Source organism: Passer domesticus, chromosome 5, assembly GCF_036417665.1.
Source record: "Passer domesticus isolate bPasDom1 chromosome 5, bPasDom1.hap1, whole genome shotgun sequence".
Classification (NCBI taxonomy): domain Eukaryota; kingdom Metazoa; phylum Chordata; class Aves; order Passeriformes; family Passeridae; genus Passer; species Passer domesticus.
This window is the reverse complement of record NC_087478.1, coordinates 78732512-78971143: the sequence shown is the minus strand read 5'-3', so window position 1 is coordinate 78971143 and position 238632 is coordinate 78732512. Positions and strand designations below refer to the sequence as shown.

General features: G+C 41.6%; 2 protein-coding genes across 13 annotated transcripts; one reads left to right on the top strand and one right to left on the bottom strand.

Moving 5' to 3' along the window:
* The first annotated feature begins 16978 nt into the window (after positions 1 to 16978).
* On the top strand, positions 16979 to 24831 carry LOC135301102 (aldo-keto reductase family 1 member B10-like). The gene is made up of 10 exons (XM_064421347.1): positions 16979 to 17117; positions 17760 to 17927; positions 18937 to 19053; positions 19721 to 19798; positions 20259 to 20381; positions 21594 to 21700; positions 21910 to 21991; positions 22991 to 23074; positions 23910 to 23992; positions 24340 to 24831. Exons 1-10 carry the CDS (start codon positions 17049 to 17051, stop codon positions 24380 to 24382), a joined length of 954 nt encoding a protein of 317 aa, XP_064277417.1. The 5' UTR covers positions 16979 to 17048; the 3' UTR covers positions 24383 to 24831.
* Positions 24832 to 25464: 633 nt separating this feature from the next.
* On the bottom strand, positions 25465 to 236921 carry CALD1 (caldesmon 1). Of its 12 annotated transcripts, none has more exons than XM_064421336.1 (17): positions 236631 to 236921; positions 156011 to 156092; positions 125622 to 125715; positions 107673 to 107784; positions 53167 to 53313; positions 51221 to 52208; positions 50511 to 50585; positions 45852 to 45988; positions 42032 to 42275; positions 40173 to 40313; positions 33674 to 33717; positions 33500 to 33578; positions 32063 to 32188; positions 31000 to 31095; positions 28512 to 28592; positions 28237 to 28270; positions 25465 to 27152 (listed from the first exon to the last, which is right to left on the bottom strand). In XM_064421336.1, exons 4-17 carry the CDS (start codon positions 107741 to 107743, stop codon positions 27121 to 27123), a joined length of 2295 nt encoding a protein of 764 aa, XP_064277406.1. In that variant the 5' UTR covers positions 107744 to 107784; positions 125622 to 125715; positions 156011 to 156092; positions 236631 to 236921; the 3' UTR covers positions 25465 to 27120. The 12 variants fall into 12 exon arrangements, 11 of the variants coding, with proteins under 11 accessions (XP_064277406.1, XP_064277405.1, XP_064277413.1 ...); XM_064421335.1 differs by lacking the exon at positions 236631 to 236921 and adding an exon at positions 191471 to 191686; XM_064421343.1 differs by lacking the exon at positions 236631 to 236921 and adding an exon at positions 191471 to 191685 and having other exon boundaries at positions 25465 to 27149.
* Positions 236922 to 238632: the final 1711 nt, after the last annotated feature.

Genomic DNA, 238632 nt, shown 5'->3' with positions numbered 1-238632 from the left:
TCAGCTGAACTCACTTTGTCTGATCAAGCCAAGTCCCCAAATGCTCGAACAGGGAGTGTAAGAAAGGCCAGGTGAGGCTGAGTGGAGCCATTAGGGCTAATTTGCATCCACAGGGTCCTGGCCCAAATATCTCCAATGTCCCTTTCTCCCCCCATTTTGCTTATCTTAAGATAATTGCAAAGAAACAAGCAGTGTACTGTCTTCTTGAAATGCAAAATTTGTCCTGTGTTCAGCAGTGAAATCCAGGTGTTGTCCTGGGCCAGGAGTTTACGTTAGTGTCACAGTTAGAAAAGAACAGATTTTCATTTGTGCTGCATTAAAAACACCCATGACACAAGTCACTTTTACAGCCCTGGTGACTCACAGCAAAGGATGCATAAATTGAGGTAATCTGGCTGTTCAGGGCCACAGCAACCAAATGAAAGGAAAACTGCCCACTGGAGACTCAGGCAAGTGATTTATGTTTAGAAACATTCAGCTTTTCAAATAAATTTGAGCTAAAAAGCAGCTAATTTCTCAGGTGTTGTTCAGGAGTGCAGAGAGAAGGAGAACTTGAACGTGCCAAAAAAGAGGAGAGGTCACTGGCTGCTTTGAGCAGAAGGACAAGGATTTGACTCCTCCAGAATCAAGTTCTACCAAGCATGGACCTCTCACAGTCAGGCTCATGGCATGACCTTAACCTACTGTTATTTTTGTTAATTTACATGTGGTGGAGTACCTGCCCTTAAGAGTTTAAAATGGGGAGCTAGATAATAACAACAGGAAAATAGAGGGGAACAAAACCCAACAAACAAAACCCCCCAAACTACTGTATGCAGTTCTGGCACTGCTGCTGTGAATTAAATCAGGAGAAAAGTGTTACACAAATTTTCATTTTGGGGAGAAACAAAAGGCTGACTCCATGACCAAAGCATTGGTTTGATGCCACGCAATATAAATCTCATTTTGTGTTTGTCTACAAAGCTAAAAGAAGCAGTGAGTCCAGAAGCAAATGGGACTTTAGAGGAGATGATCTCTTCATATCTGCTTTGGATGCCCCAGTGTGAAATCCCCTGCACATAAATTTCCTTAGGCTGGAGAGTCCTTTCCAGTTGTAGCTGTGGCAGCTTTCAAAAAAGCTTCTGGAGAAAAAAAAAAACAAACAAACAAGCAAAAAAAAAAACAAACAAAAAAAAAACAAACCACAAACAAAAAAACCCAAAAAGCAGAAAACAAACAAACAAAAAAAACCCCAACCAAACAACCAAAAAAAAATACAGCCAAAAAACCACCCCAGTGAAGTTAATCATCTCATGGGACATAAAACAGCAAGGAAGAGCCACTCACAGCTGTGGGACCAGGCACTGCCCACAGGCAGCACCCTACAGGAAGGTGATCAGATTGCATTTTGGTATTTAGATGAAATTATCAAGCCCACGAGACAAAGAAATGTTCTGTACCTATCCATTAGCAAACTAGACCAATACTTCATTCAGCTCTGGGTGCAGTTTCCTCAGAGCAGTTACAGGCTGTACCTCCCACAGAACGCTGTTACTTAACAGAAATTACAGACAACAAATCATCCTGTCTGCTTTGCCTGTAATCTTCACAGCAGTATGCAATTAAGAGCATTAAGTAAAAGAAAAAATCAACAGGAAAACACAATGCTATAAAACAGAGTGAAAGTAGCCTGTTGTAAGTGGCAAGGAAAAGGTTTGTGTTCCTAGCCAAACATCCCCGTTCCCAAGGATCATATAGAGTCAACCCTTCCCTCAAATATTCAAATTTTTGAGGGGCACTCTCCTGTGTAAAATGAAAGTGTTTTGAGTGGAAATGCTAGGCAGAGCTGTATTATCATGGATCTAGAGGTCAAGAAAGACTCTTACTGACTTCAGCTAGTCAAGAATAATTTTCTTCCTCATCTTTCTTATCCACCTACCACACCAATAGTCATCACCCTTGCAAATAGCTGATAGTTGTGTGGGGTAGTACAACAAAGGTTGCCATCTTCAGAAATGAAAATGCACAGATTTTTCTCTACTCTCTGTGGACCTGATTGGAGCCTGCAAAGATCTGGATGAGAGGAAAAAAAAAAATCACATTGTGGCACATATTATGAGTTCTTACAAGAATGCTGGAGAAACCTGATGTGATTTTCAATAGAGAGATATTAGCATTAGAAAAACTATTCTGGAGCTGACAATTTTAAGGAAGACTAAATAAATATTACAAGGCTACTTTATGCCATTGGCTCAAAGAAATATGAATTAGCCAAGAGAGAAGATTTTTGATTTGTAGTGATATGGCAAGGATTTGAAAATCCACCAGAAAGATGGGAAAGGAAGAGAAAAAAATAGAAATTTCAAAAGTTTCCATAAATTAATAATCAAAAATCTTCCTCTGTGACTATGAGGAGGAATTAACTACCAAGGCTATAGGAGTCAAGTGAAATGACAAATGCAATAATGTATTTACAGCTAAAGTTACAGCAGAGTAACAAGCACAGCTGTGATGGTGTGGTCAGAACTTCAGAATCACATTAAAAGAACTCCATGCCCAAAATGGAGTCAGTCTCTAACACACCTAACTGTATGGATGCTTCCAGCATTTATAATAGAACACTTGGAAGCAGTCAGGTATTTTATCTCAGCACGTTTTCCTGTCATCTTCTATGGGTCAAATTAGCAATTGGCTTTGTTTGCAAATCAGCAGCACAGGAGGAAAGAATTCCACACATAAACACAACAATGTGAAATAAAAGAGACAGTAAAATAACAAAGATATTCTAATATAAAAATAACAAAGCCTTTATGAATCTGAATCCAACATTTGGGGACAATAATTATTTATGGAAAAGAGAGAGGAGCTTCTTCTCAAGAAGTCAGCAAAATAACATTTGTAACGCTCTGATAAAACACGAAGAACTGTGTAATCTTCTTTCAGCCTGCTGGAGTGTGAAAGAGCAACATTCATAAAAGTCATTAGAATTTCAGAAGTGGATAGTTAAGGAGACTTGTGACTTTTTTTTCCAATTGGTGTAAGATGTTAACAGCAAAATGGAAGTTCTGTAAGTTTCTGTCTCCACTACCAAGCCAGAGTCATGCAAGGAAAAACATCAGAGAGTTTGTGATGGCAGCCTACAGCAGCAGCTCAGGAGAGACAAATTCCCAGAACACCCAGCTGAGATCTCCCATTCAGGTGGATCTTCTGACTATCAAGAAGATCAGGAAGACACTGAGCAAATCTAAGTATTCAGATCATCAGTAGATACATTGTGCTTATTCTTATTGCCTTTTGGTATTCTGGTTCTTGGTCCTTTTCCCTGCTGCACAAGAAGTGACTAAGGAAATGGCTTCCCTTTTACACAGTATTTAACTTTGGAATTTCTAGAGTGAAAGATGGAAAGATGATTGCTCTTTTAATAACAGAAATCTATTTTTAAGATGTGGTGAATGTTCAAAGCCTAACAGCCATGAACTTCTGTTATTCAGAGAGGACACAAAGTACCTGCACAAGTAATTGCTCAAGTTTTCTTAATATTTTTTAAGAAAACATCTCAGTGGGTACTAGTACTACTTGTGCTGGGGGAAAAAAAAAAATCAATCAGCGTGACGCTTAGAAATAAACATGCCAAATGTCCTTAGTTAAAGGCACTACAAAGAGCTTATCTTCATGAAGTTATAAAATATGTTTCATTCTAGAGAGCTAATTCAGTGTAAAAATTCAACAAAAATTAAAGCCTGTGTTGTTTTTATGTGAGCTATTTAGTTAGGATAACATCTATAAAGGACTGACTGAAGTGAAAACTACCATCTGCTCTGCATTAGCATCTTACCACCCAGTCCTTCTGAAGTTACTTTTTTCTTTTTTGAAGTTACTTAGCAAATCCAGTGCCAAAGGATTTTTCTCTCTCCCTGCTCTAATCCAGTTTACTTCCTCTCTGTCAAATCTGTCAAGCAGTGAATGGTTGGTACATTTCTGTGCATGTTCTAGTTCAGCTGGTCATGGCAACTGAGCTGACACCTACTCACTTTTGGGCTACTCCCTTCTTGAAAAAGCTGCTGGGGAAAAAAAAATACTTTGCTCAAAAGCTGTCCTCACATCAACTTTGAATTAGCTCTTCCTCCCTCCCTGGCATCAATTGCTCAGTGGTTTTGTTTCTTTCTGTATTTTTTTCAAAAATAAAGGCTCCTTTGGTAATACAAGCTGTGCTTCCCCATGTCTGCTCCAGTTGAATTCCACTTGGACTCCACTTTTCTGCACACAGTTGACTGTGGATCTGATGTTTCAGATAAGGACTTGCTGCACTTTGTAAAGGCAGTATAATCCCTCAAACTTTAATGAAAATGCCCCACCCAACACATCCCAGCTGTCATTTAAAGCCAAAATGCATCAGTGAGCACAGACCATACATCAAAACTCTCATGAGAGCCTTCCAAATTAGCAAAGACTTGAGGTAGTGCAGCCTAAAATTCTTCTTTGACAAATTTTACATTTTTAAATTTAGGGGAAAGGAACTGAAACCTAAGCAAGTTTAGGTTCTTTTTTTTTTTTTTTTTTGAGTATTCATTTCCTTTAAAGTTTTCCTATGGAAAAGTCAAATTGCACCATAATTGACACTTTATGGACACCAACACAAGCACTGGGATATAACTGAGGAACAACATGGGTTTTGTGCATTAAGAAGGACCAAAATGCCACAGGACTGGGCTGGTTTGAACCACCTTGGATGCTGCAGTCAAGGAGTGAGTGAAATTTCTGGGTGTGTTCCAGTGCATGCTCAACACAGTGGAAATATTTGCCCTGATTTTCACAGGGTTTCAGTCAGGCCCAGGGGAAAGTAAAACTCAGAAAAGCCTCACAACAAATGCAATGCAGGTGTTTAGGAGCTGCTGTGTTTCAGCTTCAGATACCTGTGTATCTGTTTTTCAATAAGTATTTCAGAGAACATCTGGATTCTAACGTTAAACAAAAATGAAAGTTTTGAAAAATATTATTGTAGCTCTGATGAGAAACCCCCTTAAATCCTTTTTTTTTTCAAATTTTGTGACTATTTCAATATCCTGATATTGTTAAAGTTCATGGGCTTATGTGTGAGAAGCACCTCACAAGGATTTCAACTTCTCTTTATAAGGAGTTACTAGTTCACTTTAAAAATAGCCAGAAAAGCATTCTGTATTTAGAAAAGACAAAATCTTCCTTTCTCTCTTTCCCTGCCTGTCTCCAAAAATAAATCAGGAATTTGGTTCTTCTCTACACTCAGTTATTTTCTGCAGAAAGAATCCTAATATTTAATATTTAAGATGGTGCATTCTTGAGTGAGAATTTGACAAAAGCTCTCATCTGTATTTGCAAAGATCATGCCTGGATGATTTTCACCAAAACAGCATAAAATGTTTAAAAAAAATGTTTAATTTTATCCCATGTGTGTTGAATTCCCAAAGCACAGTGGGGAATACACTTCCCTCTACTGATCAGGTCATTGTGGTGATCTTCTCCCAGATTTAACTGGAAACTCACACTGGGGATGACTCGATGCTAATCTGAAGCTGCTGAAAGGATTTCAGGTTCTTAAGGCTTTCAATACAATTGGAAGAAGAAGAAAAAGAGTTGAAGAGTTGTTTAACAATCCACACTGCTCCAAGCCTTTGGCTACAGCTGCCATGGAGAACTCCAGGGCTTCAGTGCTAGCAGCACCTGCCTTTCCATGAAGTTGTCCCTCACCATCTATAAAAAGTCCCTTCCCTTCACAAACACAAATATTCCCTGTATTTTCAAATGGTAAATTCATTGCAGGAACACTACCAGAAGTACCAGAAACTTTCCAGGTTTTATAAATAATTTCTTGCAATAAGAGGTTTGTTGCCTAATTAAGTCCCTTAGAGGCAGCATGGTTGGAATGGATAAATATTAATTAATTAATAATGAAAATGAAGACCTTTATTTTCCTCTGCCTTTCTTCAGCAATCCCTCACAGGTCTAGTTTTTATTTTAGAATTCTTTTTTATCCCTGTTCCCTATTCCATTTTTGATGGATGTCAAATTGCCAAATTCATATGAACCTCTATCAGTTTCTTTAACTAAAGTAAGTTTTTAATAGAAAAATGAAAGAATCAAAGACATCAGCAAAAAGGACTAAAATTAATGAGTTTCTTGTTCTCTTACCAAAGCTCTCTGTCAATTCTTATGCCCTAGGACACATGGAAAATAAAATTAACACTGCAGCCAGATTTCTAAAAGTTTCAGCTGATAATAAAGAATGTAATGACAATATCTGGAAACAATAAATTGTCCTACATACAGAGAATATTACCCAAGGGTGCATATAATCCCTCTGGCTTCCTTCTTACCACTCTGAGCATAATGAAATATTACTTATTGCACTGTCAAAACAATTGCACATTAAACTTCTCCACTCAGGCCAGGCTGGCCTTAAAATTCTGGCCTGGAGCTGTGCCAGCTGAGGTCTCGGCATCCCAGCACCTCACAGAGCAGCTGGCAGGTCCATGCCAGGTTTGTGTCCCCTGCCACCAGCCACCCACACCTGGGCCACAAAGAAAAGAAAGCCCTGGCTGCTCAGGGGGATGATTCTCTCCCATCCATGGATATAAATAAATCTCGAGGCACTTTTTCATCTTTCATCAGCTCTGTCTGGGCTTTACAGAGGCTCTCTCATGCACTCCCGTGTATTTTTAATTAATTACCGAGGAAGGCTGCAGTGTAATTCCTTGATCCTGAGGCCTCCATCACCCAATGTGCCATGGACTATAATAAGCTCCAGCATCAGTGTTTCCCCTTGCCCTGCATGCCCCTGTGAGGAACTGAACATTTTTACAGCTGGGAGTCCCCACTTTTCCTGTCACCATCATATTTTCTGGAGAAATCTATTGCCCAGGATCCTTCTCCTGAGAAGCTGAGAAGCCTCAGAGAAAAATGAAAACAATAATTATCTGTTTTGCTTCTCCTGTACTTTGCTGCTTTGGAATGTGTTTGGAGATTGTTTATCCAACAGGTGCATGTTTGATTGGTTTCATGTGAATTGCTTTGACTTAATGACCAGTCAGGGTCAGGCTGTGTTGGGACTCTGGAAGGAGCCAGGAGTTTTCATTATTATTCTTTGCAGCCTTCTGTCTGTATCCTTTCTGTATTCTTTAGCATAGTTTAGTATAGTTTTAGTATAGCATTCTTTAATATAATATACTTTAATATCATAAAATAATAAATTAGCCTTCTAAGAACATGGAGTCAGATGCATCAATTCCTCCCTTTGAGGGAGACCCCAGAAAATGCCACACTTTCCCACCTGAGGAAAGGCCACCCTTCTGCACAAAAAGCAGGCAGCTCCTCACACACCTCTCTCTAAATTATTAAAATATAAATATCACTGCTTTATAACAGAGCTGCAGATGGGTACATAATAGGCCCCAAGCCTTTAATCTTTCCTTTGTGAAGAGTAGCACTTCTCTTCCCTACCAAATTATATAATGATGCTGTGTTCTTCCTTGCAGGTCTAAACCTTGCAATTCCTGGAATCAAACACAACAAGATTATCATTATGATGTTAATACAGCTCCTGCAATACTGCCCTAATACTATCTTTAAATCAAACAAATAATTTATAATTCATCATTTTCATCTTAGAAAACTGCATGCTCAGACTTAATCAGAGCTATTCCAAATCTCCAAACACAAATTATACTATCTAAGCAACTTATTTTGAAACTCCTGACCAAAAGACTTGCACTGGGTAGGAATCAGAGGCAAGATTAAATTTTCCTACTGTTTTCCAGCAGGATCAAGGCCAAGCCTCAAGGAGGGTTATCTGTTCTCTCCAGTATCACCATCATCCGCAGCCACAGAGAACATGAGGGTCTGTGCTGGACCTTGGCACAATTTTGCCTCTTGACCGCCTTGGTTGATTTTCTATTTTTTGGTTGACTATTTTCCCCATCAACCCAAAGATGAGATAAAAGCAGATCAATGCAAAAGAAGCTTTTGTTACAGCCAGAAAACTAATGAGACTTGCTTACAATGAGGCCCACAAAGAACTTTGACCAAATACAGAGACCTAAATTTAAGAGCACATTCATTCCTACACAAAGGCTAATCATGCAAACCCGACCAATCTGAAAGGCTGCTGCACCTCCAGCAATACTGTAACCCAGCCCTTTCACAGCTGGTATGAAGACTATGAATTAAAAACAAAACACACAAATTAACAGAAATAAACAAACTGAAAAAATAATCCTTGTTATGAAACATGGGAAGTTAGGCAAGTTAGACAAGTTTTACCACCACACACTAACAACTTTCTAGCCCCTCCCTTGACAGGTATTTTAAGTTTGAGGGATTATTTCCCTAATAACACTGCTCTAATTGAGTGGTAGTGAAGCATTTGTTTTGATTTGCAGAACAGAATAGCTTTCTTTGAAAGCAGAAAAGCTTTATCTCAGAAAGCCTTACACTTTAAAAGCAGGTTTTTTGCCTAAACATTGCTGTCACACTGTCTCTCATTGAAGACCTCTGCTAAATCACTGAAAATAAATGAAGTGAAATAATAATAATGTCTCAGATATTTTATTCTGTTGTTCTAGATAGTGCTGAAATCATGTGAGAACAAAATGTAACCAAAGCCAGGTAATTTATCATTTACCTCCACTGTTTCCATTATATGAAAGAAACCACTTAAAGCTGGAAGCAAGAATTCCATTAGAGACCGTTAGCCAGAAGAAATACCCAGATTAAAATCAAACAGAAAGCAGAAAAACAGAGATGATGAAGAGGAAAGCATCCTATTAGGGAAAGAGAGAATATGACAAGGGACCAAATTGCACCAGGCTACAGAGAATTGCTGAGCACTAGGTTCAGCTATTGAAGAATAAAACATTTTTGCCAATTAAATGGCAACTAATTTCAGTAATAATTACTTTTATCTCCATTTTTGTTACAATGGCATTTCTAGAGAGGATCTTGGTGCTGATGAAGAGTATCTACAAGTTACCAAAGAAGCAAAATCACCAGGAGAATGAAATAATTCCACTTCTTCTAAGCAATGTGGAGATTTTGCACCCTCTGCAGGTCCAGGAAGATATAAAGAATCTAGAAATATACCCATCCTGTAGCAAAAACGCATTTTATACTTTATTTATTATTATAAATGCATTTTATACTTTATTTATTATTTATTTCAGTGCTGCATTGCTGTGGCAATGTCAGTTTTCCCCCTTTAAGGCATCCCTGAGTGTTGTCCTTCCCAAACCAAGCCAAACAGCATATTTCCTTTTCCCTTTATGCTTTGACTCCAGCTCAGAGCACTGCCCTGCCAGCTGGGGCCAGGGCACTTGCAGTGACCACGAGCCTTCTTTAGACAAAGCTCTTTTCTTCCCTACTCTGAAATATTAGAAGGAAGGGGTTTTAAATGACCAAACCCTATGGTACACATGGCCTCACCTAAACATGATGCCCTTGTACTCCTCTGTATATTGGTTTTTTTCTTCATGTTCTAGTTCAGATTCTTTGTGCTTCTCTGCACGAGACACTTTTGACCACACACAGACTGAAAAACCAGCAGCCATCACATAATTCCTTGTAGAAATAAAATTATTTCAGGTAAAGCACACCTTTTTCCAGTGTCACTTTGGGAAAAAAAAAAGAAGAGGGCCAATTTTTAAAGTTAATATATGTCAATTTAATCATGGAATGAAAGTTCACTGTGTAAACATCATCCAACCTAATACACTGCCACAAAATATCAATATAAATAGATATAAGGAATTCAATCAACAGACTTTGAACTTGATTTCCTCAAAAGCAAGTAATCCTTTAAAATATTAAAAGAGAAAAATCTTGACAGTGCCTGAGGAAAAAAAAAAAGAAAATAAATAACACTGTATTTAAGATGAAAGTGAATTTGATGGATTTGGTAAATCCAGTTATATATTACTGGGCACCCTTATCTGATACAGCTGCTCGAGTACATGTCCCACTGCAGCAAATATAAACAAAGCCAGCAATTGATGATTAAAATTTGTGATGAAAAGACATATTGGACTAGTCTCAAGTATATTCCAGGGAAAGACTCTACACCACTCTTCCTGATGACTTCAATGTGTGTTTGAAGCAGGCAGCTGCTTTCAATTGCTTTTGAAACCTCCATTGACGTCAATAAGAAAACAATGTCAGCAAAAGATCTATGATAAAATAAGATGAGCTTTAAGAGCAACTGTGCTTTTGGTTATTTATTTTTAAAGTACTTTGTTGCTTCCAGTGGGACTCAGATGAAAAACACACTCACATTTAAGAGTATGACTCCCCTGTTTTTCCTGCCTCTCTCCTTTCTGGAGCCCTCATTTCTCATGTCTCATTTCACACCCTGCCCCTCCTACACAGAAGCCATTCCTAAGCCTTCCCCTGGTTTCCCCACCAGTTACAATTTCACTTCCCTTCCAATTTACTAAAGATCAGCAATAAATTTGTTCTCCTAAAGCATTGTCATCAGGCTTTACAGAATAACAGCCAAAGGAAGAACTAAGAAAATATTATGCACTAGGTTTATACACTGCAATTGAATTTTCACAATCAAAAGACCTACAAGTATAGTATTTCTTATTAAAAGTCCAGAGCTGACATCCAGGTAAGCCTAATATTCCATGGGGGTCACATAAATACATTAGGAAGGTTAGAACATATCTCCAGCTAAGGAAATAGCTTTAAGATCAAGATTATGCCAAAACTGAAGGATGAATGGCAGTACAACCTGCCCACAATCTAGGGAAAGGTGGGGCCTGACATCTTCATTCTTTTATAACAGCAGACAGTTTTTCAAGCTTTCTCACACTTTTAACAGTGAGAAGAAGGGAAAAAAAAACCCACTTTTTTTTCTCTTTTAATTTAACACATGGTTAAGTTGGTTGTTTTTCCTAAAGGTGCACTCTTTGTCACAGGATTGTTAGCATAGTCCAGCTTTGCTGATAATTTGATTTTCTGAACAGAAGAAAATAAAATTGTCACTTTACCTGCCCTAAACTGGTTTTAGCACATGGTTGTCTTCTCTTGCCAATGAAGTTACAAAATTCCCTTTGGAAACTGATCTGCAGACAGTTACAGAACCTCTCATTTTACCCCTATGCACCAACCATACTGAAAACTCGGCTCTTAAGATACAAATAGATATGTGAGAAAAAAAAAATTGAACTTGGAGTGTAGCAGTGTAATAAAAACAAACAACTCTGTTTACATAAATGTGGTTACTCGCCATTTCTACATGTGTGAGTCAGCACAGGCAGCTGGGACAGCCACAAGCTCAGAACTAAAACACACAGAGAACATTAATTTCTGTCACTTCAGCCAGCAGGGGATGCCCTAAGCAGCACCTGGGCAGAGGGACAAGACAAAAAGACAAAAGACAAAAAAGGCAAAAAGATGAAAGACAAAAAGACAGAAAGGCAAAAACGCAGAAAACGCAGAAAGGAAGAAAGGCAAAAAAAAAAAAAGAAAAAAGGCAGAAAGGCAAAAAAGACAAAGGCACCGTTAAACTCTGTCCATGCTGGAGGACCACTGGCCTGCTGTTCACACAGGTTTATCAAGAGTTATTCCCACTGCAGGGTCACCTGAGCATATTTACAATCGCCAGTCTTCTGCTTTTAGCTCACCCCTCCCAACATGAATATACCTCCTTCTTGACACAATAGTACCTAATTTTAACAAGGCCATTAAATAAAAGGCTGACAGTTCTCTTGCAGCAGCAATGACAACAGTGAGCCATCATCCATCCCATTTAAAAATCGACTATTCCCAGTTAGTAAATGTAAATATCTTCTCAGGGAGCCTGTTGGACGCCACCCTGGTGTATCTGTTTGTTCATATTCACAAACAACTATCTATCAACACTTCAGAGGGCAGAGAGCTGGGCTGCTGCCAGACCAGTGCATTTCCTCATCCATCACAGCCTTCCTGCCCTCCTCTCGTGAGCAGCCACCCCCGCTTCCTTTGTATGGATAATCTCAGGTGATCCAAGTTGTCAGCGTTCTTATCTGGATCAAAGATGTTGTCTCAGCTCTTTGCAAAAAACTGCAGTGGAAGAGATCCAAGATTCAGAGGGGGAAAGGCCCTAAAAGCAGGGAATAAGCAGCAATCAGATTGTACAGCTGGTGAACTGGAGAAAGCCCTTACAGGATTTAATTCAAGGCTCTTCTGAACACAGTTAGTGACCGCTTATGGATGTGCCAAATGAATGTGTTAGGCTGCTTAAAGGCATTAGTGAAAGCAGGTTTTAACATAAATTTGCAAAGATGCAATTTAACAGAGTTCAGTGGCAAGACCAACTCCATCACTTACCACACAGGTGAAGCATACAAAGGAAAATTGCATTAGAATCAGCTCAGAATAATTTACATGGAAACCAGAGATGGAAAAAAGAAAAGGTGCAAAGGGTAATGGTGCAAAAGTGTAAGATGCAAAAGGGCTTAACAGTACTTAGTCACTGACTAATTTAATATTTATAAAGTGATTAAATAGGATTTATTACAATTACTAGAATGACCTAGTTACAGATTCAAGATAGCACCATTGCTATTGTACTGGAGAGGGTATTTGAATTAATTCACACGCATGCATAAACAGAGATACCTATATCTATCTGTACAAAGGTACCTGTTAAAAATTTCCCTTGAGTGCAGTGGAATACTCACATTTGATGCCTTTGCATCTCTCAGTGGGTGGAGGAATGGAGTCATCAGCCCAAGCTCTGTCATCAACTTTTGGCAACAGCCCTCCAAGGATCACAAACATGAGGGCTCATGAGCTCTGAGAGGATTCCCACTCACAGCGAGGTACTGGCACAGCCCTCTGTGGTCCAGGAGAGCTCAAAAGCCCTCACTTAGGATCTAACAGGAATCCCAAAGGTTGTAGAGAAGCCCCAAGGAGAGGGGAGCAACTGCACCACCATACTGGAGAAACAGGATATAGCATGGGATTCAGTGGACACAGCTCTGCTGATTCTTTCCAAGGAATTTCTAACCCTGCTCTCAGAGCTTTGGTGAAAAGTTTCACTTCAGTGTTACTAAAATTGGTGTCTTGCAACCACTCCAAAGGCAGCTGCTGCAGGGAAATGATTTCAGTAAGTACTGAAAATCCACAGCTTGCTGATAAATTTGGGTACTGTCCATTGCACTCACTGAGGGGGGAACCAATCAAAGCATTCTGCAAATGTTCCTCACACAAAAACTTTCTTCACTGCTGATGTACCTCTTCCTACTGACATTGTCAGATCCAGGAGCATGATGTTGTGCAAATAAGACTGACAGAAGTAGATCTGTCTCAGTAAGAGCAGACCTCTCCTGCTCTAAGTTACTGGGGCTTGTTTACTTTTGTTTTTAAAGACAGGCTGAGAGCATTCAACAATTCACAAACCCGCTGAAGGCTGTGACAGGGTGCAGCACAAAAGGGCAAAATTTGGGTGCTAAAGGCATCCTACAAGAAGGCCCCCTGCAAAATGGTCATCTCCTGCACAGTGCTAGCTACACTTTGCACAGCAGTGCCACTTTCACCCTGCCCATACCCACAGGCTGCAGTTTTGGGGGGGCACAGGGCTGGGTGCCCTGGGGGGCTACCCAGAGCATGACAGGGAAGTGACTCAGCCAGAGCACTTAATTAATTAATTAAGGGATTAAATCCTCCCTCCTGTTTGGAGAGACTGAGAGGGTTGAGGATCCTTAGCCTGGAGAGCAGAAGGTTCAAGGGGGGTCTTGTCAATGAATACAAATACCTGAAGGGAAGGGGCAAAGAGGACATAGCCAGGCTCTTTTCAGCACTGCCCAGTGCCAGGATGAGAGTCAGTGGGCATGAAGTCAGAGGAAGGTCCCTCTAACATTACAGAACACTTTTCCACTCCAAAGGTGACTGAGCATTGGCACAGTTTGCCCAGACATGTTGTGGTGTCTCCATCTGGACACAGCTCTGAGCAGCCTGATCCTGGTGGCCCTGCTTGAGCAGGGAAGAGGTTCCAGATGAATTCTAGAGGTCCCTTCCCATCTCACCATTGTGTGGTTCTGTGCTGGGTCTCAATCTTCACCCATTACATATCCTGAAAAGGTGCCCAGTATGCTTCCTTTAAACTTACAGGAAAAAAAAACCACCCAATTTTACTGAAATATATATAGAGATACTTACCTTTTTAACAGTTTTAAAAAAAATCACATTTGTTGTTTCACTGTTGCTTCAATCAATACATTGCAATGTTTTGTCAGCTATGCAGTAGTAGACACTTGTGAGAGGCTCCTTAGCATTAGTTCAGGAAAATAATGCAAATTGTTTCCCCAAGGAACCCTGTCAGCCAGGTTGGGACTTTCTGCCTAAAACCTTTCATCTCTAACAAGTGGACCTGATGGTCTTGGAGATCTTTTCCAGCCTTAATGGTTCTATGATTCTGTCTAGACAAAGCACTCCCATTGCACTGCTCACATGAGAGATTTGCATTTTTCGCCTTTCAGCAGAATCTGATCACGAAGGAGCACCATTGCTCTCTAGAAAAGTCACTCCCAAGGAGGGACAACTCTGAATCAGACACTAGTAAATTTCCAATCAGGTGGTAGCGACCCATGGGCATGATTAACAAGGTTGTGGACAAGTCACCACCTGAACCTGCAGGCTCTGATTCATTAAAGATCATGGCAGGGTGCCCGAGGGAGTTGCCAGGCTCTGCAGAAAGTGAAATCACCATGACTCAGCTAAAAAGTTGATGTGAACGGGTCCCAGTCACCACCCATACTGCATCCAGCAAATAACAGCAGTTAGAGAATAATTAAAGCCTTTTAAGCCCTCATAAAATCAGGTTTTATGTGGCTTTGAATGATGAGTTGCCTTCCTCAATGCAGATAAAGAAATCAGAACAAAAATGCTGGAACAGAAAAGCCTGTACACGTAACAGAGTCTTTCCAGCAATTCTCCTCTGCCAGCCCATGCTGCGGATGAGTTGCCAAAATCTCTCCCTGCTCCTCCCTGGCCTGCAGGAAGTTCACTCCAAAATCATTAATGTCTTCAAATAAAGATTTATAGGGAGGAAAATTGTTGATGGCTCTGTTAAACAAATGGGTAAAAAGAAAAAAGGCAATTATGTGGGGTTTATACCTTCCACACCAAGATTTATTGCAATTAAAGCAATAAATAGCAATTAATAGCTCGATCTCAGCATTTCCTAGGCTAATCTGTACATAATTTTAATCAGTTCCTATTGCTGTTGCACCCAAGTGCCTTTAATAAAAAATTAAGTAATACAGATATGACATAGGCTTGGTATAAAATCTTTTCAATGCAATTGGAGATTAGTGTAAGAATAGTGTGGTCCTCTCTGGCCTCAAAAACAATGTACCATTACTAAATTTATAAAACCTCAACAGACTTTTCTCTTTTCTTTCTTTTCTCTTTTCTTTCCTTTTTTTCTTTTTTATATCTTTCTTTTCCATCAAATTCATCACATCTCTCACACTAGCTTTGCCTTTTTCTCGTTTTGGGTGGGGTTGTATGAGCTATGTGTTTTTTCATATTTGTTTTCAATAGAAGACACCTCCTCTTGCTGCTCCAGTTTGACCATTCTGGAATTATCAGCCACTTTGAAAAATCTGATTCCCTGCTTCTCTATCTCTACATCATATCAGTGGTTTTTTTTGGTTTTTTTTCCCATTCTGGAATGTGTGATGACATCCAAGGCAACAGAAAAATGACAATAAGGCTTGGTTAAGCCAATGGCTTAGAAACCAGGCCAGGGAAACCAGGAAGAGATTTTGTTTATATTTAAACCCAGAACATGCATTTGCTAGCCAGCTAAAAATACTGTCTCATAAAAGCAGCTTAAATAACCAAAATGCACAAAAAATTTTAACAAATCAAAGTCCAACATCAGTTAGCGACTCAATAACTCATGGTTGTTCTATATTTTGGTAAGCAAACATTAAAATCTAAGTATAAAATATTTAATTCTCACTTACACTGCACAAGTCACAAGATGACACCAGCAGAACTTCCATAGCATTAAAATTGGTGGTCAGGGATCAGCAGGGAGCAAGTGAGAGTTTATAGCAATATAAGGAAAAGGGAAAAAGTAGACTCAAGCAGAAAAGCATCCCTGCTGTGACAAATAAACACAAAGTGTCTGTGACATGTGAGATGCCTAAGGTAGGGTGTTGAACTTATATCAGCTCCATGGTGTGAAGCATCTTTTCTTCCAGACAGCTGCCAGCCAAGCAGCCCTGTCTGTCCAAGCTCTGCCTCTTGATTTCTGAGGCACTGCACTCACACAGAGTCTCCTGTCACCTTTAAATACCACTTTTTGTGGAAGAGGTTTTACAGGGACTCCTGTGAGCCAGAGAGAGAAGTTTGATTAGAGGATCCATGTTTACCCCTGGAAGAATTTTCCAACAAATTCGTTGACATAGAAACCAAGAAAGAAGGATAAATAAGAGAAAGCTGCAACTGCCTGTTCCAATAATCACTTTGAATGAGTAAAAGTGTAAACTTCTGAGTTTTGTAAGAATGTATAAAAAGCATGCATGTTATAATAAAAACAGGTTTGAACCTTCTGAAAATGGAGTGTTGCTTTGTGACTGTCTCAGCTATGACAACTTTTCACCCTGTGCAAAAAGCAGGAGGGTTATTGGACTAAAGCACCCCGTGTTGACAAATCACAAATCCATTGTAGAGCATCTGACCAGTACTGGGTGGAATTTTAATTGGGTGAAATTTTAACTGGGGGCCAGGGAAGAGATTCCTTCACACAGACTGATGGTCCAGCAGGGAGCCCATCCCTCTGCAAACACAGGGAATGCAGAAGAAATGAGCTAAAAGGTAAGGTCCACGTTCCCTTTTAATGAATTCCTCTCTGAACAACAGACGAGCCTAACATTTTTGAGCAAAAACATGAAAAATTCAGTCCATTTGCCACCACTGGAGAAAATCCTGCAATGGGCTGACGGGCATCTCGTGGGTGCCGGCGGTGACGGGGAGGGGCGAGGCGGGGCCGGCTCCGAGCCTTATAGCGGCCCCGAGCGACGGACGGACAGACGGACAGCGGCAGCATGGCCATCCCCTGCGTGGAGCTCAGCAACAAGATGAAGATACCCGCCCTGGGGCTGGGCACCTGGCAGGTAGGGAGGGTGGGGATGCGGGGGGAGATGCCGGGATGAGAATTAAGTTAAAAACGAGAGAATAGAGAGGGAAGCGCTCCCTCTAACCGCGGGATCCGTGCCCTGCGCGGGCGGGATGGCGGCGCTTGTGTAACCGGGCGGGATGCCAGGCGCGGGGGGAGCAGCAGGCAAGGGGGAAAAGGCAAAAAAACATATAAATTAGGGGTCGTGGAAGGTGGAAGGAGGCACAGAGTAAAAGAGGGGAAGCGAAAGAATCGGGCCGAAAAGAGCGAGTGGCAGCGGCGAGCAGCGCCGGGATGGGGTCGCGGTCTGGGGGGGTCTGGGTACCCCGCCCTGGCGGGGAGGATTTGGGGAAGGTGAAGTGGCGAAACTGCTTGGGCAACCTAGGGAGCAAAGAGGGGAAATGGCAGAGGAGGTTGCGCTGCTGGCAGCGGCAGAGTTGGTTTTTCTTGCAGAAACAAACTCCTTTCTGCTCCGTGCAGAAACGCCGCTGCGCCTGGAAACTCCGCCGGGTTCCAATTAAACACAGGTGATGAGCAAACTCCAGGAGCAGCTGGAAAAGGGGACTGAGGAGCTGTCACAGCACTGAGACCTGCCAGGGGGACATGGCAGAGCTCATGGCTGGCTTCTGTCTGCTTTCAGGCTCCTCCAGGAAAGGTGGAAGAGGTGGTGAAGTTTGCCATTGATGCTGGCTACCGCCACTTCGACTGTGCCTACTTCTACCAGAATGAACATGAGATAGGGAACGCGGTCCAGCAGAAGATCAAGGAGGGAGCTGTGAAACGGGAGGACCTCTTCATTGTCACCAAGGTACAAGGGTGCAAGATTATTTGGGCACTTAGCTTTTCTTGCAGAGAAACCCTTGTTGGACCCGTAAAGTAACACAGGGACCTATTCCCTTCTCTGACATTCACTTCATGGTTTTCTTGTTGTGTCTTAAAAGTCCCATCCTGTATTTACAATTTGGACTCAGCTTTATCAGGTACTGCTGACAACTTAGGAAAGATATCACAGATATTGCTGATCTAATAATTTCCTGGCATTGATTAAGTCAGTTGTACCAGATGTTCATTTGGATGCACCCAAGATAAGGGGGAAAAAAAAAAAAAAAGGCAAGAGAGTTGTCTGGACTCATCAGTGCTAAGCAAGACATTTGAAAACTCTGTCATGTACAAATGGTAATCCTGAAAAGGTACAGAAATCAAAGCATTTTATAGGTGTTTTCTTTACTCCTTATTTCATCCACTTGTCCCAGACGTGCTCCTTAACAAAAAGGAGCTAATAAGTTTGGGGGTTTTCACCAGCAAAACCAGAAATCTTTGACATTAACTAAGATTCCCCACATTAAACTTTTTTTTTTTGTTAAAGAACATTGCTCTTTTAATAATACTTGTTCTTCTATTTAAACAACTTGAATTTTAATTTCAAAAATGAAGTAAAATTGACAACCGTTCCCCACGTGGACAGTTAAAAGGGACAGAAATAAGGTATCTATGGCCCAATAAGGCTCAATAGTCAAAATTTAGGCTGAAAAAAATAATTGTAACACTAACAGCTTTGCTGTGTCAGATGCACTTGCCAGATGGTTACATTTATACCTGAGAATACCTTCTCACAAGTGGGAATCCTGACTCCACCTCCAGGACTGTTGGCTCTGTGGTATGTTTGTCCTGCCTTAACAGTGAAATGTTGCCTCCTCATCTTCAGCATGCACTGACTTCAGTGGGGAGGGAGTTTTCCTCCAAGTGAGAAGCTTCTGTCCCCTGGCCCGCCCTGTGGGAGCTGTGAAGTGACAGTGGGGCTTGTTCTCTCCCCACAGCTGTGGAACACGTTCCATGAGAAGCACCTGGTCAAGGTAGGATTCAAGAAGAGCCTTGCTGCACTCCAGCTGGACTACCTGGACCTCTACCTGATGCACTTCCCCATGGGATTCAAGGTAGTTCTGCTCTCCACACCTTTCCTCCTTACGACACACTGCATCCTCTAACCTTTGCTGTGGCCATCTTCATCACACAGCTGGGATACAGGGTTCATTTGGCTCTTCCCTGATCCCCGTGGCAGCAAAAATTTGGTCACTAAAGCAGTGGTGTGTTTTAGCACAGGGGTCTGGCTTTTGATGCCTTTTGGAAGGAGATGGAGGTGTGAGACCCCTGGGTCTTCTGGGAACCAGCACAGGATGGTGGTTACAGCATGGACATCTAGGTTTTTGGGGATGTTGGCTTGGCCTAAGTAACCACCAGTGAAAAATGAAGCATAGCACAGAGGGAATGTGTTTCTTCCCCCTGTCTACATCTGTGTAAAATAAATAAGAAACTAGAATAAAGGGGCCGTGGAGTGTCTGTTCCCTCCTCTCCAGGTCTGCCAAAGTTACGTAATTATTATAATCCCCACACTCCTTGCATGCAGGGACTGATTTTGCTAAATATGGCCCTCGTCCAAAAGAGAATACTAATGGACAAGCATCATTTTTAGTTATGCAAGATGTTTGAACAACCTGCTAACTTGCTGCCTGTAAATGCAGTCCAAAGTGCTGACACACTGTGGGAAATTCAACACTTAAAACACTTTAAAAAGTCTGTGTATTATCTGCCTTGATTTGACAGGCTGGTGAGGAGCTGCATCCTCTGGATGACAAGGGTCACAGTATTCCCAGTGACACAGATTTTCTGGACACATGGGAGGTAAGTCAATAGCTGCTCTTCAGAGAAAGTATCAGCTCTAAAGATGGAGCAGAGATCTGTGTGCAAAATGAAATTGAGGGATATGTTTGACTATGAAGTACAGCCACACAAAATCATATTTCAGCCTGTTTGTATCTCTCGTTTTGGGGAGCAAGAAGGGGATGGTTTTAGTAAGGCTAAAGGGAAGGAATCTACCAGCACTGTAGTTAGTGTTTCTAAAATACGTGGATACACATAATGGTAGAACCAACCCTTCAGATTAATCTAGATGTGGCTGTTAATTTACTGGGTGTTCATACAGTTAGGATTCTATTTTCTTTCATGAACTGAGATAGTTTTATGTAATCTAATCTAGCCTGAGTTGTTTGTTCATTTGCCACAAGCTTGAGGGAAATAAAACAATGTAGTTTGACAGTAATACCACCAACTCACACCCACCTTGGTTGTCCTTACTCATTAGGCCATGGAGGAGCTGGTGGATGCTGGCCTGGTAAAAGCCATTGGTGTGTCCAATTTTAACCATGAGCAGATTGAAAGGATCTTGAACAAGCCAGGACTGAAGCACAAGCCTGTAATGAACCAGGTGAGAATTTTGTTTCCCTTCCTCAGCTAACCTTGCAGTCTGGAATCATAGAATGGATTAGGATTGGAATCATAGAATGAGTTAGGATTGGAATCCATACTTTAAGGATTGTTTAGATCCCCTTTCCATGAGGCTGGAACCTTCCATTTAGAAGTATTTCTAAATATATTTAATATGTGTGTGTATATACATAATCAGAGTATACCTAAATTCATATAACATATAATATGCATGTTCTATATAAATAATATATAATCTATATTTAGAGTAATCTTAAATATATTCAGCAAAATCCTCACTGGGAATTTCTGCACCAACATGGGACTATATTGCACAGCACTTACTCATTTTTCAACATAAAATAAACCACTCAGCTTCATTATACAAAGGAGGTTGAAGAGTACAATTACATAACAAATTCTCACCACATACCTCATGAATGTAATCACAGGACAGCAGCAGCTTAAGGACCTTCTGATTTTCTTCCACATGCAACTTTTTGCACGCAGCCAAGGGTGCTGAATGCCCATCTCTTCCAGATGGGGAGTATCCAGGGAAATCCCCACACTAGCTCAGGTGAAAGTTAACTACTGTACACGTTTTTCATGTCGCCATGCCTGGTAGAGAAGTGTTCAGAGACAGCTGGGTATGTGCACAGGACCATGTGAAGGGCACAGACACAGCCCTGTGCTCACGCCATGGCTTGTGGCAGCTGAGCAGCATCCCCGTGGAGCTCCTGTTGCTTTCAGGATGTCTTACCCAAACATCTACTTGCAACATCAACTTGCTTGCTTAGGTTAGCTCAGATCATCTCCCCAAGCTCCTTCAGGAGTGAAAGAGGCTTCTTGAGGCAAGGAGAGGTTGGGTGCATCAGAGCAGAAAGTAAACTTGAGGCATTCAGAGCTGCCCCTCTGACAATGCAATCCTGCCCTGCAGTAGCCCAGGAAGGCTCATTTACCACATTCCACACAGATAACGCTTCCACTCTTCTCATCTATTTTTTGCTTTCTGTGGGTAATATGTAGCATGAGAAAGCTCTGTTCTCTGGTAGGCCCCTAGATACTGCTGTGACATTAACAATTTTTTCATAAAATAGATTTGAATCATGACACTGGAAGTCACGTTTTCTTTGACCCAAGAGGATTTAAAATGTAATGCTCTGCAGCTCAGCAAAGTCTGCCTCTTTCATCAGCCATCTTTCTGTGCCTGCAGGTGGAATGTCATCCATACCTGACCCAGGAGAAGCTGGTCAAGTACTGCAAATCCAAAGGGCTGGCTGTGACTGCATACAGCCCCCTGGGCTCTCCTAACCGCCCGTGGTAAGAGAGCACTGCAGCCTTTCTGCACACAAAACACTGCAGTTGAACTAGGAAGATTATTATTATTATTAATTATTTTAAAATTAGGTAAATGATACAGTTAAAACAAGAAAAGTTCTGTTGTCTTGATGCAGATTGTGTCACATGATGTAAAGCTCCTACAGCAAAGCCATCACCTTTCTACTGCCACCCTTTCTGTTTTTTAACAGGGCTAAGCCAGGGGAACCCACACTTATGGATGACCCCAAGATTAAAGACATTGCAGCTAGACATAATAAAAGCCCTGCCCAGGTAAGCTGCCAGAGCAAAACATTCCTCCTCCTCCACAGATGTCTTACAGACCGGTAAGAATAAGAAAGCAGCATCCTAGCAGATGCTACTTTCTCTAGAGATACATTACAATGTGACTGAACTTGACTCTTAATTTGTCCAAGTTCTTGACTCTCCATTCTACCCAAGTTCTTAACAGCATTCATAAACATTATCAGCTATTTTCAAGGAGGTCTTGAGTGCCAGGTTTTGGGTTGGATGATCAGCAATGGTACATGCTTACCTCAGGTGTTCACCTTCCTAAATTTTTATTCCTTTTTCCAGTTAAGTTATTGTTCAGAAGAGCCCTGCAATTTGGAGACATATTTGATTGCCTCCAGTCTGCTTGTGTTCACAAAGAATTATTGAAAGCTGCTTAATTATTTAAGGTTTCTTTTTCTCTATTAGTTCGTTAGTCACACAAATTAGTTGTTGCCTGGGGTGTGCAGAACCTGCACTTGAAACAAAGCCACATGTTCACATGCAATCAAAGACAATCATATTTTAAGACAGGAGAGCAGGATGAAAACATTGTAGGCAACAGCTGGGGTTTTTGCGGGGAGGGAGCTTTTAAATCCTCTAAATACATTTTTCCTTTGATGGACTTCCAAAAGCTGAACCTTTGTGAGTACTTACCTGTGAGCCCAAAATAATCTGTACTGTAATTATGCTCATGGAGTGTGAGCACTCACCTAATTCAAGCCAGAGCATCATAATTTTTTTTCCCTTACAACAAAAACAAAACAAATCCTGCAAAAGCCACAATGTAGAAACAACATAGGCTTGAAAACAATTATGGTTTGCCAGTCTTCTGTCAAATACATGAGCGAATCCTGGCATATCAAACTCCTGTGTGCAAAGTGGTAGTCTTCCAAAAAGTGAAAAAGAAGTTGTCAAATAAAAGAAAAAAAAATCCACAACATGTGTTTGAATAGATTTCCTGGGACCTCAGTGTCCATGCTCCTCCTTGTTCTTTCCTAGGTCCTGATCCGCTTTCTGGTCCAAAGAGACATCATTGTCATTCCCAAGTCTGACAAGCCACACCGCGTTGAGGAGAACATGAAGGTGAAGTTCCCTTGGGAAATGCTGCTGCCTGGTTTTGTGCAGCATGGGCACCCATGGCCCCTCTGTGTTTCCAGGCAGCACCTGAGGCACTGGAAGGGGGATCCAGAAATTTGAAAATCTGGGGAAAGCATTTTGTGCCTGCTAGGAGAGAAATGGGTTACACCAGGCTGTCTGAGCTCTGCTGCTGCAGAAAGGGAGCCCCAGGTTTGGACTTGCCCTTGGGGAAAAGGTTAACAGGTCCTTAGGGTGTAAAGGAACAAGCTGAGAACAAACACCAGGCCTGTTAGAGTTTGTCTCACTGTGAGGCTGTGGCTCCCCTTGGCAGTGAAGTTCAGCTGGATGTTTGCTCATAAGGTGTGGCATCTTATACAATACCTCTTTCTTTCAATCCATGGTGAGAGGGTTTGGAGTTATTTTTCCTATGAACCCCTGGAAAGAACTCTTCAGATGATTACTTGTGAGGCAACTATTTGCAGTTGATACCCAGTGGCCCTCTCTCATAGCAGAAAATTTACCTCCAGTTCCAGTATTTGTGACGCATCCTGAGCACCTAAACCCTCTGTGAGAATTACAACACAAAGTGCAGTGGTGTTGGGATTCAGCCACCCAGAAATTTAAGACCTTGCTATGAACAGCACCTCAGAAACAAAAGGACTGTCTTGATGACTTCAAGGGTTCTTATTTGCCTCAGAAATAAGAGGATTGCTTAACTGTGCTTAATGCATTCCTACCTCAAGTCCTAAGTGCATGAAGCACACTTAGCAGCTAACTACTCACAAAACTCAAACCTAACTAAAAAGAGCCTTTTTTTTTTTCTTTTCTCTTTCCCTGTTAGGTGTTTGACTTTGAACTGTCCAAAAAGGAGATGGATGTCATCCTCAGCTTTAACAGGAACTGGAGGGCAGTTCCAGTGACCCAGTACGTTCCTTATTATCCTTACTATCTATTCATCCTATTTCTGTCTGTATTTTCACTCCCCCCAACTTGAAAACATACATGACCTGAACCAAAACTTTAAACTTGAATGAGGCATGTCCTGGATCTTCAGGAGAGAGGTTCATTTGGAGTGTTCCCTCCAGCATATTGCTGTTCCAGGGGCTTTCTCCAGGCCTGTGTCCAGTTCAATGACAGCTGCAGAACCTGAGTACCCTGGCAGGAGGGGAGGGAGGCTGCAACAGGGAAATGCTGCTCAGGATACTTTCTGCACTGTTTGAACAACAGGAGCTTTTTCCTTTTCTTGAATAACAAAATCTTTCTCTTTTCAGAGCTGTCAACCACAAGGACTACCCATTCAAAGCAGAGTATTAAATGCAGGACCTCCATTTAACTCCTTCCAGATTAGATGTGCTCTGCAGCTTGATCTTCATTTCTTCTTCTGTACTTGATAATCATTATGAGCAGCTATTTTTTCCTGTTTTAAGGAGGAGACCACTAACTGATATAACAATGCAGCAATAAGGGTGCGGTTTTTGTAAAGGTGCTTAGCAGAAATCTGGTTTTAATTAGTAAAAAGACAATGTCTTTTCCTTTCCTTTCCTTTTTATCTGGTCTTTCTTAATTAGAGACATGCTTAACAAAAAAAACAGGGACTTACATGGAGTTTTTTATATGTTACTTCCAGTGTGGTCAGTCATACTGGCTCATGAGTCACTGTCAAAAAATGCTCTAATTACATTGCTTTTTATATATTTGTGATTTTCATAGTGTATTTCTAAAGCTCTAAAATTTTATATGAATAAAGTTTATTAACCACAAAAGTTGATCAGTGTAGTCCTTAAAAAAATTTTATATAGTTTTTCTGAAGTCTGGGGTTTTACAAATTTTAATACAGATAGAAATAAGTTTCTAATTTCTGTGTGAGGACAGGACATACAGATCACTTTGTGGCTTATTCTTCAAAACAGGATTTAGCTCTAGATAGGACCTAAAGAACAAAGCTGTAACTTCCTCTGAACACCCAGAAACTGAACTCCTGTGTGATTTGTAGGGAAAGTCAAAGGCAGCATCACGGAAGGAATAAGTCAGAGTAAAACCCAGGCAGCTGAACATCAGGGCTGACTCCAACATCAGACTGGGAGGCTCAAACGTAAACTTAGATTTTGCAGCTCTGCTGGCAGCACCCAGAATATTACACTCAGACAGGGGCTGGCTTTATCTAAGGAAAGCATGGAAAAAACTTCTTCAAAATCACCAAAGCAAATCCTGGGACAGCTTCTCAGTTAATTGCTCTAAAATATTTTCAGACAGATTTTGCTAGGCCAAAGCCAAGCTGGTTTGTGGCATCAGGAGGGACATCCTTAGGGGTTCTTCACCTTATCTCACGAGGACTTAGCAGAATTCCTATCCCACTTACAACCACTGGTCCATTCCTGCTCATTAACAAACAGGGCTGCTGCTGGAAATATCCCATTTATTGCAGATGCAGTTTCAGAATACATCGTTTGAACAAATTGTTTTTATTGCAGCCATCAGATGTATTTGAAAGACTCAGAGGAGCATTTACAAAACCCCCAAACAAAAACCACGACAACTCACAGACAGTGTCAGGCACAGCTTCACCCCCTACAGATAACTCTGTGCATCTCTGCATGTAAACAAGATGTCTCAGCCAAGCAGGGGAGCACAGCTTTGGGTTGAAATAGAACCTTTAGGAAGAAGCCAGATGCTGTAAGACATGGAAGTGGTGACAAGGGAGGTCCTGGGGGTTCTGGTGCACAACAAAGCTGTTAACAATGTGCTCAGGGACTACCTGAGTTGCTCAGTTTATGCCACCCATACACTGTAGGATGCAAATGCCAAACTGTAGGGCATGTAAATCCAAACCAAGCTGACGTCTCAAAGCCATGTGTTTACTATATACAAATGAAAACGTCTGTAAATAAGATATTCAGGGGAGAGAGGTAAAAAGAAGCATCACAAAGACAGAGGTTTACTTCATTTTTGGTGGACCTGGTGTAGGGCACTGATGGATGGCAAGATATAGTGTACAGTCATTTGAAACAAGCTCCAACTCTGCTTACATTTTTTTCTTTTTAATTATGGTAGTTTTATATAAATTAAACTACAACGTTTTATACAAGTGACCTATTTTTGACCCTCTATACCCTTACCTTTTCCTCTTTTAAAAACTATACTTTCTTTTTAATTACCCATTACTGGGCAACTGACATTTAAATTTTTTTATACTTATCTCACCATACCTCTAATGACAATTATGAAATCTTACTATAGAAAAGTGTGTGATTTTGTCTTTATTTTTTTTTAAGCTGTGATATTGGCTAATTATGTATGTTTATTGCTAAATATAATACTCTAGCACATATTAAAGCATTCTACCATTAGTAGTGCCTTTAGGCTAAACTTTGTAAAGCTATGTGTGTATATATATTCTAGACTGCATTCAATTACTAGTCACTAACAACAAAAAGAAATATCAGTACCGCTGTCAGCTAACATAATCATCCAAATTTAGGTATTAACTTAAACTAGAATGGAAAAATTGATACTTAAAAAAAGTATAAAACAAAAAAAAAAATTAAAACACGTTATTGATGCAGTATTTCTCATGACATGGGCAACTTACAGAAAATATTACATTGTCAACTAAAGATATTTCTTCCATGCCTTAGTCTAAAGTGCAGAAAGAAAAAGACTTCTGTATTACAAAAGTAACCATTGGTTTTATAGGTTTACTGCACACCTTTCCCAAGCAACTTCACTTTACATGTGTTTTGGGTTGACCTCTAATGCCAGCTGAAATCACTGTTCAGATACATATTTATGACTTTCAGTAGGAGAGTATATATTTCACAGCATGGGTTTCTTTAGGAATAAAGGCTCTTGTGCAAAGGCAGTACTATTCTGATGAATGTCTAGACTGATTATTAAATACAGTGCTAATATACATGGTTTTAACTGGGATAATGCAAAAAAAAAAAAAAAAAAGACATTTTGGTAAATAAACATAAATATAAAAAGAACAATTTAGCACTTTTTCCTTATTTTTTTTCCCCCAAACTGATTGGTCCAGCGTCTCTAGTGGCCTTCTACGGTTCTTTCTCACATTGTCTCAAACCTGCTGAGAAAGAGACACATTAAATATGGCTTGAAACAACCCAAACACATCTCTAGCACAGAAAAGGCACAGCCCTCTAGGTCAAGATGTAAGAAGGCAGCACACGAGCTGGGTGCTGCTCTGCTCCTCTACTGGGGGTGCTCTGAGTGGGTCCCCAGAGGGACAAAAATCAGAATTTCAGCCTCTGAGGGGAGGCTCAGCAGTGTCCAAACTCCTCTGCTGGGACTGCTCCTGTGGCTGGAGAACACCTTCCATGGTGCTCTCACCCTGAGCCAGCCCAAAAACCCCTCTCCTGACACTTTGGTTTGAAAAAGGACAAGAGGAGCAAAACAATTCTGCTTTGCACGGCTCTCAACCAAAAAGAAAAGTTCACAGGCACACCATACCTCTGGATTTACATAAAACCACTAAAAATGGGTGGGCACACATTCAAGTGTAGAAAACCAAGAATTTTTCTCGATTTGATCACTTCAGTCTTAGCAAAGAATCAAGGGATGTTGCAAAGCATCCTTAAAGCTATTAAACTGATCAATGAACTTCCATTCTTCCCCACTGGTTCTTAGCCATACAAGTAGTTTAGTTTGCTTTATTTGGGGTGCTTTAGGTTAAAATAAAAATAAAAAGCTAAGAGGTCTATTTTGCTGATTTCTTTCTGTAAAACTAGGTCGTGTTTCACCAGCCAGTGGTTTCAAAATGACAATAGCATAACTATTTTTGCCCTGAAAAGACACCAATGCACAGCTCCAGCAAAAGCAATTTCTCAGCCATTCATGTTTCAATGATATTTTAATGGAGTTTTGAAAGGCAAAGGTAAAAAGGGGTTTCTGCATCAACAAGAACAGCTGCAGAATTTTAAAACACAGGTGCAGCTATGCAAAAATGTGGCAATATTTCTGTATAATAATAGGTATTACAATGTTTGCATTATATTATTATATGTATATCATCAAATATTGTATGTATTATTTTATTAAATATACGTATAATAGTGTATGTTAACAATATATGCATAACATGATTATATTATAAATATGTAATAATATGTATTAAATTATAGAAAAAGGTGCAATATTATGGCATTACTTACCATTAGTCTCTGATTTCTTTCCCGTAGCTGATACCTGTTTGAAAAAGCAACAACACATAATTAAAATCCCATATAGGAGAAAATTGCTATTTCTAACAAGAAAAAAAAAAACAAACCAAAAACCAACAGATGTCCACACATAACACAGCTCAGCCAAACAGGAATATAAAAGAGATACACTGCTTTCTGAACCTCATTGTTCTTTCTTTTATAGCTAAAAAGGTGGGTTAGTAACAGAATATTATCCTGTAAACTCTGCCCAGAAGTGTTCTTACCTTAGAAGCAGCAGCTGGCTTCTCCACTGACTGCTTCTCCCAGAGATTACGTTTGCCAGATACATCTCCTGGTCTTAAATCCTGCATTTTTAATGGCAGAGAACAGAAACCAACATGAGTTCAGGTTTATTTTCACTTGTGAAAGAAAAAGTTACAATACAACTTCCTCACAAGAGAAATTGAGGAACATCCACCAGCGGTAAATATTACATTTTCTATCAGTTATAAAAATTATATTTCACAAAATAACTCCACACATATCCATGTTTTGAGACAAAAACCAATCCTGTTGCATCAATTTCATATGGCACAGACTGGTCTTAACTCAGTATGTTCAACTTAGGAAGTGTAGTGAAAAGTCATTGCACCCTCAGATTTAAAAAAAACAAATTAAAAATCCAATTTTTGCAGAAAAAAAAACCCACATTTTTTCAGGGGAGTATTTCTGCTAGGGAGGAATTCAAAAGTAGCTTTTTTGGTGATTTTAGATCAAAATAAAAATATTTTCTTTTAAAAAATATGTGAAAAACAGAGTTGGAGTTTTCATACAACAGAAGAGCAGATCCTGCTCTACATCCTTAAATACAGATTTCAGAACTTATCACTGTAGCCCTTCATATCCATTTAAATTTCCATTGCATCCTTTGCAACCTTAGGATGTGCCAATCACTAATTCGATAGAAAAAAAGCAACAACAACAAAAAAACAACCCAAAAAACAGATGAGGTAAAGTGAATAAAGAATCTCTGAAAATGAGAGTATTATTGAGACTTTAATCAAAACTCCATATAATTGTCAATTAGCTTCTTGGGGAAAAGGAGGGCTGCAAATGAAAATGGCATCTGCTGGGCAGCTGGATTGATATCCACCTCTGTGCTTGGCAAACAAGAGACTCAAACAATTTTGGACATAAGTACTCTCCTTTTCAGGAAGAATTCAAGTCCTGCATGACTTCCAGGATTTTGTACTGGAAGATCTGTAGGGAGGTAAGTTTTCTGCAAGTGAGAATTTCTACCTGTGAAATGCTCAGTGATGAATGGAAATGAGATTCCTGCAAGGGGTATTTGTACCCAGCAGAGACCCTCTAGAACTGATCACAATTTGCAGCCACACAGGGTTGCTGATGATTAAAACTCGAAGCCAATTTTGCTCTTTAAAAAGGCAGCTCAGAAGCAAGAGAGGAAGGAAGAAAGCAATTTTGACCTTATCATAAAGCCATTTGCAGGGGACATCATCACAAATTCATTTCCATAGTCCTGAAATAACTTGGGATCTGTGACTTCAGTTCACTGTAAAACTGAAATCTTTCCTCTGCCTTGAATTCAATATTCTTCCAAAACCCACAAAAATTTTGATGGTCACAAAAACTTTGAACATTTCTTTACTTCAGTGGAATGTGATGTGGGTGAGAAGTTATTTGCTTAAATAAGAAATTCTACCCTTCCTTTTGATTAATCCTGACCAAAAAAAAAAAAACCAAAACACACATTATAGATGTATATAAACCTTCATAGTCAATTATAAAAAGGTTTACCTGACCAACTTAGCAAACAGACCCCCAAAGAAGAAGAATAGGAGGAGGGCACGTTCCTTCAAGCAGAGACATTGAAAGAAGAAAGAACAATCTATTGAGAAAGAGGGAAATTAAGACATAGATAGAAACAGCTGGCTGAGGGAAAAACAAGAGATTAGTTTTACATTGTCTAAAAGATGCAACTTAAAAGAAAAGAGAGAAAAATCTGGAGGCAGATTCCGTAGTGGACAATGCTGCAAATTTCAAACTCCTCTTTAGGACAAACAGGAGTGTGAAATGAGAAAGTGTTTTTCAGGCTGCACTTTTCATAAAGGGCAGGTGAACTGGCAGAAAAACACTGCACAAAGATACAGGAAGAAATCAGTTCTTTAACAAAATCCTGAAGTTAAATCATTAACATCACAAACAATTCTCCGGTATGGATATTTAGGTCCCTCATCCTTAACCTTCCCCACCCCACAGTTCCCTCTTCCTGCTGCTTCCCACATTCCCAGTTTATTACCTCAACAGCATTTTCTGCTCTGATCCTTGCTGAACTAATGGGCAGGCTAAAGGACCTTCATTAGGAGTTACATTTAGGCTCATAAAAAAATAAATTATTTCTGTTGTGTTTTAAAACATACTTGGAAGATTTTTACAGGGCAAGGGCCAAACTCCAAGTGTGTCCAAGTGTGCAATCTGGGCTCTGTGGCTGGTCATTTCTAAATTAATGGTAAGCCTTTCACAGGAGGTAAATTAAAGCCATGCTCTACCAGAGAAGTGCTTCTCTGAGCTTTAAGGTGAGAACTTCCCTGTTTCCTCTTCCCATTTTCTGACCACAAGGAGTCAGCAGCCAGAGGGGTGTGAGCTGCCCAGAGGACACAAAGCAGAGTTCCTCCAAAGGCTGGTGGAAGAAGCATCCCCTGCCCCAGGAGAGCCCACCTACTGAAGAGATGGTTGTTCAAGTTTACTTACAGAAGGTTTTGGAGCAGGGGATTTGTTGCCTTCTGGGGTCTTGGTCAACCACTCGTTGATACGACTGGAGACACCAACCTTCAGTCCAGCAGTTTCCTGCAAAATTATAAAATCCAATGAGCAGACTTTCAGAATGGCTTTTGATCTGTTTACCATGGCTTAGATTTAAAAGTAAAGCCAAGCCTGGGTTTAATACAGAGGTCATCACCGAGCCTATGGCTTGCTCAGAGATATCCTGTGTGCTCTGAAGGTCTTGTCCCTGTGAATTACACAGTGCTGCTGCCCTCTAGTTTTCAAAAATTATATACATGCACTGACAAAAACATCTCCACTTTACTACCACCCCAGTAATAAATGTCAAACATAGTCATGCTGCTTCTACCACAAGCTCAAACACCAAAAATCTTTAGCTTAATAGAAGAGACATCAATTCAAATCTACTTTTTTCCTCTTGTTAAACTACTTTTCTTTTTTCAAAATAACTACACAATAGAGAAGTGGCCTAAAATTTAAAACATTAAATCTTTAAAAAGCTAGAACAAATTAGTAAAAGTTAATTGCTATCTGTAACAACCCATTCAATCTATGGCTCATCTTTTTGTCTATGATAAATGCCCAGCAACTCGCATCAATTTTTAGAAAGAAAATGTTGCCTTAAGGATTTACACAGAAAAGACAAAGATCTCACAAATACTTCTATGAAATATCTAAAAAAAATCATAACTATCCTGCCTATTCAAAGCTCTTCTGCTCTCCAAAAGAATTTTGCCCTACTCCAAGAATTTCTTTGTACTCTGCTTGAATGGCCCAGATATATTTTTCTAAGATATCTGATGTGGCTCTGGAATGTCTCATAACTGAGCTCAGTAGGTCACTAAATTCTTCCATTACACTCAATATTGCAGCCACACCATCTTGTGGCTTTCTGATGCCTTCAGGATCCTTTGGGATATTCTTCACCAGTGACGCCAACAGGAGCAGGCAGGCTTACTCCCAGGAGCACGAATGCAAGGTCAGGTCCTGAGCACAATTCTTTATAATCACTAGGATAATTAACACATACCTTATTTGGTGTTCCTGTCCCAGAAGGCGATGAGAAATTCCCTTTCTCCCACATGCTCTTGATATTGCGGACGCCCTCGGCTGGAACGTGAAGGTCGGAAGCTTTAGGCCTTGAAGCCTTTGTGCCCTGGGGAAAAATTGGGGCCAGTTGGTGTTTGGCACTGAGAGCTGGATTTGCAGGGTGGTCTGGCTCTGGGGAATGCAGCACTACTGTGTGGCTCTAGCGATGATCATGCCAAGATGAGAAGGAGTACCCAGCTCAAGAGGTGCCACTGAGACTCTCTCCCCTTCTCAATTTGCAGTTGCACCTTGATACAACCAGCTGTGGAAGTGGCACTCCCTTATTTTTGTGTTTATTCCCTTTCTAAAACCCATGGCAAACCTTAGCTCTGCGCACAAGGGTTTAAAATCTTAGCTTATGCCTGGCTCCTGGAAGCCTGAGCTAGGGAAGTCCCTTTGCAGAGGCAGGGGAAAGGCTGGTCTGTCGTTCAGCATCAGACTGCTCCATCTGCCCCAGACAACTGAACCTCAGCATTCCAGGGGTAAATCTCAGCAATTGCATCATGCTTGAAACAAGGGGTTCTTTCGAAGGGTGGTTAATTGGGTGGGAGTTTTTGGGTGGTTTTTTTGGGGAAAATGTGTCTTTTGCGTGGTTACTAAAAACACCAGGCCAAATTTGTCCTCTTTCTTCTGTTCAAAATTCTTGCACATTTTACATATTATAGATTGGATAACAATAAGAACCTGTAGGAGTGATGCTTTGCCTCTCTAATTGCAAAGCAAGGCAGATTTGGCAACTTGTGGACAAGTCAGAAACTCAGCAAAGGAAATATTTCAAGTCAGATGGCAGCCGGATACAGTGTTATCAATTTCCTATTTTACCTTGGACTATGGACAGAAAAAGCCCTAAGTTCTGGCTCTTAGGCACAGCTGTCAAAATCACCTGGGGTCAAGGTCTGCATTTTAAAGTGATTTTGATTTCCCTTTTGTCACTGCTTGACTAGTTCTCTGCAGAGTGTCTTTGCCAAGGAATTTCACTGTGGGGTGGCAGCCAGCAGCACAGAGCCAGCTCCTTGTTCTCCTAAATAAGCTGCTAGGTCAACTCTGCTCAGGATGACCATCAGCTCTGTGCTGACAGGTCTCTCACAGCCAAGCAGAGGATGTGACAGTCACTCAAGGTGCTTTGAACCCTCCAAAGATATTACCAGCTCACAAAACAGTAAATTGCAGCATGAAAGGGAAGACCCGAATGTGAGGTTTTGTTTAGATGCATCTCTAGATGTTGGTAACAGATGTGCCCCAAGCACTTTGTTCTTGAAGTCACATTAAAGAAACGTTTGTGATCAAAAACCCCTGCAATTCTTGAACAGCAAAACAAAGGCTGATTAAAGGCCCCAAAGCCATTAGTAACTAGATCTATTTACTGGAATTAACTTACCCCAATTGCACTAGTGTATTGCTCAAGTTTACTGTCAATCTTTGAGACAACTGCTGTTGTCTGGGTGGGCTTCATTCCACTGTAGGAAGTAGGGGGAAAAAAAAAAGCAAGAATTATTATTCCCTCTACTTAAACACTGCTGTTTGAACTGAACTTACTGTTTCTTTGCTTTACCTCTTTTGAGCAGATTTGTTCAAAAATTCTGTCCGCTCCTCTATCTAGAAAAGAGAGGAACAAAAGATTTAAGTTTAAAGTTAATCAAGAGTCAGCCTGTGCAAGGCCAGCCTGAAATATCATTTTAAATGTCAAAAAAGTCAATCTGAAAGAGATGCATTCCAACAGAAATTTGACAGACACACACAAAGGTTTTATAGACAGGAGCCTGTTATGCTGCAGATTCATAAAAGTGGATATATTTTCTGCATGAATGTTTGCATCCTACACATTTCTTCAGTGCCTCGTACGTAACAAGAGAATAAATGAACAACACAGAAAGAAGAAAAGCGGAGAAGTTTAACTCAAGGAAGGGATTGATAGGCACAAAAATGTCATGTGTCATCCTCACATCTCCCACACAAGACCAAGTATATATCTCTTGAGAGAGACAGCAAATTTAATAAAATTTTTCTGAGCTGAGAGATCAGGTTTGGAACTCAGCCACAAAGCCTCCCTTACACATGTGTTTGAAGGACATGATCAATTTAAATTTGAGCTCAAAAAAAACCATCAGTGTAAACCCTGCTCATGTTCAGGCAGGGTCACTGCTGAATCAGTATCTACCAGCTGTTGTTATACAAGCTGTATGTGACATTTCATCATTATTTTCTACTCTGTAAATAAGAAAATATTGTGACGTCTCCAGAGAGGAAGACTCATTAAAGTCTCATATGGCTTCTGTCAAATCTCTCTGATTTGAGATACTCAATACTCAAATACTTTGAAAACAAAAAACTCCATCCCTGAATAAAGTTTTAAAACATTTCCCTTTGGGGGGTGGGGAGATGGGGACTGTGTGCATCTATTTGTATTCAGGGTCAAGAAATATTTTTATCAAACTAAATATTAAATAATAAATACTTTCATCAAACTTGCATCTAAAATGCAAGCCTTATCAACATTGCATTGTTCTACTTCTCATGCCAGGCTCTACAGTTTCACTGAGAATTAAAATGCATGCAAGCAGCTCCAGGGGATTGAAATGATTAATAATCAGCCTGGCTGGATTCCTGGGGATTCCCCAGTCTCTGCAGGGGCTCTCCATTTTCAATTTACTTTAACCGTGACTGCTCTGGCATTCGTGCCTTTAAAACAAGGCAATGACAGCCGTTCCTTTAAATGGTTCTCTTTAGCATCCAAGGCTTTCCCAGAACACCGAGTCCCACAGCAATCCCATCAAAGGGCATGCACAGTTTATTTCTCAAGCCCTTGCAAGCAGGCAGTTCACTCGAGTGCAGAATTTGCCAAAGGAGCTCACTGGAGGAGCTCCAGCTACCACCCAGCCAGCTCAAAGGCACCTCTGAAGCTCTAAAACATACATACAATTTACAGAGTCGTTTCCATCACCAGTTTTAGCTGCCAAAACACGAGCTAAAGGCAGTCCTGAGTGCAAAGAAGGGCTTTGCCAGGACAAATCCCCTGTTTCAGTGGAAGGATGTCACAAGGTGGCAGCAAAAGACCAGCAGGAGCTGGAGCCGCAGGAAAAGGGTACCGCTCTCACCCGGAGGAGGTACAGCTGGCAATGCCACAAAGCCAGCAGGTAAATGGTTCAAAAGTGACCAAACAGACCAGGGATGGTCACTTGAAACACATCACCTCGCTTCTGCTATGGTACAGTAGAAGTTTCCCCCAGTGCTGATTTCTGGGTCATAACCATCAATGCAGCAAAATGATGAATTATTCCAGCAAGAGCCTCCAGTTTATCCCCAGATAAACATCAGTGAAACCCTGGTGGGCAGCAAGGACAACATTATGGACTCTCTCAAAGAACCAGGACCAAAGGCAACTGCCTAATAATTAATTTACAGGATCTTCACACTCTTTTTATGTGCAGGCAGGAGAGATGCATCTGCACAGCAGGAAAACCAGGCTCGAGTGGGCACTGGTGGAAGAGGCGGGAATGAAGAGGAACATTTTTCTTGTGGTTGTAGTAAAAAGACAAAAGTGGGGTCGTTCTTTACCCACTGGTAACAAAGGTTTCTCGGAGCACCAGCTGTGGGATCAGGAAAAGGCCAGGGGCTGTTCAGAAGAGGAAAATGGAAAAGCAAAACCAGAAAATAAACAGGAAAGAGTTAGGAAGAAACCCTCAGAACTGAGCAAGGCCCTCTGACTGGGAAAGCAGGTGCCTTGCATGGAGGGATAAAATATCTTTGCACATTTATGTGAGGATTTATTCTAGAATAAATCCTCCAAAGATAGCAGAAGCAGACATTGAATACACCTAGAGCAAACAAACCTGTACACACATGTATTCAACATAGAAGTGAAACATTTAGACTGCATAGCAACACCTAAAGGTCATTTACCCACTGCACATCACACAAACTCCATGCAAAGAATTTAAAACATTTGACACATACAGTGAACAATATGACAAAATAGATCTGTAAAAGAAACAGGCAAACGAGGTGATTAACATAAAATTCAATATGTTTTCTCAGTTTTCAGGAAAGAAGAATAATCTTTTTACTGCATTCATCTTACCAGGATCTTGTTCAATAGCTTGGACTATATTTTGTGACTATGAGGTACTTTCAGAACACACACATACTCAAAAAAGTGAACCTGCCAGCCTCTAATTAAATTATGACCAGAAAAAATGAGTTAACACACAATATTAGACCATGACTTGGGAAAAAAAAAAACATTGGATATTCCCAGTAAAATCTGTTTCATATAAAGGTATTACATTGATTCATAGGAGTTTTAAACTGTGTATTGGATATTATGCAACAGCAACTTGTCAACTGACCTATCTTCAAAAGAAATATGTCAAGGAGGAAGTGGAATAAAAAACAAACACAGAAAACCCTGTATTTTAATTTTGCCTTATATCCAACATGTGGAAGGACCTAATGGAAATCCACTGGAGCAGTAGTTCCTTGGGAGAGGCTTCTTCTTATCCTCCCTGAGTGGCTCACACTGTCTCTTGCTTCATTAGGCACAGTTATGCTTTTTCCTGCTGTCAGCAGCACCTGAGCAGAGGGTGCCAATTTAGCTCAGTTTACCTACCAGACTCCAGTGCTGCCATCAGCATCAAAGATGGGGAAAGCAAATGTCACACATCCTGTTCTGACCCTTCTGTTTTCCCTCTGCCTCAAGAACAGCTGAACTAGGGAGAACTGATTGAGTGGAGTCTAATTCTTTCCAGTCACTGCCCCAGCTGTCAGGTACTGAGAGCAATAAAGAGATAGGACAAGACAGGTCCTTAAAGAAAAAAAAATAAGTTTCTGAAAAGTCCTGTCTTCTGGGTTAGCTGTCAGCAATGCCTTGCAGAGAGTGCTGGCTGCCACATCAGCCCCTGTTTCCCAGGAAATATTTTCTCCAAAGACAGGGATACCCCAGCCTCCAGCCATTGCTCCCTCCCCTGAACACCTAACTGCTTTTGCATTTCTCCAGTGGTGCTGTTCATCCCCAAGAGGACACTTAGTACTGTTCTCTCCCGATTAACCCAGAGAACAGAACACAAGGACTCAGTAACCTTCCTTTGCAAAGAAAACATGAGGAATGAACTTGCCTGAAAAGCAAAATGATCAAAGATTTTTCTGGAAATGTCATTCTTTGAATGCATCATGTTTTTCATTAACTAAATTAGGGAAAGGACAAGCTAGAGGCAGATGGGAGAGCAGCAGAGCTTGTTCCAGGCTTTGTCCTTATTTTAAAAAAATAGCAAGATACAGGACAGAGGTTGAACAGAAGTTTGGTACCACTGCAGCCCACAGGGTGTCCACCTAGCCCTGAGAAATCCAAACTGCTTCTGTCCCTGAGCTAGGGATGAACTTGGCCTGCATTTACTAGGCATGTTTTCTTTTCACTGTCCCCTCAGAAGGAACCAACCCTCGAGCTGTCACTGTGAGAACTCCACACTGGGGTAGCTCTGCTGAAGAGTTGTCTCAGGTTTGAGGGAAACGCTGTATTTACACTTTATTTAAAACAACAGGAGCTGTCAACACTGTGATTTCTAGAGCCCAGACTAGACAACCACAGCAGGTTTTCCCAAATACAAGCAGATTTGTATCTTTTGTCCATGTTCATGTATGCACATTTACATTTGGGCACCCATGAGCTGTGTCATACATGGAGAGGAGCTGCACATCTTTGTCTCTCAGTTCTGAGTCTGCAAGCCAAGCTAGTCCATGGCTGCCTGATGGACAGATGCAGCACCCATGGGATGGAAATGTGCCACACTGCTGCTCAGTTAAGCTCTCTTCTTTCCTTTGCTCTTGCAGTTCCCTTGGCAATCAGCAGACCCTACTTTCCTCACACTAGCCACTCCTATGAACTTCTTCTTCCCAAAAGCTTATCACATCAGGAAGGACAGGGAAGGAGTAAAAAAGGTGCTTTGCCAGATTGTGACCCAGGAGAAGTCAGAATGTGCACATGTATTTGTATCACAAATTATTTTTACACTGAGCCTCCCTTTTTTCAGTATTAATTCCAACCACCCACCTACAGCTGTGCATTTGGGATTCTCACATGACTCATGGCAGGTCTGAGATGATACATCCATCACGGGACAAAACCTGTGCCAGATGCTTTACAAATCAAAAGATAACTTGGGCAGTGCAGAGCAGACAGTGAGAAAACTGCATGCCAACCAGCTGAGACCAGCCTGGGAAATCAGTCCAAATTAAAGGTAACAAAATAGACTCTCTTCTAATAACTGGATTTTGACATCAAGTTTCACATCAGGGTAATGAACTGAGATTACTCTTCCCTCAGCTCTTGACCACAGAAAGCCAAGAAACAGTTTGGGGTGTGAACTTCTACAACATTACACATCTACACTGGCCACCCACAGACACTGGGCTGGAATCTGTAGAGTATCACCAATTTCTCAGAGAGAGAAAAAGAGAAAGAGAAAAACATGTGCAGAGCTCCATAAATCAGGTTTTGTAGCAAACAACTTCTACCTAACATGACACAAAACCCAGCACAAAAAAAAGTACCTTGGGTTCCTAACAACATTTTTTAAAATGTCAGCTTTCCTCTGAAAATACACTTAGAATGGTGTAGCATCAGTACAAAAGATATCTGAAAGCTTTCAGCCTCCTGCCAAGTGCAGTGTTTTTTCACACTTTCCCCAAAACTAGGATCTACATCCTTTTTACTTTGTGTTTTCAAGCACAATTTCCTGCATTCGGAGCCTTCTGTGAATTAAAGCTCCAAATGTATGTCATAAAAGGCATCTCAATAAACAGAAGAAAAGGAAGCCCTCCCAGGAGGGCTGGGAAGAAGCTGTACATTTATAGTGTCTGTTATAGACATCATCTTTAGCAACCAAAATGGCAAGACCAGGTTTAAGTAATGGAGTAAGTAATGAAGCTTTGCAGTCTTTGTTTACAACTGTGTGCATTCTGTCCCAGTATTTCAGGTTCAAATGTTCAAAAATATTTGGACTCAGTATTTGCTAGAACTGGACCCAAAACAGACCCAAATCCCCAGACTGGATCAAAGTGTAGGTGAAGATAATTTTGTTGAAATGCAATTTTTCACTCAACAGTTAAAGTTTTAATCTCATGGAGATCCAATTCATGGTTCAATGACCTCCTACCTGGTTCTTTTCTCTCCTATTTCCCACTAAGAGCCTTTTTGACAAATGTTTGGGATTCTTAAATGACTAATGACACAAAATGAAAAAAGGAAAAGAACTTGGAAAACATTAATAGATCTGCAGTTTGAGCTTGAGCTGAGAAAGTAACTGGACTGAATTCCAAAACAACACTCCCAATAATTGGGGCCAGGATTCCTCTTCCATGCTGAAAGACAATTTAATTGATTTATCACACTTCTAATATAATATAGGCCACAAAAGACCGTTTAGAATTCCTGCAGCAACAGAAGGGTGAGGTTTGTAATTTTTGTTATGTAAGAAAATGAAATCCAGCCCAGTACTTCTAGATGTTATTTTTAGGGGGATTAGACATAAGCTAGAATTCCCACACAGGTCAGTCACAATTAATGATGATTAGGCTGAATATGCTTAAGGACAAATAATCTGGCAAGCAAGAAAATAACTGTGGATGTGGAAGGAGTGAGAGAACATTTGTGACTTAATGCTCTTAAGAGATCTTTTCCAACCTAAATGATTCTGTGATTCTACTCCAGTTCACAAAGCACTCCTATAATAAATTTAAAATAACACAGAATTACTGCCCTAAGTTTCAAAAATAATTCTCTTGGAGGTGAGGATCCTTTTAGGAGATTCTTCATCAAGAAGAGACAGCTGCCAGTCTACTCTCTGTTTCTAGGATGGAATTCTAATTTTCAATCATCCCAATGAATTAAGTCTTTCAGCTAGAGGTTTCAGGCTAAGTCTATCACAGCATTTTCCTGGGTTTGATTACAAGTATTTGATTACAAGTATTTCAACATTGCTTTTGATGTTGGACTGTTGGTTTGGACAACAAACCCCACTACTTTTTATGTCCTGCATAGATGCTAGTGGGGAGGTTACCTTGAGAGATGAACCTTTAGGGCTGAAACATTTAAATGGCTTCTTGTCTTCAGACACACCATCTTCTGGCATCTTTTGGCGTTTCTCAGCAGCTTCAGCCCTTCTTCTTTCGATTTCTTCCTTCATCCTCCTCTTTTCCTCCTTGAAAAATACGAACATTTACTCGTTCTTTCAAAATCTACATCACCATCACAGGGCTGTGCAGCCCTGCAAACATTTACAGATTTTCTAAAAACAGTTTTTTATGCCATTGAAATAGTTCAGTGATTTGCCTGAAATGTATAAAGGTGTTAATGACAGTCCATCACAGAGTTAAGGATGCCAGGGAGACAGCCAACGTGTGCTGCTCTAGTGTCTCCTCACAGTAAAGTCACCAAATTTATTGTCATAGAGAAAAAGGCTCAAGCTCAGTTTCTCTGTATTCTCATGTATCACACTGGTATTGTTCTTCTGTCCCTCTACTCTGACACTTATTGTGCCAAGGTTAATATTTAACATGGAAGAATCAATAGGTGGCCAAGAAACCCAAGATTAAATGCTTGCAGATCTCCCTCCAGGGGTGAGTTTTGCTTCACAACCTACAAGTCAAACCAGAAGCCCTCAAAACAACACCAGTGTGAGCACTGGTCAGAGGGGCCCGACCAGCAAGGAATGGTGCAATCTTGGCCTCTGCTGAGTTCTGCTGTAAAGAGCTCCGTACATTAAAGGAATTGGCATTCAGCTGCCAGATACTATCAGTATTATTCATTTACCATTTGTTTTCCAAACAACTAGGATTCCTAAATGATGCACCAGAGACTTGGAAATCCTATTTGCAGAGTCCCTTGGCAGAGGAAGTACAAGAAAACAGATGTGTTGGATACTCAATATTTAAATAGACAAGAATATCTCCCTAATGAGATCTAGCCCATTGTAACTATATATAACATTAGCATTCCAGACCATCTGCAGCAGATAAATTTTGACATGCACTTTGTAATTCAATCTGTATAATGTAAAAATAAATAAAATTCTGTGGCTATAGCACAGCCCCAAGATTCTGAATCCCCAAGAAGATAAGAAATTTGCAACTATCACAGAGGAAATCCTGACTTGTGAAAACAGATTTTAGAGCCCTGTCTGTCCTAAGGCTAGAATTAGAACATTTTTTCATACCCTGGATGATGCAGTGTGTTTTTACTCCTAATGGTATGTTCTGTTATTGCCCAAGTTAATGGTTTGGTCCAAATTATACTCCCCCACCCCATTGTCAACCTACCCTGAGTTCCTCTTCAATCCTACCTTGTTCCTACCCACCTGCTTGGAATTCCCCTTCAGAAATCCCCTAAAGTAAGACCTCCCATTAGTCCATGTGACCCAACCTCCCCTCCATGTCCATGTGGCCTTCCCTCACTGGAAGATGCTTTTGTGAACCCTGCCTGTTACCTCTGCCCAGGATATTTCAGGTCAGCTGCTGATTTATCCCCTCCCCTTGAACCACCCCCGTTTAAAAACCCCTACACACCTCTGTTCTGTGTCTTTGGTCCCTGACCCTTCCATAGAACAAATCCTTTTGGAAACCATTCTAAACACCTCTCCCTCGTCCTTGCTCCTGCTCTTGAGGATTATCAACTTGTGCTGCAGAGATAAAGCCCTACAGCTGTATTATCCCAGACTGTGCTGCTTTCTGGGAACGGCCCACTCTTGGCATGGAGCTGGAAGCTGGCAGGGGAAAAACCCAGCACTGCATCACCTGGATGCTGCATGTTTTACCTGAGGTCTTCACTAGACAAAGAGCTGTTGACTAATGTGAGGAGAGTGGAAGTAAAACAGTAATAATGGAATAAACCCAAGTGCAACACCCCACTCTTCACACTCACCTCCTCTCTGATTTTTCTCTCAGCCTCCTCCTGCTTCTTCTTCTGCTCCTCTTCCTCCAGGACTTTCCGGCGCTCCTCCCGCCTCTTCTTCAGCTCGTCCAGCTCCGCCGCCGCCTCCTGCTGCTTCTCCTTCAGCTTCTCCAGCTCCTCGCTCTCGTTCTCGCCGCGGCGGCGGCGCTGATCCTCCAACCTCTTCAGCGCCTCCGGCTTGGCCTCCTCCGCGGCCCCCTTCGCACCCGAGCGCCTGCAGAGGCAACGAAAGGGAACATACAACTCCACCAGCATGTATGAACAGAAAGGTGCATCAGGTCTTTTGCTTACATTTTCTGGGGAAAATATGACTTTTTAGTAAGGAACTGGAAATTATCAATGGTAACTTTCCATGGGAGAAAAACAGGAATTTTCCAAGAAGCTGTAATACATGTGACAGAAAAAAAGAGAGAATGCCAAAAAAAAACAACCCAAACCTAAAGAACTTGCATAGGTGAAGTGCATGCTTCCAAGAGAGTCAGATAGCATCATCTTGTTAAATAATTACCACATCAGTGTTTAGAGAAATGTCTGCTCCTTAAGTGTGTTTAATGTTACTGCTGACAAGGAGACAGGTACCTAAGATTTCTAAGTGTGCTATTGACAAAAAGACAGAAAATGAATGTATTTATGGAATTTAAAAAAAAAAAAAACCCAACCAAAAAAACCCTAACCTTTCTGTATTGTTGACATCTAAAAAAAAAGGATACAAATGACTTCATTAATGCAACCAGAGTGTTGCAGAGTATAAATACCACAAAACAGTATAAATCAAAGATTCCAACAGTAACTGTTAGAGAGATGACAACATAAAAAAACTCTATATAAATTTGCAATTCAGTCAATCATGTGCAATCCTGCAAAGATGCTCTTCATTCAGACAGATGCCTCATGCAGATGGAGTCAGCCACATAAAAGGGGATGTAGGACTAGAGCTAAATAATATGTAATTTCAATATCATAGCAAAATCTACTAACACAGAGTTCTCTGCCCCCACGTGAACTTACCAAATTGAATGAAATTTGGTTCTAGCATGGCATGCATGATTTAGGAATTGTATCACTAAAAATACATATGAGAAGTTAATTTAGTGGCCACAAATAAGGTCTTGCACCAGGTAGTGATGCCACATTACAGTAAGGAGCTCCTGCTTTTTAAAATAAAAAAAACACATATACAATTGACCACGTATTGTGAGAATACATTAGAAATTTAATTTGAAATTTCATTTAGCCTTTCAAAAAGAAAGTGAAGAGCAATACCTGAGGTGTGATTTTGAGTGGGTGTCCAGCCTGGAATACCTCTGGCTCAGTTTGCAGAAGTACTGAGAACCCAAAATATTCCACAAGCCTCTACAAGGCACTATGTAATTCCCAAAAATCGAATGCACCCAATGCTGCACAGGGCAAAAGAAATCCTTGGCTATCTTCAGGCTTTTCTGTTTCATTGCAAGGTTGTAGCCCCTACAGCAAACAAACTCAGGAACCTCAATATTTGTTTCCTTTGCCTCTTGATCTCTAAATCTGTGCTGCCAACCCACCAAGACCTGCAAACTTTGGGCCCAAAGAAGATGGAAGAAATCACTTCAGACAGACAAAATTATTCCCCTGGCAAGGGCAAACATTTGGCCTTCAGAATGAAGAGAATGAAGAATATTTGCCAGGATTTTGCTGAGGAAAAGCCATTCTGTTCCCCACCAGCACAGAAGGAAGGCTGGCCCTCAGTGCACTCAGCCTGAATGAAATCAGCAGCTACTCAGCTTGCAGCTGACTGAGCCAGTGGCAGAATGTAGTCTGAACATTCTTGCTTGCAGACCTTGGGTGATTGCTTTGGCCTCCTTAAAAAGAAGGATATTTAAAGTTTTGAACTTGCTCTATTCTTATGTTGCTCCTAGTCTGCCCTGACTAGTTCTGCATAATCCAAAAGAGCAAACAAAACATTGGCAGTAATTATCCTTATTTCCCTCCACATCCAACTCCTCTGTTTTCAACAGATTCTGGGAAATCTCTGTTCTCTGCTGTCAACATTGGGAAGTTAGTGTTGAGGTGCTGGGTGGAAAAAGAGTTATATTAGCACCTCTTTGGTATTAAGAAATGAAGCTGGTTGCCAGATTTCAGACAAGGAGGAAAAGGAGAGAAATGCCCTGTGGGAGCCAAAAACGTCAGAACAATGTAAAAAAACATGTCACCACATATTTAGGACTTTTGCAGTCCTGTATGAGAATAGGGAGGAAGGCAGGTGGGAGGGGAGATGGGAAGGGGAAGCCATAAAATGGGATTTTATTCTGTATTTCTCTTACTGACTGACGTAGACCAAAAGAGATAACATTTTTCTTTAGTCTCCACTACCCTATTTTGTTCTCAGTTCTCACCACTGAATGTTAGCCAAGTTATATTCTTTCAAAATAGAATCTGATGTGTGTATTAAAAAAAAAAGGCAACAAAGGGCAGTTCCAGACAAAGCCCAACTCTGTGGAGGCAGTTCATTAGAAAATAGCCCAAATTCATACCCAACAACCTAACAGACACTGGCACCTCTGCTGATGTTGCCAACCCAAATCTACTCAGCTGATAAAAGGATGTTGAACAGGCTTCTTCACAACATCATGAAACAGAAGAAAAACAGAAATGGGAAAAAAAAAAAGGAGTGGAAACTCAAATCTACATTTTGCCACTAATGCCTGTCTCCCACAGGAAGTAAAGCAAATGAAAACACATTAAAAATATTTTTAGAAAATCATTCTCATTATTGATGATGTGACCCAAGTTTTGAGCAAGGCCGATTTCCTGCTGTTCCATCTCCATCACTGTCTGTCTTTTGGCCTTAGGTCAGGGTGTCTCCAGGGTCTTTTGAACTGCATTTTATTTTGAGAAAGTTTGTTTTTCCCGGCAGAATCATGAGGGGAATGCTGAGATACAATAGCAAATCCCATCTGCCATGCTCAGATTTCTCAAAGTGCCTGGAGAGCTTAACCTTTCCCTTGCCTGTGTCAATGTAAAAATAGAAGAGAGATGCAGAAGGAGAAAAATTTTGATTTCTAACCTACTCATTCCTAGTTTCCTGTAAAAGGAAGAACTTAATTTCCATTTCATGTATCCCATGCCTTTAGCAGGCAGGATCCTTTTAAATTAAATTTTCACTAAAATTGGTACCTTGAAAATTGTTACCTTCTTTGAATTTCCCACAGAATAGAACCACAAGCCAAATATTTCCTTAAAAAGAAAAATCAAAATCAAACTGTGATACAGATTATAAAAGGGAAGGGGGAAAAATTACTTTGGCTAGGAGAGGTTTTTACCTAACTGGAAAAACACTTTTCTACAGAAGCCATTAATTTCAATGTTTCCATTGAAATCAAGAGAGAAGCTCTTTCTAGACAACTGGACTGTGCTTTATTCTGCTAATTAAAGGTAGGTGGGTAATTGGAAATAGGTAACTACAGTAAAAGTTGAGATCGGACTAAAAAAGTTAAAGAATACAAAATCTAGGGTTTTGTCACTATTGGTCTCTGTGTAGATATTAGAAATTAGTAAGGAAGCAAAGTTCCAGAGGAGCAAAACCAAGTCTCTTGTCTCCACTGGGGGAGCAAGTCCATTTCCAGATGCTTTCAGGATTTCATGTTGTTCCTGCAGCTGAGTGGGGACAGCTCAGAGACTGCAGAGCCACAACCCACTCAACACCTGAGCCACTGCTGATGGTGCCAGCCCAGTTCCTCCACTCAGCTGCCACAAGCAGAGACCCAGAGATTGCCCCTGATCTGCTGTAGCCCAGTTCTCACTTGGAACTCACCCAAAAGCATTCTCAGTGGGTTTGAGTTTGGAGGCAGGGGGCTCGCGTTCTCCGTTCTGCGCCTTTTGTTCAGGAGCGCCCTTCTTACGATCCCAGACACTTTTCATCTCCTCTTTGGGTGCTTTGTCATCTTTTACCTGCTCAGAACACAGCACAAATCACAGAACAAAACACAAGACACACCAAAGGAGGAAAAAAAAAAAAGTCAGAATGAGGCATTCTAAATAACAGCTGAGAATTACAAATTTCTTGGCAAGATTGGGAACTGTCTTCAAACTGCTTTATGTGCTGTAGGGCAGAAGTGATCTGCAAAGCTCTAAACTGTGATGAATTGGCACTTTGCTGTCCTGATCTGAATTCCAGGTCAAAGCATCTTGAAAATAATATTATCAGTCTTCTGTGAAAGTTGGCTGTGGCCATGGGACTATGCCACCACACTGCTCCACTCTGCAACTGCACCCCCAACTCTTCCTCTCATTGCAGCATCATTCATCTCTTACTTCTTAAGACTGGGGGTTGCAAACTCTCTGGGACTTGCTAGCACATTTTTGGTACCAGGTTTAGGGCATTGGTGCAATAAAAATAACACAACCTCCAACAAATGCCAAGCTTATTTGACAAAGTTGATGCTATTTTCATTGTCACAGCAGAGGGATATTTCAATACTGCGAGAATAATGGCCAAAACACAAAATCATTTTGATATCAGAGCAAAACTTACTCTGACAAAAATCACACTCCTGCCTGGGGTTGGTCATGGATAGCATTATTAGAATATTTAAACCTGTGAAGAAGGAAATGCTCTGGAAAGCACAAGTAAAAATTCCCTTTATCCTTAAAAAGTTGTGTCCTATGATTCTTACTAGTAATCAAGAATATTTTGTGCATACATTTCATTCTCCAGTATTTCTTCAGAGTTATGAGCTTGAAATATTTATCAATGCCACAGATGGCCTGACCCCAGAGTGCTGAGCCATGGCTAGGTGCTGGCAAAAGGAGAAACTGATTTAAGTTATGCATCCTCAGGTAGCAATATTCCCTGTTAGTTAAGACTAACAGCCAAAACAAACTTTCAACAGCAGCAGATGAAATGTTTACCTCCAAAGTATTTGCTTTCCTCAGCTCTGTGCTGAAGGAAGGTTCTAGCTGGCAATCAAGAAATACCTTCTGTGTAGAATTTAAATGGAGACCTTTAGAAAATAAACATTTTGGAAGCCTGTTGCAATCCCATTTGCTAACTAGAAAGATAAAGAACTTCTGTAACTGTCCTGTCTGCTCTTAAAGGTGTCTTAAGATGCACCCTGAAATGAAAAAGTAGAACGAACACAGCTTCACAGCCCAAATCAAAAGAAATTTCTGTTCTTCCTCATCGAAGAGGAAGAACATCCATCCATCTCAACTCCTGGAGAACCAAAATCTTGACCTACAAAGGATGAGTTCAGAGCCTACAAATGATGAGTTCAGAGCCTTCAAGATCCTCCTAAGGCTGGTGCCGAGTGAAGCCCCAGAGTCAGAGCCTGACTTTACCTGAGGCCAGTCTGCTGCTCAGAGAGACTGAGCAATGGATGCCACCATGGTGGCACACGTTAGAAGTGAGCACAGGATGCTTCAACCACTTCAGCAAATTTGCTGCTGGTGGAGGATGTTGGGCACAACCAACAGAGGCATTTGCTCTGCTCTGAGAGCAGCAGAGCAGACTTTCCCACCCTCTCCTGCCAACAAGGCCTGGCAGCAGCTCCCTGAGGGACAAGAGGGGAGCTCATCTTCCATGGCTCCACATTCTTTGGCCATGATGCTGCAAGAGAGGGCCTCAAGGAATGGTCCTGCTGGGCTGAAAGCAGCAGGGCTGTTCATTTATCCTGCTGAATGCCATAGACAGCATCATCTTCTGGGCTTTCCCAAATCCAATTGGTGGTCATGTTCACAGCAGCAATCTCCCAACCCTTCAGCCCCAGCCAGGGTGATGCTGAAACTGGCTGTGTTGATTGGTGCAAGATTTCTTGTGCCAGGATGTCTGTCCTGGGGTTTTGAGAGCGTAAGATTTCCCTGGCTGAGATTTTCATCAGGACCTTCCTAAGTCTTATTTATAAAGCCAACACTTCCAGCTGCCTTATGGATTCAGGTCCACTGGGGAGGGTTGTATCTCTTACATCTTAATTGAAATCACTGAGAAAACTAATATTAAAACAATATAGTTTAAAAATTAATAGGTTAGGAAATAGCATTTCAGAAGCCAGTATGATTTACGATAATGTGTCTGTGTTTGAGAAAACCATTAACATAGCTTGGCCTCTTCATTCAAAAAGATGGCAAAACAAGGTATTACAGAAACATTTCACATCTTTTGGGCTCAATCCTTCTTCTAATTTTAATACCAAAGCAGAGAATGATTAGCAAAGAAGCAGAAACTTTTTTATCTCATTCCAAAGGCAGGCAACAAAATAAGTTCTTTCCCTTGTCTGACAGCTTCCCTAAATTACAGACTAATTCAGCTTCTGCTGAATTAAAAAAGAACTCCACTTGGAGCAACAGGTGATACTACCTGAACTGAAATAGCTCACATGTTCTCACATGTGATACATCTCACAAATCTTGATATCAAGCTAGAACATGACCAAAGGCATGGTTCACAAATTTCCGGCATTATGTATTTATATTTTTATCTCTTTCCATACTACCTCTTTTCTGTTTGATTTTTATGCTATTATTTGAGAGCTGAGATTTCTGAATCTTGCGTTTGAACACCTCCAGACTGAAGCAAATCTGTTACTGAGGCTGGGGCCCATCTGGCAGATCTGATTCCTTACTTGGGCTCAGTTATTCGGGGAGTTAAAAGCTGTGGGCATCTGGGTCTAGGGCTCCCCTGCAGAGTGGACTGCCACCCCCAAACACCATGAGAAAAGCAATGCTGCAGCATGTCTAGCCAAACTGGAAGCAGGAAATACCAGGAGCCTCACATCATGAGAAAGCTTGGTCTTATGAACTTCTCAGATCACTTTTAAGAACGAAAAACTGTGCAGGAGTTCAGAAAAAGAGACAATTTTTTTTTTCTTGCCAAATTAATCAAAACCTGAACTCTGAGGTCCAAAGCAAAACCTGATTATGTAGATACATTCTGTTCCCCCAGGGTCTTGTTCATGGAACACTGGCATCCTCTGAGCTGCATGCACATTCAGAAAGAGACCTCACAGAATTTGTATGTCCTGGTAAAGGGGGGGAGAAGTTGAGATGGGAACCTGATCTTGCCTGATCATCAATTTTTGTTCACAAGTAAAGAAGCAACAACTGAGATTTTCAAGACATTTTGAATACTCAGGATGGGTATTCACATTGCATTAGAAGTGGGATTCTATTAAGTTGTCTCAGCTTCAGCATCCAAAGATGGAAACACTAAAATCACAACTTTTATAAGTCTTGCCAATTTCCTGGAATAATCTAGCCCAGTGGGTAGGGTTTAAAAGCATGATGAGAGCTCCAGGGAGAGCTGGCCAAGCTCTACATAAGAACAAGCAGCACAACTGTGCCTCAAGTTCCCACAAATCAAAGTTTGTGGCCAGCTACAGACTCCTCTTTACATTTACTTGCAGTATTCAAAGACTGCATGCAAAAGTGACTAGTGGAAATTGGTTATGTCTTCTTAATATAATCTACCCCCTTTTTTTTTTTGTGCAGCTGTTTCCTCACTGCTCTCTGAGGGTGAGCTAAGCGTCTTCCAAACTCATCTGCTAACTAAGGACCCTGGAGCGGACCCTCCACAATCCTCAATGGTCCCAGTCTGCCAGACAGGCAGAAATCTGTGCTGTGGCTCCCTTTAAGCCACACAGACCTGCCTGAAACCAAAGGGGTCCAAATTTCCAAGGCTCTGGCCATCTCTGAGCAGTCTCCCCTTATGAGAATCAGGGTCTGTTTTTAGAGCTGCAGCACTGAACCAAAACCCCTGCACAGCACCGAGCATGGCTCCCTGTGTACAGCTGCACCCTGAAGAGAAAATGGTCCCCAAATCTTCTTTACTTTACTTACCATACAGTAAAACACCATGGCACCAGCTCCTGTGTTTACAGTGGAAATGCAATGCAGTAATTTTGGTGGATTTGCTCTTTAAAACAAAAGAAGAATCTTGGGTATGCAGAGTTTACACCATGGGGTGTTGCAGCTTGCAGGGGAATTATTAGTTAAGGCAGTCTGCTGGCCAAAGGGCCTAGATTATTATTATCATTATGATGATTATTATTAATTATCATGATGAGGATGATGATGATTATTATTATTAGAGTAGGTTTTGTTCATAGGGAAAAAGTTCACAGTAAAGTGAGAGGAAACCAGAGAAGGATGATTAGTTGATACTGTCCTGAAAAATTCATCCCCAGAGGGAAAACCATACTTGTGTTGTTGACTGAACTGAGTTTCCTGAAATATTTGTTTTTAGACAAACAGGAATTGGTCCTAAAGCCCCAAAAGAACAAACTACTTAAGAATTTGCTTAATTTTAAGCACTTAAGGAGCTTCATCCCTATTTATTTCAGCAGGATTACCCATGTTCTTGAAGTGGAGCACAGGCTTAAGTACTTTGCTGAAGAATCAACATTCACTTATAGGTGCCTTATTTGTTTTCATATCTCAAGCTTCCCTATCACATCTAAATCAATGGTTTATGAGTTACCTGATCTTGTATGGAGGTAGCTTGGAGCTTCTCTTCTGGCAGCTTTTCCTTTTTAGCTTCCACTTTTTCTTCCTCCTTTTGTTTTTGGGTTTTCAATAATTTATTTTTTAAGACAAAAACATCACACCTGCTCGCATTTTTTGTTTCTCCACGCTGTGTTCAGGCACCAATCCAGTGTGCAGCCACAACTCCATCATATGCTGCTGTGCCCACACCTCTGTGTGCAGCTGTGCCCCCTCCACCCTCCCCAAATCCTCCCAATTCCCTCCCTTTGGGCCTTTCTCCCTGGCATGGCATCATGCTCACGTGTCCCAGTACAGAGCCCTTCCTTGTGATTGCATTTAGCACACAGCATTCCTCACACACTTCAACAGGTGCTCATAATATTTTCTGCCAAGATGTGTCTGCCTCCACCTCATGTGTTACTGCATTAGGCCAGTTTTTCTAGCAGCTGAGGGGGAAAAAAGGCAGCAAAAGCACATGCAGAGTTCTGAACATGCAAGGTTTTCTTTGAATGATGGAGTGGGGTCAGGCCTGTTGTGCACTGAATTATTGGTAAGCAGTAGGAGATTTCTTTTTGGAAACAGCACAAGTGTTAGTAACTTCAGTAAAGGGCTAGATCTGTGAGGAAATTCCAATTCAATCTGTTCTTGCATTACATTTCACACAAACCACAGGTGTCTTATTTTGGTGCAAAATGTTTACTGTACCTGTTGTTTTACGACAGCTGCTTGAGGTTTTTCTTCTTCTACTTTCTTCTCTTTTACCTGTTTATCTTCTATTTTCTGTTCTTCCATCTTTTGTTTTTCCTTTAATTTCTCTGCTTCTAGCTTAGCCTTTTCCTCAGCTGCCCTCTTTTCCTCTTCTGCCTTTGCCCTCTCCTCAGCTGCCCTCTTTTCCTCCTCTGCTTTTTGTTTTTCCTCAGCTGCCCTCCTCTCCTCTTCTGCTTTAGCCCTCTCTCTTTCCTCAGCTGCCCTCCTCTCCTCTTCTGCCTTAGCCCTCTCCTCAGCTGCCCTCTTTTCTTCCTCTGCTTTCTGTTTTTCCTCAGCTGCCCTCTTTTCTTCCTCTGCTTTCTGTTTTTCCTCAGCTGCCCTCTTTTCTTCCTCTGCTTTTAACCTCTCCCTTTCTTCTGCTTCCTTCCTTTCTTCCTCAGCCTTTTCCTCATCCCTAAGTTTCTCTTTATCTACAGCATCAGTTACACTTTGTGTCCCTTCTGGCACAGCATTTGTATCATTCTCTGCTTTGTGTTCCTCTGCATTTACAGTTACTGCCTCTTCTTTATCAGTGGATTTTTCTGCTGTCACTTCTACCTGATTTTCCTCTATGGGGAGCTCCTTTGGTTTCTCCTCCTGGACCTCCTCCTTGTCTTTTTCTTCTTTTTTCCCCTCTTCTTCCCCATCTTGCCTCCAGTTGTTCCTTTGGTAGGATTTGGTAACTGTTTCTGTCTCCTCAGTCTCATAGCGTCCTCGGCGTGTCTCAGCCTTTTCCTCCTTGCCCGTGGTCTCGTTTTCTTCCACATTGTTCACTTCTCTCCTGCTGGGCACTGACAAGCTCCCATCTGTGATCGTGGGGTCGAGCTCCTTTTGGCGTTCCAGGGCTTCCTGCAGACGTTTCTGGCGTCTCTCCTCCCGCCTTGCCAGCCTCTCCAGCAGTGCAGCTTCATCGTCTGTGGAGCGCTTGCTTTCCTCTCCTGCCACACTGTGTGAAAGAGAGACAGGTTTGCATTAAAAAAAAATAACTTGTTTCTAACAACATATGCACTTCACTCTTTCTAAGGAAAAAAGCTTGTATCATCATTCCATGGTTGGAAAACACAACAGGTTACAGACTACAAAATGTAGCTGTTGTTTTGATGTCTATATCCATTCTCCATAAATAAATTGCTTATGGTGCTCAGTACCTATTAGCACTTGCCCTCACAATTTAGCTTTTTTCTATCAGTTGTGTTATGGCCACTGGAAATCCGGGTATATTATTTATATTATTATTTATGTGAAACTAAACAAATGATGGACAGGCAGGAAGGCACCTCTGGACAGACAGAGAGGCCACTCAGCTTGTGGTGATAGAAGTGATATGGTGTAATGCTTTAGTGGCTGCTGATGGTTGGACTTGATGATCCTAAAGGTCTCTTCCAACTTGGATGTTGTATGATTTCAAGTGTCACATCCTTCCATGAGCTTTTCTCTTCTTTATATCCGCCTGACACTGACAATGCCAGATGAGTGCTTGCTCTAGAGCTCACACCCAGCACCTTGCAGGTGTGTTGCAGCCACAGTTTGAGGACTGGGTACCTCTCAGTGCTTTGGCCCCACAGTGCCATGACCCCTGTGAGCAGAACAAGAGATGTGATGTTTTCTGAGGCCAGATGCACCCATGCCTGAGAGAATCTGAGAGCCCCCATGAACCACAGCTGAATTACCCTACAGAAAGCCTTGAGGACACCTGGATATGTGCCATGAGCCGGATGTGTGATGCTCCCACCCTACCATGTAGACACAGCCAGGCTGATCCTCACTGTGTGAGGTCCTTCAGTTTAAGGATGGCCAAACCCAGCACTTCAAATTCAAGCACCAAAGCAAACCTCTTCCAGGCACTTCTCTGCTCTGAACTAAAACTACCCTTGGCTTGTCAGTAAACAACATCAGACATTTACCTGTTCTGGGCATTGACCTCGGATTTCTCTGTCCCTTCTCCTGAGAGATCTCCTTCCTCCTTCTGCCGCAGCCTCTCCTGCCGAGCCCGCCGGCGCCGTTCCCTGGCGGCTTCTTCGTCATCGTCATCGTTCCTCTGGTAGGACAGCCTGCAACAGGGACAGGGAAACATTGGTGCTATGGCATACTGGACACTGAGAAAAATCACAAAAAGCAGTTTTCTTGAGCACAGTTAGCGTGGCTACAGCAGCTGCTCCATGTGCTGTAGTGAAAATATGCGGTGAAATTGAGATGCGTAATTTCAAACACTGGTTTTCTTCTAGTTCTCAGAAGAGAACTTGAGAAAATAGACTCTGTGAAGACAGCAGCCACACCACAGTGTCAGCTGGCTCCTAGAAAACACCAAATCCATGAAAGCCCAGCTCTGAAGCTGAGTAAATATCCTCCTAGCCTGCACCATGATCCTGTCGGAGCACTCACCAGCAGCATTTGAGCAGACTTGATCAAGTCCACGTCACCGATATTGGACTCAGCAAAGCAGCTTTTCATTAGTCTCCTCTAAATATCACATGCTGAAAATGGTGACAGTATTCTACATTTTAAAGACTAGAAAGCAGGGAGACACAAGTATGACAACAGTTCTCAGTGGTCGGTTCTGAGTGCCAAACATCTGACACCCACAAAATTTTTGTGAGCCCAGAGCCCTGCCAGGCCAAATCACACAAGATCTCTGCTGTGATGAAAGCCTACAGCTGAGAACCCATTGTATTCCTCTACCCAACAGATGATTACATTTAGTTTCATCCTGCTTGAAAAGGAAAGCAAGGCCTTAAAATCCTAATAATCCTGTGTCCCATTCAAATCTTTGCTGAGGTTATTGCTGTGTGAGATAAAGGGAGAGGCCTGCATTCCTCTTATCTTTTTGAGCAGGGAAAGTGAATTAGGAAGCCAGCATGTGCCAGACCCAGTCAGGACATTCATTTACTTTGCTTCTGGCAGTGGTCTGACACACCATGGTTAAGAAGTCTCCCTTCTTTTTATAGTCACATATTTGAGTTAACAGTGCAGCCATGAACATGGAAAAAAAACAGAGTGCTGCATTGACTAAAACCAAGTACAGATAATGTTCATATTGCAAATATTTAAACATTAAAAGCAACTAAATTTTGATTTAGCCATCAGTCAGACTCTTTGGGGCAAAACCTCTCCCCATCACCATGTTCTTGTACTACTCTCCTTTGCTGAAAGAAGGATGAAAGCATAGGTTTGACAGGGGTTCAGTTACCCCAATTTCACTTTAAGAATTTAAAGTGTAAAACATGGCTGAGCCACTTGCCAGACCTAGAACAGCATTTTCATCCTCAGTGCACCAAAGAATTTAATTTGCTACTTTCATGCTCTGCTTCAAGAGGTTCTTCTTTTTAGAAACAACTCTTCTCAAAGAGAGTGCAAACCATGAGCAACATGGCCATGAGGGAAAACAGCGGGGGATGAGAAAGAAAGGAAGGGGCTGAATTAAAAGCACTAAAGGTGTGATGAAGGGAAGGCAAGGAAAAACACATCCTGCCATTTGCAAGCATCTTCAAGGGGTACCAACATTTCATTTAGGTCTACAACAGAAGGGATGTGAATACAATAATAAACCAATGGGGTCTTTAATTTCCACAAGAAGGAGATTGTGGAACAAAACTGCACTAGCAAACTGACCACGGATACCCCCTTTTTTAGTAAGATGTTGGCTGTCAGAAGCCTATGATCTTTTCAACTCTCAAGTCCAGCTGTAAGGGCACAGGAGAGGACACACTTCTTTTAGCCTGTGGCAGCTGGACCATGGCCACAACTGAGTCAATATCCAGTGTCTATAGCTCAGGATTTGTCTTTGCAATGAGACCACACAAAGATTAAGTTTATCCCACTCTCTGTACCCACACAGAACACCCCTACACAGCAAGGAGAACAACTGCTTTTAAAAGTCTCTTTAAAATGCCTTTTTTAAACCACCAGTTGCTCAGCAAACTAAAAAAGGAAGCAAAAAGAATACCCTAAGCAAAAATTCCCACAAAGTCTTACCCATTAAACAGATATGTACTTCCTGTCCTTGGACACTTATCACATAGATCATCTGTTAAGAAAGCTCACAATGTTTCTTATTATGATTCTAAACACATCCATTGCCTTACTGTATATCACAACAGTTTCTGACAGCGAGCAAGTACAACAGGTATTCCATTCATGAGAGTCACCTTAAATATCCATTTCTGTTCACCAGCACTCATGCAATCTGCCCAGTAATCAGGGAACAGTCATAAGACACAACTAGTTGCAGTTTTTTCAGGAGATTTCTTTCTTGTTTCCCTTACAATTGTGTTACAATGCTTTCAGTGTAAGGGTGACCCTCATTCTCCCACTGCTACAGATCTCTGTAGCAACCCACCATGAGCAAAACCAATGTGGGAGCTCTTCAGAGCCTATATTCTAATTACCTACATCTTTTGACGTGCTTCAGACTAAGAGTAAATAAATAATAAAAAGTATGTCTCCAAGATTTCAACTGTGCTTATCAGACAGATGGAAATCTGAGGATCCACGCTGGCCTGTGTTGTTTCTCCACCCTTGGAGAGCAGCCTTGCTGCCCAGCACACACCCAGAAACTAAATTAAACTGAACTTGTATCCATTTGTCACCTTCCACATGGCTTTGCAGGCAAGCATCTCTCCACCACCTCTCAGGCAGTGAGGCCACAGCACAGCATGAACTCCAAGAGGTGTGCCAAGCCTGCTGATACAACTCTCTTGTGGAATATTCAGATCACAGAATATTCTGATTTGGAAGGGACCCACGAGGATCACCAAGTGCAACTCTCAAGGACTGAAATCCCAGAGCTGAAGAACTCAACAACAAATTTCATTAGTATCTGAGTAAGTCTAAAAATGCTGCCCTCAGATTGAATGGGGGGAGACTTTGTGTGAAAAAGAAATCTGCTGGATTGGGAATACAGGAGATGTGGCCATCTGCTTCAGACCTTTTTCAGAGAAATACAGTCTATATTTTATACCAAACACTGAATTTATGTAAAGTTATAACACAGCAAGAAATTTGGTAATAGCTGGGATGATCATGGGGCTGAAACCATTTCATACAAGCCAGCTTTAACTGGTTTCTACTTGAAACCTCAAATCAGCCCAAGCATTATCTAAGGCACTTTGGGTTTGGAACTCCTTGCCCAGTAGTAGTACACTATTATTATTTTCTGAATTATGACAGCACTGAAATTTCCTAATCAAGCTCATGGGCTTCTACACTAGGCAATTTGTGAAGATAGGGCAAAATCTGGTCTCTATTCTAGAGTATGTATTCTGATTAAAGAAAAACCTTATAATTTGTAGCACAAACTGCCCTCAATGAGTCATAAATAAACCATATGAATCTAAATTCTTTTTTCATTTTTCACAGGAATAGGAAAAAAAAACTGCCTAATTTGAGCTGGATCCCACTACTCCATTCTAGAGGAGGCAGGGAGAAAGAATTGCTGTGGATCTGAACTCTGACTCCATTTCACGAGTCAAATACATGAAAAAAATTCCAAACAGAACAAAAGCCTTTAAGATTTTTAAGCAGGCAGCTCATATCTGCCTCTTCTTCCCTCCATGGTTCACTCAAATGTCAGTCTGGTTTTTATGCCTGCAGAAACACCTTGCATTATTAGCAGTGCCCTCGCAACATGGACTCAATTAAACACAATTGCACCTATTCAGCAAGCTCTTTCCCACACTACTTTGTTATCCTGAAGCTTTTACATGTATTACAGATTGATTTTGCCTGTGTTCCACCCCAAGAAATGAGATCATCCTTCCTGTACCAAACTGCTGCACCTCCAACTTGCAGCCCAACCTACTTCTAAGACCTCTGCCCTTTATTATGTAAGACCACAGCAGCTGAAGTGATATCTGCTGATTTGTGACTCCAGATTTATGTCAGAGGGAGGATGTCAGTAAAATGTCCTCAATGACAGATTTCACTGCCAGACCCAACCTATAAAAGCTGAATTTGTTGGCCTTCTGTGCTCTTAGAAAGTCTTTCTATTTACCCAGGCTCTTCCTGAAAGGATGGGTGGGGTGAGGATGGACTTTGTTAAAATACCCACTGGGGAGTGCTCTTTGTGTCACTGTTGATATTCAGTCCCATTTTATTTATGATGACATATGCTTTTAATCCTTTTATTGTTTGCTTAATTTGTGTTATGATAGGCACACTTCAAAACCTGAATATAAACAACTGATCAATCTTCACCTCAAAATAAAAAGAAAAACATAACAAGGGCACACGCTTCCACAGAGGGCTGTGCCTCTCTCAAGCTTTGCGTGTCAATCTCAGCTGTATTTCATTCAAGTCATATCTAAAAATGTGCTGAATGGTGGGGGGCAGTTGTGGGGAAAACTGTTTCTTCTAATCATTCCTCCATCATTCAGTGAGAGGTGCCAGAACCTGCTCAAGAAAATTCATTTTTATGCGGGAACGAGCAGAATTTCAGTCCAAAATGTTCCTGCTTCAAAAGGATGCAGTGAGTGAAAACAGGGGATTATGGTGGAGACATGCAGACATGCCACCACAGTTCTCAGTCCAATGTTGTGCATGAATGCTGCTATTAACACCCATATTTTTCACATATTTCTCAATTTGACATGCACCATTTTTTTTTTTCACATTGAACGTAGGAGAGACAAGTGGATAAAATTAACCAATGGCTGGAAATGAAACCCAGACAAATTAAAACTGGAAATTAAGCACACGTTTTGAACAGCGAGGATAATTACACACACAAGAAATGATGGAACATCCATCTCTTGCATCTCTGCATTAAGAGAGATGCCTTTTTGGAAGTTATGCTACAAAATAATACTGATTTTTGGGTTCATTGCAGATAACTTGGTGAAATTCCAGTAACACTTATGTATAGGAAGTTGGACTAGATTATATGGTGGCACCTGCTGGACTTAAACACTACAGCCCTCTGTTTACAAACAGTTCACATTTCTCATTTTGCCCACAAGTTATCTCTGTCTCAGAAATACTTTTACTCTGTTTATCCATCCATTCTCTACAGGTACACAGCCTGTTCTTCTGAGCAGGCAAATTACCCAGATATGCACACAGTTCTTGGGCCAAAACAGAGACTGATGCACTTTGTAGTGTATTATGTTCTTTTCATTTCATGAAAATTCTCTTCATTTTCATGAAAATTCTCTTCATTTTCATACTGTGCTCCTAATACAATTTCTTCTTTTTCATAACTCCAAAGATTTCAAGGATTATTGCTTTTTTCTTATTAAATATGTTTACAGAAGAACATTTTTTCTGTCTGATCTGGCATCCTTAATTTCCTACCATACCTTTAAAAGCATTTCTTCTACCTTAAGCGTTGATTTAAAATACCTAAAGGCTAAAACTTTTGGCCATTTTCACAATGTTGTTTTTTTTTTGTTTCAGCTGAGCAAAACCTTTAGATTATTTACTTTGGTTAATGACTTGGCTGGGAGATTATTTTGTTTACATGACAAAACAGTTAAGCATGGGAAAGAAAAGGCCTTCTAAGAGGTTCAGTTTGTGACCTTTTTTTTGGTTTTTTTTATGTTTTTGACATTTAGATTTTTTTAACAGGTAAGGAAAGAGTAGGTGCACTCATCCCTCTAACAGTGTGATTCTACAATCTAACATGGATGGATGCAAGCCATCCACATCAAAGAATGAAGGATAAAAAGTAATTTGCAAAGTAGAAACCACAAGGAAAAAGGACTCCATAGTGACAACAAAAATCCTTGGTGATTACCAAGTAATTAATGCCAAAACCATCCAGAGATTTGATTTCTTTGCAGGGGATGGCACTGAAGCCTCTAGGAAAGACCCGGGCTTCCCAAATTACAGATTTCCATTGAAAATGTAAGTTTCAGTTTTGTAGATGTCCAAGATTTCCAGTGTCCTGTCTTTTTTCTTTTTCCTGCTCAGAAAAGCACAGTTTATTTGGTTTTAGATTCAAGCCCTAAAACTGGGCCTCAGTTAGACCCATCTGTACCATCACAGCATCGCTCTGCACAAAGGCAGAATGACTCATGCACGCTCCTATTTTTCTTTTCCTCCCTTTCCTCATGGCTTAAAACTGATGATCTGTTTCATAATATGAAATGCAAGCAGATTCTGCAACCACAGCCACATAGCTCTGGTAAATTGCCTCTGAGCACCTCAGCATAAATCCAACGCAGGGCTGCAAACATGAAGGGTAAAACCCTTCCGCTACTGAAATAATGTCAAATTTGCCTCCAACATATATTATATTTAGATAAAAGTGCTCGCTGGAAATGTACCGGGGGAAGCACATAATTCTCTCAATATGTGAAGCCTAATGCTCTGCAGTTTTACTGCGTAACAATAGACATGGCACTGACCTGCCAGTGAGCAGAGCAGCATATCCAATCTGTTCCAATTTAGAAGTTTCACATGGAAAAAAAATAAAACAAAAAAAAACAAAGGCAAGCAGAAAACAATAATTGGCCAAGTGCCTTCTACCTGATAATTTTTTACTGTTTTCCTCAAAGCTTGGTGCAGTTCACCCAGATCTCCGTTTCCCTGGCAGAGGGCAAACATACAAAAAAAAGTGTACAAAACCAGCTTGCTTTTCCAAACATGAAAAAAGTGGGAGCAAAACCCAATCAGTGTGCATACCACTGTGGTTAATGTGGTGTTTGTTGACTCCGGAGCAAATTGCTTGCTGCCACCACCTCCAGCTTCTAGTGCTTTATTGCATATAAAATCCAAAATAATTTATGCTACAGCCTTACCCAGTAAGTAATATTTCAGGCGTATCATTTGAGAACAATGGGCATCTTGCCTAGCTGAGGCATAAGTCAGGCTTTACAGGATTTGCCCTAGAATGCACAATCCACAATTTCTACAAAGACAAATAAGAAGTTTTCTTTCTTGTGGTTTTGTGCTGCTATATTTAATATGGCTTTCAAGGCAATTTTATATGTCAAATTGCTAGCTTACTGATTGCATCCAAAATCAAAATCTAACTCAATGTGCAGTTTAGCCCAATAGCTGCAGCAGGCAATATTTTTGGGAAAAGCATAGTTTCAACTTTAAAAAAATATATATTTCTGGTGTTATTTTTTAATTTCCAAGCTGTATCCTCAGAAATTAGCAAACAAGAACAAATTGATGATGTCAGGAAAGCACAAACTTAATTACAATAAATCATGTATGTATTCATGACCTGGTAACCCAGCCTTCAATTGCATCTGCTTATCTACTTTCACCCTGGTTACCAGCTCTGGAGGCTTCTTTAATGCAGCACTCTAGGAAACAGAGAGCCTCTTAACAAACCAATGCTCCCACTTCATTTCCCCCACAAAGATTAATAGGATTGCTGCATTTTAAGAATTCTGTATTTTAAAAGGAAATGCAGGAGCATGAGGATAAGGTCTCATACACACAAAGCTTCTTTAATTTCAACCTGCTCTTGCTCCACTGAATATCATGTGAGGACAAAGACTAACAAAGTTAGCTCAGAGAATCACTTATTTGAGGATGAAACATTAATATCCAAACCAATCTCAGTCACACACCCTAATCCTCCATCACCCTGCCCAATCTACTCACAGTCAACTCCCAGCATATATTTATTCACCATCCACCCTGACAAAACCAGAACTTTGTGAAACTGGAGATGGAACAAGGCTTTGGTTTTCAAAGATGAGAAATTTCTGAGCACAACTGCCTTTTGCACTCCTGCAGTTTCTTCTCTTTGCAGGGTATAATGAAGAACCACAAGCCAAGTGCTGAAAGGAAGAAAATTCCCAGCATCCCATGGATTGATATCAAGGACAACACCCACCAACAGTGCTTTGGAGTTTTTTCATCCATCACTGAAATGCTGCCATGCCTGGGGTGGATCACTGTGTGGATGGCTTCATATCCAAACCAGTGGTCCCTGAAATTCATTCTGTATTTGGGACAGAGATACTAAATGGGGCAGGAAGGAGGAATGAGGAAGCAGGAACAGCAGATTAGGTCTGCAGCACAGGAGCAAGAAACATCCCTGGACTGTGGACAGGGAGAGAGGAGATCACAGCAAATGGATGAGGAGCCTCCATCCCTGCAGGGCACAGGATGGGGAGTGGGGGAATGCTGATAGAGAAATACTGGGAGAACAGGGAAAAGGGAAATAGATCCTTCCAGGAATAGCAAGGACAGTGAAAGCAGCAGCACTGGGCAAGTGTCTGTCACCACCATCCAAGCCAGCTCCAGAGGGCTGTCCAGGGCCTGGAAAACCACAACCCTCCATGACTGGTGGAAGGGAAATGTCACAGCAGGTTGTGACACCCAGGTTACACATCACTCAGTAACTCACCCTGGACAGAAGTGTTCTGTGCTCTGAGACACCTACAAACAGCCAGAACCCAGCATTTTTGTTGCTTACTCCACTGAAGGTATGGGTGTTAGCATTAGTTTTGTCTCTGTGAAGCATCAAAACTGCTGTGTCTTTCCCAGGGGACTAGAGATTTTAATTAAATGACTATTGCTCAGAGCCAGACAGGTCCCTGGGGATGTCTGCTGCAGCTTTCAGAAATACAGCAAACACTGTGCTGACCAACAAAGTATGAGACATGTATCTGCACACAGGGAGTCTGGAAAAATAATTTTACCAGATAATTATTCAGATAATAATAGAATAATCTTTTTTTGTCGACTCTTCCCAGCATAAAATATGCACTTAAGAGGACACAGCCTTGACATAGCACAGCAGACTACTGAAAAAAATGCCACAAACAGGATAGCGCATGAAATGCAAGACCAGAACACGCACCAAAACAGACCAGACTGTGAACCCTTTGCTAACCGAAATAAACCACTTGAGGGGAAATATGGCATTACAAATACATCCAGTGCTACAACATGTGGTGAATGGAAAAAAAAAATTTAATGAAAATCAGATGTCTGAACATTTTCTGGTACTGATTCCCCACGCACACAACTCACGGATGCTGTGCAGGTGTGGATTTTGTTTCAAGGGAAATTCATGGCTGTTTGCTTTTAGCATGGGCAAGCATCTCTCTCTTTCTGAGGTGTTTAAGAAGCCTACTGTCAACAGCCAAGGTGATTAGGAGACACTTTCAGTGAGACAGCAGAGGAATTATTAGTGCAGATCCCATCATTTGTTAACAGGATTAGGGGCAGATGCATTCCATGCATCCCTGTGAAAGCTAATCCTGATGTGTCTTTCACTTTCATGAAAGGTAAAGAACCCTTCCATAAAACAGGTCTGCACAGACCTGCAGGGTCACGTCCAGCACTTTGAACAGCACACTAATGTTACAACAATTTGCAGACATCGTATAACAGCACTGTGCAAATTAAACAGCTGGAAGTTTGAAATGTAGCCATTGTAACTACACCCACACAAACACAATAAAATATCCTGGCTGTAGCCTTTCAATTAGTTTTCCCTTAGATGTGCTTGTTCTTCTCATATTGCTTCACTGTAATCCTTATTCCAGAGATGTTACTCGTAAGAAATTACCAAACTCAGTATTTGAGATACTGTCTGGAAAGCTGACTGAGCTCATGAGAGCTGATTAATCACACTGCAAATACAAATCTAAAAGCCACTGTTCTTTAAAAAGGGGGGGTGCAAGGGGGAAGAACAACCCTTTTCACAGGCCTCTAGCATCCAACAAAAACCTCTTCCATTTCAAAGACTCACTAACAAATTATCCACAATTTATAAGCTGTCCACAGAAGTATCCGGATAAAAACCAGGAATCACTAGAAAACAACAATTTGCTTGCCCTAAAAGTGCCCATAGTCTGGAGACTTCCAAAGGGATATAGGCAGCTGTAAAGAGGCACCTAACACAGAGAAACTGCCCTGTGGAGATACAGGGACAGGGTGCAATATTCAGTGTGATTTCAAACCACAGCAGTTATTGTGGCACCCTTTTTGTTGTTGCTGCTGATAATTTCAGTTTCTTTCTGGAACAGCAGCTCCACACAGGAAGCCAGTCAGTAATAGCTGTTGCAAAATGCTTTACACAGGCGGGCAGCAAGACATGAAGGACAGCAAAGAGCTGCTGTGATAAGAAAGCAATGCAGCCACCGGAAACAGACTACAAGGGCAGCCAAAAGAGGATCTGATCCCAAAGGTGAGAGGAGACAAACCCTGATCAGTTTCCATCACCAAAAAGCAAAGCCATCCAACAGATTCAACTGACATTTTTACAGAGAGGGTAATCAAGAAATCCATCATTAAACGTACACACCCACAGATGTTCAAGCCAAGGTTTCTGGTATAATCCATTAGATTCCAGAAGTGAATGCAGCCTGATGGCTATTTTCCCCTTGTTGTTATACTAATTCTTGGCTCCTGTTATATTCTTTCAATCAAAAGATCTCAACATGTTCTAAAATGTTAAGCAACCCTTGCAACCCTTCTGACTTCTGTGTGGTGAGTATCATGGCTATTATAATGCCAGTTTATGGAATGGAAAACAGATATATAGATGAATGTACTGCTTTTAGTCTAAACAGAGCAGATGTGGTTCTCTTTTGGCTGCACTGCTTCACACCTGCTCCAACAACTTGTTGAAGCTACAAGGAGCTCTTCCAGCAACTTCTGAAGGGAGTAGTTGTGGATATGTGGACTCTTTCCTCCCAGCCCATCTCCAGCAGCTGCACTGTGCTGACTTCACTGCTGCTCTTGAAAGCACATGAAAGCCACTGACAGAATTATCCTGGGATGTCTTTTTCTGGCATACTGAACAAGGAGACTTGCTCCCCTGAGCTCTCTCTGATCAAGTGATGGCCTGGCTCTCTTCTACATTTTAAATAAAACCTGCTGCTGCTAGGTATTTCCAAGTCAGTAGTCTACATTTTTAAAAAAGAGTTGTGCCTGCTGGGAAATAGGAAAAGAAGGGCCAAAAGCAAAACCAGGGGATCTCGTGGCCATGTCACTGCAAAAGCACCTTGGACTTTTCAGAGGGGTCAGCAGGGCTCAACACAGTCTGGAACCTTTTGGAGCACTTGGCTTTGAACTGAGACACACTTAAATGCATGAAAGAATGAGAAATGGGGTACAGCATCATTACTGGGAAACGAGGAGTGGAAACAAGGAGTGGCTTGCTGCCACACCCTTCTTCTTCTCAGGCTTCTACAGGTACAGAAAGCTCAGTAGGACTTGGTGAGGTAGGACTCCCAAAAGCTGAGGGAGTGACAAAACCCCAGCTCTACACCTGACAGGTTTTAGGGGAGATGGGACTGACCTGAATGCCAGCCAACCATTCCAACACCAGCTCTTGCAAGGTTTGGTCTTGATTTAAAGTCAAAACTCTCCTCTCACCTGGACTGCAAGACAGAGTGTTTTGGGGTGTCACTGAGACTTCTGTAACATTTGCACAGCAGATGGATCCCCAGAAATAACACCAGAGAGCAGAGCTTACACTTGATCCAACCAGGCTCTGTTCATCCAAGTGTCCTCTTCCCAGCAGTCCATTGTAGCCATTCACAGACACACACCAAGTCTGTTGCAAGGGAGATGCAATTCCATTTATCCTTTTATGAACGTTTTCACTGAATTGAAGTCATGCAGCCTGACGGGCACCGGGAGGGGCCAAAACCCAAGCACTGGATAGTAAATTTACATTTAATATACTTTTGTGAAAGTACAACTTTTGTAAAGCGAGGATTTGGCAATGTTAAATGACAAATACTTGGCATAACAAAGGATTAAGACAAGAGAATTTGAAGTCCTACTCACACAGAGTGTGGTCCAACATTTCAACTGAGATTACTGAGTAAACAAGAACATGGTCATTATCTATCTGAAGAAGATAACCTTTAGCAGCTACAAGGTAACAAAAAGGTCTGGGGATCAGACTCTAAATTGGAAAAGTAAGTTAAAACAAAGTAAGTTAAGACTTCTCTTAATTCAAGCTGACATGCTGAGTGTTATCTTGCTAAATACAGGGTTTCTAAGACTTCATTTGTCTCCTCTTCTGCTAGAGGTTCCTGTGTGAGATCCTTAAACTCCCTTGTCCTCCAGTTCCCATCTAACACTCAGAAATGTTCAGTGAAAAAAAAACCCATGTATTTCAGGATCCAGAGCACTACCCACGCCAAACACAGGTGTAACTCTGAACCCAAACACTTCCAACGCTCTGCCAGTGAGGTGCTCTTGGATGTCAGCTCAAGATGTGCAACAGACAGACTGCCAGTGCTGGTGCATAGCTATAATCACACACAGTTTTTCTGGACATTTCTCCAAAGTTTGCTCAAAATACCACCGTGCAAAATTGTTCAGGGGCAATAAACAGAAGGGCTGGGTGGGAGACACTGTCTCCTACCTCAGCACTTCACAGGGTGTTGGGTGAGTTTGAAAGACGAAGAATCCAGGAATTCAGGTAAGTAATTAAGCCCATGGCTTTCCCAAAATGCCAAAGGACCAAATGCAGCTCTCAGACATGCACAAGAAAGGCATATTTGCTCTCAGCTGAATGGGCTGCAAATCGTCACTAATGCTCATGCAGTCAGTGGGAAGATTTCACAGCCATATAGATAAGGACTATGGGAACACCAAGATAGCTCTGCTACAGCATTAAGAGAGTTTTGTGAGTTTGATAAGTCTTGAGTAAAAGCTATGTTTTCAGAGAACAACAAAACTGCTTTGCTACAGCCTTTATGGCAAATTTAACAGAGGAGCAAGGAGAACATTAGTCCTCAAACTTCATCTTTCTAACTAAAGTAAACATTTAGCTGGTTTTGGAAACATATGTGGCCTCTGCTAATTAGGCTTTTGGAGTCCAGAGAAAGAAAACTGCTGACATGATGTGTCTGACCACTCCTGTTCCAGGAGGAGGGAGATGACTAAGGCCAAGATTCTCAACACCATCTTACACACCCAGAGCACATGCCAGTGATTTTCCTCTTGCAGGACAAACAGAATCCTAAAATAAACCTCAGGCTTCACAGAGGAAAGATGAGTGTTACACAGAATACACATCCTGATTTAAAAATGGGATTCTTCTTTTATAGACATCACTGTGCAAGAGAATACAGTAAGGTCAGAATACACTTCATTTGGGCTTTGCAAAATAATCAAATAAAACACTATCAAGAGATGACTGAAAGAGAAAAATGAAATACATGACAATGGAGAATGTCTCTGTAGCTTATGGGACCTGGAAAGCCAGGAACAACCTGAAAATGACCCCAGAGATTGCAAAGGTTCCACCAGGGCCATGTCAGTGTGTGATGATGGTAGCACACATCACTGAGTCACAAACTGACACATTTGCTGACTCACAAACTCTACTAAATCAGGTATAACAAAAGAAGTACAAACAAACAAAAACCCAAAACAAAACAACCAAAAAAAAAACCCCAAACCCCAAACAACAAAAACCCACAGTAAAGAACAAGCCAGGACAGCAAGAGCTGTGATGTTAAAAGGTACTTCTGTAATAACATCACAGCCGAACGAATTGCAGATGGAATCTGGCAAGGCAAAAACCTCCTGTTCAGAAACATGTAATATATTTTTATGCTTAAAGAGGCCTGTGGGCAATTTGGCTTCAGCAAACCAAACAGAAGCCAGAATTTTACATCCTGTACTGTCAAGTGCATTGGTCTCAAGGACACACCTCTAGGACAGGCCTCCACACTTCCAGAAGAATCGTGGGAAGAAAAACAAATGCACATGGATGGCTTCTCCAGGGGCTGTTTTCTCAATTTTTTTAAAATACTTAGCACACCATTTAGGAGATATTTCTCAATAATGTTCGGTCTGGAACCAGAATCATCTTTTATTTTTCTGTTCTGTAATACAGCAACATTTGCCTTGAGGATCCGCAGCAGGACCAGATCCTGCTGAAGACGGGTATAAAGCAGATTGAAACTCATCTGAAAGAGTATTTCTTACTGTTGCTTAGTCAAGGTATATGGAAAAGTGATGGATGGAAATTAAAAAAGACGACAAAATTAGCAAAGTCCCTGATCTTCAAGAGAAATGCTGGCTGAGGAAGGGTCTGAATACAAACAGGCATCTTGCAAAAAAACCCCAAACCCTACCAATCCCCCTAAAAAAGTTTGCTTATCAATCTTTTGGGAGTAGTCCACACCTAATGGTTCATCTGTATATTTTGCTTAATATGAGCTGGTACATCCAGCCCCTGCTGCTAAAGCTGTTTATTTTCCTTATCTGTTTTATTATCACCCATTTGTCTTTCACATCCTTTCCATACATTAAGATAACCTCAATTATGACAGGATATGTACTCTAGGATTACTATGGTGGGAACAGAGGAAAAAAATTGCTTCACAAGTGATGCCAGCAAATGTATAGTATTCAGAAGAAAATAAGCAAGAAAGTGACAGAAAACTGGGTATTAGTGACTAAGTCAACCATTATTCCTCCTACAATCAAAGAAAAACGCCAGAGCACCAGGTGGAAAGGAGACAACCACTTTACATCAGTTTCAGTCTCCTGATGCAACACAAAGTGAATTTAGGCAGAGCCAGTACTTGGTTTAGTATTCTTTTACCAAGAGATAAACAGAGGCTGAGGAATAAAAAATCCAAAATACCAGCTTCTGCCCTCATTTGAAACTTTGTTCACCATAATTCAACTTAAAAGTCAAGGAACTACATTGAGCTCAGATGTGAAGCCTGTACTTAAGCCTGGGATGTGCTGCTCATCTCTGGAATTCAATATGCACATCCAAAGCAATTGGAAGAAAAAAAAACAGATGAGCAATCAACTAAACCTTGTAGCTAGTACTTTGCCTCAATAATGGGTTTTGGAGAAGAGAGAAATTGTATTGAAATACTTTGGAGTACAGTGTGATTTTTCTGACAGATTCACAAACTGCTTAAATGCTTTAGAGGTAAAAAAAAAAGCCCACATGGAAAACAGTTTTCCAGTGTGCTTGCTGTTCCCCAAAAAGGTGATTACAGTGTTGCACTGCTGGACTCACAAAAATGTCTCGTTACCACATCCAGTTTGAGTGTCAGAGTGAGACTTCACAGCAGCAGCTGCACACTTGTGAAAAAGAGAAGGAAGAGGGGAGGGAAAGGCAAAAAGGGGGAGTGGGGGAAGCCCTCCCTGTCTGCTCTGCAAAGGATTTGAGCTGCAGAAAAGAGGAACCGTGTCAGCAAATGCCAAACCAATGCGATACCTGCCAAACCGCACCTTATCCTCCTCAATCAGCAAAAAATTATCCACTGCCTGATTTCTCTTACCTCACCAATAAAGGGCTGGTTTTTTCCCTTATTAGGACAGTCTCCACGCTGTAAAATTCCGGCTCTAATAAGTGGCTTTAACAATATGTGCTGCACATCAGCACAAAAAAAAGCAGCTAATAAAAAGTGAAGCACAGAAGGAGAATAAAAGGGCTGAGTCCTAAATTAAAAAGAACAACATCAGCTCAGTTTGGGCTCCAAAATTTGATCATAGATTTTATGAAATGGAGAATTAAGATTGGAATGCATAAATGTATGAAGGCTAACATTATACAGATATATAATTATAAACTTGGCTCTGCAAACACTTATACATGCAAGCTACCTTACTGAACTCAGGGAGAATTTTTCACCATATTTAAGAGCTTAGCCATCCCAAAATATAAATCAAATAGTACCTGAAAATAGAGCAAGAAAGGGTTTTTCAAATGTTTTGGTGGTTTTTTTACAAAGTAAAATGTGGATAAAGTGAAAAGTTACAGTAAGTTGAGCCTCTATGTTTCAGTTATTTCAATGACTGATGGAAGTGTTTTACTTGGTTGCATTTTTAAGCATTGGATTTAATTTGCTGGACATAATTGACTTCATCTGCTTTATATAGAAATATATACATATATATATGAACTGAGAAGCAAAGAGGGCCTAAAGTAATCACCAGAGAATTTCCCCAAGTTTTTCCTGTTTTACTCTGAATTGGGAACAGGGTGGATGGGGAGGGCAGGTTTGGCAGGAAAGGGGCAGGCAGGGGTAGGGAGGAGAAGCAGGATAAAGCCCTACCACCCCCACCCGGCACTGGCTGAACACCTATGCCAACAGTGTGGAGAAGCTATCTGGATTTAAGATCTGCACTAACAATGAATTTTCTGGTTTTGCTGAAGCAGAAGCAAAAACCCTTGTCAGAGTGAAGTGATATGGAAAATGTTCAGGGCTGGTTTTGTTGTTTTCTTTTTTTTTTTTTAATTCAGCCTGGAACAAGAAAGCAGGTCTTTCATGTAAGTTTTTTTTTTTTCTTTTTACTTTTCTCTTTGAAATGTAGGTCAATTGGAATCAAAAGATTTTTTTAAAAAGCAGAATATTTAATTTACAAAAACTGCAAAGGTGCAACTCAGTAATTTATCTAGAAAGTGTAGAAAAATTCATTAAAAAACAATTTCCTATTCTTTTAATTTACACAAAGCCAATTTCAGAAACCTGACATGAACTCATAACCAGCTCTGCTCTGAACTGTTCTGAAAGAGTTCTGGCCAAAACTCTCCCGTATTTTCTAGGTTTTACTAAATTTACCTTTCATCAGAAGCAGTTCTCACAGCTCATTTCAGGCATTTGGATTCACAGCAAGTTCCTGGCTTGAACCAAGGCTTGTACAGGGTAGAGAATTTAGCTCAAAATTTTCATGAAACTCTCCCAAGTCACTTGTTCTCTGACAAAACTTTAGGTGCTTGATGCTCACAGTCTCGACCTAAGACTGGGGTGGATGCTCTAAACTCCACTCCAGCTTTGTGCTCCTGAGAGCTTTTCTTATTTTGAAAACAACGCCTTTCACTGAGGCAAGAAGGCTGCAAAATCTCAGATGTTTCCCTACAGACCTGTCCTTTCTCTGCCACAGAAACTCCTACCCAAAAATGTTTCAGTTCTTCACGTAGATTTGTCCCTGCTGGGGAAGAGCCACTTTCAGAAACTGAGACTGGGATTCTTTGCTTCCAAAACAGAAAAATAATCTCGCTATGGGTAAACATCTTTGCATGTCTTGTCTGTAGTTACACCGTGTCCTTCTTGTGTTACCTCAGCAATGTAAAAAGCTTTTACAAAGCAAGGATTCACTGGCAAACAGGAATTAAGAGCATGGTCAAAAGAGAAGACCAGAAGAAGGGGAGAGCTTCAAGTAAAAATTAACAGCATCAATTTTTGGAGCAGAAATAACCAGATAACACAGTGCCGCCAACACCACTGCTATCTGTGGAGGAGTCCTCTTAAACCCCTCTCTTCTCCTAAAATTTAGCTGAAAGCAGTCTTGAACATCCAGACAAGATACAGAAAAGATAACCTACAACACAAAGAAAATGCTGAAAAAACTGAGCTTTCAACAACCAAACTGAAGTTTGAACAGAAGTTATCATTTGCTGGAAGAAAATATTCTACCTGTTGGCAAAGAGAACTTCTGCTTTCTCTAGGAACTTGCACAGTAAACACTTCAGTGTCCAGCACAGCAAGCCAAGCCTATCCCTATACATTTATTAAATAGACTTCATGTTTTCAGGCCAACTGGAATTTCTTGGCTCCACTGAGAGCTTCTGCTTTTAATTTCTAGTGTATCAAATGCTAACAGGATTATATTCAGCTATTTAGCAATTACAAAATTTTCTACAAATACCACAAGTCCACTGAAAGCATAGAAAATATCTTTAAACAACGCAGATGAAATGATCACATAAAGGGGCCATTAGAGGACATTTGCAAGAAGTTAACAATCACATTGTACCTCATTCAAAATAATGCAATAACAGCCTCCTCCTTTTCCCTGGAGAGTCTCCAGAGAGTGAACTTATAAGGATTTTAATACTCCTTTTCTTTTCCCTGCAATCTCCTGAGAAGCCATGAGCACTTGGAATGATTACGTTATGCCTCAGCCTGGGAAGGGCAGTATTTCATCATGTATTTGTCTGAGCAATGCTTTGAAGAAGCCTTTGTGGGTAATGCTAAAGGTGTCTTCCCTCTTTTGGCCTGAGGTCATGGAGATGTTTGTTACAAGGGAATAAATCAGTTTCCAAGTTCTGGCCACACATTTGATTTCTCTTCGGAGTCCTTGCCAAAGAGAACTTTGCTTTTCTTCCCCAAGCATGCTACTGTGAGTCTTGACAAAAGAAACCCATGTCTGGTTTTCAAGGTGTGTCTGCTTTTGTTAGAAGCTGTTACAGGATCCAGGACTCTCAAGATACAGGAAAACAACACTACAGTAGCAACCCATGCTTCAAGAGAAAAGGATTGTTAAGCTGTGATTTCACTGATTTTAGAGAACTAACTTCACTCTCAAGCTAAGGCTTTGCTCCCAGCTTTTACTCCCCCAACACATCAGATATGCCAAGTATAAAGGCAGCTCCCAGCTGGTTCCCTCTCCTGCCCAAAAGGGACTGGAGGAGAATATCTCCCAGCAAGGATATCCAATGGCCCCCAATATTTTAAACAAAACAGCCAGACCCTGACACCTCACTAAACCAGGTCCAGCACAGACTAAAAAGGATCTCAAGGTCACCTCAGAGGTCCAGCCTGCACTCAAGGCCAGCTCCCCACATCAGGTATCACAAGTCAATGTTTTCATCACTTATATAATCACTAAAGTGTCCAAATCTCACCCACTTTGCCCCTTCCCCTCTCTTGCTTTCCCCTTGCACTGAGTGCAGAGAAATTGGTGCTCCCCCACAGCTGCTCCCTGTTCCCATACAGAAGTATGGGAGGGCTGGCTACTGTGGCTTGTGGCTGTATTTCACCACAGAACAACACACAAAAAAAAGTCATCTGACATGCTCTTAGTTAATTTTTTCCCCCAGTTTCTGAAATCACAATGAAGGATTTCAGATTCCTGGAAGGGACTTGTTGGAGGAGCTGAGTTTCAGAAATCCCTTAGCTCCCTCTCCCTCCAAGAGCACAGGATTTCATTCTGGAAAGACTAATAAACAGGCATAGAAATCCCAGTTGCTCTTCAAAACCTCTCCCAAACTTTAAACCAAACCCTTATATAAATCACAGCAATTTAGAAACATAGCAGTGTCCTGTTTCCTACCCATCAACTCCTAAAGCAGACAAACCAAACAGTACAGGACAAGAATAAAGCAGATTATATTACTGGCAATATTACACAGGCTAATTGATTTTCTCCTCTTGCTTTCCCTTCCACATTCAGGGATGAATGTGTCATGAGGACTTTATTTACTCGGTGAATTAAGCAATCTGAGTTATGCGAAAGCTTTCACACTAACTACGAAACTTCTGCAAACTTCCCACCAACAGAACTCCAGTTAGCAGCCCGTTCTCCCAACATATCCTTCTACAACTTAACAATTTGAATTCTGCAATTCAGGTAAGAGAAATGCATGAACACAAAGATTTTAGACAACAGAGCACAACATAGCAAAAAAAGAAGCACAATAACCCAATCTATTGTTTATTCCCCAGTTCAACCAGCTTTCCCAGCTGTTCTGTTCCCTTTGCCATTTCCACCACCCCAGCACCAAAAGGCTAAATCCATACAGAATACAACAAACTGGCAACTCACTTGGAAAGGTTTGACAGGTTCTGCCTGCAGTATGATCTGCTGATCATGTCTGCAGCGGATGAATCAGTGCAAACTGCTGGCAGCTCCAGGGAGCAAATGGACGGATGATCAGGGCGTGGAATGAGATAATAAAAATGCCATTATCCTTTCAGGCATGCGAGACTCATTGGATGCTCTTTCCACCCCACAGGTTAACCATTTGGTTGGTCCTGCAGCTCCTGGAATGACACTCTGTGTTTGCCTGTTGTCAAGCTCATTATCTCTCTTATATCCCACTCCCCCTCTGCACTGTGATCATATGATTATTATTTTTTTTTTTACTGTAGTCTCTCTAATAGATCCTCCTCGTCATTTCTGGGCCCCCAGAAATTACAGAAATTCCTGCAGATTCCTCAGCTGCTCAAGCTGCCTGACAAACTCTTGCTTCCCATTCAGCTTTCACAAGAAGGGATTTTTGTTCAGCCTCAGCATTGCACAGAGGTGCCTTTGCAAGCACTTGCTCACAGGAAAGTCACATTCCAGCCTGCTGAGAGGTGAGAGCACCCAGATATAAAAGAATGGTCCAGGAACAGTCCTCCCTTTTGATGGTAAATCACTGCCTAAGCATTTTGCAGGCACTTTCATCCAGTATAACTTGTGAAAGGTCAGGCTGGATCAGACAGCTCAAGACTGAGGGTGACTGCCAAACACAAATCCAAGGAGGTGGGGAGCTGCTGCAAGCTCAACTGCAGTCAAGGTAAAACCATCTTTTGTTTAACAACAGGATTAAAATCAGGGCTGGAGCCGAATGCAGCCTAACAGACTGTCCTCAGTGCTCTTCCATGTAATCCAGTGAGCAAGGCAGGAAATAGAAATGCAAACAGTGATCTAAATGGAGGCACCATCAGTTACCAATTCCACATGCTTGGCTCTCGTACCCCTTCCCCTAAAGCCCAAAAATGTGGTGAACAAACAGAAACCACTTTCTGTGCAGTCCTGCAGCTCTTCCACCCCAGGCTGTGATCCTGTTACCCCCCATGAATTACCAGAGTGGGTGTGGATGGATCACTACCCAAAGGGAAATCTCTATTGTGAGCTCTCCTGTCTGTGGGGAGGAACGTGTGGGTTCAGCAGGTGGCACTCTGACCTCGGAGTGAGCACCCAGGCCACCCTCTGCACAGAGCCATGGACAAGGCTGCATGGCCAGGGGAGCATCAATCCTGACCTTTTTTCCTCAGAGCTTTCAAGAATCCAACGGCTGCACTTTGCTCAGGACACTGATATTAATTTAAGCTCTGCTTTAGTCCCATAGGCAATAACTGGATCTTTTTTAGATGGGTTGAACTCAATGATCTTGAAGGTCCCTTCCAACCCAGTGATTCTGTGAATTCGGCTGGGTGTGGTTCCAGCAGCTCCCTAAATTTACAGCAGTGCACCATTGTCCCCCCTGAAAGAAGCCAAAACATTGTGCCATGTTTGCAACCCTTTTGAAAAGTGGGAGCAGGATCTGAAGCAGATATAGATCCTTACACTTCATAATCGCTTTAATATTTGGAAGCCAAATGTTTCTTGTTTACTTCAGCATCTTAACCAAGAGGTATACCTTCAGTACACTGTCACCCTGAGGTGAAGATCTTGCATATGGAGCAGGAAGAGGCAAATCACCTCCCAGATAATCTCAAAAATTCACATGGGCATCCGAAGCACAAAAAATGATGGGGCAGGAGACATGTCTCAACCTGCATTCCTTGTATGGCCTGATGCTTCAGAGATCTAGGACACCAAAAACCCTAAGGAAGACACTAGAAAGAGGAAAAAAAACTAGAGCAAACAAATGCTAACCACACTAGAGCACTTGTGAGGTGTCATTCATGCCAATGAACTCAAGGCAAATGGCTCTAGGAGAGTGTAAGGTCATCTATTGCAGCAATGAAAGGAACTACAGGGCCTTTCCTATTCTCTGAACATTAAAAGCAGTAAAATGAGGAGGAGGAAGGAGACATGAGAGCTTTCCAAAAAGGAAATTATTACTGGGAGGTTCCAATGTCTACTCATACTAACAATAAGAATATCCAGAGGTCATCCAGAGAGCCACTTAGTATATTGTTTGTTATTTTTACTTTAACCATTCCTGCAGGCAAGGCAGAGATTTCAGTGAGCTGATCAAAAAAGCCTGTGAATCTTTTTTTCTTTTGAAATGACAGTGAATTTGGAACCTGACAGAGGCATATGTCCAGACCATTACTTTCCATATGTAGCTTATTCCTTTCTGTACCTATTTGTCAACTGGGAATTCGCTGTGATGCTCACTGTTCTTGTCCTGTTCTTCAAATACCTTCATGTTTCTTTAGCTGTTTGGTCCATGTTGAGGCAATTTAAAAACAGGCAACTTACAGAAACACACCTGATTGGTTTCAGAGACAGTGAATAGCTCTCCCTGCACTGCCCCTTCTCTCTGCCACAAGTCTGAAATAAGCAGGCAGACTTGTAGAGAAGTTCGCAGAGCTACTGGCATTTTGCAAGAGAGCAAATGTTTTTTATGAAAATCCATTTAATGACATTAACATCTGCTCCTTATTTGAAGAATATTTTTAACTGTTCCCTCCCTGGGAAAATGGAAGATGCCACAATCTCTTTGATGTTCTCACGGAGTAGACAAACTCTGCTGGTTTTTTTAAGGTCTGTTCTGAAATGCCCCAATGGAGTTCACTGCAGGGAACTCAGTGCATGCATCTCACAGGGCAAAAAGCATCTGCATTCACCATCCTAGGAGATTTCATTCTAGGACACTGGCATGTGAGCAGGGAATTTATTTCACAGATGAACAACACTTTGTGTACTAAATCACATGCTGAAGGTAAAGTCTGGCAGCTCATACATAAACTCTTGGAGTATATCTCTTGAGCACTTACAAAAACAAGACTATGTTCTTTGTCATCAAATAATGCTGAGCTGTCTCTTACTATGTATTTTTTTTCCAAGTCAAGCTGTAAATATCTCAAGTAAAGGAGACTCTGCCATTTCCCAGTAGTAAGTTTTCCAAGCTCTTTCAGTATTCAAGACTAAGAATCCAACCTACAGCTATGAGAACTATTCCTCCCTTCATTCTTTAACTCTATCCCATATTTACAACTACTTGGGTGCCTATAAAGAGCAGCAGTGTTCAAAAAATTTAACAGTGTTCAATGAAACCTGTGAGTACCCAGCTATGTATGTGGATTTATGTATTAAAATACATACTCAAATTGAAATATGTAGGTTTGGGCATCTGCATGTGCAAATCATGGAGCCACACACAAGCAGAATTTGCATGTTCACACTGACACCCTACCAGGTAGCAAATGCCCGATCAGAAGACAGAACTATTTGCATAGACAGGTTCTGCAGGATTGGGAGCACAAGCCTTGTACATTACAATGCAAGAGCCTGCAGCCCACAATTATAAACACCTCCAAAATACCTAGCTCCAGATAAGGTCCATGTAGAGTCCATGCAGCATTCAATCTTATCTGATGCCTGCTTTGCTGAGACAGGATGGACTTGGATAGTGCAGGCAGGAGTCTGGTTCTCAACAGGGAAGATAATTTAATTTTCTCTGACTGTCCTCAGTTTTTGAGGTAATATTATGCTGCTTTTCACATGGAAAAGTTACTGACTGCCTGTATGGCTGTAACAGTAAACAAAACAAACAAACAAGTGTTAACACCTGTTAACACTTGTTTATAATCATATTCCAAGAAAACTATCACTGTAAATTGAAACTTGAATAGAAAAACCTATTTTGCAGCTGTTTGCATTCTCTATCAGTCACTTTTGGGGAAATGCACAATCCAGAAATAAAGCAGCATAATATTTCCTGGGTGTGAGAGACCATTTCCACCAAAGCACAGCTTTTGTTTTATGTCATGTTTACACTGCTTTCAAATAAACATGGAGATCCAAACAACAGTCTCCACATATCCACCAGGATACAGATATTTTTCTGGACCCCAGACAACTGGAATGAAGGAAAGTGCAAGAGGGAAGGAATCACAAAGGCTTTATCACTCCTCCCCATGCCCTGGCACTGCCACAGGTGAGGGACAGCCTCTGGTGCCCTCCTGCTCTGGCAGGAGCCCATTTCTCTCAGCCACCACCAGCAGCAGATGCAAGGTCTGTGGTGAGTCTCCCCACTCAAATCCATGCCCATTCTTTTGTGTTTTATGCATTTCAGGGACGCATGGCAGTTCTCACAGCAATAGAAAGCAATCTATTATTTTGGCTTTCAAACTTTACAATTTGCTGTCTCTCATTTTATACCTGAATTATAATAGCTATTAATAAATTTCAGCTTTATCAGTGTGAAGGATAGAACTCAAAGCCCAGACTTGTAGGATTTCTGCTCACAGCCATGTAGGATAATACTTGCAGAGCTCACAAACAGAAAGCTGCCAATAATGTAGATGTAAGTTCTCTTTGCCCCAACTGTTCCTGGCAATAGGTAATTTCAACAACAGGTTTTACATGAGATTATTGTTATTTTTAAAATAATGGAGGCATGATGCAAAGATAACTATTCACTTCAAGCGTGGCCACAAAGCAGAAGGAGCCACAATGCGGTAGGTGTGATACAAACAGATGATAGATGCATCTCCAGGCAAAACAGGCTGTGCCTTGATTTTACTGCTGAGAGGGCATGGGTGGAGGACTCGGCTCCTTAATAGGCAGATCAGTAAACAACAGCAACTCACAGTGCAAAATGTTGGATCTGTTCACCCCTGTGTGCCACCACATGACAGCAAGAGCATCCAGTGTCTTGCTCCAGTCTGAGCCCAGGCTTTGGGCTTGATCCTTCACTGCTGGGAAAGCTTTATATGCTTTGGGAGGAGAAGAGCATTTCCTGCTGGGCCAACTTATGGAGATGTTCAAGTACCTAAAGCTCTCATCTTATGATACTCTGAATTTTACTGGTGAGCAACATCCAAGCCCCAGTCAGGATCTCACTTCACAAATAACCCCATAAACTCAGCTAGCAAAAGCCATCCAAACTGCACCAAAGGCAGCAACTGTTCAACACCTTATGCCACTTGAACAGCTCAGAGGTAGTCAAAATGCAAACTTGACCAGAAACACACAGTTTGGACCTTTGTTATCCCTGAACTGAAACTGGATCCTCAGATCAAGCCCCTGCTTCATGCAGGTTAATGCTCAGTTATGCCCCTCTGTGACTGGACCAGTCATTTTTAATATCTGGTACTGGGCCTTAGGTGTTTTAGAAGCAGCTTTATTTCACTAGCTGCACAGGGATTACCAGCTAACCGGATGCTCCCAGGAACTTTTGGAGAGCAAACAGTGTCAGTTTATTTAATAACTTTCAAAGTGAAACCAAAATCTTGTCCAAATCATGTCTCTTCTGATTTAATTAAAAGGCACCACACATACTGCACTGCTCTGTTAATCATTAACAAAGTTAATTCAAGACAGAAGATGAGTCTTTTCTTTCCTTCAAAAGCCTCCAGCCAGCAGAAAACATTAAAAAAATCCAAAAAAAGACCAGTACAGTATGATTTTTGTTAGAATGGTCAACACTTCAGTATGCTTTTACCCTTTCTTCTGTATTTCTGATTCCTACAGGAATGCATGTTAAAAGAGAGGGGTTGGGTTTTTTTCTCTTGCTTGGCAAAATACCTTTCCTAAATTTTCTAAATATTGCCTGGTATTTGCGTCAATGCGACAGTCATTGGGTTTGACAGGAATCAGATTGCTAAACCCACACAAAAATGCTTTGGAAATTAGGAGCTAGTTATACATTCAATTTCATTCAAATCCACTTTAGCAAACTGGCAGAGGGTGGATCTGAACTGTCTCTGTTACTCCTTCACTTCCATGGTTCACAGCAGAGGCTTCCTCAGCAATCTCCACACTGGCTTTGAGACTCACAGCTGCTGCTGTCTGATAAATCTCCTTAGCACTCCCATCCCAACCCATTTTCAGGTTCCAAGATGAGCTAGCAACACACCAAATTTACTCTCCCTGTGCAGCAAGCCTTGCCAGCTGCTTCCAGGGAGGAACCAAACAGGGCATTAAATGGTGTTAGAAGTGCAACACTCCATGGACTACTCAAGAAACAGGATATATCTAACACCTATTTTCCCAACAGTTCTCCTTTCTTGAAAGAGACCAAAACAAAACCACACACACACAGAAGGTTTCTGTACTTTCTTCTCATCCTAGGGAAATCTAAACACAAAATCTTCCAGTCTCATCTGCACAATCTAATGGGATTTCCCTCGTGAAAGCAGCAAAGGGTAGGGGCTGAACACTTCCACAAGTCCTGTCATATCACATCACATGGTGCTCCATCAAGGCTGGATTCTTGCCTCCAGCCATGGCTCATGCATAACATTTTAGAGGAAAGCAGTGGGAAAAGGAAAAATTGCAAACCCCACTGCACCTGGCCCATGGAGCAGCGTTCTCCCTGCACAGCAGAATTCCTCTCTGCCCCCTGAAGCCAGGCAGCTGGGGCTCTGCCACATCCAGGCCTTGCTGGCTTTCAAAAGAAGTAAAAAGTGATTTATTGCATGGTTATAGACACAAAAGGGCATCAAGAAATTAAAACTGAATCACCATAGCACTGGACCTATTCTCAAGCTGCACCAAAGCGGGTTAGGTTGGACACTGGGAGGAATTTCTTCACAGAAAGGTGATTAGACCTTTCTGTGATTAGACCATTAGAAAGGTGATCAGCATGCAGGGAGCTGGTGGAATCACCATCCCTGGAGCTGTGTAAGAAAAGGCTCTCAGTGCCACGGTCTAGTTCACACTGTGGTGTGTGGTCATAGGTTGGACTGGATCTCAGAAGTCTTCTCCAAATTAATTGATTCTGTGATAAATGTTCAGTAATTGCATCACAGCATGTGCATCAGGGGCATAATGATCAGAGAGCTTAAATGACTTACATTTAGTGTAATAAAAGACCCAACTATATTTTTTTCTCTGTTATTTCTCTGCATACCCAAGTGTTAGTACTTATTTCTGCACTGAAGTACCTGGAAGCTGTTGTAATTTATAAAAACACCATGTGAACAATCTAATTTTAGGCACTCCATATCTATTTCCAAGCTTCTCCTGGAAAATGGCACTCTGGCCATACATTACACCATCAGGGCAGGCCAGGTCTGAGCCAGCTCTCGAGCCCATGGCTTCTTCCCATCTGCAATGACAGATGACAGCAGGAGAAGCAGCTGTGAGTGTTCATCTGTGTTTAAGGGAAACTGGAAAAATGCTGAATTGCTTCCTTCTCACCATCTCTGGAACCCAGCAGCTTGACCACTCTCACAAGGATCAGCATCCCCTGGGTCTCCCATGTCCCTGCACAGTGTTCTTAGGGATTGCAGCTGGTATGAGCACAGACCTTTGCCAAATTTGCACCAGCCTGTAGAGGTTTCTGGTGTGCTGCAAGAAAAGGTCTGAACCCCAGCTGTTCTTTTGCTCCTCAAAGAACAGGAATATCCCCTTTGCCACACTAAACATAAAAGGAATCCTTGTCAGCTCTCACTGGCTGGGATGGGTTTGCATTCTCTGCAATGTGCCACTAACCAATACCCTCCCTTTAAACTCAATTCCTCATAGAAACTGAAAAATTTGGAGAAACTGACAATAAGAGGTGTAAGAGAAATGTTGTCCTCCCCAAAACAGCTGACAAACTTGCCTTCAAGGAGATTTAAATAAAATAGCTACAAAAGAGTCAGTAGCAGTTCAGTATGCAAAGAGAAATCTCAACCACTGGCTACAAAGAAAAATAATTTCCTTTTTCCAATGGCAAACCTCCCCTTCAAGATCTGCCAAAAGCTGCAGGCTGAGTTTTAGAGCTGTGGCTATACTTTCATGCCCTGATGATGTTTTGTGCCCTGAGACATGGCTTCAGAGTGTCACATTTTATAAATAAACCTCATGGGATGGGAAGGATTCTAGGAACTCCTCCTGCAGGGGCTCTTACAGGATTTGGAGGTTCAGGAGAGATTAAAGCATATGCAATATTACAAGCATCCTCCCAAAATTAGCCATTATAACAGAAACTTACCCTTCCAATCTAAACAACTTATATCCAGAAAGTGACTTTTCTATCATTCCATAGCACAGGCAACTGAAAACAAACCTGTTCTTAGGGCATCATCTTTGCACCCAGAGAGCTTCTGACATTTCAAGGTTTCCATGGGAATAATTAGAAATATCTCACTAAAAGGGCCACTAGACATTTTAGTTCAGTAGAGCTCTTCAAAAATATTAAAAACGTGTTTAAAATAAACATTTCAGAAAAGTCTGAAAGAAAGAAAGAAATTAGAGGCATTTTCAAAAACTTGGCAGGATTTCAAGCACTTCCAATACCTGAGAGCAATTTTTTTTTCTTTTGGGAAAGGCTTGCCGCTTTTTCCTCAGTGTTCATTTATTTACACCAAAGCTGCTGTGAAATTCTAACCTTAAGACTAAGAAAGGATTTCAGAATACAAAGGAAGTAGAAAAATCCCTTCAGCTCCAAATGCCAAGGTAGAACAAAAAAGGAGTATGGAAGCATTAAACCACTTGTTAAATTCAAATTCATTTTTGTCTGGCAACAGGTAAGCCAACAACTATTGATGTGATGTTCTGTGGTTTAACTTAGCTCTTTTTTAATGCTGGAAATACACAGCTGGGAGAAACTGGAGCAATTCCCAGAGGAGGTGGCATTCCTTTGACAGTGGGAAGGGACCAGCAGCAGGTCCTGCCTCTCTGAACACCACCATAGACAAAGAGTCCTGAATCACTTGATGCAATTTAGGTTCACATCCACAAAACTTGGGAACTTATGCAAAAACTTCTGGCCTGGACCAATTCTGAACACAAAGATTGATTGATAGTAGATGTTTTGGGAGTGTAAGAAACTCTACAGAAAAGAAACAAGTGTAAATCCTTCACTGGTATTTTATCCCTATCAGCATTATTTAAAATCCATTCTTCTTAAATACAGTCTTTTTCCAAAACCCAACTTTGTCCACACCCTTCCATTTGAATCCCAAACATATTTTTTAAATGTGTACTTGCTAAAAACACAAAACCCAGACTACATACATCTCAAATAACCCAATCAAATTACAGGATGTTTTCTTTCTCCATTCTTCCTTAGTAGGAAAAATATGAAGAATAATATTCACTAGACAGAAGAATATTTTTATGTTTACATTTTTATAAATTACAAAAACAAAATAGGGACAATTTTTCAACCATTATAACCTCTTCTTGTATTTTTTCCTCTAAAATATTCCCTGAAAAAGACTTCTCACCTGTGATAAGATATGACATGCAGAATTTCAGGGGATACAAAATTCTTTGGAGAAAGTGAAGAGAAATTGATTCAACTGGGAAGATAAGCCCTGATCCTCAGCTGTAACTTAGTTACTCCTGGTGCACAAAACAAGGCTTAAGAGGTTAAATGTGGTTGTGAGAGGAGCATGGTGCCTTTTTGTTTTTAGAAACTCCACATTTAATTGAAAGTGGAGATAAAGAAAATGATCCTTTGATGAACGATGAGCAGGGTCTGGCTTTAGGCATTTTCTTATCAAGATGGACATGTTGAGAACCCACCCACCAACATACCAGAAACCACAGTTGGCAGATGCTATGAGCAAAGGCATTTCCTGCCTTCTGACTTTTAGCTGAGGGCCAGATGCTTCACAATCCTTCCTTAAAAGCACAGCTAAAGGAGTGGGAGTGCAGAGCCTTGCCCAGTCTTGCATGGTGCATGGAAAGGCCAGGCAGCATCCCAGCCATGCACTCAACATCAAACAGGCCATAGTTCCTTCCCTGACCCTCAGTTCCCTGTCCTTGTGGGAGGCTGGGCCAAAGGACTGCTTTTCCTACCCCAACACTTCCTAAGTTACCATTTACAATTTGAACCTGATGAATTAAGTAGTAATTAATGTGGTCCCCATCCATGTGATGTGCCAAAACACCACAAAGAAGGGAAGAGCAAACATTATCAAACAGAAGCAAACAGCAGCTGAAGCCTAAAGAGAGGGCTGTGGTTTACTTCAACCTACACCACTTCCAACAAGTTCCCTTTGGCTTTCTCTCCTCTTATCTTCAATATATAATAGAATAATTATTTATGTGAAATTCTCCAAAAGCACTCACCTCACCTGGAAGAGAAACACTTCCAAAAGTAGGAGTTAGAAGTTTGTAAAAAGGTTTCCCCAACCAAAAATTACCACAGAGATTCTGAAAGTTATAAAAAAGTATTCAGCTCCTGACCAAAAAAAACCAACCAAAACAAGCACAGGCTGGCAATTTCAAGCCTGTAAACACTGAATAAAGAAGGGTGACTTCCATCCAGAGGTGAAGAACACAAAGCTTATGTGCCATTTGTATGTGCAGCTCTCAGACAGACCAGAAATAATTGTAGTTGTCTGGCTAGAGATACAAGCAGCTCTTTTCATGGACACACACAAAGATCCATGCTTACCATGATAACCCCTGCTCATAAAATCAATATTATTTTGTGTCAATCCAGCACATGCCATTGGACATGACTGTCTACTAAAACCAAGCACAAAGCAAAGGAGAAAAACCTCTTACAGGGAGAATATACCTTCAGCATGCCAAAACCAGATTGCCAGGGCATCCCTAATTCTGCAGGCTTGGCCTTATGTGTTACAGTCCTTTGCTCCTTGATGAACCCCAATGTATGCAGCATGATGGATTGGAAAAATCAATGATAAGGGAAAAATCACAGTTGCAGACATGGTTCCTCTATCCATTGTCTTCCTGTGGCAATGTCATTTAGGGCACTTCTTTTACACTTACCTCAAATTTTTCCTATTTGACTTTCAGATAGCTGGGACCAGAAAATAATGAATTTTAAACTGTGGCAGAAAGATCTAGAAACCAAACAGGGAACACCTACCAAATTCTTTAACAATACAATTAAACTTCAGGTAAGAAAACTAGGAACTTAGCATGAAATAAAACTGATTTTTTCCCATCTTTTGAATGCATCTAAACACCAAGATTTTGTCTACATATGTTTACAACCAAGCAGAAGATTTAAGGGAACTGCCTGAAATGAAGAGGTCAATCATTAGTTGAGTGTCTTCAGTTGTAGGAATTGTGCTACTGAATCAGGATTAAAGGAGACAGGACCAAGGTCTAAACACTAAGCATAATCTCTGCTGCCTTATGCTGCATCACTCCACTTGCTCTCTCACAAGAGGCTTAGAGAGGTCATGCAAATTAAGAAAACATCCATTATTTAAAGTGATTTTAATAATTTCTTGATATTCTGCTTTATCTTTCTTCATTTGTGACCAGATGGCTCACAAGCACAGGTGGGAAGAGAGACTGCTTGACTGAATCAACACAAATGTGCTGTGATTCTTCCCCAAAAGGATTATAGCATTTCCAATGCAAATCTCCACAAAACCACAATAATATCAGATGCTGAGCTTGTTTACATGCTTACTACTACTATATCTGATGAGAGCCCCCTTCAAGAAATCATGACCTAGCAATTAGGAAATGAATAACACATTTCACAATTTCACACAGTATTTGTTTGCACCGCTTGCCAGGTGAATCAATCTGTGACACTAAAAGATTGGGACACAATTTGTCCCAGTGAGTCCCAGAACTCATGGGCAGAGCTACTGCCCACTCTGCAGACTCAGAGTGAGGTCTAAGAATAGGAGCCAGGGTTCCCTGGCTCTTGGCATTTGTGGCAGGAAGAGCAATGATGGCAGCTGCTGCAAAAGGCAGCGGAGGGATGGGCTCGTTGTCCACAAATGTTTGCATCATCTCAAATGCATCAGCTCAAATGCTACCAGCAATGGGATGGCTGAGAGCAATCCCAGGTGGATCAAGTTCTTCTGGTTTGGGTGATAGATGTTCCCATCTTCCCAAGTGTTGATTCTTTAACTTTTCTGCCACTGTCAAGGTCAGGAGTGAAGTACTAGAGACAGCATTTTGTATTTGGGCTCAGATGTTTATTATTTCTTATCTATATCACAGTCCTACAAGTTGTGAGTTCTACAGCATTCTACTAACAGGCTGCAAAATGGCTATCTTTCTCTACAAGGTCTTTTAAGGATCAATTACCCAATTAAGAAATGACACCTAAATTATTTTTACTTTTAACCCAATAACTCATCCCTCGTGCCCTGCAGTGTGGACTTTTCTGTCCAATAACAAAATACCACCCAAATCCATGAAGCAGAAGGACCAGCCACTGCCCTAAAACCTCCATCTTGCTTCATATATATTATTATATTCTAAAACCTTAAACTCTAAGTTGTCCACCCTGTGATATTACACATTTCTATTCAAATTTCACACGCATAATCCCAGTGCTATCATTCAGTTTTGGGAGCCTTCTCCATGGCCTCAGGTCCAATGTAATGTAATGCTCTCTTGAGGGTCTGTGCCTCTCAGCACAAAGTTTAAAACTCTCAGCATCCAGGGTTCCAAAATCTCCCCCAAGAGCTAGCCCGAAAACACACACAAAGAATTTTGTTAATTCTGTAATTGATGTCAGATCACCTTGCAGTTAAGAGGTGCTCCAGCCCTCCTCTGTGGGTCTATTTTTGCCTCTTTACACCAAATGTGCTCCTCTATTTATCCAGGGAGCCAGGTGCACCCAGTACACGTGATTGCCACCTCCAAATGATATTCACAGAAAAAAACATCACCTGGTGTTTCTTTTTCCGCTTGAAGAAGGATGACAAATGTCCCCAAAGGGAATATGGTGAGAAATTAACCCAAACCTGGGATCAAATTACCCTCTTATAGTGGCAGAGGACAGAAAATTATGCTTTCCTCTTCCTGCTTTGGCTCTTTTTTTCTTTTTAGCTAAAGTATTAGGCAGGCAAACAGAGCAGGTTATGATGGAGAGGCAGATATTATTTTATTATTGGTTTTTGGCCACATTTGCCCTATACTGATCTTGGCTCCAGCCATATTATAGCTAAATTAAAAAGAAGGGGGGAAAAAAATAGGAAGCAAGAGTTAAACAAAGAGTCTTTAAGTACTAGCAAAACATTTGGATTCGGGCTCTCGTTCATGGCCTTTAAAGACATTATTTTAACAAAAGTTTATGCAGCAGGGGCATTTCTCCTACACATAAAAATTCTTGAAAAACAGGAAAAGGAAATTAATGCTTGCTTCAAAATTAACAACTATTGGCACAGTCTTGGGTCTCTTACTGTGATACTCTATGGTGCCCTTACCTTTGTCCATATTTACAAGACATGTTTATTTTGAAGTTAAGATCTGAACATTTTTACTGATGTCAAACACTTTTCCAAAATTATTTTTAAATTACCACCAAATTACAGGAATGCTGTAAACAAACCATCCTACTTTCAGCATTAAAGACAGAATTTCAAGGAATTTGCATTGCTCACCAAGGCCCTAGGATGACACAGTCAGGCATCACTTCAACACAGACCAGTTAGCAACATTTTGTTGCTCTGGCAGTGGTTTTCCTCTGTAGCAATTTCCATCCTCTGTCTAGCATGCTGACACCTTGCTGCATTATTGGGAAGGCTCCCCACACCTCAGGTGACCTCTAGCACACCTGTGCACTACCAGAAATCATATGCCCTCCATACTTTCACTAGTGGAATTAAACAGGGCCTGTCTTGATGGAAACATGCTGAGCTGAATAAAACTTGAGTCTAATCCTGTGCAGATTTCCTGCAGAAATGTAAGGGGGTACTTCTAAACCATTCAGGCTGCAGCACAGCAAAGCTCTTCAAAACTTCCTTAAACCCTGCTGACAGCAATGAGCATATTCAAGTCCAAGTGTTGTAGCCCACACAGATGGATTAGAAGCCACCACATAAATTTTGAAGGCATCCTTATCCAGGGAAAACGTGGCAATGATATTGATATTCTGTGACACACTGCAGTCCAAGGAAGCACACATCTACTTCTGCTGTTAAAGTGCTGGTATTTTTACAGCAGTCAGAGGCTCAGTCTGGGTTAACAACAGCAATGAAAATCTTTCAGCAGACTGTGCTGAAGGGAGCACCTGCCATGCTGGCAATGGGAGCACAGAGGATTGCAGAGATAACCCCTCGAGCTATTACAGCTCATCCTAGAGATAACACTAACCAAGGAAAGGAGCTTCTCCCCATCGAGAGTGGGCACAGAAGAATGTCTGCAGCACAAATTCTTACCACATAATTGTTGTATCAACCATTACCAGGTCCAACTGCTTTGGAAGACTTTAACAAAAGGTTTGATCAAGCAGAGGCTCTGTTTAAGCAGTGCCTATGTGATGCCTCAGGTTTTAGCTTTTCTATTTTTCAGATTCTGTGCTGCTTTAGTGTGTGGGTCTGAGCTTCACATGAGGGGATGGTGAGCTCTGTGCACAGAGCAGGGACACAAAACAATTCCTGCTCCAGCTGGGCACCAAGGACAAATGATCCAAATCTCAGCCCCAAGAGAACAAACCCCGTGGGCTGCAGAAAGAAAAACAAGCAGGATGGGACTGCAGGGGCTGCAGCTGGGATTGGACACTGAACTGCAATGTGCACATGGAGCAGAGCTGAGCCCAGGGAGAGACCCCGGCAGCGCTCGTGCATTTTGGGGCCATTTGGGTTCATCTTGGGTGCAGCCCTGGCTGGGCTCTGGTGCTGCCCGAGGTGCATCCATGGAGGAGATCCTTTTAATCAATCCCTGCTTTATTCTTTAGCTCTGTCCAGCCTCTGTTCTAGGTCAGCTCTCCCAAGGCATCACGTGTGTCTGCTGAAGTCACCTCTGGCAAGGAGCTGTGCTAGATAGCTCCTGACAAAGATCAAGCCAAACTCCATCTCAGTGCAGCTTCACTGATGACAGGGCCCCCAGGCAATCACATCCTGTGTTTACTTCATGGAGGGGAGCCCATAAGCACCAAGTGAGTGGACACATCTTTGTTTACAATAAACTTTTCAATACTGAGGGCTCATTTGTATTTTCATATCAGAAGACACTTGAAGAGGAGATCCCTTTGGCAACGAGTTGTTCTTTCAGTGAAATTTGCACCAAATTTCTTGTCCTGACATTCTCTGAAAATTATCACGTGGCCTCACAGTTTTCAAAGAGCAAATATATCCCCAGACATCCGGGATAGAGGAAAAAGAATATCAGAAATGGACAAATATGAATGAAGAAAATGACATGAGTTTTACAGCTGGTCAGCTTCCCCCTGGGTCACCATTCCTCCACCCACAGTGAAACCACCACATTAAAGGTTTTCCTCTGACATGAACAGTTCCTGTGGGGATGACTGTGAGCTAGAGCTGAGCAGGAAGGACACAGAGGCAGCACAAGGAATAATAACACAAAAGGACTCTGGGAAAACCCTGTATATCTACAAACATGCTGATTTTTAATCATATGACACTTTGGATTCAAAGGCACTTAGTGTGCATACAACAGCAATATCTAAAAATTCTGTAGTTACAAAGTTTTTCTTTCCTTAGTCTCTGGGAGAATAAGCCCAAAGGCTTTTTACTTTTACCTCACAACTAAAAAATTTAGGATACTAAACAGCTCAATGCCATGGGCCTAAAAATGGCATCATCTTTCATGGATCAAGTCTCATGAATTATGTGTGCAGTAGCAAAATCCTGCAAAAAAAATCTTCCCAGGGCATTTTCATTTCCATGACCACAGTCCTAATAAGTGAGGTAGATTCTGTTATGATTAGTGTGACCTTGAATATTATATAACTACAGTCTGGGAGAGATTTTATTGTTGAAAAAAGCTTTATGTAGGAAAAAAAAAACCAAAACACTAAGCTACTAATGGTCATGACAGAAGGGAGAAATTTGATCTAGTCACATTCTAGACAACAGAGAAAGGAAAAAAATACTGAGATTTAATAAAGCCGCAGTTTCATCAGATAATAAAGGCAAGGTAACAGTGAAAGAAATCATTTGACTGTTTCCCATAAACTGGGAATGTAAGAAACTTGGAGGTCTGCAGCCAGGTTTTACTGGGCTTGTTACACCTGGCACCCTTGCAAGCTCACTCAGCAAAGCCACCTCTGAGTCAAGGCTGTGGCACATGCAGAAAGCTTCCATTTGGAGCACACCCTGCCACCTTTGGCTTGGGAGTCAGGAGATCACTGTGGCTGCAATCCATCACCTTTCTTCTTGCTGACCTCCAGTGGTTTCTGGCCTCCCTGCTGGAATAACACGGCCAGTACTGGCTGCAGCAAGGCACAACTCCAAGTCCTGCTTCCATCTGGTTGTTGCTTTTCCTCCTGGGTTTTGTCTGCACAGGGCAGGAGTTCCCCAAGAGCAGCTGAGCTGACTGCTTATTTCATGTTGTTCTTATCTGTGGGATCTCACCCTGCTGAGATTTTTACCTCAGATGCTTTTACAGGGGGATTTGGCCATAAACCCTGGCAGGGAGGGCACTGAGGGGAGGGGACCCCTGACCAAGCCACAGTGGGAACTGTGGCTTCTTGGGAGCCAGTGTGCTAATAAAACCTTCCTATATTTGGTCAAGTTGCCAGTTTTCCTTCACTGTTGGTCAAGACCTTTTTCTGGTAAAATCATGTTCTAAGTTCTCCTTTCTGACTGGATCTGTGTTCCTGTACCTGGCTGGGTTTGCCCTGCCCCAGGGTCTTTAGGAATTTAATCTCTGTACCTACACCACGTTTGTTACTTTCCATTATTAAAGTATTTTATTTTCTGGCTAGTTCCATCATTCCCATCCCTTTATCAGCCAGCTCCTCCCAGCTAAGCCCAAGCAAGGGGATCACAGTGGGCTTCAAAGCTCACACTTATCCAGGTGGGTCTTTGATGGTTTTCAGCAGAGAATTCCCAAGACTACAAAAAGCTGCCTGGGGGAGGTCATCAGCTGCCTTTGGGCAGCAGGTCCCAACCTTTTGCTGGTCTGCTCAGCACAGACCAGTTTCCCCAGGGAGGTCTATCTGAGCACTCAGCCTCTCTCCACCCACCAAGCTCCTTCCCCTAACATTTGCATAGCCTGGAAGGTCAGATTTTCTGTTTAGTAGTCATGTTCAATAACCTCTGATCTTCAGGCAAACAACATTACAGATGGGAAATTAAGCCCTGATCTTTGTGATCATGACTTTGCTCACTCAGCAGGCCAAACAGAGGTACAGTCTGCAGTGAAGGGGCTTTTTAAAATTTTCCTGTCCTCGCAATTAATTTTCTTTAACTATTAGTGCAGCAAATGAGCTGTGTGGCCACCAGCCCTTGCCACCAGCACAGCAGCATTTCAAAGCTGCAGGGTATGAGTGCACATCTACCTACATATTTATGTGGCAAACACAAATTAAATAGTCAAATTAACAGTAACACAAGCTGTCAAAAACACAAATACAGTTCCCGTGAAGCCAACATGAGCAGGTAGGTTGCAGGCCAAAAATCCTTATCAACTGTCCAAAGAAAGAGCAGCTTAAAATATCTTCCATCTTCTAAAAAAAACACCATCCCCTCATACAGGCTAAAAGATGCTCCAGGGCTGCTGGCAGTAGCAAGGAGCTTGGGTGAGGTTTCCAAGAGCACATAGATGGCCTTTTTTGCAGCCTCATGAGATATTTCAAAGGCAAATCTCAAGAGGTATTGAAATACCTTTTAAAATCTGACTCTAGGTACAGGACAGACATATTTTTTGCTGACAAATAATCCTTCATACTGACAATCTAGGTTTCCCCTGTCTAGAAGGGGAATTGATTCCCATTAATTGTTAGGCTTTGCATGTGCCAGTCTCTTTTAAGGATAAAGACAATTGTGAAAAATAAAAAAGGTCTGACTAGATTGCATCACAGGTAAACAGTGAACTTCTCTCAAAGGCTGCACATCAAAATATGCCAAATTTTACCTGCTTTCAATCTGTCCCACAGTCTGCACCTCACTTTCAATTTAACACATATTTGATGATATTGTAGATTGAAATTCTGTATTGGCTTGTGTAAGAACAAGCTTTGTTATGGACCATATTTTTAAGTTGCAAGTCTGGTTCAGCGTAATGCCTTTATTTTTTTTTTCTGGTCCAGAATTAAGTATTGGTACAAGTAGCAGCTCTCACAAACTTGCCAAAATAAAGTGGAATACTTTCTGTGGGAGTATAAAATAGATTGGCCCCTGTTTTTCTAACAAGCTCATGAGTTCCATGCAGGAGAGAAATAAAGTTCTCATTCATTACCCAATTTACGGGGACAGCCTGGTGAGATATCCCGTTTACATTCTGATAGCCCCATGAAATGAACTGAATTCCCACACAGTCACAAAAGGCCAAAGTTAGCATTTTCCTTTCAAAAAAAAATAATAAACTCAAGTCTGCCTCTGGAGCAGATTGGCTGTAACCTTGAACCTTAAAGGAAATAAGAGGGAGAAAGAGCGAGCCAGGCACACATCATGAGAGGGGGTGGGGAAAAGCTAATGGCACTGGGAATGGAAAATGTGGGCATTAAAAGAATTTCCTACTCTAAACAATGTGCAAAGTTAAAAATATCTTCTCCTGAGATTATCCTCAGCATAAATATTCACGACAGCTATTTATAGCTGTCTGGTAGCCTCCAACAAAGATTTTTATTCCAACAAAGGAGCTACATACAAATGCAGGACCTGTTTAAAGAGTTATTAAAATGGAAAATAAACCACTCTTGCGTCAGCCAGCCATATTGGTACCCCTTTCCAACTCAGTCTAAACACAGCTTTCCTGAATGCTGACAATGGAGCTTTAAGTACTCAAGGGAGGGAAGAAAAAACCCCTAGGTACATTTATCACAGGCCAAATACCCACTGCCATAAAGGCTGACACCTGAGCACGGCAAGGCGAGGTGCTGAGCTGAAATAAAGAGTGTGCAGATTTCCCAGCCCTGCCTTGACTGCCCAGGAGCTCTCTCACAGCAAGAGTCTGGAGGCAGGATTGCCTGGGGCAGCTCAGGAGGACCCCCACACCCTGGATGTGATCCTGCACCACCTGTGGCAGAGTCATCAACTCAACTCATGGGAGATGCTTTAAAAATTTACTCTTCCTAATCTGTTCTTCCTCTTTTAAATCTTTTAAGTAGCATTGGTCTGATCACTCCCAGTACTTGCCAGCTCCTTATTGTTTTGGTTGCCTTCAGCCTTGAACAAGGAAAAATAAAATTGCTTGTAGATATATTTTTAAAATCCATGGGAAGCTTCCATGGATTTAGATAACTCATGGTAGTGGATTGCAGCCACTGCTGGTATTGTTTTTTAGGACAAGGTACACCTGTGATCCAAGTGGGGTAAGGGATCCCCACACCTGTACATGATAAAGGACATGTGTCCCATTAGATGGCTCCAACAGGGTCACAAATGCCCCACCTTAACTCCCCCAAGGAACCGTGTCCTTCCTTTTTGTCTCAGGTAAACAGTAACATCTTGGAGTGTAGAAGTAGGTGAGAGATTTTGCTTTGTTCCTTTCTAGGTCTTCCTACAAATCTCTCAGTGCAATCCCCATGTCTGGGTCACAGCAACTCCACAGTCAATCTGATGAGTCGTGACCACAGTTTGTGTTATCTGAAATTGCCTGACTCTGTGTTCTGCCATTTCATTGCCAATCAGCTGTGCACACCCTGTGTTAATTAAGACAGCAAGAATTTCAGAGCAGAGGTCCTTCCCTTCACTGCACATGTGTAAGCAACTTTGCAGTACAACTGTGCTCATAAAGTTCAAGCTTTTTTTTTTTTTTTCTTCTTTTCAGATCTGCTTTGGTTTGGTTTCAGTTTGGCTCCTTCAATTCAAGTTAACATTTGAATTTTTAAAAAAGCTTTTAAAAGTCATTATTTGGATTGAGTTGCTGTTCAGGAAAAGAGTAACAGCTTAAACAAGTTTCAAGGTCACATTTAGCTTAAGTTTTTGATGTTGGTTTCCAATTTGTGACTCCAAATAGTACTGAAAAACACTGATTTGAATTACAACAAAAGAGGAGTTAGTAAGCACAATTTAGGGACACCAGGCTCACAGCTGAGTGAAGGCAAGGCCTCTATCCTTAATGGAGCAATCATCAGAGAATGTTCTCCATCTGGAGAAAACCAGAGCTGCTCATTGTCACCTTGCAAGAAATGGAGAATTTGTCCCCCTCCTCTTCAATTTCATACATGAAAGAGGGTTTGGGGTGAGCATTCCCAGTTTTCAGCACTCTTTCCTAGCTCCCCATCCAGGTTTTCATTAAAAACAAGCCTACAAGCATTTCATCCAGTCTTTGTAATGGAGTCAATCAGAATTTTGCTGACAGCAGGAAGAGCAAATAGGCACCAGGAGTGCCTGAGTGATAAGATTCTCTTCACTTGCATGCAACTCTCAGTGGAAGCAAAGTCTGTGCAGCAAAATAAGCTGGTTTGAGACATGGAATTTAAATGGCAGTGTAATCTATTACACACAGTGTAGCAACGTAATGAGGAGCCTGTAAACCCCACAAGAGCTCCAGACTGACATCCACATTTCAGTCATACTGTGTGGTTTCAGACACAGCAACAACCATAGCTGGATAGAGCAGTACATTCTGTTCTACCAATGGCAACTCAACAGCATCATCTACATCTGACTCTCATTCTTTCTGCTATCCATATTGTAGCTTTTGGAAGAGGATAACAGCTATTACCCCACAGCCCCCCTCCCTGATTTCGTGGTCAGCAGCTCACTACTCTCAGCATATTTAATTGATAAATAATGGGGAATGAGGCTAGGGAGGAGGAAGTCTAACAAATAGAGTTGGGTTACATAAGCAACCGTTTTTTTTCACCCCTAAATATCTTAATTTATTATCTGTTCCCAAGATTCACTAAATGCACAGGCTCAGCTGCCACATTCCCTTCTTCTGCCTAAACAAGGCTGCAGGCAGTTCTCTGCCCTTTGAGCCTCAGTCTGCTCTTTGTTACCAGGTGAAGTGGCATTTGCCCCAGTTTCTGACACAAAGTAGAGCTTGCAAGCAAACTGCAGAGCAGGCTGTTCTCTAAGAAAGCTCCCAGCTGTTCTCTCTCTTGGAGAGACAATGTGGTCCTGTGGCTGAGCCATGGTTTCTATTCCCAGGTCTGCCATGCAGTGATTAAAGATAGAGCTTGAGGTAAAATGTGTTATGACGGCCTGAAGCTGTGATGACAGAGGTACATTTACAAGAAACGGGATCATGGTTCTGGTTTAAGAGAAAAAGAGAAGGGGAAAGAAGAAAAGAATGGGGAAGAAGAAGGGGAAAGAAGACCAAAACAGGGAAAAAATACTATCTGATATGGCCATAGCAGCTGTCCCAGATGATGAATCCAGTTCACAAATGGCAGAAGAGTACCTTCAGTCAAAGGGTCTGGTATTGCTCGTGCCCTAGTTTCTGATTGCTTTCCCAAAGATGCAGCATCATGTTTGTTAGTTTTGGACAGAATAAGTCTCCAGATGTCTCCCACATCCTCCTCTTACACACACACACACTCAGCAACATTCAAGTGCCCTATCTACTGACCATTCAAGATGTGACTCTAAAGTTCACACAGGCATTTGAAAAACCCTTCAGTCTCCTCAAAGAAAACCTGTAGAGGTGAATCCCACAAAATCTAGTGGAAAGGGGTTACAAGGAGGCGTTACTCCTCTCCAGCTTCTGAAAAGGTTTATTAAGAGCACAGCTGCTCCATAAAAGCCCTGCAGCCCATGCAAATCACCTCATGGCATCTCAGTGCCAGCCACCCAACAGCCAGCAGGCCCAGCATTATCAGGCTATCCTCCTTATCAGCCTCCCTTGCCAGGAGAAGTCAGCAGCAAGATCTCCCTGTCAACATCCAGTGGCAGAGATAAACAATGGCTCCACGTGCAATTTTCTCCACAATAAAACATACACAGAGTCTTTATCAAATGTAACAGAGGTGAGCCAGCCTCCAAAGACCTCAAAACTTCTGGAGAATGATTCCTGAAGTCTATGACCAAGGCTGCTTTTCATGGCTTCTCCTTCTAAAAGTGGCCTGTACCAAAGTACAGGTGCTAAAAGCTGTGGGCCTGGATGATTTGCACATCATTCTCCAAATTCTGCAGCCTGGGGAAGAAGTGCTAAGCAAAGAGGCAAGCAAAAAGCACTACTACATCCTCTCTGATAGGTTTGTGGCTGAGTCCCTCCTCATTCCCCATCTGGAAAGCTAAAGGAACAGAATTACCCTGCTAAAAGGATAATATATATATATAGATTTAGTAAAAAATTGAGAAAATGCCAGAAGCTCTGGTTATTATAGAGGTATACAAAGCAGCTTTCATCATGAGAAGCACTACAGTGCTAAAATGAGGAGCAAAAGCATAAAAAATGGCATTACTATTCCCAATAGAAGGAATTACTTTCAGCTACCTTTCAAGCAGTCTGCTCTGGCCAGATTTCTTTATGTTTATGCTTACATCCTTACTTCATCTAATTAAGCATTTAAGCTTTAAAGAGTCTGAGTTCTAACTAGCAAAGAGGTTGTCCTATTAGGAAAGTCTCAATTTTAAACCCATTCTGCAACTCTCTTTGCCCTGTGCTGCACAAGCTCAACTTGAAGGCCCTACAGAAGCAGGCCATGAACACAGAAACCCTTTCCTTGTGGAAGGTGACAGTTCACATGAAAACCCCTTACTTTCGCAGAAGCATCTTTCATATCAAAAGTGTTTTACAAACTATAGAGACACACATCTCCAGCAAAATGCAATTACTGGTGGTGGTGTAGAAGGTGGCAGCCTACAAAATCACGCACTCCAATAGGACAAGGACACATTTTTAGCTAAGAACACTCCATGTTGCCCATTAAAATGGCACATTCTTTACCTCAGAGGACTGAAGACCCCAACATTTACCATATGCAAGGCAAATAAAGACAGCATCCAGAATATTTTGATTAAAAACAATTGTCTGGAGTACAAACGGTCGAATTTACAACGTGTTGGGTTGCTGCCGGATGTCAAGAGAAAATGAACACATGCTGTAAATTCAGTGCTTGGTAATTAGGAAAATGTGTATGTTTCCCAAGCCTGCTTCTCTGTAGGTAGGACTAAAGGGCAACATTATGTCATTTCCCTTTGCGCAGGACTCCCTGTTGGCTTCCATAAAGAATTTGGCTTCGAAACTGATGACAGGGTACAGCCCAAGTTGAGGGAAGAACAACCAATAAATAAATGAAGATGGGCTAGTGATGGAAAAGTCATAGCTAGTCACCAAGACATCTTACCAGAATTTCTTCCAGCAGTAGAGTGAGGATGGGACAGATGAATCCTGCTCGCAGTTACACCAATCCCTCAAATCCAGAGTAACTATCAAATATGCACAACCACCAAAAACGGGATTCAGAATGAAATGAGGGCAAGCCTTGAAAGAGAATGCAATTTAACATGGAATAGCTTTGAATGTGTGACATGGCCTGTTAAATGGGTCCCCTGAGTTTAACTGGCAGCCAACCCTTTCCTCCTAGATCTACCCTGCTGTAAAACATTTTCATTTCCATTCACTTGATTTCAGAATTCCTCTGTTATCTTCAAGCAAGGACAGGAGTTTAAAAGCTTTCATCAGCCAAACTGTATGTTTTGTGGTCTTTGCTCCACTTCTGTGCATTTATGCCTTTATCTCCTCAAAGCAAGATATTCTATCCAGCAAAACCACACAGCCAACAGACTGAGAAGTCACATTTCCTCCAAAGTCAGCATAACCACAAGCATGCAAGACCTGTGGTGATATCAAAGGCAATACATCAGGATCTCATTGTAAGTATGATGTGAGCACGATAGGTGAAATCAGGATGGAGCCAGCAAAGCAACAGGGAAACAGATGAAGAAAGTTAGACTTTCAAGATATGAGTCACCAAAACAACACCTTCAAGCACTTCTTTTTACTCCGTGTCAGAGCTGGTGACATAGCTGAAGTCTTTCATTATCTTCATAGTTTATTAGGTATTAGTCCATCTGATAATAATCAGTAAACTAAAAATTAGATTACAAGCCCATTGGATTTGCCTGAACATTTCAGGTTTGCCTTGAAGATATATTTTCTACATTCAATTTATCTATATCCTCCACTTACATTCAGGCCTGAAAAAACATGATGATATTTTCAAATACTTAGTAGGAGGTTTTCTCATATTAATTTAATCACCAATAATTCCTTCTCTTTAGAATATTGAAATGACTCATCCATGCCATCAAAAATTTGGGTGAGAAATGAGAACACAGCCCTGAAGGAACTTAGTCAGTCCTCCAGTCTAAGATGATTACATGCTAATGAGAGAAAAGACTAGCTTGTAGAAGAGAGAAGGGGAAGGGGGGGTGGAATTAAATCTTTTCCTTAAACAAATTCATCTTGTGGCATTCCAGCACAGACGAACCCTCCAGCTATCATAACTCACTGGTTTGAAAAGGTCATTAGCACTCTATCTCATTTTGCTGGGAGAAGGAAGAGCCAAATTCATGGCCATGACATGAAAATTTGCCCTTGCTTTTGCTGTGGGATGACCTGATCCCCTGAAATCCTACAGAGGACATTCTGAGGGACGTTTTTTGTGAAATAACAGCAAAATCCATCCATCATGATCATCACAAACCCATCCATCCTGCAGCCCCAGTAAACGCAGCAATAGCATCAAAGCAAAATACACAGAACTTCAGGCCCTGCTTTTCCCCCTTCTTTCTACACTTCCCTACCCAACAATGTCTTTTTCCTTCTCAGAACAGCCAGGATATGTGGCACCAGACACATGATGCCTGCACTCAAAAAATAAGCTGCAGTGGGAAGCACTTTGTTATCCGTGTCTGACCTTCAGAGGAATACCCCACTGTGCAAGCTGGACCATAAAAGGAATCCATGTGTAGCCAGTGTTTAGAAAATCCATCTCCTTGTCTTTCCCAGCTCTGGGACTGCCTTATTAAGACACTGAAGTAGTGGCTGCTGGAGAATCTCGGGAATGATCCGAGCAACAGTGCCCAGAACAAGCTTGTCATTTTGTGTAGGCTGAAAATGAACTTGAAAAAGCTCTGAGGACTGCTCAGCTTGGTGATCACAGGTGATCTAGTCAAAGAAACCTATTCTAAAGAAACTATGTCATCCTATTCCTGTGGAAATACCCACCACTTTTTTGCTTTGTTTTCATTTCTAACCAAATATTTTCTATTTGGGGAAAAAGGGACAAAATACACTGCAGATTGAGGACTTCATCTTGAGGGATGGCATGATGTGACATGCTAGTAAAATGGTATAATCATCTCATGAGGGAGCACAAGGACAAAAAACCCCTTCTGTACATGGATTATGGAAAGGGCTTTCCAGTCTCTGCTGTGCTCTGGTCCTCTGAGGGGATGATCGCACTGAAAGTGGGAGGCATAGAGGCAGCCTTTTGTGGTGGTTCACGTCCCAGCTGTAAGCATTTCTGGGAAAACCTGATGGCTGAGTTTTGAGTAACAGTTTTGGAATTCAGGTGAAGATCAAAAACAAATTTGTGAGGTTTCCCGCTTGTTGTTTTTCCCTGCTCCCAAAAGGTCCATTTCATTTAAAGCCATTTCTACCACAATATTTCTTTTCTCTTCTGAAAAACACAGATGGAAAAAGTTTTATTCTTTATATTAAGTAAGTATTCTGCTCTGGAGCCAACTTCAGCCCTATATCTTTCTCACCATTGTAATTACAACTCTGCCTTTCAGAAATTCCCAGGATTGATACACTGAGTATCTGATCTTCTCCCTATCACTAGAGGGCTGACAGTGTTATAAATGAAACCAGCTTGCTCCTGTTAACACTGTCTGCTCGTTGGAATTCTGCTCAAAAACAACCTCCCAACCTCAAAAGATATACTTCTCCAAATTAAGCTATTACACATAGGAACCTGTCTGGTGGTAGGAAAATGTGTCTTGTGAACACATAACTGTCTGTGTTCACAGTGACTTTAGAAGTGCATCATAGCTACAGAGTCCTTGCTTGTGTAGAGAAATAGCAGAAAATTACCTCAAACCTGGTTTGAAACCAAGAGCATTAAATCTGTGCAAACCTCCCAGTGCAAATGTGACTCTGCTCACCCTCCCAAGCTGTTTCACAATAAAACCTGCCTTGAGAGAGGCTCAGCTAACAAGCAGTGAATCAAGTCATGGTGATTTGGTTTCTTTCTACTCTGCATATTTAATTGACTTTAAAATTTGCCATGATATGTATGCATCAGGTCAAAGAGGTCTCACTAAGAAGGGAGCACTTAATTCAATCAACCAATCAATCCATACACCAAAATGTTGCCTACACCAACATGTGGTCTCAAGCTGGTGGCAGAGGGAAGTAGGAGTATGGAGAAGTAACTTAACCAAACCTGTGAAGAAGCTTTGCTTTTGGGTACCAACTTAGGGCACCTCTTCTGGTCTCAGCACAAGAACCCAGTCCACCTAGAAGATAACCTTTGCTAGAGCAGTCCTTGCTGTCTGCTTCAATTATGTCTGCATTGAAAATGGGTCATAACTCACCTTAAAGGAAACTGAGGCATGTTTTTAGAAAAATGTCAGAGAAAAAAAACCCCAAAACCAAAAAAAGATAGTCACAACTTGCTGGCCTTCTATTCAAGACTATCTAGCAAAGACTCTTAATAAGCAAGTTTATTTGAACCAACCAAAAAGTTTTGACATAAAAAGGAGCAAAACAGCATCTATTTATATTTCCTTAATATCAAGCAATGTGAAGCTAACCTTTAACTGTCACACACACTACCCACTGGTTTATACTTTCCAACAAACAAAAAGAAATGCATCCTGCTTACTTTTCCACTTCCCATCACCCTCGCTGCTCCCCAGGCACCAACACAACTGCTGCTCCTACTCTGTGTCACTGTGTTGAGCTGACCCTTGGGAACTCTGCTGTCACCAGGCTTCTTTCCAAAGGCCTGGCTGCCCACTGACCTTATTTCTGGCCAGGAATTCTTCCTGAGCTGTGTGCTGATTAATTAATTCGCCCAAGATGCCACCTGATGAGTTCCTTCATGCTACGAAAGGCCTTGATCACGCAAGGACAGTCTGCTGGCAAGAGGCATTTTCCTCGTTTAGCACGAGCTAATGAGTAGGCTACGATGAGAGAAATAAAGTCGCGTATAAACATTTATCTTCAGTAATTAAAAACTTATTTAAAGGCACAAAGCCAAAAATGCAGAAGCTAATTGACCAAATGAGATGCTTCTGCAAGTTGAAATCAGTTTGGGGTTTCATTTGCAAATCACATTTTTCCTCTGTGGTTCTTTGAACTGAGCTGTGAAGGGATGGCTTTGCCCGGGCTGCCAGCAATCTGATAGTGTTTACATAACTCTGCTTATTCGTGTGTAAAACTTGTTAGCATTTTACTTCATTTAATCTCTTATCCCTGCAAACCAGTTGGCCCCAGCTTTTTAAGGGGAAATCTCATCCTCTGATTATCTGGTTTAATTTCAGATATTAGATCATAAAGACATTAATAAAATACAAACTCACACTGGGAAGCAGATGCTCCTAGAAATACTCTGGCTAAATTTATTTTCATCTCATTCCTTAGAGAGTCTTACAGCTGGGCAATAACTGCAATTTCTCTCACATCTGATAATTTCTATCATTCTGAGCCCATAATGCCCTGAATAATAGTAACATCATTAAGCAATAAGTTCAACGATGCTCTTGTTCTCTTAGAAGAAGACATTTAAATGTAATAACTAAGAGGTACCATTCCAATTCTGCAAATTTGCAGTTTTAAAGGTTGACATTAGTTCTTCTGTCCAGACCCTTGTAACACACAGATACAGCCTACAGAGCATGTTACTGCAGGTAAATATATCAAACATATTTGCCTGAAGAGAATTCTTTAAAACTTTTCCTAAGACACAGGGATATTCAACCATCAGCTTCTTCTGTTTGGGAGCAACACAGTATTCCCTTTGTTTTTCTTTAAACTAAATGACATTTGTTGTTGAGCATCACTATTAAATATAAGGCCTTATTTCATCAAAAGAAGGGTTAATTTTTCAGCCAACTCATTTGTAAGCATGTGCATTTGTGTGATGAAGTAAATTTAATCCTATGGCAGGAGAATGCTTTATACAATGAATTAAATTAACTCTGCCACGTGCACTGGTTGTGGCTATCAGGCACATGGAAAAGACTAAGCAGCTGAGAGCTCAGCTACATACTTATTGTCTAGGAAGAAATGCAGAAATATAGAGATTTCCCTGCCTAAGAGTCTGACAGAAGTGGACCAGAGACCAAGAACATAAACTTTTTTTAACTCTAAGCCAGTTTAGAACAATGCCTTTGGTCTCTGCCATGTGGAGTTAACAGAATTTAAGCTGCATGCCCTGCTGTGGATGGCACAGGAAGCTTGAAGCCTCTGTGCCTTCACAACCTTAGGCCAACGTTCATTAACACAGCCTTTTTGCATTTCAAGTATCTGAAGTCTCTTGTATGAGAAAATTCTGGTGGCAGATATGATTTACACTCTTTGAAGGGGCACAGATGCAAGAGTGCTGCAGTCTTCCCTGGCTTAACAGATTGCATACCGCCAAATTGCATCTAAGATACTAAATATATCTAATTTTTCAACATAAACATGGCAGAAAAGCCATTGACACTTATTTGTGCTATATCAGCTACTTTTCTTACATTACTTTTTTTTTTTGGGGGGGGGGGGGGACAGTACCTATGTTTTAGTCTAATCCTGAAAATCATGATACAATTCCATGTTATATTGTTCCTTGCATGATGCTCTTTTAACCAGGCATGCTTGTCAGAATTATCAATAATAAGCACAAAAATCTGTGTCTCCATGCCAGTATTTAAATAAATATTTAAATAAGATCCAGCTCATGAGGGACATCAGTCCAGTTAAGGCTAATAAATTTACTGTAGGAAACAAAGGGCAGGTTTTCCACTGACAGTGGGTTATCTGATTACAGGATTGGAGGGGACTCTTTTCACCCAATAATTTCCAAAATTCCTTGGTGCTTCCAAGAGATGAAAGAGGGGGCATTTTGCCAATTGTTTGGATGCTAGATTGGAGCTGTCCTCCTAAAAGCTTGGCTGGTACAGGACACATAGTACCCAGATTAGAGTGATTTTAACATACTATAATCCATTATCTGGATTATTATATGAAATACTAAGGACCTGATTTTGTTGTGTGCTTAGGAATTGCAGTGGGTTCAGCTCAGTGAAGTCTGTACTCGCTATGTCTAGCTCCCTGGAAGAACAAAGCTGCTTTTATGAAAGATTTCTCTTGCATTTTAAAGAAAATGCAACCTGAAAACCACAAAAAATTAACCACTAAATTCTACCGAGCTTTCCATACATTTGGTTATTTCCTCCAGGGCATTTGAAATGCTGCAATAGCAAAGATTTGTTTAGTAGCCACTCTCCCTTGAGAGTGACTGCAGTAGAGAAGGTTTTAATGAGCCACTGGGTCATGCTTTTCTGCCCGGGTTAAGAATGAACACCAAAAATTGCACAACAGAGATTCAGTGTGAAGGGCCAAACCCACCTCAACAACCCAAATATGTCCTGTCAGTCCTGGAATTCCAGGCAGCTGTGAAGACAGGTTAACAGCTGGAGCACTCTGCTTCAATTTGTTCTCAACTCTCACGCATCTCTAATCTTATTTATTCAGTGCCTCGATATTTAACTCCTGGGCAGAAGATGTCATGTCTTGGTTCTAGCAAAAAGTGAGTATTTTACAGAAAGACAAACAGAAATCCCCAAAATATTTGCAACTTCAGGACATATGACATTCATGGAGAGATAAAACCACTGTAGGGTTCTTTCTAGTAGCAAGAGAGGCTTGGAATAGACAGAAGCACAGCCCTTAGGAGGACAGAGGCTTAACTAGTGGGGAAATTCAATTCTGAAATAAAGCATGGACATTGGGAAATTATATGGAACACACATGCAGCCAGCTTCTCTTATGTTCAAACATGCACTCATTGAAAACTTGTATTAAGAGCATATTCCCCTTTCCTCAACACAAACCTGAATTGAAGCATAATCTCTGAAAACTCTTCATAAAAACATAGCCAGACACTTGAGAACAAGAAATGGGCAACTCCTAGTGTTTCAAGAAAAAGGAAACCAGAAAGGAACCATTTTTGTGTAATTCCTAAACTCTGAATTCTGTTTAACATTTCTCCCCTATGTACACCCCATACCAGGGCTAACTCCACTGCAGGAATGAAAAACAGCTTCAGAAGTTATTTGTGATAATTCAACATTGATCTGACATGGACACACATTTATTCTCACTGTCCTGGACAGGAGAAGGACATTTTTTACTTTCTGTGGCTGGCAAAGATGACACTTCCTTGCTCTCCAGAAGTATTAGGATGCTATAGACACAAATGTGTCCAGGATTAACCTCTCCAGAAGATAAGAAATGTGCTTCTCATTGTCCTGCAATGATGTACCCTGCTGGTTTGACCTTCTTAACTTAGTGAATCAGTCCTTTGTGTGCTACCAGAGCTACAACGGGCTCAACAGGAACAGCAAAAACAGCATGTGAAATGTCTTTCTGCTTCTCTACACACCTTCAGGGATACAAACTGAAATTCACTTGACCTCTTTTTCAGTTGTACCAGTTGGGATTAACCATGTGTCTTGTTTTAGCCAAAGTTGCATTAAGCAATTTACTAGCCCAGGAGATTTTCAGCCTCCTGGAGGCTGCTGCCATCCCTGACCTGTAGAATTTTAATTTTTTTTAATCTTTAGCCACTGCCTTTAGAAATTAATGCTATCAGGAATGATACAGCTTTTTGGCGGTGTTTTTCTCTATGTCCTACTCACATAACCTTTTTAAGGGTGAATTTAGTAATATCTAATTGATCTGTATAACCCCTGCTCCTTGCCATATTTCCACAACAGAGTGACCAGCTTCTCTCCTTCCCCATGATATGATCTGCAATCCCTTAGGGAAGAGCATGACACAGGGCAAAACTCTGGTTCAGATTCAGAGTTCAGCTTCAGCTAAACGGAGGCCAGCCTGACAATGAGCCTAAACCTTCCTGAAGTCTGCAGTGGTGATGATGTGGCAAGGGAGCAGATTGGATCAGCTTCCTAGTATAATTTTTTAAAAAAGAAAAACAAACAAATAAAAAGGAGATACAAACACAACAACAGCCACAAATTAGACATGAAAATTCATGGCTGGTACAATGGCAAACCAGCCACTTGTAAAATTGAGGCTTAAGTGCTAAATAGATTAATCTGAGAAATATTCTTTAGAGAGTTCAAGGGGCTTTTTTGCTCTCAGTTATGCTGAGATCAAGGAATTAGGTCCATTGTCATTACGAGAAGTATTTCACCTCAATTTTTCAGTGCAGCTGCAGCAGACTGAAGTGGACCAGCAAGATACTCAGAAAGCACCACCCCTGCAGACACACACAGACTCTACCCAGCTCCAGGCTGAATTCTTCCAGCATCAGTTACAACATCAAAATGACACAACCCAATGGTTTTGTTCTTTTACTGCCTAGGAAGAGGCACAAAGCAGCAGGTGGTATTTGTTTTTTCCCTTGCTGCAAGAAGCCAGTCCCCTGTGCTCCAATTCCACATGGGATTCTTCCTGTCAGCTACGTGCAGCTCACTTCTCAGACAGCCCTGACACTCCAGCACAGAATGCACCCTGGGGCTGGGAAGGCAAAGCCTTCACCCAGCTCCTTCAGGGCTGCCACTGCCCCATAAACCAGCTGGCTGGAATAACTCAGGTAGGGCTTCACCCAAAGGCCACAGAAATCAGTGCAAAGCTTCCCACTGGCTCCAGGCTGGCACCTCAGGGCTTTATAAAACCCAGGCACAGCAGTTCCTCTGCCCCTGGGGAGCAGGAAAAAGCCTCAGCTTTGCCACAGAGCCATTAAAGATGTAGCACATCCCATCACCCCAACAGCTGGAGGTTTTCCTTTTTTCCCCAACCAGTACAAATCAGATAGAGAATGCTGCCAGACAGGCACAAGTTAACACTGCCATACTTTGTCCTGGGTTTTCCAGGCTGTGCCTGAAAAGTCTCCTTCCCACCTGAGCTGCTGGGTCCCCACCAGGCTGAGCACATGCAATAAATCTGACAGCCTGGGAGAAAGCTGGACAGAGTCCCATATGTCTGCTGTTGGAAACATGCCCCCTAGACAGGTCTGCAGTGCTGCTCCAAACACATTGATAGGCCTCCAGAGATCCAGACAAATATAAACAGTAAAAAAAAAAAAAATTAAGAAAAAAAAATCTGGCTGGACAACATTTCTGGGTGGGCACAGTGAGCCTGTGTGGGGAATCCAGAATGTCTGGAGTACCTTGAAATTATAAGAATTTAAAATGCAAAAAAAAACCACTTTGTTTTTGAGTTGGTGTCAGTTTTTGCCTCTGCATGAACTACTAGACACAGCATGTACCAGGGGTGAAATGCAATATTGGTCTTCGAGAGACAAAGTGAGTCCTCAGGATCAGTCCAAAGCATATGAACCCAGAATGGCAGGGCTACACAGCACAACAAATATTTCCAACAGATTTCTAATGGGAAAAAAACCCCAAAACACAAAGCCTAACACCAGACCTCGAGGACTGAACTTACACAGAGCTTCTCCAAAGATTGAATAGCTGGACATCAGTGGCTCCAGCATCACAGACATTTGGGAATTTGACAGCTCATGAGTCTCCACCACCCCTAACAGAGCCTCAGGCTCTGATGAAGGCATGATAACACCAAGCCACTTGGGCATGTGGTGCAGGAGTCCATGCTGCTACATTTTCACCCCTCAGTCTTTCTTGGGCACAAAATCCAGCTAGAAAAACAAGCTTCCAATGGACATTTATCCCAGGAAAGGGCAAAATGCTGAGTTACAGCAGTGCTGATGGGCATGGCTGCTGGCATTTCTGGCTTTACTGCTCCACTCAAACACTAAACAGTATATGGGAGACCTGGCAAGCATGTTACAGCCTACACAGATATCCATCTCTCCATCTCCCAGCAGAAATGCCTTCAACCAGTGCTGGATTCCCCACAGCAAGGCCACAGCCCACTGATGGGAGGGCTGGGGAAATGGCCTCTGCCCAGAACTCATGAAGGAACATTTCCAGCCTCCGTGCTGCGCTTTAGGACTGCACAACCCACTCCATAAAACACCTGAAAGTGCTCAGAGGCAAGTCTGGCAAGCAGATTTCTGCAGCTTATGACATGTGAACATGTTGTGGTCGTATTATTAAAGGCAAAGATGATCCCCAAATCCCCAAAAATCTGAATTCGCCAAAACCAATGCAGCATCACATATTCATTTGTTAATAACAGCCCCAGTGCTGCTGCCCTTCCCTCTGAGTGAGCCCTGCAATGGGGGCAAATGCTCAGCTCAGCTCCTGCCCCACTTTGCCCTCACTGGGGCAGGATTTGGGAGGTCCCAGCTCCCAGAGTCACATCCCAACTTGAGAATCAGGCTCTGTTATTGTTAAAGCAAACCAAAAATAAAAAGGCCAGACTAAATTATTTTTAAGATCCTGAGATTTTTAAAGCAGTCTTGTGACTTTTAAGGGGTCTGACTCATTGTGCTTGAATGCTTGAAGCTGGCAGCAGCAAAGGGAGTGCAGCAAGATTCAGCGTACAGTAATTTATTGTTGAAAGCCTTCAACTGTGTGGGAAAGGGCATGGAGCACATCTGCAGTGATTAGGGAGAAAAAGGGACACAGGCTGCCACCAAGATACCCTCCCCCATGAAAGCACCACACTAGACCCCAACAAAGCACCCCAGACATGGAAAAGCCACTTCCCATTAGCAGGACGTGACATGGCACCCTGGATTTCACCTCAGATTTCAGCTTTCATTTTACACATGACACCCTGGATTTCAGCTCCAGGGATGGCAAGGGCAGAGCCCACTATCCCCGACCCCCAGGGCTGTCCCTGCCTGCCCAAACCAGCCACACCACAGGGCTGATGCCCAGGTTACCCCACAGCCTCTGAATCCTCAACAAGAGCCTGGAGGCCTTCAAAAAAAAGTGAAGTGGCATTTTTCTACAGAAACTCCCAAACTACAGCCCCTAACATCCTCCACAGAGCACCCAAGGCCTCTATTCCTAACAAACTCCAAGGTCTCTTTCCTTTAACAGCTTTGCTCAAAGAAGAAGAAACAAAAATGAAGTCTCTTTTCAGAATTAAGTACATAAATGAGAAAAAAAATGTGCTTAAACCTAGCTTTTATTTTTTTAAATCAGTGCAGCGTTAATAAGCTAAATCAAATCTCTTTATCACTGAAGACATTTCAAAAATAAATGAAGCCTTTCTCCCTGCTTAGACCAGTGTAAATCATGAAATTTCATTAAAGCAAACAGAACTGTACAGGTGTGAAATGGGTTTAGTTAATGAAATGTCATTGCCAGTATTTTCATTATATTTCTTTCATAAATTGACATCATCATACCCACATCAAATTCTGCTCTCGTTTCACCAAAGTAAATCTGTGACCACTGACAGCAAATGCTGCTCTCGCTGCACACATAAAGTGACCGTAAATGAGTAAAAAGCAACAGGCAGTACAAACACAGCAGCAACTGCCCAGTAATGGCAGACAAGTCACACATGTGCTATACTACATACACCAAGTGCATCCCACCTGTCAATTTATATCTTAGAACTTTACCTTTAGTAATATCTGATAACTTTATCTTATAACAATCTTAACAATCTTATAACTTTACCTTTATAATATCTGATATATAAATATCTGGCAAACACAATCCCTTCTGCACAGCACTCACACAGCATCTGATGATGAGCTTTCCTTTCTTTGACTTCACATGGCCATATTCCACCACCTTTGCTGTTTACATTTATCCATGTAGCAGAATAACTAGGAGCCAGATATTCACAACAGACTAAGGAAATTAGAAAATACACCCAACAACTTTAGCTAAAGCTGTTTTTTTGGCACATATCTTTAGCACGAGGAGTCTTTGGAACTTAAGGCAGAAATTCTCGTAGCCACTGCTACTCAAAGGCCAGGCACCAGCACCATTTTCCAGATGCAGTAACTCACCTCTCTGCTTCCAGGCGCATTTCCTCACGCTTTTGCCTCCTGAGCTCTCTGCGGCGTTCAAAGTCATCCATGGTGGGTGTTTAAGTGTTCCAAGCTCTGGGAAGATCCAAATCTAAGAGGGAGATGATCACTTAGATGAGAGTGAAAACACAAGGGATGCATCTAACCGAGTCCATTTAGTTTTGTTTTGCTGTCTTGGCGTAGCTGTAACTATTTTCTTTTTCCATCAAAAAACTCAACTTCCTCAGTATTGTTGAGATAAACAAGATTAATGAAATGTCTTGTAGGATAAACATAGCCCGTGCCTGCGTTGAGTTTCCTAGTTAAAATTAAATCAACATGCTTCAAGTAAGGACTGTATACATCTGCTAGCCACAGACTAGCTATTTGTAACGTCACAGGTCTTTTCCACTAACAAAAGCAACAATTCAGCAGGATTTTTAACTTTCAGCTTCCAATTTTTCACCGCAAGCAATAAAAGCACTGCACAAGAGAGTTCTTATTTTCTTTAGCTGCACAGATAATTAAAGTTCTGCAGAAGTTTGTCCCCGTCCGGCTGTTCCCACCCCCACCTTCAGAAAAGCAGAAAAAAAAAAGCAAAGAGAAAATGAGCGAAGAAAGAAAAAGAAAAGAGGGGTGAAAAAAGAGAACAAAAAGCGAAACAAGAAAAATAAGCAACTGCTTTTAGATACACTCAGGGGAAGTCAAGCTATGTAGAAAACCTGCTCAAAAAACAAAGAGTAGCAATACATTTTTTGTAGCTGAATCCGCGCGTTTTGCCCGTGCCCTACCTTCTTCTTTATGATTTAGTCCATGAAGTATTTTCCCCTTTACAGTTCTTCATATACAAAGCCTTTCCAGCCTCGGTTTATATCCCATCAAGCCGACTATTACAGAATTCCCCTGCAGCCCCCAAACCAAAAATGACTACCAGAAAAGGGAAAGCTGTTCTCTTTTTGTCCCTGCTTTGTTTACAGAGCTGTCAGTGGTTAGTTAAACTCTGCCTGGAATCTGGCATTTAAGGCCTGCTCTAAGATTGCTTCCTGTGCAGGGCTGGAGGCCTCAGCTTCCTCTGCAATCCCAGCCCCGGCGCTGCACTCGCAGCATTTCCACCCCCCACGTCCCCCCCAAAATCCGCGTTTTCCCAGCCCGTCGCTCCGCGGGGAAATCCACCGCACTAAAACTTCCAAAGGTGGCCCAGGAGCTGCTCACGGCTGGAGGCAAACCAAGCCAAGGTGCATTTGGGCATTATTTGAAGCGCTCTGTTTGCAGATGGAGATCTGTCTGGTGGCTTTATTTATGTTCCCGAGTGCCCTCCCCGTAAAATCACTGGCACCAGAAAAGCCTTGCATGGCTTCGGGGAATTCATGGCTTTTTCTGCCCCCTTTCTTGGATTAAAACACTGCTGAGGGCAGGGGTTTGTGGAGGTTATTTTATTAGTTGACTTTCCCTGGGGGTATTTTTCTTTTTGATTTGTTCCCAGATTGGGGGATTTAAATTTTTCATGTTGTTGACATGATTTTCCTCGCATTTGTCTGGGGTTGTTTTGCGGAGATTCAAGGGAAAGATTAATTTTGCAAATCTGATAGAGACACTACAATTGCTGCCTCTTACCTTTTTTTAAATTCAGTTAGACCATGCACCTAAAAAACAAGTTGTAAAAAGATTTTTTGCCAATCTTGTGTTTACTCTTAGCACTAGGTACCCCTAGAAGAACCCAAAAAGGCAAATTTTCCATTTTCTCCCAAGAAGTGTTTCCATCTCAGCCCACATATGCAGCTAAATCTGGCCCCAGTTTCTTTACTAGAGGACTGTGACTTGTAGGGCTGATGTGGATCCCCCTGGCTGGGAGACAAGGATCAAAGGAGGAATGGCACACTACAGAACAGGATCAAAGCATCATGCTGGGTTTCTGTGCAATGACAGTGTCCTCAGGAATCAAGACTTTACCAGGCAGCAGCACTCTGTCTGTGGAGCACAGTCACCATCAGGGATTTAAACAGAGAGTTGGCTCTTAGGATGAGAGCTCACATGCTAGAAACAAGAATCCCAAAGCTTTTTCCTGCTTTGCCTCCCCAAAGCAGACGTGCTTTGATATCTGATTTATGTGCACCTTCATCACCTCCTACCCAGCCAGGCACATCACTCTCTGCATCTTTCAAGGCACACTCCTTCCTTCTGGGCTGCTCGAGGCTCTGTGCACCAACATTACCCCCATGCCCTCTCATGGTCCTCGGCACCACCTCTCATCTCCAAAAGCTCAAACTCTTCCTCACTGAGGAAGCCTGAGGAGGATAATAACAACAACCCAGATCTATTTCTGTTCTTCCTCCCCTCTTCTCCTTCCCAGGAGCACTGGGGAGATTGCCCAGCAGTGATAAGGAGTTCCCTGATGCAGCAAATTTTCCCCATCCCCAGGATACTTTTCTGACATGCAATGAAGATCAGATGGATGGATGGATGTCTTGGGAGGATGTCAAGGGTTTATCCCAGGGTAGTGTCTCAAAGGACTGAGGCACAGCCACTGCATGACATTCAGAAAGCTTTAAATCCAAATCTCAAAACTCAGGAATTCACTTAGGAAATGGAGGTCAGGTCAGCAGTTTGACCTTTAGCTAGCAAAGCCATATTAGTGCAAAAAAGGAGTTATCAGCCAGAAGGTTCACTTGAAGAAGTCAACTGTTCTGTGCTGTTCACTGTCTCCCCAGAAATGACAAGATGTCTTTCTGAGAACCACTTGACAATAACGTCTAAAAATTCTTCCCATTTCCACAAAAATATGCAATATATAATATAATACACATTTTTTATTCATGGTATAAAATCTAAGATTCTCAGAAGACTAAAAAATTGCTTTACTCATTGATGTAGGTATCAATTATTAGAAGTCTTTTCTACGAGCAGTTTTTTTGAGCGTGCACATTTTAATGCTTCTTTTTTAAGATTAAAATTATTCATGAGAAAAAACTTCCTGGGACAAAATGTAACACTCCACCCAGCTCCCCTCCGGGGCCTGCCTTCAAAGCCACTTGGGAAAATGTCTCTCTGCATGACCTTCCAAAGTATGCAAAGACATTTCATTTTTCTCCTCTTTGATTGCATATTTATTTTCCTGTAACACTCGTTTTTAATAGGTTGGTGTCAAACCAAAAAATGTTCATTTTGTGAAGAGGAAAACTATCCCAAGGAAACTGTTTTGAAAGCAATGTTCCATTCAACCTCAAAAAGAAAAATGCCCTAGTTTTATTTTAAATATAAAATTTTGAGGGTTCAAATTAAAATGGAAAATATTTTTGTATGTCAATTTATTTTTTTTCCAAATTATTTCCAGGTATGTTTTTCATCTAATTCACCTAGAAGACACCTATACATTTTAAAGAAGCATAAATATATATATTTATATATTTATTGAATAAATGTGGATGTCTGAAATTATTTGACCAGTTCTATTCCCCTGGCATCCCCATGTGCAAAGTACTTGAACATGGGCTACTCTTAGAGTGTGAACAGGTCCACCACTTACCATTTGGTTGTTTCTACTTCAAAACAACACCCTCAGCATCTTTTCAGCTTCAACTCCAATATGCAAGTGGACCAGGACTTATAAAAGTGAGAGACCCTGTGAGCAGTCATGTATTTTGGGTCCATTTTGGTTCACCTTGGGTGCAGCCCTGGCTGGGCTCTCATGCTGCCCAAGGTGGATCCTTTGAGGAGACCCTTTTAATAAATCCCTGCTTTATTCTTTAACTCCATCCAGCCTCTGTTCCAGGGCAGCCCTCCCAAGGCATCAGCACAAGGCTCTGTGCTGGCCATGCCTGGTGACTGCATCCCACAAGCACATTCCAGCTTACTTCCCTCTTAGTACCACAGCAAATTTCCCAATTTCCTCATTTACCTGAAGGGAAGAAAGGAGATTTGGCCTAAGTTTCTTGGTAGCAAGAGAAATCTGCTGAATTTCCCATCGTATCTCAAGACCTCTACACCCTGTTCCTCAGGTGTGTCCCCCCCATTTGTGATCTCAACAAGCCTCTCAGAATGGTGAATAAAGTGGGCTACCAGCACAGGCCCCTCCTGCACAATCCCAGTTTTCAGGGTCTGGTAGAAATTTCAGGGCTCTTCCAAGTCCAGCTACACAAGCGTTTCCCATTGCCATGATTTGGCATGAGAGACATTTAGGGAAGGGATGCAAAGTTTTGCATCCCTTCCCTAAATGTCTCTCATGCCAAACCATGACACCCATGTGCTTGCAATTAAACATTTGATTTTAAACATCTGACCTGTCCTCACTGCAGGATCAGGTGGTGACAGAAGTCCTAAGTCACTGCTGTCATTGCCCTCTGTATTTTTCTTAATACTACCACCAAAACCATCAAATTTCTCATTCAATTTTGACTTGAACCAAGACTGCATGCAGCTTTGTGACTTGCACCCTATTAATCCAAGTGTCCCATTTTCCCATTTGTGTCTGCCTCAGGTGGCTCAAAGCCCTGGTGTCCAAGCATGGGCCTTCCAAATGTCAGCAAAGGACTGGTCAGTGAGAAGCATAAAGGATACTTCACATTAGCTGGCTAAATGCCATGACATGGCATTTATCCCTAAGACTACCACTGCCCTTTCTTTCTACCTCCTCCACCTCAGAAGTGAAAACATAACCTCTTCATTGCCCCTTTTGAAGCTAAAAGCAACTCAGCAAGCAACACTCATTGTCTAAATGTGACTTGTTTAATCTGGCACCCGTGAAATGCAGGTATGACAGGCATTCTACTGCAATATCTGGGAGAATTAGAGTTCCTTAATCTATCTTCAGTCAAAACAAATAAATGTGTTTTTTATTAAAATCTGTCAGAAAACATTTGGAAATTATTTTCATTGCTCCCCTATTAATTCTGCTTTAGAAACATTCAGTGCCACTTAGGTCTTTTAGAAACAAGCATGACTTCATTGAAATCAAAAGGTGGAGTTCAAAGGATTGGTTTCTCCTTTGTCACACCTCATGCATGCTCCTTCTTTAATCCAAAATGTTAGATGTCACTGGAATCATATATTACCAACAGTAAGGCTCCATAAATTAATTTTCAATGTTCCTTTCATGCAAAACCACATCTGCAATTGTTTCTGTAAATTTGGCCAAGCATTCATGTTGACTGCAGAAAATAAACTCTTGTACATATACATATATACACACATACCCACAAACCCCTATCAAGCAGCTTTATTCCTTCCCAAACAGAATAGCTCATTTGGGATTTGAGGCAAAATAAATATACTAGGTCACATGAACACAGTTTCATTCCAATGTAGCTGTTCCTTGTTTCATCTGACCATGCTTCTTAGGACTTCCAAGGGCAATTCATCAATGGCAAACCAACCTTAGCATAAGAAAATCAAACTTTGGTGTTTTCTCAAAGTCCCTGTTTCAGTTCTTCAAACATTTCACTTACAGTTACCTGAGTATTTCCAAACAACTGACTTTATGAGAAGAAGGCAATGAAATACAAAGAATTTTAACAAGGAAATCAAACCCCCCACCTGGTAAAATCTCTGGCTTTGGTATGAAGTACATTTTCCGTCTCATCTTCCATAGGAGTGAAAAAAGCTCATATACATTGGTGGGGCATGTGCAAACCTGATTAATAGATTAGTGAACACCTCTGTGGCATCCTGAGCAAAAATCTGCAGTGATTACAGAGAATAGAGATTCCCAGCTGGTCCTTTGCAAGCTACTGGTGGCCCACAGGACCAGGCCATGGTCCAGACCTTCAGCTGCAGTAGGTGCTGAGCAGGTTTCACCAGCCCTGCCTCCAGCACAGGCTACCAAAGTGTACACCACAAATATTCTGGAAGGTTCCAGGCCCTGTGACAGCTCCCACTGCTACAGAGCCCCATGAAAATATTGACAGGCAGCTTTTTATAGAACTTTGCTCCTGCCAGAGTTCACTCCTTGGGTTGATGCCTTTTCAGGACTACCTAAAAACAGAGGCCAGACAAAATTAAGGGAATAAAAAGCGGTTATATTTACTGAAGGGCCTTCAGGTACATTTTGGGTAGATTAAGACCACCCAGGGGCTACACCCAAAAATGGATGACAGTTCACACATTTTCATACTTTTATAAATTTGGTCCATTTCCATAATCTTCCAGTTACAGCTTCAGTGAAGTAGTGAAGCCATTCACCCCAAGTCTGCTCCCTGCTCTCAACTCACTTTTGTTTACGTTTCTTGGGGGCTGACACAGTGAGGTGTCCTTGATTCCTGAGCCTAGAGAGGAATTGTTTTGTATGACCAAAATGGGAGGACAGTAGCTAACACTCTGTATGGCGTTTAGGGCTATACACTAAATAATTGCAGGATTACAAATATATCAAAAATATAAAAGCCAAAATCCTAAGGCATCAGAGCGTGCTGCTAAAAGATCCATGGTCCATTTCTTGTATCCATGATTAATTCAGCACTGGGGCAGGAGCTGCACTGCCCCAGAGGTGCCAGCAAACATTGGTGCTGCTGCAGCAGCAGGAGCTCTCATCTCAGAGCCAGTCATTTGCAGTGGAAAGTCCCCATTTATCTTTATTCCCTTAGGCAGGCTGACTGGCATTTCCACTCCTACTTCCTTCCTCTCCTTTACTGCACATGGACTTAAGGGCCAGGCAGAGATTTCTCTTGACATTTGGATTTGCATGTACTGGTCCCACCCCTGATCTCTGTGACATTTGTCTATCATTTCCCATTAGCAGAAGGAGGAAGAAACAAGACATAGCTGGAAGCTGCTGGCACAGCCACTGGTTCTCATGGTAGGAGGATCGACCCTTGACTCTCCCCTCCAAGTGTCCTCTGAATTATTTCAAATATGCTGTCCCCAAAGATCAGAAGGTACTGAAATGTTATTCATATACAAGCTAGAGTCAAAATCTTGGTCCTGTTGGAATCCTTGGCACGCTTCCCAGAGACTTCAATCAGGACTGGATTCCACCCACACAGACCAGAATAATCTCACATGCACAATGAAAGTTCCATGGGCATACTCTGCATGCCAGAAGCTGGTGTAATCTCAGATTTTGCCAGTATAGGCTGCTTCATCCTCTTGTACCTTTGTGCACACACATGCAAATGCAGAATTGCTTTTACTCTTGCAATCCTTATGGGAAATTAGTTATTTTCACATGTACCATCACCACTGAGGAAACACAGCCTTTTCTGTAGACACATAGTGCAGTGAAATCTTCATTGCCTTTTACCAATGTTTAACCATAAGTGAAAATGACCCAGGTAAGGACAATGAGGCAAAACAAAAAGAAATAGAAAGAATTTTGTAGTCCACAAAACTTTGTAAAAGTGCTTCATCCCCAAATGAGCTCTGACTCATGTTCGCTTTTTCCTGCAATCAAACACTTGGAAGCAAGCTCAAGGGACATCATCCACTAGTTAACCCTTGCCTTTTATCTGCCTCTACCAGCAAAGATCTTCATTTTGCTAATTAATCACAAGATTAATGCACTTCTTGCCCTGTTAAATGACAATGCCAATTTCCCACCAATTTCTGTTAAAAAAAACGCAGAGAATGGAAAAGAGTATCACACAGGCAGAAGCAGCTGCCGAGCTGTGGAGAAGCTTCACCAATACATTTTCTGAATGTATTTGTTTCCAAGCAGGTTTTACAAATGTTTCAGCATTCTATTTACACACTTTCTCTCTATCTCTCAGGTCTTGAATTAGAAGGCTGAGGCAATGCCATTAAAAATAATAAAATGTTTGAGCAAATCCTAAGGTGAGGTTCCAACAGCAATATTCCATCAGCCAGGCTTCAGACTCCACATGTTTTCTGGAACGCGTTTCAAAACAGAAAATCATGATACATTAAGCTACATAGTCAGTCATAAAACAGTAATAGAAAATAATATGAAGATACAATGCAGCCAGCTTACTGTGGCTTCACTTTTGTGTTTTCAACCCTTTTTCTTTTTGTACTAAAACACGCAGCTCTAGGATCAACTCTAATGAGTCTCTGTTGCTTGCTCTATTGAGCCAACACCAAGCAACAATACTAGGTTTTAGACATCATCCCTGCAGTTTTAAAGAAAAAAGAAATATGGCCAAAAAAAACACAACGGAAGTTCTTTGGTTTGCTTGACGAGTTTTCCCCTAAGAGACACTGAGTATTTTGAATTCAACCAGTTCCTTGGAAGAAATTAATTATACATTTTCAAGGTGTTGTCAGTTGCTTCTAAACTTCAACTCACCTTCCCTCCCAATATCTTTACACTTACACCAAAAAACACGTGTCACCATGATGTACACACTGCAGCAGAAAGGCCAGTTATTCCATGGCAGAACATCATGGAAATCTCTGGAATTGCAGCTGGCATGGATCCAGCTGCAGAAATACCTGCTGGGCTTTTCCAGCTCACACTTCTGGGCATCTTGAAAAATGAAACCCAGATTGTTTCCTGCCAAGTAGGTCTATAAATTTATCTCTAATGAGCAACAATTCCGTGTCATTTTGGTTGAAAGTTGAAGCAGGAGGTCAGTCCTGGCTTTAAAGAGGTAAAGCAGGGCAGCACAAACACAAAGCCTTTTAACATGACCATGCAAACCGGATTCACAAAATAGATGTATATCCCTCAAAGTCTACATCATAAACCTCCACTAGAGGCTGAGTTTAGCTGAAAACAAGGAAACCATGTCACCAAAACCAGAAGACCCAACAGCAGTGAGGATTTGGCCTGGCTCAGAGTCAAATAAACAAGACAGGTGAGACCTGGCAGCGTCCTGTGTGCACACAGACACACAAAAATGCTTTGCATTAATGTGACAAAAGAAAGTTGCACTTGAGCACTGCATAATGCAAATTTTCAAATGGCTTAATCTATTTAGGAACAGTGCCTCAAATATCTGTGCGGTCCAGAGGCAAAAAAAAAACCAACCAACCAACCCACCCATAAAAAAATAGCTTGCACCCTTAAGGAGAACAAAGACAACAAAATCCATATTTGAAAATCATAAATAAACAGCCAGATTTTTCAATGCCTACCTGAACCAAATAAAACCTTTATCACTTGTAAATACTGACAAGTGTCACTTCAGATCCTGTTAAAGGTGTCTCTTAAACATAAAAGACAGGTTGCTCCCTAGTTAAATCCTTTCTCTCTTGCTTTTCCACTGCTGAAGGTAATTGAAAACAGAAGACCTGCATCTTGGTGCAGCCTAGCTTTTCAGGAACAGAAAGTGTAAGTGCAATTATGTACATCACACTGCACATCAAGTTTGCTCTCAGTTGCACCCATCTACCTTCACACAAAGCCAATTAAAATCCAAATGCATCAACACTTAGAGTCATATGAAATAAATGAACCTATTAGGTGATACCATTTGCAAGGCACCCATAATAAAATCCACATAGAGATAGCACCAGTTTTCTTAGCCAGGGAGTGCTGCAGAAGACACAAATTCATAATGTGCGAACTTATAATGTTACTTTGAAGAAAATGGTGTCACAAAAATATTATAAAAGCACTGCCCAAAGCGAGGTGTTGTACAGGGAATACATGTGATTTCCAAGTCTGAAGAGTATGCACATACTTCAAAGAGGGCACACCCAGGGAACAGATCTGAATTTTTACTATCTTTGCTACTGCTTTAAGTCCATATTGTTTTGGTATTTATATTAAAAAGGAGACAGAAATATCTTTGGAGATGACTAAGCAGTTTCTTGATTTGTATTAAGTACCAGAAAGCAGCCTTGCCAATTTATCCATATTTGAGTTTCTACAACTTAATATAAACTCACTTCCAAGAACTACATAGGTCTTCTTAAAGTATGTGCAGCAAGAAGTCAATGCTGTGCCAGCTGGCAGATTAAACAAGCCATTAAATAGGCTCCTACTGAATTTAAAGGATTGTTTTTCATCTTTTCCCTCTCTTCTCCTCCACATCCAGATGTATTATTTAGGGGATATTTTCCAGTACCGGTAGAAAAAGTCAAAGAAATGCCCTTGGCACATAATGAGTTTTCCCTCCAATGTGGTCTCCTGCTGCACTTGGAATTTATTCCATTACTGTATGGCTTGCAGTGGTCCCAAAATATCTCTGGCTATGTGACAAGGTGGGGAAAATGTGTTTGGGGTAGGTATGATTCTTCATTTGAAAGCAGGGACAGTCTGGGGCGATGATTTCACTGGGACCATTGCTGTCCCAGTGTGTCATCCCACATCCCCCTGTGCAGGAGAGCAGTGCTGTTCCCTACACATTTATAGCTCAGAAAGGCACAGTCCACCAGGATCAAGAATAAAGCCACCAGCCTGTCCTTAGGCTGGCAGAGAGGCTCATTTCTCTGCAGTCCCTGCAGCACTTCAGTGATGAGAATTAAAAACCAGCTGTGATAAAACCCTAGGCCATCAAAGAACAGAGGTCTTCAGCATTTCATTTTTCCCTCAAAGGTTCAATCTTAAAGCTGTCTGATGTGGAAGAGGTTTTACAGCAACTTCTGTGAGCCAGAGGGAAGTTTGATTAGAGGATCCATGTTTATCCCTAAAAAAATTTCCTACCAGCGTCATTGACATAGAAACCAAGAAAAAAAGAATAAGTAAGAGAAATCTGCAACTGTCTATTCCAATAAGTACTTTCTCTTTCCTGACCAATGAGTGAAGTGTAAACTCCTGAGTTTTGTAAGAATGTATAAAAGCATGCATGCTATAATAAAAGAGGGTTTGAAGCCTTCTGAAAATGGGGTGTTGCTTTGTATTGTCTCCATCTTAACTATGACAATCTGAACTTCCTGATCCAGCAGGATTCAGAGGATCAGTGAGTCTAGAACAAACACAGATATTAAACCATCCCTGCTGTCATCTACAAAGAAAGAGGAAAAAAAAAGCTAAATAACATTATTTCAGATAAAAATGCCCATATTAAAGTTTTCCAGATAAAACATCCCAGAAGATCCAAGCTGCATCTGCTCCCTGTGGCCATTTCAGGCTGACTGGAACTACAGGCAACTGAAGGAGCAGCAGTGCCAGTCTTACAAAAACTGAAATTTCCAGGCCTCTCTCAGTATTTCAATTCCTGGGTAATAAAAACAAGCTCAGCCCCATAAACTTGCTACTGAACAAGAAAACCAAGAAGGGCTTAAAACCAAGTACAGGCACACAGGCAGGGGCTGAGATAGCCAGCCCTGGAACTTGCCATGGCTTGGAGCATCTCCTTTCCCAGGGCAAGAAGCCCCTCCAGGCTGGTCCCACAAGAGGAGTGAAGCCCCACAGAACATCCTGGCCCATGAAATCTCTTCAGCTTTTGGCTCCAGCAGGGTGTGATTTGCCAGAATTTTTCTGGGGGTCACAAACATTCCCTGCTCCCTTCCTGAGGGGTAGTTTGGTTATTAATTGCAAAAGCTGAAGTGTAAAAACCCGTGTTTTGCATGTATTCTTTGTTTCTAATCCCCAGTATCCGTAAGGGGACTCCCTCTCTTGGCTAGCAGTCGGGATCCATTAGACCTTTTATGATGATTCTTTCTGTTGTGCAGATATATGATGAATCTCAGATGTTTAAATAGCATATAACAGTGCTCCATTGACCTTGCTGAGTACAGTTGGAGGGGGAAAAAGGTAATTTTCCTCAAAGAAATGTTAAAAATGTGTCTCCACTATAGCACAGATGCAGAGGATAAAGAAACTCCAGAGGGATTAAAATATTTTAGATTAATTTGGAAGAAGGCCACATTGTGTAAAGCCTGGTTAGTTTGGGCCTTTCCAATTCCACGCCATATAAACAAACCCATTTAAACTGCATTTGTTAGAAGGAATGTTTCAGAAAAAAAAAAATCCCCCAAAGCAGTTGTAACTCAAATGACCTCCAGTTCTGTATTCTCTCCTTACTGCCTAAAGAACAAACATATGTACAATATATTCTAGCCAGAGTTTGTGCAGTTGCTGCATGATTCATACTGCTTGAAAATTAAATCATTTAAGTAGAGGGATTCTGGCTCCCTCAAGCAAGGTTTTAAAAGTGAAGCAAGGTTGGTTTTGGAGCCAGCTTCCATGCTTTGAACAAGACCATTGCTTAGAAATTTTTGCTCAGGGCTGGGTGGAAGAAATTAAAAGATGAAAGTAAATTGAAAGCAAGAGACGGAAAGAAAGGGAAAAAGAGGGGGAAAGAAAAGAACCTGTTACATCAATACAGATAGATAAGAATGAACCTAATGTTCAGCATATCACTGACTGGCAGGAGCAAATCCTTAAATGTTTACTCACTTTCAAGGTCAAATTTTGCCTATTTTATTCCTACAGAATAGAGCTTTTGCTCCCTCCAAAGGGGAATATCAGACGCTAAATAACCATAACAAATAAAGATTTGCTGACCCTCACAAATTGAGACACAAATGAACATGAGGGTAGCAATGCACCAGCCAGAGGGGTAACAAAATGAAACACACACACTTGAGTCATTTTGCATGATCAGCATCTGAAAAACAGTAGGAACTTAAAAAATTAATGTCAGCATCTTGGGGAGGAATATGACAACTTGAAGCTCAGAACAATACAATTCAATAGTTTAGAACTCAAAATGAAGGGGAAAAGTTGTTTTCATTAAAAGGAATGCATTTTCAGATGACAAAAAGATTAAATTAAATTCTGGGATTTGAGGGCTAGCATCCCTGCTCATATCTTACATCATGGCCATAAAACTCCACTGGGATGGTGGCTTCTGCAGCTATCACACAATTTTCTGGCTAAGATGCTACCTGTTTAAGCTCTCCATGTCATTTTTCCTCATGGCTGTTTCTTCACATTTGTGATTAACACATTTCTCTAGCATCTCACACACATTTTCACTTTGGCTGCTTCTACAGCCAGCCCTGTGCTCCCATACTCAGCCTCCTTGCATGGATGGAAGGGATACATTAAGCTCTCCTTGGAGATACTCCAGGTTTGCAAGGATATAACCATAAGGAGAAAGCTGGCTAAGGGGACTCTTACATCAACAAAAAATCAAGACAGAATGTGGAACTCCTTGTGGTTGGGTTTTGTTCTTCAAATGTCATGTATGGACCTTTGTTTGTTGACATACCACACTACGCACTCATGAAAACAAGATGTTCTCTTGTCACTTAGACTATCATGGTAAGACATTTTAAATAAATACTTCACATAATTTCAGAAACAGATGTTAGACAGTAAAATTGGATGTTTGCAATAGAAATGGCCAAGTCCTATTTAGTAGCGCTTGGAATTTTCTGTTTTATGCTTCATATTATCACCAGCAATGCATGAAAACTCAACAGCTATTACATCCTCAACTTTTCTTTTGAAATGTATTTATCTTTAAAATTTACTCCAAGAAGTTTACAAGTAGAAGTGAATATTTTTCAATACACTTAACTCTGCCCTTCCACTCACATGCCTGCTGCAATTCTACATACATGTATTTTTTATTTTTTGCATCTTCAGTAGGAGGTGGGTTTGTTTGCTCTACCATCTCTCACAGTGGCTAAGAAAGTGTGAAAGATATTCAGCTTAAATTTTCCTTCTCTGGGCAGTTCTAGCCTCAGTGTTACTCCTGGTTAAGTATTTGTGTACTAATAACATAACTCCATGGTAATATTGCCCCTTCCCTGTCCGATTCAAATGGAGTATACCTGGTACCTGTAGTAATAAATTTTGAAAAATTGCTGGCTTCTAGTCTGGTGGCAGAAGTAAGATCAATTTGATTTCTTCATAAATCCCATTGTTTCTGTTTATTGCCATGCTACAGCCAAATTTCTGTGGCCTGAGTTAGCCAGGGTCAGTGTGGTGCAAAGGTCAGAGATAAGCAGGGACACAGATGCACCGTGACATCTCAGTTAGTGCTCATTGTTACTTTTTCTAGAGACTACATAGACCTTTTATGGAATAAAATGCCCTGAAAATTCTGGTAAGGAAAAAAAAAAGATAGAACAATTAATAAAAAAACTATTTCAATTAAATTTTATGTTGAGATTTGTAGACTTTCCTCAGGTTTTGCCGTTCGGGATTTTCTTTGTACGTGTAAGGCAAACAGCACTTTGATTATCCTCACTTTTAACACAAGGGAAAAACATGACAGAGATTTGTGTCTCAGTGATAAAACTAGCAAAAATAGAACACTTATGATAACCCAGACTTTGAAAAACATCAGTGAAAAGCCCCCCGAGCTCCATGAACATGTTGCAGGCTGCTCATGTCACATAACTACGGACTACGATTTTTTTGCCTGAGGCTCCCACATTTAACAAAGGGAAACACTGCTTTCAACAAAAGATGCTATTCTAGTTATGTGCCCTTTTACCCTGTCAGAGAAACAGCTGGTATCATAAAGTCACAGCTAATTTGTATCATATCTGCACGAACAGTCAGATTTAGTTTGTAGCAAACTTTCAAAGTTGGACTTAATGCCAGTTGATGGATGACAGCTTTTCTTGCATCCCCCCTTCTCAGAGCATGTTTAAACATTAAAAAAACCCTCCCAATATTCAAAATACAAACAGAGTCTTTAACACATTCACATAACCAAAATACATGTTAAATATAAATCACTAAAACTAGCAAATTTAAAAAATCCTAAAGAAGGGTGAGAACTACTATACTAGCAATTCTGAAGTTCAGTGACAAATAAAATAGTGTTTTAAGACAGACATGTGGGTACCAAGTGTAATGGAAAAGAATTTTCTCCTAAAAAAGAAGAGCAGAAAAAAACCCTGCCTCAGGTAATCTCTGGAAGTTTGGGTATCTGTTCTCCAGATTCCAGTCTGCCTGCAGAGACTGTAAGGGTTTTGTCAAGGCCAGCACTCAAAAATTTAGGGAAGACCAATCTCACTTTTTCTTTTAGGGGACCTGTTTCTCATTTAAGCTATTAAATGTCATCTACTTTCATTTACAAGATCCCTGTAGCAGAATGCCTTAACTGCGTAAAGGGACTCGAGTGAAAGTGAGAGTCAGGCCAAAGCCTCAACAGTTCCAAACCCACAGAGCTCACGTGAGAAAAAGCTGCAAAAAAGCCCAGTCTCTTGTTGGAAAACAGGCATGGGGAACTTCCAGAGGCTGGGAGTTCAAGCTCAGTTCATATCAACATCTAACAATGATGGTGTGCTTCTGAGGCTACCCCAGCACAACACCTGAGTACACAACGTGAGCTGGAGACAAGACACTCTCTTAAAATATCAGCTATTTCTCACTTCCACATTATACAGAAATATTGGGCCAAGGCTGTTGCCTATCATGATCTGAAAGCATCACCAAACTGTAGGCAAGGAAAGTCTGTGTAATGCTGCACAGTGTAATCATTATCAGGGTTCTGAACAACTGGCCCCATTTATCAGAGAGAGATTGGTGTGCTCTGTGAAGTTACACACACCAAGCCAACAATGGCCCTGGGAGGTTCCAAGCAGCAGCAACAGAAATGCAGTTTTAAAATGACAAAGTGACAGGAGAGCTTATTGTGATGGAGCTGAGAAAGAGCAGTTGTCAATGAAGACTGAAGATCCCCAGCTCCCAGCCTATCTTTCCCTCAGCACAAGCAGTGCCTGGCTTAGAAGAGAAATGTTGCACAGAGAACCAAGACACAGGGAGCTTGTCACTGCTCCCTGATGGACTCCCAGCCAGTGAGCAGAGCCAAAGTGCAGCATGCTCCTGCCACCTCCTCTCCAGGGAGCTGGATCTGCTCCCTGCCTACTGAGAAGGTGCAAATAATCAACTCCACTGCCTTCACTCTGAGCACAGCAGTGATTCTGCCCTTGCATATGATCTTTCTGCTTGTTCAGATTTTTTTTAGTATTTTTTGTTTTCAAATATTTCTAAACAGTGTGTCCATTTTACAATTCCTAGGTGCTGTAATTTCTAGAAAATAAAAAAAAAAATGTTCTCCATCCAAAACTTGGGATGAATCACAACAGGTTTACTTGTTTGGGTTCACCCTTAAATGAAGAATAACTTTCTATATCTAGATGATGCTCTGGCTTTGTTTACAGCCACTCCAAACAGTTGCAACACCTCCTCAGCAACCCAAAACCCACCAGGCTCTCATCTCTCACAAAAGAGCTTTTCCCAAAAAGTGCCCCAGCTGTACTCAGAGGTCACTTGAGGTCCCAGAAGTTACAGGGAAACTTGGGCAAGATTGAGTTCTACCTCTCCTTTTCCAAGTAGCAGAGAGGATGGATGAGAGAAGGAAGACCCTATGGTCATCTAGTTTACCTCATAAAGCCATAGAAAAGATCTTCAGAGACTCTACAGAAATGCTTTCCTCCTAAATGATTATTTAGGAGAAAAGCTGACCAAACCCATTCTTACACAATGTTTCCTAATGGCAAACATCTTTCAACAAAACAAACATTTCCAAGGAAAAATAAAAAGCAATCATCCCTATCCAGTGACTCTGAACCTTAACCTTTGAGAGTAGCACTTATTCTTGAAAGTAATTAATGTAAGCAGGTCAGATTTCCTTCCAAAGTCAGGTTTGACTGTAGTCAAGAACTAACTTAACAGGACTCCAATTGCTGAGGTATCAGAAACACTCTGGAGGGCAGTCACTGCTCTCTTTGAATATCCAATCCTTAGCACAGGGGAAAAGAACTCACATTTATGACCCCACTTGCTTTTGGGCAGTATGGCCTCCTTTGCCTGGATTCATATTTTCAGGAATTTAAATACCTCATAAACGCACTACTTGTGGAAGCACATGGGAACTTAAAGCTAGACATCTCATGGGAAGAAGTGTTCCATGGGAAATTCCAGAACATTTTGGCTGGTTCTGAATCAGAAAGAAATCCTAATTTCGAAACATCAGCATTTCCTACAACTGGAAATAGCAGATTGCATCTGGCTTCAGTTTTATACACTCCCCCCACCGAAGGCTTGAAAGTAACACAGAACTGCAAAACAACAGCCAGGGCAGAGAACAGCCTGCAACCATTATCAGCCCATCCAGCACTTGCACAAACCTCCTCAGAAGTGTAGACAAAGTTTAAATTTGCTTCCCCAAGGATGATGACAAAAGCAGCTGAGATGGGCTGGGACCCAGCAGTCCTGATGGGGAGGGAAGGCTGCTGGAGATGAAAGGCAATGCAAGCAGTGCCCAGCTTTCTGCTCTGTGTGTTTCTCCTCCTCCACACTGCTTTGCCAAAAAAAGAGGGGCAGAGGTACAGAGGACACCCAGGCACAAAAACTGGTCCCCCACCAGTGACCAGCAGCTCCTTATACCCTGAATTACTGAAGATGATGGTATTTAAGGGAGCTGACTCAATGCTGGGGCAATATTTCTGACCCATCCTTCTGCTGTCACAGGCACTGCCTTAAACTTTAGAGCCAGTCCACAGTTTGTCTGCAGTCTGGAATTTCCGTATATTGAGGGGCTAAAGTTTACACACATTATAAACACTTCCTTTAAATGGTTTGTGAGCCCTCACTTGTTCTGGCAGTGAAAGAACAATGTTTGTAAAAAAATGTCTAAGTGTTCCATGTTGTAAATAGTCAGTAAACACAGTTACTTGGTCTCTCACATACTTCTCAGAGCCTGCTTGCTCTAAAAAGAAGACACAACAGGATAGCAGCACTCCAGCATATGGTCATAACACAAATAAATATGATTTAAGACTCCCACTGCAAAAAAAACTGCTAAAATCCAGTGGAGAAACAGAACTTTTAAAAGAATGGCCATACACTGACAAAATGTTTGCTGTAAAATACAACGATTTTTGAGTTGAAGGTAAATTTCCACGTGAAATGCTTTAAATCCACTATAAATTCTGAACAAAGTAATCAGTGGTGTCAGTGACACCAGAGGGACAGGAGCCAAGGGTCTGCTGCAGGGATCTCCACTGATTTTCCCAGGAATTTGGACCAGCCTCCAAAGAAATAAGAAAACACTAAAGAAAAAAAAAAGCCTCTAATAAAACCCCCAGCTTCTGAATACCACAGGAAAGGAAGTCTGAGGTAACTTCTTTGATCATACTCACAGGAAGGCAATCAGAGGAAATATTCTGAGCTTTTCAGTAACAAACCAGCTGCTTGATGAATCAAAATGACGACTCCAGAAAAATGAGGTGAACTCTATACAAAAATAGAAAAAAAAAAAGAACCTTATTTAGCAAAGGCATAATTACTCTGCATTCTTGATTTTTCTTTGTTAAAGTCTTTAATGACACTCCTAGAAAGCCAGGGTTTTTTTAGGTATGAAGGAAAACTTTAAAAGTTTTAAGACATCAAGAAACTGTCAAAAGCTCTAGAAATTAGAATTTAACAAAGGAGATTTTGATCTCCCAAGATCTCTTAACCAAGTCAGTCACTAAAACATCTTTAAGAAGTGAAGCTGACTCTTGTTGTTAGAACAAGATGAAACCTACTGTCTGACCAGCAGTAAATTTTTTCAGCAAAACCAGGTTTCCAGCACACCCCCCTAAGGATACAGGATATTCCCTGCAGTATAAAACATGTTCAAAAAAGTACTCTGCAAAAGCAGATAAACAGTAAGATGACAGTCTGTAGATGGTACAAAACTATTCAGTTCAATCAAACTTAAAAGTCAGTATTACAAACTGGGGAAAGAGTTCATAGCAATGAATTTCTACAGCACAATTCATGAATTCATTTTTCAGAAGTACAGGAGGGAAAAAAAACCCCTGAAATTATTATTCAAACAACAATCAACTCTAAACAAGCCCATGACACTCAAAACTTCTTGGAGGGTGAGGAGGAGCCCTCTGAGAATATTAGGTGGCTCCCTAAAAGGCTTGCCATGCATTGGAATGGACTTCTCACCCTGCACAATCTCTGGGTGACCTGGTGTAAACCCACTATGGGCACCAGGAAATGCAGAAAGAACAAGTTTCACTGAACTGGGGTATTTTTCCCTCTGCATTCAGCTACTTCTTTGGTAGTATACAAACACACCAGAGTAAAAATAAAAACTGCAAGCTTTCTTCAGAGAGCCTCTAGTGGTCTGTTCTCTTTAGAACCAAGGACCTTCATGTTGAACACCTGCTGCCAGCAGAGGAAACGGATTATTTAAAAATCAACCTATTTCCAGTCATTTTAAGGTAATAGCGTGGGGTTGGTACTTGCATTCATTTCTGGTTATTCACTGGAAACTCAGACTTTTGAGGACTCGATACAAATGACTGTTCTGTAATTTCAACAGCAATTTTACAGTCTGGTCTCTAGGTTTTAAGACACCTGTCACTGACTCACATAACTGCAAATACTGGGGTGGCCAAAGGCAGGAATTTGATCCAATGTATTAGGAGTTTCAGTACTAAATTCAAGGGATCTCAACCACAATTTTGTGCTGAGCATTACTGTGCACATATCTAAGAAAAAAGAAAAATGTAAGAAAACAACCCTGATTATCAGGGTATGAAAAGAAAAATCAAGAGCTTTAAATCTTCTTCTTCCTCTCTCTGGTTACACCTGCTAACAGCAAAAGCAGACCAGGCTCTATCAGTCCAGAGCTTCAATCATGAATAACAAAGCCCTTCCAGGTCACTGAATTAATTCCAACTTTTCCACTAAATTGAAAATCTTACTTTGCTCATTTCTATGGTTTAGTTGTGCCCCATTTGACTCTCAGCAGGAATAACTTCAAGACATTCAGATCATGCTTTTGGAGTGTCCTGAGTCCAAAATGCTTTCCTGCTTCAGACCATTTGTTCTCTTTCAATCTCTTCATGATTTGTAAAACGGAGACAACCCCCAAAAATATTTTCATTTTCTTTCCCACAGTCATGAAGACCTTTTCTGCTGCTCTCCTTGTATCTACTCTCTTCTCAACCAACACTTTTCTGAATCAAGTTCAACATAACTTGTGATACCAATAAAATCTCTCACAGTGCTTGCCTTCCAAAAGAGGTTCTCTCTCACCACAATTCCATTGTAAGTTTACTATGAAGAGTTACAAACTATTTAACAAACAGGTAATTTCCATACAACTTAAGCATGAAGGAAGTTCAGACCCAGGTCAAAAAACAGACTCCATAAATCCAAACCCTCCAATCCAACAAACATCCCTCAGGTTTGGACACACGTAGGGCTGTAATTTTCAGTGGTAAAATTGGCACCATTTTTACTGATTCTTCAGTCCTTCGAATTCCCCTGACCATAAACTTTGGGTTCATGTTCTGCTCTCACTTTTGTAATAGCATTAAAAACACCCCAGACCTTGGCACACACCCAGCACTGCACATTCAACACTGAATTTCCAGCTAACAGGCGCACTGGATTCCCAGATAAATTGTGTTTAATGACTACTGTCCTGTGTTTAGTAACTGAAATGCTTTTATCAGAAGTCCTTAAAAATGCTTGATCAGAAGTACTTTGTGGCTTAAGAAGTTCAGGAGTTGCTGCTCTCTTGATTATAGAAACTAGAGAAAAGAAATCACATCCAAGGTCATTCAGCAGCTGACATTTAAATGTGGGTTGGGGAGGGCTATTAAAAATATATGAATACACACACAAAGAAAGCTCCCCTCAGCTCTGTTAATGAATTTGATTCCATTACACCTGATAGTTTTGAATGGAAATAAAGTTATGTGGCCCAGTTATAAAACTCTGTGTTGCAGGTATTGCATTTTATCCAAGAGATCCCAGCAGTGATCAATATCAGATGTTTGGAGAAGAACACAGGGACAGGGAAAGGATGTAATGGTGCTTCCCACAAATACTCTACAGCAGCTTGTGACTTCCAGAATGCCCGAGTCAAAGGTGGAATCCATATATTTACTGATCTCCATGGCAGCCTTTTTCCATTAGGTTCAGCAGCTGCCAGCACTGAAAAAAATCCTGTGACAGAGTCCTCACTCACCTAGTGCACAGTTAGCTCTGGTATGCACACAAAGTATTCAGCATTGCATCCCATACGATGGAGCAATCCCAAACCTGACAGCAAAGTGGTTAAAAAGCTGTCTTGGAAATAGCACACCTGGGTTTCAGTCCCACTCACATATGTAACCACTTAGGAAAATGAAATTAAATCAGTAGGAGAGAGTGGGAATGTAAAGAGTAGTTGAAAAGTGCATTTGAGCATTCTTTGTGACAAAGCAGGTAACCCAGTCTACCTACTGCACTCCCAGTTAGCAACTTGTGAGATAAAAGGACTCTTCCTGTAGTCTGTAAAAGTAGCAAATATTTCACAGAACAGCTGAGGTTAGATGACACCTCTGGAGATCACCTAATCCAATTCCCTGCTCCAAGCAGGCTGCCCCAGCACCATGTCCAGTTGGAGTTTGAGTATTTCCAAGGATGGAGACACCACAGCTTCTCCTGGAAATCTGTTCCAGTGTTGATCTCTCGCAGTAATAAAGTTCTTCCCTACATCTAAATGGATTTTTTTTATTTCAGTTTGTCCTTTTCCTCCTGTCCTTTCACCGGCACCTTTAAGAAGACTCTGGTTTGGTGGTTTTTGTTGTCATCTGTCCCCACTCCCATGGTGACAGAGTCACAGTGTGTGACAGCCTTAGAGAGTTAAGCTGTTAAGCTTGAATCTTACCACAGTTACACCCAGGAATTTTTATCCATAGATTTCAATATTGGCTGACATGCAAATTATTCCTTTTCCCTCAAGTCGTGAAAATGACATCAGGAAACCACCTTTTAAAAAAATAATCTCGGTGAAATATTTCTTTGAATACCCACTTCTTCCAGACCTACTTTTCTGCTTTTGATTTTTATTTTGTCACTGTTGTCATGTAATTTATTTACCTGGAAGATATTACAGAGGGAGCAATTAAAACTTTTCCTTGGACATGCTATGTGGAAGAAGGCGGCTTTGGCAAATAAGGATTGGCAAGTAAGTGTTGCCAGCAGCAGAGGGGACAAGAAGACTCAAACTCATTCATCACTAGGATACCCAAAAAAGGTGCCCAAGATATTTGTCCTCTAGCATGACCTGGAAAGGGGAGGTGTGTTCACAACCTGTGAGCTGCTCACCCAGACACTTGCACACAGCTTATCAGTACAAAACAGCAGTTCAAAGAAAATAAAAACACCTCACGCAGCACTCTGCTTGAGTTAAATTTAAAAACCACAGTCAAATCCACAGGCTAAACACACATTTACATGCTCTGCTGAACACAGTTTGGTGTACCTGAGCTCTGCCTCCCAGAGGGGTGCAGACACCTCCTGGAGGAAAAGTTTTGTGAGAGAGAAAGATCTTCCTCTTCTCACTTGCCACACTGCTAAGATCCTCTTAATGAGAAACTCATCAAAGCTTCAGAAAATGACAAATTTCCCCTCCACCATCGTAAAATGCCAGTTATCCTTACACTGAGTAGTACATTTACAGTAGCAGGACACAATATTTTGGAGGACAGTCACTCCTCTTACATTCACCATGATACTCTCTCAAAAAAGTGAACATCTCTCAGATAAAATGACTGCCCCACATACAGAGTTTCATTCTGCACATCCTGGCATGGAACAGGAAAGAAAGCCAAGTGCTTCCTGAGGTTAAACACACCCAAAAGGAGGACTTGGTACAGCTCATACTGAGTGAAAGCAGATTGTGAGATCTGTGCATGGTAATTCCTGAAAGTAGAGGCTAACAAATAAGCAAAGTATGTGTGCATCTGAGCAGATGTGGGCTGGAACAGCACCCTTGGCCATGCAAATATAGCACTTGCTTCCTTCTTTGGCCACATTTGTGCTACTAAGCAGAACCCATTTGCTAACCACACAGCAGTGGCATTCACATTAGCAGAAAACCAGACTCCTCTTCTCTTCCTGCTTTGCTCAGCACTTACTGACCACAGGAACAAACAGAGGGCTGTGCTCCTCAGCTGCTCCATGCAGGATCTGCTGTTCTCACAGGGACATCAGTGACAGCAGGAACAGGCCTGGCCTGTTCCAGAGCAGCCCCTTGTCCTCACGTAAACCTCACTTGCCAGCAGAGGAGCGACACGCGCAGCGAGGAGAAGACAGCTGAAGAGGAATATTCCCTTCTCAAACTGTGTGTTTGCAAGAGCAAACATTTGAAAATTTAAAAGCCAAAGCTGGTGATAGCCCTGTTTTTAATCTGGAAATTGAACATGAGCTCCCCTACATCACTGGCAGTGGATACAGGCATGTCTGCTACAGAACGTGCTTCTGAGGGGAACTATTTACTGCTAATAAAAAGTCCCAAATTCCTTGCAAATTTACTGTCCCTTTCAGAAAAGGGTTCCAGAAAGCTTAGAGCTCTAATCCAAGTTGTTAATAATCCATAAAATATATGGCATAATCATTCAAAAAAATAGTCTGTTCCAACAGACAGCAAATGGAAACTGCCTTTTTTAAAGCATATTTTGACAGCTGCTAGCATCATTCAACATTTCAAATAAAAGAATCTGCTCAAAAGAAACAAAGCAAGCTAAAAAAATTGAAACAACAAAAAGATCTCTTGTGAAAGCTCTGATTTTCTCCTCTACTGTGTCATCTTCAGCTATTGAATGGAAACACACTAACAGGATGAGTGTTGGAAGAGAGGGGGCTGCAGGGAAAATTCTGTGAGCTCTATCCTTTTCAGGGAAGTTTAATTAATGGCATTTCTGAGAAGAATTTTGATTGACAGGATTAGTGCCAGCACTAAAAGTTTCTATTTGTGGATCCTGGAGCTCACAGCTCCCATAAAAATAAAAAGAGTTCAGAAAAGAGCTTTGTGCAAATGAACACATTCCCTCAGCAGGGAAGGTTCATGTGAACCTCTTCTGTGGCTTCCCTTCACATGGGTTTTTCTGTGGAGATAGGATAGCACAAAGTCCCTGGAGAACACCCTCTCCATGAGGCAAAAGGTTTGCTTCCATTTTCTAGGTTAGTCCTTGGGAAAAGTTTCTAAAAGGAGTCAAATTTAAATCCTAAGAATGAGTGTTCCCAAATTTTGTGGAGGGAAACTTTTGGTTCCACTTTCTTTTCTTTTGGATTTATTTTAGCTTTTAGCTCAGACTAACTTTTACTTTCTAAATTCCTACCTCCTTCCTGCTAAGACAATCTAGTATTTTCCTAGCAACACTCAGTTCAAAAGATTTCAATTCTCCAATCACCTCTAAAGACTTGGGACAAATGATTAAGTTGACCACAAGCGTTGTGCTTTATTTGATTATTGTCAAATCTTTAAGTACTATCTCAAATAAACTATCTTTACAAGGGGTAATGCATTACATGCCAAAACAAGAAATTGGAAATGAGCCAGTGCTGTTCCATTGCAAAAAAAAGGGAAGGACACAGCATTCCAGTTCCCACAGGAAGCACTCACCAGTTTGCTGAACCATCCTCCAGAAACTTTGAAATGGAAGAAAAGAAGGAGGAAAAAAAATTATTCTCTTCACTGTCAACATCCCTTCCCTACCACCTTCCTCACAGGATAATCTAGTTCAGATCCACTTATTATCCCAGAAGTTTTCATGCATCTTATTTGCATCACATCTTGATGGTTTTGCTCCATTTTTTCCTCTGCTCTTCTCCTGCTTTCCCTCAACTCTACTGCTCTCCAGTATCATTTGCTCACTCCTGTTCCCATTCTTGCTATACCAAACTTAAATCAATGTCTTGGCCCAGATCTTCCTTCTATTCCTTATTGTTATTGTCCTGGTATCTCCTACCTCTGATCCTATCAGTTTTGGCGTTGTTCCCATAAATCTGCAACCTCTCCCTTTCTGCACCTTAAAAATTCTTCAAATTATGAGCATTCCTATGTATCTGGACTTGCAAATTTCTGCATTTTGACTGAGGCAAGATGAACAGAGCTAAATTTTCACAGAGGAAAAGTATCACAGTGCACCAGAATGCTGCCACTTACTCAGGAACAATACAAAAATGCAAAAAACTCTTTTAAGTGGCTTTATTATGTATGGAAGGCTTGCAAATCAGGCATCACAAAGAATATCCCAGTAGTCACATTATTGGTGATTAATACATATATCTTCCTCCATAGGCTGCTTCCAGTGACCCAACCACTGCTTTTATTCCAGCTACTGCCTGGGAACAGCTGGAGGTTGGATGCTTTCAGCTCCCACTGCTGCTGGCAGTGCTTAATAGAGATAACTGGTACACAACCCTTTGAGATCCACTTATTCTATCCCAGAAGTTTTCATGCATCTTATTTCCATCACATCTTGATGGTTTTGCCCCATTTTTTTCTCTGCTTATCTGCTTTCCCTCAGCTCTACTGTTCTCCAGCTTATTTGCTCACTCCTGTTCACATTCTTGCTATACCAACCCTTTAAGGCTACAGCATTACTATCTCAACTTTAATTAGCTTAAAAATGCCTGCAGGAAGGAGCAGATATGCCTGAATACTCAAGGGCCTCTAGATGTCTACACAAATACTGAAATTTCAGTCCACTCAGGAGAGCAGACTGATTGTCACGCATGGGCACAATCAGCTCCACTACAAAAGTAACCAGCTTTGTCACCACGTGCTGGAAAAGGGATCATCACCCTGACTTCTTCCTGTTCTGCCCCATGGATGGAGGAAAAAAATGAAGTTGCAGGAGAAGGCATGGCAAGCATGTCTACTTTCTAACTTTTCACTCAACATGCAAACACAAAACCTGGCAGTGTGCAATCCATCATCTAGAGGAAAACCACCAAGGCTGCCTGTCAGCCCTCAGACACTACCTGTGAGCTCAGCGATACCTGAGCTTTGCCAAACCCACTCCATTTATTTTAATGAACTACAACTCATAACTTCAAAATGCAGTTCTGAATCTCTCCTCATATAAACAGCAAGGAATGTGCACGTGGAAAAAAAGTTATCCTGGTCACACCTATAACTTTTCCAAAAGGAAGGGCATGCTCAGGTACTGTAGATGAGAATCAAGATGACTGAGCCCCAGCTACTTGTTTAGACTGTTAGTCTTGCTTTCAGTGGTAGGAAATATTACATAAAATCCATGTAACACATACAAGCTAAGTGCAAATGATGAAAGAAATCAGCAAGGGAAAAGAGGCCAGAGAGCTGTTGTGATGGAAGAATAGCAGCTGGGAAAACTGAAGTCAACCCAGCTATGTTATTTTTTAATTAAAAATAAACATAGTCTTTGTTGCCAAGGGATTGGTTAGCATTCCATTAAAAAAAAAAAAAGAATTTTGTTTTACTTCATTCTCATTCCCCTCCTAACCTCCCTCCCCTCTCTGTCCCCTCCTCCCCCCTCCCCAAAAAAAGTATTTATAGATTTTGCAAAAAAGAACATGGTCATAAAGTTTAGTTGAATCGGCAGCACCACACAGAACCACCTATTTTTAAGGCATTCTCTCTCACATCAATGCCTCTTTGATTAAAAACAGTCAGACTACCATTTTAATTTTGTTCATTATTTTGTCTTCTGCTGCTGAGGTCCATGCTAGCTGTACAAGTATGCATGACTAAAATGCACGTGTGTGAAGGATAAAAACTCTTTTAATGGAGGTTTCAGCAGAGCCATGTTAATCCTTCCAAGTTCAGCCTTGATTCTCTTTGACACTAAAGCACTTTTTGCTCACATCTGGTATGGGGTTTGTCCTATTTTTTGTGAAATTTGTTTGTGTCCAAGACTAGTGAAGGTCTTGCATTTTTTCTTTTGCAGTCCTCACTTCACAAACAGCATTTTCTTTAGCAGAGAAAAACCAAAGCATCCAAAGACTCAGTTGAGGATTTTCACACATTCCAAGGACTCAAAGGTTAACTATTTTTAAAGGCTGACTACCTCATTATCCTGTTTACCCATAGCTTTTCATTCATTCATCTTACACATTTCTTGTGTGCTTTTATTATGCCTGACCTCAGAGAAGGTTTCTGCTACCAAGCTCTTCTCTACGCAGCTTCCACATCACACTTCAAAAATCTTATCAGGCATTACTAACTCCTATTTTCTCATTCGCCATCTGCTTTGCTCATTACACATTTTATTTAAGATGTTTTAGGTCATTTCTCATACAAAATTCATATTCAGAGGCAGTTGCAATTGTTCTGATAAAATACACAGGAGTCGATGGGGCAAACTCCCCAAACCAGACCCATGAAATGGATGTTTTCTGTAGAAATATCCATCTTGAGCTGAGTAAATACATCAATGCTAATTGAATCAAAGAAAGATCTATTTGATAATTAGGCACTAAGCTAAGTGGCGAGAAAAGAGAATTAATGTGAAGTAAAAATAACTGCAGGTGCATCCTGCATCTCAGGTAAGTACCACCAAGTCATCAACCTAAAGGATGTTCAGGAGTGGAATTGTTTCCTGCCTGGACTATCTGGAATCACTCCAGCTTACATTACAAGAAAAAGGGAAAATAATTATTTAATTATTCATTCAGTGCAGAGCAACTGTAAAGAGAGTCATGACCAGCAGCAGCACAGTACAGGATGGCAAATGCACCCACATTTTCACAAGAGAAAGCCCAATATTCAGCCCCAGCTGCAGAGAGGGGCATTTCAACCTTCAATTTGCAAGGAGATTTGAAAATAGATTAGACTGGAAGTGTGTCTCTTTCTACTTTTCTATTCAACATACTCCTTCTACGGATCCCAATGAGTTTTCAGAAAGATTTTGAATTCATGAAAATTTAAAGACAGAAATAATTTTTCACCCAGCTCTGGTCAGTGTCTGCTGACTCACACGCAGATTCCTCCAGTATTTGAATCTTCCATTGACTCCAGAGAAAATTTGTGGTTGACCACAGAGCAAAAGCTTAGCTAACGAAATACCATAATGCATATTATTTGCCATGCAACACTAAACACAGGAGAAAGAGGATACGAGGTTGCAAAACATTTTTCTTTATGCTTTGCATATTTTTTGGAATAGGAAAGATAACCACATTAGGCATAGCAATGTGTTTGTTTTGTCTCAAGGACACTGGCTCACAAATAAATGTTACTGCAACTAGTCAGAGTTCAAGTCATTGTGCCCAAACTATAAAAGAAAAGAAAGAAAAAAATAAAAATACAAGGCCTTTGGAAATGAAATGTTATTCCTCATCCCAACAAAATATAAATAACTCAACAGTTTAGTGACCAGCAGTACACAGCAGAATGAATTCTGGTTATCCAAGCATCAAAGCATGACAATGAACATTAACTCTTATGTGACAACAGAAAATTGGATTAGAAAATAAGAGAAACTCAGTGAGACAAATAACTTGGCACTGGCACACCCTACCCATGCTAAGCTTCAGTCTCCTTGGAATTTACACAATTTTCCCTGCAAGAATATATTTTAGTTGAATTAAACATGATTGGAGATTGGTTTTATCTTTCAGATGGTCACTTGCTGCCAAAGTCCAAGGGTTACATGAACAAGGAGAAGTCAGAGAGGCTTCTCAGTTAAACTTTCTTTTCCAGGTAGGGTGACACTCTGACTACCAAATTAGAAACTTCCTAATTCTTCCTTCTGAGGAAGATTCTATTATCCTTCTCACAGTGTTTTTGCTTTTCTTCAAGATATGCAACAGCTCAGTCTAAAAACCAAACTCAAGCCAAAGCTTTGGGAGATTCCTCCCACTCCCTTTCAAATGGGAGAGAGGGTACAATGACGAATCCTGAGCAGGACAGGGAAACCAAATAAACCTCAAAATTGCAAGGGGAAGACAGACTATCCTGTCTAGAGGGAAGGAGTTGCAATAAACTAAGAAATACCATCAGACTTTTTTTTTTTTTCAGAAAAGCAGCCACAGCAGCACGAATAACAGTGATTTCGCTGTTTTAAAATGCTGGGAGGCTTCTCTCACCATGTAACAGCACTATTTTGTCTTTTACATCTCAGACCAAGTAGCTAAAGCCACTGAAAATGCAAGCACGTGCCAAAATGGGCAAAACATTCAAGACCATCCACATGTCCCATCTTCATCTAGCAAACAGAAAATGCAATGCTATTTACAGCATTTACAGTTTCTTTGTTTCTCATGGGAAACTAGTTGATGTTGTCTACTGCCAGCTCTCATTGTTAGCAACACTCATGGAGAGTTTATTAATTTTATGTCTTGATGCCACTTGTCCAAAGCAACCCTTCTATATGGGTCACATTAGATTAATAACAGCAAAAGTATCATATAGATATCAGAGCTCATTCACCAAGTGGAATTCAAGAAGACTGACACTTAAATTTTATGTATTTCTTATTTAAAAACAGAGCCCTCTTGTCAGGCAAATCAGGATTTCCTTGATCTTTAAGCTGTCGAAATATACAAAACGATAGTCACCCACTCCATTAATTTCTCCCATCCTGTAATACACAAAACCACAGTTCAAAGCACATTTCTATTTGAATACTCCCCATCTTCCTTTCCCAGCCCTGTTGAAAATCTGTGAATGAAGCAGAAATGCTGCCTGTATTCATCCACGCTGTGGGTGCCAAGGTAACACTTCTCCCAGCTGAGAGCAGGATCATTTTATCTGGAATGGCAGAGCCCTGCTCCATCAGAACTGCCACACTGTGACAATGACATGAAGGTACCACCAGTTTAGGTTCATTTCTTTTGGTGTAAGCCACAGAGAGGATCTCTGGTCTCTACCAGAGACCCCAATGATTTTAAATTTATTAGGTCTCACTACCTATCACAGCTTAAATCTCCTTTATGAATACTTAAAATAACATTAGCACCTGTAGATCAGGGGGAAAAGCTGACAGGAGGAATAGCTGTAGAAACAAATATGCACTATGCTTCAGATAAAAACACACCCAGGACACACAAAACAAGGATGAAAGAGAACCTGGAAAATTAAAGCAATGGAAAGAATATGTTAAAAACAAAGAGAAGCAGTGATACACAGGCATCAAAGGAGGTGAAAAAGATGGGCAGAATGATTGCAACAAAGAGAATGAGACAGATTTAACAATAGGCTTGCATAAGTGCATTACACCAAGGCCCAGAGCAGCTCCTACAGCTATTGCAGCTGCATGGTGTCACTTCAAGGCATTTTGACATTATTCTTTTATATTTAGAATATATATTTAGTGCATGTAATATCCTCAGTGGTGCTCATCCCCTCTTCAGGCACCAAAAAGACAGATATTCTGCACTGCATGGTTTTGTGTCTGGTAAAGAGGCCCACACACAGGCAGAGAATGGATCCCTGTTGATTAACTGTCAGATAGGAGGAGTGCACAAAAAGCCTTATGATAACAAATACTTCTTGCAACAGGGCTCATTCTACCTGTGTGTCCAGAAAGAGGACATTAAAAATAGATAATCAAAGAAAAGGGGGGAGAAAAAGAGAAGAAAGAGGGTTTGAGAAGTTTAATGGCTGGTGCTGCAGCTCTGAGTTTAATCTACAAAACAGCTTTCATCAGAACAATTAGATTGTTCTCCTCTGGGCCATTCATCATCTCAGATATTTTTCTAATTTTGACTTCTACCCACTAGAGATCAGAAACCTTCTAAAAAAATTATCATCTAGGGATTCCTCCACTGGAATTTGGACTGGCCTCCATCATTCCTTCAGACAGTGCTCCTTGACTTTTTCCCATCGAGCTCACTGCTGCAGTGCAATGCCTGGAATGGCAGCTCTGGGCTGCAGAAATTGGGCAGAGGACTGCTGAGAACAGTGGCAGCTCTGGCAGCCTACTCAGGCACAGGGTGACTTCCAGTTAATATCTGAATTTTCCATCCAGGGTGGCAGAAATTGATTAGTTTTTGTGATTCTTCTAGTAGCAAATCACAGTCATGGCTTTGCTCAGTGCATGTTTGTGGGAAATGAAAAGAGCATGAGGAAAACACAGCTGAAACTCCAAACAGAGAAGGCTTCAGGTAATACTTGATTATCTCTTCACCTGGCTAAATCTCCATGGTTCCTTGCAATACACAAGCACAAATATATATCTCCTCACTTTTAGTCAACTTTCAGCCACATCACAGTTTTTGTTTCTGTCTGTGATATACAGAGGATTTCCACTGCAATAATGAGTGATTCAAAGCTTTCACTCTCACAACAAACCTGTGAAGGAAGGAGTAATTTCTGTTCTCATTTGACAAAAGGCTCATTATAAAAGAAAGAAAACTTGTACAGCCACAGATATGTTCTGAATGAAGACCTTACATGGGGGCCTCCGAGTGTGTCAAACAGTGAAACAGCTTTTTTAGTCTTATTATTATTAGCCATTCTTTACAGGGGAAAAAAAAAAGCACCACTTTCTCTGAAAGAAACAAATTATTCATTTCCTAGAAACACAAGACTGGTTTCTGTCAAATTCTTTCAGTGTTATGCTCTGGAAAGGGAGAGAGGGCAGTGACAAATGTGGCAGATGATGAACTGCTGCCTTCTCCAGAAACAGCAAATCTATTGGTGTCAGCTTCCTCGCTTGAGCCAGAACCAAAGCACACATCCTACACAGGTTAAAGGGCCTCTTAATACAGCCATGAATGACATCTAATCATTTAAAATAATAGAGGAAGAGGAGGATGTAGAAAACGAAGGAAGCTTCAGACAAGTCTCAAGTATTGTCTCGTTCTAAGCTTACAAAGCAGCAGCAATATCTTTGGTGTCCCTCTAGAACTGCAACAGGATCACCTGTGCTTGACCAAACATCTCATAAGATAACACATGAAAATCTCCATGGGGTTAATGCAGACACAGGGATTTCTCAGCCCCCAAAAAGTTTGGCCATTCTTCCACCTTCAAGCCAGATCTAACAGAATTTTAGACAGACATTCATGAGAAAGCTGTCTATAATAAATTTCTACTCATGTGACAGATTTGTCTCCATTTTTAAATACCTGCCTCAATACAAAGGCTGCCTGGTTGTACATAGCAGTGTTGGGCTGGTTTGCTCTCGTTGGCACCCTGCACACCACCTCCTTGGTGACATTTCCACAGCTAAACAATAAGGGAGCACATCACCAACATAAACATTAGAGCAGGAAAAGGGGAAAAAAGAAAATAAAATAAACAAAAAACCCTAAATCAAAAACCTCACACATACCATTTCAGCAGTTCAATCCTGCCTTTACAGCTGCAGCCTTTGGCTAATACACAAACAGCTTCTCCTAGGAAGAAAAAGTTGCACTGCTTCAATGAGAAGTACAATGCTGAACAGATGCTGCTGAGCCCTGACAAATCCCTGGGCAGATATAGTTATGTCAGTTTGAGAGCTTGGAGTGTGACTGGAAGTCCAAACACTTTGAAGATGACATAAATCAAAGTAGCCTCTCCTTCAACATAGTGATTTCCTCTGCTTGGAGTCCCTTCCACTTTGAGAGAATGGATACAAACTGTTCTCTCAAAGCAAGACACTGTTCACTATGGATTATGTGAAGTACTTTTTTCAAAGAGAGAAAAATGAGCTTTTTTCCTCACGTTTGCTTGTACAGCTTAAAATCTCATTATAATGACATGGTGCTGGGTGACTATTTTGGCTGTAGAACAATGACAGAAAATCAGCTTTTCTCCAACTTAATCTCAGTAATGGCATGAGTACCATGCCAAAAAATCTCAGTACCATGGCATGAGGGAAGTGTGGTGACACAGGACAAATCCTCTTGTCGTCACAAGCTTGTGCCAAGGGGGGTTTCAGTAAGTTTTTGAGGACTACAGGCTATGGGATCCATGGTGGATTTCTGGTTCTGCAATTTCTCCCACCTCCACACCAGGACCATTGGGGAAACCAAATAATTAGCTCTGATTCCTTTGTGATGTCTTTAGATGTCCCATGTGAAGGTAGCCAGCTCAGTTACCAGAGCAGAAGTCATTCCAAGAAAGTGAGCAGTGAGATTCAGGTGCAGAACTGCTCAGTCTTAACAATACAAACTACCATGGGTGTGCAGCTGGTCTCTCCAGCAGCAAAAATTCTGGGATCCTCCTGTACCAGAGAGGAACTTGGGATTATACCTGGTCAACTGGTCTGAAGGATGAGAACACCTTCTGGATCTTGTTCTTGCAACAGTTTTCCCTTGCTCTTTCCTCTACTATGATATACCAAACACCACACAGACAACACAATATGAGGCTTTTCACATGCTTTGCACAATCCAAAGACTGATTTCCAGCCTCCAGACTATAATTTTTCCACAAAACTTAAGCTGGACTTCATTCATATAGAAGCATCCCCACTGAGGGTATGGTGCTCCATCTATTATCACATTCACCTCTAATAACTCCAGAGAAAAATCCATATTTAGGCCTACAGATGGTTGCATCAAATAGACTTTTATATACACATATATACACTGATATATCTTGCAACAGATATAGCACAAAAATAGTATGCAAACATACACAACTTATACTATCTTCCATAGTCTAAATAAAGTACAGCAGAACATTTCCTCAGGTAGGAATTTCTCTGGACAAACTAGAAAAATACACCTCAATAAGATTTTGCTCTAAAGCAAAACCGAGGTTGGGGAAAATATATATTAATAAGGTTTTGCTCAAAAGAATAATCTTCAATGGTACACTGATAAAAATGCATCTACTGGAACAATTATCTTTAAAAGCTCAGCATTTTACAAGGAACTGCTCTAATTGCTGCCTTAATCAACATCATAACTTCTAATACAACTTGCAATTAACGTATGGTAAATAGCATCTGCCAATTAGACTATCATGTGCACTGTACATCTGATTCCTGTTTTCCCTGGAATGCAGCTATTAGTGCTGGAACTTGTCCAGGGTCTCTGCTTTGGCCTCTAATGCTCTGTAGATGAGCAGCCCTCAACTTTATGCAGCAGTTAAGAGGAAGAAAAGATTCCTGCACATATGAATTAGGTCATAGATATGAACCTTGAAAGGAGGTTCATTAGTCATTTTTAGAGCTCCACTACTTTAAAGTAGAAGAAAATAAATCACAGAATACATCCACTTCATCACTGCATAGTGTCATCACAGACAGCAAAGTTAAAACTGTATTAATCACACACATCCCACCATTTCTCCCTTTCTTGCCTGACCATCCTTTCCCTTTTTTTCCCTTTGTTAAACTTCATAGACTGAAAAAATACCACAGACATTTTATTTCATTTAATTACTCAAGATCTCATCTCTGCTGTTGTCAAGTGCCTTCTATGGATGGCTAAACATTCACACTGAGACCACCTATATTTGCTCAGCATCTGTAAGGACAGTTTTGCTCAGAGCCCAGTTTTTGCTGCTGATGAAGCTGCAATTCTCAAACACAAAGTGCTTAGAGAAATGTTTTTTGCTCTCAAACGCAAAGTCATAGAGGTAAGAGATGTGAAGCCCCCTAAACTTCTTAAAAAGCATAAGACAATGAGGGATTCTAAGTAGCTGCATGACCAAAGCATGAAGAAAAAAAGAAAGCCACCTTAAAATTTCCATAAGTGTTGCTTTAACTTTCTGAAACCAAAAATCACCTGAAAAGGGCATGCTCCAAACTTAAAAAATAATTTTAAAAAAACATATCATGGAAGGCCTATGCTTTTACCTGTCTTGGTAACTCATTCTAGAGTAGCAAAACAATCTATCAAAAAGATTCCACAGCTGGTGAGGGTGACAATTTTTGTCAGGGTTCTAGAGATAAAGCATGCTGGGGAGAAAGCCACTGCCACAATTATCAGTCAAAGCCTATTAAAAACATCCTTTAACCAGCAGGAGAACATTGTGACCTGGGACTCAAGATGAGACTTCTCTGCCTAACTCTGTCACATGATTTTGGGGTGAGACTGGGGACAGGGGGTTACCTCAATGCTGCTTCTTCCCCTGCTGCCCTTTGATTCTCATCTGATCAGATTTTAAGTCCTTGAAGCCTTGGAATGCTTTTCAACATAAACAGTGCTTAAGCTCCCCCTAAGTGTGGTATAAAACTATTAATACAGAAAATAGAAAGTGTTTTGGTTTCTTCTCCCCGGGTTAGAAAGAATACCAATAGAAAGTCAAAGGAAGCACGCAAAATTTTCCACACTAATCTATTGCCTGCATGCTGCAGAGTCAAGGTCCATCAGGAGCAATGTAAGCCTTGCTTCAGCCTGAAAGCCAAACTCAGCTGTCATTTCCACCTGGAAATGTGCAATGCACACAGCAAAGGTTTGTGTGCACCATTCCATCTTGTGCTCCTGCTGCTGTCAAACGCAGAAAGGGAAGAAAATGGAAACATGAAGCAATGAAGTAATTTTCCTTCCCACATACAACCTCAGGCTGAGATGATGTCAGGTTTCACAAGCAAAGCCAGTTTGAATGACAGAAACATTTGAGAGCAGAAAATCCAAAGGAAACCTATATTTCTCAAAAGTGCTTCTGCTGATTCAACAGGCAGCATCCCTAGTGCAAAGTCTGAAATGAATCAAGACTGTGTGTGACACATGGATGTCACTTTGGCCTTCACAGAATGGGGAAAAATTGCTTAAGGGCTTCACTCTCTCCTATGCCAAACAACTCCTGAAGGGATTATAAGGCTGGTTACCTTTACTCTCAAGAGATGCAATTTCTAGTTGAACCATAAAAAATTCTTATTGGTCTAATAACTGTGTAATTTCTCAGAACTCTCAATCATCTCTACTAAATTATGAATCATACACAAATAAAGGTAGAGAAAAAGCCCAGGTCCCTTTGATCCTCTTGCTGGAGTAAAAAAAATGAAAAGGGTGGACACGGTGGGAAGGGGAATCATGCTGGCATTATCATAGGAGCACTTGAGGTGCTGCTCCTTCCAGGGAATTTCTCTGCAGGATAGCTGTGGTTGGACTGCATCATTTTCCAGGTGCCAAAGAGGACAAGACTTGGACTGAGAACCCTCATTCATGACCTTTAGTCACTGCTGAAAATCACACTGTAATTTTTACAAGAGTAGTGGAAGCACTTGGGAGAATTATAGAGTGAGGGGAACTTGAATTTGTCTCCTTTGTAGATTAAAATGCTTGCATACTCTACCTAGGCTTATTAGGTCCTGCATACCAGGATTCATCTGGCTGTATCAAAACATGGATCTGCTGCCTTCCTCTTTCCTCCTCATAGCCAAGCAGCCTTTAGCAAAAGCAGAGATTGGAGAGAACAAAACAATCAAGTGGAAACTGCTTTCTCCACATTTCACTCCTCTTGCTCCTGGCTTGCTGCTATTTCACATGCTCGACTATTCATGACAGTAACCTCCATTTGAGGCAGGATTTTGAAAAGATGAGGGGGAAATTGACCCATTTTTCCCCCATCTTGCATATGCTATTTAGAAAGACAGGTGAGGAAGGTACATGACACTTTAGCTGATGTATTCGTGACTCCTGCCATTTCAGGGTAAACTTAGACTTGGGAAAAAATGCAGCAAGCTTGAATCACATTAAAGCCCTGATTTAGCAAAGTGCTCTGAAACACATGCTTATAGTTAAGCCTGTGCCTAAATGCTTTGCTGAATTAGGACCTATGTTGGTAAAAGGGGCAATTGATTAATGGCTTCTGACAACCACCAGAAACTAATGAGCCACAGACCTCTGCTTTTTCCTCCAAATGACTGTACTTAAACCCAAAGGAAATTTCATTATGGAAACAGAAAACACTTATAAATAAATCATACGTGTCTCCTTCACAAATATTAATTTTTATCTGCAATTAGTGGTAAACCCAAAACTTCCTTTCATACAGTAATCAGAGACAGTGCCATTTGCCCTACGAAGCTGGTTATTCTTTCAAACCCATAAACTTCTCCTCAGAACTCCATGGTTTACAGAAATCGCTGTGAACCCAGCTAAATCAACCATGAAATATGCAGGATCCAACAGAGGAACCAAAAGGTTGCCTGAGACAAACTCCAGGGTGAATCATGCCAGCACTGTAAACCCCACCTAAAACTGAGAGCTCAGCAACACAACATGCTGAAATCTGCTTCATGCTGCTTCCCTCTGAGACACATCAAATCCCAGGGGAAAAGCTACAGAACACAGAGAGAGGATAACTTCAACCCTCAAAGATCCAATCCAGCTATTTGCCAAGTGTTCACCATTGTGGAGGTTTTCTGAGTGGCCACATGTCTTAGCTTTTACTTTGGTCATATTTAGGGGCAGGAAAATCCTCGGGCACAACTACAGGAGCCATGACATTCAAGCCTAATGTCAGCCTTACCTAAATCTCGTTAAACAATTTGCCTTGTTTTGCCTAGCAGCATCTCTGCAGCACAACACTGACACCACTCCCAGCAGGATGAAAGGAATCGCTTCTGTTAACACAGATCTAGCAGATCCAACTTCAAGGTAATGAGTTACTAAACAGGGACAATAACATCTGAGGTCTCATTATTATCACTCATAAGGTATGAAAAAATATTCTCCCTTTTTGCATTGGTATTTTACTCACCTAAATCAGATTTCAAGAGTAGGTAATGGAATGAAAACACAAGAAAAAAATTGATGCCATACAAGATTTCAGTGGGTGTTTACAGAGGTTCCAGGGGAGAGATGGAGTGGCTTTCATGCCACATGATAACTGTGAGCAGTTAATTTCCTTCATTCACACCCTCTTTTTTTGAGAGAACACTACTTCACCTGTAATTTTAAGGATAACCAACTATGAGCCTTCATGGACAATTTGCCACTGAACCATGACCTACTGATGAGATGGAGGCTTCAGCTGCCACAGTTTTATTGAAATGTTTCTTGAATATCCATTATGGCCTTTGTAACAGGGATGAACTCTTAAAGGCAGCTCTGAGGAAAGAAAAGTGACATCACTAGCATTCCTGAGCCTTGGGGAAATGACCAAACCCAGGTTTTGTTGTTTTGGGGGTTTTTTCTTGGTTTTTTTGGGTTTTTTAATTAAAAAAAAAAAAAAAAGTTTCAGCTCCCTAGGTCTGGATCAGGTCTCTATGCATCAGATACACTTTTAACAATGCCCCGAAGGAAAGGGTGGGGAGGGAAAAGGAAAACACTTGATTTTTTTCCCACAAATCTACAAAAATAAGATATTACTTTACTAAGTAAACACTCAGTGTTTACACCTTTGTTTCACTATGAAGAGGAAAACAAATATCTACCTTTGCACAAGTGACTTATCAATATGATTATTGTAATTCAGATCCTGGCTCAAAACATGCTTAGAACTCTATTTCATGTTTCCATGGATTTCAATTCCCATTTGTAAATACACAAAGAGAATTTTATAAACAATAACTAGCAACCAGCTAAGGTCTACATATTCACCATGGTACCATGCACAAATTATTCCTAAGGTTCGGATAGAAAACTTCCAGCAGACTCAAAAGGAAGACAAGGTGGTGAATTTAAAAACATATGTCCCTATCCACACAGTGCATGGGAAAGTTTGAAACAGCAGGTATTTCCTTTTCCTAGCACTGTGAAAATCCACAGGGTATCAGTTATCCCCCTAAGAGGTAAACTTGGATATTTCTGAAGGTGTATGCTGTGGCTGGATAGTCACCACAATAAATAACACAAAAAAGTTCATCCCTTTAGGAAGTCTCTTCTGAGAACCTTGGTCAGAATTCAGCTTTGCCCACCCTGAACCCATAGATTTACCCCACTGATCTCTGGCTCCATCCATCACACCCACACCCGGGCAAATAATATAAAAAACCTCTTGTATTTTTCAGGGGATTAGAGCTTTTCCTGTAGTTCATCATAGTGACAGATCCATTGTGAATTATCACCATTATGCTTCATGACAGTAACGAGTCCAATCTTACATTTCCTAGGCCTTGTATTTCCAAAGCTGTTCTCTGTACTGCATATTTCCACTGACAGGCACTCTTTTTCATTCCCCCTCTCAGTGGAAAAAGCTGGCTTGGACTGAAAGAACAGCTTGGCATTAAAGGACAGTGATGAACCCTTCCCTCCAAATGTGCTGTTGTGAATTCAGAAGGCTCAAACTGTGGCAATTGGGCATTAGGAACTGACAATCTCACTGCTACACCAACGTAGATGTTCTCAACTTACTTCTTTAGGGAATTTATAAGACCTGTTCTCTTCATTAACAACCATCTGAGCATTTAAGAAGCCTCTGGAAGGCCAGGCTGGAGGAGGTCAGGGTGATTCTCCCACTGCTATGGGAAATTTACTTCAAAGACTGCCAAGTCGTGAAGTCATGGTGTGGCAAGGAGGATTAGAGGAGAAAGCACCTTGTTTTAAGCTGTCCCTCCTGCATGGAAGGAGATGGCTTCCATTTTAATAACATGATATCTTCCACAGGACTCACTCTACTTTCAGCAAAATATGTTTGTTCTTCTGTCATGGCATTACCTCTTCTTTCTCAAGATTTCTGAAAGCAGATATTAAAAATTAATGTGAAGCACACCCATAGGTGTTGAAGAAACTTGGCTCCAGACACATCCTGCTCTCCCAAAGTGTTTCTCTAATTGCTTTTCTGAGCACTTGCAAGCACCTCACTGAAGCACTTCATGCATGCATTTTCATTCCCCTCATTGCTCTAGGGTTTGCCTCCCTATTTCAGTGTATTTTGTTTTTCAGCCTGACCTGTTTCATGAAATCAGAATGTGGCTGGATACATCAGGCAGCCCAAGCCATGGACCAGGCAGATGACTGAAAATATTCACTGACATGAACTTTACTATTAATAGCTTAAAAACCCCTTGAAATTTAAGAATTACAAATGAAGGGACAAGTAGCCAGAAGATGTGAAATTAGACCACTTTCAGCTTCTAGCAGTCTCAATTTGTGGGTTAAATCTCTCCAAAAAATATGTTAGTGGCTTGGTAATTGCTTTCACAAAGACTAGGTAATGTTTTACTGAGGCAGTAATTGACAGATTTTTAAAAAAGGAGTCAAAAAAAATATAACCCAGGGCTGGTGGCAAATCACACTCATGTGGTATATTTGGATACACAGCAGCTACAAACAGCACTCCTTCCCCTCTGGGGTACTGGTCAGTTCCTGGCTGGAAACCTGAATATATCCACAGGTACCCATTGCTTCAGGAAATAGGGGAACTGCTGGAAGAGAGCAAGCAAAGTTTCCAGAGCTCTAGGAAACATGGTGTCCATGGAGAATTTGGAAGGGTCAGGCTTGCCAAGACTAAAAACCAGTAATTTTCACACATATATTAGAGAATGATGGACCCTTCACATCCCCTGAGGGCAGGAGAAGATGTAATGTGCTTTAAATGGAGCAACAGAGAATGACTTTATCCCTTGACACCAGCAATTTCCCTACCAATGGAGAACCTTGGGAAAACTGTAAAGGGCAGGACAATTAAGTACTGTAACAGGTCAACTGAGGCAAACTGCAAAGCTCTGCACAGGACACTTGCAGAACAAAATACACCACTCAAAAATCACTTTAAATAGTAAACTCTGCTCTGGGCCAATAGAATGAACTGGATAAAACAATAACTTTTTTCCAGTCTATCTTCTAGCTTCTATATTATTTAGATTATTATTTTATTATTTATTATTTTTTTTAATACTACCTGCCAGTTTCAGCATAAGTGCTACCTGTGTGTGTTCAGCAAGGAAGAGCAGGAAGCTGCAGCTCCTCACAAGACCACAGATGGAGGAGGAAGTGCATGGGCATTACCTTTTTGCCATTACCTTCTGCACACAGACACTTGCAGACAAAGGTTCCTAAGGATTCATCTGGCAAGGCAGCAAATCCTCAGAGCCAGAAGGTATCAAAAATCAAGGACAGATGTAACAAAACCAGAACCCAAGACACTTTGACTATGGACATTGTTAACCATAGAAAACAAAACCCACCATACAAAACCCCCATCTAAAGCCAGATTGGAATCACTCGCTAAGTGTAATGAACTCAAGATGCAGATTTATTTTTTTGCCAAGCTTACAGTTTTAAAGTCCATTAATTCAATTATTTTTCCGTAAAGCAAAATAATCTGAATCTGAATGTTCAAAGAAATACAATGGACAGATACCAGCTTTGACTTTCACTGAGTACCTTTCTCCTGTCCTTGAAATTCTTCCCTTAACCACTACTGCTTTCACTTGAATTTCCCCACCAATTTAATTTATGAAATTCCTTTTCCTAGTATTATAGAGCTCTGATCTGTTACTCTTGTTTGGATCACAAGTGTGACATGAGTCGGTATCAGCTACAGCTGCCACTCTACCAGCATTCCATCTTCAAAATGGCTATAAGATTTGTAAGGAGATGAAACAAATCCACAAGTTACCTACCAAATCATGCAATTAAAAGCAGGATAAAACAGAAGTTCTTTTGCTGTATCCCTTAGCATTACAGTCTGGAGCATGAGATGCACTTTTAACTTCACATGCACACCTCCACATATTAAGAATCATAAAAATATTTTTTTATATCCAAGATACTCAATCAAATTCCTGGCAAGGTGATTAAAATTCCGAAATAGAAAGGATAGCAAGTGGGGAGTAGGGGAGGAAAAACCACAATAAGGAGAATTTTCTCCTCAAAACACAAGTAAATGCAGTAGAACTCTTGAGCTCACTCTGCTACATGCCACTGGCACATGGAAGGAGGCACATAGAAATAAAAGACATTCAAAATCCCAAGGGCAACAAAGGTGGACAGTAATTTCGCAGTGCTTCAAAATAGCTGCCTCAAAGCCACCATCTGCAAGGGTCTGAGACATCCTTAACTCCTGTAGGAATACCATCAATATTTAGACCACAGCAGGATTTAGCAAGTCAGCCACTGGAAGCCTTTTCTGGAGACCAGGCTCCAAAGCCAGCCCTGTCCTAAAGAGAATCTAGACAAGGCAATCTACATCTCTGCTCTCTCTCAGGCCTATTTTTGGGTAAGTTGGAAACCCTCCCTGGGGCAGGAATTGCATTTAATTAAACATTGATCACTTTCATGCATTGTTGACATCCAAATACGCCTCAAATAACCAAATTCATAACAGAACCTAATCTGGTTCTCTCAGATCTGCTTGTTCCAAATGAGAAAACTGAGGTACAAAAAAAACCCAAAGCATCTTGCTGAATATTCCTGTATCTGCCCACAGAGCTCAACCCAGTCCTGGTGGTTTAAGATTAAATCTGGGAAAGGTCCATGTGCAGATGCCAAGTAATTCAGTAATAAGTGAATTAGCTGTGGCAGAAAGAATTTCTGCTAAGGCTGCTCAAAGCCATCCAAACCAGGCTGTACTTCCCACGAGTGCAGTGTGGGTCACCTTTGTTTCTGTGCCACGTTCCCCTGCCACAATCTCCCCTCTCACTGTCCCCTGCTCCTGCCTGTGGTTCAAAATATGCCTTGGTCTAGTCAAATACAAGTTCTGTACAACCTTTTTTCTTTCATATTCTTTATAAGGGGTCATTTGGGGGAGTTGCTTGGTTGGTCTGCTCTTCTGTTTGAACATTTTATGTGCAAGCTGGACAGTGTAGAGAGGAGCCATTTAGATCCAAATCAGAGCCTCCTCTGTTCCTCTCCTAGCTCAAGTTGGATCAGACTTCAGATGAAATGGTGCCAACATTTCAAACTGCTCTCAGAAGGTTTTAGCTGGAATATCTTCTGGACAGTAGCTGTTCTTGGGAAGTCCACCTAATGCCAAAATTCCATATAAATGCTTCCTGCATTGAACTACAGCCATACAGCAGTTCTTTTTGTAATGGATCTAAAATGCAAACCAACAGAAATGTTTCATTCTTCATTTCCCTTAAGTGGATTCAGTATTGAGGCTGCATTTCTATTTATTTTGTTTTAGTGTGATGTGGGCATCAAAACATCATGCAAAATTCCCTTCCCTCCTACCCCAAGAGCTCATGCACTTTAGCATACACTCCTTACAATTTTTAAATAGTTCATGAACCTTTTAGTCCTCATCCATGGCTCCAGAGAAGCCTCCACCTGGGCAGTAACTTTCACACAAGTGGGTTTTCTGCAGCCATTTGCCCAAATATTTTACATTGCTACTTCTTTATATTTTCCAGATCATTCACAAACTTGAACCAACCCCCACAGCCATACCAAACACAGATACTACAGTGTTATTACCCACTAACACAGACCTGAGGGTCAAGTAGCCAAAAGACCTGTATAAGATCACACAGACCATCAGCAAAAAGCTGAAAGGTCAGAACTGATATGGTGATTCCAGCCCTCCTGGCAGCCTCGAGCTACATTTTTGTATTTTTTGAGCCATTTTTGCATCTTTGAGAAAGGTTATCAAAATTTGTAATTGAAAAGCTTAAATTTGGCCTGGGTTGTTTGTTTGTTTTTGTAGCAGGCATTGACTAATGCTTGATGTGGTAGCAGAAAGGGTCCATGCAACATTAAATGAAACATACAAGGCAGAAAGGTGATATCCCTAGCACAGCTCTCTGATGATCACACCTGGAACACTTCATTCAGCTCTGGAGAACTCATTTCCTCAGTGACAATAATAACCCAGGGGACAATCACAAGAGAGCCATAAAAGTGTTCAGCAAGCAGAGAGGGACTGACTTACAAACAGATTAAAAGAGCTGTGGATGCATCAAATAAGTTTTAAGCAGGGGATGTGACAACTGTCTGCAAGTGTTAACAATAACAACATTAGAAAGGACAGAATCATTTCAGTGAAACAAAAGCTTACAGCTACAGGGAGCAGTAGTAAATCAAAAATTATAAAAACATTTACTGATGTAAAAAAGTAATTTTAATAGCAAAATCTACTGGAGTATAGGGTAGACCTGATAATCTGCTTAACCAACACTCCTGCTTGACAAATTCTCAACCCTTAAGAACCTAAAACTTGTCGCTTAAATACTGAAGACTTTCTATTTTGGAATTTTTCCAGTGGAATACTCTATCCCTTGTTGGGGAAGTTTCAGACATTCTTACCTCTGAAGCAACAGAGATAGGTCAAGCCCATTGCTCTTGCACAACCCCCAGGGAGTTTGGCTCCATAAACCAAACTCAAACAAGCCTTGAGAGTCACCAGTGCAGTGTTTTGCCTTCCCCAGCCTTGGACATGCCAGCAAAGGGAATGCTCATGCCACAGCCAGCCAGGCTCACTTCACTGTTCTTTCACCGGAATAACAGCACAACACATAACTACTGGGATCTGATTTACAGGATGATCCATATCTACACATGAAAAGAACAGGGGAACTGCAAACTTTGTTACAACAATTTCTCTTGTCTTGAGAGATGCTCTTTTTTTCCCCTACCGTACTTCAATGACAATTTTAAAGGGTTCTATTTGTGTTATTCTATCAAACCTGCTAGTTTTTAAGTAAAGCAGTGGCTGCCTACTCTATAAAACACGAGCACAAGCAGTAAGTCCACCGAAGGCTGGCCAATTTCCACATACCCTAATATGGTTAAGAAAATGTTTGACTGGAGCCCAGAGCAGAGTGCCAAATTTAACAACTCTGCTCGCTGCAGAGTGCCACAGAGCCCTCTGCTTAGGCTCACCCTAACTCCAGCCAGTTGGTTAGGCAGGGAGTTCAGCCTCCTGACATGGACTAGACCATAATTGTACTTGTGCAAAGAGCCCAGAGCCTGCTGTTCTCCCTGCCCTGCCAGGGAAGGTTCAGGCTCGCTGCCCTACAAGGCTCTCAGGGACAGCAGCTCATTGGAGTGTTTCCCTTCTTGGGCTAAATATATTGAGGAAATCCTGGGTATCCCGAGGATATAAAAACATGGACTGCATGAGGCACTCTGGGTTTGTGTGAAGAGCAAGGTTTTCGAGGGCTCCAATACAAGACTTCTTTTTCTTTCACCTTCTTCACTTTCTTTTCCTACTGCTGATGTACCCATGAGAGGTTTCCCAATATCAAACCTATATAAAGGGCAGATATCTTCCTTGCAGTTTTGCTACTACTGCCCTTTAGGAAACTTGGCAAGGTGCAGGCTGCTTACCTGCCTCTGAGCCCTCTGCAAAACAAACCTTGCCCACTTGTGTTGTGTATTTGCATTTCAGTCTTCCAAATTTCACTGGGTTTAGGATTTTTGAAATAACTAAGACAAAGGGTGACAAAGTAGATGAATGACATGGAGGTCAGACTTCAAATTACACTTCAGTCTTCCCACTTATTCTCTTTTTTAATGCCACCAAAATCATTGCAAAGCCTGATAATAGAGATTTGTTGACAGAAAAGAAGGGGATTATTGAGTTTATATCAGTGAAACAATTCACTTTAGGCATTAAAAGAACAATGCTACCTTGATTATGCAAAAGGGTTAGCTGGCCTCTCCCAAATCATTTCCTATGAGATCATATGCAGACTTGGAAACAGAAGGGACTGGTTTCAGGAAGTTTGAAAGCCTTTTATGGATTACATTAACAAGGCACAGGCTGTTCCCTAAAACTGATTGTACATCAAATTCCATTGCAGCCACATGTCCTTGGTTGGAATGCTTCAGCATATATGATAGTACCAACAGCCACCAAAAAAAGCAGCAATTCTGTCATTTAATCCCTGTGTCTTTTTCCTTTCCATTTTTTTTTTTAGTACCTGAAATTAACTTTAATTTTTTGTTGTACAAATAGCATACAACAGGTTACAGTGGGAAATCACTTTGGTTCTCAAAACTTTCAAGTATCCTACAGAGTACAGATACAACTTTTTACAGTTAAATACCTGTCTTACATCAGCAGAAATAAATGTTCAACTGCAAGATTTTGGAATGATACCCAATAGCTGTTTGAAGTCAGTTTTACTTTTTCTTCTCTGCTAAGTACTAGCAAAAAAACACATCTGCACTAAAGCATATCAGTGTCTGAAAAATACTTTTCCTTGCTATTTGAGGTGTCAGCTACTACCAAACATTATTTAGTATTTACTACCAAGCATTTTCCAGTCAGTTCAGTTACTGTGCATTTACTCTTGATACAGAAAATTAGAAAGCAAATGAGAAACTGCATTCCTTTTCCAAAAAATAACTCTGTCCGTTTTCTGATTTTTTAGAATGTAGTGGTCCAGCAGACTCATGAGTCTGTGCAGACACCTCAGATGCTGTGCTTCTGTTTGGAAGTGTCACAGCACTTCTGGAGGCTCTGGCCTTCAGGCTCCTCAGCAAGGCTCGTGTCTCGTTTGGGTTTCATGTCAGCTCTTTGGGGATGCATGAACTCCATGCTAAACTTCACAAGATCTACACTGAGAGACTGAGTTTCACTGTGGGAGGCAAACTAACCTGCTAAGGGAATTAGATAACACTCACCTCTTTGTTAGCAATGACACCAAGCAGATTTAGCTTTCAGTGGACAGCAACAACATTTTCAAACAGCTTCTCTCTAAATTGAAATCTTCCCTCCTATTTACAGATGGGGGAATGGAGGAGTGCATAACTGAAATGCAGTTCCCTGTCCAAGCCCAGCTGGTCAAGAGCAGCACCTCTTGCATCCCAGGTAAATTCCTTCCCCGTGGGGTTGCACTTTCTCCTGCCACCTCACTGATGCCACGGCTGGAGAACCAAAATATTTAGCATGAACATTCCCCCCAGCATTAAACTGCCATCTCTTACTGGAAATAAAATACATTTTGGTTCCTGTTGGGACTGGAGAGAAGTAAGAGAGGAGTGAAAACCTCAAATTTATTATAATGATTTGCTATCTGTTTAATAATGGTGTTCTCTGTGCCAAAGAAGATGGAACAATTAAAAGACAACCACTGCCTTTGCTTAGTTTGGGGAATAACTATCCCTGATAAAATCTTCCAGGAATCCATCCTTAGAGCCTTGCCCATTGCTATTTATAACTGAGTAAATATTAGAGGATTCACATCTTTTGCCCTGAAAAAACAAGACCTTTGGCCTTAACATTTTTTGGAAAGTGTTTCAGAGAAGACTCTTGCTCTGCAGCAATGTTTCCTTCCATTAAAATTCCCTCTTGAAATATATGGCCCAAAGGAGGAACACTAGACCTCAAATATACCACAAATATGGACAAGTCTGCCTGCAGGCACTTGGAGGCTGGGAATTTGCCCAAAACATTATCCTTCAAGAATTAACCAACTCTCTGTCAGCACAGTTAGCAGCCTTAAAAAAACCCCAATTTACTTTGACATGCCTTTGTCAGGGCAGCTCACTAATTGAATATTGCACTGTTTATCACTGCTTAAGGTTTAATTTTTCCCAAGGACTGAAACTGGAGCCTTTATAGATCCATATGCAAATAAAAAGATGTGTTTGGGAGCCTCTGTTGCCCAACAAATTCACTTTTAGGTTTCCATCCTCCTGGCTTCAGCCCAGCTCACACTGCCTCTTCTTTCCCTCATCTGCTGACACAATCTGTGCTAGCCAGGGACCAGAAGGGCATGCAGGGTGACCACAGGAGCTCTGTGCTCAGGACTTGGCTCTGCCTGGCCACTTGAACCTGCCTGTGAACATCAGAAATGAGAAAAAAGGTACTGAGGAAAGAGAACTCAGAGGCGGAAACTCACTAAAAGTGTATGCAGACACAAGAGTTGTCAGATCTGCCACGGGTGTGGCCATAATTCATTGGGATTATCCTTTGTAAAGATAATTCCTTACAGACCTTGTCTGTATAGGACAACAAGATCAGATCATGTAAACACAGCCCCTAGTAGTGACAGTCACTCCAGAGTGGTGCTCAACAGGCAGAGAAACCCTTCAAGGCAAGCCCTTTCCTCACCTCCTCATCAAGGTTGGCTGTTTCACTTAAATTTTGAATCATTTTTGTTTTCCTTAGTTTCCACTACTGAAACTCTGCATTCTGTTACTATTTTATGTCAATGTTCCATCCTTTTGAATCAGTGAATTTGCTACACATGACATCATAACCTCCACCTGCGTAGCCAGAATGATGGAGTGTCCTCACTCAGAGCAATTTGGACTAAACAGCAATTATAAACCAAGTGCAGCCTGGGAACATTTATTATTATTGCCATCATTGCTTAGCAGGGCTCCTATCAAGTGCTGAAGCAACAATCTTTTGAAAGGCAAATTTTCTCCCACCTGGCAAGCAGAATTTTTGTTACATGTCCCTTTAAATCTCCAACCAGAACACCTGGGGAACAGAGAGCCATTGACTTTGCTGACACATTCAGCAACATGATTATCTTAATGACACATAATGGTCTCCATATTCATAACCTTTCACCAAGGGAAAGCCCAGTGTGGCTCTTGGGCTGACCTCATTACCTCAGCCTGTGTGTGCAAAGATGGCCACATGTAGGGTTAATGACAGAGACACAAGAGTTGGACCTTCCCAAGGGAAAAACACCTCCTTCCCATTCAGGTCATTTCCAGGAACCAGGAGATTAATATGGAGCCACAAGATGGAAAAATTTCTCAGTGTTTTAGAGAGCTAAATTACCATGCACATACTTACCTATAATCCTTAGCATGTAAAACACTAAAAAAAAGGGAAGAATTGGGGTGGAAAATTCCCAAATATATGAGTAATTTCTGGCAGCCAGTTTGATCAAGGACTGCCACAAATTGTCTTCCAAATCAGGCTGATCACTAACCCAAAACAACCTTTTCCCATAGCAGACTTCGGATTTCAAAAGGAAGCTAATCTAACACTGAAGTGCAGTTCATGATAGATATTGTCTCAACTGAACAAGCATAACTCCAGGAAAAAAAAAAAGGGCATAAAAAGCATATGTCTCACCAGTGATGCCCCTGAGCCTGGAAGATGCTGCCTCTTCAGCTCCCAAGGGATTCTTTGAGTAAGCCAATGGTTATCACAGGCACTGCAAAGATAGAAGTGTTTACATGGGGGGCTGAAGAGGGCACCAAAGGCACAAAAGAAACTGTACAGTTAGGATAATCTAGAAAACAAAACATATTAAGATCCTTGCTGCATTTGCTAGATACAATTGCAGCACTGACTAAGCTGATTTGCTGCTCCTTTTCTTTTTCCAGTGACGACTCTGTGAGGGAGAAACTCCCAAGCAAGAAAAGACAGACTACTCTGTGCATCTGAGCTCCCATTAGGGGAAAACAGTGGCTTCCACTTGCAAGGAAAACTGCTCCATTCACCTGCCCCTGCTGCCATGACTGTAGCCCAACCACAGAGCAATGCAATCCTGAGAAAACCCTGGGAAGCATCAGCCACAGAACTGACAATTTTAATATCCAAACGGCACCGATTAATATGGAGCCAAACCTGATTATGCCCTCATTAATCACTTCAGAGGAAAAAAAAAAAAAACCACTGAGAGAATTCCCTATTTCTTTTGGCTGTAGACCAGCACAGTTTCTTGATTGCTGGCTGCCTCCAGTCAAAGATGCAAAAACTTCTGGCTATTTGTGCATAGCTGCTGGATTGCATTTACATGGGTTTTAGTGACAGGTTGTTTGTCTGCCTGTGTGGGTACTTTGACTGTAACAGTGGTAGAACAACCACCTTCAGGCAATGACTGGGATAAATAATAATTTAGCATGTGGTGAGAAAAAATTGCCTCTGAGCCATGCCTCAGGGGGAGAACTGGAGGCAACTCTTGGGAAAATAGACTCAGATCTCCAATTTGGAGTAACCTCAACCAGCTGGGAAAGCTGCTCAGGGGTTCTGGTGACTCCCATCCACTTCCATGGACAGAGGCAGTAAGAAAGACAAAACTTTCAAATGTTCATGTACTCAGAAGACAAAAGGCTGAAATTAGAAGGTTCAGAGAAATTCTTTTATCTTTAAGCCAGGTGAAGAAAGACACCAAAAACAAGCTTGCTCCACAATCAGTGTTTAATTAGACAAATGAGTTTACCTTCCCACCTAATCAACAGGGCCTCAAGAGTATTCATTAGACTCACTGTCTTAAGCAAGAGATTTGACTAAGCCGTGAAAAAAATACACCATTCTTTTGCAAGTGACAGTGCAATTTTACAGGATTTCTCCTAAATGCATAAGCAGTAGTGTCAGGGGTAGGATTTGCTTATCTTAGAGAATTTGGGGGTGTTTGTTCCAGTTTTATACTGCCAGCCAAAGGGGGTTTTTGAAGGTAGTGTGTGATGAAATGAGGGAGTGAAAGTCTCCTCCACACATGCAGCACTGTGCTCCACCATGGCTAAACACAACAGGTACCCTGTTGTTTCACAAAAACAACAAACACCTTTGCTGCCCCAAGAGCTGCCAAAACTCAAAATCACAGCTGTGGCCAGCTCAGGTGGCAGTTCCTCCAGGAAACCCCATTCTGAACTTCCCAAGGCTGTATCACAGTAAATACTGAAAAAAGCAGATTTTCCCAGATTCAGCAGACCTGGTGAGAGGAATGCAGGTCCTCTGTGCAATGCATCAATCCAGGTTACAGGACTATCTCAGCCTTAATAAAACTCCCATTAAAGTCAATTGCAGTTACACATTCTAACCTAGAGAAAATACAGATCTATCCTTCCATCAATAAAATGCCAAACTACTCCAACCACTAATAAAATCCAAGGACTGACATGCCCTTCAGGATTCATGTAGCTACATGAAGTGAGCCAGGTCTTTCAAGCAGAAACTCTGCTTAACTTACTGTAACTGTGAGAAAAAATGCCTCATCATTTACATCCAAAGAAGAAAATATAAATTCAGAGGTACAGCAGAGTACAGTGAAACACCTTTCAGTTGTGTAACTCCCTGACTGCTGAGATGTTTTGCAGATGAAGCCCTGAAGGTGGACATCAGTGTTAATCAGAAGAACATCTTGTTTTCTTTCTAAGGCTTTCACTTAGCCTTGTTTTCTGTGATACCTTAACACCAAGACGTTCCTGAGTGCTCTCATGGGTACTTAAGTGTTCTCCTCACCAACCAAACAAGATTACTCACCTTCTGTAAGTTAGGCTCAGGTTTGTTGAGGCAGAGCCAAAACACACACACACACACATATATTCCTGACCAAGGACATGTTTTTCTTTCGTGAGCTGTTTTTACTCTGTAGTCCTGAGCACAGTACTAAAAAACTTTTTAAAAAGGAATTCATTTTGCCAAATATCTTCAGGAATGCCTTATTGAACCAAAACCCACAAATATACTTCAGACCTTTTCCAACTCGCACAACTCTATGATTCTATGATCTATCAAGTGAAAGACAATGAATGAGGAAACACTGACAACATTGAGCCAGAGGAATTTTTTAATCTACTTGCTGATATAATTTTATAATGTTTCATACCATATAGCCTGCAAAATTTCAAAGTCAAGGGGCACCAATAACTAAAAATCTTCTATAAAACTAATTTGTTTGGTTCATACTCAAGAAATCTCTGGATGACACACACAAAGGAAAGCTGACACAATTATCTTGCACTTAATTCTTAAAAGGAGCATTAAGTTCAACAAAAATGAATTAACCTTTTTATTTACTTCATTATTTCTTCAACCTCCTATAAATCATCTCATCCCCATATTTACTTGCATACTAATCAACTAATTACCAGGTGGGAGCAATTGAGGTTTGAGTACCAAACCCAAACAGTTGTGGAAACAAAAACTTCAAGGAGTCAGTACAGTCTCTTTCACAACTTTCTATCTAGAGATAGTTACTTCTAAACACAGCAGTAGACCATTTGGCATTTTATTAGCAAACTAAATTAGGTTTTTCCATTGTTCTTTTCCAGGGGAAATTCTGTTCTCTGTAGCAAGGGGAAATGATCATTTCCAGAAATGTTCCTCACACAGGGCAATCCTCATGGTCCTGTTCTGTGGGATTAAGCATGAGAACATTTAGATGGTAAAGCCTGCCTTAGCAAACAAAACCAGCAGCACTGAGGGCTACCTATTTCCAATCTACAGGAAAAAGTTTGATCCTCCTTTCCATAACCTAAACAAAGAAACAAAATGCCTTCTTTCATTGCAACACCCTGGAAATGGCAAAGCCTGTGAAGTTTTGTTTGACCAAAGTGCTGAGGACAACTCCCCATTATGGCACAAACATTTAAAAACCTACAGAAAACAAACCTGGATTTCTGAGCAACCTTTGAGCCCTGGTTCAGGGCTATTAAAGCAGGAGGCATGAAAAGCAGCCAAAACACCCACTGAAACCATATCAAGTATGGCACTGATTCAGAGGAAAGCATTAGATGTGCTGAGTTTCCCTGCTTCCTAGCAAGTCTGGTTGCAGAAGTCCCCAGGGACTACTTGGCCTTATTTTATTCAGTCTCAGGATCAAAAAGCATTAGAACTCAAGCAGATCTGAGCAGCAGACATTTTAAAGGAGGCAAATGGCAAAAAAATAATAAAAAAAACCCTTTCAGTGCAACCAGAAACATCATTCTCCATTTACAATCACCTGTAGAGGCAACATGAAAACCACCACCCATCACAGCCAGCAGCACCTCCTTGGTGTCCTTACAGCAAACAACCCACACATTTACAAAAGCACATACGAAATTATCTGTAGGGTCATCCTCAGCTTCCAATTCCCAACTCTTCCAGCTGACCAGGCTGAGGACTGAAATGTGACAAAGGAGTCACAGGTCACAGCTTACAGACTTCTCATGTGCTCTTGAAAATCTCCCTTAAGGTATCTCTTTTCATAGGACATAGTTAGAAAGAAAATTCTGGTGGTTTTAGCAAGATAACTTCTTTTACATTTTCATTTTACCTACAAAAATAAGTCCCTGAGTTTCTCCTCGAACAGCACTTAAAAAAAGACCCAAAGCAGTTTTTTCTGTTACTTGAACTAGGCCAGCAGTTATTTTTTTCACAGTACTTTTAATGACTGCTGAGAAAAAGCACAGTTAGGCACAAGCCTTGCTCAAAGTACAGCTTTAGTCCCTTTCATGACTCAAACATGAAGCTGAATTTCTAACAATTTGTGTTAACAACAATTTGCTGACAACCCGAGGTGTGATATTCCATTAGGTAACAAGGAAAACAGTAAGGCAGGTTGTGTTGTTTCCTTGTTGGCATCCAAAAACATGGTGCTCATGTGAATGCTGCATGTGCAGACACAACCCTCTTTTAAAATCTTGCTTTAGACATTTTTGGGTAATACTTCCACCACCCACCTGTCTATCCTTCCTCTAATCAATTCTGAAATCAATCCTCAACATAAACATAGGCATTTTAGAAAAAAAAAAAAAAGGGCTTGTTGAGAATCCTTTAATTCCTACATATATACTCCAAAGAAGGTCATGTCCTGTTTTACTTTTTTTCTCCCAACATTTTTGCTCCATGTTTTTCTTTACAGGACACCAAAAGATAGGGATTCTGTACATTTTTGTGGGACAACTAAATTGGGCAGACATCCATTTCCTCAGCCAATATCAGCAGTGAATTTATAGCTCAGAGAAAACTTTGAAGAGACAGGGGTTTGTGGGACAGAGGTTTTGTTTGGTTGGTTTTTTTTCCTTAGACCTGAAAAACTCTTTTGACAGGTTTGTCACAAAGAAAAGTAGAATTTAAAGCCTCATTGCTCTGAAGGGTCTCTGGTACCCAGTCAGAGCATGCTGAGCACTCATCTACACTCAGGTCCCTGAGGTGATTAACTCCAGCTTTGGTACACACCACAAACCTACTGAATATTCCCTTGAAACTATTGGTAGCCTGTGTTATAAACCACATCATTTTTACTCCACCACTCATTTTCTTAACTTAGTTCTCTTCAGTTTCAATGTGTGTGGATGTAAGGAATAAAATACAAACCAAAAAACTTTTCACCCAGCCTGAGACTTTGTTACGAGGCTGAAATTGACCCTATTAAAAAAAAAAGTTTTTGAAACTAAGGTTTTTGGACAGGCATCAAGAGAACAATTACAGTTCTATAAGTGGGAAATGTACTGAGCATCAAATACTGAATTTTGACAAATGCTGTGTTGACAGCACACACCCAGCACAGCTTCGTGACAGGCTGAGAGTTGGATGGGACTGAAGGTTGTGTGGCAATGTGAAGGCACAACACAATCACACAGAGCTGTCAAAGCCACACGTTTAGAGATAAAACCCAAGATAAGGCAGCAAACAACCAAAAACTGTGTCAGAAACATGGGAGAGAAGAAAACAGAAAAAACATTAATTAACAAAGCCCTACCCCAAACACGAAAACTGTAAAAAGTTTATTTTGAGACATTTTTAGTTGAAATATGTTTGGGAAAATGCTGGAATGAGCCACTTGAATAAAATCAACAAAAAATACTGCATCTTTTTCATTTGGTAGGAGTCCACTTTATTCCACAGATTTTGAGATGTGTTTAAGATTCCATAGGTTTGGTATTACATCAGTGACTGTTCATAATGAAATTCCAGGCAGTGGCAAAAAAAGGCATAATGATAGTACCACAAAAAATATGGATATGGGGCCCTTTGAGCGGATTTACTGAGAGGAATGTTGTGTATGGGTTAAAACAGTTTTCTGGCTCACCTGTGCATGCTAAATGTCAGGTGACAGCAAAAGTTGTGCTATTTCTTGAATCTCTCTCAAATTAATCTAATTCTAGCCTTTGCTGGATTTTTCAAAAGATTTGTCATTTGCTACAACATCTCTATGATACTGTCAGCTGTTTTAAAATTATATTTCCTGTTTTCATATCCCATCTATCTCCTTGAGGAATAATATTTTGATGGTTTTTAGTAGCATGTTGGATGTTATTTGGACTGGGAGATCAGTGCCCTTCAAAGCACAGCATGACACCATGGACAAAGCACTTGGCTGGCATCAGCTCCAGTTTGGTGCTGTCACAGGAATCATTTTTCTTTTTCTGTGCTTCATTTTGTCAGAGTGACAAAAGGGAAAATGATGCCAAACTCCTCTGTAAAGAGTTTGGAGATAGACACAGAATAACCGGTTCCTGGCAGCTTGATCATAAAGCCATTCTACAATAGAGAAAAAAGGTATCTTTTAAAGATTTCTTTAAAAATAAATACCAAGAAAGCCACTTGACACCTTGCAGCTAACACAGGGCTGAAAGTAATTCAGTATCACCATCTATTTTCCGCAGGTGGATAACCTGAGTCTGGGAGAGATCATCTGTTGGAGTCCAATACCATATAAACAGACAATCTTTGCATAGGAAATTTTACAAACTCCAACAACATTTGCTTTGGGACTAAAAGAGAGTTTGATATAATATCTCAAGCTGCTGCTTTCTTAGTTGCCCAAGAAACAATTCTGATTAGAGCTGTTCAGTTTTGAGGTTTTTATGCCAGAAGCAGATAAAGAAAGCAAAACAATGCAGAAAAACCAAGTTTAAAAGAAGACTTTGGAACAATATATTGGAAGAATCACCTTTGAAAACACAGGACAGGACTGTGTTGTTCAAGCCATGAATAATCCCAGGTTATTTGAGGAACAGGATAAAATAAAAGAAACAAATGAGCTGTTGGAAGTCTCCTCCTTTGAACACAAGAATGTCACCTGTGGGTCACTCTGTGGTCCATGCCCCAGGCATCAGAGACCCAAGCTCACAGCAGCCTCTCCCTTCAGGGTCATGACAGCACTGGAGAAATTCACACCCAAGAAGGTGCTTCCACCCAGTGGAGCTGCTCCTCACCTCTGGGAGGCAGGGAAGGCCCAGCTTGGATCTGCAGCTCAGGCTCCCACAGAATTCATCTCAGAATTCTATTCTATGTATACATAAAAGATAAGGAAACCCAAGCACAGAAACAAACTGCTGCTACAGAAGCATATGTGGATGTGCATGAAAACAGAAAGGAGAACACAGGAGACCCTCATCTTTTGCTCTTCAAAGGAGACACTTTTGGTTAAAAACTGATGTAAGACAGAAGATATGAATCCCCTGCTAAGCTTACAATTAGTGCCTTGCGCAGCTGAACAAAACTGTATCTTTACATGAATTTTTTTGGAATGCTTTTAATGATTTTGGCTGCCTGTATTAAGCTGCTGCAACATTTGACTTCCAGGGTAGTGACAGCCAGGTCTAAAATATCCTAATCAGACATCCAAGAATCAAGGCCTTTCAAAAATAACTTGGGGAAAAAACCCTGCCCTTTCTTTTGGCATCTTCTCTTTGACAGAAAGTGTGTCCACTTGCCAACTTGAGGAGAAATATGAAAGAACAAACAGGCCCTTGACCTATAGCCAGACTATTGTTATGCATTCCACGACTGTGTGACAGTGTAAAACATGGATTTAACAAGACTGGCTGGGAGCTCTCTATTATGCATGCACACTCATTGTTGTGATGATTTTTATGAGGTTTTTTTGTTCAACTGGTCCATTTTTCTCTAGAAGAATGCAGCAGTTACATGAAAACTCACCAGTTTGTGTGCAGAGTTCTTCCCCCTGCCAACAGTGACAAGTCAAAATCAGTAGGTCTGAAATATTTCTCCATTAGAATTACTTTATGCTGCACTGATTGATGCAGCATTCAACTGCAATCAGTCCAAAGCATGAGGCCTACCAAGATGTGGAATGAAAATGCTCTGCATTTATGTCCTAAACATTCACACAGGATTCACAGACATGAATTAGCCAAGGGCTCTGGACATCCAGCAAGCTGGTGTATTATGGCCAGAGGTTATTGTTAAAACAGTGAACAGCCAGAAAATCAGCGAGTCTGCCAGATCTGAGGGCTGCAACTGGATAGGAGAGAAGCTTCAGCATCAGTTTCAGCAGGGCCAAAAAATCAGCATCTGTTTCTTACATGCTAACTTTCACTTTTCTTAGAAATCACTAGAATGGCTTCATTTCTTGATTTTAAAGATATCACCAACACTGCTTCTAACCATATTTTTAAAGTCTTTTTATACGTATATAAAAAGCCTGGTCTCCAATAAAATCTATTCCTAAATCTGAGTTTTGTGGTGCTTTGTAGGCAAACTGCTTCATGATCTGATCCAAGACTCAAAGCTGAAAGCTTTCCATCAGGCTCTTCATTGTGTGGCTCCTGAAAACCAGTGCTGCTAAATTACACCCTGACATCTTTGTTTCTGTAAAGCATCCAGAGCCATCCCTGTCATGGAATGAAGCTCAAGGACTTCCCTGCTCTGTGGAGCCTCAGACTCCAGCTTTATTAGCCTGACAACAGCTCCTTGGAGGACTTCTTTCCATTGGAAGTTATGAAAATAAATGTAAAATATATATGCTTGCACATCATAAAAGTGAGGCTTTGTTTCATTTTAGACTACGAGATTAAAAAAAAATTACGCTATGAAAAAATAAAATGGAACTTCCAAACCCCTGAACAATAAAGAGTTATGCACTATGGAGCTGTTTCTGGTGAGCTTCTCTCATAAAAATGAAAAAGGCATCAAAAAGTACAAAGTCAGCATCTCTGATACTGGTAAATGTCTCTGTATCCTTTCTGAAGCAGCAGCTAGATTTGTTAGTGTTGTATTCCAGCTGACAGGAAAAGACCCCAAAATTTTGTCAGGTAATTAGCCCACTGGTCATGAATCAGGTTTCTAATTTGCCCTCTCCCATTTCAAGTGTAAATTAAGACCAAATCTTCATGCTCACTGTGCTTTAATCCTGGTAACCCAGGTGATACTTCCAATGAGCTTTAGCACAAAACTCACCTTTGGAAAGATCTTGGAGATCTTTCAGATGAAGTGTTCTCACACGTGATTAATTATTAATGACACTTCACCAAATTATTAATGGTACTTCACCAAATGTAAAAGGGCTCCACATTTGAACATGAGATTATTCTTTTTTTCCAATCAGTAAAGTAACTTGAGAGGGTGGGATCATCTTTAATTTCTGATTCACAAATTTCTGAGGATATTTACCAAGTGTCCCAACAAAACTCTTCACTATGTTGCACACCCACTATAACATCAGATGACTTTCTCCAAATAACCAATAATGTGTCAGTATTGAACTATCTTACCTCAAAACCAGCAAAACTTCTATTTATGCATAAAATATAACCGTTCAAAGAGAAGGAAAGCACAATTTCAATACATAATTATACCTCAGTTTACTACACAGTGATGATCTGCTCAAGAGAAACTTGCATCCTCTACTTGTACACTGAGCTATCCCTTAAAATTTCCATCCTCAAGGTACAATGACAGTATTTCTTTCTTCTCTGCTTTTAAGACAACACAGACTGACTGACTGCTGATTTTCATGCTGGCTCTCCACAAGTGAGAACTTCCTGCACTATAAGAAAAGGTCTCTTGAAAAATGCATTCTTGCTTTAACTGAATTCACTTGGTACAGCAAGAAACTCCCAACAGACAATAGAGCATTTTCAAATTCCAGGGCCATGAAAGGGTTATAACCATTATAACCAGTCCAGGGTTATAATTGTGGCTCCATTTCTGTGTCATAATGAACCCAAGACAATGAAATCTCCCCCTTGGCAGGAAGGACAGGACTGCCCATGGCTGAAAGGGGATTCCTCACTGCTGTCCCAGCTCCAAGTGCATGCAAAACAGAGCCCAGCTGGGCACAACAGAAACAGCACCAGCAATTCACAGCAGCAATTGTCAGTGTGAAACAGAAAAGGGCACACTCAGAGGATGAAGCCACTCTTTCACTCCCCTGCAGCCCTGGCAGATGAAAAATGTCACACAAGCTGGCCAGCAGAATTAAAATTCAGCTGTTTCCTGGTGTCAGAGCTCAAGAAGTGGACTGCATGAGACCTCTCTGCTTGGTACCTGCTCCTCCAGGGCCATTCCCAGCAGGTAGCAACATAGCTCAATGCCAAGGAAGGGCAACCCAGCTCTTGTGTTCAATCACACCCAAAACGCCACCATCATTACAGCCACCAGCCATGGATTTCAAACATTTGAGTGCTAGTCATTTGCCAGAGGATACACAGGAAAATTTGAAAGGAATGATGGGTCTGCCAAATTGTAGGCAGTACTTTACTCATTAGATAACCCTTTCTCTCAGATCTCTTTGTTACTGCATCTGGGGGAAAGAAAAAAAGAAACATTTAGGCAGCTTTAGTAGTGTAATTCTGCTTCTGCTATCTTAGAGATGTTAATGTCACACATAAATCTCCATGTTTTACTAATGGCATCATATATCTTCCCAGGCATTTCTAATTCACCCCTTGTTGTGCTATCTATGTACTTTATCACACAGGGTTGCTCTCTGTCAGGTATTAATATTAAGACACTGTGCCTTGTCTTTTGTAGGAAAGTACATGCTCTTATCTAAATTGCTGAGACTAATAACTTGAAATATTGTCCCTGCAAACATACTTGAATGGTGTATATTCAGATAACCAGAGCTTTTTTTTTTTCCCTTCTCCCCTCACAGAAGTGAACATAAATTAAGTCTCCACAGGAGTTAACCCAAGAACAATCTGCTTTCCCAGTTTGGAGGCAGGGAAGGATGTAGTCCTGTACCTGGTAACTCATGTCCCACCTGACAGGGACCACACCCCACACCAGACAGGACTCCCAAGGGTGGCACAGTCTTTTTATTCCCCAGAAAAACCCTGCCTGCAGAAGCATGAGCAGGGAAATTGAGCTGCTTTCCCCCTGGAAGTTTCTTCTTTGCAAGTAAACATTTTTGTACACAGTCCCTGTTGCTTAATCCCTCTGGTGAGATCTTGCCTTGGAACTTGGATACCTGACAGTTAAGTTCAACTTAACTGATAACTGGCCTAAGGATGCCCCCTCTGCTTATTATTTCTTTGATCTAGATAAGCATTTGGTTGTTTAATCAGTCACAAAGCTAAAGCAGAAACAAGGAACATTGAAAAGCCTTACAACCTCACATACCTAATTTAGCCTAAAAGTAATTTCTGGGTAGAAAGGGAAAATTTAATTAACTCTTCTCTATAAAAATGCATAGTAAGATGTGTAGCAAGATCTTACACATTCCTTTGAAGTTTGTCATACATTCTTGAATACCTTTGACAGCCTAAGAAGTTATGTGTCTGCTTCTGATTAGATAATTGAAATAAATCTACACCAAATAAATTCAGATCTCTTAAAATAAACTGCAGAGGTACATGAACTTTGTAAAATGCATGTAGTACTTAAACCAAAAGGCATTTCTGAAAAAAATCAGCTATCATGAAGGAACTTATTTCTCTTTTTTTGTTTTTCATGCATGGGGTCTGCAGCTAGTGTCCAAATTTTAATCCAGCCTTAATTCCAGTCAGTACCAGCTACTGTTACATGAACTGCAAACCACTGCAGCAGAGGCAAATCATATCTTTTGCACTTACTACTTTCTCCACTTCACACCTAACTTTAATGAGTTAAATGCTCATTAAAAACGACAGATTGCACAGTGTCAGTCACTTGGAGTAAGCGATTCCAAGTCCAGCAAATATTTGCCTGCTATTTCAGCTTGAGACAACACCATCAAAGCACTGAACCTAGAGGGAAGAGCACTGCTTCACTTGGTCCATTTCCATTCACTGCTTCCAACCCAACAAGCGATCAACCAGTGCAGGTCTGTTTTGGCCAGACTACAAAGCCTGGAAAGGTGTGTGTGTATATATATATAATTATATATACTGCAATGCAATATAGTACATAGACCCAGACATATTACACAAAATGGAAGGTGGCAATAAAATTGCATGTATTGCTTGGCAAGGGGAACAAGGAGAATTTGAGAGTACAACTGGGTAATAACTGGTTAAAGCCATGCAGCTACCTGAGACTCAAACAGACATCAAAGCTTCCCACCAAGCTGAGAGTGACCACACAAACCTGAGTCATGCTGAGCAGATGGATTTTATCAGACTTATCAATCAGGCAGCCCTGCCAATCATTGTGCAACGCCCTGCCGAAATCACAAAGAGGATGACACACATGGGATTCCAGATGGAGCATCTTGATAAAAATCCCCATAAACAGTTTACAGCAAGATGACCAAACAGACACAAGAGCATGCTGCAGTCTCAGCTGTGTGACAGATCCTGCTAAAATGCTGAGATGGTATCACACTTAATGCAGGCAGGAACTTTTTTGGCAACACATTCTCCATCTCTCAGCCATGGGGAGATAATATTCCCCTTGTCCTTGATCCTGGGACACAGATAGATCCAAAAGCAGGCAAAGAGAGCAAGTTTAGGCAGTGGGATAGCACAGAGCAAGGGCTGCAATCACTCAGCCATCTCTCTGCACTGCTCAGGAGCAGGTCCAGTCCAAAGCACAACTGGTGATGACAAGATAAACACACTTGTAGGATATCCCAGGCCACCAGCCCTGCGTGAAGGTACATGAAGTCATGGAGGTGATGGAGTGCCTGACATTTACCGGGAGACATCTGAAAATGGTGATGAAAGATGCAGCAGAGAAGCCTATGCAAGCACTCATTTGGAAATGTAACTTCAAGTCACAAAACAGCAAGTTAGAAATGCATCCTGCAATCTACTGAGAAGTCAAGTCTCAACTTATGGGCAGAGAAAATGGAAGCAAAAGCACTGAATACACAAAAAAAGATGAAAAATTCTACATTAAACCTGGGTCTGTCTCAAACTAACCCAAGTATTCAGGTGAAAATTTCCTTCTAAAGCCTCATGTGATGGCAGATCCAGCTTCTGTTACTTTCCACGAGGCTCACACTGAGCCAGTTAACCACAGTCAGAGCAGAAGTCTGATACTCTGCCATGGTGTGTCCTACCCAGGACATCAACTCTGGAACACTGACCTGGGGCCAGAGTCCCAGAAACAGATTAAACAATTTACCCTGTACATATTTTAATGCTTTTCAATTAAAAAAAAAAAAACATGCTCCTAGATTTCATAAAAAATATGTTACCAACATTTTTTTTCTGTGCTTACCAAAAAAAAAAAAAGGTGGAACTACAACCAGACCTGTCACAGAAGACAGCAAGTCAATACTGCCTACATACAGCTTACAGAAGAATACAAGACAAACCTTTGTTACCAAAAGACTGCTGATAAGTAGGAAGATTGTGTGTATAACCACCAAAAACTTCCGGTGACCAGAGATTTATATAAAAATATACATGTAACATCATGCCTTGCACTACTTTTTTCCCCTCAGTACTTTAAAGTGTAGTTATTTGCTTTTGGGGCATTGAAATACATGGGGAAGGGGTGGGGGTGGATTTTCCAATTGCTTTTTTACTATCAGATATGTGAAGTGTCCATGGTAAACAGGAAAAAATTATTTTCCAGCAGATGGAGCAGTGCCACAATTAACAAAATTTCCACTACTAGTCTAAAATATACTGAATAACATCACACCTAAATGAAAACACAGCAGCCCTCAAAACCTGTATTAAACAGTTTATCACCTCCAGCAGTGCCCAGAGCTGGTGTTTCTAGTTTCAGTTCCATGACTGTATCATTCCAATCATGTATAAATCTTCTGTTCATCCCTTCCTACCCTCTTTTTCACAGCATTATTTCAGATTAGTTCTTCAAAAACCTGCACCCTTCTTTCTAGTTTTTCTGTCCTCCGTCACTCCTGACAGCTCTGCCCTCCTCCTCTCTCATCTCAAACCTGCAGATCCAATGACATCTTCTTTCTCTCACATCTCCCAATTTCAAGTCTCTTGCTAAATTCTTTTCTCTTAGCCCTCCCCAAGAATATTAATGTAAACCTGGGGGAGAAAAACATCACAAAAATAATAACAAAAATACTCTAAACCACACAACTCACAAAATATTCTGATTCTTTGTAATATATGCTTTACTTTACAACTTCCCAGTTACTTGGCTGTATAAATGCCACAGAAGAATTAGTCTTCTCTTTCACCCACACCCATTTTCTTACCATATCACCCTTTAAAAAAAATACCAAAACACTCCTCCCCCTTGGCTTCTGCACAAAAGTAAGCATGTAAATATTCTAAAAGGAATGGGGTTTGGTTTTCTAACTCAGGTTCACATTGTCTTACAAAACTGTTGATCAGCTGCCACTAATTTGATCTCTTGATAAATACCTAGTGGAAGATATTTCTTTATTCCTAAAACACCAAAAACAAAAATAGCATGGAAGGCACAGATAGCTCAAAGTAAATTCATTCCATTCTGCATAAGTTACATACAAAGCAAGCATTAAATAACTTCCTTATTCTGTTGTATCACTGAGGTGCCTTCTGTCTACTGACACATTTAGTGATCCAAGAACACATTTAGTCACTATATTATGATTAGTTATCAAAAGTTTGCTGTCATTCTGGAGATGCAGCAGAGCAGTACATCTCACTTAATCTCATTTTCCTCCAGTGGATGTGAGTCATTAATGTGAAGTTAAATCTACAACAAATTCCAGTCTGAAAGAACTGGAATTCAGAAAAGAAAGAACCCATGGAAGAACCCATCCAGAAAAAGCCTCAGTTTCTGGTTCCTTAATGCATGGGACCCCAAAAGCCATTTTGCAGTAGTCCAACAACAGCCTTCATATTTGGTCTGTAGAAGCTCATTATCCACACATTTTTTCTGTATTTGTCTTGTCTTTGCAGACATCTCTGGATCACTTTTTTGTGACAACTCCAGACAGGCTCCATAGCACAGTTTATTAACCACTAAGTTATTCCTCTTGGAGTTTTAATTAACCAAGCTCAATACTCCTGCTGCAATAGATTTGCACTTGAGGGGTGATCAGAAAATTCCAGCTTTGTGTAGTGGGATTTTTGACCCTGTGCACACATAGTCCCCAAATCAATTTTTAGATAGAACTTGAGGGGACTTCTGAACTACAAGGAAGAAGTAAAAAAACCCCAACTGTTGGCTCTGTGACCTAAGGCAGATGTCACATTTTCTTACCACCACCAAGAGAAGAATCAACCAAACATTGTTCTTCCAGCGGTTCATCACCCAGAGCACAAAAATGTGTCTCTAATTTACTTGTCTGGTTTCAGATTCCAACTATTGCACAGGATTTTCTCTGCTAGAATCACAGAGCTCCTTAGTAGCCAATATCTGTCCCCAAGGAGGTACCAAGATTTTATTTGTATTAGAGTCTTCTACATTGTTCATACACAGAACATACAGTCCCTCGTTCCATTTTTCTTGTTCCTTTAATATATGATTTTGGTTTTGGCTGCATGACAACAATTTATCTGAACAGAGCCACTTTATTGAATGATACAGATTGCACTCTACAGCTGCCTTATCTTCATCACTGCTCACAGTCCCCCCACCCTCCTGATCCTGGTATCATCTGTGCTTTTTATCTGAATTCTAAGTAGTAGCAGCTGTAATATCACCCAGTAGTAACTCTCCTTCACTTCTGCTCCTCACCTCATATTTTTTCCCCAAGTTTCTCAGTTCTGGAGCTCTGTAATAACAACTGTTCAAAGAGACCAGCGTGCCTGATACACATTTCCCAAAATCACGTTGGAATCCCACAGGGACCACCTGCCCAAGGATCACCAAACTGACAGAGGGGGCCAGGCCTCCCCTGCTGACCCATTCCTCAGGGATAATCCCAGAGGAGCTGGGGTATTTTCATGTTGCAAAGGCGTGTTTATGGGACTTACAGGTTACAGGAGTACAGGCACAGTATATTCTGTTGACCTTGGAAATGATCCCACCATTGATTTTATGGACAAAGCTTCCAGGCCCTGCTTCTCCCACCACCCCCACACTGTAAAAACCTTTTTCAGTAGGGGACCTGAGTAAGGAATTTTTTTTTCTCTCCTTGTTACAGTGTGTTTTCTTCTTTTTCTAATTGTTCTGGAAGTTTGAAAAGTAACAGCTAGATAAACAGCAAAATTTTTAGGTATGGGACAGGGCAGACCACAGAATTTCCACAACCTTTAAGTTCAAGGAATCTCTAAAATATCATTCTTGCATGTAACTTGCAAGAATGTGGATAAACGCAAATATTTGATAAGTACTTGTATTTTTCCCTAAGGTTTCAAACACAACAATGAAACTGGAAGCCTGGAGAACTTGGAGCATTCCCAGTACCAACTGGACACTCTTAACCTCTAAACTCTCCACTACATAAATGTGTCAGGGGCTTGCTGAGTAGATGTTTATGTGCACTTCCTGTTCCAGTGCTAACTTTTTCATTACAGGAAAAAAAAAAAAAAGACACAGAAGCTCTCCAACCCCTTGGGAATCATTTTCCATTAAAGAGGCTTTAGATAGACTATGTTTTTTCAGATTTGGAAAGAAAACCCAAATGAATGTGTATTTTGAGTATCTTTACTCATTTTACAATAACAGTCCAGGGCTGTATGGCTGGAAAAATTTGCAAATTTATTTTTACTAATCTATCTCATGACACCTGATGATGCTTTGCACCAATGGAACACCATTTCCTTAGACAGGTCCCTGACAGTTTTTCACTTGCTCACACAAACAGTTGTTATAAATGAGCAGCCCTTCCAATAGCCTGCATAAAAAAGGCCAACCATTGTGTGAGTGTGAAGCCTGCACACATCCCTTCCCACTTCCTAACAGCTGGGCTCTTTCAGGGTGGGAGAGAAGTCTGATAAAAGCTTCTGTTTGGGCTATTTCTTCCAGAAAGCAAATTAATTTCTTTTCAACACTGCTCATCCCATACTTCTAACAAGCCAGCTCCCAGTAAATTCTATTTTTCAAGAAGCATAACATCAAAGATCATGCCAAGTACTGGGGTAGCTCACCATGTTTTGTCATGACAGAAATCAGAGGTCATGGGACAACCAGGAACTGAGTACAAGACTAGAAGCTTCTTTTTATTACTGCCCTAGGCTTGACAGTAATGGAGAATCATTGCAGAAAGAATTAAAAACCTAAAAAGACATAGGAAGGACAGCAGTAAATCAGCAATCTAAGATAACTCAGCAGATGCCATTTTAAGGAAATATTCCAGATCACAGCATTCAGGAAAATTCTTAGGTGACCAGATTTCAAGGGGAGGATAAACTGAAGGAAAAGAGGAGAAATTAAGACATGAGTTTGTGATTTAAGCATGCCCATCTGGACCAATATTCTGTCTTTACTTATTTGACTACAGCCAGAGTAAACTGAGTTTTAAAGCATGCATCTGGATTTCTACCAGTGAAAGCTAAAAAAAGAATGTCTGCTTTTCTGAAGTGTGATCTCTGAAAAACCCTGACTTCACTTCCAAAATGCCACTTCACTTTAACTGGTTCATGCTTTTAGTGGTGCTTTCAGGAGTAACAGTATTAACTTCATCTGGCTCACAGTGACACCTTCACATTTAAAAACCTGTACCAATCACCTATCAATCATTCACTGCAGCCTTTTTGCTTTAGATTTTCCTTACCCTGCCAGCCACCATCGTGCAATTTCCTAACACCTAGGGAAAAGAAATATCTGAAGGAATGAAAGTCTCAGATAATTGAATATGTTTAGCCAAGTGCAAAATTTGTCCAACAATGGCAGGTTCAGCTTTTAGAGGAATTATTCCAATTATTCCATGAAAACAAGCAACAATAAGTTGCTTCAAAAGTAAAGAAGCCAGATGTCCTACACAACCAAAGCCATGTCTAAGTACATGCATTATATAATAAACTCTCTTTCCTCTCTGGGGGACCTCAAGTTTATGCCAGTTTCACAGCCCTACAGGTTTCTCTCTTTCAGCAGAACATTGCAAACACCCCCAGTGAAGGTGACTGTGAGAGGTTACTGCAGCAGGACAAGCTGAGTGAATCCAGGCCTGATGAAAGGTGCTGGGGATGAAATCCTCTATTTAGAAAAGGTTACAGCAGACACTAAGCAACACAGATTCCATTATGCTTCCCTAAAGACACCACTAAGTCCTGAGCAGTAATCTACTAAAGATCACAATGACTACACACAGGTGTAGTGGAAAAATAAGTCTTCAGAACTGAACTGGAGAGCATTTCCTGGACACTGCTGGAATACATTGCTTTGTGTGCCTTAAATCACTGTGAAGCTGTCAGACAGCAACAACTCTCAGTAATTTCTGACTTCAGCTGGATCTGACCTTACAATTCTGTATCACACTGTGCCTTTCAGTGCCCAGAACTTCAAGTCATGTAGTCTCATTTAGCAGGTATCTCTGAAAATGAATCAAAGTAAGGAACCCTATTCAAGTTGAGTAGCCAATTAACTATCTAAGTTCCTGGTATGCTTTAATAATTTTTATTTATCCAAGTCTTGATCTTTTTCAAGATCAAGAGTCATCAGAAGACAAAAAAACTCAGCAGGTTCTTCGGCTAGTGAGAGCTCTCAATTCAAAAGTAGGACCTCTCCATGAATAATCAAAAAAGACACAGCTTCCACATTATTGAATGTGCAACACTTCCTTATTGCTGCTCCTGCACCTTAAGGATTTGCTCCTGCTTTAGCTGAAGTCAACACAACACAGTGCAAGACAATTGCCTCTGTCCTTGTGAAATGGCTCCAGTGCAGCCCAGCCTCATCCTCACTGTGCAAAAGGAGAAAGAAAAAGTTCTAGAAAGAAAATACTCACCTCGTGGCAGAGAAAGGCACTCCATGCCAAGCAGCACTGGCTGAGCTCAGGAAGGATGGAAAAAGCTACCCCTGAGACCCTGTTAAATGCTCCCTGTAAGTCATTTCACCACTGGCTTTCCATGCCTCCCACCCCTGAGGTAATGAATGGATCAATATGTAGTATTTAATTCAAATATTTTTCCCACAGGAGTTGTTTTCTCCTCTCATAAGATAAATAATCCCACGGTGGTCAGTCTCACTCTGTGTGCAAACAGCACCACCCCAGCCTCCCCAACAGAATTATCTGACAACACCTAAGTGGATTAAGAAAGACATCCAGGGACAGATGAAACCTCTCAGGCCAACACACACAGCCATTGGGAAGGGTGGTCCTCTGAGGTTTTTAATTCCCAACAGCTGCCTCCACACTGCAGTCAAGCATTTTGAACTGCATCCCTTATCAGCTTCAAGCCACTGTTCATTGAATCAAGGACAAGCATCTAAGAAGGAAAAATATAAACATTTCTCCAAGTTGTTGTTTTGGATTTTTTTTAATCAATTGAACCATAATAGTCCAAAATATCTGTTTTAATAGTAGCAACACAACAAAATATCTTCTCAAGATATTTCTGTGAAGGAAAAACAATTAAAAACCTACAAATCTAAATATCATTTGTTTAACTTTTTAACACGCCACATAACCCTATCAGGCAGTGCATACTGCTGTGTATTTACAGTCATACTTATTTTTAAGACAGCCTGACAAATATTCTGATTGTAGCACCTTCTTACTTTAAGAGTGCTTGGTGTCTTTTAGAAGTCAGGTTTCTGAGGGGACAGGCAAAAGTTGAGTTCACCAACCAACAATAGTCCACTGTATCCTCTTACAGGATCTACATCATGCTAAAGATGCTCCAAAGCAAAAGTTTTAGGAGAACAGACTCTCAACTTTCTTTTTCAAAGCCTTACCAATGCTCATGTAAGATGACTGAGAAGTAAACTTAAATCCTCTATAATTCTTTCACAACTTTAACCCCAAACCATTCCAACCTCTGCTAATTAAGTTGGCCAAAACACCATCCAAGTTCACTTCAGAGTTACTCTTCCCTGCCCTCGAGGGAAGCTGTTGCAGCCCATACCCATCCTGCACTGCTTGCAAGTTTCCTTTAGGACCTGCAAAAGGTATCCCAAAAAAAGGGATGAATGAACACTTGTGCCAGACCTCCACCTTTACCTGGAGCCTCTCTCTGGATTAAAAGAGCAGGACTGCACAAGACTCACGTGGAGGGTAACTAAAGCAGAGAGAAGGCACTTGCTGCTCCACAGCACCACTTTTCTGCCTCCACAAACCCAAAGGGTTGCAATCCTGCAATAGTGGGACTGGATCTACTGACCCTCCTTCAACAGATATCACAGAGAGAATTTATCCTCCTTGCTATTTGAATGTATTTTTTACATTCTTTTCAGATGGGAGGACCCAAAGGGCAATAAACTATCGGTTCTAATGTCACATAACTGGTAATTTCCAGTCTCCTGACCAAAAAGTCCATTCTTTCCAGTCATAAACTGGCATAGAAGCAAGAGGGGTGATGAGCAAACTTCAACAGAGCCACATCAGTGCAGAGAAATCATGGATTGATTTGATCCAGGTCATGGAGGCTAGACATTGCCACACTTGTTCGTTTTAGTTATTTTTTTTAAGTCAATGATACTGACTACAAACTTTCATACACAGACTCCAAGCTACTGCCCATCAATATAACTTCTATTAAAACTCCATGCTTTCATGCATCCAGAGAAATTAGGTTTGTGTAAAATAAAAACCAAAACAGATGCCCAAGAGATGTAAATCAGTAAAGACCTACTGATGTTACCATGATTTATGGAGCCCAGGAGTTCAGCTTAGAAAGGCTTTCTGCATTTGGCATTCTCAGAGCTCACACAATTCTCTCCCTTTCCCTCCTCAGATTCCCATCAAATGCAGCCCTGTAACAGAACTGTTCTTTTCCCAACTTGGCTTCAAGTCATGGCTGCAGCTCTCAATAGTATATAACCTGTCAAGATAAAATATGTTTGGGGACATACAATCTCTACTGAGCATTTTATTGACTTAACTCTACCATTTCTGAAAGGCAGCCAAAATTCTTTAAGGTTTTTAAATTACTTTGTTTTCTAAATATTATCCATGGACAGATATAAGAACACAAAAAAATCCTCAGTTGTTTGTGTAATTTGACTTATGTGCCGTGCATTGCCCATCATGATATATTAATTTTCTTTTGCAAGCAAACAAAACAAATCCCAGCTACAAGTTGCTTGGGACATACACAATGCAGAGGTATCCTGGGAACCATTCAGAGCAGGAATTTTGCCCATATAATATCTGCAGGTCATTCAGAAACTACCGTTTTTCTTCTTTAAAAAAAAAAGGGCAACCCAAAGCAAAACAAAATCCCCACAAAGTTTAGGCTTTCACTGCAGCTTTTATTTCCAGATGCTGCATGAAGTCCAGGATGGTTAAGGTAAGGATACAGAGCTGTTAATGATGCCACAAAAACACTCCCAGTAACATTTCACAGGAGAAAAATGACTCTTGGAAAGACCAGAATATGTGGGAACAAGAATGGGGCCACCTCTCAGGAAGATCCCACAGGTACTCTTGTCCTGTTACATACCCCGGCTACTCAAGACAGTTGTTCCTAAATGTTAAGCCTCCCAGAAAGCAACTCTAAAAACCCCAATGCTCTAAATTGAGCCTGAAACTGTAAACCTACTAATTTGCTCCAGTTGTTTGAATTAGTGATCCAAAAATCAGTTGGTCCACATTACTTCAATAGGTGTCCTTTGTGAGGAGGAATTTAAAACTGCTCAAGTGGAAGAACTAGAAACCTGCAAGATCAAAGAGCAGGAACAGAACAGCTTAGCAGCTGATGATAGCCTTATCTACCACTAGTTCTTGGTAGGCATCACTTCAGTTAATAACATCACAGGGCACTTATCACTTCCAGGGCACCTTTCATTAAAGGACCTCTAAACACTCTGTGGGCCCTAATTAAGCCTCAAGCCACAGCATTCCTGTGAAAAATAGCTGCTGAAATTTCCAAAGGGTCAGGAAAGTGTGCTCTTATAGCAGATTAATAAGGCTCTATCCACAACAGGAAGGGACACCAAAGTCTGGAGAAGAATGAAGAGACCCACACCAGTGCAAGCAGTGCTTTGTGCCTGTGCCCTGGCCAGAGACAGGCCTTGCACAGCCTCTCATCATCTTATTTTCACCATGGCATTCTGACCAAAGCTGAAGAGCTTTGCTGCACTCAGCCCGTGATCTCTGTGCTACTGCAGAAATCTCAAACATGTTTGCTAGGTAAGTAACCAAGGAAAAAAGGGCAAAAATTCTGCTGAAGCAAAACCAAAGCAGCACCAGTGCTGGCATGCAAGACTCCCATCTCCTGCTCTAGCAGACTGCCACCTTGAAGGAGATCAGTCACAGCTTCAGATGCTCAGGTGTTCAAGATTTTACCAAGGGTTCAATTTTGAAGCTTCCCACTTAACTACAGTTTTACCAGAAATTTTGAAATTTTTTTTAAAAAAAGCTACTCTCACCAAAATGCTTTAAACAGAAGAAAATAGTGGGAAGAAGTGTCAGAGGTCAGATCTGCAACTCTGTTTAATTCACTTGAACATACACACAGAAGAATGCAAAGCAATCATTTTTCTCCACCATTCTGCCTGCAAAGCACAGCTCAAGCCATCATCTGTCTTCTGACACTAGTCAGCTATAAGAAACAGGTACCTTAATGTTAAACCTGGCCAGCTGTAACACATTTGCTAAAGTAATTACATTTATTTTTACAGATTACATGGGTTTAGGTTTCACTTACTGATGTACCAGAAAATCAGAAGTTTCAATTTTGAAGCTAAAGTTCAGCACTGTTATAATCAAAGACAGCACCAAGTGACTAAAGCTGCTAACCATAGACACATTTTAGGAACTGAAATACTGCAGATAGCATGCACTACAGGATCTATATTTCTTATCTGATGGCTCAAAGTAACTTATATCCTTTTCTTTTTCATTATCAAGGCTATGATAATTAGACAGCAATTACTTAAATGTTTGAATCTTTGGTCTCCATCAAATGAAGCCTTTCTCAATCTACATAAGTTTATGCACAAGAAATGAGGTTATTCTGAGGTTGATGGCAACAGCTGAAGGTCCTAACAAAATCTGGTACTTCTGGCCATGGGGCAGCGACTGAGCTGTTTGAAGACAGAACAGCATTCAAAAATTGCATTTCATGTCCCCTCAGTGAGCACAACTAGAATCTTAGAAATGTGAAGCCCCTGAATGGATTCAGGTGGGTCAAAGGCAGGCACATATTTCTTTGGGCAGTCTACATCGGCTGCTAGCAGAACAAATGCTAAAATAATAGTCAACAGGAAAAATTGACAAAAATCCCCACAACAGCCAGAGCTGCTCTTTTAGGAGAGTAACTCCCAATCCAAATGATGACAATTAAAACTTTCTGAAAGCACAGTTTTGGGGAAATCCAGATTATATTGTGCATGTGCCATGGGACAACCCAGAAGAGGAATGATTACTTTCATTCTGGAAATTTACATTTCATTCAAAGCTGCTGGAAGCACCATGCCACAAACTGGAGAGTGTCTACAGCTTTTGATGTGGAGCTCCTCTAGAGGCATTTCACTGTCTGTAAGGGTCACTTCTGAATATTGTGCTGGGGGTCTCCAAAGCAGACATTTTTCTCTAGAACCCTTTATTTAGTACTCTAGTGAACACAGAAGCTTTTTTTCAATCTTAAAGGAGATAGGAAACTTGGTTTTTTTGGCACCACTTTGAGATGTATTCTGTAGAATAACAAGTGGTTAGAAATTAACTTCACCAGAGGTGAACCTGGATATAGATTGCTTGGGTTTCATTGCAATTAGTATACTGCTCATTAAACAATGTAATTGCCTAAAAGCTACTTAAATAAATTGTCCACGAGCTTCTTATTGCTGTGATATTAAGCCAGAAGTAGCAGAGATCAATAAAGTAAAGCAAAAGACATAGAAAATAAAGCAATCAGGTAAAAGAGGAAGCAGTCTGGGACAGCAGTGTCCCTCAGTTTCACACAAACAGCATGTTTGACACTCTGCCCTCTTAGCATGGATGGCACACCCCAAAGTTTTGAACTGGCACCCTTGCCCTGATAGGGAGAAATTGGATATGAGCACAGCTGGCTCCCCAAAAGAGATTTCAGGGACTGCTGAATGGAAAAGGTGAATTTTGGATGGTGAATTGACTTCATACTTCAGGATCTTCAGTTCAAGATTCAATCCCTTAAAGCTGCGGGATAGCAGCTTACTTCTATTAGGTCTCCTTCATTTCTATTCCTTAAAAAAAACTTCCTGATATCACCTAAGGAGATTAATTAAGCTTGACAAAACTTTTTACTTTGAATATGAACTTAAAATTGGAAATACTAGACCAAATTTGACTTAAAATTTGAAATCCCAGTCAGATTTTTTTTGCACAATGCTTATTGTAGATCACATTAAAATAGCATGCAATGGACTGGAGCAAGGTTCAGCTGGTGCTATCCATATAAACATTGTAAACCACTAATTGCATATTTTTTAACAAAGAAAAAACGTATAAACAAATTCCACTTGCAGAATTAGTGATTTCAGCTGGGTGGAATTCTGCAAATGCCTCTCCTCATCAAGCAGTCCAGTTGGGTAGCCACTAGTGTCTTTATGAATACTGAATAGGAGCATTATGTCCACACAGAAAATGCATGGGGGGAAAGAGGACAGGTCATCTTTCAAGCACACAGGAACACCAACACAAGTGGAGTGTGTTTGTTTTCTACTACTCGTAGAAATGTCAAAATGTAATTTATATCTAAGATATAAACGAGGCATTCTATCTCATCAAAATGGCCTTTTAGTTGAAGACAATTCCACCAGCACCCACCCCCAAACTACTGCAAAAAAATTAATCCTGTCCTGGCCAAAATCTGGACACCTATGGGCATTATTCCCTGGGATAAGAGCATATTTTAGACCTTGCTGTAGGAGACAGAATTCCCAACCTCTGTCTGTCTCTCTCACTGACTTTCCACATGACTTTAGCAGTTTTTGTCTCAGTTAAAGGACCCATAACATGCACAGTGGTGTTTAGCACATACAAGGCAGAATTTGAATTTGGTAAGTGCTGTTCAACTAAAGACAATATTAAAACAGAAATATGGGGTGGATTATAAGACAGAAGAATGCTGGAAACAAGCAGAAGAAAAGGATTTCTGTGCTGTACTCAAACATGAGCTCTCCCACTGGAGTTTCTCTATCAGCAGCATTGAATTTCCTCAGGGGAAAGACCTAGGGGGAACTAAAAGAAAAATCTCATCTCAAATGCTTCCAGCAACAGGCTCCCTACTTTGTGCTACCACTGTGAATCTGGCAGGGCCCTGCAGCTGGCAGAAATCATTCCTGCCTGGTGCAGAACTGCATCTACGTGAAACAAGTTGGTGATCTCAGACCAATTATGTAAAAACACATTTCAGCATCACCACTGGAAATAATTAGCAGTTGTATGAACCACAGGGACACCAGCTTCTGCTGTGCTTTTTCTGTGGACAATATAATTAGCTTTGGCTCACACACTGAACACTTAGAAACCTGTAATAGGCTGAGAAGAGGCTTGTAACCCCACTCTCTAAGAGCTCCCTTTAAATAAGCAGATAGGGCCATTTAAAACATTCCCTATACTTTATTGCCTTCCCCCCCTCAATTTTGGGCTACAGATCAAGCTTAATTACCATCATTCCGCTTTCCTTCAAGTCCTCAAGGAAAGTAAAAATGAAAGTTAACACTACTGAATTCCATAGTCTTAAAACATTTTCCCTCCATCACAGGGAGTGCACAGCATCAGCTGCAAACCACATTAGAGGGAAACTTTACACCACACACCTGAAAACATCACTGCCTCAAACTCTGAGTAAAGCAAAAAGCATCTGAAACCAGTGTTTACACTGGTGGGAAATCCTGCAAAAAATCAACTGTGCACCTAAACACAACATTTCAAAGCTCACACCCAAGAGGCTGCAGGCTCTGGTGCCAGGTGTGCCTGTACCTCAGCTGCTGCAGCACAGGAGAGCAGCAAGCAGGGCTACCAAAACATGAGGAGAGCAACAAACCAGGACAGCAAATCCCTCTCTTGTGTCCCTTTACCAATACCTGTCACATCTTCAACTGCATTTCCTCACACCCAGAAAAACAGCAAAGCCCATACCACAGCTGCAGACTGTCACTGTAGCACCAAAATATTCCTCTTAACTACCACCTCTGCTGGACCTGAACAAGTTTCAAAGTTCTTCTGCCTTTTTGAGACCATAGCTGCATTTTCAATAGAGCACAGCCACCGTCCTCCAATTTTGCAAAACACGAAGCTCCCTGAGAACAGTCTGATTTTGCTGTATTTTCTAGCCATCCGATCAAGGAAACCTGAGAAATCCAGTAAGAAAAATGCACTCCAGCACTCAAAGAAAGTTAGATACTTCTTTGGCCCTCCCTGGCACATTTTCCCTGCAGTCCGTTCTGGATTTACACAGGTGCTCCTCAAAGCAGAACTTGGCCTCTTTCTCTCAGGTGGCCTGACACATTTACTGCAGTGTGCAGATATGCCCATATATTTTATACGTATGTAAAGCACATTTCCCAGACTAAAACCCTCTCCCAGAGAGTTTCCCTAGGTCTCTGTCTGATTCTGGCTTCATTTACTCCCTTGCAAATGAAAAGCATTTCCATTGAAGCCAGTGAGGTAACACTTGTCTTAAACGTGTGTGAGATCATGTCAGAGCCATGGTCCATAATAAAAGCAGCTGCTGGTAACTCTTCTGCAAGTTTCCATTCATTAGGGTTTTGGGGTTTTTTTGCTTGAATTCACATGAGCAATATCCATGGGCCAAGAAACACATTTTAGAATGATAGCTATTTCCCCTTGCTAAAATCTAGAAAGTGCAGCAAACTACCCCAATCCTCACTGAAAAAAAAAAAAAAGAAAAAGAAAAAAGTTTATTGTATTTTGTTAATAAACAGAGGTGTTTATGGACAAAACACTTGTGAATGTGCTTTTGGGAATTGTCCTACACTGCCTACAGGATGACCTGTGTATGGCTTTCCCAGCTTTTTGGTTTTGGGGGGGGAGATTGTGGGTGTTGGTTGTGGGGGTTTTTTATACCTATAGCTTCTGGTATTTGATTCTAAATTGGGAAACACTGAGTGTACCTATTTAAATTCAGCCTCAGAGATCTGTAAGCATGGAAGCAGGAGCAATGAAACCAGCTCTGTGCCTGCTAATGCCAACAGCCTTTCCATCAGTGACTTTCCATTGCCTTGAAGGGTCACAGGAGAGACAGAAATAACATGCTCAGATTATAATGTTTTTTCCAGTTCATCACACCAGTCTCCAGGCTTTCAGAAGTGTATAGCTGTATTTTGTCATGTAAGTCAGATTCATAGCCTGTCACCACTTCAATCTGTTCATTTATAACAAAACATATTTCCTGCGCATACAGTAAATTCCTTTCATTTTTCACTGAGATGAACTGATCTTTATCAGCTACTCTGACACAGAAGGCAAACACACCATTACTCCCTCTCCACTTGTTAATAATATGTTTGCTATATATTGACTCCAAGAAAGGAGCTCACATCTATTTACAGGTGATAGTGAACAGAGGGGAGGGAAAAAGGCAAAACAAAACCTGCCTATTTTTGAAAAGCAATTAGGTCACTTCGGCAGATGGCACAAAAATGACAAAGTAGTTTTTGGTTTGACAGGTGAAGCAATAAACATCTTTACTGACCATGGGGACAGTGCAGAGCAGCAGAGTTAATCACCAGGAGCTGCTGCAAAGCTTCTCTAGAGGCAGCCAGAATGAGACTGCACAAACACTGAGCTGGGACACAAATCAGTTAGGGGAGAGAAAAACCAAAGGAAAAATTACTCCTAAACATGCTTTGTTTACATTTCCCTCTTTTAAGAGGTAAAAGGAAAACAAAGCAGTCTCCGCTCTCCTTTTGGAATCATGGTGATGGTCAAAGTAGAAGAAATGAAAAGCATTTTTGACCACACAATAATACTTATTGCATTCAGTGTGATTATTGCTCAAGGACCTTTTCCAAAGGCTCCAGATGCCATTTAAAAAGCTGATACAATGCAGAGTTTCTCCCAATCCAAATCCTGAATGAAAAAATATGAATGAGATTAGATAAGTAGTTATTTCAGTCTCCAAATTGGCTACCCCTGATCCTTCTACGAGCTGGAAAACAGAATTATTCATGTGCTACTATTGCCCTACCCAACAGTCACAACTTGACCGTGCTTCTTTTGGCCACATTAGAGCTGCTCAGTGGGCAGGTCTTGGCATGTCTTTGTGATAATGGTCAAATGCCACCTCCTCAGAAGCACTGCTGGCCAGAGATGAAAAGTATTTGCTGGTTTCAAATCCAGGCAACCTGTCCTGTGGCTGACTGTAACACCCATGTCAAACGTGGCCTCACAACATGAGAGTGGTGTGGAATGAATAGGTGTAGTCTGGGAAATCCAATTGATCCATCATCCCTCCTGGCCACAAAGATGTGGGTTCTCAGCAAAATTATGTAGGAGATATCAGAGAATCTCCAAACTTACCAATATGACACAAACAATGTGTTTCAAAGATAGTCAACACAAAACAAACCATGCAAACTCCAGAAAATCTCCATCAAGCAAAGCACATCTTGCCTTAAAGTACATTATTCCACTTAAACTGCCTTTCTCCATGTGAAATAAAATCCAGCCACACCAACTACTTTATCCCCGTGATTTTGATGGCAGAGAGCAGCAGCCCCCAAACAAAATAAGCTGAAAAGCAAGAATGTAAACACAACTGTGCTCCAGTGACATTGCATCTCAGTGTTGTCTGTGTAGGGTTTCACTGCCTAAAAACTGATGTGGTGGAAAGGAAACCCCCTGAGAGCTGTGTGGAGCACTGGGGCCCCTTCTGCAGCTCCCACCCAAAACACATTGCTCCCTTCCTCCCCCAAAAACTCATCCTTATTTATACACACACATGTATTTGCCTCACTCCTGTGGTCCCATTCCTGACCCCAGAACACTGGCATTTAATCATTGCTTTTCTTAAAGTTAATGCTCTCTACCTAGTGACAAGGAGATTTTGTCCACTAATCCCAGTTTTTAGCCATATAAATGCACGCTAGGTGCACTGGAGACCAAGGAACTACGTTTATATATGTGTGCACTGGTAAAGGAAATGTTCTTTTCTTGTTTGGGTTATATGGGGGGAGGAGAGGAAATAGGCTGGTGTGTCTGGTTTTAGAAGGAGGGTTAAGTGGCAAACAAAACTGACTGAAGTTTACAGGGATCTAAATAAAGGAACAAGAAAAAAGCTGCTCACAAAGGTTCTAATAACACACAGCAGAGAAAGCAGACTACATACAAAAGTTCCTGCTTTTCCTCTTTATTGTCAATATGCTCCTTGATTGCATACTGTGTCCAGTGAATAAGCCATTTACTATTGTGGCTGGAGTGAATGAAGCTCAGACCTTTCCCATATATGGCAGGGCCTTTTAATCACCAGGGAGTGAGGAGCAATGGAATTTTCCTGGCTTTCTGGGTTTGCAGTGCCCTCTCTTGTGCAAAATATCATTTCCCAGTGAGTGCTTGTTACTGGGATTTTGACCCAATTTCCTGCTGTCATTGTCCTTCAGGGGATGTGTAGAAAATCAAACAAAAAGGGCCAGCTTCTTGATAGCGAGCAGCTCACAGGGAATTCTGAATTCCTCTGACTCAAGGAAATCAAACAGACTAGATCCAATGTAGATTTTTAAAACGCCCTCAGTATCATTTACATCACGAAATGTATGCCAGTACAGCCACTGAAATGAAGTTCAGATTCAGGCCAGCTAATGCCCAGGTCCTCTCTCATTTTCACCAATGCAGCAGAAAAAAAAATTAGTGGTGCTTTCCCTACAGCAGTAGGGAAATTCTCAGCTGGCCTGCTTTTGTCAGTATAATATACATTAGCCACAGAAATGCTTGGCTCTGGATCATCTGGATTGCCTAAATGCTCTTGTTCATATTTACAGCAATTAAAACGCTGCACTTCAGTCTTTATAATCCAAGCTCCGTTTGAAGTGGCAAAGCAACAGCTGTGGCTTATCAGACATCTGAATGAAACTCCTCATTTTCACGGGAGGGGTGTGGCTCTGCACATGGGGATACGCTGTTCCCAAAGCCAAACAAAGCAGCAAAACCTCTCTCCCCTCTGCAGAGCCAGGGCTGCAGCCCTCCAAAGTGATGCTGGCTAGAGGCATCCTGCAGCACCTTAAGCTGTGCAGGTAAATGAGAGCTGGCCAAACATTCTCCAAACCACTCCTATTTTCCACACATTTTAGCCAAGCTCCTGGAATTTTTTTTCCAAACCTACGAGTTTTAACTAGGCCAGAGCAAAGCCAAATTCTCCCCAGCTCAATGACTGTTGAAATCACTGAGAGAAATGAGGTTATCATGAGGTCATTAGGAAGGTACACATAAAATCCTTTGCCTCCTCCCTCTGCAGCTGAACCTACTCAGACTGAGAAGAAATTGCTTTCAGTACAGCAGCTGATATTAGAAAGGAATGGTCTGGGCTATCACACTAGCACTGCTAGGTCCTCTGAAATCGAGAGGAATTATACAAGGTCATGCCTTTGTGCTTCTGGGATGAAAGATTTTACCAGGGTGAATGCTCTGGCTCAAGGGGGGGAAAAAGAAATCAACACCATTAGAGAGCTCACTGTCAGAGAAAAGAATGAAGTGGGGAAAGGGTAGTAACATGCCCTGTGGCAGTGAGAAAGGCAAGAGAGAACATCAAAGCCTTGCAAATAAGAAACAAACAATGGCCTGATCACAGACTGCTTCATTTGGGCAGAGCTGCCTTTGAAGATGACTGGAATCCAATGGGCACCAGCCTGCAGGATCTAACCTTGGCTTCTGAAGGAGCCCAGGAGCTGCTGCTGGGTGAGGCTTTGTCCAGCCCTGCTCCTCCCTAGGCAGAGCCAGTTCCTCTGGACAAGGACACAAAACGAGCTGCCAGCACATCTCAGTTTGCACAGCTGTCACAGGTTCAGGCCCCTTAGCCATTTCACATCATGAACACCATTCCTCACACCAAGTTATTTAACTTTTAGAAGGGACACAGTGATTTCCACACCTCTTAGGTCCCACAGTTTTGGGGGAAGGTTGGGGAGGTCACACATACATGTATGTGCAGTGACACTGTCTTCCTGCATTTAGCAATACCTTTCCTCTTCATATCTGTTGGCCTACAAAGTTACCCCTCTGAATAGATCCCACAGCAGAGCATTTACAGCAAAACTTTATCTCCACAAATCTATTTATAACCCTTCTATGAGCTAAATTCCAAAGATTTTTTTTTCTTTGCCATTTAAGGACATAAACCAGAAAATGTGCAAACGGGTGGGTTCCACTTTGCTTCACACCCTCCACAGCAAGTCTCAAGGGAAAATGCTCTTTATTTGTGTTCTGTACACAAGAGGGTGTGGAAACATGTCATGTTTCCATTGCCTGAAATCTTTCCCTAATATTTTCCCCACTGCAGCTCAGCCTGGCCCCAGGGGTTACAATTTCAACTGCTCTCATCAACATGAGACTGAACAAGCAGATAAGGTCCAGCATCTTGCTGAGTAGATTTTTTTCTTCCAAGCTTATGACACCATGGTGGATCTGGAAGCAAAAGCTGCCTTTGTGCATTTTTGGAGCACACATGACAGCTTCACAGGAAGACTGGTCCAGATGCAGCACAAACAATTCAATCCTCAAGCACACAGGAAATGCCCTCTAGCACAGACCAGCACAGCATCACCACTGAGCCTGGTCTGCCTTCACCTCATTCCCTGGGCTTCAGTGGTTTTATACCCATAATCTAGAAATCTAGCACATATCTGTCTGAACACACCAAGAAAATAGTCTAAGATGATCTAGGAAATCAGTAAAAAATAAGGTTTTAGGCACTGTCTAAACTTGTCATTTTGGTATTACAAATTCTTTATAAACACTAATGAACTAAGCACCAGCAGAGCCATGGGCTAAATACAGAAAGGTGTCCTTATCCTTGGAGATACAGAAACAGACACACAGCCATTAAGTGACTCACCAGGTATTTATGACCACAGGAAAAAATTCAAAGGAGAAATTACTCCAGTGGCTTAAGAGGTTGCTGCTTTTTTCCCTTTCTTTCACCTGCTTCCTCAGCTATTTGGTCCTGCCCTCACTGCAAGCCAGCAGGACAGTCCCACAATTCTTCTATCTCCAACTCTGCTGTAGACAAGATTTTCTGCTCAGGACGTGCCCCTATGCTTCATGGACAGGGGGCAGGAAGAAGGGAAGAGGCATCAGTTTGTGGTGGAGGTTCCAAAGGAAAAATGCATGGAAAGGAGCAACTTCCCTAAAGCAGGATGTAAGCCACACAGCTAACATACCAGCTAAGTAACAGAGTTACAGTCCCTAACCTTTTTGGTTGATCCAATCTGTTTCAAGAAATAGAGGAGCAAGCTCCCCCGGGGGTGGGAGGGATCCCAAATTACAGAGTGCTGGACGTCCTCCCTGCTGGGCTAATTGAATGCACAAAAGCATCAGGAAAGAAAAAAAAAAAAAGTTATATAGTTCAACAGTCCTGTGACCTCGGTGTTTCATCCAGAGAGGTCAGATCTAATACGACCTTTGGATGCCTCTGAGTCAAATTTCAGCCTTAGCCAAATCCTAGACAAGCAGCAGCTACACCTTCCAAGCAGGAGCAGCTCCCCAGGAGGAGGTGCCTACACATGGGGTAGGTGCCTTCCTTCCAGTAGAGTGCCCCCAAATCCATTCTCACCCATTTGACCACTCAGCAGCTCTGCACAAAGTCAGCACATCATCCCCTGCACACACACCTTTCCCAAAGCAGCAACTTTCTCACTAGAAGCTGCCAGGGGGTAGTTACTAAGAGGAGACAGTTTTTAAAGAATGAAAGCTTGCTTTGAATGCAGGCTCCCACTCTCTGCACTCACAAGTCTGTGGCCTCAGGCTTTGTGCACCTGGAGCCCAGTCCTGCAAACTCCCTACAAAGCTCCTCTCAAAGGCAACGAAATGCTCCCAGGACTGCACTTCCCCTTCTGCCCTGTTACCTTTTTTGGTGCTTTCTCCCACAGCCAGGAGAGTCCAGATGAGCCCTGCAGATGGACAGTTATGCTCTCTTGGCCCTCTCTTTCTTAGGCATATATGGTTTCCTGTCCCTCTGTGTTCATACACTGGGATCAAATGTTCCAAGCTTCACCCTTGGCAGATAGGGGTTAAGAACTCCACTGATCTTTAACACAAAGTAAAACTCAGGCAGCCCACAAGAATAGGTCTCATGTAAGCAGCTACTGAGAAATCAGAGCATTTTTCACAGCCCCAGAACATTCAAGATCTATTTGTCCTGCAGGAAGGAAGTCCTGCAGGCTCTCACTTTTCTGCAGTGAAAAGATCACCCCCACAGGCAGGGCTGCTCCAGCTGTGCAAAAGGAAGTGTGAAACAAGGAGGATTTCCAGTCAGGCTCCTGGTAGAGCCTCCCTGGCATCTTCATAGCACAGAAGCCATGTCCTAGCAGGCAGCCATGAGAAAAGCCTTGCCCTACACCTTTGTGGTCTCCCCACCTGGAATAAGCAGCACTGCTCCCTAATCCTGGATGGCACTGAGCAGATGCTCTGTGCCACATGCAGCCCCATGAATGAGGCCAACAAAAAACCTTCCCATCTAAATGCACTCAAATTTTCCCTCTAATGCCAGCCAGAGGAACTTACACCCTTCCCCATTTTCCTTTCAAATCTTCCAGTGTCATTGTTGCATTGTGCATATCAGTGATGGACAAGAAATAAAAGCACAAGGGAAGTGACCTCTTTCTCTGCTCCATGTCAGAATAATGCTGTGAGAAGAGGAAGAAGCCGTTGTAGAAAATCCCTCACTCTCCTAAAAAGTGCTTACATCACTCACTGTCAAAGTGTATTCAGAGTACACAGGACTCCCCTTGCATCAGACCCTGAATCCATTAATGATGGTATTGATTTCACCGGGACTAATCCTGCGAATGAAGGCTGTGGAACTGATCCTCTTGTCATTGCAAATGGCAACAAAGAGGAGTTTTCAGGAAAAACAAATTATTTCAATTGAGTCTCTTGTTCACAGACATGTCATCTGGTATTTCTTCCCTCCCATCATGACTTAGTCTACATTAACATATACAGGTTTTATTAAGACTGCCTATCAAAGCAGTTTCTCCAGAAAAGGCAGACCTACCATTTGTTCAAATATATTGATAAAAGTTCTACCCTGCTTTATCTTGTTATCAATTACCTTTACCTCATGGCCAATTTAATAAGGCAAATAGACTAAAAGCTTGGCTGCATTTGTAACTTATGTTAAAAGAGTCTGTTCTGTTGATTTTGGTGTGTGGAGTTTTAGGGTCCCATCCTGTCTAAATGGCAGGAGGGAAAGATGAGACTTGTTGCAAATGAGGACTTACTGCTGCATTTAATGTGACAGGAAAAGAATGGAGGCAGAGTCTGAGGGTTCTCCAATGGCAAATCATACAAACACAATCATTCACAACATGGTATCTAAAATAGACAAATTATAATAAATACATTGTTCTTACAAAAAATCCCACTCTGCCTCCTTATTTTCTTTGAGCTGCTGCCAAGGAGGGAATGTGTTATTTTCCCAAATTTTTCTCCTGTCTGCCTTTTAGCAGGGGAAGCCTTCTCAGGCAGAGTTGTACAAAAACTGCACACTCCGAAAAGAAATTCTCCTCTGAAAACAAGTACTCCATTAAAAAAAAAAAAAAAAAGTCATTTTAAAACAGTTATGTTTTCATTCTTCCAAACAACACTTGACATATGAGACCAATCTGTTCTACCCCTGCAGGTCTGGCCAGAGATTAGCAGCTTGGTCAGTGTCTGCAGCTACCAAGCATTCATCTGCAGCTAACTTCCTCCCTCCCTTCATTTTCCCAGCCCTTTCCCTGAGAAATTCCCTGCTAGGCAGAATATCATGCTATCAGCAGCCAGCCTTGCACAATGCTTTCCAACTGTCCCAACATGTCAAAGGAGCTGGGAAGGGGAGCCTGCTAGCCAGCTCTCCCCAGCAGCACTCTGACAAACACGGAGCCAGGCTTCCAAGGGCTCCGGTCCCACCCAAGCGCATTCTTTAATCCCCCCCTTTTAACAGGAAAGGCAACTTCACAAGAAACACTCTGGCAAGGCGCTGCCGCGCATGTTGGAGGCTGAAAACAAAAACCGATGCCATCTATTGTCAACAATACTTGTGTGAAAGGCTGCCATGGGGGACATCTGCCTCGGCGAGTATCAGATCGCTTACACTAAGCAGAGCTCCGCTGTGTCTGTATCAGTTACACCCCGAGACTGCCCTTGCAGTCGGGCTGAATGCAAGCCCGCATATTAAGTTGCAAAATTAAAAGCAATGCAGCAGACCTTAACGCACTAAAAGCTTTCTCGTTGTAATACCTCCATAAAAAAAAAAAAATTAAAAGGGGGGGGAATAAAGAAAAGGAGGGTTACTAGAATAGGTTATTGGTCCACTAATGAGCCCACCAAAGGATGAAAAATGGAGGGGTGGGATCAGCACAGGTCCAGCGGGGTGAGCAAACACGCATCCCCCCTCCACCCGAGATCTCCCCCGGCTCACCAGGCACATCTGGAAAGGGGGGGCACGGAGAGAGGGGAGCAGAGCAGGAACAGCCCGGGACAGCTCGCTCGGACCCGCGGGCTGCTCCATCCCGGGAGAACACGTCCCGCAAGCCCTTCCTTACCTCCGGCTGCACAGTTCCCAGCTCGTAGGAAGGAAATGAATAACTGGCTGCTCGGGCAGGAGCGCAGCGAGAGAGGCGCACCAGCAGCCTCGCACACACACACACACACACACACAGCCCTATTCAATAAAAGTGCAGCTTTTCCTTGGCCCCTCCCAAAAGTCAACGCTAAGTGGATACATATCCCTTATGTTTACAATTGGCAGGCGGCGGAATGCATTGTCCTCGATTTATTCCGATGGGCAGCCAATGGCTGCGCGCAAGCCAAGGTGGGCTCAGCCTGCCTGCAGGGATGCCTGTCATTCCCCAGGCATGCTCAGGAAGCCACTCATCAGAAAACCAAGACCTAAAAAGCTCCGAAAATTCGTGCGAGCTGCCAAAACTGTCTTGCTACATGCCCTTTTTTGGTTATCCTTAGCAGGGCCTCTGAAAGTAAATCCTCTGTCAGGAACAATCATAAGAAATGTTAATCTTGGAGAAAGAGGCTGTCTTGTTGGACACAAACGGGGCTTAAAAAAAGGAAATGCGCTGAATGGAAAGGGATACAGTAAACATGTTTACTTTTTGCACAGGTTTTTTTTTTAAATCAAATAATTTCACCACAGCTAAACTACATTGTAATTTTTTTTAACGAGGACCACATGTAAAAGGCAGCAGAAACACTCTGCTGTGCAAGCTTGATTCTAGAGAGAGACACCAGTGGGAAAGGCACATGAAAGATGAGTTGGCAGGCTTCACAGCCTGATTCCATTTCAAAAGCACAATAGAAGTTACAGATAGAATAGCCATGTTCTGAAAAATAACTTTTAAAGAGATTTGAAACTTCCACGATGATCCTTGGCAAGCTGGACTGTTTGGGTGCACAGGTTTAGTTTATAGTCCCACAACTATTCATTTAGAATTAAGCCTGGCTCATTTACTATGAGAAGAGCCCTACATCTCCTTAATATGACCAATACTTGCACGGTCTTTGAATATTATCAATAAAGTAAACTTAGATTAATTTTTATCTTTGTTTTGCTTTAGTGATTGCACGCTGCTGATAACTTTGCAAATTACACAGGCATCTTAAAAATGGACAGAGAGATAAAGACTGGTCAGGGAAACATACAAAGTACATAAACAAAGTGTGAAAATAGAGAAGAAAATGCCCAGAAAACAGCAGAGTACAGAGATCCCAACATGCACATGTACCAGCCACTGAGGAAGGCTGCAGAGCAGCTGACTGCTCTAAGGGAATGAGACTCCAGGCCAGGAGATGTTCTGCAGATTTGTATTTGACAGTAACATACACAAAACCAGTTAGAGGGAAACTATGTGTAAGATGACTTTGCAGCTGAATGGGCTAAACTATTTTAATGCCTTTCTGGGTCCTTCTTTCTGGCCTCTGGGCCCCACAGATTTAGTCACATGTGTAATGGAAGAAGGATCCAGTCCACAGACAGTAAACCAATCCTTGTAGCATAAAAAAAAAAAAAAATCAGAGAGCCAAATCTATGTAGATTTACAGCAAGAAATCATGGTTATTCTAGTGTCATTTTAAATTTGACTGCTTTATTATATGAAGCAAAAAGTGTGCTTGTTTTTTGAAGGCACTTTTTTTCCTTCATTTTAACAACCCTTTGGAAAATTCTTCTAATGCCACACAGCTCCCATGATGTGGCTACAACAGTCATAAATATTAAAAGTAATACCTACAGCATGTATATAACTTTGTTTGTGGGGTTTACTAGACAAGAGAGAACAAAATCCTTGTTCTCAGTCATTCCATTAACTACAGAAATTATTAGCCTATATATCCGTGACCAAACAAAAAGAGGTAATGACATTATTCAGGAAGGAATTGCACATCTCTACTGGATCTTAGCATCCCCTAGATTTTTAGGGTGGAAAACACTGAAGAATCCAGGCTAAGAAAAAAGCAGGGTTAAGGGATGTGGGCTATCAAAAGAGAAAACTGAAGGTTAGGACCCTCAGGTTCTCATTCCAGCACAGCCATCAACCCCTACAATCTCAGTGTCCACTGCAACAGGGAGCCAGAAGGGATGCACTACATAAAGCTGAAAGCAACTGGAGGTTTTTGTGGTATTTTAGCTTTTTTAGACTGTTTTTGTGGTATTTTAGCTTTTTTTTTTCTTATCATGACTTTGATACTCCCTTGCTAAAGCATCCCAAACTCTGTGTTCCAAGTCACCTTTCCAACAAAATTTCACCCAAAAAAGCCCAATTTTGCTTTGGGAAAATTACATCATGAAAAGTAAAGTTTGCATCCTTCTTGCTCAGTTGAATTTCACTGAGAGGAACTTTTGAATTCCTTTACTTGAAGCTTTCAAGCTAATAAAATGTCACAGATCCCAGAGTTTTCCTGGAGGCATTGCTGGAAACCTGAGCTTTGAAGAATGCAGAGTTAAAATCTGGTGGGTGCCCCTCTGCATCCTATGACAGGAGCCTGCTGTAAATACAGTGACAACCTGCCCAAATCGACAGTTGTAACAATTTAGAGAACTCCCATGGTAGCCCTTGCCCTCACCACCAGGACTGCCAGTCTAACTACAGCCTCCCCTTTGCTTCAACAGTGAGACCCTTTGTGCCACAGCCCAGACCTAAAAATATTTCTGGGGCTGGAATAACCCAAATCCTGGTTTATGCTTGCACATGTAAAACATAGGGGAAGAAGAGTATATGCAAAAATTAAACCCCTAAATCAAGTGCAATTTTGATATCAATACCTCATCACAGTCAGGAAGGGCCCTGCAAGTGCTCATTGCTAAGCTCCAAAGTTTGATAACACAGGGCAAGGGTGGGACTGCTTGTGATAAGAGTCAAAGCACTTCTACATTTTGGGTTGTTAGTGCATTCTTGGAGCCCTGAACCTGCAGTCTGTCCCTCAGAAGAATCATGTTAGAAGTACCTGGAAATCTCTGTCAGGACTGGGGCTCTCACAGGTTTATCAAATTTTCCTGCAAAATTTACAGTTTGAAGCTGAGGTAAATCTGTGGTCTAGAAATCCAGGGTATATCATCCCCCTGGGGGGCAGCTCTGGTTGCTGTGTGCAGACACTCTAAGCCATTTGCATTTGGCACCACAGAGCCCTCGAGGCTCAGCAGACAGTGGTGGCCAGAGGGTCCACTTGGGTCATTGCTGGCCCAGCCTCAGAGTGCCTTCTTCCCAAAGCAGCTGTGATCCTGCCTGGAAAAATCTCAGGGGTATTTATGGAGGGACGATATTTTGCTTTTCAAAATGAAGTCATTGCTACTATTGAGTTCCCCAAAATTTTCTCTTTTTATTTGACTTGGTGCAGGTGATCACTACTGAGCAGTGTCCCACCACTGTCACTGCAATGTCTTCAGCTGCCATTCCAGAATCACATGCTGAACCATTCCAGAAACATCCTAAATCACTCCAGAAAAACATCCTGAGGCACCCACACCTGCACATTCCCACAATACAGCAAGATGCACATAGAGCATCAAATACACCACAGGGAAGGTCATTCTTCCCATCTGTACCAAACTGGTTCTTGCCTCTCACCCCCAAATTGTAAATTTTTGTTGTCTTCACAGTTCCCAGTAGGTCAAACTGTCCTCATGCTCACAGCAAAAACACAGAAATCTTTGAAACCTGACAGGTTTGGGCTCCCTTCACACCTCTGCAGTGCAACATTTCACTGTGAAACTCTGCCATCCTTTGTCTCTGAGCACAACAGGGATGGAAAGGAGTCCTGACATTCCCAATGACAAAATACATCCCTGGAGGGTCAACATGGCTGGGGCAGAGCTTGGTCCTACCCTGTAAACTCTCTGGGGAGCTAAAGGAGGTCCTGAGAGGAAAGATAGGATTCCCTTTCCTAGCAACATGAAACAATTCTCTTGCTCCTCACTACCTGCTGGAGTATTCAGCCCCTGAAAAACCAGGCACAACTGCACCATCCTCCACTTTGAGCCCTTCCAGAATAGAAGTGCTAAGTGGTACCTCACCATCAAAGATGAGGGGGGATTTTTTGAGATGACAGAAAGCTAACCAGACCTTGCAGGAGGCCTTGCTGCCTGTGCCAGGGTAGGTGGTACCTGTGTCACTTGCTCGGATGGAAGGAAGGAGGGCTAAACCTCTCCTGGCCCCTGGGGGACACAGGCAGCTCAGGAGCTGGGTTGGGTGAGGAGCACACCCAGAGCAAAGCCAGGAGATGGTTCACATCTTACATTTGGGCACTCCACCCTTGGCTTTTCCCTCCTTTGAGGAGCAGCAGGCAGGAAACGTGCCCTGCACCCCAGGCCTGCTCACACCTCCTCTCTCCCTCCCTCCAGGCCTGGTTTGGCTCTGCAAGCTTTCTCAAACCTCCCAACAGCATAAAGAGAGCCCAGTGTGGGCTTCCCCCTCCCCAGCAGACGTTTCCAAATGATGCTATGGCTGCGCCATTTCCACAGCTCATCTGAAACCAGCCTCATCTCACACATCATCCCCGGGTGCTGGAGCTCACAGCTCTGACACCAAGGTGAGGAAGCTGAGATTTGTGAGCCAGCCACCCAGCTGGCAGCCCTGGCTGGGGGATTGCTGCTGAGGGCACGGGGGAGAAGCCCACACACCACGAGCAGGTTTGATCATCCCTGCAATTACCTCCTGGGCACAGACAAGCTTCTTCTGTGTTAGGCAGGCAGAGGTAACTTTTCAGGAAAGTTTTACGCATGCTGCTTCAGGCAATATCTTTTGGCCTGAAACGGCACAACCCATAGGACTTCAAAGCCACCAGCACGCTCAAAGAGGGTGTAAAAACTACCACAAAAGAGAGCAGAGAAATATGAGCATCTCTTCAAACGTGGGGCTGTGTGCAGTACAGTGTCAGTCAGCTAAAAGTAAAAAAAACTCAGTGTTTTCAGACACAGGAACAAGGACTGGAATGTAAGGGTGCACTTCCTAACCCAAATTCCAGCCTCAGTCTGCCTAGGACTCATTCATACCCAGTGGAAGAGCCAGAGCCCTGCAAGGAGTTATTTCCATCATGGATTTTCAGCACATACCCAGGACACAAAGCCTCTCACTCCAAGTGCCCAAACCCCCCATGAATGGCAAGGGCTGTGCTCTGTCTCTACCTGAGAAGCACCACAATTCCTCAGAGTGCTCACAAGAGTCAGTGAATAAACACAGGGTGCTGTTGAAGGTGCAGGAATCAAAAAGCAGGTCATGAAAACCAAGCCAGGAATAGATGGTACCAGTTTTCAGCTTTCCTAAAGGTATTAGGAAAGAAAAACCCCCAGGCTACAGAGAAGAGACTTGCCTAGCACCCTGAGAGTAGGATTTAGTCAAGTATTTCCATGAGCAGCACTTCCACACCTTGGATTAAAGTAATTAAAAATCTGGTATATAATTATGCCTCTTTGCCATTCATTTTGGTGTGGTATATCTACCCATTTCTGTTAAGTGAAGTATTTTATTTCTCTGAGTTTAGACAACTAAATGTGTGCAAAGCACATTTATACACTAAAAAAAGATCAAAACCAAAAAGACATCCAAAAAACCTGCTGGGAAAATATACTTTTCCCACAACAAGAAAGAATTAATCATGGTCACAGTGACTTTACCTTACTAAAAGCAAAACAAACAACATAGTGGCCCATATTCCAAAGAAAACAGAATACCTGCACTTTTCCACTACAAAACTAAGCCTAGCTATTAGTACACAGTGCCCCCCAAAGAACAGAGACTTCACAGCACCTTCCCTCACTAGCAGAAAAGTATAAAAAGGGCTCTTCTGCATTGCATCCAAAAGTGTGGATTTTACACACTTTTTCTGCAGGTGAACACAGCTAAGGGCACTCTGCTCTCAGGAATCCCTTTTTCAAAGAGCATGCCTACTTCTCACACAGAGTACAAACTATAGACAGCATGTATAATTCTTCAAACACTTCCATTTTTCACTGGCAGTCATGAAAAAATGGCACACAGTGCAAGCAGCAGTGCTCAAAAATTTACACACTCTGTGTGCCTTATTTTGAGAAAAATCAGTGCCTTTGCCCCAAACAATTGCACAGCACACACTCCTCCTTGTAAATTTGGCTTTAATTCGAGCATTGTTTTCCAGGCAGAAAAGATGGTGCCATCATCTGCTTTTGCAACCAGCTTACAAATTACACAGCTGCTGGTACAGGCATTTTGAGGGTAAGCCACATCCCTTGGCCTCGGTTCTCCCCTCACTCAGAGCAGGCTACACCGAGTATCAGCCTAATCAAATCAATATTCTCTGACATCTCCTATTGTTACAGCAATGTGAGAACCAGCCCCCTTTGTGCTCTGATGCTAATGAACTATTCAGCTCCAGCAGCTTGGCTCAGGCAGTGAGCAGAGGTTAGGGCAGGGTCATTAACTTGGACTCAAATGAAAAGCACAGCTTTCGTGGGCAAAGCCCATTTAAGTCCCACACATGCCCATGTTTGCAAACAATCCTTGTGATCTTCATTTAGGTCTCCTGTGCAGCTCTGCCTGCTCTAGGAGAATTCAACACTTGCAACTGCTTCTCAGTGGCCACATCCCTAAGGATGGCAAGCCATGATGAGAGAAAGGCAACTCAAGCAACTGAATTTACTCAACAAAATGAAGCAGAGGTAGCTGCTGGCAGGAATATCTGATTCTGCCAGTATTTGCTTCAAACAGTGAATTTATTACTGTCCACACTTTACCACTGCCTAACAGGAACAGCATGAATACAGCCACCACTTTACAGCCAGCTCATGCTTTATTTTATTGTCATCTATTTCCTTGCATCTTCCCCAGACTCAAGAAGCTCTGACCAGTCTAGGTCACACCACACACCTCTAGAGAACCCAAATTCTTTCTGTACAGTGCTGCATTTCCATGTCTTACAGGTAAAATGCAGAATAGGAAGCAAAGGGGACTGCTCCCTTTTTAAAGGCTGAAAACAAGGGACTGAGGAGCTCCATGCACATCCAGCTGAGATCCACACTGTTCAGACATTCAGCTCATCCTGGGTATCAGTATGATCCATCTCAGCAGAGACAGGACCAGGAAGAGCAAGACAGTGCAGAGGGGAAGAGGTGAGAGCAGCCAATCTCTGCTCTCACACACAGAGCTGTGTTCACCCAGCTCAGAGCAAACTGCAGCTTTGTGCCACTCTGAGCACTCACCTCTGAGTGCTACCTGCCCCAGTAAAGAACATTTTCACAACAGGCTCTGCAGTGCCCTGCATCTCACCCTCTCAGCTCGTGGGATGCAAGGGCAGAGCCACACCTGTGGCTGTGCCAAAGTCACACGGGGGATTTGTGGGGAGGGCTACGTGTCACAGCACATCCCTCCCTCAATCTGCCAGCCACGCAGTCCCCTCTGCACAGGACAAGCCTTTGCCACTTCCTTGGAAGGGGAAAACTTCTGTCTCTGCCAAAGACAACAAATTTATAGGGAAGAAGAGTAGGCACAGCAGACAGAACCTCGACAGCAGCCCCGGGATTTTGCTAAGCCCAAACCTCTGTCTGCCCTTGGGTTTGCCCAATGGAGGGGAGAGGAACTGCAATATCTGCCTCAACTCATTAAAAGCAGAGCAGGAAGCAAATGAAGAAATATTAGCAATATGGCTTCTATAATGCCACAGAGCAAATCTGGGAGCTGGGTATGGCAGTGCACCAAGTCCTCACCATCCATCCAGCATCATTTCCTGCCGAGGCATCTTGTTCCAGAGCTGAGGGGCCCCACTGAAGCTACAATTATCCCTATTGCAACATCACCAAGCCATGTCAGCTGGGATTCAACCTCCCATGAGGTGGTCCCTCTGCTTGTATCACAGCAGCAGGATGTGGAAGGCACTTGCACTGGTGGGATCTCCATGTGCCAAATCCTTTGTGCACAGGCAGGACTGCGTGCCAGCAGCCCTAGGAAAGTATGAACCCCCAAGGGGGTTTCTCTAAAGATGCAGCATTTGGTGTAATGGTGAACACAGTGGAATGTCTTTCCTTGTCCCCTCTCACAAGGAAATAGTGGGGATTTGCCAAATATTCAGTTCATCTTCAAATCTAGACACACCCAGCTTTCAGTGAAGTGCTCTGGGTTATGTCCCTCACTGGGAATTTACTGAAAGAGCTTTATTTAAATAAAAGAAATTAAGTATTAATTTAAAAATAACCAGGACAGAAGCCTTCATGCTGTAGTTTTACATTACATTTCATTCTGTGCTACCCACTGACATCCCAGACCATCTCCATCATTAGCATTGATGAAGTAGCAGGGCAGAATTTCTCAGGGGGCAGCTGGGGGTGGGAACTGCGGACAGCTCTGCTATTTCTCTATATAAACCACATCCCTGGTATAGCATGTGATGAGGTAACAGAAGTACAAGAGAAAAGGAGTAACAGCTCATCTGTTTCTCACAGGTCCAGCCTACAGCTCCTCTGCACTTCCAAATTACTTTGCTTCCAAGAGATTTAATCCCCGTGCTTTGCTGTGCAGGAGGTGTTAACTATGTTAAACCATAGTTTATGGCAAATTTGAGGTTTATGTAGAACAGAGCTTTTGCACTTTATATCAAACCTATTTTGGCCTGCCCTTTGGTCAGACAGTGAAGTTGAAGGTATTAGAATTAAATTCTCTACACAGAGATCACACTTACTCCAAGAAATAATTTATGATCTTCTGGCTCTCCCATGATCAGTGCTCATCAAATTCTCATTAAATACCTGATCTTTTGAATGGTTCCAATCTCTATTTGTCCCTTCCTTTACCAAAATGACACAAGTTCCCTTTCTGTGCCAAGCTCTTCAGCCCTGGAGTTTAGTGTAACCTTCAGTGCACTGATATTTGCAGACAGAGTGCAAATATCCTTTTTCCTGTTCTTTGACACAGATGAATGTCACAAATCCAAACTTTCTCTTGTCCCTCCAAGAATATTTCACAGCAATTGAGCTCCAAGTGGGAGCTGTATGAAGCACACTCACATCAATGCTGGGGAAATAATTCCATCCCCTTGGCATTCAGTCCTTTGAATTCATATTTGAAATGCTTTTTTAAGCCATTTTCATGACCTTGCTCCAATTCTGTTTCTAGAGGAATGGAAAGGCAGCACAAGTGCTCCCAGCTGGCTGTCTGGAATTCTGCTTTTGCAGGACAAGGCATCTCCTCAGATGCCACTTCCTCAGAGAAGCCATTCCTCACCAGGAAAGGCTGCAGTGCTCCTGAATCTTTTTGCACTGGTAACAATGAACACAACTGCTTCTAAATACCTCAAATAATATCTCTAAGGAATCACTGCTTAGCTGTTTTAGCAGTATCAGAGGGAACCTAGCAATGCAAACAGTTCAGTTTTCCATGGGTGTTCATTAGCTTTGTGTTCCTGATTCATGAGTTACCACAAAAAAATTAACACGAGTATGTCTGTGACACATATTCAGAGAATCCCTCATAAAACAGACCTCAGAGGTGGCTTGATAACAGTCTTGGCATACAAAGCTCAAAAAAAGCAGCAGTCCTTTCCCCATTAAACATCAAAAATACATCTTTGAGAGCATTTGGTTGAGGATTCATTACATTTTTCCTATAAAGAAAATAAATTCTTCTTCCATGAAACTCTCCAGATTATCACATGCTACCCTGTATTGAGGTAGCCCCACTACCACACTCCAGCACTCAGCGTCACAAGTCATCAGGAGCAATTCCCAGTGCTGCAAGTTTAGATACTGATGATATAAACCAGTCACCAGTGGCTCATGGTTAACATCTTTATTATTTTCAGCCACAGAGACAGCATCCATAAATAAAAAATAATCAGTGAACTTTTTTAAAAGCACAAATATGGAAAGAATTATGCCTGCCTTGACAAAAGTCTTTTCACCACTGCTAAATGCTTTTGGGTAGAGGGAAGGGATGTCCTTGCCAGCATCTACCACATATGATGTTATAACCATCAGGATAAACATACACATGCCTTGAGTCAGAGCTGCTTCTGAGGGTCAGAACGTGTGTTGAATTCCTAGCTAACAGCTATTGTTTGGATTCATTAGAAGCAATATCACAAATTTGACTTTTTCTAGAATTTAGCAGATTACACCACAAAGCAAAGAAGGGGGGGAAAAGTAATATTTGATAGATTTTCTAAGAAGTGTCCCTAGCTTTTAAAGAGGCTTTAAATCGATAATGGTCTCCGAAACACACTCCTGCCCTTTTTCTTTTTCCTAGGTTGGAAGAGACCTCAAAGATCGAGTCCAACCCAGCCCCAACACCTCAACTCAACCCTGGCACCCAGTGCCACATCCAGGCTTTGTTAAACACACCAGGGATGGTGACTGCACCACCTCCCTGGGCAGCCATTCCAGAACTTTATCACCCTTTCTGTGAAAAACTTTTTCCTGATACCCAACCTGTATTTCCCTTGGTGCAGCTTGAGGCTGTGTGCTCTGGTTCTGTCAGTGCTGCCTGGAGAAAGAGCCCAGCCCCAGCTGAGCACAGGCACCTTTCAGGAGCTGTAGAGAGCAATAAGGTCACCCCTGAGTCTCCTTTTCTCCAGGCTGAGCACTCCCAGCTCCCCGGGGTTTAGTTACCAGCTTTCAGTATTCAAAACAAGTCAACTACTCCATATTTGATTTTTAAAAATGCCACTGGGGTTCTTGAATTTGGCTTCTGAGCTGTTAAATACAACTGAATGCTCCCTCAAAATCACCGAGTTCTCACACACAGATGAATGCAAATCAAATATCAGAGAAACAGCTTAAAGTCCCTGTCTGGCCCTCCTGGCAACACCTCCCATTTCTGACTGGATCATGGATAAACTCCCCATCCTCCAGGGAGATACCAGCCCCATTAGTGACAGCCACACCATAAAAGCAGTGAGCTGCTGACTGCAGGAGCAGGCAGTGGGACAGCTCCAGGGGCTGCAATGTACAGCTCCATATTTCAAACCATTGTCATCCCGCGCCCAGCGCGTGTCAGGAGCTCGTAAAACCACACAGAGGGGATTTGCTGGTTCCCCTCAGCCCACAGGAGCAGGGATTACTCCTCAGTTTGCACTGTGCTCAGCAGAGGAATCCCACCAGCCCCCGGCATCTGCCTGGAGCCACCAGGAGCTGTTGGAAATCCAAGGGAAGTCCCCCTCTTCCTCCCACAGCTCCATCCCCACCTGTGCCAGAGGCACACTGAGCACTAAACAGAATTTGCACAATGCTATGAACAGGCAAAGTTCTATTCAAGCCCTGCACTGGGGTGGTCAGATGCCTGTCTTGTGGGGGATTCCAAGATTTTGGAACTCACCTAGAGCTCATTAATTAAAAGGACAAAAAAATTCCAGTTAAGCTCGATGCATACTTCCATTTGACAATGTCAAGTGACACCCTTTCTAATTCTCCACTGAATTTTATTATGAAGTATTTATTAAAAAATACTTCATTATAAAGTATTCCCAGAAATAGAAATGAATGCTCCAATAATGTGCAACAACTGCTCTCAGAACCCCTTCAATAACATCTAACAAAAAACCCCCAAAAAAACCTCTTCTGAAATACCATCCAGTGATATTCAGCAAATCTATAAAAAAATACTAACAGAACAAATTTCAGCTCCTGAAATTATATTATTCATTCATTGTTTTCTATTATGATTTCTTGGCAGCCATTAAGGATGTGCAAAGAAGCACAGAGAAATATCCAGAAAATATTTAGCTTAAGCTTTTTGACACAGTGACCAATTTCCTTACTGCTTTTTCATCTTATCTTCCAGATTAGTTGTCATTGATTAGGAAACTCCTACAGTACAAGTTCTGTGTTATGAACTTCAACTTCATATGCTCAAAGGGATTAGTAAAAGGAATTTTGATTCATTTTCTCTAAGGGGAAGGGTATTTTCTATAAACCCTGTCCAAATTTAATCAGGAACAAAAATATATTGGTGGTTACATACTGCAAAAGTATGGGAAATTGGACCACTTATTGTTTCAGGCCCAGGCCACCCAAGATTTGGGAGGATTTGGCTTTCAGAAAGTATCACATGAGAGACTGGTTTGACAAACAAAACAAAAACAGCCCAGATGCTTGTGCTTCCCTCAGCTGCAAGGCAATGCCATCAGAGAAGCCTTGACTCACACAGAAGCATTTCCATTTTGAAAAAAAATCAATTTTTTTGAAGTTCTTTTACCAAAAACCATGTTTTCCTTCCATTTCCTGTAAGCAAACTTATGGTAATGTTATGGAAATCCTCAAAACCCAGCCCCAAACAAACCCAGCCTTTCAAGATCTCTCTCCAGACATTGCCTGTTTTTCTCTGAGATATAAATATCAGTTGAAGGAGTGCACAAACACAAGTAGTAAATAGTTTGCTCCACTAATCCAAGAATTAAATAGTTCAGTCATCAAGCCATCTTAAAATTTTCCTGTATCATTTGTTTTACTGTCCTGGTGTGTTGAAGTCTCTGTTATTATAGGGATGCTCATTTTAGCTATATTTTATGGGCTCCCATGGATCACACCTGTTCAAAGCTGGGTATCTTTTCCCACCACACTCAGATCACAAGCTCAAATCCAAACAGAATCTTCAGGGTTCCCACCAACAAGGACAACGCCTAATATTTTCTTAGCTTATTTGGCAATTAAGCATGCTAAATATGTATATATAACAGAATCAGGAGAACATGTATAGAAAAAGACATTTACAAAACCTTAACACCTACTAAATCTGCAGAAGAAATCTCCTAGACTGTTGATATTTCATGCCCTCCTGTCCATTACTCTGCTGCCACGGTGTGAGCAGCACAGGCACAGGAATTCATCCCAGCCCCAGGATTTGGGGAAAGGTGCACAGCAGGTGCAGATGACCCAGTCCTTAATACTTCAGAGAGCAACGGCAGCTGTCAAATCTTCTGCCCTCCTGTCTCTGCCCCAAAGGATCTGCTAGCCTGCAGCCCTCCACTCAGTATTTGCAAAATTCAGGCTAAGAAGAAGAGATTAGGAGAAAAGGCCTTAGAGCTGTCAAAGTTTTAAGGAAAAAAAATAAAAGAGGTGGACACACTCCCTGGAGGAGCCTGTCAAGTGGCAGCAGGAAAATGAATCCAGGCTTTCAAGGCAGTATTTGGCTTTTTCTGTAGTTGTGCATCTGTCACAGGCTGTGTCCGTGAGTGCAGTGTACACGAGGTTTGAAAGGGCCTTTGCAAAATATCCATGTTCCTTGGTTTCATCATACAGCCCCAGCAGGACACAACAGCAGCCCAGAGAGTAAAAGAGGTCTGGAAATAGCACAAAGAAGAGAGATGAGTCTGTACAAAATAGGAGGAAACTCCACATCAGAGCCATAGTTCCCCAAAAAGGAACAGGAGACACACCCTGAACCCCAGAAATTTGCTGAAAGGCTGCACATGACCCAAGAAATCTGAACATCACCCAGAAATGAATAGTTTAAAAATCAGCAGGCTACTGAAGCTCAAGGTGGCAGCTGCATGTGTAAGACTGCAGGGCCATTACTGAAACTAATTTGGTATATAGGGTGGTGGTGGCAGCATCTCTGATGGACACAAGACAGCGTTTACAGCCATAGCCTTAAGGCTTCACACACAACAAGAATAAATCAGTCAAGTCAGGCAATTTCCAAACCCTTCCTTTTTTTATAGCCAAGCTTTACTCGATAAAGTGTAGGAAAAAATCCCAGTACGTTATTCCTGCTGTCATCAGTGCTCAGGCACTGAATCTCCTTTTCCAGAGAGCCCTGCAGCCCAAAGCAGGCTGAGGATATTCTGTGTACAGCACTGTCACCACAGACAGCACTGTGCCTCACATCGATGCAGTCCTCAATGAGGTGTCAAGCACTCCAGACCTCTCACCTCACCAAAGCCAACTTGCTCAAAAACCAAGCCCAGCCAGTGAATATTTCCTAGAGAGAAACAGCAGATGCCACAAGGCAGCAGGCTTTGCTCAGATGAGTACAGATATAACACTGGGGAGTGGGGGGCATTCCCCCATAAAGGCTTTTGTGCTGCCCAGACACACAAACAAGTTCATCTTCAGCAAGAGGCATTGAAAGGAAGGGGTGAAGGCATGATTGAACCATAAATTTCAGTGGGAATGGCCACAAAAGGGCAATTTTCAGATGAATTACCACTTCATTCATTGAAGTTTGCATTTCTATTTCCGTTTAATATCCTTGGGTTCCCTCTGTTCTACAGCACAAGTAAACCACTAACCCTGACCTGAAGCCTCATCCAGCCCCTGCCCTGATTAGCCAGGAGAAATCTGGGACCTGCAGGAAGGCAGCAAAGACTTGGATCAGCCTCTCCCACATCCCTGCACCTTAGCAACGCTGCTTGCCTGCCCCAAACAGCACTTTTTGCCAAAATGGAAACATTCCAAGATTTTGGTGCAAAATTGTTGTGTTCTGCTAGATCCCAGCACATAAGCAGAGGGAGGCACCAGGGTCAGAGCTATTGTGGATTTAGACTGTCTACTGTAACAGAAGGTTTCTTTTTTTTTTAACAATGACTGTTTTCTTGCTCCACAGACACCTATACTGTGCATTAGGCACACATTGTGAGCTGTTTATGCTGGTCACATCCTCTGTGTAAAACTTTTATGACTTTTTTAGCTTTTTATTACGTATTAGGCTATTGTAGTGCTCAAGTGTGGCTGGCCCACCTTGGGCAGCATAAATCAAGTGGGGCAGTAGTGAGTGATGAAGGATTTTTAAACTGAGGAAGTGAACTCTGCCTATTGTTTGAAGACATTCCCTCTTCTGAATATGCAGAATATTCCAAAGAAAATGGAAAGCTGGATTTTTATCTTCCCCCACCCCTGTGCACGGAGTCTTCTGAGACTATTTCCAGACTATTTCCAGACAAATAACTCCCTCCTTACAAAACACTCACACAAACATCACCATTGCTGAGAACACCAATTCAAGTTCTCTATGTACAGTATCCTCCTCCTATTAAATCAACACCAAATCCAGGTCCTGAAGGTGATTCGTTTTAAAACTCACCTTGATGAGCAGCTGTGATTTATTTATAGGGCTTTTCAGGTGCCCTTCAATCAAGACAGCAACACTAACTTCATTTAGTTCTCCCATCCACCATCCTCATCCTCACTCTTCTGGCTCCTCCTCTGTCACACCCAGAGCTGTTTTTCTTCAGTGCATGGAGGGAGCTGGAGGGACACAGAGCTAGGATTTCACATGAGCTGAACCCAGAGGCAAGTGCAAGCCTTTCCTTGACTAAAGGGCTACAGATTTTAGTGGGCAGCAGTTTCTGCACAGGGTTTTTTGTGCAGCTTGCACTGTGAGGTGGTTGGCCAGAAAAACCATTCTCACCCCCCAACTCATTTATTAGATAAGAAACTGGGAAGACTTCTTGAAACAGATTGCCAGTGATATACCAGTTTATTGTCGTAATTTTAAATTGGTTCATTTTTTACCTAGAAGTTGCACCAAAAAAAAAAAAATCAAGAAGAAAGCTGACAGCTAGACTTGGAGACATTCTGCAGATTTTATACTGCCTTCCTTCTCATGTCCAACGAGTTGTTGGGATCTTAATCTCTTTGGCTTCCATACTGATGTCCCAATTATGGGTAGGATTTCACCATGGAAATAATTGCTTTCAAGGTTTAAGTCCTTTGCCCCTCACAAAATAACAAGCCTTCTTTATTTCCTAATTAGAAGAGTAATGGAACCTTTATGAGTTTTCAAACTAGGTCTAAAAATTCCCAGAAGGAGCTGGGCTGGAAAAATGGCCACTGTGGCATTTTGTAGAGAAGTTATGTCATCATCTGGTGTGGGGAGGGGGAAGAAAAAGAAGTGAGAAGCAGAGCAGCTGAGAGCCTGTTCAGATTCTCTGGGAATAAAACATCCCCTCCACTCTACCCCAGGACTTCTTTTCCCTCAACCTAGCTCCTGCACCACCCTCTCCATGAGGATTGTCCAGTGGTGAAGGGAAGTGCTGGGGGAGAGGCAGGAGGGATCAGGGCATCCCTGAGCCCAGGGCTGGTCAGTTTGTCAGCACTCAGCCAGGACCTGAAGGGGTTGAAGCTGCAGAGTACTATGCCAGAAAAAATAGGCTACCAAGTCTCTCACTCTCCATCTCTCTGGAGGTAAAAAAAAAAGGTGACACCATCCTTTGAGAGTAATTCCTGATCAAGCAAAGTCAGGGAATCAGAGATAACTTTACATACTAGTTCAGAGAAAAAAAAATTATTTTTAAAGATCTGAGTATGAATGATTCCCCCAGCATTAAATTTGAAATACCCTACTAGAAAGCATGTAGAGTTATAATTTTTAAAAAAAGTTCTAACACAGCCATAAACTAGCTTGTAAATTCTACTTGAAGTTTGAAATTTAATGCAAAAATAACCGTGGTGGCAGATGCTGCTTATACAACTTAGGTGGAGAGGCAGAAGGAAAACAAGCCACCCATGGCTTTGCAGCTTCACATACCAGTGGCAGCTTCTCCTCTAGCTCATCTTGCATAACATTTTCCATTACAGGACACCCCCTTTGCAGCAGTTTATAACTTTGCTCAGTATTAAGTGTTTGAATAGAAGTTTCCATGCTCTGTGTTTGTGCCATGTTACCTGATGACAGTCTGGGGGGAGGCTGTGAAGGGTTGGGGTTTTTTTCTGGGTGTTTACAGAAGTTAAAAGCAAAATTTTGGACCACACGGAAAATGTTCTTATAGCTGTTTCACAGAGAACTCCCAGGCTTTGGAGCACAGAAGCCTCAGATTTGATAGAAAGCCTCTGCATCAACCCAACGCTGCCTGCTGGCTTCCTGAAGGATTTACGTTCCCCACACAGGAGTCCTTCAGTATCAAACCCTATATCCATGAGCAACCACCCAAACTTCAGCAGCCATCACTTCAGCAGGGACTTCTCTGCCCTCCCTACCCCTTCCAAGACAAAAATATCTGGTCCAAATGAAAATTAGGCAGTATGGAAGAGAACACAGGAAAAAAAAAAAACCACAAGCTTTATTTTTTGGGCCATTAATCAGGAATCTTAAACTATGAGTTGGTCCAATCCATTGAGCCTGAACCTGCAATAAGATCTGCAGATCACAGTGAAGTGGAACCTTTGGCTGTGTTTGCCAAACAGAGGCTTGTGCTCTTGCTTTTCTTGCCCACCCTTCACAACTGTTCCAGCTGCAAGTGCAGGGCTGCAAATCCATGCACTGCATTCTTCAACAAGCATTTACGGTGGCTGGGGAGAGATAGCAGCAACCTGTGGTTCCAGCTTCTTAAGCCAATTTACAGCCCACATGTTAAACATCTCAAGGGCAAGGCTGGCTGCTCAGTGATAAAAACCTGAAAACACTTCAGAACTGTCAGTGTTACAACAAAGTTAACACATGTAAGAACAATTAAATTCACTAAAGGCCCTGAAGTGCAGTTTTGATCTTTCTTGGGTGACCAAGCAGATCAATGTTTAATTCTCCCAACCAGCCTGGTTTTGATAGACTCAACCTTCTTGCCAGACTCAGCTCTGCTATAACACAGGAGTAGGGCTGGGAGGAAGATGCAGCACTCATAAAATACTTACTCTGTGTTTCACTATCTCCAAATCATATCTGTTTAAACAGGGGGAAATGTTTCTGTAGCTTGCAGCTCACCTGCACAGATCCTTTGGGCTCAGTTAGCCAGATATTACAATTATCTACCTGAGGAAGCCAGGCCTCTGTGTCCAGCCATGCTGAGCAAACACCATCTCAAGGCATCCCTCATTCTGTGAAAAGGTTTAAGGTCAGCTCAAGCTGAAAAGATGCACTGGGGAGGTTTACAGCACAGTTGGCACTTCATACCAGCCCATTTCGAGGCTCCATTTGCCTCCCACACCACAAAAATATCACTGCTTTCACCACTGCTCACATAAGCTGCATGTCTAGCTGGAAAAAGAGCAATAGAAATAGCCTGGCTAAGGGCTGATGTAGACACAGACATCTTTCCCTTTGGTTCTGCTGCCTGTTTAATGTTTAAACCATGCAACCCTAATTCTGCGTTATGCTGCTTTTTACAATGCATTTTTGATTGGGAGAATAAGCAATGAGCCTGTTCCTTGTTTGGCAGCAGTACAAAGTCACTCTGAACACACACCAGATTCTGTAATCTAGCCTCAGGTATGAAGTTAGCTACTGGATGGACACAAAGCATGTGCCAGACTGGGACAGATCTTTTAAAAAGAAAAAAAACAAACAAATGTGCCTTTTTCTGCCTCCACATGCACCTGTGCACTGCCCCCAGCTCAGCATGTGTGTAAATCAGAGGGCAGCCTCCAGTCCATGTGGTCTGCACCAGAACTGTGCCTCCATTCATCCCTCCTCCCAAAGCCTGGAGCTCTGTGCTGGACTGACATGCTAAACTAATTTTCTGGAATCTGCTTCTGCAGCCAGGCCTGCAAAGAGAGCCTGGGCTGCAGTCAGAGGATGCTGGTGCTGAGCTGATGAGTTGAGACTGACTAAATATTAGGTGTTGTGCTCACAAATAATTACTGCCCAAGCAAAAGAGCTGTCTAAATTAGAGGAGGTAATTTCTTGGACATAATGACCTGTACAAGAGCAGCTCTATAGTTTTTTTTCTACATTTCCCCTACCTATAAAACCAAATCTATAGCAAAAAATAAAATCCCACACTTATTAGGAAAAAAAACACAGTATTTTTAACTTTTGGACTTATTTGTGGATATCCTGTTCCCCATCTCCTTTACTCTGGGCAGGTTCTTCATAGACTTCAGCACCAGTAAAAAAGTTAAAAATCCATTTTGATCCCAAACCACAGTTCTCACCATGTGGTGCCAGACAGAATGGTTCTTGATGATTTGGGGCTCTTGTGAGGTTTAAATGACCTCTGACATTTTCAAGAGAAAACAGAGAGGATATCTGCTAGTCTGTCCTGGGCAACACTCTCTGAACACTCATTCCTTTGTGGCTCCTCTCCATGGAAATCCTGACCCTCACTCAATCACTGCACACAGAACCAGCATCATTTCCAAACTACAGAGGTGGGCTCAGCACCTTTTTTGTCAGTTACTTAGTGATTAAAACTGATTATTATATAATTATTATTATGAGTAGTAATCGTTTATTAGTGATTAAAAGCACTAGAACAGGTAAAGTCTGTAGCAGAGGATCTTTAGGCACAAGAGGATGCAAAGTTTCTGCCAAAGGAAGAGACATTTTAGTTGGGCTGCAAGTTTCAAGCATGCTTAGTCTTTTCCACCTCTGTCACCCAGCCTGCCTGCACTCAAAATTCAGGCTGCAGCCCCCTGAGCTTTTGTCTGATACTGTGATATCTGCAGATTGGTGGTAAAATATAAGGGTGCCATGCATCCTTACTGCCTGTTTCTAGAATATATCAAAAATGATAGATTTACCCTTAATTTCATAACACCAAAAAAGTGCCAAAATACTTTCCACATATAGACTTTACTCTGCTTCTATTCAGCTTTGGGGAAAACACTGGTATCCCAGGCCCAACATCCTGATTTCCCCAATCATTTGGAAGTACATGGAAGGGAAGAATCAGCACTAGAAGATTGTACTGAATGTTTCCTTCCCAGGGTTTTGTCATCTCGAGGTTCAGATTGAAAGGCAGAGGAGGGAGCCCAGGCTGAGGTTAATGAGTGTGGGTGTCCCATGGAAAGTGGCAGATCCCTGGTGCTGCTGGCACTTGTACATGCCACGCTTCCCCTGGATACAAGGCCTTTCCTAATTGTTCAACATGAGTTAGACCTTGTTTTGCTTTAGTCAAAGTTCTTCCCCAAAATGGCAAAAATAACCAATACAAAATATTTTTGGGATTGTTTTTCCTCATGAGCATTGGGTAGGCCTTTCTCTGTAGGGCTTGATGCATGCATAGCTTGTTCAGCAGAATTGTACATGTGGTCTTACTTGAAAAGGACAGTGATCCTGGAGTTAGTATGCTAATATTCTCACTTTAAATTGTAATTTCTTTTGTTGTGCAGAAACTGTCTTCATGCCAAGAACTGTCTTCATGCCAAGAACTCTGGAACTTTTGGTAAGTCTTAACCTGGGTACTGCCTCTGTATTTCTATTTCTTCATTTCATACATCCCCACACTTTCCTTTACTAAAGACAAAAGTAAAAATTCCAAAACATTTTGTGAATTCTTAGACAAGAGAATCTATTCCTCACAGATTCATTTAGGAGGAATTCATTTTTAAGGAACTGGAGAACATCAAAGCCCTTAAGCTTCCAGAAATTTTTAACTCATCTTCTGAAACACAAAATATGTGTGCCAGACAGTTTTGCCAAATGTTTACATTTTGGTGCATAGCTGAACTGCTGATCAGTAGTTCAAATGCTCTTTGTTCCTAATTTCCCACTGTTATTGACACTGCCCAAACCCAGCAACACCCTGTGGCCAGCAGCGCTTCCATGTCATAGGGAGCAGAGAGACCCAAGAGCTCAGCACTCACAGCTCCAGAGTACACCACCAGTGACTCCTCCCTGCATTGCATCTTTATTATGTGCAAGGCTTCATGCAGAGCAGTATAAACCTCTCATATTCCAGGAAAGCACCTTTCCCAGGATAATGAAGTGCCTCATTACTGGTAAAGTGGCTGAAATAGGTCTGTGAACCCTCTGGTCTTTCACTCCCTTCTTACGGGAACAGCTGACACCAGATTTTCCTGCCCTGTGAAATCCCAGATGTGTCATTTGCCCCACCTCTCTCCCAAGATTTCAGTCCTAGATTTTAGCTTAAGATAGACACCTCCTGTTGATTATTAATCCTAATTTGTGATAACTCCCTCTGCAGGGGAATGCTGGAGCAGGAAAGTCAATCCAGGTATTTCTTTGGGCTCCAAAAGTTCAGCAAGAGCAACATCAGAGCAAGAAATGGACCCATGCTACTGAGGGAGGTGAAACATCAGCTGACAAATTTTCACTTTTTGTTACAGTATTCTGGAAGGTGCCATGAAAGAGGACAACAGTGATTATTTTGAGAACAGGCACAGCTTCCAGTGTTCCATGACATTGATGCAAAGTGGGATTCAGCAGGCGTAAACCAAGAGGGGAGGAGGCAACAGGGTAAGAACACAAATCAGCAATTCTAGAAGAAAGATAAAATACAAAGGGTAAAATATTTGTTAGGACTAATAGAAAGCTACTGCCCTTACTGTAAATGATCACTTAAACTCAGAAAAGGGAAGAGAAATTCTTACGATAAGTTAGTTTTGCAGGGAGAAGATTAGCTTAACTGGGACAGAAGAGGTCAAGCCAGCAAGTATGAGACTCATTAATCCTTCTCATTTCCAGAAAACATAGAAATAGTCCATAATAATATGTCAACAAATTATTTGCATGTAAATCAGCAAAGCCACAGTGACTACAGAGGAGCTCCTTCCACTTATCCCAACAGGCCATCAGGGCAACAGGCAGGACCATCTCCCTTGCAGGGCTCCTGAGAAGATTTGCATTTGCTTTGAGAGCAGACACTACCACCTACTCAGGAAAGGGCTTTCTAGGAGTGAGGGGGTAGTGTCAGAGGAAAAGAAGCTGCTGACAGCTGACACATCTACAAAATGTTTTCTTGAGGCTAGCTGGAGCTTTTCCCACTGCCTACTTGCAGCAGAGTCAGCTGGAAGAGATCTGATCTTACTCTGATTGCATGTGAGAAAAACCTGAAACTGCACAAAGGAGGCTTTTTCCATGGAAATGAGACACAGACCAAATCTGTACAACCTTCCCTTCCTACCACTTATTCTTTTAGTTGCAGGTTGCCAGGTAGGGACTAGATATACTGATATATACACCTTAAGGGTATCTTAGTGTATTTGACCACAAAAATCAGGGAAAAACTTAGAGTCTTTACAAAAAAGGTCCTGCTCTTACTGGAGAAAGTAGATTTAATTTTTTTCCTCATTGATCTTGGCAGAAGCAGACTAAAAATCCAGAATCTTTCTCTTCAGGGAGCTTTGGAACAAAGTGGGATCACAACAGTGTTCATATCCCTCCCTTCAATCCCAAATGCCCAGCAACTCACTGAACTCACCAAGTCAGATCTGATCACACTTCTGCTGCTCTCCTGCTCAATTGAAAGTCAAAGAAGAGAACTAAAGCAACACTTAAAGAAAACACTCCCAACATGAGTTTACTGGAAGGAAAACCACATTTGGATCTCATCTGGAAGGTAAAACAGATAAAGCAAGACTCTGTAAGACAGTAACAATCACGAAAGAGCTTTTACAGCAGGATAGAGAAATGGCCCTTCACAACTGAAAAGTGTTGAACTGCCAGCAAACTAATTATTTTGGGATGTGGCTGAGCCTTTGGACTTCACAGAACTCCTCTGAAGTAGCAGGATCTTTCACCTACACAAAGCTCATGTCGGGCTCTAAAGCAAATCTTCAGAACTCAAACAATTCCCTAATTGAAGTCATTAAGAGGCAAAAAGGAGCACCAAGGAACTCTGCAAGTACTGGGAACTCCCCCTCCCTTAGGGCTGGCATGTTTTTAGCACTTTCTGCCATACAGCCTTTAATTAGCTCACTACAAGTCTTGTTTAAGGTTTTTATGCGACATTTAGAAATAGGTACAGCCACCAGCCACTGCTGAAGAAGGATGATGGCAGGGAAATGTTTTTGAACTGGTATCAAACAGAACTACCAAAGAAATTAGACACCAGGCATGATACTGTTAACACTTGATCCCAGAGAAGTTACCAAGTAGAGAAAAAAGGTGAAAAATACATCCAAACACACAAATGTAGGAAGGTCAATATCTAGCAATAACATCTTTGAAAAAAATCTTATTTCACAATGAGGAATTCCCAGAGGAAGCATTCTTGAAGAGTTTTCTAACCTCTCTGGAAAGGTTTCCTAAACTTTCTAGAAAGTAAAGATCCCACATTCATTTTGCAGTTAAAAAGCTTCAGATCCTGAAAGAGCTTAAAAATTACTCCTCAAGTCTTGCATAGACCTGGAAAGAAGCTGCTACTTTCCTGACTTGTGTAGCACAACAATGAGCTTATTAATCTCTTTTTCTACAAATGGTAACAGACTTTTATCAGTGCTCTACTCAGCAGAGGTTACAACAGCATTGGTAAGGCAAGAGACATCATGCAATTAAGACTAAAAAAAAAGCTGTAGACCTATCCATGACAGACCCAGCAGGAAAAAAAAAAAAAACAAGGAAATTTCTACCCTCATAACAAAAACACACTAGCCTAATGGACAGGATCACAAGCTGTCAAATAAATGGCTTAAATTATTTATTGGCATTGCAATAAAGCAAATCCACTTAGAGGCATATGAGTAAAAAGGAAACCCACAGCTTTCCAGACATATTTTCCAGACAGTATGTCAAGTTCCCATAATTTCATTCTACACACTCCTGCAGCTCCTCTTCTACTTTCACATTCAAGGATGTAGCTCCCTGAAATACTGTGGTGACTAGAAATGCCAGTTTCACAATCCTTATTGGGAAGAAAAAGCAGAAAAAGCATTTAGGGAGACTCAAGATACACATGCATATATTATCAGATCATCTTGTCTCTGCAAAGAATGAAAAACCAAAATCATAAAACTCCTTGAAATCAAGTAACCCAGCTTGTCCAAAGAGGAGCACCAGGATTCAAACTGTGCTGAGAAATCTATAGCTAGCATGCAAAGTTATTTGACTTTTTTGTTATTGTTGTTTTTTACCATTTAGAAAGAAAAGCAAGCTTCACTCCTTTGCAATCTCCTGATTTTATTTTTCCCAGACTTCATAAAAGCTCCCTGACATAGCACAGAATGCTGGAGACCTAAGTGAAAGAACACAAAGCTGAATTTCTGCACTTGATTCTCCTTAAAAATAATGGCCACAGGGGTGGGAGGCCAGCAGGCTCAGGGGATTAGCAAGGAATATGAAATATTTCCACTCTCAGTCAATGGTACAAAACCAGTCCAAGCCAGCACATGCTTGGAAAACCATTTGATGACCTATGTGAAATGAGCTGGTGGTCTCAGTAAAACTCCTGCTAGGCACATGTCTGCAGTACAGTTGATTTTTCTCGTTTGAGTCCTCTGAAAATAATCCAAAAGGAAATAATCACTGACATGTAAGGTACATAAAGGGTTTTTGGGGTGGCAAGGAATGAAACCAGCTGTTCAAATCTGAGCAGTGCAGGAGCCTGAATTGATGGCATTTTTGCAATGGAGAAGTTACCTGTTGAGCTGGAAGTACACAAAGACATCTAAACACATCTTGTATTATACATTAGCTCTCACTGTAGGGAGATTCAAGGTTTTTGACAGAAACAGAAGAATTGGAGCAGTCACTAATGAAATAGATGTAACTCAGAGCAAAAGAAGGGAATTGTTTAGCAAGACAGCACCAAACAATGGGTTCCAACAAGCACAGGGAGGAGGAAAATGCAGGAACAATTTTAGCTAGGTAGAACATAAGCCAGAATTGAAGCTCTCTCTCCATCAAGTCATTCCACCACTATACCAGTTATAAGCTCAGTGTTACAATTCAACCCACAGACTTTCTCCTACAGCACAGGGTCTGATTTGGTCTGAACCCCAGCAGCACATCTTGTTCTGTGCTGGAAATCAGTGCAGCACCTGCTGGCCAGGAGTGCTTGCAGTCACTGTGGGGGCTCACACCCATGCAGCTGCAGACAGTGAACTCCTGAGGGGTTTCTGAAGATCTGAGAGCTTTGGCATCATCTCGCAGGTCAGCAGATGAGCACAGGGAAATCTGCTGTGATCAGGGCCTATCACTTCAGCCATGAACACACTCCTACTCTGCTGTTCCCATGCAGAAAGAACAGGGTCAGGCAGTAGGTTTGTGTGTGGGGGGCATCCCACAGAACAGAAATGAAGCCAATTTCAGGTTACCAAGACAGTTTTTCATACAACAGTAAGAAACTCTTGCTCCACTGAAGTTCAAGCTCCTTGAGTTCATCAGACTCAAGACTTAGAGTCACCCACCCAGCTGGAATGGCTGAACACCAGGGACATCTGGCTCTTAGGTCTGAGCTTTATAACCAATATTATTATTTTTACAGAAATCTTTGTAATTCTAACATACTTGTCTTTAGTGCTTGCAGCACTGCTCACACTAGATTTGGCTGATATTATCAATGAGCCTTGTTTTTGCCCTATAACAAAACAAAAAACAACTCCTCATACCTTCTGGACAGAAACCCTGCTGCCCCCTCAAAAGGGGTTTGTCCCTCATGTATCAGCACAGGCAGCATGTGGAAGGGGAGATAATCTTCCACTACATCTGTGATCCTCATTTTGTATTTCAATACATCAAAACCCCAAAGCTCAGGGTAAGTGACAGCTGCTGCCATTTAGTCACAGACTTAAATAGAGCATTTTCAACAGGGATAAACAAAGTTTGTGCAGATTACACTGATGAGGACCTCCTATCCCTTGCTCTTGGAGAACCACCTATCCCTGCAACTTTTCCACTTCCTTGATCACAGAAAGTATCTCCACAACAGCCTCTGCAGGACCAGCACAAGTTCCTGTCCCTCAAGCCATTAACCAAAAACAAATTCCTTCTCTCACATCAGTTCTCCTTTTGTTCTTTTTGCTCAGTGGAATTTCACTTTTAATAGTTAATTTCTAGCAACTATGGCTCTGAAGAGGCATACACTTCTTCCTCCTCAGACTTTGTGCATTACCAGAAAGCTCTCCAGGGTCAGATTGCTTCTCTTCCTCTGAACTTCCATTTGTTCTTTACTTAGAAAGCTCTTTCTAGCCTCAGGCTCCTTTGCAAGTTTCAACATTTTCAGGACTGGCAAAAACCTTACAAAACACACACCAGAAGACAAACTCCTTGTGCATATGAGTTATAAGAGTCAAAGCTTTCAGCTTGCTTTTGGTTTTCAGGGAAACCACACATGGTGCACTAATAACTTAGATTAAAGCCTTGACAGTTACAGCATTTTTCCCTAAATTATTTTTCTGTTCTCATTTTTGGATCACATTGCAAAGAGAATCTTGGCCCAAAATAACACCACACATAATAGTAAAACTTATTTACCCTGTTTCAGGTGTGCAAAGGTCCATGAAAGTTAAATCTTTATAGCAGTTTTTCCTCCAGTCAGTGGCTTCATATTAGTATTCAAAAATCAGAGGAAATAAATTGATTTTAAGGATTCACATCAGCAGCAGAAGTAGGATTAAGATTTCAAGCTGCTTAATTTTCTTTTTAGGATAAAAAAATCCAGTCAGAAAAATGGATATAAATTGCCAAGTATTATGCCAGACATTTTTCCTCCCCATAAAAATAATGTTTTCCTTTGAGAACTGCTAAATTTTTGGATCAAACCAATTTCAAAAATAAAACAGACTTTTTGTTTCATCTAAAAATAGTGCTTAACTTCAGCAGTGCTAGGACACAGCCTCTCAAGACTTCTAGGACCAATGTCTCTAAACATCACTTTTTTGAGACCTAGTCTTTCAGATGATTTTGTCTTCTCCTGGTGTTCTTCCAGGTGGCCTAGCCAACAAAAAAGTCTGAATTATGCCCTGGGGGTTGTGAGGGACTGCAGAGGCAGAGGGCAGCAGCAAAATTTTGAGACTGTCACTCAACACAATATTTTTATTTCACTTAGAAAAATTATATTATATTCTTTCATTTCCCCCAAATTAAGCTTTCAATGGAATTCTCGTTAAGAATGAAATTCTTTTCACTGTCATCAGAATTTGGGGGATTGAGACAGAATAAGGCCATGAAAGGGATTAACATTTTCCAAGCAGCTGTACTCCCTGTGGCATGTGCCCTTTCCCAGAAAAGGTAAATTTCTAGATAAACACTGCTGAGAGTCAGAAAAACTATGCATAGTAGCATTTTTTTATTTAATTTCACATTTACTACACATTGCATTTAAGGAAACAAAGCACATTGATTACTTCCTTTCTGCTAAGAAACCTGCCAAAGACTGCTGCAGTCTTCAGAAAAAAACCCTATTATTTTAGTTACATTAACAATTTAGGCCTGAGGTGAAGTTCACTGATGAACCCTCACTTGCAAAACTCCAAAGAGAAGAAACCTTTGTCCTTTTCCATTAAAGGCATGAACACCTAGGAACAATTAAATGATATTGCAGCGGTGAGCATCACAGAAGTGCCTATAAATAAACTCAAACATTTTTCTGGAGGGTTTGCAGTGCAGGAACAGATCACATGCTGCTCTCCTCGCCAGGCTGTGCTGCAATGGGTGATCTAATGCAGATTTCACTTTGCATTCACCCCTGCAAGTCCCCTGCAAGGTTAGAGGGATTTTCCTTGACTTAAACCCACAGGATTTTTGGTGTTTGTCCAGACATTTAGAGCACAATTCCAGTGGCACCATGGACTGTGAGGGCTGAGGGCTCCTTAGCTACCAGTGCTGAGCAGGCAGAAAGAGATTCCACCTGTGCAGAGCTCTGGACTTTGCACCTCATGCTGCAAACCACAGCTGAAGAGAATTCTGAGAAAACACTTTCAGACTTTCTTCTCTCAGAATTGGAAACCAAACAGGCCAAAATTCAAGTGTAAAAAAAAAAAACCCAGACAAACCAACTGCAAAAAAATAACTTGAAACCACCCAACACAAAAAAAAAAATGCATAAAATGCCCCTTGTTGCATTCTGACAAGGAGGTTTCTAGAAGCTGTTTTGCTCCCCAAATAGATAAAAATATTCTTCCAATACTTATTTCAGTACCACCATAGCCTACTAGTATACTTTTTTCTCATAGAAAAACTGAATTTTCTTGTCCTCTCATGCCAAGTGATGCCTTCCTGCAGGATTAAAGCCCACTGCATTTAAAGCTAAATTGACTGGCACCATTTAAATTTTACTGTGACAAATTCTGAAGTTAAGTCACAGTAAACAGAATTTAAGTCGCACTAAAACTACTCTCAGCTTGAGCAGTGGGGGCTTCCAACAACGGCACTCTGCACAAAGTAACTTCAACTCAAAAAAAAAAAACCCAACCACACAGGGATCCTGCATCATCTGATTCATTGCAGTTACTGCACAGAAAAAAGACAATATTTTTCATTATTCTTTTTGGTATAACTTTCAGGATCCAGTTCCTATATCCTGACAATTGCCATTTGCATGACACTGCAAAGCCAAAACCATCACTACAAAAATAGTCACATCACACTGCATGCACAGTGGAAACAATTCCACACAAATTAAAATAACACAGGAAAATTCCATTCACTAAGGAACTCCTCAGTGAAAGGTGGGTGTATTGAGATGTCAAAAACTGCTTCATATTTAAATTTGTACACTTTTGGTTATTTAAGGCTGGTATATCAATACATCATTCCAGCACCATCCTAAAAATCATGTCCTTCAAATACCCATTGTCCCAATTCCAGCAAGGCTCTGAACACTGAAAATTTCCATTTTGACTAGATCTGCATCATTACCCTAATTAGCAGATAGACCACTATTACCTTATCTTTGTTATTCATACTATAAATACTAAAACTGAAAGAATAAATTCTCTCCCATTCTCATGGTATTTGTTTTGCTTCTGCACTTCCTCTGGTTTGGACAATTCCAAGAGCTGAGTTTTGTTTTGTTTCCCAGGTCTGTTTCACTTTAGGGGCATATTAATTTTTGTCACTGTTTCCAGTGAAAAGAATTCAAGAACTATTTCTACAGAGTGGGCCACATTCCATTAAAGCCAGTAGAGAGAAACTCACACAAAACTTGGATGGGACCCACCAGATCCTTTAATATCCTGCTTTCCTTTTGTTTAACCTACAATTGTTCTGGAATCCAAATATGTCAGTTAAAATGATAAATTAGCATGAATATTAGAAATGGACTTCTCCCAAAACTTTGTATTTGAATACTCAAATACCGTGGGGGACATCAGATCTCAGCCTCAATTATGGAATTCATTTTCCCACCAACACTGCAATCAACTGAATTAAATTCCCTAAGGTCAGACATTAGGCTTGTGTTCCATATTTAATTACAGATATGCCATACAGAAGTATTGCTGCTTAATTTGGCATAGAATACAACTGACAGGCACATCATATCACTAGTAAAATACTCTGCAGCTCTCACATACCTTTGAGGGTTGAATTAAAATACAAATTAATAGAGGGAGGTGTTTTGAGGGAGCAGCTTCAGAGTACTTGCAGAACTCTTGAGTCTAGGCAGTTGTGTGGGTCAAAGATGAGCCTTGTCACTTCTCATGCTGTTGATAATCATCTCCAGCTTGCCAAATTAGCAGAAACATGGACCTTGTAAAACAGATCTCAACCCTGTATGTCAGGCAGGTGAGCCAGGAGCTACATGGTTTTGCATCTCTAGAAGAGAACATTTGATTGAGTACACAGTCCAGATTTACAGATAAAGAAATATCAGACATTTGTGGGTGCCATTTGTACTCTTTGCCTTAAGGATTTTTTTTCCCCAGGCATTTATTTTTCTTCAGTAGTTCTTTGGCATCATTAATATCAACCAAAGATTGTAGTGAATTGTGACTACTAGGTTTCAGAGGATCATTCCTATGACCTTTTACAAAACTACCTGGCCTCAGTTAGATGATCACATGCAGCTAACACCTAAAAATTTAGGTTTATTTCTTTAGAGCTTATTTACATGACAATTAATAAACTGTAGAAATGCAAAGCCTATCCCATTTACTGTGAAGTTATTCATCTTGGGGGGGAAAAAGCCAAACAAGCATCCTGGATTCTCTGGGTAGTCAGGGTACCAAGTAGCTCACGGGTGCTATTCTGGCCAGAGCATGCACCACCTCCTCCTGAAAGAGCTCATGCAGGCTCTGCCAGCACTGCACCAGTTTTCTTTGGGCCATTATGGCAACCCTGCCATGGAGAGACACCAAGAGGTAAAAAGCATCCTTAAGGGACAGAAATTCCCATCCAAAAACCCCACAAGTTTCTCATGTTCACAAAAAAAATCTATTATCAGTGGCTGGAATCTCTCTGCTTTGGGAGGGATGAGCTGTTGTTCTCACACTGATTAGCAAAAGATCCCTGTGCTTGCTCTGGGTGACTCGGCGGCATGTGTGACAAAATGTCCCCCCGGTAGGTCTGTGGATGGACACTCAGTCTCTATGTCTGCTCCTGATGCTGGCAACCACATTCCCACCAGGCACCTCCTGGGGATCCTCTGTTCTGGAAGGAGCCACAGTGCACAGGTACAGCCCTCTCACTTGTAGCCAAGAATCCTTCATGAGGAATGAACACAAGGACATTGCTTCTAAGGATAACAAAAACATGCCATGAGGCCTCCAATAATGCCACAGGGCCACCTTGGGAAGAACCCCAAATTTGCAAAAAATTCCCACCAGCTTCAGTAGCCTCTTGCAACTGATCAGCACATTATTCAAAGCAGGTATTACACTTGCTTATGATCTCATATCATGCATGTGCTTCCTGTGCTTTAGCTAATGAGGAATTACAGAGTATTCCAGGCTGGAAGGCACCCACAAGGATTATGGTGTTCATCTCCCAAGTGAATGGCCCATGGGGAGATCAAACATTTGACCTTTGAATTCCTTACCATCACCATGCTCTAACCAGCTGAGCTAAGCTCAGAACAACAGGCATCATTTTATGTATTACACTTGTTTTGATTCCACCAATGGACTTTGAAATCAGAGAATACCGGGTCCAGTAAATCTATTTGTTAAAACACCCATATTTCCTGGAATTTGCCACCCAAACTGCTCAACCCCAGGCAGTTCATATCTCCACAAAGCCCTGCATTTCGTATTCTAAGACACACCTGGTACCTGGCTTTTGTGCCACACATCTCACCACCAGTGCCCCAGCATTTGAAAGGATCAATCTTCTCATTTGTCAGAGGAGTTCATATGTGCCTTGGCAAAAGAAAAATTGTTTTTCCGGTATTATTCAACAAATCATTGCCAGACTAGAAAATCTGTGTCTGAAGGGCTACAGCCAAGCCTCCTAGACATCAGGTACCAGGACCATCTCTTGCCCTGCTGGCACAGAAGAATATCCCAGTTCCTGCTGTTCTGTAAGAACAGACTATCTTGTCCTCAGTGTGGGACTATTAAAGCCAGCTGCAGGCAAAGGTTGATTTTTGCAGCATGGTCATTTCAGAACAGAAAGTCCTATTCAATACAGTTTTTCCCATTTTAGTTTCTCAGGGAAAAAAAAAGGAAGGATGAAGGCAGATGGCAAAGGAAGAGCTAGAAAGGCCTTACAGGAGAGATTATGCACAAGGAAGGGACCATTTTTATGGGTGCACACCTCAATAAATCAAAAAAAATGCCTTGCTCATAATTTTTTAGCATAACAAGCTATCTGAAATGGGCTGACAAAACTGTATAATGGTATAAAGTTCTGTAAGCAGTAAATACCTGTAAGAATAAAGACCATTCTTGATTAAAACCATGCTGGCATTTCATTTCTACCTCTCAATTGATTAATAAAAAATGCAATGCCACAGGAATGCCACCTGTGCACAAATCTAATTATTACAGACCATAAGGTACCGAGCTGGGTGGATGACATTTCCTAAGCACGATCATTTACTCCACAAAGCCCTAAAGATCATCCTGCAAGGGACAAATGCAATGAAACTCAATTTTCATTCAACTTAATGGTTAAAACATTACATTTCTAAACAGTATAAATAAAAAAAATTCTGAAAGACCTCTAACCTAAAAAAAATAGTCTGCATCTCAAAGCACAAGCACACTGGAAGCAGAATGAAAGGCAGATCAATCATCTGCAAAAGGGAACTTTCCCATGTGTCCAATGTGCTATGCCTTGAACTTTATTATTGAATGCTGAAAAGATTTGGCCTGCTACCCATCAGCATTTGGAAAGTTCCAAGTTATCTCCCTGATAAAATGATTGCGTTTTCATGGCACCAATAAATTAAAATTATATATATAATCTCAGAGAACAAGCGTTAAGAGTATTCCTAATTTTATACAGTCATCTGGATATGAAGTCATGACACCAAGTAATTTTTTACAAGTACTGTGAGAATAACCAGGAGGCTCTATTAACTTTACCACACAGTCTCATTACAACTTTTAAAGTACTCAGCAGAATAAAATGATAGTCACCACGAGTTCTCCAGATCCATGAGATCTTGAACAGCGAGCATGGAAACTATTGCTGTCTGCACAAAAAAGAAAGCTAAGGGGGTGGAATAAGGAAGGAAATGCCTTTTGCAACTTGGAAGCTATTTACAATTTGATGATACCTCTCCAGCTCAGAAAATAGACAGCAAAAGATGGCTGCAAAATAGCATTCTGTCAAGAAAATCCAGGCCCAAACTTAGAGTTTCTTCAATAAATACAAACCCACATATCCCTTATAAATGCAAAACAACATGGAGGTTTTAACTGGGTCCAAACTAAACTTCATTTAATGGAAAACAAGGCTCAGGTTTGCTTGGAAACATACACAATCTGTGCTGTGAGTGGGCTCCAAGAGGACACAGCAAGGGCTTTTCATTAAGGGGACATTACAAGTTCAGAGCTAACTGGAGCAAGGTTTCTGTGAAATAGGGAACTTCTGGGCCATCTAAGCATTCAGTTTTGATTAAAGGCAAGGCATAACTTCAGGAAGCAGCTATATGGAAGATTTGTAAACATCTGCAAAGCTCCTCAAAAAGAAAAATTCTACAGCAAAACTGTAAACAAGGAAGGTCAGCCTTAGCTCTCTTCCCACAGCTGTAACAAGCTTATTTCATGCCACATGTTTGCCACCATTCCAAGGCAGAGGACTGCACAGATGGAAATCCTAATTGCATGGCTATCACTTAGCCCATAAAACAATAATTTGAATTCTCTAGCTGCATTAAAGAATGCACACTGAACTCGCACCACTGCTCGGGTCAAAGGAAAAAAAATCAACTGGCTACACACAGATGTCAGATCAAATCCCAGTGAAATATGGCAGGCCTTTTGCACACTTTATGTCTTCCATCAGCTTCCTGCTTTCACTTGACAACACAGTGGAATTTTTGGGAAGCAGAGATCAGAGATCTTAATCTAGCTGAGATTTCCAACCTTTGCAGCAGGGACTGTCTAATGCAATGCATAAGGAGATTGGCATAAAAGCTGAAAGTACATCAGCATTAATCCTACTCCTCCAAGTAAAAATTATGTCATCACCATCATGAAATAGAGATAAACTTCCTAAAATGAACCACTCCATCTTGAGCTGCTGTTGGATTCTCAGTGTTCCTGCAGTGTCCATCCAGGCTGTAAATTCCTCAAAGCAGGAAACATTTTATCTGCATAGGAAGAAGAGACCGCCAAGCACAAGGTCTGTGTTAACACACACTGAGCACAGTCAGAGCACACACACACCTCCACCATATCTAACTAGATATGCCATTAAATAATAGCCCATTTTGAACAGAAAGCAGGAAAGTATTATTTTCTATGCTGCTTGCAAGCAGTGTTTCCAGCAGGACTTCCAAGTAATTGGGTTGTTCCCAGAATTCCCGGGAAACCCTTTCCCTTCTGCAGCATGCCAGAAAGCACTTCAGCATGAGCATGGATTCCCCACAAAAATAAGACAGGAATGGAGTACAAGGGGAAAAAAAATAAGGGTAAAGTTCAGAAGATTGCACAATATTTTTCCAAAGGCTCCACAGAAATCCTTTTGCAGAATGAATACTTGAAGCACAGATGAAGTGAATAGAGGTTTAGATTAACTGTTTGATCAGCTGAAGGACATTCAGATGGGATTTGGGGAATTTACAGTTTGTCATGGGCATGGGAGTCCACCATGGACAAAGAGAAGCACCAACAAAGGCTGAAACTCTTATGTCATATCCTAACAGAATTGGCTTTATCACCACTTAAAGCAGGTCTCAGAGAAAGCCTCCTGGTCCTCTCCACACCTCACCTCAGACCAGGACAGCAAGCCTGGGAAAAGCTGTGTCAGTGAGAACAAAGTGGTCCAGGTCCTCTCAAACCACAACAAGACCAGGAAAGATTTTAGCAGATCACATCCCCACACCAGATGCCTCATTTCTGGCATTATTAACTGATTTCTGACATTATTAACTAACCAGGAGGAATATGAAGCCTTGTGAGAAACCTTGGACCTACCTTAAGATGGTTTGGGCATGAACCTAAGGCTTTTGAGGTGCACCAGGCTTATTAAATACCTAGAGCAGCTGTTTTGAACACAGCTCCCAGAGCCCCTGACTCTGCACAGAAGCTGAGCCTGGTGCTGTGCCATGGAAGTGTCCACAGCTCCCAGACACAGAGCAGGCTGAGGGCAGCCCTGATCTGCTCCTCTGGCCAAATATAGAGAACTCTCAGATTACACAGAGCTTTCTGAGGTGGCAGAGAGTGGAAGAGGGGAAGGAAAGGCATTTCTAGGAAAACTCAGACACACAGTGGCTGTAACTGGAGCTCAAATTACTTTTATCACTGCAAGTTACAGTTCTGTGGGTCAGAGCTTCCCTGCAAATCAAAGCCTCTACGTTTGGCTGCCTTTTAGAATTTGCATTTGTTATTGTCACAGAGCAAACCACAAGGCTGCAGATAAAAAGCTGCCTGTAAGGTCATCAGCCCTGACAGGACCAAACACAATTTCTGATTTGTGTTGCTCATGTCCCATGCACTTGAGCCCAGGTACAGACCCTTAATTTGCACTGCTGGCACCTGGATGCCCAGGCTGCTTTGTGTATCCAGTCTGTCCTGGTTTGTGAGCTCAAATGAGATCTTGTGCCCCAAGTCCCCACAGTGCACACGCTGTTCACAGAGCTGCACAGGATGTTTTGCAGCAGTGATTACTTCCAAGTCCCCTGGCTACTGCCTAACATCAAATCTCAGTTTGTTTTCTCATCTCTTATCATAAATCACTCTTGAAGTGACTGCCAAACAAATGAAAGGGAATGCTAAAAAATATACAGGAGCACTCACCAAGGAAGCTAAACAAACCCTCATTATAATTAGACTAAAGCAAGGACCCACCCAGAACAGTTAGCAATTCCCCCAAGCAGGACTGCTCTTCCCATGCAAAGCATCTCTCAACCAAGGATTTCTTTAGATAGGGCATCCCCAAATAATTTAACTCCTCCCAAAAAGAGTAAAAGTTCCTAGGTTCTTGAACTGCTGTTGTTTCACAACACTTGCAATTTTTTAAAGAATGCTTCATGGCCCTGACACTAAATGCAATCTTTCTTTCCCAGCTCAGCTTTTCCTGCTCTTGTATTTTTCAGAAAGAAGCCTCTGGAAACAGCTCCTGTGCTGGCCTGGCATGAAAGTGAAGCTCTCCTTTTAAGCCTTGCCTTTGGCCTAAACACTCAGTTCTAATAATATTTGAATGTCATCATTTGATCAACACCAGTGTAATGCTCACAGCTTACCAAGACTGCATCAGAACAGCTCCTCATGGCCCTCTAGCTCAGCTACAAAAAAAAATTTAAAATGTAAAAAAAAAAAATAAATCAAACCTCTCAAAAATTTAAAGACATACTTATGCATATATACATAAATCTTCTAACAGTTAAAGTAAAACGACTTCTCAAGCTCAAAGCTGAAAACAGATGGCAAGCACAGCACTGAGAGTGCTTTGGTAACCCAGCTACAACTGCTTATAAACACTGGAGTGGGATCCTTCTCTCACCCACCCCTGCATACTGAAAATCCTCCCAGCTAAACCTCCTGAAGTTCTCATCACTCCTTTTTCCTGCTATTTCCTGGTAACATTGAGGGTTTGTTTTCTTTCAGGACAGACATTCCCTGCTGTGCTTTTCCTGGTTTCAGACTATTTTTAATATTTATTTTAAGCTGCCATGGCAACAGGGAATAACAGATGGTAAGAGTTAAAATTATGCCACTGGAGACATTTATCATCATAGCTCTGCATAATGTGAGCTCTTGTCCTCTGAATTTCTCCCCAAGCTGGACACTCCCCTCGTTATTTTATGATGGCTACACTAATGAATGTATATGCCTAATGAATGGTACAAGCCTCCCAAATTTATCAGCACATGTTTGATGGGCTATGGAAATTGCATTAATGAGAAAGTGGCCATGTTCATTTCTTGCCATTTCTCACCACCACTGGAAGAGCCAGGCTTCTGATACCAGATCTCATGCTTTCCTCTGCCCACAAATAAATCACATTCATTGCTGAGGTGCCAAGGTCACAAAAAAAAAAATTAATTAACAGCATTAAGGTAATGGAAATCCAGAATGGGTTACATAAGATCTGTAGGAGCATTTTACACAACTCTGGTCTTTTAAGGGCATCATGTGCATCCCAAATAATCTACTCACTCTGGGAAGGATCCAACAAAACATAAATACACTTACCACTATCTTAGAAAAAGTTGTATGCACCTGTGAGACCTGAATCTGAAAGGTGGGGAGTACTGGACTTGGGGTTCACACCTCAGAACACCAGGACAGCTTTCAATACTGACTTCAGGAAATATTTGCAAATATTATTCCATCTTTCATTAAGCTTGGGCCAGCTGAACCAGTTGTACTTGCCACCCAAGGTAGGGATGCTTGGCTGGCAATGAACCTGATATCTTCTCCTTGAAAGTCTAAAAAACATCTCATTCTAATGGCAAGTATTCAGCAATCACCAATTTTGAGAGACAAAAGATTTTGCAGCAATATTTATTAAAACTTATGATCCCATGTGTTTCTTTCCTCCCTGTGGGCCTGGTTGGTTCCAGCAGGTAGTGTGGGAATTTGCCATAGTTGTCTATTTTGGAAATCAGACTATTTGTGATGTACCACTTTTTCGTAGGTATGAGATTTTATTTTTTTTAGGTTCTATTCTCCCTCTGGGGCCTGGCAGCTTGTGCAATGCAGCAGTTTCAGGACAAGCAGGGAACATTTGGCTCATACTATCTCAAGTATGAGATACCTTCAACTATGTTTGGTCTCCTAAGGATACAGCAGTCACAGAACATCAAGCAAATTCCAGAGGATCAGCAACCTTAAAGATGTTTTAATAGATTAACAATGCTCAGAGTTACCAGGCAATGCTAACAAAAAATACCCATATACATAGAATCACAGGTTTAGGTTGAAAAGAACCTTTAAAATCCTTTAATTCCATCCCCCTGCCATGGGCAGGGACACCTTCCACCAGACCAGGTTGCTCAATGCCCATCCAGCCTGGCCTTGAACACTTCCAGAGATGGGGCACCCACAGCTTCTCTGGGCAATGTATTTCCACATCTCAGCTGAAGAATTTCTTCTTGATCTCCAATCTAAACCTTCCCTCTTTCAGTCTGAGCCATTCCCCCTTGTCCTAGCACTGCATGTCCTGGTACAAAGTCCCTCTCCAGCTTTCTTGCAGGCCCCCTTTGGTTGTAAATCCTGTGGAACATCACTCATCTCTGTCCTCCACTTGCTCACCAAACCATCGACCACAACTCTGTGTGAGCACCCAGGCAATTCCTTACTCGCTAAGCAGTCCATCCTTCAAACCCATGCCTCATGTAGCCACAGCTCTGAACAAGTTTATGGAAATAAACACGAAATTGTGAGAATCTTTTCTAATAAACTTGTTTGAGGTTTAAGCACGGCAAAGAACTTGAGACTAGAAATCTCAGTAGAGCTCTGCTCTCCAAAATGTTCAAGTTGCTATAAAGTAATGGCTTACAGTCCCAAGCTAGAATGATACCCAAAATGAATATCAAATGCAGATTAAATTCTAATTATGCTGAAATCCAGAACATGGGGATCAGTCCAGACTTTGATTACTGTATGTACTGCTTTTCTTCAAGTTGTTCAAATTACTTTTCATAAAAGCTAGTCATTACAAAGCTGGGAACAAATGATCTGGAACAGCAGGAATTGTTATTCAAAGGCAGTAGATATAGAACCTAAAAAAATTAAATTTCATACCTACAAAAAGGTAGGGTATCACAAATAGGCCGATTTCCAAAACAGACAACAAAGGGCAATGCCCACACTACATGCTGAAACCAACCAGGGACGCAGGGAGGAAAGAAACATGGGATCATAAGAAAAGAGTTTTAATAAAGATGTGCTGCAAAATTTTTATTGCTGCAAATCCACAAAACAAACAAACAAAAAAACCATCATTTTGTTTCCAAATTACATGTTTGGTGCCTAAGCTCAGTAAAGCAGCTGATTTGTACCGTTAAAGCTACAGATGAAAAGAATTGCCATTTAAAAGACTCAAGCACTCAAAACAGAACCTGAGGATGCTCCTGTGTCAAGAGCAAACAGCTTCAAAGGGGTGACCAAACACAGGAAGAAAGTTTTCACAAGGAGGAATTGCCCCCTTGCTTGATTTTGTGGCTGCCCTGCTGTAGAACACCACAAGGATTACAGACTGAGCAGCTGGGCTGTGACCATAAATGCCTTCAGAGGATCTCCCCCAAGAATAATCCAATCCTTGCCAAAGGGTCTCTGTTTCTGTGGCTCCTTATCTTGTGTGCCAAACTGCACGTGTCCAAAGCCCATGCAAGGCTCCATGAAATAAAAGGAGTTCACTCAGATACTTGCCCTTAAACTCAACAGGACATTTGCCAGCATTAATTCACATGCCTACATTCTTGTCTGGACTACTGTGAGCAGTTTTTAGATTTCCAATTCTCCAACAAAATTATAGGCATCTAACTGTGGCAAAACCACAGAAAAATGGTGGGCAGAAGTTATTACCATATTCCATTTTTTGTGTGTCTATTGGGTCGTGCCCCAATCTGGGTATTTAGGCATGGTAAAAGTAGTATGAGGTAATCCCTCTACTGAGTGATTTAATTGGGGGGTTTTAAAAAGCCTTTCATTCTGACTAAAATCAGAAATATGAGATACTGGACTGATTTTAAAACACAGTGAGGTAAACCATACCTGGTCTCCCTCTGAGATTTGTGTTTACCTGGAAGTTTTATTCATGCATCTTTCCTAACCTTCCTTGTCACTGAGCACCTCAAACTGCACAGAACAAGTGTTCCCACTTGTGAGACATATAAAAACCTAAATTATTTTTTAGGGAAATTTCAGCCTCTCTTGCCATATTCATATGAGACTGTAAAAGGCAATTATGGAGTTTACCAGCCCTGAAGAGACAAAGAGGAAAAAAATGCCAATTTTGGCATTCCATATACTAATAAGCAACTTAAAGGATTTGGGTTTTCCCTTGGGTGGTTGCCACGCATTCCTGGAGAATCAAGAAGCCATTCCAAGCTTCCCAAGCCATTCCTTCCATATAAGGGGAGTGGAAGGAAACTCTTCCTAGGATCTGCTCTCCCTTGCAATGAGTCAGCTGAGCAGGAGTGATATTTTTCACAGAGTTCCCTCCCAGCCAGGTGGTCCATGAGAGCCCAAGCCCAGCAGGCAGCACTGGCAGAGGGCACAGCAGGAGCGTGGTGCCCTCTGCTAATCCCCAGCAGGAATTAACAGCGTGGCACAGCTAATTGCACTGCAGGGGCAACGAGCCACGAGTGCTGCAGCAAGCTGAGAAATGGTTTCACCCCTCAGCAGGGAGGGGACAGAGCTCATTCGTCTGGGGCAGACTAAGACCCAGGTAATTAATCCTGCTGAGCCATCAGGAGCACAGTCAGCCTCAGCAGAGGAACACTACACCCTGCCCTGTGCTTATCCCAAATTGCAGAGACAAGCAAAACGTCCCCTCAGCCTTGAGCTGCTGAATTTAGGAGCTCGGGAGGAGATGGCACGGCTTCTTTTGCCCTTCCAAAACAGAGCACCTTAGTAACTGCTCTGCAAACACAATAAAAGTGGCCAAAGACACTGGTACCAGCTGTGTCTGCTGAGTTATAAATAGAGCACACTGCACAAGCTCTCAGTGCTTAGGATCTCCTCCAAAGAAAGGCAGGCTGACTGAAAATCACTCATTTTCACATCCAAAGGCTTCAGGAAACCCCTGCCTAGGAACTTTCTTGCTGTTAAAGCAGAAAAAGTTCTTCCAAGCAGATTTCCCCAAAATTCTTGCCAGATGCAACCAGAATCCGTTTGTGCCCAGTGCAGCTGGTAAGACATTTGTTCTCACTGATATCATGGAAAGGCAAAGGAGAAATTAAAACACTGCAAAGTCACACTGGCACCATAGCTCATTCAGAGATGACAGTACCTTGGTAGCTGAAAGCACAGTTACTATATTGAGACATGTTTTAAAATAATTTTGGATGGAAGAGGTACAAAAATTGATGCTTTGGGGAAACAAGCAATCAGCTATAAGCTAACCATGGACTACATTTAGCTTAAATTAGCTTCCTTGTTAGGATATTTCAGCAGAGAAGAATGTTATAATTGACTCATTTCTAAGGTTCAGAGGTCCTGCAGTTGTGTACATAATTAGTTTATAATTAAAAATTACTTTTCCTTGGTTTGTACAGCCACAGCAGTGGTTTAGCTCAGTGTTATCACCAGCTGTCAAGTGCAGATGGTACCATGGAGTCAGACTACCCTGCCTTTAAGGTGTTATAATCTTATTTACTGCACAGAACTTCCCTTGTTTAAGAACATACTTGACACAATTTGTGTCCTGAATATGCCTCTTACTACCCAAAAAGTATGACCAGCATCAGATCAGAATTGCCACAATTACTGAGAACTTGAAATAAGAAAATATTTTCCCTCATTTAGCAACACCTGACCAAAAAGAAGCTGCTGAACTACTCTCCAAGTTGAGCAAACCAGCTGCCTGTTTTAAAGAGGCAAGCAGTCTCCATAGCCACACTCTGAGCTATGACCAAGGGAGGGGAAGAATCCAGTAAATTCAAGGGGTTTTTAATGCAAGCAGTTGGTTACATTTGGAATTAATCATCTCACTAGAATGTTAAATTGTTAGGTCAACTCCATCTTGCAGCATGACCATGGTGAAATAAAATCACTGATATCAAGACAGGGATTGAGAAAACCTCTTTGCAAAAGCACCAAAAACCAGTAAAGTACACGGTCTGGAAACTGGTGAAATTGCATCTTTCACAATTTTCAAGTTTCCTGCCTTTAGAAGACTTGACTTTATACCAAACACAACTACCAATTAATTTGCTGCATGCGTTTACTTGTGTTATCTTAAATATGCAGTAGCTGGGTTTGCATTTATTTTGTAATTTTTCTGGGAAAACACATGGAATGGTGAGAAAAGGAAAAAGAGTTAATCACTCCAGGCTTGACAAGAGAGCAGAGACTCCACTGCAGAGACACAATATCAACTTCTGTCTGTCCCCCAAGTGCTCACACAGCCCTGACAGCAGTGCCTTCTACTCCTGAAGGAAGCAGCAGTAAATAAAGTGGTGCCCAAGGGTGGGAAAGGAAGATGGGTTTGCAGCAGCTGCTTAGTCCAAAGGAGTTTTCCAACAACTGCCAGCCACAATTTTCCCTCAATGCTTCTGATGCTCTCCACTCAGATATGCTAACAGACTGGCCTGGCCCATAATGACAGCCCTCCCAGTCCAGTGGGAGCAGAAGAAGCCACCACACCAGCAAAAGCACTACCGCAGGCCACTGTTTATGGGTTACAGCCCACATCCTTCAGCTTCACTTCCCAGCAGCACAAAACACGGACAGCTTCTTCACTCCTTGCAAATTATTCACTTCCCCCTGCCCTGGGGACAAACATTTCAGCACCTTCACCTCCTGATAAGGGGCCACCAAGCAGCCAAGGCACAGATTCCATTGGGGCAGCAAGGGCTGAGGGACCACAGGTGGCCACTCAGCTGCTGGGACAAACCAAATTCATGCCAGGCCCATGCTGCATGTGTAGGCTGAGTTTGTCTTACACACAAATGCTGGTTTTCTCTTGGAACTGTGCCTTTAAAAAAAATAAATAAAGGCATACTGAAGCTGGCCAAAGTTTAACCAATTTTAGGCTTGCAGGATGGTGGAGAACAAGAAGAATTGTTATCAGCTGAGCATCCTCCTCAGTGCATCATAAATAGAATTTAGCAAAAATAACTTCTTCTAAAAGAAAGCTAGAAAGCTTACAGGCCAGCTTTGGATATTCTGAAGACAAACTCCCACAAAATTAACACTCAGGTCTGCAAACCACAAAATTAACACTCAGGTCTGCAAACTTTCACTGTGATGAGAAGTGAGACTTTTTGATCACAACTCCCCTCCAGCAGCCAATAATTCTGGTGGGAGCCCCAGGGCTGAGGCAGCAATAACCAAAATTCCACTGGGGAACCCCCAGATCTGCAGGTCCTGGTCCACCCCACCAATACCCCACAACATCAGGTCACATCTGACAACATGGTCATTTAAAACAGGTCATTCCCTCTGCTACCTAAGGATTTAAAGCCAGCTCATACAGATTATGTCTTGCTCCAGGCAACAGGAACATTCATCTTACCTGAAGGATGCAATAAGAAAGAATGATCTCGTGTGCTGTAACGATTACACATGCCCAGTTTTAAGATTAAAAGGATTAGAAGTTCTTATTCCCTATCCACATGGACACCACGTGTGTAAGGAAACGCTTTAATTAAATTCATGCAACTACAATGTGAGCCACAATTTAAATAATAGAAAAATGAGGTATTGAATTTCCAAGGATATTTTGTAATTGGAATGAGAGTAGCTGCCAAAAGACAAAAAAGCTTGAGGGCAAACAGAGTCTATGGGTTTGGGCAACAGCAGGTAAGCAGAACACTGAATCTGAGATTGATTACATGGATTTGTCTGGTTTGAAAAGAAAGACTGAAGAATTAGCAAAGTCCTCTGAAATAAATTCACATGTGAAAAAAATACCAGCATCTGAACACACTCTATTGACAAAATGAAAGCAGCAGTGTCCTCTTCCTGTGAGGACACAGTCTTCTTTAAGAGAAGGAGAAAGTTTTGTTAGCATGGTTTCCCAGAGGTTACACCTGGATCAGGTAGAATTACTTATTATCTGATTAGCTCCTGTCTAATTTTTGCTAATTCTTGAGTAAAGATCCAGTGTGTGCTTAGAAAAAAGTCATCCTCTAAAATACAAACAGCTGAGGGAAGCCTTCACCAGTTTTTGTGGTACTTCAACAAAGATGTTCCCAGTGCAAATGAACCTTGCAAGGATTCCCACAATTTGCACTGCCATTAAAAAAAAAAAATCACCTTACTGCAGGATCTGGGCAAGAATTTTGGCCATCTGAAACTTCTATGTTCTCTCTTTAAATGAAATCAGCATCTCCTGTCCTCACAGCACTAAAAATAGGACAGGAGCAGCAAGAGTGCAGAAAATGCCACAGCATAAACACTGCCTGGAGAAACCAGCACAGAAACATTTACCAGACCATCAGGTGCACACTATGCTAAACAAAAAATTGAAGTATTCTTTACTGTCCAAAGCCACAGCTCACAATTAAGACAATAAAATGCAGAGGTATCAGACCTAACCCATCTCCCAGCTCTGCAGCAACCACTGCAACCACTCAAAAAGAACATAAATATATGCATAAAAATAAAGTCTGAATGAAACTCTCAAACCCAATTCCCACAGGCTGCCCCAACATTAACTATAAATATTTTAACAGGTCCATTGTTCTAGCTTAAAAACAGAAGGACTAATGACATTTTACTTCAACTTTTTCAATAATTGGCAATATTTTAGAGCACCTGGAGACAAAAGCTCATGGGAGAATTACAGGTTTCATTGGAAATGGTGGCCAGACTATTGCAGAGGGGGAAAAATGGATAACTCGATATTTTTCTAAGTCTCATTAACTTAAACCAAGTACAGAATTGGGAGGAGTCTGACTCATGATACTGGAATGTTCAGTGTTGTCAATATTGAACAAACCCACTGTCACACCTTTCTACATCTCAGTCTGGACAACAGAATTGAGCACAGATTTGGAACCCAGAAATCCATCAATGATCAAATTTAATCATGTCAGCCATGCAGTTATGAACCACCCCAATGGGCAATGAAATCACTTTTATAAGTGAGCAACTACTGCAAAACCAATTACAAAGAGCATAAAGGACCCAATTGTTTTAATTTCAAATTAACCAGGTTTGTTTCAAGTCCAAACCATTGCCAAAATAAACCAGGAGGCTTATAGTTACATAACACAAGAGGCAACCTAAGAATCCCCTTCCTGAGGCAATGATGGCATCCAATCAATTTAAGTTCACATTATTAATTGTGCAGCAACAGAAGAGGCAGAATATTGGGGCATTAAATACCAAATGTCCTCACACAGCTTTGAAAACTCCCCACAGGGTCAGATGCCTGAAGACCCACCTCACAACTAAGGGCCAGAACAGAACATGTGAAGGCACATATTTCTTATCTAGGCACATAGATCTATAAACCCTCATTTTAAACAAATCTGTTTCTTCTGAAACCAATTTCAGACCTCTGCCCCTTTATTTTCCAGCAGCGGGCTCCAACTGCTGCCAGATCTCTGTTTATGTAAATGGGAAGAAATTCCATTTCCCATTTAGCCAACGCCACAAAAATGACCCTCTTAATTAGCTTCAGGTTCTTTTCCAGAAAGTTTACTGGGGGTCATAAGAGCACTGAATCCACAGCAGAAAGAGTGGAGGAGCAGCTTGGTCCTTGAACCCAGCACTCCACATGAACCAGCCCAGCCTTCCTGCACTGCCCCCCTCCAAAGGGTCCATCCAGGGCCACAAGAGGAGATTGCATGGGCTGCACATCCAGGACAACCTGTGAAACTCCTCCTGCAGAAGGCCAGGAGAGCCAAGGAGACCAGGAGCACTCAGGTGAGGGCAGTTGGGTGCACCTGGATAGAAACACTCCAGGAGCCATGAATGCTGTGCACCACCCTCAGCTCCATCTGCCTTTCTGTGCAGGCAAGGTGATTGCTCCCCAAAAGCTCCTTTCTTTGCCCCAGCCCTGCATTCAGTATTTTTAAGACACTTGCAGCTGCTCATCTCACTGAGCTCTTAAAGCCCTTCTGATGCCAGTCTTATTGAAAGAACTTCATCCCAAACCTTCCCTTTTTTTTATCCTAACACTCTTGCAACTGCAATTATGATGATTTCTGCAAGTTACCTGCACTCATCCCAAGAGCAAGGCTGCCACACAGGTTATCTGGTGCTGCTTGACCTTTTCCAGGTAGTTGAGAGCACACATGCAATTTAAAGCCAGACATATTATCGCCTTTCACTCAGCCACTGACTGAGGGATACATAAAGGTGTGCAGACATTCTGCACAGGAAAAGGAAATGAGAAACAGCTTCAAAACACCATAATCATTAAATTATAGGGGAGGGGGACAAAAACACAATCAGACTTTGCTGAATCTATCACCACCAGCTTAATTTCAAGCTACACATTTTCCTCTTACCTTTGCGAAGAACTTGAGCACAAAATTTCCCAAATGCTGAGGGCAACAAGTGGAGGCAGGACAGATCAGGCAGCCTCTAGGGATGCTGGCAACATCAAGAGCTCCATGCACAGCAAACCCAAGGTCCATCCAGGAATCCTCTCAAGAGCAGCAGAGGACAGAGTCAGAGAGCTGGAAACATAAAATGCACCCTGGAGAATCCCACAGAGGAGACAGCCACCAAAACCACACAGCCAACAGCAGCTCAAGAGGAAAAGCCAAGTGCAAGGCTGGCAACAAACAGCACCTTACTGGGGCTGAGGTTAAATAGGGCTCCCGTGCCCAGGGGAGTGGATGCAGGACTCAGGTGAAGTTGATCAGGGACATCAGAGCCAATTAGGGCTCTCACAACGAGCAGCTGGTGCTCATCACCATAAGCAATATGACAAAAAAGAGAGCATTCAATAGACTGCAATTCATTTGGAAGGAAATTCACTTATTCTCAATGCTGAAGAGAGAGCTTTTGGATTTTCACTTGAAAGAAGAAAGAGGTGCTCACCTCCACATTTTAGCCATGTTTTTCATTCTGAGCCTCATAATAAGTATGTGATATCATGCTTTTATGGCACTGATGTACACATCCATTGTCAAATAAAGCACGTCAGACTGTTTACTAAACAGATAAAATTAAGTCCTCCACAAATCCTGTCACAGCCAGTTTCTGAAGTAAGACATCAAAGATTTCAAATTGAGGCTACAAAGACATTCCAGACATCTGGTGCAAATTCTAGGGAAGGCTTTAACATGGATCACTCCTAAACTGAGCTCATTCTGTCTCATATCTCCTGGTACAGGGCTGCATTCTGGTTTTCATGAATGGTTGGAGAGAAAGAAAACCACTAGTCTCTTAGGGGAAGGATCCTGTCAAGAAATTCCCACAGTCAGTGGAAGCTCTCCAAAATGACTGCGACCCACTGATGTGATCTTCCACATGCAGAGCCCCCAGCTGTGAAGCTGAGGGTCAAACTCAAGAATGGTTTCACCCCCAAGGTGTTGGCAAGAGCAGATAACACACCCTGGCATCACCCTGCACTGCCCCATGAGCCAGGGCTGTCCCTGCACAGCCACCTGAGCAGATGGCAGGGTGTGGCAGACAGGCTTGCAGCCAAAGAGACCCTGTCCCCCTTGGAAATTATCTCCAACACCTCTTAGGCCTCTGTGTCCCATTCCCAACAGCAGCTGGCCTCACCTTGTGGGAGTGGCTGTAAAGCTTGCAAACATTTTGGACTCTGAGATGCCCAAAAACCGTGGCCACTGCATTGCCAGAGGCAGCGGCTGCTGAGGAGGCAGCAGCTGTACAGACAGATTGCTTGGAGGAGACCTTTGACAGATTTTTTTAGAGGAGATCTTTGACAGGTTGCTTGGAGGAGATGTTTGACAGGTTGTTTGGAGGAGATCTTTGCTCTTGCTGGTAGATGTCAGAGCTGGGAACAGCACCACCCTCCACACTGGGGACAAAACTGGGTTTGGCAGCAAGTCCTCTCTTGGTGTTTTTTGCAAGCACACGTAGATGCAGCACATCCACCCACTAACAGGGGGAAAATATGGAGTGGTTTCATCAGTAACAGGGAATCTCTGTCAGAGGAAAATGGTGCCACTTAGAGACATTCCTCACTGTCTTTTCCAGCACAGCCTGGGACAGGGAGTGCCACAGGAAGAAGAGGGGCTGGACCATGAGTGTTTAAGGCAGAGAAAGAGTCATAACAGACCAATGAAAATAGAAAATGAAAGATTTCCCAGCCAAGTCATAGGGATTTTGCATTTTGACTCTGCTCTCAAGCTTCAGTTTTAATTGTGCTTTTACTTGGTACAAAGCAGTTTTCAAAAACCAGCTCAGAGGCACAAAATGAATAGGCACAGCTCTGTGAGGCTTGGAACACTCCGAGCTAAAATGCTGACTGTTATCTTGGGCAGCTCACAAATAGTCCTTACGCAAGCTGGGAACTGCTCCAGCACTGCCAGC

What these genes read in the sequence shown, in the direction of transcription:
- CALD1 (XM_064421336.1), bottom strand. Translation starts at nt 107,743, where the DNA reads ATGGATGACTTTGAACGCCGCAGAGAGCTCAGGAGGCAAAAGCGTGAG. An exon ending in CAGCTGTCGTAAAACAACAG is followed by an intron (nt 50,586 to 51,220) that starts GTACAGTAAACA and finishes CAAAAACAAAAG; the next exon opens with GAGGAAGAAAAAGTGGAAGC. An exon ending in CCCACTGAGAATGCTTTTGG is followed by an intron (nt 42,276 to 45,851) that starts GTGAGTTCCAAG and finishes TTGCCTCTGCAG; the next exon opens with GCGCTCGGGTGCGAAGGGGG.
- LOC135301102 (XM_064421347.1), top strand. Translation starts at nt 17,049, where the DNA reads ATGGCCATCCCCTGCGTGGAGCTCAGCAACAAGATGAAGATACCCGCC. An exon ending in ACTTCCCCATGGGATTCAAG is followed by an intron (nt 19,054 to 19,720) that starts GTAGTTCTGCTC and finishes TTGATTTGACAG; the next exon opens with GCTGGTGAGGAGCTGCATCC. An exon ending in ATTTTCTGGACACATGGGAG is followed by an intron (nt 19,799 to 20,258) that starts GTAAGTCAATAG and finishes CTTACTCATTAG; the next exon opens with GCCATGGAGGAGCTGGTGGA.